At 40.8% G+C, this 262,533-nt stretch overlaps 1 protein-coding gene across 1 annotated transcript; it reads left to right on the top strand.

Annotated features, from left to right (window-relative positions):
- The first annotated feature begins 20,115 nt into the window (after positions 1 to 20,115).
- Positions 20,116 to 172,586, top strand: fer1l6 (fer-1 like family member 6). The gene is made up of 41 exons (XM_043688527.2): positions 20,116 to 20,234; positions 22,656 to 22,738; positions 37,970 to 38,090; positions 44,576 to 44,630; positions 44,735 to 44,866; positions 50,779 to 50,841; positions 52,088 to 52,166; positions 54,351 to 54,510; positions 57,905 to 58,091; positions 61,025 to 61,217; positions 64,623 to 64,963; positions 68,002 to 68,110; positions 69,490 to 69,667; positions 74,475 to 74,595; positions 76,200 to 76,300; positions 80,782 to 80,872; positions 85,744 to 85,860; positions 87,520 to 87,672; positions 91,476 to 91,659; positions 93,731 to 93,855; positions 103,498 to 103,632; positions 106,620 to 106,769; positions 108,636 to 108,746; positions 111,092 to 111,253; positions 113,612 to 113,786; positions 118,051 to 118,157; positions 122,773 to 122,889; positions 128,403 to 128,454; positions 130,794 to 130,876; positions 132,236 to 132,367; positions 137,965 to 138,084; positions 140,408 to 140,535; positions 142,599 to 142,769; positions 145,865 to 146,019; positions 147,612 to 147,754; positions 149,625 to 149,713; positions 151,187 to 151,285; positions 152,880 to 153,121; positions 156,922 to 157,085; positions 162,814 to 162,914; positions 168,319 to 172,586. The coding sequence occupies exons 1-41, from the start codon at positions 20,212 to 20,214 to the stop codon at positions 168,497 to 168,499; spliced, it is 5,433 nt and encodes a 1,810-aa protein (XP_043544462.2). The 5' UTR covers positions 20,116 to 20,211; the 3' UTR covers positions 168,500 to 172,586.
- The last annotated feature ends 89,947 nt before the right edge of the window (positions 172,587 to 262,533 follow it).

Below are 262,533 nucleotides of genomic sequence, written 5' to 3'. Positions count from 1 at the left end.
GATGGAGTTTAGAAAGATGGAAGTGTGTTGGAGACTCATTGAAACTTACAGAATACTGAGAGGCCTGGATCGAGTGAACATGAAGAAAATGTTTCTACTAGTAGGAGAGACTAGGACCTGAAGACCTAGCCTGAGACTGAAGGGATGACACTTTAGAACTGGGTTAAAAATCACACAACACCAGGTTACAGTTCAACAGATTTAATTGGAAGTACTATAGCAAATTTGCAATAAATTCTGTGTCTTATGATCCTGCTCCACAGTTACCTGATGAAGGAGCAGTGCTCTGAAAGCTAGCGCTTCCAATTAAACCTTTTGGACAATAGCCTGATGTTGTGTGATTTTTAACTTTGTCCACTCCAGTCCAACCCCGGCACCTCCAAATCATCTCTTTAGAACTGAGATAAGGAGAAATTTCTTTAGCCAGAGAGTGGTGAATGTGTGGAATTCATTGCCGCAGAAGGCTGTGGAGACCAAGTTATTGAGTGTCTTTAAGACAGATAGATTATTGATTAGTAAGGGGATCAAGGGTTTTAGGGAGAAAGTAGGAGAATGGGATGAGAAATTGATTGAATGTAGAGAGAATGTGATGGGTTGAATGGCCAAATTCTGCTCCTATATCTTATGGAACATCTGCTTGCTGAACTTCTGATCAAATGACACATGCCTGCAGTTTGCCAAAGTTACTAGAAGCCTACAGTATTTTATTTTTCAGGTGAAAGGTATTGAAATGCAGAGCTGAAGGACTCTGCATAACAGAGTTAGATGCTCTATCACAGCCTGTACCTGTATAATTTCAACACTATCCTCTACCTGACAATGTAGAAGGTTGCCAGGCAAGTTGTACCCCACACATAGAGAATCCATCCAACTTGGCAAGTTGGCCTAATGGCCTCCTCTCAATCAAAAATATAGTGATGGAAGGACTCATCAACATTGCCAGTTAGTAACAACTAAATGAATAATAATTTCCTCACTTGACAGTCATTTGGTTCCACCAGAACCATTAGTACTGACTGCATCTTTTAAAAAGAAGCATTTTAATCAACCTATTAAATAATGCTGTTATATACATGGGGAACAGGTTGGACTTGAACCTAGGCCTCCTGGCTCAGAGGTAGCAACAATACCTCTACACCACAACAGCCAAGTACTTGGTCTCATTGCAGTGCATCAGATCATAGACATGCTCCACATTTAACATCCCAACGGCCACAGATTAGCAGGGGCTAAGAATTAAACCCGAAGATAATTGCTGGAAAGAATCTCAATGCATTCCTCCCTCCTGGGGATAAAGCAATCATTTCAAAGTTAACCAAAAGAAATTGTTTGATTGTTTGGTGCAGGTGCCATTAAATCATAGTCACCAGCCTAATTCTCACAACTTCAAATTGGATTCTCGAGGTGAAAATGTTAACCAAGTCTTTATACCTAAAACAAATCCAGCAATTTACTTTTCAAGTTTCATCAACAAAATGTTAATGTACCTGAAATTTGCAAACAATGTAGTCTCTGATTTCAATTGTGTTAAAACATTAAGGAAGATACAAAGAAGTGTACAAGGATTGATAGCTAGGTCAGCAAACTTGACTATACACGGTGATGCCCATATCCACGGAATCATTTTCACTCACCTGTGGCTTACCAAGGTCGGAACATAGGGAACATTCCAGCACCAGGGACCAAGAGGCTGCCGGGAAGGTACATTTCCCATTCGCTCCTATGCAGTTTTTGGTTTCCGTGGTAGGTCCAGGAACGTAACCCTCCTGTGGATATGGAGGGAGTGGGTGATGATGACTGCTTCTGCTTAAACTGCTTTAGAATTGGTTGATTTGAATTCTAAAAATGCTGAAGATCAACGGGTCAGCAGCATCATGGAGAGAAAGCCAGCTAATGTTTTGAGTCTGATGAAGGATCATCTAGATTCGCAACATTAGTTTGCTGTCTCTCCATTGATGCTGCCTGATCTGCTGTGATATCCAGCATTTGTTGTTTTCATTACAGATTCCAGCATTTGCAGTAGTTTGTTCCTACCTTGATTTGAATTCTAATTGGCCTTAGCATCATTATATGTTCCACTCATGGGCCCCATATCTCAGGAAGGATGTACTGGCCCTGGAGCGTGTTCAGAGGAGGTTCACGAGAATGGTCCCAGGAATGAAAAGGTTAACATGAGGAAAGTTTGAGGGCTCTGGGTCAATACTCAATGGAGTTTAGAAGGATAGGGGCAGGGAGGGGTCTAATTGAACCTTACAGAATACTGAATGACCTGGAGAGAGCGGTTGTCTGGAAGATGTTTCCATTGGTAGGTGAAACTAGGCCTGGAGGGCACAGCCTTATAATAAAGGAAAGAACTTGTAGAACCGAGATAAGAAGAAACTTCTTCAGCTAGAGAGTGGTGAATCTATGGAATTCATTGCCACAGAAGGTTGTGGAGGCCAGATCATTGAGTATATTCAAGACTGAGATAGATTGGTTCTTGATTGTCAAGGGGATCAAGGATTATGGAGAGAAAGCTTGAGAATGGGGTTGGGAAACATATCGGCCATAATTGAATGGCAGAGCAAACTTGATGGGCTGAATGGCTTTACTTCTGCCCCTATGTCTTATGAAATTATAAGCCAAACGTTTTTCTATCTCAGATTGAATATGGACAATTACACAGTGTTCACAGTAGCTTGGCATTGAGAATTCAAAACATTTCCAGTCTTCTGAATGAAGGAATTTCTCATCTCAATCTGAAATGAGCAGTCCTTTGTCAGATTCAGTCTTGGCCTTACTGCAACATTTAAGCTCATGTCTTCACTCAGTTTGACACATCTAAAGAGTAAAGAAAAGAGCATGATTTGTCAATAACATCTAAAGGTGTAGGAGTTTGAAACTGTTAGCGATGGATTTTGATAAGCCACCCAATACAATTTATGATGAAGATTTATTTGAATAAAGCACTGAAACTGGGACTCTTGTTGTCAATGTCAGCTGTTATTGTTTTGATCACATTTTGTAAAGGCAATTTTTATTAGTGTGAAAATTCAGCCTCCTAAAAAGCTAAATCCTGCATTATAAATTATAAATAGACTGGAAATAATGTGTATTGCTTCAGAATCCTGTGAATGTGATGAGTCTCCGTGGTAACTGTTACATTGCGACATACCTGGAACTTAACAGCAAATGTTGTAGCATTATTAATGTTGCCCCCAGTCAACAATTCAATTTATAAATTCAACACCTTTCACTGCTTTACAAGACACCATAAACTGTTATTGAAATAGAAACAGGCAAGGACATGACATCATGGTTTTAAATATAGCACAAATTTGGATCTTTTTGATTTATTTCATTATATGACAAATATCTTTTGATTAATTCTCTAAACTATAATTTATGCACAGCGAGCATTTTGATGAGAGTCAATATTGGACATCCATATTGAAGTCATTGAATGCAGAACGTGATGCCTTGCTTACAGAAGCAAATTCCGTTTTCCATGAAAATACAGGACAAATCCAAGCTGATCAATTACTGCCTGATCTGGGTTATCAGTGAAGTGATGGAAGGTTTCATTAACAGTGTTATCAAGCTGCATTTGTTTAGCAATAACCTACTCACTGGTTCTCAGTTTAGTTGACAGATGGAAAGTAACATTTGTGCTACACAAGTGCCAGACAATAACTCCAACAGGACAGAATCAACCATCACCATTTTAATGGTGTTATCCCCCACCACTAACATCTTGAGGATTACCATTGACCAGAAATGGAACTGAGCTAGCCATATAAATCCTGTGACTACAAGAGGATGTCAGAGGGTACAAATTCTGCAGTAAATAATTTATCTCCTTAATCCTCAAAGCCTGTTCATCATCTACAACGTATTAGTCAGAAGTGTGATAAATGAATGCAGCTCCAACAACCCTTCAAAAGCTTGGTACCATCCAGCCAAAGCAACACATTTGATTGGCACCCAGTCACCACCACAAGCATTAATTCTCTGCACTACCAATACACAAGAGCAGCAGTGTGAAGCATCTGTAAGATGTACTGGAATCATGTCCCAGGCCGCATCCACAGCACCTTTCACCTAGAAGGATAAGGGCAACAGATGCTAGGGGATACCACATCAATAAGCTCCCCTCCAAAGCACTCATCATCCTGACTTGGAAATATAATGTCAAAAATCACATGACACCAGGTTACAGTCCAACAGGTTTCGTTGAAAACATCATCTTTTGAAGCTTCGGTCCTTCCGCAGGTGCTAGTAAGAGAGGGAGACTTTAAATGCAGAATTTATAAGTAAAAGATCAAAAGGTCATACAACTGATGCAAACAAATTAAACGCACCTAAGATGGCTGTTAAATATTTAATCTGTTAGAATGGAGGTTCAAGTTGCGATTGATTAATATCCGAATCCGTCAGAATTTCTTTCAAGTTACTACCCCGAGATGTCAGTGAATGTGTGTTTATTGTATATGAGAGAGGGTCTGTGTGTGTATGTGTGTGTGTGTGTGTAAGTGTGTGTGCTAGAGTGTATAGTGTGATGGGGTCACCTGTAGTGCGACATGAACCCAAGATCCCAGTTGAGACCATCCTCATGGGTACTGAACTTGGAACCTGCACCTCCATTCTAATTGATGAAAGATTTAACAGCCATCTTAGATGTATTCAATTCATTTGCACCAGTTGTATGACCCTTTGATCTTATACTTATAAATTCTGTGTCCAAGGTATCCCCTTCTCACTAGAACCTGAAGTCGGAGCAAAGTTCTGAAAGTTTGTGTTTTCAAATAAACCTGTTGGACTATAACCTGGTGTTGTATCATTTTGACCTTGTCCAACCCCCAGTCCAACACCAGCACTTCCACATCATGGAAACATAATACCATTCCTTTACTGCCAGTGGATCAAAATCTCAGAAGTCCCTTCTTAACAACACTGTGGGTGTATCTACACGTACAGCTGTTCAAGAAGGTGGGTCATCACAATCTTCTGAAGGGCAATCAGGGATGAATACTGGTCTTGTCAGCAATATCCAAAGGAAATAAATGTAAAACTGCTTATTAAAGGTAACAGTCTCTAATTTGTCTCTAATTCAGAGCAATTTTGTCCAAAAGAGTAGCTCGCAACAAACAAATCATTATTGAATATTGTACAGGTCAATCTTTTTTTCATGTTTGAGACTTTTAAAATTATTATGTTAATCACATACTGTATGCAGTTGGGCATTTTAGTTATTTTGGGAATAATAACTTATATAGATTAAGGACACACAAACAGGTTTCCAAGGCACAATTTATCAAGACTATACAGGCAATGCATCAGAAAGATCACAACCTTGATGTCTTGACTTTGCTGAATTATCTGGCGACAGTTCTTCATTGTAAGTGCTGTAATAGACCTCAGAACCCAAGCAAGTGAAAAATACAGTAGAGTTTCCACTCTTCGTTATTATTCACCAACCTCTGCTAAAAGTAGATAAATACTAGTTAAGGAAAGAGTTAGGCTTTTCTACATTGCATGGTACAGTTCAATGCTTGATCTAGGATCTTAGATAAATAATTGATATTTGGGAACTGTTGTCAGTGTATAAGGGTCTCAGAATCATAACCCAATGAAGAGTCAGGGGCTTCAGGAAAAAAGAGAGAAAATGTTCCCAGGACTAACATATTCTTAATATTTTAATGCATTGCAAATCATTTAAACACTGACTAACAAAAGCCTGTCATTGAATTTTTAATGTTCACAGATTGCACTTGCTGTATATCACAAAAATACTCTGCAAATAATAAGACAATATATGAACTGACATCCAGCAGAAAAGTTAAGAAAATAAAAACTGCCTCTTAATAGACAGGAATGATTTGGGGTCTTGTTACCAGAGAAAAAAACAATAATGTTTATAAAATAATTTTTTAAATTTGAAGCGCGCAGAGATATGAAGCAGCCCTTCAGTAGATGCAGCACCAAAGGACAGGGCTTTGAGGTAGCCAATCCGAAAACATTGTTGAGCGTATTTAAAATGATAAGATACAATAAGCAAGCTGGTAATGTTTGTCAACGCATTGCACCTCATACCTTAAATAAGCTCAGCCTATAAAATATTTTGTTTCTATTTGTAATAAAAAATTAGATGCAAGTTACTTTCGTCCTTGTTTGTTTTCTGGCTGACATTTCATTTAAACCAGTTTCCATTAGACCGTTTCTTTAATTGGAGAGCAATGTTCTTTAGAAGACTGTATCAGATAACTTAATTGACATTGGTTCATTTTAGTAATGTGAAACTGTTGACAAAATTTAGAAGATTGTTAGTAGCTTAGCTTATGTTTGTCCTCAAGAATATTTATCTGTCTCACACTTGGGCACCACAGATGAAGTAAGGTGCTCTGTCCCTGTCCAGTTCAAAAACAACTGAAAAATTCTCTGCTATGACATAACCTGGTTAACAATCTGTAGGATCAAACATAATTAATCTATAGGAGCTCTTCTATTCACTCTTTATACCAGCAAAACGAAAGAAGAAGTTGAAGATTGCCCATATTTAATGTTTCAATTTTTGTGGTTTAGAACAAGTCAGGGGGGCATTGGCAACATGATTTTGACATGATGTTTGTGTGTTCTTCAATACTGCTGCTGTTTTTGAACAACAATGGAGAATTATTTTTGTAGCCATAGGCCCTGGAGAGAATTAATGCAATGTACCTGACATAAAAATACATTGTAGTAGGCAGTTGGGTATCCGCCAACTTAGTGTGCCTTTAGCAATTCCAAATAGGAGCATAATATTGAAAAACAGAAAAAGGAAATGGATAAGCATAAAGTGCTTTTGTTCCCAAGGCAGAACTGGCTCGATGTTTGTAATGTTCATATTTTGACTTGCACAGCAGTTTTCAGTGGATGGTGTTTGTAAGCTCATTTACAGATAACTAAACAAGATGAGCAGTTTAAGAGGTTGACCATTTAGAATGATAGTCTTTCAGACAAGTCACATACATTTCGTGGTACATGGTTGAAGTTCCTATTTCAGAACTGTAACCTGACATAGATTTCATAACAATAATGAATGTTATTACCAGGTTGGTAATAATTTATGACAAAAGCATTGTCATCAAAGGAATGTTTGTGATTTGGTAGCAGGTAGATTGTTGTAGACAGATTAGAAAGCAACAGTGCAGGAATTGGTCACTGTAGGACTTTGTTGATATGGTCTCTTCACAAATTGGTGTGAATCCTGTAACAGAAATTCAATCAACCAGGTGAACCAATATAGAGGAGCTCTCAATATATTCACCAGAGAGGCTGCTGTTCAATTGAAGATGATAATAGTGGAGCTATGCTTTTCTAAACACCTTTTTCAATCCAGGTAGATACAAGTACGGTAGCAATGGCAGAAACCACTGATTCTGGGCCAGAGCAGCATTCACTAATTATGATACTTGCTATCGAACCAACTGCTTGATGACACATTAAGCTGGCTTGAACATCATATAGTAAACACTCTAGAAAGAGATTGGCTGGAAGTTCATTGCAAGCTATGAGATCTTGTGTGGCTTATGTCAAATAATGTTCTCTTCTTGGCACCAAGTTGCTTAAATTTGGCTTTCAAGGACAACATCAGTGAAGATAGGAATTACAAGACCAAGTAGGGGTCTTCAAAATTCGCAGTCTTTATGGTCGTAGGTTGCTGGAATACTAGGTTTCACATTATGCAGCACAGCGTAGTTCTAATTGTAAGGATGAGGGTGTCCTTTACTGTTTGTTGAGCCTGAAAGGCGAGCATAGTTTGTGACTATTATTCAGTCCACGTTTGGAGGATTTCGCACAATACAAATGTAAATTTGTGATTTGCTCTGCCCATGAATAAGGCTCTCCATTGGCAGCATGGGCTCATATGATTTCCATACTTCTTTTTCATCAACCTTAAACCTGATGGGGAGTTCTTCTGGTGCAGTGGTAGCATCCCTGATTCTGGGACAGCAACGTTGAGTTCAAATCTGATCCCCAGGACCTTTTAGCCATGATGGGTGAAATTGATCTCAACCAAACAGATTGATTGCTAGCCAGCAGATCCTTCCAACTCAAGTGATGGCTATTACAAATGGATAAGTTAGGGGAATTGCCTAAAATTTGGCAGATGAGGTTTATCATGGAACAGTGTGAGGTTATCCATTTTGGTTGGAAGAATAAAAAGGCAACGTATTATCTAAATTTCAGTATGATTTGGTGCTGACAGATCTGGATGTTCTCATGCATGAGCAGAGATGTTAGAATGCAGGTATAGCAGATAATAAGGAGGGCAAATAGAATTTTGGCATTTATTGCTAAAGGAATGGAGCATAAAAGTAGGGAAGTGTTGCAATTACAAAAAGCATTGGTGAGACCACACTTGGAGTACTGTGAACCGTTTTGGTTCTCTTAATTGAGGAAGGATGTAATAGCATTAGTGACAGTTCAAAGAAGTTTCACTAGATTAATTCCAGAGATGTAAGGCTTGATTTATGAGGAGAGAATAGGCCTATACTCATTAGAATTCAGAAGAATGAGAGGAGGTCTAGCTGAGGTATATAAAATGGTAAAGGTGATTGACAAAATCAGAGACAATCTAAATGTAATCCGACCCTTGAAAATGAGGGAGAAGTGAAAAGAAGAAAAAAAGTGTTTTGCCATATGTAGGAATCTTGAAACTAAGCTGTAAAATGCACGAAAGAATCATTAGTATCTTCTTGATCCAGGTATTTGTATAATATCCCATTATATGGAAGTTCCATCAGCATGTAGATGCAAACTCTCTGTAGCAGCCTTTCCCTACATGATGGGCACTGAGTGCTAGATAGAAGACATTTATTCATATACTGGGCCTTCAGGCTCCTTCATCAACTGCAATGTCAAGCCTCAGAATATTCTTAACAGCTACTTTGTTTTGCAAATGTGGGTAGCAACACCGAATAATTTGGGATGTCAGCTTATTGGATGGAAATCTCACTCCCTGGAATGGTCTTCCCTTTTCTCAGACATCCACCTCCCAGCTTGGTACCAGATGTTGCTCCAGAGCAAGAATCCTTCACTCCGGATGCCAAAGAACCTGAATCCAAAATCAGCATCAAGCTTTGTCAGCCATAATGTGTAAACGAAGGTTAAAAGATGTTTGAATCTTACTCCACTCTTGAAAGGTACACTTCACACTCAACATTAGAAAAGACTATGTGATGTTTAAAACTACTGGAGATGGTGATACATAAATAAGTCGGAAAGTATTAGCAGTGAATCTTTTCAAGCCCTTGGTTATAAATCAGGAGAAAATTGCCAGATGGAGGATTTTTAAAAATCTTCTTAACTGGCCAAGCTTTCTTTCTCCTGGAACATTTCCCAGAGCACAGATGCAGCATGTGTACAAATGAAAAGGAAATGATCCAGGTACAATATCCATCACATACTCATGGAAGATGTGCAGCCAGGTAGAATCCCATTACTTATCACTTGGATGCATTGTTTTGCAAAACCTTCTGTATTTTTTCAGTGTATTAAGTTTTAATGTGTCATATTCTGAGAGGACTCTACAGCACTATTCATTTTGAAGAGTCACCTTTTCAGGTAGGTTATGTCCCGTTTATGGACAATGATGATGGAACACCCCCTTCCCAGTTCATTGAGCTTCTAGCTGTTCACAGGTTTTGTGCAGGCTTTTGAACTGCAATTGAAAGGGATGCTTGTGACCTTGTGGAAGTGTTCTTCTCTCTGAGCCAGGAGCCCTGGGTTCACTTTCCACCTACTTCAGAGGTCATAGAGCCATAGAGATGTACAGCATGGAAACAGATCCTTCGGTCCAACCTGTCCATGCTGACCAGGTATCCCAACTCCATCTAGTCCCACCTGCCAGCACCCGGCCCATATCCCTCCAAACCCTTGCTATTCATATACCCATCCAAATGCCTTTTAAATGTTGCAATTGTACCAACCTCCACCTCTTCCTCTAGCAGCTCATTTCATACATGCACCACCCTCTGAGTGAAAGAATTGCCTGTCATAACATCTCTAAACAGGTTGATTAGAAATATCTCAAACTGCTACTTGGTGATGCCAGGTGACTGATCTAGTCTGGAAAGATCCCCTGCTTCCTTGGAAACTCGCCTGGGCTGAGTTTAGAAATGGGCAGAGATCATGTTGTGTTCCTAACCTGAAATCATAGAAACATAGAAGATAGGAGCAAGGAGAGGTCATTCAGCCCCTTGAGCCTGCTCCACCATTCAGCACAATCATGGTTGATCATCCAACTCAATAGACTAATCCTGCTTTCTTTCTATAACCTTTGATATCATTCGCCCCAAGTGCTCTATCTAGCTACTTCTTGAATACATTCAATGTTTTGGCATCAAATACTTTCTGTGGTAGTATCAGGGTTTTAGCAGGTACCTCCACCCAAACCTGTCTCCCTTTACCAGTCAAAATCTTCTCCACAGAATCTAATCCAGGAATTATCAGTTAGAAAGTGGAAATCGTGTATTGTAAGTGAAATAGCGACAATGAAAGAAAGATGGGGTTAAGAGATTTTTTAAAAACTGACAGAGTGGAAAAGTAAAGAAAAAGTAAACATTCTTCATTACTGGTCAACAGTTGGGCTGAGACTCCATACTTGTAAAATTAACTTCTCTATTCCAGGAGAGTTTTGTCTTCCAGCTGTAATTAAGAGGAAGCTCAAGATTAAAGAAATCACTATACATTAAAGCACCAGCCATGACCTTTTTTGATTTGTTTAGAGTGTAATTAATGTCTTGTGCAATTTCTGTGTTATGTCTCTGGGCAAGGTATAGATATAACAAAACAATTTGTAGATTTCTGTATTTAACTGATTAAAAATTGTTGTTCAATTTATTCTTTAATAACAATGAGTATTGTTACCCTCAATTCAATTAATAAAGTAAAACCTGGACTGTTCAAATTTGGATGGAATCAGTACTGTCCTGTGATGGAACTGCTTTGTTACACTTAGTTGGTTATAATAAGCTTGATTCACACTGAATATCAATACTATATTGATACCTCGGGATTTTCCTCTGATTTTCTTATAAAAGATCCAACTCATGTTTCCATGATATTTCTTTGCTGGCACTGAGACCATTACAGCGACCATTATTTGAACAAAGTTCCACCTGTGTTCGCAGTTGCAGCCTTGCTACTATCTGAAGCTGACCCAGCTATCGCTGATAGACAATGTATCAATGATGTTTGTGAAACTTTATTGCAATTTGTGGAAGAGAATGTGCTGAAATACATGCAAGGATTTCTTTAAATGTAAACTTAGTGAACATACAGTCACTTTCATTTTACTTGGAGCTACAGGGTACTTGAGAAAATGAGTTAGAATTAATATTTAACCTTTTTTTACTGTTGCGTAATTTAACAGTGTTGGTGAACAATACTGAGTTTTGATTTAGTTATATTTCCAGTTTGTTAATTTCCTGTTAACTTTCAATGATATTTTTAAGTATGAACATACAAATTCGGAGCAGAAGTTGACAATTTGGCCGTCAAACCTGCACTGCCATTCAATAAAATCATGGCTAATCATGATTGTGTTTGAAATGTCACAATCCCATCTCCCCGCAATAACCTTTAATTGCCCTGCCTAACAGGAATCTATCTATAACTTCTTTAAAATATTCAGAGGCGTCTCCTATACATCTGAGGCAGTTCCAAAGTTTTTTTTAAACAAATAGAATCACAACACTGTGGAAGCAGGCCATTCAGCCCATCAGGCCCACACTGACCCTCTGAAGAGCATCCCATATGCAACCCTTTATCCTATCCCTGTAACCCACATTTCCCATGATTAAACCACATAGTCTGTGCATCCCTGGACACCATGGCAACTTGGCATGAACAATCTATCTAACCTCTGCAGTTTTGGACTGTGGGAGTAAACTGGAGCAACCAGACAAAACCCATGTGGACACAGGATGAACATACAAACTCCACACAGACAGTCACCCAAGGATAGGATTGAACCCAGGTCCCTGGCATTGTGTAGCAGCAGTGCTAACCACTGAGTCACAGTGCTCAGTTGAGTAACTGCCTGAGAGGAAATAATCCCTCTTCTCTGTCCTAAAGATGTGACCCCTAATTTTAAAACAGTGTCCCCTTGGACTCACTCGCAAGATGAAACATTCTTTCCACGTTCACCTTGTCAAGACCATTCAGTATCTCATTAATCAGATCACATCATTTTTCTAAACTCCAGTTAAAAAAGCCCAGCCTATCTAATCTTTTCACAGAAGACAATGGGTTCATTTTGGATAGCAGTCGAGAGTGTGGTGCTAGAAAAGCATAGCAGGTCAGGCAGCATCCGAGGAGCAGGAGAATCATTATTTCAGGCAAGAGCCCTTCATCAGGAATGAGACTCTTGCCTGAAACATCGACTCTCCTGCTCTTCAGATGCTGCCTGACCTGCTGTGCTTTTTCAGCACCACACTTTCAACTCTGATCTCCAGCATCTGCAGTCCTCACTTTCCCCTCATTTTGGATAGCAATCTATTGGAACTCCCCTGAACGGGGGAGAATGTATTAACATCCTTGACTAAATAAGGAACCCAAAACTGTACATAGCATTTGAAATCTGGTCTCACCAATGCCCAGGATTCTCTTGAATGACCCCCATATCATCCTAAATAATGGGGCAAACTGTGAAATAAAGAAAGAATGATACTGGATAGTATACCAAACATGGGCAAAAGAGCTGAATTCCTGCGGTGAGGTGAGAGTGACAGACTTTGGCACCAAAGAGCCCTAACAAAACTGAAATCAATGGATATTAGGGGCAAGCTTTCTGTTGATTGGAGTCAAACCTGGCCACATAGGAAGATGGTTGTGGTTGTTGGAAGTCAATCACTTCAGTTCATGGACATCTCTGCAGGAGTTCCTCAGGGTAGCGTCCTAGGCCGAACCATATTCAGCTGCTTCATCAATGACCTTCACTCCATTTCAAGGTCAATACTGGGGATTTTTGCCAATGATTGCATAATGTTCAGCACCATTGACTCTGCAAAAACTGGAATAGTCCATGTTCAAATGCAACAAGACCTGGACAATATCTTTGAGACAAAGATATTCCACACTATTTCGAAATTATATTGCATCGCATAAATATCAGACAATGACTTTTTCCAATCAGAGTCAATCTAAGCACAGCTCTTGATAATAATGGCATTACTATCACTGAATCCCCCACTATCAACATCCTTGATGATTACCATTGACTAGAAACTTCACTGGACTTGTCAAATAAACACAGTGGCTACAAGTCATAGGCTAGGAATACTGGGGACAGTAACTCGCTTCCTAACTCTCCAAAGTTTGTCCATCACCTATAAGGCACACCTCAGGAGGGTGATGGAATACTCCCCAATTGCCTGGATGGGTGCAGCTCCAGCAGCACTCAAGAAGCTTGACACCATTCAGGACAAAACAGCCTGCTTGATTGGCACCACATCGACAAACATATACTCCTTCTTCCACCAATGCTCAATAGGAGCAGTGTGTACCAATTAGATGCACTATAGAAATTTCCAAAGATACTTAGATAGCATCTTCTAAACCCATGACCACTTACATCGAGAAGGACAAGGACAGCAGACACATAAGAACATCACCACCTGCAGGTTCCTCTCCATGCCACGCATCATCCTGACTTGGAAATACATTGCTGTTCCTTCACTATCAATATCGCCGCGTCAAATTCCTGGAATTCCCTCCCTAGTAGCTTGTAGGTCACCAACAGCATATGGACTGCAGAGGTTCAAGAAGGCAGCTCGCCACCATCTTCTCAAGAGCAACTAAGGACGGTCAATTAATGTTGGCCAAGCCAGTGACACCCATGTAGCCAGTGAAAAGAAAAACCCTAAGGATTGATTTTCTTCATGACTTGCTACAGATCTTGAGCTGCTTGTTGTCCTAATTGTGATAAGTTTACATTTGAAGAGTCCTGACCTAATGCAGATTTATAACTTCACACCTTGAGTAATTTGGAGTGGAGATCAATGTTGAGGATGTTACCACCACATTGCACCTTTAGCTGTTGCCATGAAAAATGTCTGCAGTGATATCCTGGAGCTGTCCTTTAATAACCAATATCATCTTCCTTCGTTTCAGACATGACTCCAGTTGCTGGGGCATTTTCTCTTTGAGCTCTGAGTCTTGTTTTGGCTACAACAAGGATGTTAGTGAGAACCAGGCCAAGGTGAGTTAGTCTCTTAGGTTGATTCACTTCACACTTGCTGCAGGTCTAGCATGCAAGGCAACTGTCAACAAAAATGTCAACTTGTGATTCCTGTAAGGCTTTAGGAACATAAAAAAATGGAAACTGGTCTCATACATTTTCTCATTTTGGGCTCTGTGACTACCACACACATCACACTGACAGAACAGAATAATGTGGATGCATGAATAAAAACATTTTATTTTCTCTTCCTTCTATCTTTGTGAGTTGTGTGCATTAAAAAGTTGGCAAGGCAGTAATAAACATTACAACAAATTTTGGGAGGTGCGTTAACTGACAAATGTTACCACTGGGATTAACAAATTCAGCACACAGTAGATATGGAACATGAGAGCTTCAGTGAACCAGTTGGTGCTTTTAACATTGAGTCACCAGCAAATTTTGAAATTTATTAATTTTGCTCTCTGTATCTGAAAGTCTTCTCTGCATGATGACATGCCCAGCATTACAATGGCACTGCCAGAAGTGATTGGAATCTTTTTCTAGTTTGTGTACAAGATGATGCTGCTTAATGCAACCCTTCTATTGAAAATAGAGTCATAGAGTCATAGAGATGTACAACAGGAAACAAACCCTTCAGATCAACTCATCCATGTCGACTAGATATCCCACATTAATCTAGTCCCATTTGCCAACACTTGGCCCATATCCCCCTCAACCCTTCGTATTCATACACCCATCCAGATGTCTTTTAAATGTTGTCATTGTACCAGCCTCCACCACTTCCTCTGGCAACTCATTCCATACACGCACCACCCTCTGCATGAAAAGGTTGCCCCTTAGGTCCCTTTTAAATCTTGCCCCTCTCACCTTAAACCGACACTTTCTAGTTTTGGATTCCTCTATCCTTGGGAAAATACCTTAGTTGATCAACCTATCCATGCCCTCATGATTTTATAAACCTCTATAAGGTCACCCCTCATCCTCCAATGTTCCAGAGAGAATAGCTCCAGTCTATTCAGCCTCTCCCTTTGCTCAAACCTTCCAACACTGGCAACATCCTTGTAAATCAAATATTGTCACTAATGGTGTTTATTAAAACTGTAGTTTGTAATGATTGTAACAAGGTTAGCCAGGTGGACCTCATAGAATATGTGTTCCCTGATTGAGGCTCTTACCCTGGTCCAATCAGGGAGCCCTAGTTGACAAATATAAAAAGGAATGTCTGGGATTCTGTTCACTCTAAGAGCTGCCTCTGAGAAGCCAGACCAGTGTCAACTACTATGCACATATAAATAAAGGGTGACTTGGTGACAGGATACTGGCCTTTGTGGAATTATTTCACAGTTGGTTTGTATAAATCAGTCAAACTACATCGAACCTTTTTCTCTTCAGCCAGATTGTGTAATGTGATAGGATTAGGGTTGGGGTGATTAGTGTTAGAGTTAGGGATAGGGTCGATGACTAGACCTGAAGGTTGGGAGCTGATTGTTGCAGATTATGGAGTGTGGAATATCTGAGAGCCATGTGGTGCTTTTGTGAATGTTTTAACCATATGCCATCCTGTCCTGGTGCTGTTGTCACTCTGTATTTGTAGTTTGTTGGTACGATCAGTTGAACAAGCAGATAGTTCTTAATGGCTGCTCTGGAAATGGAAAAGTACTTGGGGGCCAAGGTTTTGTGGGCCAGAAGGAATGGGTGAGCTCTACTTGACTCGACAAATTACCACAGCCCAATGCGAGGTTCTGCCTGATCCATCCAGGATTGATTCCCACATTTTTGCACAAATGATGAGCTTTAACAAAGCATGTGTTTGGTGTCAGCATTTGGCAGCCATATACAGATAACATCTGAACCTGAAAATGTCGGCGTTCTGAAGGTACCCATCAGGAGATTATGCATTGTTCTGATAAGACCCTACATGTGCTCTTGCTCAAAAAATCTTTCAATGTTTGCTATGAATTAAGCAACTCAGCGTTTGGTCCCAGATTGCTGGAATCAGCAAGGGTGATGAGTAATCCATTAGATTAATTTTGAGTCTTTTCTCTATTAATCCAAGTCACTGTATATTCAAAATCCTGTTCAAATGCTCTATCCTGCTTGTAGCATATTCATGAATGGTTGAATTGATATGCTTGGGAATTTAAGTTGATAGTAAAGCTTATGAAGAAAATATCTCTAATTTTCTCCATAGAAATTTTAAGGAACAATGCTATTTATTACTATTCAGTGTTCTCTCTAAATTCATTTTACACTGCTTACATAAACATTGTCATAAGACCTGTGCTATTCATCCAACTTTCTATGTATTTTAGATGCATGTTTACTAAGGGCTGGTTTATTAACAGATGTAAAGTGGGGCCTTAACAATATGATTGTGCCAAGATCATGTGATTCTCCATGCATACATTTACACAGGATACTTTTGATTACTTAGTTAATAGTTTAAACTGGTATCAATTGGAATTTGGAATGAGAAGCGATTAAGATCTTTCAAAGAAGAAACCTCCTTCAGCACCAATCCCAACAAAGCAAGGGGATGGATAAGTATTTTTTGTTGGTTGGTTTTTGCTCGTCACAACAATAATAGCTTACATTTATATAGTATCATCACCACATAAAAAGTATCTTAAGCAAGCGTTATCAGGCTAAATTGAACACTAAGCTAAAGAAGGAGAAAGTTGGAAGTGACCAAAAGCTTGTTCAAAGAGGAGAGCCTTGCATACTCCAGAGATACTTGTGTTGGGATTGAATATAAAAAATGAGTATGGGCATGTTTGGGTAATTGGGAGTGGGCATAAATCATGGTAATTACACTGAGATGGACAACTGAAGAAAGACATTGGAAGAGAATAGAGTGGTTGGCAGCACCAAAAGCTAAAGAGAAGATGAGGAATGATGCCTGTGAGGGCAACATCTGAGATTTCGGTCAGGGCTATCTCAGTACTATTGCAGGGATGGCAATAGATTGCAAAATATTCATAATACAGAGTTTCGAGAAAGTAATAGATGTTACCTCAGCCCTCCATGCCATTGTGTGGCCTGGGGTTGTCTTGGGGATTAACCATGTGTTCAAACTAGGCTCTACTTACCTCATATAGGTGGCTTAATGAGGTGGAGGGAACGCAGCCAGCTGTCTACTATTCTGGACTATCCACTCATTGAACATAAAGCAGAACAGTACAGCACAGGAGCAGGCTCACCACATCTGGGCCAACTATGATATCATTCTAAACTAATCCTATTTGCCTGCACATGGCCTATATCTGTCTATTTTCTGCCTGTTCCTGTGTCTGTCTAAATGCCTCTTAAACATTGCTAATCACCCTGTTTCTTCCACTCTGTTGGCAGCACATTCCAGCCATCTGCCGTCCTTTGTGTTACATCAAAGAGAAATCAGCTCTGTGTAAGTGTCTTTTAAACTCACTTTAAACCTATGCCCCCCAGTGCTTGACATTTTCATCCTGGGAAAAGGACTCCAACTAGTCACCCTATCCATGCCTCTCATAGTTTTACATACTTCTATCAGATCACCCCTCAGCCTTACCTTTAGCAAAAACAATTCATGTTTGTCCAACCTCTCTTTATAGCTAAGATACTTCAATCCTAGTATCTAAGATCCTAGTAAACGTCTGCTGCACTCTCTCCAAAGCTTCGACACCTTTCCTATAGTATGGTGACACAATAGTCCAAATGTGGCCTACAAAAGTTTTATACAGCTGCAACATGACTTAAAAACTTTAATGTTCAATGCTCCGAGTGATTAAGAAAATCATGCATATGCCTTCTTTACCACCTTATTGTCTTACTTGTATTATTGCTAGACTATTAATAATTAGGCCCAGTTAATCTGGGTTGAATCCCATCATGGTGAATTGTGGAATTTGAATTCAATAAAAATATGGAATTAAAATCTAACGATGACGATGAAGACATTCTGATTGTCAGGAAAAACCCACCTGGTCGACTGTTTCCTTTAGGGAAGGAAACTGCCATCCTTTTGGCTCTAGGCCCATAGCAATGTGGTTGGGCAATTAAAGATGGTCAATGAATGCTGGCCAGCCAGTGATACTCACATTCTCCAAATGAATAAAAAAAAAATGAATAAAAAAAAGTTGTATTGATACTTTCAGGGAGCTATGGATTTGAACCCCAAGTTCTCTCTGCATATCAGTGCTCCAAAGGGTCCTGCCATTTACTGTATAGTTTCCCCTTACATTTGACCTCCCAAAAAGCATCACATTTTACTTGTTTGGATTAAACTCCATTGACCATTTTTTGCCCAACATTCCAATTGAGATATATCCTGGTGTATCCTTTGACCACATTCCTCACAATCCACAAATTTTCATGTCACTTGGATACTTACGAATCACTTCAGGTACATTTTCATCCAAATCATTTAAGTATGTTCACTGACCACATTCACTGCCCTACCCTCATCAATCATCTTTGTCACTTCCTCAAAAGAACTTAATCAAATATGTGAGGCAAGACCTCCCCTTCATAAAGCCATGTTAACTATCCCTAATAAAGTCAAAAATCACACGACATCAAGTTATAGTCCAACAAGTTTACTCACCCCAGTCCAACACCGGCACCTCAGCATTATCCCGAATAAGTCCATTCTTTTCCAAATGCGAGTAAATCCTAACCCAAAGAATCTTCCTTATAATTTTCCTTCCACTGATGTAAAAGTCACTAGCCCATAATTTCTAGAATTATCCCTGTTTCCTTTCTTAATCAAAGGAACACATTGGCTATTCACCGACCTTCTGGTACCTTACCTGAGACTAAAGAGGATACAAAGATCTCTGTGAAGGCCCCACCCCCACACCAACAACAGAACGATCTGAGGCACTCTGACCTTTGTGTTGTTTGCCTTGATCAGAAGATACTAATATCTTTCATCCCCAGAACATAGAGACAATTTTCTCTCCAGACTAAAAGTTCCTCTCATGCTGAGTAACATCCAAGGGAGGAAACATGGAGGGAACTGCCTCATCACAAGCTCAATGGATCTTGGTTTTGTTCCAGCGAGGAGGAAGTGAGGACTGCAGATCCTGGAGATCAGAATCGAGAGTGTGGTGCTGGAAAAGCACAGCAGATCAGGCAGCATCTGAGGGGCAGGAGAATCGACGTTTCAGGCATAAGCCCTTCGTTAGGAATCGGATTCCTAACGAAGGGCTTATGCCCGAAACGTCGATTCTCCTGCTCTTTGGATGCTGCCTGACCTGCTGTGCTTTTCCAGCACCACACTCTTGACACTTTTGCCCCAGCAGTCAGGCACCCTTGGGGTATACTTATCCTATCTACGATGCAAATAGTTGTTCCAGGGAATATGAGTCATCTACGTTAAGACTTCCCTATCACTGCTCCTCCCATATGTCCTTGAGAGAATGAAAGATTGGATGGATGATCACAAAATTTGACTTCTTGTCTGGGACCTTTCAATAAGTAGCAGAAAATAAGATGGGTTATTTACCAATTATTCAATGAAAGAATTTTACAGCACAAAAATGAATATTTAAGTTCTGAAAGGATGAACTACATATTCTCATTCATTTCATTTTTTTGCCTTTTTGCTTTTTTTCCAAGTATTTGTATCGTTTCCCTCTTCATGCTCAACTTGAAATTTTTCAAGTAAAATTTACATTTCATTTCTCCAGATTGTAACACTCCTCACCGTGCATGAGGCAGTCAGTATTCTAGTTCATGCCACTATGAAAAGGGACATTAATAATTAGAATATTCCAGTCTGATTTCTTCTGTCCAATTTTACGAATTACCTGGAAAATCATTTCCATGTGACCAACTTGCTTATTGTGGGCAAGACCAATCACAAACACACATACCTCCCTCTTTTATAATGATTGCTCATCAGTACTCAAACAGAAAGTGATCTGGTTAGTTACATGAACTTTACAGTCTGGAACTACTTTTGAAAAAAAAGTACATTTGAATAAAAAAAGCTCATATTGTAGCCTCTGAAGCCAAGAGAATCCGAGATGGAGTCCGGCACCCCACAGAAGTAAGTAAAAATATTGTTTTCTGTTTATGCAGATGACAAATGTATTTAATTTAAACTAGTCTTAGTTTCAAATGAACTTACATCAGGTTGCGACACAAAAAATGCATTAATATGTTCATAAGGAGAATTTTCTTAACTTTGAGAAAAACCAATATGAAAATAAATTTGGAACATTTTCTAAATATTGTTTTTATCTATTTTTAAAGTAAACATGTTAATTACTTTTAGCTGATCTTTCAACGTAAGGATTAAAGTGAAATAATTTTAATGGTCAAAAGAACATAGCATTTTTGAAAAATGTAATTAGATTGGAATTTATGGAAGCGCTTGTGTTATGACAATAAGCAGATTCAATATATTTGGTTCTATTTGTTAAAGAAAATAAGCTTTGTATTATAGTGAAAATGGATCCATTAATGAGTTAATATCCACAGTAGATATATTTGTCAAGGTGGTGGTGGGAGCCATGAAAGAGGCTGTTTCCAACTATGAAGTGTATAAATGTGTTTGCACTTATACCAAGAATCGCAATTCTTTGTCTCATTCTAAATGTATTGCAAAAGTTGATAATAGTGTGCAAGTAAATGTTATATTTTTATAGTTTTAATGTATATTTTGCCTGAATACATGACATATTTTTCAATACATATACAGCTACACATTGTATAATTTGAATATCAAACAGTCTCTATCCCAATCAACTCTAATGGAAATTTTGATCCTGAAGTTATACAAAATATTATATATTTTATCTCCGTCTGTATAACAGCCAAATTCAAAATACATTTCTAAGAGGTATATACATTTGGATAGTTTATTTAAATAGACATTCTTAATTCTTTTTTGCTTCTTTGAGGGACAATGAAACTGTGTCCTACTATATTTGATACAATACTTATGTACTTACAGAGTTACCACAGGACAGACCCACTTGTTCATTTTGTTTAGGAGACTAGTAACTAATACATGACCTACCTAATCTTTATTGACCACGCAGCCAATTCAGCTGCTAAGACATTGAAATCACTCAGTAAAACACAAAGCCAACTTGAAGGACAATTCGCTCAGCTAGCTCTCGAATGTTTAAATCCTATTGAAAAATCTTCAAGCACATTATATAAACCCAATGGTAAAATATTTGTGACAATTTTAAGAGACATTTAAGGTTTATGTTTATTCATAAAGCAAAGCTGTAAATGCTTTAGTTTAAAGAAGCACAATTGGAGAAATCCCTTATTCAATTTTTAGAAGGAGTAACCATGCTTTATAATCATTTGTACACTCTCATATTTTGAATCATACACTGTTTCCTGATCACGTATTTGTTGTTTAACTTAAAACAATCTAAACCTGATAATCTAAAACCACAACTCATGATCTTATTGAAATTGTGTTTAATGGACAATACAGTTTTATTTGGCCATTTTCCCCATTGTTGGCCACAGCTTTTACTGTAATTTGGTTAATTTGTACAATTGAGCACATGAATTGATATAATATTTTCCTAAATGTATTCAAAAAGATTTAAGCTGCTCAATAAATAACTGTACTTTAGATGGTGCTTACTAAAAGCATTTTCATAGAATTTGTTTCAGTCCAAACACTCTGCTCTCTCTCTGTCTCCTTCTGAGAACTGGGAAGGCTGCTCTCTGTGTTGAATGCTCTTGCTGCCTCTTCATTCTATCATTGGATGTGGTTGTCACTGGTAAGGCCAGTACAAAAGCTGCCATCATGATCACAGCATTTTGAAAATTGGAAAGATGTGTCAGCAGTTCTATATTTGATGATTTTCAGCCTCTTTTGTGTATACTAATAAAACAAAAGAACAATACGGAAAAGGATCAATATAACATGGGGACGCTGACTACCTAGTGGTATTATTGCTGGACTATCAATCCAGGTACCCAGGTAATATTCTGGGGACCTGTATTCAAATCCTGCTTTAACAGGTGGTGGAATTTGAATTCAATAAAAAGAGTCTGGAATCAAGAGTCTAATGATGACCATGAATCCGTCGCTGATTGTGGGGATAAATCCATCTTGTTCACCTGTTGGGAAAGAAAGTGCCATCCTTACCTGGTCTGGCCTGCATGAGACTCCAGACCCAGTGTGGTTGACTCTTAATTGCCCTCTGGGCAATAAATACTGGTCTAGCTGGTGATGCTCTCATCCTGTAAATGAATAAAAAATATATTCTTCTGATGGACTTCTCACTCACTGAGGAACAGGGAGGGAGGGAGGGAGATCCATGTGAAGACATTTTTATAGGCTGTCTATTGGATTATCATTAATGTGGAGCTAAGCAACCAATAATTGAGGTGCTAACATATTCATGGGATGGAGTTTATTAGTTGCCTTCTCATTTATTTCAAGAAGGTTAACTGTTCATTCAAAATGTATGTGTTTTGTTTTTTTCTCCAGGAAGAGGGTGTTTATTGGTATTAAGCTGAAAAAGAAGAAAAATGAAGAAAGAGGTTTATTCATAGAAAACAAAGGTGCATTAGGTAAGGCCTAGAAGATAAATATTCATCCTGATAATAAGCAACATAAACAACATGTTAAATGATGGGACACACTTTTTAATGCAGAATTGATAAGAGAATGCTTGACCAAAATTTGGATAAATGCATTCAATTACAAATCAAGCAGTAGTCGCCTTTCATTAAAATACATGTAATGGAGCCATACTAAGTTATATAGTAGTTGACCATTTGAATTATACCCATTTTGCTCCATCTTGTTCAGTTCCAATTGTACTTGCTTTGAGGATCAATAAATAAGGTGGCAGGATGCAACTCTGCGTCTTTCTTAAATTAGCTGATTGCATCAAATCTATTTGAGTACGGGAGTTTAACTGAGATCAGAGCATGCTGTTATTCTGTGACTTCTGGACCGTTGGAATCTATCAAGTGGATTTCTGGAAGCCAAGGTGAGCTTGTGAATTACCACTGCATTGCGGTTGTGACAAGGCATGGAATCCATGATCTATTACACCCTGTGAGACAGTCTCTCTCTCAGAAGCTGTACCATACAGCAATATTTGCTAAGGTGTGTGCCTTTCAGGATGTGCAGTAGTAATATGTTGACACCAACTCTCATGTCAATTTTAGCTTTAGCATGTATTGTCCTTTTAATAACAGGTGATTGTAAAACTTTCTGATCACTTCATATCATAAATATGATTAAAAATGTAGTAAACTTGGTCATCTTCTGAAATTTACCTTTCTCTTGGTTGAAACTCATTGATACTTAAGTGGTTTTGCACATTGTTAGCACTTGCTGCCAGTGCTGTGGTATTGTACTGCCTTGTTGGTCACATGTGTTTTTTTGTGATGGGTTCTGGCTAGACCTTTCCATCCAGATTTCCTGCACATACAGGGGCCTTGGTGCTACATAAAAGAAAAGGTGGACAGCTTTTGAATAGGTGCAATACGTGTGTGGCATGAATGTTACTTGCCACTTGTTGGCCTAAAACTGGATCTTACTGTATTTAAGTATGGACTGCTTGAGTATCTGAGGTACTGCAAATTATACTGAACACTGCTCAGTATAACTGACTGACTGTGTGGAGTTGCACATTCTCCCCGTGTCTGCGTGGGTTTCTTCCGGCTGCTCCAGTTTCCTCCTACAGTCCAAAGATGTGCAGGTCAGGTAAATTGGCCATGCTAAATTGCCCGTAGTGTTAGGTAAGGGGTAAATGCAGGGGTATGGGTGGGTTGCGCTTCGGCAGGTCGGTGTGGACTTGTTGGGCCGAAGGGCCTGTTTCCACACTGTAAGTAATCTAATCTAAAAAAAAAACTGCATCTGCTGCAGATTTTGTTGGTTTGAGGCACTTTGCTGGCTGGAGCAATAGTGTTGGTTGCACTGAATTATTGTTGGCCATCCCTATAGCTTCATACTTGTGTCCATCCTCAAGTAATGTATGTGGTCAGTTTTATTCACCAATGGTTTAATTGGTACAAAGGTGAGCCCACCTAGTGAGCCCCCTAAAATTCTTCTTCTGAAAAGTTTCACGCATATCCTTTTTTGTGGCATTTTCTGACAAATTAGACAACAGACTCTTGGAGTTTGTATTTGTGCAATATGAGTTGGAGTCTATTAATCCTGAAGTTAATTCTTACCTTGCCCTGTTGTTTGTCAATTTTCCAAACCTTCCCTGGATCGTTTTGGTCATCAATGGAAAGACTAGCTGTGTACTCTCTTATCAGGATTATCTCTCACTTGATCTGTGAAATATAACTACATATGTTGTCTGCACAGTTGTAATTCAGTAAAGGCATCGCTGGACACCCAGTCCAGAATTAAGTGCTGGCCTTCAATTTTCTTTGCTGCTCTTTGCTTAAACTCATATTGTCATACAGCAGGAAACAAATCCTTTGGTCCATGCCAAACATAATCTCAAACTAAACTAGTCCTACTAGCCTGCTTCTGGCCCATATCCCTCCAACCCTTTCCTATTCATGCATCTACCCAACTGTTTTATAAACATTTTAATTGTACCCACATCCACTACTTTCTCAGGAAGTTCATTCCACATGTCAACCACCCTCTGTGTAAAAAAAAAACTGTCTCTCCCCTCACCTTAAAAATGTGCACCCTTGTCTTGAAATCCCCCATCCTAGGGAAAAGACAACTACCATTAACTCTACCTCGCATTATTTTATAAACTTCTATCAGGTTGCCTCTCAACCTCCTACGTTCTATTGAAAAAGGTCCAGCCTTTCCAATCTTTCCTTAGAACTCAAACCTTCCATACCTGGCAACATCCTGTTAAATCTCTTCTGAACTCTCTCCAGCTTGATAATATCCTTCCTATAACTGGGTGACCAGAACTGGACACAGTATTCCAGAAGAGGCCTCACTAATCTCAACATCACTCTCAACTCCTATACTCATAGGACTGAGCAAAGAAGGCAAGCATGCCAAATGGCTTTTTACCCACCCAGTTTATATGTGACGCGAACTTCAAAGAATGATGTACCTGCACCCCTAAGTCCCTCTGTTCTAAAATATTACCCAAGATCCTACCATTAATTGTATAAGCCTTGCCTTGTTTGTTGTCCCTCACGTTTATCCAGATTGAACTCCATCTACCATTTTTCAGCCCATTGCTCCAATTGATCAAGACCCGTTTGTAATCTTAGAAAACCTTATTCACTATCTACTATGTCACCAATTTTGGTGTCATCCACAAACTTACTAACTATGCCTTTGATAGTTTCATCCAAATCATTTATATCAATGACAATCAAAAGAGGACCCAGAACCAGTCCCTGTGTAACACCGCTGGTGACAGGCCTCCAGTCCAAAAAGCAACCCTCCACTATTACTCTGTTTCCTGCCATTAAGCCAATTATGTATCCAACTGGCAAGTTTACCCTGAATCCCATGTGACCTAACTTTACTAATTAGTCTACCATGCCGAATCTTGTCAAAGGCTTACTAAAATCCAAATAAACAATGTCTACTGCTCTGGCATCATCAATATTTTAGGTAAATTCCTCAAAAAACTCAATCAAGTTTGTGAAACACGATTTTCCTTGCACAAAACCATGCTGACTATCCTTAATCAATTTTTGATTCTCTACATGTCCATAAATCCTATCTTTTATAATCACCTCCAACAATTTACACACAACCAAAGTAAAATAGAAGTGCAGTTTTTTAAAATTTACTTTATTGGTTTTGCATTTTTCTCCTTTTATCTTTTCCTTTTTGCTTCTATTACTATTTTTCCCCTTGCTGCTGCTCTGTTACTGGCCTTGGTCACTTTAAAACTTCCTTTCTAAGAACTGCAGGTTTGCATGTTTTAAAATTGCTGGCTTGCAGTTGTAGATTTTTGTTTGTAGGTGGTGCACCAAACAAGGAGCAATGACATCATATAGGTTTTTTCTTATTTTCACACCAATTTGGAAAAAAGAAAATGGTGGAACTGACCTCTGAACATAGATAAGGTTTTTCAACTTAGAAAACTGCTTTTGTGTTTAGTGATTTAAAGCTGTATTTTGTTTTAGTAGTTCTTTGGAGTTGTACTTTTAGGATCATTTAACTACCTTTTTAAAAAGAAACATTTGATTGGCAGACTGATTTTTTTTAAAGGAAAACAGGGAGAGAAGTTGGGAACTTGCTACAGAGGGAACAGATAGACAGATTATTAATTAGTAATTGGTTAAAGGGTTATAGGGTGCAGGCAGGAGAATGGACGTCAGATTGAGATGAGAGCAGCCATGATCATATTAAATGGTGGAGCAAGCTCAAGGGCTGAATTGCCTTCTCCTCCTCAGACCTTTAGCTATTAATTGGCTACTCTTGGAAAATCACAGTGTAGGCTTCTGACCTCTATTTAAACCCAATGGTGGGGTTCAGAAGCCTACAGGGTAAATCTAGGCTCCAGGGTTAGAGGTCTGAATTAGTGGGAAAGAAAGGAAAAAGAAAGTATTTCTGCCTTTCTGGACACTCCAAAGTACTTTGCAGCTGCAGAAATGTATCTGAAGTAAAAAGGTTGTTATAATGTAAGAAGCACAGCAGCTGATTTGCATATATGGAAGTCTTACAAACAGCAATGATAACAGACAGATCATTTGTTGAGTGAATGCCAAATATTGACCAGGTTACTCCTCTGCACTTTCTTCTACCTCAATGTTTTGTCTGAAAACATGATGTTTCATCAGTACCATACTCGAATGTCAGTCTGAATGTATATGTCCAGGCTTCTGGAGTCGCACTAGAATCTTAGCAATACAACTAAACCATGGCTCACTAGTTCTGTTTAATTACTCTTTAATTTGAACTACTGTATGGCCATACAGTAGAGCACAGATTCCAGGTGATACGTTGATACGTAGAGAATAGGTGTAAAAGTAGGCCATTCAGCCCTTCAAGCCTGCACGACCATTCAGTATGATCATGGGTCATCATGCAATCTCAGTATTTCACTTTCGCTTTCTCTACAAACCCCTAGATCCCTTCAGCTGGAAGAGCTATGCCCAGCTCCCTCTTGAATATATTTAACGAACTGACCTCACCAGCTTTCAGTAGTAGAGAATTCTATAGGTTCGCAACCCTCTGAGAAAAGAAATTCTTCCTTATCTCTGTCCTGAGTGGCTTACCCCTTATTCTTAGAGAGCGACCCCTAGTTCTGGATTTCCCCACCATCGGGAATATTCTTCCTGCATCTAACCTGTCCAAACCCATCAGGATTTTATATGTTTCTATGAGATACCCTCCTCATTCTTCTAAACTCAAAGATAAATTTAAAATTGGAATCAGGGAGTGGTTTTTCAAGCAGGCACTGATCAACACCTGAAATGGGCTATTATACAAATTGGTGGAAAAAAAATCCCTGGGATCCTTAATGAAGTGATTCACTACATGAATAGGGCTGTGTAGAGTTGTCCTGGATAGATGGTTAAGAATGGTTAAAAGATCTTTCTCATTTATGCATATCTTCAGAGCTTATGACTTTGGAATCCATTAATCCATGTGGATAAACTAAAATGCCAAAAATCTTTATGCTAAAGTTGGCTCAATCACTTAATGTCTCATGATCTTTATTGTAGTTACAAAACAAACAAATTTACGAACAAGTATATCAGTTAGCTCATATTGTAATCTTATACTGACAGAATCTCCCGGGAAGGTGCCTACAATAGACTATTCTCTCATCCCACAAAGTAAACAACTGATATGTACAATCATGCACTTCCTCCATGTAATTCAGTACCAATATGACAGGAGAATTTGAAGAGTGCTTGTCACTTTTTGAACCATTGTGTTTTGATTTCAGAGAAAGACTGAGTGGACACACCTAATTTAGTTAGAAACACTGGATCAATATTAGATTTGTGTTTGTAAATTTTATACATTTATTTCCAAACACCATGCTCATAAAGCATCTCATTAACACCATAACTAGACTAGCTGGTTAATTGAAATTTTGTCAATTAATTTAATTAATAAATCTAAAGTGAGTACCTGACTCAATTCCATGTTCCTGCACAGTCGCTATGTCCTTTAATTCACATAGTGTCCATACATATATAAATGTGGCACTGGGAGGATTTAGTAAAGTAATGAATAAACACATTCAAGCAGAAGTTTGGCAGAGAAACAAATCTGTCGTTCTTATCTGATCTGGAGGACCCTGTGCTGGATGGGATGAGTATGAGGCTGCTGAGGAAAGGAATGATAGAAATTGGGAAATTGCTTGTCACTATCTTCCAAGTTCCCTTCCTTGGAATTCAGAGGACTGGACGATTGCAAATGTTGCACCCTTGTTTAAAGGCAAAAAGGACATATCTAGCAATTGAAGTTTTTAGACACAGTAAACCAACAGAGAATGAATGCACTTGGACATGCAGAGCTGCTAAAGGATGGATTTGTTATTTGTAAATCATATTTGGCTAACTTCATTGTACTGTTGTTTGAGAGCAGTGCAGTTGATGCTATGCAAATTAACTAGCTAAATGAATTTTCTATAATATTGAAGTCCATGAGATAAAATGGGTAGTGTGCTGAAACTAGAATTGTTTAAGGGCTAGAAAATATGGGGTGTGGTGAATGACTATTTCTAAGAGGTGAAGGCTGTTTGGATAAATGATGTTTAAGTAGCTTGACATGGATTGTGACTTTTTCCTCTGCTGGAACTTGCTTTCTCTTTAGTTTTTGATATCCATTAAACACATTGTTCAAATTACGATGTGCAAAACAATTTTCAGTGAATTGAGTGCATTTCCAAGGCCTCGTGTAAACACACAGCAAGGAAGTGACAAGGATTTGATTAAGTATTTTCTTCAGTCATCACAATAGAAGACATAAATAGAACTGCAAAATTACCAAATATTCAAGGACGAAAAGGTGGAGAAGAAATAGATCACTGGAGAAAAGTGCTAGGGAAACTAATGGAGCTAAAGTCTGCTACAACTTGTGCAAGTCTGGCCAGAGTTTCTGCTGCAGCACATTTGAACAGAAGATTTGGACTTTCCAAGGAATTCATCACCAGGGTTAAAGCAGGTCTTCTCACCTCTTTTGGACCTAAACTGCGGGATGGCACAGTGGCTCAGTGGTTAACATTGCTGCCTCACAGCACCAGGGTCCCAGGTTCAATTCCAGCCTTGGGCGACTCTCTGAATGGAGTTTGCACGTTCTCCCTGAGTCTGAGTGGGTTTCCTCAGGGTGCTCCAGTTTCCTCCTACAGTCCAAAGATGTGCAGGCCAGGTGAATTGGCCATGTTAAATTGTCCGTAGTGTTAGGTGCATTAGTCAGAGGGGGGTGGGTTACTCTTTGGAGGGTCGGTGTGGTCTTGTTGGGCCAAAGGGTCTATTTCCACGCTGTAGGGACATTGTGGGTGGCACGGTGGCACAGTGGTTAGCACTGCTGCCTCACAGCGCCAGAGACCCAGGTTCAATTCCTGCCTCAGGTGACTGACTGTGTGGAGTTTGCACATTCTCCCCGTGTCTGTGTGGGTTTCCTCCGGGTGCTCCGGTTTCCTCCCACAGTCCAAAAATGTGGAGGTTAGGTGAATTGGCCTTGCTAAATTGTAGTGTTAGGTGCAGGGGTAAACGTAAACGTAGGGGAATGGGTCTGGGTGGGTGCGCTTCGGCGGGTCGGTGTGGACTTGTTGGGCCGAAGGGCCTGTTTCCACACTGTAAGTAATCTAATCTACCTAGGATGATGACATCAGCATAACTACAAATTGAGGGGTGATAGACTTAAGACAGATGTCAGAGGCAGGTTCTTTACGCAGAGAGTGGTACGGGTGTGGAATGCCCTACCTGCTAATGTAGTCAACTCAACCACATTAGGGAGATTTAAACAATCCTTAGATAAGCACATGGATGATGATGGGATAGTGTAGGGGCACGAGCTGAGAATAGTACACAGGTCGGCGTAACATCAAGGGCCGAAGGGCCTATTCTGTGCTGTATTGTTCTATGTTCTATGTACTATGTTCTATGTCCTAAAGACTGAACAAGTCCCCTGAACCTGGTAAGACATATCCTGGGACATTACAGGAAATAACGATAGATATAATGGACGGACTGTTTATAACCTTCTCGGAATCAGTAGATTATGAAAAAGTTCCAGTGGATTGGAAAACTGTCAACCTTTCCATACAAAAAAGTTTGTGTATGTTTATTGTTGGGAAAATGTCAGACTCTATTACAATGGGTTTAATAGTAGCGAAGAAATGTATTATATGATCAAGCTTCATGATAAGAAGTCAGTCCTGATAAATGTACTAGAATTTTTGGAGGGGTTAACAAACAGGGTAGATAAAGATGAAGCAGTGGATGTAATATATTTGGATTATCAAAAGCTGTTTGAAAAGTACCATACATAAGACTATTTAAGAAGATCAGAGCCCATGGTGTTGGAAGCAGTATATTAGTGTGGATAGAGGATTGACTAACGAATCGAAGACTGAGAGTTAGGATAGGGGTGTTGTTTTCAAGATGGCAACCTGTAACTCGTAGAGTCCACAGGGATCAGTGCTGGGGCCACACTTATTTGCAATATGTAGTAATGACTTGGATAAGGTAAGTTAATATAGTCAAGTTTGCAGATGTCACCAAAATAGATGGGATGTAAGTGTTGAGGATGACACAAAAGATCTGCAGAAGCAGATAGACAAGTTTAACAAATGGGAAAATAATTCACTGATGGAATACAATATGGGAACTTATGAGGTCTGCACTTTGGCAGGATGATTGGAGGAGCTTAAAGTTTTCAGAAAGTTACAGCACAGAAGAGTCCTCAATTCATTAATCTAACAAAATTAGTATTCAAGTTCAGCAGGTAATGAGGAAGGCAATTGGAGTGTTAGCCTTTATTTCAATGGGAATGGAATACAAACGATGAAAACTATGCAAGGCATCAATCAGATCACACCTGAAATACTGTGAATAGTTTTGGGCCTCATCTAAGGAAAAATATGCTGGCATTAGAGGTAGTTCCAGGAAAAGAGTGGTAAGCTGATACCAATTATGGAGAGACTGTTCTGATGAGAATAGGTTATGAAAGTTGGGCCTGTACTCATTGGAGCATAGAAGAATAAGAGGCAACCTCAATGAAACATTCAAGATTCTTAGGCAACTTGATAGGGTAGAGGATTAAAGAGTATAATACGAAATAAGGGGTCACACATTTATGACAGAGATATGCAGGAATTTCTTCTGACAGAAGGTTTTGAATCTTTGGAATTTTTTTTACCACAGAGGGCTGTTGAGCTCATTAAATATATTCAAGGCTGAGATTGAAAATAATCAGTAAAGAAATCACAAGTTATTGGGAAAAGACAGGAAAGTAGAGCTGGGGGTTGTCAGAGCAGTCATAATGCCATTGGGTGGCAGGGCAGACTCGATAGGCTGAATGGTCTGCTTCTATTTCAATGTCTTATGATCTTACATAATTCATTGGCATTGTCAGGTCTAAAGCTAATAAATGGTTTGTGACTGTTAAAATTATGAAGCTATCTAATGGAATGATACTCATCCTAAGAAGACGAATGTAGCTGAGAACACAGCACAATGGGAAGAATGAAGATCTGAAATTCCAGACAGTACAGATTAAGTAAAATCCACTTGTATCAGGTGAAGCAAGAATAAACCTCAGGTGGGTAGCCCTACTAGTGCAAAAGAGGTGTGCCATGTTTCACAGCCCACTGAGTCATTGACTGTTCAAAGTTTCCTAGAAGAAGTTACAAAGATGTTTTTTACAGGTCTTAGATGTTTACCTGGTGCATATTATCTTGGAATAGATGAGTGTGTGAGACAAACTTAGCATCTACCAAATTTTGGGCCATCTGTCCTTAAGGCCAACCTGAAAGTCAAGACAGAAGAGCTGACAAAGAAGAAAGTGAGAACTCCTATAGAGTGGATTAGCAGCACAGCAGATGTGAAGCAATCAGGAAAGCTAAGAGTATACTTTGACCCAAAGGATCTAAGTAAAGTTCTGTAGAGATCTTGCTAACCTATTCCAATCATTGGAAGGATTTCGCCACAACTTGCAAAGGCAAAAATTTTTGCTATCCTAACAGTGAAGAATGGGTACTAATAAGTGAAACTATTTGGGAGATAAATGATTGTGCATGCTGCTTGGCACTTTCATAATCTCCACAGCAGCATCAATGCAGTTAGTATGTGATCATGATTTTTCAAAGTGCTAACTATAATGGGTGAACTGTTAGTTTATGGTTACGGAGACACAATGGATGAAGCCACTGCTGAAAAATTTTGGAAAACTGACGGTATGCATAGATCCAAAGGAGTTTAAAGAGATTTCACAACCCCATGTTAACCAATAAAAAAAATTTCAACAACTCCCCAAGATGATAGTCCTTATTACCCATCTTGTGAAGGTTAGTTACTAACAAGTGAAGCTGGCTGTAAACAACAGGTTCCTAACTTCATTCTGGGTACCACTTGTGAGATACAATGGTTGCACACGCTGTTTGGCATTTCCACTGCTTCAGAAGAGAATCAACACAGAATAAATGATAGTTGCCTTTCTGAAATAGAAGTTACTATGGATAATCCAGTCTATCAAATGGAGACATGATCGAATAAGCTATAGACCATGATCCATGAACTACCTAGCAAAGTTTTTGTTTAATTTGTCATCAGAGTGTGAATATTCTCCAAGCTCACTACTGACAATATGCAGTGACATTGGGCACAGAATAAGAAGCAGTTTCCACTTAAATCTAAAATTTAGGAACAACAGCTTGTTCTGTTCAGGAAGTCATCAGCTCAACAATTGTTGAATCTGGAAAAATAAGCATCTTGCTCTGACCAAGCACTCACTCTGTGAATAATACTCCTCTGGAATGAACAGATACAAGACAAACTAATATCAACAACTTTTACATATATCATTCTAACACCTGAATAACTCAGAGATAATGGATGAAATGAATGTGCAGAGACTGATGAAAGTGGGACTTAGTTGAATCAGCACACGTGCTTTATTAATGAATGATAATTGTTCTATTGACAATATAAATGGTAACTTAGCTACCTTGAACTGCAAATATACAAGTAGTTTTTTTTTATGAATGGGGTGTATTTGGAAAAATGTATATTGTGCACTGGCTGGCTTCTCATAGTTATATGAACTGTACGTCTGCTGTAACTTGCTTTCACTTTTGGCTATGGCAACCATTAAATACATTACTTAAGTATATGAGAGGCATACTATGGTCTCAGTCCTGCGTCACTGATTTTGATGCACATCATAATTTCAACTTGGATAAAGGACACTATTTTTAACTTTCTAGATGACAAGACTTTGAAGGTTCCCACAGTAAGGAAAATAATAACAGACTTCAAGAGGACCCAGACAGATTGACGGAAAGGGTAGTCACAGCAGTTTAAATATAACGCAGAAATGTTTCAGGCAATATGTTTTTTTTAATTTAATTTAACTACTAATTGGTGTAATTTTAAAGGGAGTGCAAGAATAAAGAAACTTAAGAGTGCTTGTGCAGAGACCTTTGAAGGGGCAATACAGGTGAACAAAGCAGTTCAAGCATATGGGCTTCAAATGCAAGCAAACGGGACTAGTTTGGTTTAGGAAACCTGGTTGGCATGGACAATTTGGGCAGAAGGGTCTGTTTTCGTGCTGTATGACTTACAACTCTCTAACAGAGGGATAGCACACTAAAGCTAGAAAGTTATCTGAAGCCTGATTAAAATGCCACTTCAACTTCAGCTGGAACAGTGTGTCCAATTCTCGGCACTATTTGAAGAAGGCTTCAGAGACTATAGAAGAGATTTACTGGAACAATTCCAGGGATAAGGATTTACAGATATGAGTTCTCCTTGGAGATGTTTAAATGATGAAATATTTCAACAACCATGTTTTACTTGTTCGAAATAAAATTTATCAGAAATCTCCTTAATTTCATGGCTTATTTCATTCAAGACAGATATTTGACTTTTGGTGTCCAATTTTCATTTTATAGATTTCTATACAGCTCACTTGGGAACAGAACTAACTAATCCAAAACCAAAGTTAAAAATCACACAACGCCAGGTTATAGTCCAACAGGTTTAATTGGAAGCACACTAGCTTTCGGAGCGATGCTCCTTCACCAGGTGATAGTGGAGGGCTCCATCATAACACAGAATTTATAGCAAAAATTTGCAGTGTGATTTAACTAAAATTATACATTGAAAAATTGATTGTCTGTTAAGGCTTTCATCTGTTAGAATACAGTGATAGTTTCACTTTTTTCATGTGTAAATCACAAAATCTTTTTTTAAAAGTTGCATTCTTGGGTTAGCTGTTAACAATGGTGATAGCTAGACAATATGTTGAAGGTGTTAGTCCCCTGTGTTCTCTGTCTATGACCTAATGTTTAGATTGATTCTAATCTAAAAGTGAGATAACAGAGTTTTACATAAATTCATGCAGTTTGTGAGCTCAGAGTTCTACATGAATGTATGCAGTTTTTGAGCAAAGTGCAATGTAACTCTGCAAGTACAAATTCACCCCACAAAATATATGTGTGCATGTGGGTCTTTGTCTGTCTGTGTGTGTCTGTCTGTCTGGGGTGGGGGTTGTGAGTGTAAGAAAGTGTGTGTGTGTGTGTGTGTAGTGAGTGCAGAGTGTCTTAAGTCTGTGAGGGGGTGCATGTGTGAGTGTGGGAGTGTGTGTGTGTGTTTCTATAAGGGTGTGTGTGGGTGCCTGTGTGTGCGTCTGTGTGTACCTGTGTCCGTGTGTATGTGAGTGTGTGTGTAGGAATATCTGTGTGTGTGTGTAGTGCTATGGTGATCACCTGTAATGTGACATGAACCCAAGGTCCCGGTTGAGGCCCTCCCTATGGGTACCGAACTTAGCTATCAGCCTCTGCTCGGCCACTTTCCTCTGCTGCCTGTCCCGAAGTCAACCACTGGTCCAGGACATTCAGCCTCAGACCCTCGGGTGACCATCCTCCAAGGTTGACTTCAGGACAGGTAGCAGAGGAAAGTGGCCAAGCAGAGGCTGATAGCTAAGTTCGATACCCATAGGGAGGGCCTCAACCGGGACCTTGGGTTCATGTCACATTACAGGTGATCACAATTGCACTACACACACACACAGATATTCCTACACATACACACGGACATAGGTACACACAGATGCACACACAGACACCCACACACACCTTTATAGACACACACACTCCCACACTCACACATGCACCCCCATCACAGACTTAAGACACTCTGCACTCACTATACACACACACTCCCACACACACACTTTCTCTTACTGTATTCTAACAGATGAAAGGCTTAACAGACAATCAATTTTTCAATGTATAATTTCAATGTATAATCACACTGCAAATTTTTGCTATAAATTCTGTGTTATGATGGAGCCCTCCACTATCACCTGATGAAGGAGTGTCGCTCCGAAAGCTAGTGTGCTTCCAATTAAACCTGTTGGACTATAACCTGGCGTTGTGTGATTTTTAACTTTGTACACCCCAATCCAACACCAGCATCTCCAAATCATAATCCCAAACCAGATGAGTAGCAGTTCATTTAATGGCAGAATGATCAGATTTGCATTAATTGAAGCATTTCTAGCAGAGAGATATCTAAGAACCGAGGGAAAGGAAGTCGCACTCTGGCATTTTGTATGCAAGACTTTAATTTTTGTTGCCACTTTTCCTAAATCTAGAAAGCATATGAGATAAAACTGTGGAAAGAAGTACACAAGTCAGTTCTGCTCTTAACCATCATTTATCACTTAGATTACATTTCTCTCAGAGCTCTGTTCTGAATGACACTAGTATTTCCTTTCTTAATCATTTGTGAAGTATGTTTGCAGCGTGTCCTCATTGTTGACAATTACTTGAGTCTATAGCACAAAACTGATGTGTCTAAAACTTGCTAATTCTACTGATGTAGGACATACGAGCAGCTTGTAAGGTAAACAGAAAATTCAAACTTGTACAGAAAAGCATGTTCCTTGGAAGTTGGTGTCAATGAACTTGGTGGGTGAGAGGACCTTAGTTGTACAATATTCATCTTGGAGTTCTTGAAAGCATCAACAAAGGCAAAATACTGCAGATGCAGAGATCAATAAAAAACAGGGAGTGCTGGGGAAATCTGGTCAGTCTGGGAGCATATGAGGAGAGAACAACATTTTGAGTTTGAAAATGTGTGTTCTAAGGAACTGAAGTGGAGAGAGCTGGAAAATGGTGGAGAAGAACAAGTGGAACAGAAGAGAAAGTCAGTGAAAGGTTTGAGGGCAAAGGAGATTGGGATCCCAGGTATCAACTACCAAAAGGCAAAGGGAATGGGAATGTTTGTGGAGATAGGCCCAATGTAGGAGACAATAGCAGGAGTTAAAGTCAGAATATAGGTCAGCTCTGCTGAAAGCAAAACCAGACATTGGGGGTAGTGTTGTGTATTTGAGGGGAGAGTTGAGATGGTGGCAAAGTGGTGGTGATGCTAGGAAGGCAAGGAAAACAAAATAGAGGACAGGGTTCATGATCTGAAGTTATTGAACTTAATGATAGGTCCAGAAGTCTGTGAAATGCCTAAAAGGAAAATGAGGTGTTATTCCTTTAGCTTGCATTGGCTTCAGTGGAACACCATTGCAGGCCTAGGACAGAAATATGACTATTGTGAGCAATGCAGTGTATTAAAATGGCAAGCAACTGGTAAATCAGGGTCATGCTTGTGGATTGAGCGGAAGTGTTGGATATGGTGAGCGATAGAATGAGGCTTGAATCAGATGACAGGAAGTTCATGGGGTGAGGTAGGTAGTTAATGACTTGTGTTTGGTAAGGTGGGGCAAGAAAACCTTGCTAGGCCTTTATTTAATTTAAACTCAATTAAACTGTCACTTATCCCAATACACAACATTTGCTTTTTGGCTACGTATGTTGGACTGTCACTTTAGGAGTCTGATCATGTGCCACAATGTTGACATCGTTGACCTTTTTGGGTGGAAATATCTTAGTCTAACCTTGCTGCCTATAGAGTAAACATCTCCTTAATGAACATCCTGCTGTTAAATGCTTCGGCCTCCTGGTGCTGCTTGGAACTTAACAGTCCAATCAGCCCCATGTTTGTGAAATGTTTAAATGAGGCTGGGGTATTTGCCGAGCTTGTGCACTTAAGATCTCCATTCATACTCTCATCATGAAGGATAATTCTTCAGTTAGAAGTTACCAGGTAGAGAAAGGAAAAGAACTGAAGTGAAGAGTTAAGTATCATTTTGGATTGATTCTGAGGGATTTAAATGTCTATTTAAAGCATAGTGTGACATATACCTTTGAAATATGTTTTCCAGTTGTGCTAAAACATTAGAAAGAGGGACTGTGATTTAAAGTATAAACTGCTTACAAAGATAGTGTTCAGTCAAAAGTGCTTTCGTCTTTTGTTACAGTAAAGGTCTTAAAATGTGAACTCTTGATGTTTGACTTTTTAAAACCAATCTCTGTGAAGATTACAATATAAATATTCATGGTGTCAATCAATTATGCCTATGTTTTGATTGAATAATTTTGTTTCTCCTTGCAGTTTGTTCTCTATATTCAGGTAAAAGTCCCATTGCTTCCTGGAATATGAAACATGTCCTATTTGTAAAATGTCAATTGGTAAATTGCTTTCACAGTACAGTCACACTTCACACTTCACACTTTAAAGTCAGCTCCCTCTAATATAACTGCTTTTGTGTTGAAAGACTGGCTACACGTTTACTGGAATTCTAGAGCTTACTGTGATTATTTCCAGGTGATCTGGATGACGGGGCTAGTGTGCTGGACAAGCCAGAAATGATCGACCATGATACTTATGAAGGTAGTAGTGAAATTCGATTCAGCAGTTCCTTCAGGAATATTTCCCCCAGAATAAGGTACGTGACTCCAGTACAGTAAATCTATATTCCAACTGTGTGCAGTTGTCAGAGATTATTATCATGTTCAACCTGAAAGTAAAACTTGATAGCACCTATGGAGAGAGTAATAGAGGAGTGAGTTTTCCCAAGTTGTGAGTGACATAGGCTATGGTGAGAAATGTGGGAAAATAGAACTGGAATGACAAAAGTCTAATTCTAAACATTGAGAAAAACAGTTTCTGATTTATTTTCCTTGAGGTTTCATGAGCAAGATCAAGATCCCACTGATTATGGGTGACTATCTTACTTCTGTGCATTGGTATCTCACTAATATTCAACTCACCTTCTTTACATGAAGCTTGCAACTCTCCCCTCCTCTAGCAATAAATTGAATGGCAACAATTCCTGGCTTGAAAGTGGGAGTGTTTACCCAGTGGATGTAGCTCAATTCTTGCTCCTCCAGACATCCATTTTAATGGTCCTCATCAACATATCCTTGATGCTCTGTGGACAGTGGCTTTCTCCCTTCATCCAAATTTGGCAGAGCTCATCTGTTGTGACTGCTTTGTATTTTTTCTCTTTTTTTCTCTTTGTCTTTTTACTTACCTCTTGTCCTGAGTTCGGACGGCATCAGCGACAGTGAAGAACCCCAACGTGGGCTCAAGTGGGCACAGCACGGACCTCATGGTGGAGGTGAGGGGGCCCAGCACAGACCTCATGGTGGAGGTGAGTGGGCCCAGCACAGACCTCATGGTGGAGGTGAGTGGGCCCAGCACAGATGGTGGAGTGAGTGGGCCCAGCACAGATCTCATGGTGGAGGTGAGGGGGCCCAGCATAGACCTCATGGTGGAGGTGAGGGGGCCCAGCACAGACTTCATGGTGGAGGTGAGGGGGCCCAGCACAGACCTCATGGTGGAGGTGAGTGGGCCCAGCACAGACCTCATGGTGGAGGTGAGTGGGCCCAGCACAGATGGTGGAGTGAGTGGGCCCAGCACAGATCTCATGGTGGAGGTGAGTGGGCCCAGCACAGACCTCATGGTGGAGGTGAGGGGGCCCAGCACAGACCTCATGGTGGAGGTGAGGGGGCCCAGCACAGACCTCATGATGGAGGTGAGTGGGCCCAGCACAGACTTCATGTTGGAGGTGAGTGGGCCCAGCACAGACCTCATGGTGGAGGTGAGTGTGCCCAGCACAGACCTCATGGTGGTGGTAAGTGGGCCCAGCACAGACCTCATGGTGGAAGTGAGGGGGCCCAGCACAGGCCTCATGGCGGCAGCGAGTGGGCCCAGCACAGACCTCATGGTGGAGGAGTGGGCTCAGCACAGACCTCATGGTGGAAGTGAGGGGGCACAGCGCAGACCTCATGATGGAGGTGAGTGGGCCCAGCACAGACCTCATGGTGGAGGTGAGTGATCCCAGCACAGACCTCATGATGGAGGTGAGTGGGCCCAGCACAGACCTCATGATGGAGGTGAGTGGGCCCAGCACAGTCCTCATGGTGGAGGTGAGTGGGCCCAGCATAGACCTCATGGTGGAGGTGAGTTGTCCCAGAATGGGCAATGGGCAGAAGATAGATCACAACTTTTCTGACATGTGCCATGACACTCTCTGAAAATAATACTTTGCTTCAGAATAGGAAAGTTCAACCCAGAGACTTCAGTTCAATGTGACTCTTCTTTGCACTGAAGAGAGATGGAGATGTGTTGGGTTGGGAAATGTGATGGGTTAAAGCTGCAGATATGGGAAACTTGGGGTAGTGGAAAAAAGTGAAAGTCAGGGTGACATTGGAGGCCAAATGAGAATAGACTCATGGGGGTCATGGAATGAAAGGCAAAGGGAGTGATAATGAAGCAAAAGGAGGGATAAGAACTGTGTCTGTACCGACATTATTTAAGAGTAGCATTTCAACCTCTGAGTCAGCACATAATCTCAGATAGCACCTCACCACCATACTTAAGAAATATTCTACGTATTATGTATACGATTCTAAGGGGCATGGACAGGGTGGATAGAAAGCAACCTGTTCTGCTTAATTGAAGGGTCAATAACAATGCGTCATCATTTTAATGCGACGGTCAGGATGTTTAGAGGGGATTTGAGCATATTTTATTTTGACCCAGAGGTTGGTGGGGTCTGGAATGTATTGTCTAGGAGGGTAATTGAGGTGGGAGACATCACAACTTTAAAATGTACATGGAGGGGTACTTGAAATGTCATTATTAGATTAGATTACTTACAGTGTGGAAACAGGCCCTTCGGCCCAACAAGTCCACACTGACCAGCCCCCACCCAGACCCATTCCCCTACACCTAACAATACGGGCAATTTAGCATGGCCAATTCACCTAACTTGCACATTTTTTGAACTGTGGGAGGAAACCAGAGCACCCAGAGGAAACCCACGCAGACACGGGGAGAACGTGCAAACTCCACACAGTCAGTCATCTGAGGCAGGAATTGAACCCGGGTCTCTGGTGCTGTGAGGTAGCAGTGCTAACCACTGTGCCACCCATTATGTTCAAACCTATGGACCAATTATTGGAAAGAGGCAGTCCGTGTAGAAAGGTCAGTGCAGACTCGATGGGTTGAAGGGCCTCTACTAAGCTGTATGACTCTACGACTTTACTGCCACAGCTGCTGGCCTTTGAATGAATTGGAAACCACAGACCCATCTGACCTCTCAGCTGGATATAACTGATCACATGCACATTGTACAAACAAGAACAGAGGAACAATTCAAATTATGTTCAACAGCAAATGATGTCACTGCAGAGTAACCTTAATAAGTAATCCACTAACTATGAATCACACCGAAACAGCCTGAAGACATATGAAAGGTGTTTTATGTGTTGTTTTTGGATGTGTGTACCATAAATAGTGAAAATAGAATTGGAACGAAACAGTAAAATCCTATCATATTTTTTCAGGACATTTCTAGACTTTTGTTTTGCCATTTCGAAATAACAGCAGAATCCAAAGGCTGTAGGAGGCCCTGTCCTGACTCAAGCATTTAATTTTTTTCAAAATAAATAACGTATGAGTTCTTGGTATTGCTAGGTGTGTCAGTATTTATTACCTGTCCTGGGTAGTCCTTGAGAAGGTAGTATGAGCTACCTTCTTGAACCGTTGCAGTCCATATGCTTGTAGATAGACCCACAATGCCATTAGAGAGGGAATTTCATGATTTTGAGCCAACAACTCTGAAGGAACAGTAAAATATATCTAAGTTAGCATGGTTATGGCTTGGAGGAGCACTTGCAGAAGGTGGTATTCCCATGTATCTGCTACCCTTGTCCTTCTAGATGGAAGTAGTTGTAGGTTTGGAAGATGCTGCCTCGGGTTCTTTGGTGAATTTCTGCAGTGTATCTTGTAGATGATGCACAATACTGCTGCTGGGCATCGGTAGTGGAGAAAGTGGATGCCTATGGATGTAGTACCAATCAAGTGGGCTGATTTGCCCTTGATGGTGTGAAGCTTCTTAAGTATTGTTGGAGCTGCACTGATCCAGGTAAGTGGGGATTATTCCATCACATTCCTGACTTGAACTTTGTAGATAGTGGACAGACTGTGGGGAGTCAGGAGATGAGTTATTCACCCCAGTATTCCTAGCCTCTGATCTGCAGGTGTAGCCACTGTAATTATTTGGCTAGTCCAGTTGAGTTTCTAATCAATAATATCCCCTAAGATGTTGATAATGGGGTATTCAGAGTTAGTAATGCCATTGAATGTCCAGGAGTGGTGTTAGATCGTCTCATACTGGTGATGGTCATGTCTAGCATTTGTGTGATACAAACGTTACTTGCCACTTGTCAGCCCAATCCTAAATATTGTCTCGGTCTTGCTGTATTTGGACAAGAACTGTTTCAGTATCTGAAGAAATTCTACAGTTTCTACCACAGAAAGCAATTGAGGCTAAAACATGAGTAATTTCATGAAGGATTGAGATATAATTCTTAGGGCTAAAGCGATCAAAGGGTCTGGGAAGAAAGTAGCAACAGAGGACTGAATTAGATGATTAGCCAAGATCAAAAGGGCCAAATGGCGTATTCCTGCTCCTATTTTCAATATTTCTACTACTAGTGCTAAACATCGTGCAATCATTGGTGAACATCCTAACTTCTGACCTTTATGATGGAGGGAACATCATCGATGAAGAAGCTGAAAACGGTTGGGTCTAGGACACTACCCTGAGGAAGTCTGACAGAGATGTCCTGAGGCTAAGCTGAGTGACTTCCAAAAAATACAATCATCTTCATTTGTGCCAGATATGACTGCGGGTGGCACGGTTACTCAGTGGTTAACACTGCTGCCTCACAGCGTCAGGAACCTGGATTCGATTCCACCCTCGGATGACTGTGTGGAGTTTTCATGTTTTCTCTGCGTTTGTGTGGGTTTCTGCTGGGTGCTCTGGTTTCCTCCCACAGTCCAAAAATGTGCAGGCTGGATGGATTGGCCATGCTAAATTGTCTGCAGTGTCCAGGAATGTACAGGCTAAGTGGATAAGCCATGATAAATGCGGGGTTATGGGGATAGGGTCGGGTGCTGAGTCTGGGTCTGGGTGGGATGCTGTTCAGAGGGTTGGTGTAAGACTTGATTGGACGAATGGCCTCTTCCACAGTGTAAGGATTCTATAATTTTATGACTCCAACTAGCAGAGAGAATTCCCTGATTCCCATTGAAACAGTTTTGCTACGACTCCTTGATGCCACACTGGATCAAATAAGGTCTTGAATTCAAGGGCTGTTACTCTCACCTCACCTCTGGAATTCAGTTGTTTGTCCATGCTTGAACTAAGGCTGTAATAAGAACAGGAGATGAATGGCCCTGGTGGAACCCAAACTGGGGGTCAGCGAGCAGGTTATTGTTAAGTAAATGCTGCTTTCGCGCACATGATGACACTTCCACCACTTCCATATTGTTATATTTGCTCTTCTAATTGTTTCCATTATTTATCTAAATTTTCTCAAAATCATGACATTCTGTTCTATACAAAAGTTCAAGGCAAAGAAATTAGTGGATGATGTGACAATGAGTTATATTTTCCAAGGCAGGGATCCTTACAGGGCACTGTGCAGCCCTAGTAGTGTTCTGCTTTGATACTGATGAATGCTTAGTGGTTTGTACAGGTAGTAGCCTACCCCTGGGGAATAGTTGTCATTATTCAGAGCAGCATTTTCAAACAAATTTCCCCACCCAAATTTGCACCTGGAGTTATGATAATGTTATTAAGTTATCCCCTGTTATTGTGATAATGAGCTAACTTCAGCAAATTGCTCAGACAACAGTGTGCTAGGGGGTATGTTTTACGTTTCAGGAGTAAACCATTCATATTAGAAAATCTACTTTTTGGTGTCCTGGCACCATTTTCTATTTGTGCTTTTCTATTCCCAGCACCTCACATGAGAATTAAAGAAGTATTCAAGCTAAATGAATGTAAATATCACATTAATGAACATAAAAACATACTTGTTCATGTGTTCCTGCCATAAATCCTTCCTACAAACTCAGTTCCATAACCATAAAAGCTAATGTTGACTGCCTCTCGAATCATTAGTAGATTGAGATTGTTATCATGACCTGAGACGCACAGTGGATGGTAAAGACAGATAGCTCTGAAGCACAATTCCTTCGGATGATTGTTTCCATACATTGGATGATGGCTTCTAATATTTGAAGGCATGTATGTTTAGCAAATTATTCTCCTCACTTGGGTCGTCATGTTGCAACATTGGTTGGGCCAGTTTTGGAATCTGCATTCACTTCTGGTTTCCCTGCTGTAGGGAAGAATTTGTGAAACTTGAAAGGGTTCAGAGAAGATTTACAAGGATGTTGCCAGCTTGGAGGGTTTGAGATGTAGGGATAGGCGGAATAGGCTGAGGCTGTTTTCCCTGAAGAGTTAAAGGCTGAGGGGTGACCTTATAGAGTTTATAAAATCATAGGAGCATGGAGAGGGTGAATAGCCAAGGTCTTTTTCCCAGGGTAGGGGAGTCCAAAACTAGAGGACATAGGTTTAAAGTGACAGGGGAAAGATTTCAAAGAGACCTAGGAGGCAACTTTTTTATGCAGTGGGTAGTGCGTATGTGGAATGAGCTGCCAGAAGAAATGGTAAAGGCTGATACAATTGCAACATTTAAAAGACATCTGGATGGGTACAAAAGTAGGAAGGCCTAGGAGGGATCTGGACCAAATGCTGGTAAACGGGACTACATAAATTTAGGATGTCTAGTTGGCAAAGCCGAGTTGGACTGAAGGGTCTGTTTCCAGGCTGTACAACTCTATGACTTTATGACTTTTTCCATTTGAAATATTTTCTTTCCCCGTTATAAGCAGTGTTTGAATTTAGGGACACAGGAACTGACCCATTAATCAGCAACCAGGAAGATCATTATTTTCCTCCCAATAACTGGTTTCCAACCTGAACAAATTGTTGATTTAAGTAATTTATTTATTTAATTAAAAAATTGTGGATGTAATTACACTTCATTAATAAAGCTTTCTTCACAGATCAAAACCAGTGACTAAAATACACCCCACTGAAAACAAAGCTCAACACTACCAGGTAGGAGACATATGAGCTAATTTTAGTAGTTTTGCAATAAATGATTGTTTAGTAAATTCAAAATGAAAGTTGTTTATAGGGGAACTCTTGTTTGCTTCTATTAGATTGGTATTACGATCACTGAGGCACGGCAGCTAGCTGGGGACAATATCGATCCGACAGTAATCATTGAAATTGGGGATGAGAAAAAGCAAACAACAGTGAAAGAATCAACAAATTCCCCTTTTTACAATGAGGTAAAAATATTCCATCATTTATGTCAATAATCACACATCCACTCTGAAAACTTTATGATGGTTTAACAACCTTATGTTGAAATGTTCAAGCATCAGTTTACAGCAGATGAAAACAGCTTTCAAACTTCAAATAACAATTCAGAAATGTGTCTCCAATAATTGAAAAGGGCACTCAGTAGAGTGCATACCTCAGCGATGCTGTGTTAATTCAGTGCTATGACAATTATATAGTTCTTTTCGCTGCCTGATTGATGCGCCACGACTGCAAAGCTGAAAAGTCAAAATCTTATCAGTAAGAGTTTCCACCTTATTGAGGAGGCTTTGGAACAATTCGCATCCACACACTGTTCTGAAAATTCTGCTCACATTTTGACAACTGTGATAAATTCCACTATAGCAGTTGACACAACCCACGATGTTCCAGATCAAGCCACAACATGCTAAATCAACAACCATTTAACATAAGTCACCATGAACCCTGTGTTGAGGGACCTTTGAAAAAATTCAACTGGATCCAGGCTTCTGCATGAACATAGGCCAAAACTAACCAGTTTGCGACATACATATCCAGTTTTATTGAAATCTGCCCACTTGTTGTGAGATAACTAATAAAAAGACAACAGATCTGTAAGGACTAAAGGATAATGTTGCCTATCTTCAGTGAGGGAATTAATAAAATGACACAAAACATGAATTTTCTTCAAGCGCAGAATTCAAGAGATTGCAGGGTGCCTGTTGGTTCTACGGGGAAGCCTGTCAAAGTCAGGTTGAGCATAATATCAGGTGGTCATGTTGATTTCTTGCAGAGTCCCAATTTATAAATTCTCGGGGAGGTGAGCTGGAAGGACAAAAGGACAAGGTTCCAATGGAAAGTTATCTTTCCTGATCTGCCTATAGATAGTGGGCAGAACATATATAGACTATGCATCACCCAATTTAGTCCAAACATGGCATTGGCTTTCCATTGATGTCAATTGATCCTGATAGGTCAGATTCTTTAGAAACCTATTTACTCAAAGGACCCTGACACAATATCAACAACCATTAAGATGGCAGCAACAGGGTGGTCAATTCTTAGTCTTCATTTTTATGCCACTCACGTCTTGGTTTTACAAAGTTTAGCTCATAAATCATAAAGGAAGTGCTTCAGGACTCCAATACGCTGTGTCAGTTTTAACACAAGTTCACATCTTGGAATCTTCGCACGTTGGCCTCCTAATCTTCATTGTATGCTGTGCGAGATCAGATCTTTTTCATCAAGATAGATAGCCGATTTCATTGGGAAACTGCCTGAAAATTCCTGAATGCCACAGTCATGGAGTGATATTGATAGAGGACTAGAACTTGGCTCTCCTCCTCTGTATATACATACACACACGCACGCATGCACAGACATTCTCACTGTCTCACACACTCATGCACACACACACACACACACATAGTCTCTCTCACACAGACTTGAACACACACTCACTCTCTCTCTCACGCACATACACGCACACATTCTTAAATACATACTTACGCACTCTCACACTCACATATACTCAAACTAACACATACAGTTACACACTCACACAAACAAACACACACTTACTCTGTCTCTCATATATGCACTCACAGGCAATCTCACACACACTCTCAAACTTCCACACAGGCACATTCACACACACACATTCTCTTACATACTCACTCTCTCCAACACTAATACTCTCATATTTAGATGCACACACATTCTCACTCAGTTCCACACACACATTCACATTCTCTCACAAATACTCAAACTCTCACACACACACATCCATTCATTCACTCACACACAACCTCATTCTTGCACTCACAAACACAACCCACTCTTACTCTCACACTCACACTTCTTGCTGATTCTGCAAGGACCCTGCATTACATCCCCAGAGGCCGATACACTTTTTATTAGGAATGATGTGTGACATGGGAGAGAAGTGAGGAAGGAAAACAAATAACAAATATTGTGAAAATAAATGATGCTTTCAAAAATGTGATGCATAAAAGGACAACAGAATAATACACAAATGCATTCCTTGCTAAGTGAAATGGAAGGTTAGAGGCAAAAGCAAATATTGATTTCTGTTTTATTTTTGAGAAAAAGGTTTTAAATTCTCTAAACATTACAAATATAAATTGATTGTGTTTGACAGTAAACAGAAATTAATATATTTTGTACTATTTGGATAATTTTGTCAACATAAGGCAATATATGTTTCTAAAATAATACAGAAACCTTCACTGTTGAAAGAAACATTTCACCTTTGTATCTCACTTGTCGAAAATCAATTACACGACTGTTACTTTAGAACATAGAGCCTTACAGCGCAGTACAGGCCCTTCAGCCCTCGATGTTGCGCCGACCTGTGAAATTAATCTGATGCCCATCTAACCATTCCATTAAAATCCATATGTATGTCCAATGCCCATTTAAACGCCCTTAATGTCGGCGAGTCGACTACTGTTGCAGGCAGGCCAATCCATGCCCCTACTACTCTGAGTAAAGAAACTACTCCTAAATTACCCCTATCTGCCCCAAATTTATCAGACCTCAATTTAAAGCTATGTCCCCTTGTCTTAGCCTTCACCATCCGAGGAAAAAGGGTCTCACTGCCACCCTATCTAACCCTCTCATTATCTTATACGTCTCGATTAAGTCACTTCTCAACCTTCTTCTCTCCAACGCAAACAGCCTCAGTTCCCTCAGCCTTTCCTTGTAAGATTCTCCTTCCATACCAGGCAGCATCCTAATAAATCTCCTCTGAACCCTTTCTAAAGCTTCCACATCCTTGCTATAATGTGGTAACCGGAACTGCATGCAATACTCCAGGTGAGGCCTTACCAGTCTCTTGTACAGCTGAAGCATGACCTCATGGCTCCGAAACTCAATCCCCCTACCAATAAATGGCAACACACCATATGCCTTCTTAACAACCCTATCAACCCGAGTGGCAACTTTCAGGGATTTATGCACCTGGACACCAAGATCTCTCTGTTCATCTACACTGCCAAGAATTTTACCATTAGCCCAGTGTTCTGCATTCCTGTTACTTATTCCGAAGCGAACTACCTCACACTTTTCAGCATTAAACTCCACTTGCCACTTCTCAGCCCAGCTCTGCATCTTATCTATGTCCCTCTGTAACCCACAACATCCTTCAACACTATCCTCAACATCCTCTGCCTACTCAGTGTCATATGCAAATTTACTAACCTATCCTTCTATGCCCTTATCCAGATCATTTATAAAAATGACAAACAGCAGTGGCCCTAAAACAGATCCTTGCAGCACACCACTGGTAACTGAGCTCCAGGATGAACATTTCCCATCAACCACCACCCTGTTTTCTTTCAGTTAGCCAATTTCTGATCCAAACAGCTAAATCACCTTCAATCCCGAAACTCCTTATTTTGTGCAATAGCCTACTGTGTGGAACTTTATCAAATGCCTTAAAGTTCATATACATCCCATCAACTACTTTACCTTAATCCACCTGTTTTGTCACCTTCTTGAAGAACTCAATAAAGTTAGTTAGGCATCATCTACCCTTCACAAAAACATGTTGACCATCCCTAATCAAATTATTCCTTTCCAGATGATTATAAATCTTATCTCTTATAACCTTTTCTAACATCTTACCCACAACCGAAGTAAAGCTCACTGTCCTATAATTACCAGGGTTGTCCTGACTCCCTTTCCTAAACAAGGGAACAACATTTGCTATCCTCCAGTGCATGGCACTAATCCTGTTGACAATGATGACATAAAGATCAAAGCCAAAGACTCTGGTTTCCCAGAGAATCTGAGGATAAATCCCATCCAGCCCCAGGGTCTTATCTATTTTCAGATCTTCCAAAATTGCTAAAACCTCCTCTTTGTCAACCGCAATCCCATCTAATCTAGTAAACTGTATCTCCATTTCTCACTAACATTGCCCTTTTCCAATGTGAAAACTGATAAAAAGTATTAATTATGTCCTCTGTGTCCTCAGATTCCACACACAACTTCCCCCTACTGTCTTTGATTGGTCCTAATCTTACTCTAGTCATTCTTTTCTTCCTGATATACTGAGAGAATGCCTTAGGGTTTTCCTTGATCCTATCCGCCAAAACTTCTCTTGTCCCCTCCTGGCTCTTCTTAGCTCTCTTTTTAGATCCTTTCTGGCTAATTTATAACTCTCTAGCCCCCTAACTGAGCCTTCATGCCTCATCCTCACATAAGTCTTCTTCTTTCCCTTGACAAGAGCTTCAACTTCTTTAGTAAACCATGGCTTCCTCTCTCAACAACCATGTCCCTACCTGATATTTATCAAGAACCCGCAGTAGCTGTTCCTTGAATAAGCACCATATTTCAAACGTATCCATCCCCTGCAGTTTCCTTCCCCATCCTATGCATCCTAAATCTTGCTTAATCACATCATAATTGCCTTTCCCCCAGTTATACCTCTTTCCCTGCAGTATATACCTATTCTTGCTTATTGCTATTGTAAACATAACCGAATATGGTCACTATTGCCAAAGTGCTCACCTACCTCCAAATCTAACACCTGGCCAAGTCCATTCCCCAGTACCAAATCCAATATGGCATTGCCCGTTCTAGGCCTATCTACATACTGTGTCAGAAAACCCTCCTGCACACATTGAACAAAATGGACACATCTAAACAACTTGAACTATAGTATTCCCAGTCGATATTTGGGAAGTTAAAGACCCCACAACAACTACCATGTTACTCTCGCTCCTATCGAGAATCATCTTTGCAATCCTTTCCTCTACATCCCTGGAACAATTCGGAGGCATATAGAAAACTCCCAACAGGGTGACCTCTTCATTCCTGTTTCTAACCTAAGCCCAAACTCCCTCAGTGAATGAGTCCTCAAACATTATCTCAGCTGCTGTAATACTACCCTTGATTAACAATGTCACACCTTTCTCTTTACCATCTTCTCTGTTCTTACTGAAAATTATTGAATATTGAAAATTATATCTGGATAATAGCAATGTCAAATAATATTGTTAAAACATTCTTGAGGTTGCATCTAAACTGTTACTGTTTTACTGGAATTATGTTTCTATTGTGTTTACTTTATATATTATAGTATGTATTATCGAGAATGGTCATCTTGTTTAATCAGTTTAACAATTAAGTTGCCACATAGATGGTCAAACAAAGCCTTGGTGAGACTAGACCTGAACCTGGTCTCCATTCCAAAGGAAGAATATGCTTGCCTTGGAGGAAGTGCAGTGAATGTTGAATAGATTGATTCTCAAGATAAGGAGACTGTCCTTTGAGGTGAGATTGACTAGTAGAAAACCCTTAAGGCCCTGACAGGAGAGACCCAGGAAACTGTTTCTCCTGGCTGGGGAATCCAGAGCAAGGAATCACAATCTCAGAATACGGGATCAACTATTTAGTATAGACAAATCTCTTCACTGAAATATTGCAAAACTTCGATGAAATTGTCTCCCAATGAGAACTGTAAATGCTCAGTTGTTGAATCAATTCAAGTCAGAGATTGCTAGATTTTTAGATATAGAGGATATCAAGTGAGGTAGGGAATCTGTGGGAAGATGTAACTTAGATGATGCTTACTGAATTCTGGTGCAAGCTTGAGGCGTTAATGGCGTACTCCTGCTCCTGTTTCTTATGTTCAGAGATTTTAGTTTTGTCTCTGTGAACAGTAAGAAAACATTTAGAAGCTGGGATCAAGCAAGGAAGAAAAGCCTGATCCATGCATTAATGCTCCTTTCTCAAGTGTCCTATTATATCAGATTAAGTTACAGTTACAATTCTGGTGCTTCTGATATCGTTGAGCTGATGTGGGCCTGTATGGCAGAACGACATGAAATATTCACTATAACAACATTCATTAATTATTTTCTCTTCACAGTACTTTGTGTTTGATTACATTGGTCCATCAGAAATATTGTTTGACAGAATCATTCGGCTTTCAGTAAGTAATCACATTATTATACATATTTCAAATTGCTTTCTGTAAATGATGAGATAAAAGATGCTGCAAAGTTTCAATTGCCAAATATGCTATAATGGGATCTTATTACAATTTCAACGAAGTGAGATTGGCTGAGAGATGTTTATCAGCTAGATGTAGAACTAGAAGCAGAAGATTAAACATATTGCATTCAGGTAAATGGAGGACCAGTGAGTCAGCAGTTTGTTACCTCATTCAAACTTGCTATTTCCAATGAAGCAGAGAATGTTATAGCACAGTAGGAGGCCACTTGGCCTGTCATCTCCATTCTAGCTCACTGCAGGATTAAGGCGCCTTAAGTCACTCCCCTGCCTTCTCACCATAGGTGCCTATTGGCGTAGCCAAAAGAAACTATAGTGCCTATTGGAAGAGCAACAACTTATCTTCCACCTGGGCATCCTACAGCCCAGAGGACTCAACATTGAGTTCTCCAATTTCAAATAACCTCTGTCCCCATCTCCCGACTCCCTTCCTAGCCCCTCTCTCTTTCTGCCACCCACCAGATCCATTCCTCACATTGCCCAACCAGGCTGCACCCTCTACCTGCCTTCACCTATTTCCACTTCACCACCCTGCCCCGCCTCCCACTGTATCTACAGCTACTCCACACCCACCCCCAGTCCTCAAGAAGGGTTACACTCAAAATGTCAACTTCTACAGCTCCAAATACTGCCTGGCTTGCTGTGTTCTTCCAGCCTCCTGCCTGTATAGCCAGTATAGAATGAGCTGCCAGAGGAAGTGGTGGAGATGGGTACAATTACATTTAAAATGCATCTGGATGTGTATGTGAATTGAAAGGGTTTGGAGGGATATGAGCCAAATGCAGGCAAATGGGACTAGGTTAGAGCAGGATGTCTGTTTGGCATGGATGAGTTGGACCGAAGTGTATGTTTCTGTGCTGTATAACTCTATGACTTTATAACTGGACAAAATACTCCAGCTAAGGCTGAACCAGTGTTTCATTCATGTTTATTATAGCTTCCCGGCTTTTGTTCTTATTTCTAAATAGAAAGATGTAAAATGGACCATCATAGGAATAAGGAACTGTCAGTAAATGAAATGATCAAAGCTTCCCATGATTTAATAAATGGGTAGAGGATTAAAACAGAATGTCTTGTTACTACTTTTCTAAATATCACAGTTTGAATTTTTCATTAAGTGTTTTCACTCATTTGCTATTTCCCTAAATGCTGATGTCATTGTGCAGGTTTGGCATTCCAAACTGATCCGTGGAACACTGATTGGGTCTTTTAAACTGGATGTGGGAACAGTTTACAATGAACCAGGTATATTCAATTGCTGTCAGTTCAAAGCTATAGGGGTGAATGGAGCAGATTGGTGGGTCTGTGTAATGGCTGAGTGAAAGGTCGTATATTTTATACCTTTAACAGTTTGTATCTTAAATTACCATCAATCATCACTGCCTCAAGGGGAATTAATGTACTATTGTCTTGACTGGAGGGAAATCTGAAGCAGCAGTCGTAGGATTACGATGTGCTGCATTTAACCTCCCAGTAAATGTATCTAAGTATAGTCTTATCTTCAAATCACGAGTCCACATCATTGCTTCAACAATCTTTGTGTGTCATTGGTACATTTACATCTAAGAAGCAGTTATTTACAAACTTTTCCTTAATGCAACATGGTGGCTCAGTGGTTAGCACTGCTGCCTCACAGGACCAGGGACAGGCAGGAGGCTGGAAAAACACAGCAAGCCAGGCAGCATCAGGAGATGCAGTAGTCAACGTTTCGCGTGTAACCCTTCTTCAGGACGAGGGGTGGGTATGGGGTAGCTGCACATAAAGAGGAAGGCGGGGGCAGGGTGGTGAAGTGGGGTTAGGTGAAGACAGGTAGAGGGTATGACCTGGTTGGTCAGTGGGAGGAATGGATCCAGTTGGTGGTGGGAGCAGTGGCAGTGAGGAGGAGGGGCTGGTAGGTTATTTGAAATTGGAGAACTCAGTGTTGAGTCCTTCGGGCTGCAGGATGCCCAGGCGAAAGATAAGGTGTTGTTCCTCCTTAGGTGCTGTGGTTTGTTTTGGCAATGGAGGAGGCCAATGATGATCATATCAGAAAGGGAGTTGTTGGGGGAATTGAAATGGGCGCTGACTGGGAGCTCCAGTGTGCCCCTTCAACACCAGGACCCAGGTTATATTCCAACCTCGGGCGACTGTCTCTGTGGAGTTTGCACATTCTCTCCATATCTGTGCAGGTTTCTGCTGGGTGCTCTGGTTTCCTCCCACATGTCCAAAGTTGGATTGGCCATGCTAAATTTCCCACAGTGTTCAAGGATGTGTAGCTTAGGTGTAGCCATGGGAAATGCAGAGTATTAGGGTAGGGGATTGGGTTTGGGTTGGGTACTCTTTGGAGTGTTGATGTGGACTTGTTTCCAAATGGCCTGTTTTCATGCTTTAGGGTTTCTATGGCATTTCATTATTTTGAATGTGAGAGAAAAATTTCAGTGCATGCCATTTGAAATTAGAATGTCTTTTAATGCACATTATTTACTAAAGAAAGACTAACCAAGATTGATAATGACAATTCTTTCATTTTAATTCTATACGTACTAAATATCCTCTTGTTTTTCTTTCCTAACCTGATCTCGTAATTTCTCTTGTATTTTCCATCTTCCTCCTGATACTTATTTCCCACTCAGAACCTGGATTCCATGCTGGAACATTTTTCCTGCTGTATTCTCCCAATCCCGAATGACGGATTAATTCCCTAGATGGGGCTCATGCCACCGGACTTGGTTTTCGTGAGAAAGCTGCAGTTTCCAGTGATCTGTCCAAGTTACCATGGTCCCTTGAGAACCCATTAGGGAGATAGACAATTGGCAGTGGTTTAACTTGGGGGTCATCATGCCGAGCATGAAAGATGTGATTGGGAAAGTGGGTCTTCCATGGTAACCTCAGCTGGTGCAGGAATTGAACCTGTGCTGTTGATGTTAGTCTATGTAAACCAGCTGTCCAGCAAACTAAAATTCTGGAACTCAGTCGCCCACAGCAATGTGGCCAGGAAAGCAGTGTCAATTCAGTGCTGAGGTGAACAATCCACTCAATGGCTGATGCATGGTGACTAATTGTAATTCCAACAGGAACTGATCTCTCGGGGCAAGAGTTCAGAATATGGATTGCCAGTGTCACAATGTGAGCTGTTCCTCGTGTGACCAGGTCATCTCTGCGTCTTGTCTTGGTCAGGAAAGAGTCTGACCACCAATTTGGTGCACTTGGGGTATTTAGGAATTGGCACTAAATATTGCCCTTTCCTGCAATGCCTACTTCCTATGAATGAATATTATTTTAAAAATCCATCCTTTTAGCATAATATTCAAAGGACCCCGTGGTTTGCTTTAATGCTGTAATAATTGCATCAATACAGCAATTTTGTAATTATGATTTGTTATTGAAAATTTCATAAAAAGAACTAAAGTCAGCGTACTGAATTAACTTTTTCTCTTCTCCTTCCTACAGGCCATCAATTCTGCAACAAGTGGGCACCTCTAACCGATCCTAGTGATATCAAAACTGGAGTGAAAGGCTACCTTAAGTGTGACATCTGTGTCACTGGGAAAGGTGACAGTGCACCCCCTTCTTTGAAAACCGCTGAATCGACTGAGGAAGAAATCGAAAAGTATGGTTATTCTTTCATTCCTTTGCGAGAAAGGAAAGGAAATGAAAACAAAATTGAGTTAGAAGTGCTAGAAATGGTTAGCATGTCAGAGAGTAGTGGCAGAGAGAAAAACACAGTTAGTGTTTCTGGTTTACTAGCCTGTCATCAGAACTAGAAGAATGCAAATACCTTTATACAGAGTGAGGGGAAAGAGTGAAAGGGGAAAATCTATGATAGGGTGAAAGGCAGAAGAGGCTCAGTAAGAAAGGGGATATCGGGGCAAGTCCAAGGGATTGCAACGGGAGATGAAAGGAAATAATGATGTGGGTCTGTAGGACCTGGAAATGGCAACAGCACAATCAGATATTGTGACAATAAAAATCAAAATTCAGAAAATTGTGCAAGGAAGAGGGGACTCCGCCAGCCAGGAACACGGATTCCCCACCCCAAGAACTAGCTCACTCCAACTCCATCCCTAATGTCTCTGATGAAACACCATGACTAGCACTCGCTGTTGGAGAGAGAGCACAAATATGCTCAGCTTAAAACCTGCATGCAACTAAAAGGAAACAGAAGTGAAGGAAATGCCAGTGCTGGAATCTGAAATAACCTCCATCCCCTTTGGAAACACTGGTATACAAAGCAAATGAAGGAAGCTTCTGTAAACAGACAAGATAGCCATGTGTATTTTTTCATTAGAACGTACCTGATGAAGTGTTTGCCTGAAATGTTCACTTATTGCCTTGATTTCAAATGTTAATTGAGCTGTGGTGTTTTTCTAAAATTATCTATCCAAATTAATGAATTATAATGTAGCAATTTATCCTGAGTAACAGGTAAAACATGATTTTCTCGAAGCAGGCGTAAAGTTTGTGTTTAATGTTTGTTCATGTGAAAATGAACATCTTGAAAACTTCTTTTTGAACCAAATTAATCCCTTTTCCCTTAAGATAGTGAATTGGAATTTCAATTTAAAACTATCAAACCGAAGACACTGGTTTAAGTGCCAATGATTGGGACATGTTCCAATTCAGGCATGAGGGTCAGCAGAAAACAATTCGAGGTCAGCTGCAATATAAAGGATGCAGGGTCATATCTTCTCTGTTCTTCCAATAGTCCATGTGTCAGCATGATATTCTTTCTTCTTTTGTACACTATTTGTAATTAGACTTGTCAGTGATATGGCAGCCGAGAAGTGCATGAGTCTGGAGCAGTTTGTCCATTCAGGCCTATGATCAGTGAAACGTAATTGTCATCAAATAGTGATCATAACAAGATCAAGTTCAAAGTAACATTTGAAAGCGAGAAACACAAATCAGCTACTAGAATTTTAGATTTAGGTTAGACCAACTTTCTTGAGATGAGCCAGAGACTGCCCATAGTAAACTTGGAAAATCTACTAACACAACAGTGGAGGATGTTTAAAAAAACACGATACAAACCAGTTTATACCAGTTATAGGGAAAGCTACACTTCACAGAAAGAAGCAACTATGGACAACTGAAAAAGATAAGGTATAGCATAAAACTAAAAGGAAGGGCTCACAAAAGTGCAAAAAAGCTGCATGAATCCTTCTGAGTGGGAAAGATACAAAGACAAGGAAATGGCCACAAAGCAGTATCACATCTACGAAATGGTATTATGAAAAGGAAACTTTCCGGGGACATCAAAATCAATAAGAGGATGTTTTACTAGAGGAAGCCTTCTAAAGGCTGAAAGTGGGGATAATGTCAATGACTATTGGGAAATGGCAGACGTGTTGAATTGTCACTTTCCCTCAATATTTACAGAAAAAAGGATAGCTTGCCTGTAGCCCCAAGGAAATAAGTAGTGGATTGGGAACAGGCACTGAGTAACACTAACATAAGTAAAACATTGCTAATGAGGAAAGTAATGGAACTAAAGAGTGTCAAATTACTAGGAGTTAATGATTGCCATCTGAAGCTGTTGCATGAAGTGGAGGAGCACTTTATATACGCTCTAACTATAATCTTTCAGAGTTCCCTAGATACAGGAGTCACCCCTCTGAATTGGAAAATTGTATTTCACTCCGCCTTTTAAAAGGGTGGAAGAGGAAAATCAGGGCATTACAGACCAGTTGGCCTGGCATCTGTGGTGTGGAAATTGTTGGAGTCTATGATCCAGGATGTGTAGTTGAACACTGTGAAAATTTTCAGTTGGTCAGCAAAAGTTAGCATAAATTCATAACGGGTAGGCCAGGGCTGAAAAACCTCATTGAATCTTTTGATGATTTTTGACAGTGTCTGACCAAAGAAACTTGGGAGGTGCACAGATCTTTAAAAATACAGAAACAGGTGCAGAAAATAATAAAGAAAGCTAATGGAATGATATTCTTTATATCTGGAGGACTGGAGTATAAGGACGTGGAAATTATGTGGTAACTGTGCAACCTTTTTGGAGTACTGTGAGCAGATCTTGGCACCATACCTTAGGAAGGATATATTGGCCTTAGACCAATGAAACCTGGACTTCGGGGGTTAAATTTTGAGAGATTATACAAATAAGCCTGTTTTCTCAAGGATTGGAAGGTCAGGAGTGATTTGATCAAAATCTTCAAGATGTTAACAGGAAAAGACAAGGTAGATAAAGTTAAATTATTTCCACTGGTTGAGGATTCTAGAACTAGGGGCATAGTCTAAACATTAGGGCCAGACCTAACAGGAGAAATGCACTTTCACACCCAAAGGGTGGTAGATGTTTGGAACTCTCTTCCAGAAATGGCAATGGATACTGGATCAATATACTTTTAAATCTGAGATTGTTTAACAAAACTTTATCTCAGGTATGAAGGGATAAACTCTGGGCCAAAGGCATGACCTCATTGAATGGTGGAACAGGTTCAAATGGCTTACTCCTGTTCCTGTTTTCAATGTTCCTATGAGACTGTCAAACTCATTTTGAATAGAAATGGGGTGGCACGGTGGCACAGTGGTTAGCACTGCTGCCTCACAGCGCCAGAGACCCGGGTTCAATTCCGGCCTCAGGCGACTGACTGTGTGGAGTTTGCACATTCTCCCCGTGTCTGAATGGGTTTCCTCCGGGTGCTCCGGTTTCCTCCCACAGTCCAAAAATGTGCAGGTCAGGTGAATTGGCTGTGCTAAATTGCCTGTAGTGTTAGGTGCAGCAGTAAATGTAGGGGAATGGGTCTGGGTGGGTGCGCTTCGGCGGGTCGGTGTGGACTTATTGGGCCGAAGGGCCTGTTTCCACACTGAGTAATCTAATCTAATCCTTGCAGCCAGTATTTCTAAGATTCTGAGTACCCAGCACCAAATATCCTACTTCATATTACAACTTAATTTTAAACAGCTTTGTGTTTCAGTCACTATTTGCTTCTTCAATAAAACATAAAAGTCATTACATTTTTATTTATAACACAATTTTTGGTTTGTGTTAGGAATTTACTTATTCCAGTTGGATTTCCGACAGAGAGACCATGGGCAAGGTTTTTTGTCAAGATTTACAAAGCTCAGGGATTGCCGAAGATGAATTCTAGTCTCGTGGCAAATGTAACAAAAGCATTCATTGGAGACAGCAAGGATTTTGTGGATCCATATGTCATTGTCACCTTTTCTGGTCAAAGGGTATTTACTATCTTTCAAGTTATTTCTCTGTTTGTTTATTCGCAAGTTCATTGCACAATTCTGCAAACCTAACAACAGGATTGCAACTTGAAATCAAAATAGACTTTGTTACCTCCTATTTACTTTTATCTAACCTAATTCATTATTCATGAATTGGATGACTCAGAGTGGATGACTAGGCATTTTATCTTCTATTATGTTATGCTGTTTATGTTAAAATCCAAGGATTGATTTAGCTCACTGGCAGTATCTGGGCAGGATGGGTAGTTGAAATGACCTCTAATTCTGGTCTCCCTGACCCGAGGGAAAAGACTTTGCCTATTTACCCTATCCATGTTCCTCATAATCTTGTAAACCTCTATAAGGTCACCCCTCAGCCTCCGAAGCTCCAGGGAAAACAGCCTCAGCCTTTTCAGTCTCTCCCAATAGCTCAAATCCTTCAACCCTGGCAATATCCTTGTACATCTTTTCTGAACCCTTTCAAGTTTCACAACATCTTTCCAATAGGAAGGAGACCAGAATTGCACGCAATATTCCAACAGTGGCCTAACTAATGTCCTGTACAGCCGCAACATGACCTCCCAACTCCCATACTCAATAATCTGACCAATAAAGGAAAGCATACCAAACACCTTCTTCATTATCCTATCTACCTGCGATTCCACTTTCAAGGAGCTATGAACCTGCACTCCAAGGTCTCTTTGTTCAGCAACGGTCCCTAGGACCTTATCATTAACTGAATAAATCCTGCTAAGATTTGCTCTCCCAAAATGCAGCACCTCTCATTTATCTGAATTAAACTCCATCTGCCACTTCTCAGCCCATTGGCCCATCTGGTCAAGATCCTGTTGTAATCTGAGGTAACCCTCTTTGCTGTCCACTACACCTCCAATTTTGGTGTCATCTGCAAACTTACTAACTGTACCTCTTATGCTCACATCCAAATCATTTGATGACAAAAAGTAGAGGACCCAGCACCGATCCTTGTGGCACTTCTCTGGTCACAGGCCTCCAGTCTGAAAAACAACCCTCCACCACCACCCTCTGTCTTCTACTTTGAGCCAGTTTTGTATCGAAATGACTAGTTCTCCCTGTATTCCATGAGATCTAACCTTGCTAATCAGTCTCCCATGGGGAACCTTGTCGAATGCCTTACTGAAGTCCATATAGACTTCTACTGCTCTGCCCTCATCAATCCTCTTTGTTACTTCTTTAAAAAACTCCATCAAATTTGTGAGACATAATTTCCCATGCACAAAGCCATGTTGACTATCCCTAATCAGTCCTTGCCTTTCCAAATACATGTACATCCTGTCCCTTAGGATTCCTTCCAACAACTTGCCCATCACCGAGTTCAGGCTCACTGGTCTATAGTTCCCTGGTTTGTCCTTACCACCCTTCTTAAACAGTGGCACCATGTTTGCCAACCTCCAGTCTTCCGGCACCTCACCTGTGACTATCGATGATACAAATATCTCAGCAAGAGGCCCAGCAATCACTTCTCTAGCTTCCCACAGAGTTCTCGGGTACATCTGATCTGGTTCTGGGGAGTTATCCACCTTTACCCGTTCCAAGACATCCAGCACTTCCTCCTCTGTAATCTGGAACTTCATGTCTTAAATGTACATCAATAATTCTTTCAAATATAAATGAGATCATAAAGTGTTAAAATTGCCTGTGATATCTGCAGCAAAGGTACAGTGAAGGAACAAAAACTGAAACTGTTGGCGAAACTTGACAACATTCATAGAAAAATAGAGTCAATGTTTTGAGATCTGTGCCCTTTTCTCAGAACTGAAAGCAGCTAGAAAAGGGGAGTGCTTATGCTGATAATAGGGGGTGGAGCTAGAGGCATAGAAAGAAGTGACGCAAATTGCTCGAGACAGTACCCAGGGAGAGAGAATAAAAGGGGAAGCACCCAAAGGCATTGCTGATTGCAGTAAAGCTGAATTAATGATAACAGGAACAGGGAATAGTTTAAAAAGTTGTTGGTTGTGCTAAGAGAAACCCACATTGAAAGAATCTGGGTAATGAACATCGAGGAAAGTGATCACACTCTGAAATTGTTAAACTCATGTTCAGTCTTGAGGGCTTTAATGTACCCAGGCATAACATGACATGCTGTTCCTCCAGCTTACATTGAGCTTTGGTGGTGAATTGTAGCAAGAGTGAGACAGAAATGTTGATACCTGTGATACAAATATCTCAGCAAGAGGCCCAGCAATATCTCAGCAGAGGCCCAGCAATAGGTCCATTAAAATCAGAAACAGGAGAACAAAGATTTAACAGACAAATTTAATATATACTTTGGTTTGTCGCCACAAAAGATGACGCAAATATAAACCCAAAAATCTTGGGGAATACAGGATCTAATGAGAGGGGGAACTGAAAAAAAAAACATTAATAGTGTTGGAAGAACGATTGGCTTAAAGGCTAATAAACCACAGAGCCTGGTCATTTACATGCTTTTAGGGAATTGGTCTTAGAAATAATGGATGCAATTGTGGCCATCTTTCAAAATTCTATAAACTTTGGTGGGGGGCTATGTGGTGAGTGTTAGCTTAGTTGGCTGGATGGCTGATTTGTGATGCCAATAGCATGGGTTCAATTCCTGCACTGCTTGAGGTTACTACGGTATTTAATGTTTTTGTCATGTATTCCTGCACCACAGAAATTTGTATCTCTTCAATATACACTGAAAAAATGTTTTAGACACAATATGTAACTGCTGTCCTGTGTGACTTATATAATCATTTAAATGTGACTGCTGCTGACCCCAAATCCAGATTCCAAATGTGCTTGAATTTTGCTGACTGTGGTTCTTTTGAAGGCCCACAGGGAATGTGATCAGTGTTGATATGGACTGATTTATTTTCTCCACTTCTGTTATGACGTACCTTTTTGTTTACTGTCACCTTCTTTCTACTCATCAGGGCCGAACATCTGTACAGAAAAGTTGTGCTGACCCTGTCTGGAATGAACAGATCATTTTCAAAGAAATGTTTCCACCACTTTGTCGGCGAGTCAAAATTCAGGTTTGGGATGAAGGGAATGTTAATGATGTTGCCGTAGGAACTCATTACATTGACTTGAAGAAAATATCAAATGAACAGGATGGAGATAAAGGTTAATTCCCGTTTGTAAAATCTCTCAGTAAAAAAAATCAAAATATTCACTTAAACCTTTAATTGAAATTAATGTTTTGTTTGTGAACTGTTAAGTGCTCAATATTTTGAACCGTCACATATATTGACGGTCTTTTTGTTGTGAATACTGCTAATTTTTTTGTTCATATACTTAAGACTTTCAAATGAATTCTTCAGATTTCAACAGATCTGCAAGTTGTATTGTGGCTGTGAAGAAAAAATGATATTGAGATTCATTAGAACAGTGACAGTCAAATTATGAATGTTAAAGAGGGTGATTGTCCTCAGCTTTACTCTTGCCTGAGAATCACACTGATTGCCATTACAATTAGCAATTTGGGTGCACCCTCTAAAAGTTTCCAAACATTAATTTGAATAGATGGAGGGTTGTGGAAAGTGTTACAAAATTGTCTGATCTGTGTTTCTGAGGGGTGAGTCTTCACATAAGGTATACGATTTCAGAAAAACCTCTTTAAAATATAGTTTGACTCTGGTCATAAAGTGTACATTTACTGCTCATTGAATAATAGGAAGGATTTGATTAACCCTTGAGAGGGAAAACTGATGAAAAATTAAGGATTTTTTGTTCTGGATAACTTCCTTAAAGTCGTGGGCTAGATTCCCATTTGGTGATGGAGGTGTGAATGAGGTTAGGAGGGGAATCAATCTTAAAACACTTCTGCTAGTAATTTCAAAATATGCAGTTCAAACCTTGCTTTACTTTCATGTGCCATTTTCTATAGTTGGTAATGCCTTAGGTTGTGACCCTGTGCACACTCTTCTGATGTTGGGGCCACCATTGGCAATACTATAGCAAATCTGAATATCTTCTATCCCTCAATATCTTTGTGTTTGGACCGGTTCTGGAAGTGCTAATTAAAAAAGTAACCAAATTGGCAAATTCATGATCATTGGGGCAAGTGTACTGAGGATTTGTGACATTCTGACCTTTAAATGTTAAATGTTTTGATAATTTCAGGTGACAGTGTTAGACATTGTATTGTAATGTAAATGTGTTTGAACTGTGGTGATGCATCATAAGACCTTGTCAGTAAAGGTAAATTATCCATTAAATCAACCAGCATTATTTAAGTATCAGGATGTGCTAGAGTACATTAACCTTAGAAAATGCTATTATGCATTCCAAACAGTAGGAAACTGTCTTTCTTGCAGTTGTGGCTGTGATTTAAATGTTGCAAGGTCCTTAACTTTAAAAATAAAGCTGAGTTCCACGCATTTGATTGACGGATAATCTGCTTTGAAATGGAACTGAAGCACCATCTATTGTTTTAGTTTCTTTTCCTCAGGAGTTGCAATGGTTTGTTTTATAGCTCTGTTTTTTATTTATACTAATTTGTGTTTCCAAAACTCTACACCCACAAATGTAATTGGGGTATTGTTCAGATTTAGATTGATTGCTATAAGAAGTTCTAAAAATATTATCTATCCTTGATGTAGTAATTGAAGAAATGCTTGTTTTAGGATAGGCTGACCACTTGAGGGAATTAAAAAAATATATATTTTTATGAAGGAGAATTTTTTTTCAGTGTGGTGTACTTGGATACCAGTTTTATAATTGGTGGTATGTTTTAATGTCCATTTTAAAGACACCCTGTTGAAAGCTGACAGTGGACTCTGGTTGTATGGCCACATTGGATAAATAGAGGCACGGGAGCTATGAGGAGGGCATGGCTATTTGAGGGGACATGGAACTTAGGGTGATATGAGGAGTAGGAGGAGATGAGGAGATATAAAGAAGGGACTCATGGTGATATAAGAGGCCATTGGAGGTTGTTGATGTGAGGTTCACGGTGTTAACAAATAATGTTGGGAGCTGGACAGCTATAGATTAGATTACTTACAGTGTGGAAACAGGCCCTTCGGCCCAACAAGTCCACACCGACCCGCCGAAGCGAAACCCACCCATACCCCTACATTTACCCCCTACCTAACACTATGGGCAATTTAGCATGGCCAATTCACCTGACCTGCACATTTTTGGACTGTGGGAGGAAACCGGAGCACCCGGAGGAAACCCACGCAGACACGGGGAGAACGTGCAAACTCCACACAGTCAGTCGCCTGAGGCGGGAATTGAACCCGGGTCTCTGGCGCTGTGAGGCAGCAGTGCTAACCACTGTGCCACCAAGGTGGGCCTTCTAACCAGTACACCTCTGCTCCCACACTACCCCCTGTACTCATCCTGCATTGCATTATGGGACTTGCAATCCAACCTCTCCCTTTCTACATCTCGAAGAGGAAAAAATATAGCAGGAATAGAGCCCTAAATAAGTTTCCCTGGTTCCCTGAGACAAGAACCTAGACCCTGGCTTAGAAAATAGATTTGTTTTCTTTTGAAGGGAGAAAAACTTGAGTTGATGGCATTAAAATTTCCAGCAGTTATGCAAACCTGACATAACTAGTTTAAGCAAATCGTTCATTGTAATGGAGTAAAACTCCAAGTTATTGAATGTAATCTTGAGGGAGATGATAGTATCATAGGAATGTGATTGGACTAACAGCGCAAAAACCCAAATAATGCTTTGGTCTCAACATTCATCGAACACATCAGCCCATCAAATTTAAATACAATGAAGAAATCTATAAAGATAGTTTCAGTAATAGTATCTGTCAGAAATGACAGCAATCATCATAAAAACTCATGTGGTTCACTAATCTTCTTTACGAAAGGAAATCTGCCATCCTTACTTGGTCTGTCCTACATGTCCTACATGTAACTCCAGTAGCACAGGAATGTGATTGATTTTTAACTGTTCTCTGAGATGGCCCTGTTAGCCATGAAGTTGAAGGGCAATTAGACATGGGCAATAAATGCCTTGCAAGTGAAAACCACATCTCTTAAGAAATGACCCCACAAGATTCTGCAATAAATAATTTAGTTGTGGAATTAGGCATGGGTAAAGACATTGAAAATGATCCTTTAAATTGCTTCAAGATGTGGTTGAATGTTGTAAACGAAGGGATTAAGAAAATATACAGGAGGGAAGTCATTGAAATCAACCTCTGCAGAGCTAATGGGATGCAGATAGTAAAGACATCGTCCTCCTGCTTGAAGCCAGGATTGTCCTGCATGAGAACCACCCTGCCTCACATGACTCTGTTGTCATCCATGTTCTATGTTACACCCTCTTATAAATTCCATTGCCTCCTTTGCAATTGTCACCTCCCTCTACCTCTCAGCCTACAGTCCCCAACTCTCATGATTAGGTGCCTGGGCCTGGTTAAATGACATTACTACTTGGCAAGGCAGGAATGATGCAAGCATGCAATTAGATGCAAGCATGCAATTAGAATCATGAAATAAGAAAGTAATATTCAAAAATTGAGAAGTGATGTGAAACAAAAAGCTTTTTTAACCTTTCAGGGTTTTTGCCAACTTTTGGACCAGCATGGATCAATTTGTATGGCTCAACTCGCAATTATACCCTACTGGACGATAACCAGGAGCTCAATGAAGGCTTTGGAGAAGGAGTATCATTCAGGGGCCGGCTCCTGATTGAAATTGCAGTGGAGATTCTGTCAGTGGGCGCAACTGATTCCAAATTCTCTAAGCTTACAAAGGAGTTGAAGATTGTACCTAAAGATACTAAATTTGGAAAAGAACAGAAGACATCTGCCACATCTGAAGAATCCAAATCCTCTAACTCTTCTAATAAGACAAATTCTACTGAAGTTGAAGTAGAATCAATAGAGACATCTTCTTGGGTTTGTTTTACAATCACCAGTTGTTTTTTTCACATTAATCCGAGGGAAAGGGCATGAAACTTCAAAATGGAATGAGGTTGCAGTTTTAACTTTGTTTATTAGATTTATTACACATGGTAACTATTTTCAAGTTTGATTGAAATCACAAGGCCTTTTGTTGGAATCAGACTTGTCAACATGTGTCCTTGCCTGCCCTTCCACAGCTCCTGGCCTTTGAGGTGTCCTTCCCACATATCGCCCTCCTGCTTGAAGCCAGGATTGTCCTGCATGAGAACCACCTCACCCCACATGACTCTGTTGTCATCCATGTTCTACGGTACACCCCCTTATACATGCCATTGCCTCCTTCGCCATTGTCACCTCCCTCTACCCCTCAGCCTACAGTCCCCAACTCCCATGATTATGTCCCTGGGCCTGTTTCCAAGGCAGTGATCCCCTTGCAACCTCCAAAACTCTTGTTTCCCCTTAGCTTCCATTGAAGGACTTGATGGACTGACTGTGGCCCAAACCCTTACGTAACCCAAATGGATAGCCACAGATAAGAATGTCCCAGGCCCCTGACTGATTCTGTCCCCAACCAAGTGAGCCGGAGCCTCTGGACTGGATGCTGTGGAGCATTAGCCAATCCTCAGATTGCAGAGACACAGACTCCCTGACTAAGAACACCACAGCTGGATACTTGACTGTGCCCAAACCCCTGGATTGATGTTGGAGGCTGCCCTTGATTCACTATGCCACCCACTGTTTGACAGGTTCTTCCATGTACTTCAGTGAAGACTGTTCCCTTAAGACTTTGAGTCATAGCTGCCTGCTTGCTGCACATACAGTCTGTTTGCTGTGTAAGCTATTGGCATGTGATGCTGGTGTGAGATTGACGCAGCACGCTGTCGTACAGCAGGATGTCCGCCCACTTGACTGAGGACTGCTGACGAGCATGGCAGACTGCCTGGTTAAATGAGTTCACTATTTGGCAAGGCAGGAATGGTGCAAGCATACAATTAGGTGCTAAATGAGTGAGTGACAAGACAGTGAGTGAGCAGTCTTAGTACAGCCTAGCCCAATCTGTGAGTTGGGTTCCTATCCAGTTGTGCAAAGCAACCTTGCATCAGCCTTTCAATGTCAGTTGCTGGTGATGGCTATAAATCCTGCTGTTTGATGCTAAGAACATGGCAGCACTTCACAGGCATTGGCTGGAGCTGGGGTCGCCAGGTAACCACTGATGTCAAATTTGCTCACTGTGGTGGTAGGAAGAGCTGCTGTATAATAATGAGGTGACATGTAAAGTTAATAAGATTTTTTTTGTTCATGTGATGTGGTCATCGGGGGAGAGTGCAGCATTTATTGCCCATCCCCTATAGCTCCTTGGTATAAGTGGCTTGTGCGGTCCACTTCAGAGGACAGGGAGAAAGTGAGGACTGCAGATGCTGGAGATCAGAGTCGAGAGTGTGGTGCTGGAAAAGCACAGCAGTCAGGCAGCATCCGAGGAGTATTCCTGATGAAGGGCTTATGCCTGAAACATCGATTCTCCTGCTCTTCGGACTCTGCTTGACCTGCTGTGTTTTTACAGCACCACACTCTCAACACTTCAGAGGACAGTTAAGAATCAACCATATTTTTGTGGGTCTAGAGTCCAATACAGGCCAGACCAGGTAAGAATAGCAGATTTCCTTCCTTACAGGACATTAGCGAAGACATCCGGGGGAGGCGATGACCTCGTGGTATTATCACAGGGTTGTTAATCCAGAGATGCAGGTAATGCTTGGGGATCCCATTTTCAAATCCTACCACAGCAGAGGTGAAATTTGAATTCAATGAAAATCAGGAATTAAGAGTCTAATGATGATGCAGCCAATGTTGATTGTGGGGAAAACCCATCTGGTTCACTAATGTCTTTTAGGGAAGGAAACTGCCATCCTTACCTGGTCTGGCCTACATATGACTCCAGACCCATAGCAATGTGATTGATTGTCAACTTCCCTCTGGACAATGAGGGATGGGCAATAAATGCTGGCCTAGCCAATGACGCCCTCATTAATGAATTGAAAAAAAAGTCAGGCTTTTACAGTAATTGGCAATTTAAAAAGCCAGTTTTAAATTCCTAAGTTTTTAAAGTGAATTTAAATTTCACTACCTACCATGGTGGGATTTCAATACATAACCAGAGAGTATTAGTTTGTGGGTTCTGGATTACTAGCAACTACAAGCAATAATTCCATTGAATAGACAACTCAGCACTGCCTAATGAGAACTCACCACTGCCTATCAAGAATCTCATTTAGACCTTAGTTAAAAGATGCAACGAGTTGCCCTGATGTGGGAATGGGCCTCATTAGACTTCTCATGCTGCTATATTTTGCCCCGTAGACTCCACCGTTCAGGCCCCTGTAAGATTCTGGCTACAGTCACTGAATCTTAGGTGTCTCTTAGATATGGTCAGCACCCCATAAGATTCTAAAATGTTGTGCCTTATACCCAACCAAGCTTGTATGAATTCATCAGGTTAGATGGAGCTTATTACAGTTTCCAACATTCATCTTTTCTGGGCCATTATCTTTTACAATGCAGCCTATAGTTGCTCAATGTAATAGAAAGCTATGAATCTACTTGGAGACAAACAGCCAATGGCTGGACAGGGTGCCAGCAGCCACTCTCTGTGTTCCTGAGTGGGGAGGTAACACAGATATTGCCCGGTAGACAGGGATTCTTAAAACCCCTCCCCGTCAACGTGGTTGTCTGGCTACATTTTCAATTTTGGATTTTTAAAAAATGTTGTCGAGACAGTATTTTCTTGTTAAGTGTTGCCTTTGTTTACCCTTTAATGAGTAGGGTGGAGATTCAGAGTCTGATTCATATTGAATTAAATATTCTCACATTTTAGAAAATTCAGAATTGGGTGTTTTAGAAAGTTCTTTTTTGCTTTATCACAAATATTTAAGTCATTTAAGAAACGAAGGACTGGAAAAAGTACTGATTCTGTAATGTCTTTATTTAGACTATCTTTTCAGAATTACTACCTAATCAATAAATGTCTTTTCCAGTCAGATGAAGAAACTGTCCAAGATTTCCTTCTGTTTGGTACAATATTTGAGGCAACAATGATTGACAGGAAAATTGGCGACAGACCAATCAGCTTTGAGATGTCTTTAGGTAAGAAGTTACAGTTTTGTCTCTTCATTTAGATGATATGGAAGCATTTGACCAACCATTATAGAGCAGGCTTGATGAGTTGAATGACTTATTCCTGTTGCTATGTTCCTATGTTAGTTTCAGTATTTTTCATGATCAATGTTTTACCGGATCTGTAGATTCTGAAGTGTGTGAGAACAGCGCTGATACTATACAAGTCACTGAGTGCAGATTGAGAAAGCATACACTTCAACTGTAAACTGTAATTACAATAACTGTTCAATAATATCTCTGAATACATCGCACTCTCTCAGGGAGGGTTAGGATAAAAAAAGAGGAGAATTACATCCCACTAACTTCAGATAGAACAAAAGTAGCCTTGGACATGGTCAGAGAGGAAATTGCTTGCTTCCAATCAGTCTTTATGGCCACTGGCAAATAGCGACACCAAAGAAGGTGATAATACCACATTAGTGCATTTGTATGTAATACCAACATTGGCTGACACATCTATGTTCCATGATTTTTCATTTATCCATTTATTCCAATAACGTTTTGCAGCAAATGTTTGTGTGATTGTAATGTATAAATCCACTGAATATAAACACATTTCAAACAATTGATGAATGTTCCTTGAAGAATTTATAGCATATCTTGCATGAATTGATTGCTTCCTACCTATTCCCAATGTGGCCCATATGTAGTCATCACAAGAATGCTGAGGCCATCAGCCTAGTGTTATTTACAAATGACTCATGTCTACTGTCCACATGGTAACCAGGGCATCGAGAGGTTGCTGGTTCCCTGTTTCCTCAGCAGCAGCTTCCCAAACAATAATGTCTCACAGTAAAATCAGTGGAAAAAATTGCTGAACTTATGATCAGACAGGTCCAATATTTCCATGAATAACCATAATAATCCTGATTCGGAGATGCCGGAGATTTGGACTGGGGTGTACAAAGTTAAAAATCACACAACACCAGGTTATAGTCCAACAGGTTTAATTGGAAGCACACTAGCTTTCGGAGCGACGCTCTTTCATCAGGTGATTCCTGATGAAAGAGCGTCGCTCCGAAAGCTAGTGTGCTTCCAATTAAACCTGTTGGACTATAACCTGGTGTTGTGTGATTTTTAACTTCATAATAATCCTGTAATAGTCATAAATTCCAATGCAAAGAAAAAACTAGAGAAAATCTGTGGGCAGATAAAAGTGACGAGTACTGGTCATTTGCCATTGACAACAAAACGTGGGCCAATACATTTACGAAGTAGAAGTGTAAAGGCAGCTGCAATCGTCTCTCTTTCTACCAATAGGAGGAGGTACTGCTAAGATGTACATTAATGGCTTAGAAGGAAAGATGTGCAAATGGGAAGTTTCATCTTTCATTTCCTCTTTGCAGGGAATTATGGAAATACCATAGATGGAGTTGTTCCAGCCAGTCCAACCAAAAGACGACCACCAGAAGTGAATGAGGGTGAAACTGTATCTCTGTTGTATGGCAGGGGACTGGGTGATATGTCCCAGTCCAACAAGTCAATGAGCACCCCTGAGAAACCATTACTAACTGAAGGCAACAGGTGGAATTCAATATCTATTCATTTTCTTTTCAGTCACATTGTGTGGGTGTCATTAGCTAGGCATTTTTTACTCATTCATACTTGTTCTTGGTGTTGGTGAGCTGACTTCTGGAACCACTGCAGCCCATGTAATGCAGGTATACCCACTGTGATGTTTGATAGGAACTTCCAGGATTTTGACTCAGCATCCGTGAAGGAAAAATGATAAAGCTCCAAGTCAGAATGAAATATCATTTTGAGGGAAAGCTACTTCCATGAATCTGCTGCCCTTGTCCTTCTAGGTGGTAGGGGTTGCAGGCTTGGAGGTTGCTGTTGAAGGAACCTTGGTGAGTCACTGCAACTTAACTTGTATATAATGCACACTGCTGCCACTGCATTGGTGGCAGAGAGAGTGCTAGATTGCTGACAGCTTGCCAATCAAGTGAACTGCTTTCTCCTGAATGGTGCTGAATTTCTTGACTGATTTTGGAGCTACATTTATCCAGGCGAGTGATGAGTTTTCCATCACACACCTGATTTGTACCTTGCAGATGCAAAGAGATTTTAGAGAGTCAGGATATGAACTACCCATGCCAAAATCTCTAGCTTTTGACCCGGTTTTGAAGCCACATTATTTATTTACATGAATCCAGTTCAGTTTCTGGACAGTGGTAACCCACAGGTTGTTGATAGTGGAGAATTCAAAGTTGCCAAAGGATGATGGTCCAACTCTCACTTGTTGGAGTTGATCATGTGTGATGCAAATGTTACTTGCCACTTATCAGCCTAAGCCTGGGTATTAACTGAATTTTGGTACATTTGGGCATTTGGACAAGTATACTTTACTACGTGAGGTATCATCAATGGTATTGACCATTTGCAACCTTCAGAAAAATCTCTGTTCTAGCCTAATATTGGAAGAAAAATGGTGGGGCTCCAATGAGGAACTCCTGCAGTGATGTTCTGTGTCTGAAATGATTGGCCTCCAACAATCACAACCATCCTCCTATGTGTCAGGTATGACTCCAACCAGCAGAGAATGATTCCCATTGACTCCAGATTAGTTTAGCTTCTCAATGCCATGACTTATATCACAGAATTTCTACAGTGTGAAAACAGCCCCTTCAGTCCAACAATTCCACACTGACCCTCCAAAGAGTAACCCATCCAGACCCATTCCCCTACCCTACATTTACCCCGGACCTCTGAACCTAACCTATATATCCCTGAACACAATGGGCAATTTAGCATGGCCAACTCACCTAACCTGCACATCTTTGGATTGTGGAAGGAAACTGGAGAAAACGCACATTGACACAGAGAAAATGTGCAAACTCCACATAGACAGTCGCTTGAGGTTGGAATCAAACCTGGGGCCCTGGCGCTTTGAGGCAGCAGTGCTAACCACTGAGCCACTGTGCTGCCCCATCAAATAGGGCTTTGATGCTAAGAGCTGTCATTCTAATCTTACCTTTGGAATTCTGCTCTTTTGTCCACATTTGGACCAAAGGTTTAATGAGGCCAATAGCAGAGTGCTTGTGAGCAGCATGTTTTACAGCACTTTTGATGGCGTTCAGTGAGTTTTTTATTTGTCTGCTTGCATCAGTGACTAAATGTGGCAGGACTAAAGAGCTTAGATTTGATCAGTTGGTTATGGAATTGCTTAGTCGGGAGTGTGGTGCTGGAAAGGCACAGCAGATCAGGCAGCATCAGAGGAGCAGGAGAATCGACGTTTCGGGCAAAAACCCTTCATCAGGAATTGCTTAGCCTTGTCTATCACTTGCTACTTTCACTGCTTAGCATGCAAGTGGCCTTGTGTTTATTTCTTCACCATGTTGACACCTCATTTTGAAGTTTTCCTTTTGTTGTTTTTGACGTGTCTTCCTGCACTCCTTAGTGGATAGGGTTGATACCCAGGCTTGAAGTTAATGCTAGAGTGGTTGATACGCCAGGTTATGAGTTTACAGTTTACAGTTGAATACAGTTCAGGTGCTACAGATGGCTGACAGCATCTCATGGCTACCCAGTTTTGAGTTGCTAGATCTGATTGAAATTTGTCCTATTTAGCATGGTGGTAGTGTCACACAACATCATGAAGAGCATCATCTTTCAAATAAGGAAGGTATTTTGTCTTCACAGGTTTGTAAGGTGGTCTCTCCTACCAAAAACAATCCTGGACAAACATATCTGTGACAGGTAGATAAGTGAAGACAAGTTCAATAGTTTATTTTTCCCTCTTGTTGGCTTCCTCTCTACATGCTGCAAACCCAATCTGGCAGGTAAGTTCTTTCGGACTTCAGCAGTGATGCTTCTGAGCCGTTTTTAGTGATGAAGTTTGGAGTGCCCCAACCAGAGTCAATTCTGTGACCCTGTTAGCCTTGGTGCTTCTTCTAATTGGTATTCAACATGAAGGAGTACTGATTCATCACCCAAGGTAAGGGCAGTAGCTAGTCATTAGCAGGAGGTTTCCTTCTTTGTCTTTGACTTAATGCCTTTTACCAAAATCATATGTGATAAAACTGAAAAGTAAATGATATTGTTCACTCCCAGACAAAAACTCTTGATTTTGTAAACAAGTGTTGGTTGAGAAAACATTTATTGCACCCATCTGTGTGCTGCATCCTCAGATTATGCAAGTCAAAGTCAACTGACTGAAGGTGCAACTTCAGTGCTAGCTGCTTTTTTGTATAGTTGATTTGTGTGGCAGGAAATGGGTAAAATTATGTGAGACGAGTTCCACGAAACTGTAAAGACTAACCACTTAAACCAAAGTTAAAAATCACACAACACCAGGTTATAGTCCAACAGGTTTAATTGGAAGCACACTAGCTTTCGGAGCGACGCTCCTTCATCAGGTGATTGCCGCTCCGAAAGCTAGTGTGCTTCCAATTAAACCTGTTGGACTATAACCTGGTGTTGTGTGATTTTTAACTTTGTACACCCCAGTCCAACACCAGCATCTCCAAATCACTTAAACCAAAGTCTTGATGGGAGATTGTCAAACTAGCCTCCTTATGGGCTGGCTTCAAAACCAAAACTCCAGTTCCAAAATTCTACTTTCTGTGCAGTCCCACCATTGTATTTACATTTCAAATGCCAACAACAGGTTTATGCCAATGGTAATCCCAGAGCATTGAAATTCCATCCTCCTTCACCAAACGAGCTCAGCCAAGTGTTTGTGATCAGCAGTTAGCATAATGCTATGCTGGTTACAATGGGACACCTGAGATACTGATAAATTGTCTATACTATTGTGAGCATGGTGAATGTGCTAATGGACACAAATTCTTGTCGAACAATGACCCACTTAAATCTTTAATGCAAACATATGGAAATGATGGATGTTAGGTCAAGTAGCTCAAACCTATCCTATGCAGTCACATCATAACTAAATATCATGATCCTATTAATCTCACTAATTAAAATACGATGGAGGACAGACAGTCAACAATTTCAAAGAGAAATTCGATAATGAACAGTTAAGGGAAATAAACTTACAGAGATAAGTGAAAAGAGCATCAGGCTGCGACTGACAACATTGTCCTGTAAAATGCTAGCAAGACTTTGATAGAGTAAATGGTCCCCCTGTGCCATAATGACTTTGAATTTATGGTTCTCAATTCCTGGAACTAGTACAAAAATAAATGAAATTTAAAACTGAAGCAAATTCAGAGGAAAAGCATTCTAGGAAAGTGTTCTCCAACTTCTGAAAGCAATTAGAATGATTTTGGAAGATCACAGTGGCCCTAAGGCACATCCATCAATATCCAGCCACCAAAACCCAGCCATCAATTCCTGCCACCAATATGCTGTCCCCAAATCTCCAATATGGCAGGCACCAAATACTCAGCATGATTGCTTTTTAATATGGATTACAAAATATAATGTGAAGTATTTCTAATGCTAAACTCTTGCTACTTCAAAATCTCTTGACTGACACCCAATCCTCTCTACTATATAAACTTTATCTCATTCAAAACACTGCCAATTGTATTTTAACGTGCACTAAATTCTGTTCAACCATCACCACTACCCTAGATGATCTGTATTAAGTCCAAGTCACCCAATGGATTGTGTTGAAATCCTCCTCATGCTGTTGCTCCTCCATTTCCCTAACCTCTCCAGTACTATAAATCCCACTCCCCAAACATTCCATTCCTCTGCTTCTGGCCTCTTGTGTCTCCCTCCTTTAGCCCCACCAATGGCTTCACTCATTTAAACACTCAATGCTGAAGGTGCCATCTCCCTTACATCCCTCCTTTCTTAAAAACCATCTTTGACCAAATTTAGGTCATCTCCCAAATACATTCTTCTATGGCTTGACATCTATTTTGTCTGATTTGCCTCACTGTGTATGCTTTTGAATTTATTTTACAGGGATAGCAGCAACTTGCATTTGTGTACTTGCCTTTAACACAGTAAAATGTGTCAGGGCGCTTCCCAGGGGCATCATCGCCTGAGGAGAAATTCAGACTGGTGTCAAAAAGCTTGGTCAAAGAGGTTGGCTTTAAGGAGTGTCTCAAAAGGAGAATTGGGTGTGGGGGAGGAATTTCAGAGTTTAAGGCCTGGCCAATGGTGGTATGATGAAAATTAAGGAAGAATTGGAACTGAAGAAGGGCAGAGAATTCCAATGATAACTCTGTAAACACAAGTTTTTCTGTTTCTGTTAATCCAGACAAGGAGACCATGTGGAAAATAGGGCCAACACTTAACTTTTAGCTTTGACTCTCCTCGTCCTCAGTCTCCCTGAAATCTTTGTCTCAAATAGTAAAACACAAGTAACAAATGTGCTAACTGATCCTAACTGGGTTCCTTCTTTTGTTTGCAGATGTTACTACTATTTGCCATTTAATAACAAGAAACCTTGCATGTATGTCAAGAGTCACTGGGAGGACCAAATCTTTCGACTGCACAGTTCTAACGTCCTGGACAAAATTGCTGACAGGCTTGTTCGTGTTTTTTGAAAACTATCTAATAATTAATTTCTTCCATCTTCACTGATCTTGTTGACTTTCTCTCTGACCCTCTCTCAATAATTCGTCTGTCCAAATGGATCAACCTTTTCTCCTTTCCACATAGCAGTGATCTTCTCCGCTCTCCTGGGGTAAATTTAAATCCTAGGTCATGTGAAAAGTTAATGCTTTGAAAGTTTCTCATCCAACCTCAGCCACCTCAAATCTGCGCTCTCTTCTGCTACAAAGGTAGAGAGGGAGGTGTGTGATTGAACAAGAGTCACTCTCAGCTGGCATCTTGCTCAGTTTGAGCTTTTGAAAGAAGCTGCTAAAAGGAAGGTTGGTGGGTGGAATGGGACACTGGGGCTAGGATTGTGTCCATAAGATACAGACCTGTTTGTGAACCATGAGGAACAGGAATTCCTCCTGACTTCACAAACCAGCCAACATCCTGCTCCAAGATTCTAACTTCCCCTAATACCCTCCTCTCCATTGTCATCTTGGAATCTTGATGTGCCCCCCACCATATTATATTCCTCATCCTTCTTCCCCCCATTTCAATCTGTCCCTACACTGACTGAGACATTGACCCAACTACCACTCATCCAACTACTACCAACTCTCCTCCTGCACAACTGCAAGAAACACCCTTCCCTCAATTCCTCCCACCTGGGAGATGGGCATAAAAGGTGGTTAAAATGTCAAAAGTCTGAAACCCAATACCAACTTGTTTCAAATCTTTTTATTTCCAGTTTTAATTAGGGTCAATTGTGGTGATGAGGGCATTGACATGGGGTTTGGATGACTAACTGTGCCTGGAAGGGCAGGTCAGTTATTTCAATATGCTACTTTTAAGCAGCTGTGATTTCCCCAGTGATTTGTAACTGAAATGAGTGTGGGATTGGATCCAGTAAATATCTTTGCTAGCATTGCTTGTGGGCCCAGCGAGCAGGAGTGCCTAATATCCCTATCTCTCATGATCTCTTCAACACCTACCTATGATCTTCCTCTTCCTCCCTTCTTTACCCTATCCTTCCAGTTTGACCTTTCCACTCATCAGCCGCTCAACCTGGCTGGTTGACTGTGGACCAGGCAGAATGATCAATTTAAATAGGATCCCACCATTAACTTTACCACAATCTCTGCATTATCAAAGCTTCTGGCTTCCACAACACTCCTTTTCCAACACTACAATCGCTCTATCACTGCCTTGATCTTTGCTGACATCCATGAAACAGACCACAATTTTTACTGTCAAGCAGAAATCGATATCTGTATTACTGGGGAACTGAATGTTAATTGGTTATCGACTCAGGTGGTTGGCCAACTATAATGAATTGTGTATTTGCTTCTCTACAGAATCCATATCATCTGCATGAGGCATATGTATATGTCAGAGCCTTTTGTGTACACTGTGCAGTTAGATCCCAAGTGTGAAAGTGGATGTGATATATGTAATCATTCACTGAAGTTTAAGTATCAGTGGCACACTTGGCAATGATTATTTAAGAGGCAAACTGCTTACAATATAGTGGGCCTAACCCCACAAAAAAGACGAAGGAGCTTGACAGTTTTATCCATTATCTCAACTTCTTATTTAGGAAGAAGATTTGGAAGAAATCAAAGAATGCATGAAGGTTTCTGATTCTAGAGTCAATAAGAAGATGAAAGCTATTCTATGGGAATTTATAGTCAGATGCAGGTAAAATACTCAAAATGACTCTGATATATCAACTGAGAACGCATACAGGAATAATACTAACACAATACCCAAATGCCTTTCCATTTTCAAATTTAGAACATATAACATAAACAGTACAGAACTACAGGCCCTTCGGCCCATGATGTTGTGTCAAAATGACACCAAATTAAACTAATCCCTTCTGCCTGCCTTTGGTCCGTACCCCTCCATGCTTTGCATATTCATGTGCTTATCTAAAATCTCCTTAAATGCCCCTATCGTAACTGCATTCACCACCACCTGTGGCAGTGCATTCCAGACCCCTACTACTTCCTGTGTAAAAGACTTGCCCCTCACATCTCCTTTGAACTTTCCCCCTCACACCTTAAATGCATACCCCCAGTTTCAGACATTTCAACTCTGGAAAAAAGATTCTGTCAACCCTATATATGCATGTCATAATCTTATAGACTTCTCTTAAGTCTCCCTCAGAATCCGCTGCTCCAGAGAAAACAATCCGAGTTTTTCTAGCCACTCCTTATAACTCATCTCCTCTAATCCAGGCAGCATCCTGGTAAACCTTTTCTTCACTCTCTTCAATTCCTCCACATCCTTCCTGTAATGAGGCGACCAGAATTGAATGCAATTTACATTTCATTCCTTTAGCTATAGAGTACAAACATATTTCAAGGATGCTTGCAGCAATTTATTTTTACATTGATTTTTTTTGGAATTCATGTTTCTATTTATAACTTTTACATTTTATGGTTAAGTCTCTGCTAGATTGCGATGCATTTTATTGCTCCACTTGTAGATTTTAATTCCTGGCATGTTTTGCCTGTTTAAATAATGTTGCTCTACTCTATACTTGAGGACCATATATATTCAGTACTTGACTGAATAATCTTTAAACAAAGGGTTTAAAACAAATAGATAATCCAAAGATACTTACACTAACACAGAAAATGTCACGAGTCAACAACGAATTTAGATTAGAAAAGCAAGATTAGAATTAAGAAGAATAAATTGGTGACCAAAAAACAAGAAATGCCAAAGGACTGGATTTTTAAGAATTCATGGATGTAGATGTCACTGGCTGAACCAGTAATTATTGCCGATCCCTAGTTGTCACAGAGAAGCTTGTGGTGAGCTGCCTTCTTGAACAGATGCAGGCCATGTGCTGTAGGCAAACTCACAATGTTGTTAGGAAGGAAATTCCAGGATTTTGGCTCAGTAACACTAAAGTAATAGCAACATATTTACGAGTTAGTGAGTAGCTTGGAGAGAACTTGCAGTCAGTGGTGCTCCCATGTATCTACTGCCTTTGTCCTAGTAGATGATAGTAGTTGGGGGTTTGGAAGGTATTGTTTACGGAACCTTGGTGAATTGTATCTTGTAGATGGTATTCACTACTCTTACTGAACAGTGAGTGAGTGAATATTTGTTAATGTGGTGCCAATCAAGTGGGGTGATTTATTCTGGATATTGTCAAAAAACATAGAAACATTGAAAAAGAGAAACTAGGAGCAGGAGTAGGCCAATTGGCCTTTTGAGCCTGCTCTGCCTATCAAATGATTTTTGGTGATCCTCTATCTCAATGTCATATTCCCACTTTCTCCTCATATCCTTTGATGCATTGAAAGTCTGAAAAAAAATTTCTCAATTCCTGAGAATATTCAATAATTTGATCTCTACAACCTTCTCTGGTAGAGAGTTACACAGGTTCACTATCCTTTGAGTGAAGAAATGTTTCCATATCACAATTCTAAATGGTTTATTCTGCGTCCTGAGACTGTGTCCACTGTTTATAGACTCCACAACCAGGCAAAATCTCCTCCTTACAACTAGTCTGTCAGCCATGTTAGAATTTTATACCTTTCAATCAGGTCCTTTCTGTCCCTTCTGAGCTCTTGTTGTACTCTTGTACACCAAATAATGAAAGTAGACTAGCAATTGCAATAAAAAATTAGGAAGGCAAATGATCTATTGGCTTTCATTGCACGAAGACTTGAGTTCAGAAGTAAGGATGTCATTCTTCAGTTCTATCAGCCCAGTCAAACTAATGTCTCCTCAAAGGATAGTCCAACTATCCCCAGTATCAGTTTGGTGGATCTCCTCTGCACTCTCTCAATGGAAAATATATCCTCAGGTAGGAAAACAAAACCAGCATACAATACTCTCGGTGATAGTTACACCAAGGCCCTGCATTAAGGTCTTTGCAAGGGTTATGCTCATGGAATCACCTTATTGGAACTTAAATGACTCTGAATAAACACCTCAGGCCTTAAACTGTACTTCATTCTGTATATTCACTCACTGGATGTGACATCACTGGTAAGGCCCGCATTAATCACCCAACCCTAATTGCCCTGGAACTGAATGGATTGCTTGACTATTTCAGAGGGCAGTTAACAGTCAACTACAATAGTGTGTATCTAGAATGAAAGATAATATCAGATTTCCTTTCTTAAATGACTGGATTGGTTCATTCAATAATCGATGATAGTTTCATGATCATCATTACTGAGATTAGGTTACATGTCCAGATTTTATTCATTGAATTCAAATTCCACCAGCGCCACATTCTAACTCTCCTTTGCTGCATGAACGCTATGAATTCAAGAGTAGGTCATAGGCTGGGTAATTTGCAGTGAGGAACTCAATTCCTGACTTAAAGTCTTTTTCACCATGGACAAAGCTCAGTTTAGGAATGTGGTGGAGTATTGTCCACTGGCCTTTGTTGCTCCAGCTGTACTCAAGAAGCACAACACTAATCTGGACAAGCAACCTACTTGATTGGTTTCCCATTCAACATTTCCTTCCTTATCTCGACAGTGTGTACCATCGACAAGATGTACTGCAGCAACTCATCAAGGCTCCTTCAGCAGGACTTCCCAAACCTACAGCCTCTAATGTCTAAGTGAACAAGGATAGCAGGCATATGGGAATACCACTGCTTACAATTTGCTGTCCTATTCTTACATACTATCCTGACTGTCATTATTCCTTCATTGTTGCTGAATCAAAATTCTGAAACTCTACCCTAAGAACATTGCAGATATATTTTCAACAGATGTACTAGTGTGATCAAGAAAGGACTTATCATTAACTTCTCAAAGGCAATTAGGAATCTCATGAAATAGATTTTGGAAATATCCAGTTAAGTTTCTATTCACTTATAAGCTAAAGGATATTCATGTAGGGGAATTGATTGCAGTAAAGCTATTAAATATCAAGAGAAGGTGGTTAGAATTGCTCTTGTTGAAGATAGTCATTCACTAGCATTTATGCTGCATATGTATATAGTACATGAGATTTATCACCTGAAGCCTGAATGATGTCCAAACTTTGCTACATGCAGATATCAGCTGCTTTAGTATCTGAGGAGTTGTGAATAGTGCTGAACATTATGCAGTTATTAGTGGTTTTTCACAGTTCTGATCTTTAAATAGGAATGTCATTGAAGCAGTTGAGGATGTTTGTGCCGAGCACACCAGCCTGAGGAACTCCTGCAGAGATGTCTTGGAGCTGATTGCCTTCCAACGACCACACGCAATCTCCCTTTGTATAAGAGTGACTCCAACCAATGGGAAGTCTTCTTCCTCGTTTTCGTTGACCAGTTTTGTTAGGGGTCCTTGGTGCCACACTCAGTCAAATTCTGTCTTGGTTTCAAAGACAGTCACTCTCGTCACACCGCTGGAGTTCAACTGTTTTGTTCATGTTTAGCCCAAGGCTTTGTACTGAAGCCAAGTGGCTCGTTTGAAACTGAGCTCAGCATCAGTGGATACATTGTCGGTCACTGTCTGATGCCTTATAGCAATGTGGACAACACTCCCGTCAGGAAAAAGTGAGGACTACAGATGCTGGAGATCAGAGCTGAAAAATGTGTTGCTGGAAAAGCACAGCAGGTCAGGTAGCATCCAAGGAGCAGAAGAAGGGCTTATGCCCGAAATGTCGACTCTCCTGCTCCTTGGATGCTGCCTGACCTGCTGCGCTTTTCCAGCAACACATTTTTCAACACTCCCGTCACACTAGTGAGAATTAAAAATAGGCTTATGGGGTAGTAATCAATCAAATTATAGCTTTTTATGGATAAGGCATGCTTGGGCATTTTTTTCAGTTTGTCAGGTAGGTACCAATGCTATTTATGTACAATAATAGCTGTCTAGAGGCAGAGCTTCTGTGGTTCTATGATCTAGAATTGTAGTCAATTCATCTCATACTTTCAGTCAGAACATGATTCAGAGGCTTCCCATCATGCCACTGAATAATGATCAGGAGTGAAGGATAAATGGGGTGATTTTGACTTTCTTCAGGTGCTGAGAAGAATTGCAGGATGATAAGAAGCAAATTATTTATTTACGACAATTCTTCAAAGTTTTTTGTTAACTATAGCCAGTTGGTGGGACTTTCCCTTGAAGTTCAGCGCTAGCAATGAACTATTGCCTTTTACTGTGAAAGAGCCACCACTTATCTAATAGCTCAATGGACTTGTATTCCAGAAATTTTGCCAGCTTTACTGAAAAGGAAATGGAAGGTGTTGAACAAACGGCGCTTGACAAGAAACGCTTCAGTACCAGCAGGATGGAACTGGTAGGACACTGACTGAACAGAATGTGTATAAAGGCTGTGATCTCAATGCTGCTGCTGCTCAGCCACTGAAAATCAGGCAAAAACCAAATTGGGTGTAACATTGGAGTTTGTGCTGGACTTCTGCAGAAGTGAGCAGCTCCAAAGAAATATTTTGGTGTGTTTGGCCGTTAAGACATGATGCGTCTTATAACTGTTAAAGTACAGAGCAGCTAAAAGACAATTGCACATGTAAATTCCCATCACCTTCTTCTAGCCATCTTTCCATAATTAATTCCTGATGAAATAGATTCCTTGAGGTTTACTGTGGGGTAAAGAAAAGTAGTGGGGGGATTTTAACTGTTAAGTGCCTGACTGACAGACAGCACTGACAGCTCGCCTTATCCTTTAGAGCATGAAGGCCAAAACCTTTGGCCTCAGAGAGTTGGAGTTGGGGAGTTAGTGGCCTGATGCAGCTTGCTGGACTGGAGCCAGCACAAGGTCAGTGAGTCTGTTGGCAGGTGGCCAGCAGAAAGGTCATTTCTGGGCGTAGGGGGATTTGCCATTAGAGGAAGCAAGAAAGTAAATACAGGGTGGCAGCAACTAGTATTTTTTTGAGACATCCAAGTGCTTTGTTTCCTAATTCAACTATTGACCAAAGATTTGAATTGCAATTTTTTAAGAATATTCCTTAAAAAAGAGGGATGAAATGTTTCATCTTGTGTTAACAACAAATTTAATATTAACATTCGAGTTTGCAGTGTGGTGTTCTTGTGTGATATGGAAACAACATGTATTAATACACAGAGCTTGTTCTTTGCATCAGAAAGAATGTGTACATTCATTGTGTTGTTTCAACTGAACCTAATAGTTAACAGCCTCTGGCCCAGGGGAATGCATCAAAGCCAACCTATTTGATTTAAGTTTAAACAAAGCTTAACAGTTAATTGTTAGTCATCACCCAACTGATATATTGTCTATGGCAATGCCCTGACCAAGTAGAGTCCACTTGCCAAGCAATCAGCACTCTCTTCTCACACAGTATACTTTGTAATTTAGAAGATGCTGGAAAATCTCAGCAGGTCTGGCAGCATCTGTAAAGAGAGAAAAGAGCTGATGTTTCGAGTCTAACTGACCTTTGTCAAAGCTGGTCACTGAGGAAGGAAATATGGCTGCGGAAGCGAGTCTTAGCTTGTCTAACACTGAGAGAGAAAAGGAGAGCAGTGAAGGTGGACAGGGGGAGAGAGACAAACGAAAATCCTGTCAGAGAGAAGAGCAGTACTTCTTCAAGGCAGGCATTCCTGGAAGAGAGGTGGCAGTGGGTTAAACACTGGATAAAAGCAAATTTCTGCGGATGCTGGAATCTGAAACCAAAAGAGAAAATTTGACAAAGGGTCAGTTAGACTCGAAATGTCAGCTCTTTTCTCTCCTTACAGATGCTGCCAGACCTGCTGAGATTTTCCAGCATTTTCTCTTTTGGTTTCAGATTCCAGCATCTGCAGTAATTTGCTTTTACACTTTGTAATTTACTTTGGTAATTCTTGTGAAATGTGCTGATGAGTACAAGACAAAAATCTGGGACAAAATGTGTCTTTTTTTTTTAGCAATAATCAAGGTCTTTAGTATCTGATGGCAATTTGTAAAAACAAAATACAACTTATATTAATAATAGACCCAATCCTGAAATTTAAAGGAATCCTGGACAATCAGCACATTCTCTATTTTGGGCGTTCTAACATAAATTTGGATCATTATTTAAATTCAGAATTAACCAAAGGCCAATGAAATAGAGCATCAAAAAATTGCCCCCTCTTGGCACAATGAAGAAATAATTTTTAACTTCTCTTTTTGAGAGCTTTATAGTGAAAATTGTTAGGTTCAGGCTTTATTCAGGTCTGTCCTGAACTGACACCTGTGTCCTTTTATAGGCGGGGCTGCCTGTTCTGGTTTCTGAAAGTACCATCACATCAGCTCACAATCCTGTGTCCACAGTCCAGCTATTGCTCATACATCTCCCCATGCTCCACCTTCCCACATTGATCAAACAAGCAACCCATCAGTGGCCCGATTGAATAAATCATGACTACCAGTTCAACCACTTTCTTCTCAGCCCTGTACAGTAAAAGAATGTTTGCAAAGAAAACTTTAAAAATGTACCATTCTTTTAATGCCTGATAATTTTTTTCTCCTATAGAAGAGTTCAGGGAAGATTCATGTTTAATTTCTGTAGTCTCCTGCACTATGCCCTATTTTTTATGTTTGTAAAAGGTACTTACTTCCCAAAACATGCAGGAGCTTTTAAACATGGCAAGTGCCAATATACGATGAGGATTGGCATACTGCAGCTATTCTGTTGTTGTTAGATTCAATTTAGTACTAACCAGACCAAACTAAAATGGTCTAAAGTTAAAATTGCTTCCAAAAGAAAATAATATCAAATTGGCTGACTAATAGAAAGTAGGATATGCACAGCTGATTCCAAACTCTTATGCAGCCTCTGTAAGCAATATAGCATACTTCAAATGCCTAATACATTTCGCTTCATTTTATTAGTTTCCAACATGAACATGAAGTTCATGATTTGGAGCTTTAATATTGCAATTTTTGATTGCATTTTGTATTTTGACAGGTTTTTATTTTTTGCAATACTGTAACTCTTAAGGAGTGAGGAAGTCTTGTAGCCTAGTGGCTTCTGCCTTTGAGCATCTAGCTTCAAGTGCCACTCCAGGACTTGATGGTCAAGAATGTGCATTTGCAACATGGCCGAATAGATTCAGGTTCAACTTGTAAATCCTTCCACCACACAGCCAGGTCATGTGGTTATAGAGAGAGCAAGAGAGATTCCTGGTCAGCCATACGATGGAAAGAAAATCACAATCTCTACCATCACTATCCAGAATCGCAGTTGGTGATAAGCATATAAAATTTGTCAAAGTAACTTGGACTCTTTGGAGGACAGGTGGCGAACAGATTGGAGGGCAAAGGATTCAACTCCTGTTCCAGTGGGGTTGGATTTGAAATCTGCCTCCTTACCAAATCCAAAGTGGTGAGGGCTGTGGCATTATGGGTTGGACCTCCATTTGCAGTGAGAAGTGAAGTAGAAAGAGGCAGACTGATACGGAAAATCTTGGAACTGCAAGTTTAAGACAAGAGGAGGGCATGCTATGAAAGAAATGGTTTTTGGATTGCATGAAACAGTAACCATGTAGTTCAAACAGCAGTTCTGCTCCAGGGTTATCACAACATGAGCCTGGAAATATGGTTGGTGTGTTCATGCATTTAGAATAAATGGGTTTAATGCCTCTGCAAATAGTGGATGGAGAAATTTGAGACAAATACATTAAGCATCATATAATTGTGATGCTTAACTACAATTTCCAGATCATAGAGTCATTATGGCACAGAGTGAAACCATTTTGCCCAGCTTGCTGATGATAGTATCTTTTTCATTTAACAAACATAGGGCTAAAGAAATCCAGCTTTCAGAGCATTGTTTAATTTAATGTTGGAAATTGAGTTGAGGAACACTAAACAAACTTCACAAATAAAACAACAAGCTAGATCTAAAATGTCTCCATATGTTGCCCGTGATGAGTATTTTGTCACCTCACTTTGTCTCAATGAAATTGAAGCATGAGTAGGCCATTTAGCTGCTTGAGTTTGATCTGCCCTTAACAAGGTCAGTGCTGATCTCATTATGGCCTTAATTCCATTTTCTTGCTTGCTCCTCAACTCAAAAAATTGCTTTATGCCTTTGCTTGAACTTCGAGCCTTTGACATTGGCTCCTTTATATCATGGATACAGACCAACATATGACACTTATGTGTACAATGCAGAAGGTAACTGAAAACTATGATGCTTTCTCCATCTATGCCCACTGATGTTTAACACTACCAGTGGAAACCATTCATTTGGAATTCTTTCCAGGACATTAAGATTTGCATATTTTTGTTTGAAAGAGAAGTGTAAGTTTTTGCTGAGTAAAACAATAATGTCATTACCGGGAAATAGAAGGTTTGACTAGTCACTCAATAACAGCATCAAGTATAGTCAGATGCAGTTTGATACCAGTCAGATCTAGTCTGCATCAACAGACTGCTCATCTCAAAGAGAAAAAGGACAAGCTGCCATATCATTCTGAGTTTTCCATTTCCCCCACGAGCTATCATTTTTAGTCTGTCTGAATATCTAAATATCTTTTAAAGGCTGCATCCCTCACTTCCTCTGAAAGTTCATTCAACACTCAAGCCATTCTCTGTGTTAAAAAAAAATTCCCTCTCATGTCTTTTTAAAATCTTTCTCCTCTCACCTTAAAAATATACCCTTTAGTCATGAAATCCCCCACCTTAGGGAATAGACACCTGCTGTTCACCTTATCTATACCACTCATGATTTTATAAATTACTATTAAGTCACCTCTCAACCTCCTACACTTCAGTCAAAACAGTCCAAGTCTCTCCTTATAACTCAAATCCTCCATTCCCAGCAACATCCTGGTAAATCTCTTCTGAACCCTCAGTGCAGAAACATTGGTTTGTTTTGCTTGTATTGTCCAATGCCTATAAGGAATTCAGCTGAGACTGTTCAGACCTCTTCCAGGCAGAACACTACAATTAGCAGAAAGAATTTCCATCAATTTAAACTGAATTCCAGGTTCACATAATCTTTAAGGTGCTTTTTTAAAGTAGGTGAGCACTGCTGGACTATAGAGGAGAAAGTCAAAAACTCCAGATCCCTTCTCCAGATTGTTGAGTGACATGTATGCCTGCAGATACATGTTTTAGTGTAACCTGCTGACAGAAAACTAGAAACGAAGAAAGAAAACATTGTTTGGTGAACCATCAAAGTCAGCTTTCACAGTCATGACCTTGCTCAATCTTTCTTTGTATTCCAGGAACTGATAAGCAATGAAGCAAGGGCAATGATTCAGGAGAAGAAGAAGATGTCAATGAATGAATGGCTGCGTGAAATTCAGAACTGGATGCAAAAATTACGATTTCTTGCAGATGAGGTACAGTGCAGTCAAGAATAGAAAGGAATATTTCACTGTAATTAAACATTAGTTTGTCAATCTGGTAAAGGAATCTAAAGATGAGGCAGCAACTTTCTCTGTGTTAACATTCATATTGTTTGTTTTTTGCCTAATCACTTCAGGAACCATCTCCATTTATCTATGAGTGTGTTTCAAGAAGGCTTTAACTCAACACTGGATAGAATTATGGACATGTGGGGTCCAGTCACAGAGCTTCAATGCAGACCAGTCATATATATATATAATTGCCATAGAAAAAGGGCAGCATAGAAAGAGCTGATTCGGCCCATCATGCTGATGCTAGATCTTTGAAAGAGTTTGTTCAATTAGTCCCATTCTCCATTCCCTCATCCACCTGTCCTTTCTCAATAGTCCCGTATTTTTCCCCACTTAATTTATTTTTGTTCATTCACGGCATTAAGGCAAGCTAGGCCAACATTTATTGCCCATCCCTAACTGAGTCAACTACATCACTGTGCATCTGGAATCAAATGTAGGCCACATGAGGTAAGGATGGCAGTTTCCTTCCCTGAGGGACAGTAATGAACCAGGTGGGCTTTTCCAACAATTGGCAATGGATTCACAGTTATTATTAGACTCTTAATTCCAGATTTTTATTGAATTGTAATTCCACCATCTGCAATGGCAGGATTTGAATTCAGGTTCCCAGAACTTTACCTGTGTATCTGGATTAATAGTCCAGTGATAATATTACAAGGCTCTTCCCGGAGATACTTTCCTCTTAATATCTGTTATTTGTTTTAACAATGTGCATTGTATTTAATTTTACAGCACAGCTTTTAAAGTATTGGGTTACCAGTTGGATGGCAACACAGTGATGCATCAGTATTTTAATACAGTGTTGGAGTTATGTAGGCACATCTGGAAAATTCAGGAGAGTCCTTTAATTCTTGTCTAGCACCTTTAATTTACCATTAACAAGGTTCTTAATGAAGCATGTTGGCTCAGTTTTTAGCACTGCTGCCTCACAGTGCCAGGGACCCAGGTTCGAATCTACCCTTGGGTGGCTGTGTGGAGTTTGTATGTTCTCCCCATGTCTGTGTGGGTTTCTTTGTGAGCTTTGATTTCTGCCCAGAGTTCAAAGATGTGCAGGTTAGGTGGATTCGTCACGGAAAATGCAGGGTTACAGGGACAGGGTGGTTCTGGACGGGATACATTGTTGAGGGTCATTGCGAATTTGATGGGCCAAATGGGCTGCTTACGGACTGGAGGGATTATATGAGTCTAATGGGCTGGCTGCATTGCGAGGGCAGACTATCCTCCCTGCCCCTAACCTATGTTGGTCAAAATACAAATCCATGAGGAACAGGGTTGGGAAACTGGCAGTTTGGTCACTGCTGGTATTTTTGGGCTCCACTTGCTTCCATTCCTGTCCTTTGGCAGGGCCCAAAAAGCTTACTGTTCACATCTGTGATCAATCATCACCTCCTGAACTCTATTGTCTATTCTGAAGAAAGCTCCCAGAACTGAAATGTTAACTCTGTTTCCATCTCTAAAGGTGATGCCTGAAAGGCTGGATTTTTCTGTTTTCATTTCAGATCTCCAGAACTTGTAATATTTTGACTTTTCAGTTAAAAACAAAAGGCTTAGTTATTTTCTCTCTTTCTTTATTTTCAGCCACAACATACTATTCCAGATGTGTTCATTTGGATGCTCAGCGGCAACAAGAGAATTGCATATGCACGGATTCAAGCAAAGGACATCCTGTATTCTAAGAAAAACGATGAGAAGGGGAAAAACTGTGGGATGATCCAGTCTCTATTCCTTAAAGTATTCATTTGTTTTGCTATAGAAATGTTTCAACTTGCATTGCATCTTAAAAGAGAAAGAAAACATAGCCAAATTATTCCTTTGCATTTTCTTGGGCTGTGCATTGTTCTGTTCCACAGGATAGACAGATGGGTATTCTGACTCCAAGTCACAGGCATTTTGCTAAAGCCCATTGGCGTATGATGATCCTTGTGTGTGAGCTGGTATGCCTGATCATCTGTTTTGCCCCTGAGTGTGGGAGGGCGCCTGACATTCACTTAGAGAACAGTTCAGCAGCCCAACCTAGGCCTGCAAGTATAGAAACCCTTATGGATGCTTCTCCACCACAACCACAACTCCCCTTAAGTAGCCTCACCTTCATTGCCTCACTCACACTTCTGAATTCCCTTACCTTCCCTGATTTTGATCAAACCGCCCTTACTGTCCCATTCCCCCAAACATAGAACTTCTAACATTACAGCGCAGTACTTCGGCCCTCAATGTTGCACTGACCTGTGGAACCAATCTGAAGCCCACCTAACCTACAGTATTCCATTCTCATCCTTGTGCCTATCAAATGGCCATTTAAATGCCCTTAAAGTTGGTGAATCGACCACTGTTGCAGACAGTGCGTTCCATGCCCGTACTACTCTCTGAGTAAAGAAACTACCTCTGACATCTGTCTATATCTATCACCCCTCAATTTAAAGCTATGTCTTCTTGTGCTAATCATCATCACTCGAGGAAAAAAACTCTCACTGTCCAACCTATCTAACCCTCTGATTAGCTTATATGTCTCAATTAAGTCGCCTCTCAACCTTCTTCTCTCTAATGAAAACAGCCTCAATTCCCTCAGCCTTTCCTTGTAAGACCTTCCCTCCATACCAGGCAACACCTTAGTAAATCTCCTCTGAACCCTTTTCAAAGCTTCCACATCCTTCCTATAAGACAGTGACCAGAACTGTACGCAATACTCCAAAGAACAAAGAGCAGTGAACATTACAGCACGGGAACAGGTCCTTCAGCCATCCAAGCCTGCGCTGATCCAGATCCTCGATCTAAATCATCTATTTTCTAAGGATCTGTATCCCTCTGCTCCCTGCCCATTCATGTATCTGTCCAGATACATCTTAAATGACACTATCATTCCTGCCCCTACCACCTCTGCTGGCAATGCATTCCAGGCACCCCCCACTCTCTGTGTAAAGAACTTTCCACGCATATCCCCCCCCTAACTTTTCCCCTCTCACTTTGAACTCATGACCCTTAGTAATTGCGTCTTTTGGGAAAAAGTTTCTTGCTATCCACCCTGTCTACATCTCTCATGATTTTGTAAGCCTCAATCAGATTCCCCCCTCAACTGACTTCTTTCCAATGAAAATAATCCTAATCTACTCAACCTCTCCTCATAGCTAGCACCCTCCATACCAGGAAACATCCTGGTGAACCTCCTCTGCATCCTCTCCAAAGCATCCACATCCTTTTGATAGTATGGTGACCAGAACTGTACACAAATGTGGCCAAACCAAAATCTTATATAATTGTAACATGACCTGCCAACTCTTGTACTCAATACCCCCTCCAATGAAGGAAAGCATGCCGTATGCCTCTTGATCACCCTATTGATCTGCATTACCACCTTTAGGGAACAATGGACTTGAGCACCCAGATCTCTCTGTACATCAATTTTCCCCAGGACTTTTCCATTAACTGTATAGTTTGCTCTGGAACTGCATCTTCCAAAATGCATCACCTCGCATTTGTCCAGATTGAACTCCAACTGCCATTTCTTGCCAATTTTCCAATCTATCTATATTCTGCTGTATTCTCTCACAGTCTCCTTCACTATCTGCTACTGTCACTAGTCTTACTTTACCTCTGCAAATTTGCTAATGAGGCAACTTACACCTTTCTCCAAATCATTTATGTATATCACAAACAACAGTGGTTCCCAGCACGGATCACTGTGGGACACTACTGGTCACAGGTCTCCATTTTGAGAAGCTCCCTCCCACTACTACTCTCTGTCTCCTGTTGCCCAACCTGTTCTCTATCTATCCAGCTAGAACACCCTGGACCCCATGCAACTTCACCTTCTTCATCAGCTTACCATGGGGAACCTCAACAAATGTCTTCCTAAAGTGGCTGTACCAGGGTTTTGTACAGGTACAACATTATCTCATCATTCCGAAACTCAATCCCTCTACCAATAAAAGCTAACACACCATATGCCTCCCTCAACCCTTTCACCCTTTTTATCCCCTCTCTTTCCCCAAACACTCTCACGGTGTCCATTAAATAAACAACTCACCAGTGCATTTGGATGTATTTTATCTCATAGGTCTGTCAAAATGAACAAACATAACTTGAATAGCTGTTTAATAAACCACTATTCTATTCAGAAGCTCCAAAGTGTCAAAACAAATAAACTCACTTTTCCTTACTCAGCTAGGAAAACAAACCCTGCTGAGCAGAATCCATTTGAGCTTTCAAAGATCACTAAAAACTCTGTAAAAGCTATGAAACAGGTGGCCAAGCTGTTCTTTCAACATTTAGTGCAAGCTCAAGCATATTTCAATGCTTTAAAACAGTAAATGTAGGAATTTCTTTTGATATATAAAGGGCAAAAGAGAGGCAAAGGTGGACATTGGACCGCTGGATAATGATGCAGGAGAGATATTAGTGGGGAGCAAGGAAATGGCTGAGGAACTGAATAATTACTTTGCATCAGTTTCCACATCTGGCAGAGATTTCCCTGCACATCCAAACACCTCATCTATTGTGTCCGTTGCTCTGAATGTGGTCTCCTCTACACCGGGGAGACAGGACACCAACTCGCGGAACATTTCAGAGAACATCTCTGGGGCACACGCACCTAACAACCCTAGCACCCTGTGGCCGACCACTTCAACTCCCCCTCTCACTCCACCAAGGACATGCAAGTCCTGGGCTTCCTCTACTGCCAGATCCAAGCCACCCGACGTCTGGAGGAAGAATGCCCCATTTTCCGCCTTGGGAACCTCCAACCACATGGCATCAATGTCGATTTCACCAGTTTCCTTATTTCCTCTCCCCCCACCTTATCCCAGATCCAACCCTCCAAATTGGCATCGCCCTCTTGAACTTCGCCCACCTATACATATTGTCAAAGGTGTTGTGTGGATGTGTGTACGGAATGAAAGAGGAGTGGATTAGGGAGTCCTTGAGGAAATGGTCCTTGTGGAAGGCTGACGAGGTAAGGGAGGTGAATATGTGTCTGGTGGTGGCATCCTGCAGGAGGTAACAGAAATGGCCGCTAATGATCCTCTGGATGTGGATGCTGATGGGATGGTAAGTGAGGACAAGGGGGGACCCTATTGCTGTTGTGGGAGGGAAGAGACGGGGTGAGGGCAAACTGTAGAAGCTGGGTTGGACCCAGCTGAGGGCCATGTCAACCATGGTGCAGGGAATTCGTCAGTTGAGAAAGAAGGTAGACATTTCGGAGGCCCCCCTGTTGAAGTTGGAATCATCAGAACAGATGTGACAGAGATACAGGAACTGTGAGAATGCAATGGAGTCTTTACGGGAAGCAGGGTGTGGGAATGCATAGTCAAGGTAACTGCAGGAATCAATAAGTTTGCAGTGGAAAAGGAAACTTCTTTGTTTAATCTGAAACTGAATTCAAACATAAACCCTAAGTATATCAATGCTATTTTGTACCTACTTCCCCCACTCAACGCTGAAGTTATTCAGTTCAGTGAATGTTCTATTTTGATTAGAAGTTGTTGAATGGCTGTTATTTGTGCTTCTTGCAATGTCATTTTTTGACATGAATATCTTTTCAGTTGCCAGGAAATCGTGTTATAGGATGGCCTGTGCAAGCAAAAGTGGATATTAACCTATGGTTAGGTCCAACCAGACACATGGATGCTATTCTGGAAAATCTGCCCAATGAATTTGATCCAGAAATGCCATCAAAAAGTAACACTGCGTATGGGATTTCCCCACCCCTCAGTATTATTTATAAAGGTAGGTGTGACGGATCTTAATTCCAATTCATAACTAATTCTGTATTTAATCTTTTCTGTATTAATGGTGAGATTTTTCCACAACTAGAGTGCAGCCAGTTATTCCCGTTGACATCAAAAGACAATGAAGGAGGTTTTAGACTCTAACATTGTGGAATTTAATGTTGAGTCCTGAAGGCTGCATTGAGCATGTCTTTTCTTCCATGTCTTTTACCCATCCCATGTCATGAGCTTTTTCAGCATAGCTAAACCATTTTCTCCCACTCATAGCCCCAGTTATCATGTATCTAGCATCTTTTCCCTGGTTACCAACAACAATCCCTTTATCCACCTTTTCTCTCTGTTCAGGCTCTGTCTGCACCTATCCATACTTTCTTTCTCCCCTCCAACTCATGTCATTAGCGTAAATACACCTTTTCTATCTTGCTATCACTTCCAAAGCAGAATCAGTGGTCTTAAAAGGTTAATTCTGTTTTATCTCCAAAGATGCTGCCAGACCTGTTGAGTTTCCCCAGCAATTTGTTTTTGTTTGTTTCAGATCGCCAGCATCCAGAGGTCTTTGTTTTACATACAGAGCTTTATTTATATAGCAAATGTGGGTAGATGTATTTTAAGGTATTTTAAATTGTTACCAAAGCAAATTTAATGCAATCTGTAACATATTAGAGTCATAGAGTCTTACAGCATAGAAACAGACCCTTCAGTCTGACGAGTCCATGCTGACCATGTTCCCACACTAACCTAGTTCCCACTTGCCTGCTTTTGGCCTGTATCCCTCCAAGCTTTTCCTATTCACGTACGTAGCTAAATGAATTTTATATGTTGTAACTATACCTGCATCCACCACTTCCACACATGAACCAAACTCTGCGGAAAAGAGTTGCCCCCATGTCCTTCATAAAACTTTCTCCTCTCACTTTAAAAATATACCCCCTAACTTTGAGTCCCCCACCCTAGAGAAAAGACCCTTACTAGTCACCTTATCTATGTCTCTCATGATTTTATAAATCTCTATAAGGTCACCCCACAACCTCCTATGCTCCAGTAAAGAAAGACCCCAGCCTATTCAACCTATTTTTATAATCAAACCCTCCATTTTTTAATGAATTCACAGGTGACAATGGAAGCATTGAGGAGATGCCAACATATTGATATTTTCACTGAGGTGTAGTGATCCATGTTAATGTTGTAGGAACATAAGTTCAAATCCCATCACGGTGGCTGGTGGAATTTAAATTCTGTTAGTAAAATCTGGTGTATGGAACTACTCTCAGTAATGGTGACCGTGACAAATATCTTTGACTTTTTTTAAAAAAAGACATTCTTACCCAGTCTGACCTATATGTAACTCCAGACTCACAGCAATTTAATTGACACTTATTGTTTTTTTGAACATGCATAAAACATCATGCTGTTCAAGGGAAGTTAAGGATGGGCAGCAAATCCTGGCCTTGCTACCAACCATGAAAGGATAACAACGAAAAAATATGCCAAACATAATTTTGTCTGGTTTCTGTTCTTAATATCCTGGTAAATCTTTTCTGAACCCTCTCCAGATTAACAATATCCTTCCTCGAGCACAATGACCAGAATTGCACACAGTACTCTGGAAAAGGTATCATCAACATCCTGTACAACCTCAACATTCTTAACCACCCTGTCCACCTGTGACAAACATTTCAAAGAATTACGTATCTGAACCTGTAGATTTCTCTGTTCTACAACACCACTGAGGGTCCTAATTTTATTGTATGTTATTGCTCTTGTTTGTTTTGCCAAAGTGCAGTACTTCGCATTTTCCAAATTAAAGTTGCTTGGAAAATGTTAACTACTTATGAAAATCTAGCAGACAGCATCTTTCACATAGTCTGCATTTGAAAAGGTTTATGACTCTAGCTCCTGCACACGAAAGAGGAGATGATTACATTAGGTTTAGGCTGTGATTTGATTTCTTTGAACAATGATGATAAGTACTGCTAACAGTGGATTATTACTGAACCAAGTGTTATATTTCTAATCAATGTCTCTGCATCTTTAACATCTTGTGTTTTGAACTTTTTTGGATTGAACAGATCATCACACGTTTCAGCTAAGGTGCCATATGTACCAAGCAAGAGGTCTTCTGGCTGCTGATAATACTGGTCTTTCAGATCCTTTTGCTAAAGTGACATTCATTTCACATTGTCAGACTACTAAGGTAAATAATGAAACACTAACATGATGGGAGGAACTGCAACAATTAGTCATAAATGAAGCTTTCTGATGATCATATTATGCATTTCATTTAGTCCTCTCAGTTTTCCAACATTCTTTTGAGTTGGCAGCCATATGTAATGTTTTGGGTCAGTCAACTGTTCATACAGTTGAATAGCAAAATATTAGCTAGCTTTCTACTAAGCATTAGTGATAACACTGTAAGTATAAGAAAGTGCACACAAATTATTCACTGTAATATGGTCTTGAGAAACTTAATTATTACTATTCATACACTTTTTCATGATATCAGTATTTCATTTTTGACAAGTCTTTTCTGTGATTTTTCAATAGTGCTTAAGAAGTCTCCTATTAATAAAATGATAGTGTTCTTTTACAGTCATAGAGTCATAGAGACGTATGGCATGGAAATAGATCCTTCAGTCCAACTCGTCCATGCCGACCAGATATCCCAACCCAATTTAGTCCCACCTGCCAGCACCCGGCCCATATCCCTCAAACCCTTCCTATTCATATCCCCATCCAAATACCATTTTTTTTTACAGATATTTTTATTAGAAATTTAACATTTTTAAAAGTTTACAAAAATAAACAAAACTCTCAGATATAAACATTGATATGCAATTAGCTCAAATATACAATAGCCAAAATTTAACAAAAAAACAAAAAAAACTGAAAAAGAAGAAAAAAAAACAAACAAAACTCAACTATCTACTAATCTAACCTACAACTAACCAGAGTGTATATTTAAGTCTCTTACATGCTCGGAATGTGTTAACATCTGATGTAATAAAACCCGTATTCGTGCGGGATTCCTCCCCCGAGGGGCCCCGGACCAGCCAGGTTTGTAATCTCAATTAAATAAAAGCCCTTGTTAGGATAGCCGAAATATTTGTATTTATGTAATTCAAGAACGGCTGCCATATTTTATAAAATAATTCGGTCTTTCGGTGCACCATATTTGTAAGGAAGTCAAGGGGAATATATTCCATAATTAATCTGTGCCAATTTGAAAGTCCAGGGGGCCCTCAGCCGCCCAGTTCACCAAAATATTTTTCCTTGCACAGAAAGAAAGAATAGAAAATAGTCTCTTCCCGTACGTGTCCAGGGAGGGAAAGTTCGAAAAGCCCAAGAGGAGTGATACAGGGTCCACTTTAATTTCCGTTCCTAAAATTTCTGTCAGGGTACTTGCTACTTTAGTCCAATATCTACGGATCTTATGACAGGTCCATAAGCAATGTACAAGAGTGCCCACCTCTATTTTGCATTTAGGACACATTGGAGATGCTCCTGCCTTAAATTTTGCCAATCGAACTGGTGCTATATGGGCCCTATGAAGTATCTTCAGCTGGATAGCCTGGGTTCTGTTACAGATAGTAATTCTTCTAGCATTTTGTGGGTGACACGGTGGCACAGTGGTTAGCACTGCTGCCTCACAGTGCCTGAGACCCAGGTTCAATTCCCGCCTCAGGCGACTGACTGTGTGGAGTTTGCACGTTCTCCCCGTGTCTGCGTGGGTTTCCTCCGGGTGCTCCGGTTTCCTCCCACAGTCCAAAGATGTGCAGGTTAGGTGAATTGGCCATGCTAAATTGCCTGTAGTATTAGGTAATGGGTAAATGTAGGGGCATGGGTGGGTTGCGCTTCGGCGGGTCGATGTGGACTTGTTGGGCCGAAGGGCCTGTTTCCACGCTGTAATGTAATGTAATGTAATCTAATCATTTTCCCAAATATCATTCCACGTTTCTATAGAGATTTCTAGTCCCAAATCCTGATCCCATGTTTTAAGCAGATTATCCATATCTCCCGATACTTCATCATGTAGTAAATGATAAATAGTACTGACGGAAGATACTCCCACTGGTCGTAGGACACTACATTCTCTATCTGATTTATAAAGACTATCTAATAACGTAGTCCTCTTCTCGAATTTGGAAGTATCGAAAGAGGTCTCCATTAGGTAATCTGAATTTCTGACGCAGCTGTTCAAAAGACATCAGGACCCCATCTTTAAATAGATCCCCTAAACATGAGAAACATGAGTATTATAGGGTTTTTACCGTGATCTGTAATGATTTTCCTCTTGTCTGAGAATAAAAGGTTAATAAGTGGGTATTTTACTTGAGAGGCCTCGATGTCCAACCAGATTGATTGTGGATCAGACAAGACCCAATCAGCTATGTAACTTAATAGGGAACTTAACTGATATTTCCTAAAGTCTGGGAAGTCCAATCCACCCCTTGCCTGTGGAAATTGTAGCTTCTTCAGCTTAATGAGGGGCCGCCTATGATTCCAGATAAAGGAACCCAGCCAGCCATATAATTTACATAAAGCCATCCTCAGCAGCATCACCGGAAGCATTCTCATAGGATATAGGAGACGGGGCAGGACATTCATTTTGATTAATGCTATTCTACCCAACCAGGAAATTGGTAGGTCTCCCCATCTCTGGAGGTCCTGCCTCATCCTTTCCAGTAAATACACAAAATTAGCCTTATACAACTGACCAAATACTGGAGTAATAAAAATGCCTAAGTATAAGAAGCCCTCCAGGGACCAATGAAAGGGAAAAAGGAATCCGTCCGCTAAGCGGGGTATCATAGCAAGGCCACCCATTGGCATAGCCTCCGATTTTGATAAATTAATTTTATAGCCTGAGAATGCACTAAATGTATTGATAACTTGGATTAGGCGAGGTATGGACATCAGAGGGTTACTGAGGAATAGAAGAACATCATCTGCATAAAGGGTAATTTTATGTTTACCTGTACCAATCCTTGGGGCCACTATATTAGGATCAGCTCGTATAGCTTCTGCTAATGGTTCAATTATTAGCGTAAATAACTATGGCGAGAGGGGACATCCATGACGGCAGCCCCTACCCACACTGAAGCTATCCGAACCTAATCCATTGGTAACCACAACTGCTTTGGGATCACTATACAATGTTGAGACCCATTTGGTAAACACCTGTCCAACGCCAAACCTTTCCAATGTGTAAAACAAATATGACCATTCGACCCTATCAAATGCCTTTTCCGCGACTAATGAAACCACTACTCCTGGTATCTTTCCCTGATGACAGGCTTGAATCATATTCAGAGCCCTTCTAATATTATTGGATGATCTACAGCCCTTAATAAACCCCGTCTGATCCTCCTTTATAATATGTGGCAGTATCCTTTCTAGTCTCAGTGCTAACGTTTTAGAAAGGATTTTAAAATTTAGCAAGGATATTGGTCTGTATGATGTACAATCTTCTGGGTCCTTTCCTTTTTTAAGGATAAGAAAGATATTTGCCTCTTTTAGCGAAGGCGGGAGACAGCCCTGACTATATGCATAGTTATACATGTCCATAAGTGGACCAGCCAATATTTCTGTAAATTCTTTATAGAATTCAGCTTGAAAACCATCTTGGCCCGGTGCCTTACCATTCTGAAGTTGCCTAATTGCATCAAGTATTTCTTGGAGTATAAGAGGAGCATTTAGGACCGATACTTGTTCTGGAGTTAGGCCTGGAAAAGTCAATTTTTTTTAAAATGACTGCATCCTCCTCGTCCTATCTTCACAATCCTGTGATTTATATAACTCAGAATAAAATTCTCTAAAGATCGCATTAATCTTTTTATGATCATGAGTCAAAATACCCGTACTTTCCTTGATAGATGTAATAGTCTGAGGGGCCTTTTTTTTCTTTGCAAGAAATGCTAAGTATCTACCCGGTTTGTCGCCATATTCATATAACCTTTGTTTTGCAAATAATATTTCCTTCTTAGCCGTTTGAGTAAGCGTAGTGTTTAGAGCTGTCCTAAGAGCTGTAATCCATTGCAATTTAATAATAGAAGGTCTATCAGTGTATGCTGTTTCAGCTGCTTTTAAGCGAGCTTCAAGCAGACGCTGTTGTTCTCCCTTCAATTTCTTCTGGGTCGCTGAGTAGGAGATGATCAAACCTCGCGTGTAAGCTTTGATGGTCTCCCACATCATTGATGGGTTGCTAGCTGTACCTGAATTAATTTCTAAAATAGTTTTAAATTCTTGAGAGAAGTACTTTACAAATTTACTGTCTTTCATTAGGAAGGGGTCCATACGCCAATGCCGAGGGGATGTCCCATTGTTCCTCGCCTTAGTTTCCATATGTACAGCAGCATGGTCGGAAATTGCTCTCCTACCTATTTTACAGGATGATATGGAATTTAAAAAAATCGAGGGGGCAAAAAAAATATCAATTCTGGTATGACATTTATGTGGATTAGAGTAGAAAGAAAAATCTCTGCGCTGTGGATGAAGACATCTCCATACATCTACTAATCCTAATTCTTTGTTCAGATCCATCAATTGTCTAGATCTGGGAGATACTCCTGCAGTACTCTTGGGAATCCTATCTATTTCCGGATCCATAATACAATTAAAGTCTCCCCCTATAATTATATGACGGGCATCAAAAGCTATCAATTTTGAAAAGGCTTCCGTTATAAATTTAAAGGGGTGTGCCGGGGGCAGTACAAATTTAAAATCCCATATTCGTCTCCATTTATGAGGGCTTTAATCAAGATATATCATCCAGATTCGTCTTTTATCTGCTTTAGGATTTTGAAAGGGAAATTCTTCCGAACAAGAATAACAACTTCCCTGCTTTTTGAGTTAAAAGAAGAAAAAAAGGCCTGATCAAATCCGCCCTGTCGTAATTTCAAGTGTTCTTTATCTGACAGGTGTGTCTCCTGTAGGAGAGCTTTATCAACTCTTTCCTTCTTAAGATTTGATAATATTTTCTTCCTTTTGACTGGCGAATTACTCCCCTTGACATTCCAGGTGCACCACTTAACCGACTGATCAACCATAATCCTCTGGGCCAATCCGAGACCCCTCGGGAGGGGGAACCCTATCCAGAACATCCCGAGCGTAGAACATATAAAATTTACAAAAATAAAACCTCTTTAATATACCCACAACAATACAATTAAAAACTATTTCTAAATAAAAAAAAATAAAACGTATCTAAGTGGAGATTTTCCCCCTTGTTCCCAAGGGGTGTCACTTCCTCTCCAAAAGTCCATCATATCCTCTCCCAACCAGTGCCCCACCCTTGACCCAGGCACTCCTCAATAAAATGAGGAGAATTCAAATATAATACAAAGCTAGAGTTAACAGTGAGCACCCTACCCCCACCCATACCAACACCTGGATATATTTGGTAATGTTAATACCATATATAAATATATAACTATAAAATTACCACCTCAATAAATAATAATTAAATATAATAATACAAAATAACAAGGGGAAAACAACCCAGCTCCTAGAGACAGAGGTAAAATTGAATAAGGTAACCACCTCCCCCCACCAACATTAACCAAACCCCCCAGCTTTTATATATATATACACACACATATACATACATCCCTCATATATACTTAAAATAATAACAGGAAACAACCCCAAGGGGGGGGAGAAAATCAAATCCCTCTCCTCACCCCCCATGATAATATTAAACAGTAAGGTAAGAGAAAAAAAAAGGGGGGGATATAAACCAAAGCGGGGGAAAGGCAAACCAACATCCATTAAGTCTTACAGTTTATCTAAGAGAGTCCAAGAATTCCTTAGCCTTTTCTGGTGATCCAAAGTTATATACGGATCCTTCATGGTTAAAGCGTAACGTCGCTGGGTAGCATAAGGAGTACTGAATATTTAAGTCCCTTAAACGCTTCTTCGCTTCATCGAATGCCTTCCTCTTTCGAACCAGAGCCGGGGAAAAGTTCTGAAATAGCATGATCTTGGATCCTTTATAGATCATAGCTTGAGGGTCTTTTCCGAGATTTCTAGAGGCTTCTAGGAGTATCTGCCTCTCCCTATAGCTCTGCAGCCGGAACAGGACCGGGCGTGGGCGCTGGTTCGAGCCGGGCCCGCGTATTGCTACCCGGTAGGCCCATTCCACCCTTACCTGGCCTGATCCAGCTTGCAGATTTAAAAGCTGTGGCAGCCACTGCTCCAGGAATGCTGTAAGCTGGCCTTCCTCTTCCCGTTCGGGAAGGCCCAGCAAACGAATATTTTTTCGACGACCTCGATAATCGAGGTCGTCAATATGATTTTCCAAGGTCCGGACTCGCTGCTCGAGAGTCCGGACCTGATCCACGGCCGATTGAGCTGTAGTTTCGGAGGTCGCGGCCTTTAACTCCGCCCCTCCGACTCGGCGCTCAATTTCTTGGATTTCTCAGTCGTGCTTCTGCAGCGCGGCCGAGAGCGAGTCCCAACGATTTCTGGATTCTGCAATAAAGGCATCAATCTTCGAGTCAAGCTTGGAAATCATTTCTGCAAGGCTTGTCACTGTAGGTAAGTCCCCCGGGACGGCTGTGGACACCTCTGCTGCAGCTGGAGGGGTGGGGGAGGGGTTCCTGCTTGCTGAGAGCGGCGGGCTCCCTTCCCTTTAGTCATTTTTACTTAGGATTAAATTGTTTAAATGTAATATTACACAACTAATTAAATTACACAACTATTATAAATTATTTGATGAGCGTGGTAGGGGGTGGGTGACCCACTGTACCCAAGTCTTGGGAGGAGCACTATAGACTCAGTCTTGCTGGATCGCCGCCATCTTGGATCCCCCCCCAAATACCTCTTAAATGTTGCAATTGTACCAGCCTCCACCTCTTCCTCTGGCAGCTCATTCCATACATGTACCACCCTCTGCATGAAAAAGATGCCCCGTAGGTCTCTTTTATATCTTTCCCCTCTCACCCTAAGCCTATGCCCTCTAGTTCTGGACTCCCCGACCTCAGGGAAAAAACTTTACCTATTTACCTTATCCATGCCCCTCATAATTTTGTAAACCTCTATAAGGTCACCCCTCAGCCTCCGAGGCTCCAGGGAAAACAGCCCCAGCCTGTTCAGCCTCTCCTTATAGCTCAAATCCTCCAACCCTGGCAACATCCTTGTAAATCTTTTTTGTTTTTTGGATTTTCTTATTAGATCAAAAGTAGGTGCAAGAGTAAGCCATTCATACCTTGGAGCAAGAGCAGACCATTCAATCCTTTGAGCCTGCTGTGCAATTTAAAGTGATCATGGCTAATCACCCAATTCAGCACACTGTTCCCACTTTCTCCCCAAACTCTTTCACCTATTTAGCCCTAAGAACTACATGTAACTCCCTGAAGATCTTCAATGATTTGGTCTCAGCTGCATCTGTGCCAGAAAATTCCATAGTGAGGCTACATTCTTTTCATCTCAGTCCTAACTTGCCTATCCCATATCATTAGACTGTGACCCCTGTTTCTGGACTCCCTGTCATTGGGAACATCGTTCCTGCATTTATCCTGTCCTATCCTGTCCTGTTATAATTTTATAGAAAGATTATGAAACTCCCCCCGCACCTCAATTCATCAAAATTCCAATGAGTACAGTCCTAATCAATGCAGTTTGTCTTCACATGCCAGTCCCGCATTCCAAGAGTCAGTCTATCAAACACTTTTTGTACTCTCTACATAGCCAGAACATCGTTCCTCAGATAAGGAGACCAAAGCTGCAAATAATATTCTTATGTGGTCTCACCAAGACCCTGTACAATTGTGACAATTCATCCCTCCTCTTGTACTCAAAACCTCTCACTGTGAAGGTCAATATATCATTTCTCTTTTTCACTGCCTACTGTACCTTTATGCTTACCTTCAGTGACTGATGTACAAGCCGACCTTAATCACACTGCAACTCACCCTTTCCCAAATTGTCACTATTCAGATAATAATCTGCCTCTTTGTTTTATTTTGCATCACATTTATGTTGCATTTGCAATGCATTTGCCCACTCAACTTGTCCGAACTATACTGAAAATCTTTGCATTCTCCACACAGTTCACCTTCCCACCCAGCTATGTATCATCTACTAACTTGGAGATATGACATTTAATTCCCTCATCTCAATCATTAACATATATTGTGACTAACTAGGTTCCAAGCACTGGTCTTTGCAGAACCCCCTGAGTCACAGCCCATCGCTTGGTCAAAGGCATCTTTATTCTAATTCTTTATTTCCTGTCTGCCAACTGTGCCAGTACATTACTCCCAAGCCCATGCACTTTAATTTTTCTTGCTAATGTCCTATGCAGACCTTTGTTAAAGACTTCTTAAACTCCAAGTAAACTTCACCCACTGGCTCCATGATCAACTGTATTAGTTACATCTTCAAATAACTCCAGTAGATTTGTCAAGTCTGATTTCTCTTTTGTCATTGTCTTCCATGTGCTCTGTAACTAAATGTTTTATAATGGTCTCTAGCTTTTTTGATGCTTTTAATATGAGTAACTCAAAAAAATGCTTGAAATGCAACACGATGTCTCAGGTTGAGTTTGCATATCATTTGCTTTTCTTCCCTTGTTTTTGATTCTTTCATGTGTTTGTGCCTAAATTCATCTGCAATTGTTTGATCCAAATATACCTTCTTCCATATTTTGCCCAACTTTATGCTGCAATTTTTATGCTCACTTTTCCTATACCACTGTCCTTCTTACTTTGGTATCCTCTACAAATAGAACCATTTGCACAAATTTTGTGAATCTAGACCATCTATATAAATCAGAAACAATTGTAGTCCCAATGATGAGTACAAAGGCAACTCCCTCAACATCCTTCTTCCCTCTCCAGTCATTTCTTTTAATTGCTGCTTATTCTTTCTTATCTATGTTGCCCATTCCTCAGGCTTACCCTGAATTGTGATACTATGTTCCCTTGAGTTGTCACTCCTAAAGTTATTCAGGAGGTTGATCATGCAGAATGTTCTCTCTTCTCAATCCATATTGATTATTGATTACCTTTTCCCTACTTCAGCATTATCCCAAGTGGGTTGTTATTGTCTGGGACGTACCTTGCTTTTGTACGTGACACCTCCATTAGTAAAGCCATACACTTTTTTTTAACACCTTCTCAACTTGAACTGCCAGCTTTAAATATTTGTGTTCATACATTTCCCAAGTTTCTCAGACCCAGAACCCTCTTTTAAAGAGGGCTTATTTTATTGGAGAGGTAACGGCCTTGTGGTATTATTCCTGAACTGTTAATCCAGAGACCCAGGTAATGTTCTGGTGACCACAGCAGGTGGTGGAATTTGAATTTGATAAAAATTAAGAGTCTGATGATCATTGTTGATTGGTGGGAAAACGCATCTGGTTCACTGATGTCCTTTAGAGAAGGAAACTGCCATCCTTGCCTGGGTCTGGACTGCATGTGACTCCAGACCCACAGCAGTGTGGTTGACTCTTAACTGCTGTCTGGGCAATAAATACTAGCCTAGACAACAATGCCCTTATCCTGTGAATAATTTTTTTAAAAAACCACCTCTCTTCTTCCGTCTGACCAAATGAATCACTTAAATGAGATTTCATCTTGTATTGGTCTTTTTTCACCAGTCGGTGTATGTCCTGTAGGCTGGAGAAGGTTTGCACTCTGATGGCTGGCCTGAGGCAAGGAGGAAGCTTGGTCAAATTGCATGGCTCTGAAAAAATAAAATTTGTTCTGATCTTTCATTTTCAAGTGTAACTTAGGAAAATTTATTTAAAGGATGGAAATTATTCTGAAGACCAAACATTTATCAAGATGATGAAAATGAAAACCTAATCACACTTTTTGTTTTTGGTTCTAAACAGGTTATTACTCAGACTTTGTCTCCAACATGGAACCAGATGCTCCTGTTCAATAACATCATTCTATACGGTGAAGCAATGGAAATCAGTGAGTCTCCCCCACTTGTGGTGATTGAGGTTTATGATGAAGATACAGTTGTGAGTATAAAGTATTAATCTTTAATGGGAAAACATTCTTTACAAAGGAAGTTACTAGCTTTGCATCTTTATTATTTGCTGGTTCACTTTATTTCTTGAACACTAATGCCGTCTCAATTCTAGATAATTTTATGATGTGCATTCAAGCTGCCAGTTCCCTTCTAGCTGCTGAGAGGTGCCAGATAGTGTGTGATTTGTCCCACTGCCTTCCTCTTTCTTTTCCACAGAACAGTAACATCAATTGATACTGTTTGTTTGTGGGAGCTTGCTGGCTGCATGTTGACTGCTACCTTTCCTGAAGTTAACAGGGACTAATTTTCAAAATTATTTAATTGGTTGAAAATGGCTTTGGGAATTCTGAGGTAATGAAAAACTCGAAATAGAGTCTAAAGGCAGAATCTTCTGGATCCAAAGGCAAGTAAAGAACTTCAGTGCAATGGTGACATAACAGATTCCTGCTCATTCCTGTCACTAGCCAAATTACATTCTGAGTGGGAAGGCTCAACTCCATCCTTCCTGCCCCACTGCCAAGTAATGTCCTCAAATAGATTGTTAATAACCATGTAACGGCCTCACCCTACTGATATGATTCCAGTTCCAGGCAGGACGAGACAGTTGCAGCTTACCTGACCAGTAAACAGGTCAGGGTAGGTTATCATTTTGGGGTGGGGGTGAGGGGTGTTGAGTGTCCCTCATTCTATGGATATGGCTGCTAAGAGTCAACAGTCTGCCTTTGCTTCCAAATGCCAAAAGCCCCTGTCTCTGCAATCCCCAAGAAGTAAGATTCACTCCCAAACATCCGGAATTGATCTTCTACCTTGGGAGTCTAGGGCATATTGTATCAGCAGAAGCCATGGCCTCGTCTGTGTTCTGGAGCTGTTAGAACTCCCTTGTGACTGAGACTCCCTTGTTCTTAATATGAATTGAAACCCTGCTGGCCACTAATTGCTGCATGATCAGGCAGACTTTCACATTCTGAGACATTCTGACATTGTTTTCTCCAAAAATAGGAGGATATTGCCCAGAGATTCATCAAAGAGGAGGAGGAGACCATTTGGCCTATTAGGTCCACCCTCTAATACAATCCACTCAGTCCAATTCCCCGTTCTTCTCCTTAATACCTACAAGTTCCTTTGGCTCAATCCAATTTTATTGCTTCTGCTTCCACCACTCTCATAGACAGTGCGTTCCAGGTCATTGACCCTCAGTCAGTAAATATGTTCTTCCTCACACAACCACCCTCACCTCACCTTTTTCTCTTACCCCAAGATTTAAATCTGAAGTCCCTGGTCCTTTTACCATCAGCTTGTCATAACAGTTTATCTTTATCTATCTCACCTAAACCTATCTTAATTGTGTTCACTTCTATTAAGTCTCCCTTGTTCCATCGAGATCAACTGTAACTTCCCTAACTTAATCTCGTAACCAATCCCTGGAATCATTGTCTCTCCTGCACCCTGTCAGTGCTTGTCATCATTGGTGATTGAAATATTGAAATTCAGTTGGTGTGAGTGCATGCTCTCCACATGACACAGATCACCAGGTTTCCAATATACCTCATTGTCCTACTGTCCATCTTTATTTATTACTGACTTCTAATTGTGATGCTTAATAATGATCAAGCAAACATCACAGTTCCACAACTGGCAAGCATCAATGATACATTGCAAGTATCCAAGTGTTGGTTTGTAAGCCATGCATCTACCTAATGAAATGAACCAACAAAACCTCTCAACACACCATTATTCTGCCATTTTCATATTCCAATCGCTTAATCTGAACTATCAACAGCTTTTCTCCACTAGCATCCCACATCCACTACCCTCAACCCCCCCCCCCCCCCCCAAACTGTAGCATAATGTTGTCCCCTCCACACTTCACTTCAGCTCTGATGAAGAGTCATCTAGACTCGAAACACTAGCTTGCTCTCTCTCCATGGATGCTATCTGACCTACTCCAGCATTTGTTCTTTTCAGTACAGATTCTAGCATCAGCAGTAATTTGCTCCAATAAAACATCTAGTTCGCATTATGATTTTAAATCATGATTTCACTGAACAGCAGAAAAGCTGGTTATCCACTGCTATCATTCTTGTTTTGAAGTATGAGGGTTTGAATGGGTTAATCCAGAGCTTTGCTGAGTGAGGGTCAGGACCCCAAGTGGGACAGGAAGATGAAATTTTCAGACTGAAAATTCTGAGGCAGCAATGGATGAATTCCCTCCCCTTGCTCAAGGGTATTCTCCTTCCCGTCCCACAGCTCACTGAGGGGAAAAATGTTCAGGAAGTATTGGCTTAGTGCCTGTGTTACTGAACAACTTGACAAATTGATAAGAGGATTCAAGATCAGGTTACGATAATTTATTTCATGCATACGCAGGGAGAGCCTGCTTTATCACCATGATGAGTAAAACGCACTCTGATGGATTTGCAGGTAAATTGAATCTTGATAGAAAACATTATAACATTCACATTAAAATTCCCACACTCCTTTGTCCAGAATGTCTTACATTAGCTGCTGCTTTTCTTGCTGTAAAATACAGGAATTGTCTGTATTTTACCCAGGTGTAGCTTCTACTCTACTAACCTTGACAGCCAACATGACTCATTTGTTATCCATTCTTTGTACATTTGTGGTTCTCACTGACTTTGCTACCTTTGCTACTACTGACAATATAAATAACTTAACTCCTTCACCTGGAATGTTATGATGATGTTTGCAGTAACATTGTATGAGAAAGAGGCATTGTATGATTTGAAGAGAGTTAAGATGTATTACTGCGACATTGCATACAGTCCTCAAATATGCAATAAAGCAGTTTCTGTTAACATAAGAAGAAGCTGTAATCTCAAGCAGCATCAATCTATGGGGGAATTAGTCTTCATCCCAACTCTTGTATCCTGTTAGGCTAACACTGTTAGCTGAAAGTGTTGTTCTAGCAAGCTAATTTGAAAAGATGGATCTTCTTTCATGCTACCTTTATTTCAGGGTAAAGCAGAGTACATTGGCAGCACTATGGCTGTTCCTGTTGTGAGGCTGGCTGGACAAGATTATGTGCCCCCTGAACTTCAATATCACCCCATGTACTGTGGCAGTGTACCTGCTGGTGAGCTCCTTGTAGCCTTTGAACTTTTGCAGGTAAGAATGTTTTGGGATCAAGTTTAAATCAACCTAATAAACTCCTGAAACATAAATTATTGATGATCGTTTGATCTTGTAAGAGCCTAAGTAGCTAATAAAATGGATGCCTATAAAGACAGTCAGGAGGGTGTATTGGGGAGGGAATTCATTCACATAGCACTGCTATATGCGGGGGGAGGGGTTGGGGAGGCCTTAGCTGCTATTTATATGGCTTGTTTAATTCATATTGTTTGAATTTAGCCTCCAGAGGTAAAAGAGTATACTTGATTGCTTATTGAAGTTAATCTTCGTGAACACACACATTTTAAAATAGCCCTTGTGCAATATCTTTCATGAAAGAACAGGGGAAAGTTAAGAGCTAAAGGGTTAGTTTGTTTGGAAGTGAATTGCTACTGACAATGTAACAAAACTGTGCTCACATCCATCAAAGCACATTTACATTGTGGTGGCCTGGCTCTTCAGTGAGAACTACCAGCAGTCTGTCCCTCATGGTGGAGAATGGGCTTGTATTGTTGTGACTGCTGGAAGGTTAGGACAGCTATTCTGAGTCAGCAAAACAAGTTAGACTAACACAGTTTTCTAGAAAATTATTCAGTCAACTATTTTGGGATGTGGTGTCTTGTTTGCCTCATTTTCCTGATTCCAATATAAGCTCAGGAGACACCTGAGTCTGATGGCAAACCAGAGGAAGATCTAGTCTGTAGTATCAGACTGGTTTGCTAAATGAATATCTGACTCTAACAACTCAGCACTCAATCCTGTTTATAAAAACTGAACCGCTGATGTTGAGCGGTTCCACGAGAAGAATTTATCCTCAAAATACCACGATTGGTTCTTTTGTGGCAATTTTGAATTTACCCAAGCCAATTAAAAACAAATCTTTATCAATATTGTGCACAAAATATAGAATTTGAATTGAAAATTTAAATTCACAGAATGTGTGCATATATGAGATAGAAAAAGTAGACTATTTGGCTCAAGTCTGCTGCACCGCTTAATAAGGTCGTGGTTGATTTGTTTGTGTTTTGAGTTCTGCATTCCCATATACTCCACCAAGAACCTATTATTCTTGTCTTATAAGAATCTGTCCACCTCTGTCTTAAAAATATTAAATAATCCTGCCTCTGCTGCCTTCTGAGAAACAAAGTAAATATTTAATGTTCACCATTGTTAAGATTAGTATTCAATACTAAATTCAGATGAACTTAAATTCCACCAGCTACATTGAAGAGATTGAACCCTATGTTCCCACAGCATTAGTCTGGACCTTTACATGATTAGTCTGGTGACATTAGCACTCCAGCACTATCTCCTCCATGCACTGCCTCTACTCTTTCAAGTTTGCAACATGAAAAAGGCTGTTTTGAAAGACTCAGGACCCCAAGAAAACCTTTTAGTATTAAAATTCAGAGCCAGAAATAAATCACAAAATGCAGAAACTGGGAAACTAGTCAAGAAACTGCAAAATGATCAAGTATTGGAAAGAGTTGAAACAGAAAATGGTGAAGAAACTCATCAGGAGTGACAGAGACAGAGTATAGGGAGTAGATGGAGACAGAGACAGAGTGAACATTTCAAGTCCAATGTGGTCATCTTTCCTTGTGAAAAGGGATGGCTTCTCCAGCTGAGCTAAATTCAAACAAGATTTTAAACACACTTTATTATGATTAATTTTAACAATTTCATATCAGACATTAAATGCAAAAACGAAGACTGTGAGACATAGATTAGGTATAGACTAGGATTAGGTTCATTAAGAAGGTATTAGCTAGGTGAACAGGACAATCTTAGGATAGGGGAGAAATAATAAGTAATGCAAGTGTGTGGGATATTTATCTTTTTTTATAAATTATGTACTTTCAGATTCCGGATTCAGGAGTTGAAGATCTTCCACCTATTGATGAACCAGATGGAAATCAGATCTTGCCAGTGCCAGTCAACATCCGTCCTGTGCTAAGCAACTACAGGGTGGAGGTACAAGATATATGAAGTTAAAAATCACACAACACCAGGTTATAGTCCGACAGGTTTATTTGGAAGTATTAGTTGTCAGAACGCTGCTTCTTCATCACCTGACGAAGGAGCAGTGGTCCGAAAGCTGGTGCTCCCACATAAACCTGTTGGACTATAACCTGGTGCTGTGTGATTTTTACATTTGTCCACCCGGGTCCATCTGTGGCACCTCCTCGTCATTGGATATATGAGGGAGACTGCAGCTAGGTCAAAAAAACTAACTATACTGCTTTCCTTATAAATAATCCTCAACCTTAAATCTGCATAATTTTTACACCTTTGTTGACAAACTCACAATGCTATACTCATACAGAAGCTTATATACCCATAACATGATATAGAAGCAGAGAAATAGAAACAGAAAATGCTGGTATCATTCAATGGACCTGGCAGTATTCTTTGGAGGGAGAATTAGAGTTAATGGGCTGGATTTAATGGGACACCAAAGTCTCACAGCAGCCCATTTAGACACTGGTGTGGGGAGGTCCCTCCTCCTCAGCTGTGATCAGCATTAAACATTCTGAGGTGGGCCTTCCATATTTGTGTTGGGAAGAAATCCCATCTTAAAGAGCTGTTGGCCAATCGATGACCAGCAGCTTGTTTGTCCCAATAGTGCCAGCAGTGGTCACTGCTGGTACTGTGCCCACTCCCAACAAAGGAATCCTGACACCACAGTATGTTGGGGGTCTTGTTGGGGCTGTGTTAGCACACAGGATTGAGTGGGGCTGCATGGGACCTAGGTGGGGAGAATTACCTTGTTGGGGCTTGAGGTTGTGGTGTGGGGGGAATCACCTCTAAACCTAAAACAATTGCCATTGAGTAAGGAAAATTCCAAAGACTGGACCAAACAACTATGGTTAAAGATGATATCAAATTTAAAGACAAAACAAGTAATTGTGCAATGATAGGTGACAGGTCAGAAGATTGGACAGAAGGAAAATTAAAGAATGATAAAAAAATTTATAAGGAAGGAAAATTTAGAGTCTTAGAAAAAGCTAGCAAAAAATATCAAAACAGATAGTCAGAGTTTCTATAAATATGTAAAAATGAAAAGAAATAAAAAGTTCTATAGAAAGTGACTCTGGAGCATTAATAATGGAAAATAAAGGAATGGCTGATGGATTGAACAGGTAGCTTGCATCAGTCTTTATTATGGAAGATATAGTAACATCCCAGAAGCAGTTTCAAATCCGGAAATGGAAAGGAGGGTGGAACTCAGGAAAATCACAATCACCAGAGGGTGGTACTGAGTAAATGTTTGGAGCAGTAGGCTGACAAGTGCACAGGTCCTGATGGACATCATGCTAGGGTTTTAAAAGGAGTGGCTACTGACATAATTGATGCACTTTCCAAAGCTCTCTTGACTTGGGGCAATGTCCCATTAGATTGGAAAATAACAATGTAGCTCCTTTATTCAAAATGAGAGAGAGAGACAGAAATCAGGAAATTACAGGCTAGTTGGATAAACCTGGGCCTCCTGCATGGCACAGGCCTACCCCTGCTGGTCAAACCTCTAAGGGCCTCAATCAGCCCATAAACGAGCAGCTCACATGAAGACTCCTCCATCTCAAGTATGGGATGTTGGAGAGAGAAAGGACAGGAAGATTGTGGTGGGCATAGTGCCCACTAGATTTTATGTAACTCACCCCACCATCAAAGCCACCCTGCTGGAGTGTAAAATCAAACCCAGAACATTTCAGTGTATTAACATACCACCAGACCTGGGAGATTGAGTACATTTTAAGCAAGTGGAAAGGTGAAAGATAGGACAAAGAGGAAGATGGAAGACGTGAAGGCTGGTAAGATGCATGATAAAAGGGATCATGGTGCTTGAAAAACAGAACTCATACTTAAATAGAGGCATTTATGTTCTCAAGGTATCCAGAGGTGCTGCACAGCAGTGAGTGACTTTGGAAGTGTAATCTCCATTCCTCCATAAGGCCCCACAATGAGATATATGCTCAGATAATCTCTCAGATAGTGCAGTTAAGGAATAAATATTGAGTACAAAACTCTGAAAACCCACACTGCTCCCTTAGCGCTGTGAAACACAGCCACAGTCTTCATATCAACATATACAATGTAACACCACCTCAATTGTAAAACATGTGTGGGTGCCAGTGTTGGACTGAGATGGACAAAGTCAGAAGTCACATAACGCCAGGTTATAGACCAAAAGGTTTGCTTGAAATCATAAGTTTTCGGAGGGCTGCTCCTTCGACAAGTGAATGTGCTTCATTCCCATCAAATGTTAGATGTCAAAGTCAATTTCTGTCCATTCTGAATAGTAATTTTGTTTTTTGCAGGTGTTTTTTTGGGGTCTCCGCGAGCTCAAACGGGTGCAGCTGCTGACTGTGGACCGGCCGCAGGTCTTCATTGAATATGCAGGGAAAGGAATCAAATCTTCTGTCATTCAGAGTTACAAGAGAAATCCAAACTTTACTGTTCAGGGAGACTGGTTCATTGTAGTAAGGAAACAGCTATTACATTCATCATGTTGAGGTCTCTGCTGGCCTTGGTGCCATTGCTGTGATAGTTCAGAAATACTGCCTGGTATTCACTGTTGAGGGTCTTCTAGCATCCCTGCCAGCCAAGAGCAGGCATGACTTCCACACTAGGCTTTAAGGAAGACCTGGATATATTAAGAAGGAAGGGCAATTGCTTCTGAAAAGTTGCTTAACGTTGTGACATCTTTTCTTCAGATCATTGAAGGACCCTATATCTCCTTTATTGGAATGATGAGACATTGCTCTAATTCACAGTTATTGTGGCCAGCTTTGCTCTGCTGTGGCCCATCCACCCTTATGGTTTAAATAACCTCAGCACAATGCTTTAGGACAGGTTAAACCCAGAGCACAATAGCAGCCCAAAGGCCAGTCTTGTCAGACTGCCAGGGGTCAAGCAGTGTCTGTGAAACGTTGGATGCTCTCCCAAAAAACTTGTTTATTCTTGATGTGCCTCATGGTGGCTGAAACAAAACAGCATATGGAAGATCAGAGCAGCCAAATATGTCATAGTCATAGAGTAATACAGTCCAGAAACAGCTTTGGTCCAACTCATTCATGCCAACCAGATTTTTCATACTAAACTAATCCCTTTTGCCTGCTTTTGGCCCATATCCCTCTAAAGCTTTCCTATTCATGTACTTGTCCAAACGTCATCTAAGTGCTATAATTGTACTCTCTTCTAACACTTCCTCTGGCAATCCATTCCATGTATGCACCAGCCTCTGTGTGAAAAAGCTGCCCCTCAGGTCCCTTTAAAGACTTTCCCCTCTCATCTTAAACCCATGCCCTCTAGTTTTGGACTCCCCTACCATGGGAAAAAGACCTTGGCTGTTCACTTTATCTATGTCTGTCATGATGTTATAAACCTCTATAAGGTCATCTCTCAACCTTCTACCCTCCAGGAAAAAATGTCGCAGTCTATCCAGCCTTTCCTTACAACTCAAACCCTCCAGTCCCAGATACTCTTTTGACTTTTCTGGATATGTTTTGTTCTTTTTCTGCCCTTTTGATATATCTGGTCTCATATCATGGAAGTGGCCCTACTTTCTGGCAACCAGTGAGAGAAATCATTAGACTCTGACTGTAGGTCTGTCTCTTTGCTCTTTATTTCCATTCAGCATCTTCCCATTTTGATTGGTGTTGGAGCCAAACCTTTTTATTTATCTGCTCTATCCACTCCATTGAATTGATTCATTTGGAGTTGTCATTTACCTCCCAACAATAGTGGTGACAGTGTCGAGGAGGAGGTTAAAAAATGTTGAAAGGTCTGCATTGCCCTTACCTGGTGTTCTGTGTAATTTGATTAAGTGGAAACATGGGTGATTTAGTGGTGGAGGATAATAGATGAAAAGTGCTACAGGTGATTTTGCAGTATTTTGCATTAAAAACAAAATGAAGCAAGAAATGCTGACCTGTACCAACCTACTGCACACGTGCCTGCTCCTATGTAACACTAATGAGGTGTGCAGATGGCATGTGTCCTGACTTGGTGATGCTGAATATGATTAAGTCTGAATGTCCACACCCACTGTGCACTTGGGGGATGGGTTCCAATTGCTGGACAGGTTCCTTGAGACTTGGGGAAACCTGGCAGTGAAATGAGTCTATATAACAGAGTGACACACTGGCTCAGAGGTTGGTATTGCTGTCTCACAGAGCCAGGGGCCCAGGTTCAATTCTGCCCTCAGGTGACTGCCTGTGTGGAGTTTGCATATTCTTCCTGTGTCGGTTCTCCTGTTTTCTCGCACAAAGTTGTGTGGGTTAAGTGGACTGGCCATAGTGTCTAGGGATGTGTAGGTTGGGTGGATTAGCCCTGGGAATTGCAGGGTTACAGGAATAAGATGGGAGGCTGTTCAGAGAGTTGGTATGGACTCAATAGGTTGAATGGCCTGCTTCTACACTGTAGGGATTCTAAACAAAACTGGCTGTATTGTGTTTCTGAACACCTCAAGTAAATCTTTTGTTAATCATGGCCCCTTCCTGCTCCTTGTAAGCAACACTTCCCCACTCCATTCATCCCCACCTCCAAATTGCTGGGGTCCAACCTTCACCCCAATTTCTCTCTGGTTGGACACCACTTCCAACTGTCCTGGCTGCAGCTTTTTTGCCATTGTTTCTCCTGCCCCCGCAACCTCTCCAACGGCAAATAATACCAATATCACGGGTTAGATTCCAGGTTTTACTCCTGGCCTTGTCCCTCTCAGGTCACCCCTCTCTCCTTTGGGAAATACTGGGGTTATTGTACCATATAACTGTAAGACTTGTGCACGTTGATTTAAAAGGAGTGAAAAACAAAAGCTTCACTGTTTGTTTTGACAGGAATTACCTGACAATGAATACCTTCACCCACCACTCCGTATCTCTGTTGTTGACTGGAGAGCATTTGGCCGCAGCACTCTTGTTGGGACACATACCATCAACTCACTGAAGCAGTACATGCACAGACCTCGTGAACATCGTCAATCAGCATGTAGAAGCACACCGGACATAACTGGTAAGAACCTCTGACCTTACTCTTCTCAAAGCAGCTGAGAATGTAACGGGGGACAGTTTTATCCCCCCATCTGTGATGAGTAAACAGTCTGTAATAGGGCCTCCAGAAATAAGTGGCAACAGTGAGGGGGGGTGCATTGACTGAGGAAGCTCAGAGGGACTTTCTCAGGAAGAAAGGGTGTCTTTATCAGAAAGAGACTGCAGGAAGAGTGAGACACATAAATAGACACAAAAAATTCCTTTGATGCTGCCTGACCTGCTGCGCTTTTCCAGCAACATATTTTCAGCTCTGATCTCCAGCAGCTGCAGTGCTCACTTTCTCCTAGAACATTTTAACTTACTGCGAATCCTCTTGCAAGGATGCCTTCCTTGAAGAAGCTCTCTTCCTCCCATTCCTGAAGAAGGGCTCATGCCCGAAACGTCGATTCTCCTGCTCCTTTTTCCAGCAACACATTTTCAGCTCTGATCTCCAGCATCTGCAGTCCTCACTTTCTCCCACAAAAAAAATTCCTCAACCAGATGTGAACTATAAGCTTATTTCCTTGCAATTATTCTGTTTTCCTACTTTAACCTTAATTTTTCCAAGGAATTGATGCCAATAGAAATAAAGAATTGTTGCTTCATGATGTTCGGGCCATCTGTCCACTTAAATTTTGTCTTGCAATGTAATATAAAATATAATCAAGAACAGAATGTCTGATTGAGAAATTTAGGACTGGAAGCAGTCTAAAAGCTTGAGCTAGATCTTTTGGGAGCAAAGTTGAGGGTGCATTTCTTCACTCAAAAAGTGGTAGATGTGTGGAACTGTTTTTTTTTTGCAAATTGCAGTTGATGTTACACCATGTGTTAATTTTTAAACTGAGATTGAGCAATATTTGTTAGCCAAAGATATTAAGGAATACAGGTACATGGATTAAGGTTGCAAATTAGTTATGATCATTGAATGGTGGAACAAATTTGAGGAGCTATATGGCTCACACCAGTTCCTATGTTCCTAATATAATATTGAAGAAAGGCTTTTGCCTCCAGCCACTATTTAATTGTTTTTGGCATACATCCCTCTGAGTTAGAAGCTCACATAATCAAGTACTACTTCAGAGACTTGAGTACAGAATCTTGAGTGATACATCAAGTTTAGTACTGAGTGAGCACTGTCAGAGGTGCTGTTTGGATGGTAAAATGTTTGTTCTCTTAGGTGGATGTGTAAGATCCCACAGCACTATTCAAAGGAAAACAAAACAGGGAGAGATCTCCCAGTGTTTCTGGCCAACCTTAATCCCTCAGCAAACACCTACAAATAAGTAATCTGGTCATTTATTTGATTACAAATTGTGACAATTTGCCTTGCACATATTAACCTGCACATTTCCTTGAGTCCAAAAAAATCAAGACTTTTCCTTCAAAAATTGTTAATTGGTCCTTAAGTTCAGTAAGATATTGCGAGGTTGTGAAACACGTTATGTGAATGAAAATCTATATTCTCTCTTTTGTTTTTGTCCTTCCTTTCACTGTCCCTCTATCATTGCTGGTCAGTTTTCATTTCAAAAATTTTAATTCAATTTACAGTAACATGTAACATTTTCTCTTTCATTTATCGTTAGACCACATTGCTGACAAGAGCAATATTATTGCCCATCCCTAAATGCCCTTGAACTGAGAGTCCAACTGAATCTTTTCAAAGGGCATTTAAGAGTCAACCACATTGCTGTAGATCTGGAGTCACGTGTAGGCCAGACTGGGTAAGGAAGGCAAAAAAAAAACTGCAGATACTGGAAGTCAGAAACAAAAACATAAACAAAAACAAAAATTGCTGCAAAAGCTCAGCAGGTCTAGCAGCATCTATGGAGAGAAATCAGAATTAATGTTCCGGTTTCAGACAATTTCAGAACTGTCCTTTAAGGAAGGCAAATTTCCTTTCTTAAATGGCATGAATTAATCAGATTTTTATCATAACTTGTTTTTACTACAACTGTGATAGTTTCATGACCGTTTTTGCTGACTCTAGCTTTATATTACAGATTTATTAATGGAACTTCAACTCCACCAGTTGCCATGATGGGACTTGGGCCTCTAGATCACTAGTGATTGCTATGCAACTAGCTCCCTCTGAACATTTTGGTCAATTAATTTGCAAAATATTTTGCATTATTTACTGGACAGGAAGTCATTATTTCTATGCAGCATTCCATTAAAACCAAAAATTATAGCAGGAGAAGTAGGCCATTCAGCTAATCGAGTCTATTCTGCCATTAATGAGATTGTGGCTGATCCGATAACCCTACTCCACTTTCCTACCTTCTCACAATAACCCTTGATTCCCTATTGATTAAAAATCAGTCTATCTCAACCTTGATTATATTTAACAATGCAACTTCGACAGCCCTCTTGTAAAGAATGCGACAATTCACCATCCTCTGAGAGATGAAATTCCTCCCATCTCTGTTTTGAATGTGTAACTTCTTATTCCAAGATAATGCCACCTGGTCCTGAACTCTCCCAATAATCTCTTTACATCTACCCTGTCGTGCCTGAAGGATTTTGCATATTTCAATAAGCTTGTCTCTCATTCTTCTTAACTTCAGTAAAGGCCCAATCTCCTCAACCTCGCCTAATGAGATAGTTCCTTTATGCTGGGATTATTCTCGTGAATCTTCTCTGGACTATTTCCAATGACAATATATTGTTCCTTAGATAAGGGGCTGAAAACTGTTCACTGTATTCCAGCTGCAATCTAAGTTGTATAATACCCCTCTATTTTATACTTTATTCCCTTTGAAATAAAGGCTAACATTTCATTTCCTCTTCCTTTTTACCTTTTGAACTTGGATGCTAGCTTTGTTGTGATTTATGCATGACGACTCCCAATCCTTCTGTGCTATAGCATTCTGCAGTCTTTCTCCATTAAAATAATAGTCAGCTCCTCTATTCTTCCTGCCAAAGTGCATAACCCCACATCTCTCCACATATTATTCCATGTGTGAAGTTTTTTGCCCACTCGATTAACCTGCCAATATTGTTCTGCAGATTCTTTGCATTATCTTCACCACTTGCCTTCCCAACTGTTTTTATGTCATTGTAAACTTGGCAATAGTTCATCTGTTTTCCTTAATTAAATCATTTGTATTGTAAATAATTGTGGGCCCAGCGCTGAACCCTATGGTAATCCACTAGTTACAGGTTGCCATCCTGTAAGTGCTCCCCCTTATCACAAATCTGTTTTCTATTAGTTAGCCAATCCCCTATTCAAGTGAGTGGACTCCATCCAACATCATGGGCTCTTTATCTTCTTTAGTTTAGTGTCTAATGTTATCATCCATGTAGACACCAATAGCTTAAAAAAAAATACAATATTTCCATTCCTAATGACAAACTTAAGGGAATCACATGACAAAGCTTGATGTTTTAAGACTTTTACTGCAACAAAGAACAACATTGACTAAATATCACTGGCAGCTAATGTTCTAAACTACAGAAAAGATAATCCTTATTAATATTTTAATGCAACCATTAACCCTACACTGCATGCTATAGTCTCCATGTTAACCAAGCCACCCAGGTTTGTTGTCAGCCAGAAATTGAAATAGATCATATGAATCTCTTCACTCTCCATTTTTACCTTGAATGGAAGAAACAGTCAAAAACATAATCAACATATAAAAATTTACATTCATAACATTGGACAGCAGTCAATTTGCACAAAGCGACATTTTGCAAAAAGCTTTGAGATTAAAGATGGTTTCTCAGCTTTGGTCATGTTCGTTAAGAGATGAACCTGAAGATATAGATTATGCCTCATTTAAAAGTAGTCTTTTGACTAATTCTGAAATCCTTCAGGAGTTCAAGTGCCAAGCTAGCTTATGTGCTTCAGTCTGAGAACACACCTCAAAGCAGACGTTTCTGAATTAGAAAGCAGAGTGTTGTCAAATGAGCCAAAACACATTGTGTCTTAAATCAGTAACAGAAGAGGAATATGTATGTGAACCAAATAAAAAGGTTACAGGCTTTCTGGTTACTCTTGAATATATCAGTTTGGGTACCTAAGAGACTATAGAACTAACTTTGAATATGTGCATTTATCAGATTCAGATTAAAGAAAAGTTAAAGCAATGACAAATTAAGAGTTGAATCGTTGGAAAAACCAAACTCAAAGTACCTGAGCTGTGTCGATCTTTACAGCAATAAATGTTGATATTTACAGCAAGGTATTTCAGCATAAACGTACGTTTACATTTGCACTAATAATTGACTTCTTAAAAAATCTTTAGATGAACCCTGTACTATACCACAAATGCAAGAAAATGAAGTCCATATAAGCATGAATCCTGACGCACCATCTGAACCAATGCCAGCAGTAGCTTTCTCAAGACACATGGTCAGTAAGATCTACTTTACTGAAGTTAGATTGCGTGACTGTGTTGAACTTGATTGAATACTACAGATTATGATGGCCTGCAATATTAATGCACTTCTATTGACCTCATGTTATTTGTGCAGGAGCACTCTGATCGTTATATGGCACTGTCCTTAGGGTGAACCTCATGCCGGAAAGGTACCCAGGACGTACAGGCATAGAGTTGTACGGTACAGAAACAGATCCTTTGGTCCAACTCGTCCATGTTGACCAAATATCATAGACAAATCTAGTCCCATTTGCCAACATTTGGCCCATATCCCTCTAAGCCTTTCCTATTCATATATCCATCCAGATGCCCTTTAAATGTTACAATTATACAAATCTCCATCACTTCCTCTGGCAGCTCATTCCATACATGCACCACCCTCTGCTTGAAAATGTTGCCCCTTAGGTCCCTTTTATATCTTTCCCCTCTCACCTTAAACCCATGCCCTTTAGTTCTGGACTCTCCCACTGCAGGACTGGGACAGTTGACTATTTACCCTATCCATGCCCCTCATGATTTTATAAACCTCTAAAAGGTCACCCTTCAGCCTTCAAGTCTCCAGGAATAAAAGCCCCAATCTATTCAGCCTGTCCCTTATGCAGTAGTTCCCCCGTACCTGCGGGGCATATGTTCCAAGACCTTTTGCGGATGCCCGAAACCGTAGATAGTAGTGAACCCATTCATTTGAATGGGAAATTTGCCTCCCAGGAAGCCCCTGGTCCCGAGTTCTGGAATGTTCCATGTAATATGTTCGGGTTGCAGTAAACCACGGGTAACTGAAACCGGGGTGAGAGGATCTGCAGATACAGTGGTTGCCCTATATCCCAAACACTCCAACCCTGGAAAAACTTTGTAAATCTTTCAAGTTTCACAAGACCCTTAATATGCCAGGATCTGCAATTATCCCTAAATTTGAAAGGAGGACCCGTGGAAAATGACTGGTTCTTTTTATTGGTTTTTCAAATGCAGATCAAAAATTGAGTTAAAATGATCATTCCTTTATTTTGATTTTGTTGAGACCAAATTTATGTAGGGATGCATGATTAAGTAGTTTTCAGTTCAGGAAGACTTATGTGATTGATAGTGAAGCAGTCAGCTGTAGTGTTCAGGATGGTATCAATGGATTAGTCAGGTGAACTCAAAATAGACAAATGGGATCGAATCAAGAGATGTGTGAGATTTGGGTAAGACATACAGGGCAAATGGATACCCAGTAAATAGTAGGATACTGAAAAGTACACAAGATTAGAGAGCATACCAACAAATCTCTGAAGGTAGCTGGTCAGGAAGATAAGATGGTTAAAGAAGCATACACTATACTTTACTAGTTGAGCTAAAGAATATAAGTGCAGACAAGTTATGCTAGAATTGTATACAACGCTAGTTGGGCCAGAACTAGAATATAGCATAGAATAGTGGAAATATGTTATTGCGCTAAAAAGGGTAGAGAAGAGATTTGCAAGGCTGTTGCCAAAGGTAGAGAACTTCAACCAATTTAATACTGAGATGAGGAGGAATTTCTTTTCTCAGAGGCTTGAGAGACTTTGGAACTCCTTGCCACAAGAGCTTAGAAGCAGAGTCCTTGTGCATACTTAAGGCTGAGATAGAAAGATTCTTGATCAGTGAGGTTACGGGGAAAACGAAGAAAAGTGGATATGAGGAATGTTGGATCAGCCATGAGAGTATTGAATGGTGCAGCAGGCTCTAGGTGCCGAATGGCCCACTCCTGTTCCTATTTCTGTTGGGCTGTTGGTATTAACCATGAGAAAATATTGGAATGGCTGCAGTTGTTTTCTGTGCAATAAGGGAGATTTAATTGGATGTATTAAACTTTTAAGAAGCTCTGATAGAGTGGCGAGCAAAGAAATCAGCAATAAGGGGGAAAAGACATAAAATAATAGGTAGAAGAATTGATATGGGTGCTGAAAGGGGGCTTTGTTTAAACCCAGAGTGTTTGGTTATCTCGAACTGAGCTGAAAAGAGCAATGAAGTATCATGCTGGTAGAGGAAGTATGACTCCATTAACTTTGATTTCATTTTCAGACTATAATGCTACATGCACTATAATAACTACATTTCAAAAGTACTTCAATAGTTTTAACTGGATGCTTTGCAGGTCATGGGTACTTAATTGTATACAGGTCATGGGTACTTAACTGGGGATTCACTTAGGTCTCTCTAAATAATAAGAGACTTAAATTATGATTGTTGTGTGAGGAGGTGTATGCTTATAGTACATGACTCTGTTAATAAATATAATACATATATATATAAAACAATTGGTTCCAGTTCTATCATTCACCAACTGGCTTTCTCGAATAGAATATGGTAGTAGAGAAATGTTGTCTTAATGCAAATGTTGAAAACTAAATAAAAAGTTAAAGTATGGGAACATTATTGTCTGCTGGTTCCCTTCCAAGCTACACACCATCCTGACTTAGAAGTGTATCACCATTCCTTTATTATTGTTGAGTCAAAACCTGGATCTTCCTTTCTAATGACATTGTGGATGCAGTGATTTAAGAATACAGATCACAAGTATCTTTTTCAGGTCAATAAGGGACAGGCAATAAATGCAACCATAACCAACAACGCTCACATTCCATGAAAAAAAATCATAAAATATCTCAATATCAGTGATCCAAATTAAGTGATGTCACTTCAAGAATGTCATTTTCTCTTGGAAAATACAATGTTTGTTGCTTCCACAGTTTCTTGTAGAAAAGCATTCATTTCCCAAAATCTCCTAAATGCAAAGTTTAAAATCATCTATCAACCAGAGGAAATCAGTATTTCCTATTCAATATTAAAACCAACTCTCTGAAGAGCATCCTCCCAGACCCAACCCTTTACCTCATCCCTGTAACCCTGGACTTCCTATGGCTAATCCACCTAGGCTATGCATCCCTTGACACTATGGGCAATTTCACATAGTCAATCCTCCTGATTCTGCAGATCTTTAGACTGAGGGAAGAAACTGGAGCATCCATGCAGGTGCAGGGAGAACATGGAAGCTCCTCACAGACAGTTGCCTGAGGCTGGAATCAAACCCAGGTCCATGGCACTGTGAGGCAGCACTGTGCTGCCTGTGCTTATGTAAGTAAAGTTGTAGAGTTTATTCATATAACTATACTTTCTGCTATCTGTTTCATTGTAATCTGTATCCAATGACATTACTTTAGGTTCCCGAGTGGCATTCAGGTTGCTGCAAAGTCACTCCCTAAATGTTTCCCAAGGGAACACTCTTCTATTAGTGACATTCCTGTAGCAGCCTAACATTGGTCAAAAAAAGTGACTTACATTTATGTAGCACAACATCAGGGCATCCCATATGATATTACACCCAGTTATGTAATTCTGGTATTGTTACTACTTCAAAAGGCTTTTCTGGTGCAAAGGCAGTGTCCCTCTCTCCGAACCAGGAGGCCAGGGTTCAAATCCTACCTACTCCAGAGGTGTGCAATACAGTCTCTGAACAGGTTACTTTAGGAAACATCTAGTCACTATTGCAATGTAGGAAATATCAGTGTTGCACAGCAAGCTCACAAACGCCATAGTGAGATAAAAGATGAGCTAATCTGTTTTAATGGTATTGATTGAGGTTAAAGATTGACAGATCATGGGGTGTTTTCCTCTTCCCATTGCCTCTCTTGAGAGGTTCGAGAAGAAAAAGAAAAAGTCAACAAAGAGGACCAAACTTACTAGGACAAATAATTATGCAGGAGAAAGTGAGGACTGCAGATGCTGGAGATCAGAGCTGATAAATGTGTTGCTGGAAAAGGGCAGCAGGTCAGGCAGCATCCAAGGAGCAGGAGATTCTCCTGCTCCTTGGATGCTGCCTGACCTGCTGCGCTTTTCCAGCAACACATTTTTCAGCAAATAATTGTCCAGAAAAATATATTGCAACATTTAGCAATAACATTAAGTTAACTATACATGTAATAACTTCTCAGCACTTTACATTAAGTAAATTTGTTTCTGAGCCTACTCTATAGCTAAATCCTGATATCTGGTATAAAATTGAGATAACTAACAATTCACTTTTTTAACGAGTCAATACAGTACATTGGGTCCTCTAATTAACTACTATTATTTAGTTCAGTACTAAACATGCTTATTTTATTGATGCTAAGGTTGCTGTTGTATTTTCAGATAATTTGTTTGGCGAATAGTGTGAAACTGTGGAAGGATTTTCAGTATGTTTCTGAGCCTAAGAAACCATGATGTAAATTTACCTTCCATGGTGACTGTCTTCCTTGCACTGGCTAATAGGGTGGTTACTTTCAAATGGCAGGAGCTTTTTTTTAAAAACTTCCACAGCTTACAAATTGAACCTATATCAGTGCAAATATTCTGTTGGATATCAACCTCCAGGGATGGAATTCCAGTCTTAACTCACCAGGATTGTTTGGAGCAAGATTCCGATTCAGAAATGAGGATGTTGCCATGAAGCTAAGGGTTTGCTCCCTTGCCACGGTGATGGGATACGATGGTCTATGGCTGCATATAACCAGTGAAAGTGTGTAAACAAAACATTATTTCTTTTCCTTACTGAAACCACCTCCATTTGCCTATGCTTTATTACAGAAGAGGAGGTTGTCACGAAAGTTCACATCAAGAAGGAAACCTTCTGTCATTCAAGACAGTGAGAATGTCATAGACTGGTGGTCTAAGTATTACTCTTCTGTGGCAAGGGCCCAAAATGTATGACATACTTACTGATAAATGTTCATTTTAAAATGCTTGTTCAAATTAAAGTTACCAATAAGTTATTATATCATTGATTGGAATGGTAGCACTGATCAATAAGAATGGCTGTAGTTCACTGATTTTGCTCATAATATGAGAAACAAACTAAAGGGTAAGTACACGCGTGTAATAGAACATGAAAAATAACAAATGCACAGTCTTGAAAGCAAAGAAAAATATTTGTTCTCACTTTTCTTTGACTCTATTTATTAAAAACAATTTCTTACATTTTCTGGTTCTGACAATAGCCGACTTGAAAAGCAATTCTGTTTTTATGTTCACAGATGCATATTGATCAGCTGCCTATTTCCAGAATTCTGGATGTAAGTTTGTCACTTGAGCTGAAAGGTTCATTTTCAGACTTTTCGTCACCATACTTGGTAACATCATCAGTGAGCCTCCAGTGTAGTGCTGGTGTTGTGTCGTGCTTTCAATTTATGGGTTTAGGTTTCCTTGTGCACATGACATCATTTCCTGTGTTGGTGATGTCATTTCCTGTGTTTGTGAAGTGATTTCCTATTCTTTTTCTCAGAGTATGGTAGATGGGGTCCAAATTGATATGCTTGTTGATAGAGTTCTGGTCTAAATGCCATGCTTCTAGGACATCACACAGCCAAGGAAACCTAAACACATAAATAGAAAATGGGACATAACATCAGTGCTTCACCAGAGGCCCACTGATGATGTTACCTAGTGTGGCGATGCAATGGCTGAAATTGAACCTTGCAAAACAGTAAGCAAACTTACACCCAGAACCTCAAACTGAGCTATAAATCTTATCAAACTCGCTATTTCCAGCATTTCCTGTTCCTACTTCAGATTTCCAGATTCTGCACTATTGTTCCTTGCTCTAATCCTATTGCCACATGAATCAGTCTTGCTTGCTGTGCTGCAGTTCATTAGCTCCAGACAACTTTCAGCATTCCTGACACAACGCTTCATGTGCTAGAAATGTGCATTAAAAAGTTGACTGTTCAATGGCCCGGATTTTCAATCCACTCACTTTACGCTATGGAAAAGCTGCAAGACCAAGGCACAGCTTTCTTGCACAAACATATTTGTCTACTGGCACTGTGAGAAGCTAGACTGTGAGCTTGGTGAATTATATAAGTGAGTTTGTTTGAGGTCTGAGCTGTGACTCTGCTCATGAACTCCGATAAAGTATGGAACCATCAGGATTAACAGCTGATTTGTGGATTTCATGTATTCTTTGACCATCCTTTGGTTCTTGTCTTAATCCATGGTGACCGTCAGTGTAGTTCTGATTGTATCCATCAATGGCTCAATGGGTTTATCCAATGATTGATCGAGCTATGCAACATCGTCTCAAATCAATATCACTGTCCATGATTCTAGCTCAAGGGGTAGTAGTGGAGTCATCATTGTTATAACCATATCTTAGATGATGTTTCCCAAATTATTATGGTTTCATTTTCTTTCTCATCATATTCACTGTCTGAGGTATCACCCAGGAAATTATAAATCCCTTTGTTGTGCATTTCTCCCATGACAGTTCGTCAGGTGTGACATTCCAGGGTATCTCTCTCCAGACAGCCCTGAATATATATCTTTAGGCATTTGTTTGACTGTTTAAAAAATATTTTAGAACATTGACATTAAAAGTTCAATATGTCCATAGGTGATCCATGGTCATGACATTTCCCTCACATGATAAATGAAATGAGATCCATTCTCATTTCATTACAAAGGATGAAAAAGAATTAAAAATGGAAAATGTAAATAAGTTCATTCTCTTAGCTTTAGTCTATACTATCTTTTCAATTCTCTAAGATTTGGTCAGGGAATCTGATTTCCCAGCAATGTGGGTAAATTTTAACTGGTGTAATTGATTGAACTGACACCAATGGAATAAACAGGCATTCTGGGTCTTAAACTTCTCCATAAATAGTAACACATAGTGGTCAGTAGAGACTGTGGTCTCTTTGTAACCATTTTGAATAAATATCTTAAAAGTAATTGAGAGCTCATAATATACAAAAGGTTTCCTTCTCCTTTGACAGCATACCATCTCTGATGATTGTTTAGTTTCTAGATAAGTACCTGATTAGTATCTCCATTTCATATTCATCTCCCTGACAGAGACAGCTCCTATCCCAGATATCACTTGGTATCAGTAGCTGCTTAGAGCTGCAAGCAGAGGCTCACTTATTAAAATGGCCTTCAGCCTCTCAAAAGCATTTTGACACTTCTCAGTTCATACTACCTATTTTTTCTGGATTAGGTCTGTCAGCTTTGTGGCCACTGTGCTGAATGTTTGGGATAAATGTTTAATAGAACCCACACATTTCCCGGAATCTCACAGCTTCCCATTTTATTATGGGAATAGAGATCTGTGCTACCTTTGCAGAAGTGGACAATACTTATCCTTGACCCATTATGATCCTGGATAGATCACTTGGGCTTTCACGAGCTTGCACTTGTGAAGGTGTCCACCAGGTCAGCTGACTATTTTGTAGAAAAAGGCTTGGAGGTGTAGTGGACAGCAAAGAAGGTTACCTCAGATTACAATGGGCCGAGAAGTGGCAGATGGAGTTTAATTCAGATAGCTGAGAGGTGCTGCATTTTGGGAAAGCAGATCTTAGCAGGACTTATACACCTAATGGTAAGGTCCTAAGGAGTGTTGCTAAACAAAGAGACCTTGGAGTGCAGGTTCATAGCTCCTTGAAAGTGGAGTCGCAGGTAGATAGGATAGTGAAGAAGGCGTTTGGTATGCTTTCCTTTATTGGTCAGAGTATTGAGTACAGGAGTTGGGAGGTTATGTTGCGGCTCTACAGGATATTGGTTAGGCCACTGTTGGAATATTGCATGCAATTCTGGTCTCCTTCCTATCGGAAAGATGTTGTGAAGCTTGAAAGGGTTCAGAAAAGATTAACAAGGATGTTGCCAGGAGGATTTGAGCTATAGGGAGAGGCTGAACAGGCTGGGACTGTTTTCCCTGGAGCGTCAGAGGCTGAGGGGTGACCTTGTAGAGGTTTACAAAATTATGAGGGGCATAGATAGGATAAATAGACAAAGTCTTTTCCTGGGGTCGGGGAGTCCAGAACTAGAGGGCATAGGTTTAGGGTGAGAGGGGAAAGATATAAAAGAGACCTAAGGGGCAACTTTTTCACGCAGAGGGTGGTACGTGTATGGAATGAGCTGCCAGAGGATGTGGTGGAGGCTGGTACAATTGCAACATTTAAGAGGCATTTGGATGGGTATATGAATAGGAAGGGTTTGGGCCAGGTGCTGGCAGGTGGGACTAAATTGGGTTGGGATGTCTGGTCAGCATGGACAGGTTGGACTGCAGGGTCTGTTTCCATGATGTACGTCTCTATGACTCTAGAGGACATAGGTTTAGGGTGAGAGGGGAAAGATATAAAAGAGACCTAAGGAGCAACTTTTTTACACAGAGGGTGGTATGTGTATGGAATGAGGTGCCCGAGGAAGTGGTGGAGGGTGGTACAATTGCAACATTTAAAAGGCATTTGGATGGGTATATGAATAGGAAGGGTTTGAGGGATATGGGCCGGATGCTAGCAGGTGGGACGAGATTGAGTTGGGATATCTGCTCGGCATGGACGGGTTGGACTGAAGGGTCTGTTTCCATGCTGTACATCTCTATGACTCTATGATTCTAAGTGCATTTCCCAGGTGTTGTCGTATATTAGGAGGTTGTGCAATTAGGAGTGCAATTAGATAAACCTGACATTTTCTGCTTCATCAGCCTTTGAAAGTTGGTTGGGGAATTTTAGTGTCCATCTGGTATGACTTGACATTGATATAACCTGCCTAGAGTTATGAAGACTGAGCTTTCCTTCATGTGCCATCTAGGGAACATACCAGTACCCCTTGAACAAATCTACCTTGGTAATGTGTGCTGCCTTACCTATCCCATGTACGCACTCTTCCAGCCTGGGTATTGGCGGGGGGCAGTTCTGGACACTTTATAAACTTTTCAATAATCAATGCAGAGCCTTGTGGAGCCATCTGTTTTGGGCACTATCACAGCTAGTGAGCTACTGGGCTCTATTAGTTGGTTGTACAGCATGTATTTACTCACTTTGCCAACATGGGCTGGGTCCAGCCTCAGGGATGTTACCTTGTGATATCTTATGCTTTGTTAAGTCTGCCCAATGTTCCGCATCTATATGAGTGAATAAGGACTCTAAGTTTGATAATATCTCTGTATTGGTTAGTGTGGTATTAAGGGATTCAATGTGGGTCTTATACAAATCCCCTTCCAGTTGCCCTTGTTGCTATCCTTGTCCTCGAGGTCGGTGGCAATGAAACAGGCCATAGCATAGAGTCTTCAGGCTAGTGCAGACTTCGGTTTTACAGATACTGACAGGTCCAGACTTTGGAATCTCATGAGCTAGTCACAATATCTCAGTAAGTTACTGCTGCGGTCCATTGCCTCGTGGACCACTGTGTACTCCTCATTTGCAGGTCTTTTCTGTGAGCGGTTCTTCATTTACTCATCAGCACCTCATTTTTAAAAATAGTATCATTCAAGGACTCTGCTTTAGCTTCAGAATGAGCTGTCTGAGCTATGGGCCAGCTTGTGGGGCTGTTACCAAGTAAGTTCTATTTATTACCTCTTTAGGTCTTCTGGACTCCTGAAAAAGATTTCAGATAGCCAGACCACAGGATCTTCTGGTTATGATGCCATCTCAGCCTCCACTGACTGAGCTAGTCTGTCCATGAACTGTATGGCTTTTAGCATCCAGAGCGAGAGAGTCTTTTATCTGCCACACTGGGGTGCACATAAGTAGTTCTTCAACTGAAACCTTCACAGCACACTATTGCTTGAACCCAGCTGACACTGACAGCCACTGACAACAGTCAGTTATTTAGCTTTAGCATTTCACTTTTAAGAGACACATCTTGGAAGTTTGATTTGTCCATATGTGTTCTGAAGTTTGATTCATGCAAAAGACACCGCTGTCCTCGATGTTAGGTGTTGAACTTTTTTTTGCTCTATTTTATTTTGTTTCTCGAATATGAATATCAAACATAACAACCCCAAATCAGATGTTCATCTTTAATGACCTCAAGTTACACAATTCAACGTGAGTACTCCTGGTCAAATCATACGATTCCAATTGTGCAACTCTTTATTACTGAGTTCACAGACCACTACACAATTCAGATACCATGCTTTATGATTCAAACTAGTCTACAGCAAACAATGGTTTATTCTGAACACTTATACTATTTCTCACTTTTGATCTACATTTTCCATGCATATTAACATTGTAGTGCATTAGAAGATACACAATGTAGACCTAGATTCCCACAGTAAGGAATTAAGTTCAGAGAAATCCTCTGATGTTATTGCTCATCATTTCTTAGAATGCTCACATTAACTTGACAATAACCTTTACTAGTAAAGCTACCACACATATCATTTACAACATTTGCAAGTTAAGTGCTTGTCTACTCACTAATGTTGTGTTTCTAATAAGGCAAAACTGAAAGATACAAGTAGCAATCTGCATGTTGAAGGATACAAAAATGGTAAGTTAACCCGGCAAAGAAATAAAATGTGTTATTGATGTACAATCTTCTTCAATATAATTCAATGTTCAAATTATCTAATGCTATTAGAAAGCTTTATTAAAGCACCCCGTTGTCTAACAAAAGGCAAAACAAATGATTGTATGATATACATAACTGAAGGACTTTCATCACTGGTAGAAGCATGTTCACCTCAAAATTGGCTGGCGAGAACAATGTGCCTGATTTGCTGAATTTGATTTCCTGGTTATTTGTTTTTATCATCAGAACAGTGGAAATGCCCCAAAGGGACTGTGGGACTTTGTGCCTGATACTTTAAACTGCATTGGCCACAGACCCTCATAAAATTTACCCCATAATATCTGGGGTATGGTTACATAAAATAAATGCTCAGGATCTCATAACGAAGCAGTAGTATGCCAACCACTGGGCGAGAAGGTAGAGGTTCAAATCCAACCTATCATGGAAGTGTGTCAAACCATGTCTGAATAGGTTGATTAAAAATAAATTTAAAATAATTGCTCAACATCTTTGGTTCTAGGAAGTGATTGTAACTATAATATATTTAGTACACTGTCAGTCATATTAGTAAGTGTCACTATAGGACTTAACGGCCAAGGAACATGCATTCAAAACAAGGCCAAAGAGGTGGTTGTGTATCAACCTGTAGTTGCTTCCATCCACTTGTCAACGCAGATAGAGGGAATAAGAGAGATTCCTGATCAGCCATGCGATAGAAAGAATGTTGGATCTCCTTAGGCACAATTCATAGTTTCAGACTACAATGGCAAAAAAAGTCCATGTTGCCATAGCAACCAGGTGTTTCTGGGTGAACTCTCTCACACACCTAGTTCTGATCTTATTAATGTTAATTGTGATGGAATGAGTGTTGGGGCCACTGCTTCAGGAGCTAGGAGTAAGCATAAAGAATTAAGTTCAATTCTAAATACCAGAAGTTGCACCTCACTCCAGCGGTGATTGTTGTTGTCTGAGCGATCCATTCAGAAAATAAATCCCAAATTAATTGTAGTTGGAATGATTAAACTGGAAATATGTTGTATCTGTCTGGCTGTTGCATGAGTTCACATTCTACTCAAACCGATATTCACAGCTGAGAAAGGGACCATTCTGCTCATTGTCTCTATGCAAACTCTTCCAAAGGGTTTTCCAATTAGTCTCACTTTCCTCCTCTTCCTGCAGAGCCCTTTAGAATTTGCTAGGTTATACACAGAATTTCAAAATATAAAACGTGGTAAAACTTTCTGTGTTGGTAAATTGCAGCAAAAACAAGATGGTGAAGAAGGTGTTTGGTATATTTACTTTTATTGGTCAATGCATTGAGTATTGGAGTTGGGGGTCATGTTGCAGCTGTGCACGACATGGACTAGGCCACGGTTGGAATACTGCATCTAATCTGGTCTCCCTGCTATCAGAAAAATGTTGTGAAACTTGAAAGGATTCAGAAAAATTTGCAAGGATGTTGCCAGGGTTGGAGGATTTGAGCTATAGGGACATGCTGAATAAGCTGGGGTTTTGTTTCCTGGTGTGTCGGAGGCTGAGCGCGACCTTATAGAAGTTTATAAAATCGTGAAGGACATGGATAGGGTAAATAGTCAAGGTCTTTTCCCCATGGTAGCAGAGACCAAAACTAAAAGGCATAGGTTTAAGGTGAGAGGGGAAAGATTTAAAAGGGACCTAAGGGGCAACTTTTTCATGCAGAGGGTGGAGCATGTGTGGAATGAAATGCCAGAGGAAGTGGTGGAGGCTTGTACAATAACAGCATTTAAAAGGCATCTGGATGGGTACGTGAATAGGAAAAGTCAAAAAGGGTGGCACTGGAAAAGCACAGCAGGTCAGGCAGCATCCGAGGAAAAGGAGAGCTGGCATATTGGGCATAAGACCTGCATCAGGAATGTGGAGGGGAATGGGGAATGAGAGCTAAAAGAATATGGGCCAAATGCTGGCAAATGTAACTAGATTAATTTAGAATATCAGGTCAGTATGGACAAGTTGGACTAAAGGGCCTGTTCCTATGCTATATATCTCAATGACTCTATGACCTGTCTTCATAAACATGCAGATGAATGCCTGCTTAGTTTTTAAATTGAATATCTTAAATGCTATGCGTGAAAATGGAAGTAGTTTAATTAATATCCCAGATACTTAAAATTGCTTTTCATTATTATATATTCTTATAATTCCGGTCTTTAAAAAGTCAAATACTAAATGCTGTTTCTTATTTCACTCTTTGCTGTGATGCATAATTTGATTCTGTGCATAGAGGCTGCTTATGTAAATCTCCTTGCCTTTGTTTCTAATGCTTGATGCCATCACTTCAGATGATGAAGATGATGAGAAGAGAAAAAGAGTTAGAATGGTTGAAAGAACAACATCGCAAAAGCTTGACATTGCAACTTTTGAGGTAAAGTTATAAACTGTATGGCCCACATGGTTCAGTATAGAAATACATCCATTAAGTCTATTCTTAAGACCATGTCTACTTATCCTTTGTATAGCCTCATTCTGTTCATTCAAATTCCTGAAGAGGAAGACAAATCAGATGTTAAACTTACAATACAAAACACCCCCAGTAAAATATCATGATGTCCAATTTAACCACTGCAGAAATCTACAATATAGCTTTTACCCAGAAACCTGATGTCATTTATTCCTTTTTGATTTGCATTCTCTGGGTCACACTACATTGGTCCAAGCAATGTTATATTTTGGTTCTGATATTTCTTCAGGGATGTGGAGAGAGCGGTGGGGAAAGTTGGGGACAGCAATATGGGGGAGAGTATTTGCAAACAGGAAACATCAAAGTGATGAAATTAACAATAGGACACATTTTAAAATTATTCTGCAGGTTCCCCTTCAGGCTGAGCACCTGCTGGGTTTGAAATCCTGTGACACAGGGACATGGCAGAGGAGAGGAGGGAGGGACTGAACAGTAATGGGTGAATATTTCACAATTTGGTGTGGATGAAGGAGAGGGCAGAGATTTGGAGGAGAGTGGAGGTTGGGAGGAAAATAGTAAAGATTGGGGGTGGTGGTGATTGGGATATGGGTAGAGTAGATAGAGGCCAGGGAGTTTGGGGGAGTGGGTGGAGAAAAGGTAGTTGGTAAAATTAGGATATCTTGATGGGAATCATAGACTGACGGCAAATGTGGTTGGTGGGGTAGGGTTTGGAGGGTGCTGTTAGAGATTGTAGAGGTCAGGTGCAGATCGTGAAAGGTGAGTTTTGGCTGGGTGAGAGACCATAGCCCGGAGGTTGTGATTTTGATGATTATAGAGTCTGTGAAAAGTCATATTTGTTGGATTGGGAGAGCAGTCCTGCACAAGCAGTGCAGTAAATGCACTTAGTTATGGAGACACAAATTCTTCATAACCTATGCTTCAACCTCCAGAATCTTATTTGTCACGTCACTCTGAAATTTCTCTATTTCCTCAATGCCCTTTCCAAAGAAGTGATAGTCAAAGTTACAGGCATTATTCGAATAGGGGCCTTATCAATCAGATATATATGGTTAAAATAATTTGATTGACTTTCAATGAAATATTAAGTTGTATCCCAGGTGTATAACTGCAAATTGTAGAATTCAAATTGGGCAGGATCTTATAAACACTGTCTGCAAATCTTCCCTAATATTTTGCTGCTCATTTCGAGGTCGCATCTCTGGCTAGTTCTCCTGAAGCATCCTATTTACCAATTATAGATTGCATTAATCAGGTTGTATCATTGGAGCAGAAGTTATCATTTTTATGAATTGTTTCCATCAGGTATATGATAAAGAATTAGAAGAAGAATTTGATCACTTTAGTGATTGGGTGCAAACATTTGATCTCTTTCGTGGTAAAGCAAATGAAGATGACACCAGTCTAGATGATGAAAGAATTGTTGGAAAATTTAAGGTGTGTTTTAATCATTTATATTTTAAAATTTGTAATAGATTTTAAGGTACAGAGATTCATGCAACATGGTCAGACACAGAGAACTGTGTGCATACTTGGTAGAGAAATAAACATTTTGGGGAGGAGGAAGAGGAGTGAATCTAGTTTTTTCCATGTTGTGATCAAAATAAGTGTCATCTTCCTCCCATCTTAATGTCAGGGATCTATTCTCTGCTTCTGAGAAAAACATTTTGTCTTGTCAATTCTCTGTCCCAAAAGCCTTTGACATCTGTTCCAGAGTTATTAATGGCCCTCCATTACTTTCCACATTCGATCATTCTCCATGTCTGCACTATAGCAAGCTATTAGATCATGGGCTGAACATCATCACCAAAAGTGCTTCAAGTATCAGTGTATAACATAGTAAGATCATGTTGAGATTGCAGAGAGATTCAATTCTTACAGCATTTACAATGTACGCTAAGTAGGTAGGGGAGACCGTTTTGAGACCATATAGGTTCAGTCCTTAGTCCATGTGTATCTGCCATCACAACCAGCCTCACTGATAATGCATAATATTCATTAGCAGATGAGGATTTGGCTGTAATCACACAGATCGCTTTGGGAATAAGAGATCTCTATGTTTTTTACCTCTCTCACTAGCCCATGTTTTTGAGACCAGTGGCAAGATTGAGTTTTAGGTTGAGACCCCAATGATGGGGTGAAATGGGAATCTCGCAACCCTGCAATGTGTTGGGAGCAATGAGCCCATTTTCAGAAGTGGATTGGAAGATAGACTGCCAAAGTATGGATTGGACTAGTGGTAACCAACAGCATCAAGTACCTGGTGCTCTCTGTCAATGCAACACACAAACTACTAAAAGCATTTCTTTCCAACAAACCCTATTTCCCAATGGCAATCCCACAGTGGAACAAGCTGCCAAGAAAATAGTCCCAAGCCTATCACTGGAAAAATTCAAGTTTAGATCATTTCGATTTACAAGTTATCACCAAGGCAACCATCTCAGCTAGTCATGTCTGCTTTAGCTGGTACTGTCTATATTAATGTCAGCCAAATATAGATATTAGTCTCTGATGTTAACACTACTAAAGCAGAAGCTCGGAAAACTGGCAGTGATTCCGGTGCATAGTCAGAGACGGCACTCTCCAGTGAGGAGACTGCCAGACTCTCAAAGTAGGAGGGCTAGTAGAATTCAATGTATCTTGAATGAAGCTCCAACCTGCCGCTCCAGCTAACAGAGACAGGGAGTGCCACCATCCTGAGGCACTTTATCAGCACCTTTAATGAATTTGTGTTGAAAAATGGCTGGGGCACATCATTGTGGCAAAGCTGCCTGAGGGTGTAGCTGTTTCACGCACCTATGGGAAGACAAATGGAAAATTCCTGTCAGTCTCCAATAATTGCCCTTCAAAGTAATTCAATTAACTTCCTGCCAACCCTGACTGGGAAAATAGCCCAGGGATGGGATGGTACCAACACAGCTCACTCCTACTGGTGGTATGATCTTAGCTGCCTGCCTACTTGCAATCTTGTCCCCATATTGGGGTGAAAATTCAGCCCTAAAGAATAGTACCCCAACAGAATTTTGCTGAAATCTAAGACCCAAGGAAGGGGAGTCCAAAACTAGAGGGCATAGCTTTTTTTCATGCAGAGGGTGGCACGTGTATGGAATGTGCTGTCAGAGGAAGTGGTGGAGACTTGTACAATTACAACATTTAAAAGGCATCTGGATGGGTATATGAATAGGAGGGGTTTAGAGGGATATGGCCAATTCCTGACAAATGGGACTAAATTAATTTAGGATATCTGGTCAGCATGGACAAGGTGGAACAAAGGGTCTGTTTCTGTGCTGTATACCTCTATGACTCTATCAATGACTCAAAGGAAGATAGGACTTCTTAGAGGATTGGCTCTGCATCGAACCATGTAGTGTATTAAGTTACAAGTGAAACACTTTTATAAATGTTCAGTGATAGCAGCTCTCCTATAACTTTACTTAGAGTCATAGAGTCATAGAGATGTACAGCATGGAAACAGACCCTTCGGTCCAACCTGTCTATGCCGATCAGATATCCCAACCCAATCTAGTCCCACCTGCCATCCCTCCAAACCCTTCCTATTCATATACCCATCCAAATGCCTCTTAAATGTTGCAATTGTACCAGCCTCCACCACTTCCTCTGGCAGCTCATTCCATACACATACCACCCTCTGTGTGATAAGGTTGCCCTATAGGTCTCTTTTATATCTTTCCCCTCTCACCCTAAACCTATGTCCTCCAATTCTGGACGCCCCCACCCCAGGGAAAAGACTTTGTCTATTTATCCTATTCATGCCCCTCATAATTTTGTAAACCTCTATAAGGTCACCCCTCAGTCTCCGAGGCTCCAGGGAAAACAGCCCCAGCCTGTTCAGCCTCTCCCTGTCGCTCAAAGTTGTTAATTTTAAATTTAGATAGATACATTTTTGTTCAGCAGAGATATTAAATAACAAATATGGAAACCACGCAAGCTTGAAGAACAATTTATCTTTGTTTGGGGACCCTGCAGCCTCTGGGGCTAATCATTGAGTTACACTGAGGTGGATGATATACTGCTTTTTTAACAGCAAGATATAACAGAGAAATGTTGTAGGAATTGAGCATCACTTACAGTAGTTATAAAAAGACTATATTATTTTTATTTACAAATACTATGAGATCTAAAAATCACCATTAATCATCAGGAACATTTGTGCCACACAATTACTAGGCAATCACCAATCTAATAGGAGACAATCTAACCACTGCCCCTTGACTTTCAATGGTGTTACCATCATGAATTCCCCATTACCAACATCTTGGGGGATTACCACTAGCCAGAAACACAACTGGACTCTCCATAGAAACATAATGGCCATAAGAGCAGGGCAGAGTCATTGCGGTGAGCAATTTACCTCATGACTCCTCAAAGCTTGTCCACCATCTGCAAGACACAACTTAGGAGTGTCATGGAATATTCCCCACTTGCTTGGATGAGTGTAGTACCAACAACACTCAAGAAGTGTGACATCATCCATTTGATAGGCACCACATCTACCTTCGATGACCGACTTTTGATCACCTTCTCAAGATCAACTAGCGATGGGCAATAAATCCTGACTCAGCCAGCGACACCCATGTCCCATGAGTGAATAAAATAAAATCTAATTTGATGAAGGCATCATGAAGTATAATTTCATAAGACTTGCTGCTCTGTGGAATCAGACTCCTTCAGACCAAAGGGGTAGCCATGGGCACCCGCATGGGTCCCAGCTATGCCTGCCTCTTCGTAGGATATGGGGAATAGTTCATCTTTGCAGTTACACTGGCACCAATCCCCACCTTTTTCCTCTGCTACTTTGCTGACTGGATCATGCTCCCACGAGGAGGTGGAACAGTTCATCAACTTCACTAACACCTCCTACCTTAAGTTCACCCAGACCATCTCGGACACCGCCCTCTCCTTCCTGGAACTCTCCATCTCCACTTCCGGCGACCAACTCAACACGGACATCTACTTCAAACTCACCAACTCCCACAGCTACCTGGACTGCACCTCCTCCCACCCCTTCTCCTGTAAAAATGCAATCCCTTGCTCCCAATTCCTCTGCCTCTGCTGTATCTATTCTCAGGAGGAGCAATTCCACTCCAAGACATCCCAGATGGCCTCATATTTGAAACTACAATTTCCCCTCCCATGTGGTCAACAATGCCTGCCAGCGCATCTCCTCCACTTCCTGCACCTCCACCCTTGAACCTCACCCCTCCAACTGCAACAAGGATAGAACCCCCCTCGTCCTCATCTTCCACCCCACTAATCTCCGGATACAACACATTATCCTCTGCCATTTCTGCTGCCTACAATCAGACCCATCACCAGTTATATATTTCCCTCTCCACACCTAACTGTGCTCCGCAGAATGCATTCCCTCTGTGACTCCCTCATTAGGTCCACGACCCCACCAGCCCACCCTCCACATCCAATACCTTCCCTTGCCGCTGCAATAGGTGTAAAGCCTGTATCTACACCTTCCCCCTCACCTCCATCCTAGGCCCCAAAGTATCTTTTCATATCCAGCAGAGATTTTCCTGCACATCCAAACACCTCACCTACTGTGTCCATTGCTCTCAATGTGGTCTCTACTAAATTGGGGAGACAGGATGCCAAATAGCGGAATGTTTCAGAGAACATCTCTGGGACACATGCACTCAACAACTCCACCGCCCTTTGGCCAGCCACTTCAACTCCCCTCCCACTCTGCCAAGGACATGCAAGTCCTGGGCCTCTTCCACCGCCAAATCCAAGCCACCCGACGACTGGAGGAAGAATGCCTCATCTTCTACCTTGGGACCTTTCAACCACATGTCATTAATATCGACTTCACTAGTTTCCTAATCTCCCCATGCCCCACCTCCCCATCCCAGATCCAACTCTCCAACCTGGCACCGCCCTCTTGACCTGTCCATCTTCCTTCCCACCTATCTGCTCCACCCTCCCTACTGACCTATCAACATCACCCCCCACCTGCATCCACCTATCGCCTTCCCAGCTACCTCACCCCCACACCCACCCCCACCCTCCTGTCTATCTCTCAGCCTCCTTCCTCACTTGCCCCCTCCTCACCCCACATTCCCGATGAAGGGCTTATGCCCGAAATTTCGACTCTCCTGCTCCTCGGATGCTACCTGACCTACAGTGCTTTTCCAGCGCTATACTTTTAGACTCATACTCTCAACTGCCAAATGTATGTCAGATAATTGCCGCGTTGTTTTGTGGAGTCACAGCCCATCTATATTGGTACCAGCCAGGCATTGCATTCGCAATAGCTCATTTTAAAAGTATTCCTGAGACTTTTCTTCTTTCAGATAAAAGTATTTTGCTTTAATTGTGCTAATTTTTCAAGCAGCTACACTGGGTTATTGGGGAAACTCAAGAGTACTCATCGGATTGCAGGGCCAATGATATAGAGAGAATTGAACATGAGGATTATAATCGAGGAGTTGATAGAGTGTAAATGTGGAGGTGAAGGATTGAACAGCTGCAGAAATATAGTGCTAAATGGAAGACAAAATGCTGGACTATTGGGAGCTCCATTTCTGCTGCAGATCAGCATTCCATTTCTATTGCAATTTATGATGTGGAGGAGCCAGTGTTTGACTGGAGTGGACAAAGTTAAAAGTTTCGGAACTACCTGATGAAGGAGCAGCACTCCGAAAGCTAGTGCTTCCAAATAAGCCTGTTGGACTATAACCTGGTGTTGTGTGATTTTTTTTACTTTATGCCCATTTAAATAAAATGTATTAGAGTTGAGGAGGAATCACTTCACTCAAATGGTCATGAAACTGTGGAATTGACTACCCAGAGTGCATGGGACATTGGAACATGGAATAGGCTGAAAGAGGAGATTGACGGATAGATTTTTAAATGGGTTAAAGAGCTATCTTGAGCCCAAGATGAGATCAGCCATGATTGTATAAAGGACGGAGCAGCTTCAATGGGCTGAACTGCCAACGTCTGTTCTTAACTCTGATGTTCTTATATACTCAACAGCATTCCTTTCTCTTGTCTATTTTCAGGGATCATTCCAGGTGTGGAAATGTATTAATGATTATGATACAGATGGACAATGTAAAATTTTACATGGCATGCCATCAAACACCCCTGTCAAAGTTTTAATTAGAGTCTACATTGTAGCAGTAAGTGACATTGACATTTCACTCAGCTTTGAATATTAATCCTAATTCTTCAGCTTTTGATGAAAATTATTTGAAAAAAACGTACAATAAAAACATAAAACGTGTTAATGTTAGGAATAGCTGAGGTCCACACCTAAAAGGCTATCTCATATTTGTTCCCAGGTCTGATTGAGAAGTGCACCAGTAACAAAGACCACTTTCTTTATTTCTGTAGACCCCCAGATTAACATGGTAAAACAGATCAATATGTGTTTTTATATTTAATCTATTCATTTATACTTTAGTCAAGTAATCAGTTCTCTTGTGATTTTGGAGAAGATGTGTAGCTTGGATTATGAATCAGTAGTAAGTTTGCTTGCTGTGCTGGTAGATTTATTTTTAGATGTTTCATCACCATGCTAGGTAACATCATCAGTGAGCCTCCAATGAAGTGCTGGTGTTCTGTCCTGCTTGCTATTTGTGTGCCTTGGTCCTTTGTGGTTGATGATATCACTTCCAGTTCTTTTTCTGAGGGATCCAAATTGATATGTTTGTTAATGGAGTTCTGGTTTGAATGCCAGGTCTCTAGGAATTCCCATGCGTGTCTTTGTTTAGCCTGTCCCAGGATGGATTTATTGTCCCAGTCGAACTGGTGTACCTATTCATCTGTGTGTAGGGATTCTAGTGATAGTTGGTCATGTCTTTTGGTGGCTAGTTGACACTCATGTATCCTGGTGGCTAGTTTCCTCCCCGTCTGTCCAATGTAATGTTTGTTGCAGTCCTTCCAGGGTATTTTATATGATGCTCATTCTGCTAGTTGTTGGTACAGGGTTATTTAGATTCATCAGGAGCTGTTTTGGTGTGGTGGTAGGTTTGTGAGCTACCATGCTGCTGAAGGTCCAGAGTAGACTGGTCATCATCTCTGAGATGTCTTTAATATATGGCAGGGTGGCATTTGTGTTCAAGCCAAAGAAACACTGGCCACACTACTAGACGTACCAAGGACACAAACACCTGACAGCACCAACTCCTCAAAATAGTAGACCTATGGCTCACAACCCACTTCACCTTCAACAACAAGATCTACAAACAAATCAATGGGTTGCCAATGGGATCACCAGTATCAGGACTCTTCACAGAAGCAGTTATGCAAAGGTTAGAACAAACAGTCATTCCCATGATCCAGCCCAAGCTTTGGATCCGCTATGTGGATGACACCTTTGTCATCACAAAACGCAACAAATTAGAAGAAACCCACAAACACATATACAATATCCTTGCCGGTATAAAGTTCACCAAAGAGGAAGAGAACAATAATAGACTCCCCTTCCTAGATGTCACAGTAGGATGAAAAGCCAATGGAGAGCTGCAGACCAGCGTCTACATGAAAGCCACACACACTGACCAGATACTCAACTAGAGGAGCAATCATCCCAACACCCACAAACTGAGCTGCATCAGGACATTATTTAAATGAACCACAACACACTGCAGCACCCTGGAACTACAAAAAGCTGAGGAAAAACACCTATACAACGTATTCAAGAACAACAGGTACCCAAGAAGTGCAGTCAGCCGATTTGTACACGACAGACCTAAACAAGAAGACACAATACACCCAGAGACTCTAGCCACCCTGCCATACATTAGACATCTCAGAGATGACAACCAAACTACTTGACCCTGAGGCATCATGGTAGCCCAAACCTTCAACCACACTGAAACAGCTCCGGATGAATCTAAAGGACCCTGTACCAACAACCAGCAGAATGAGCAACCTTGCAAGGACTGCAACAAACATTACAGGACAGAAGGGCAGGAAACTAGCCACCAGGATACATGAGTACCAAGTAACCATGAAAATACGTGACCAACTATCACTGGTATCTATACACACAGACGAAGAGGGACACCAGTTCGACTGGGACAATACATCTAACCTGGGGCAGGCTAAACAAAGACACGCAAAGGAATTCCTAGAAGCCTGGCATTCACACCAGTACTCCATTAACAAAAGTATCGATTTGGACCACTCAGAAAAAGAACCGGAAGTGATATCACCAACTACAACAGACCAAGATACATAAATAACAAGTGAGACAGAACACCAGCGTTTCAGGGGAGGCTCACTGATGATGTTACCTAGCATGGTGATAAAACGTCTGAGGACACATCTACCAGCTCAGTGAGCAAACTTACAACCTAATCACTTCTATTGCAGCTCCTGGCCCGGAGAAGTCATCATTCTACATCATTAGTACAAAGTTACATATTAAAATAAACATATCGATATATAAATATCTCAGTAATCAAGTGTTTCTTTTATTTCTTCATCCTGTATCAGGCAAGTAATCTCTACCCTGCTGACCCTGATGGAAAGGCTGATCCTTACATTGTTCTGCAACTTGGAAAGACTGAAATTAAGGATCGTGATAATTACATCCCCAAACAACTTAATCCGCTGTTTGGAAGGTCAGAAGATGACTGCTCGCTTGTGTGTTAATGTCTGATCTAGTCTGTAAATGTTCCAATGTTGTAAATAATTGGATAAGGTACAGACTAGAGGCTCAAGACAGCTTTGTATGCTGAGCCATATATGAGATAACTTCACCAAAGCAGGTTTAGTATTACAACTTACAAATGAGTGTAAATGGCAGTGAAATGTTAAATTTTGCTGTTATAATTTCACATGCATCTAATAGCCAGTTTGGAGGAGAGAATGAGAAGGCAAAAATGTGAAATTAGGTATGATGATGGGTTTCAGGAGGCTATTGCCTACCCAACCTTCTCTGGTATTTTACTGATGATGGTTTTATGCTGATGCATAAATCAGTTGAGGCTATGAAATATCCAATGCATGGCTTTTTAGATTGAATTGGAAATTGTTGTGGGTTTGGAAGGTGCTGTCCGAGAATCTTTGGTGAATTTCTGCAGTGCATCTTCTAGACAGTACACACTGCTGCATCTGAGCATCGGTTTTAGAGAAAGTAGATGCTTGGGGATGCAGAGCCAGTCAAGAGGGCTGCAAGGTCCAGATTAGAGTGGTGCTGGAAAAGCACAGCAGGTCAGGCAGCATCTGAGGAGCAGGAAAATTAACGTTGTGGACAAAGGCCCTTCATCAGGAATGCATTCCTAATGAAGCGCTTTTGCCCGAAACATCGATTTTCCTGCTCCTTAGATGCTGCCTGACCTGCTGCGCTTTTCCAGCACCACTCTAATCTGGACCTTGTAGATGGTGGACAGGCTTTGGGGAGTCAAGAGGTGAGTTATTGCCTGGCTGCTTAAGGACCTCCTCCTGCCACTGCTGGTATTTTATCTGCTGTTATTTTATCTGATGTGTGTCAAGGTAGGAGCAGTGCTAGAAATGGTGAACTGCGGGTTATCTGAGTGAGAGCTGGTGTCTCTTGAAGGTGACACATCCTCCCAGTTAGAACTGGAAGCCATGCCTTTACACAAACAAGAACTTGAAAGCTCTAAAATCAGGTTGTGGCTTCCCAAAGCTGTAGAGGTAGCTGTCCCTACCCCTTCCAGTGGGGCCACCAGCTCTGAAAAATTGTAGCCCGCTTTGAGCCTGCTGGGTGGCACAGGCCCGATAGCATCTGAACACTCAGCAGAGTAACTAGGGACAGGCAATAAATGCTGGCCAGCCAGCAATGCCCATATCCCACAAATGAATAAATGAAAAAAGGACACTGTTACTCTGCCATTCCCTGTGCTTGTGCATTCAAATATGTGCACTTACAAACTCCCAACTCTTCAGCTTGTTGTTGACTGAGAAGGATGTTAATGAGACACCAAATTTGCTTCAATTAGTAAAGGAAATATATTGTAGAAGAACACTTTGGTTTCAAAGCTGATTTTTTAAGAAGGAATTTAAAAGTAGATTCTGCACATGCTGAAAAAAGTCAGCTCTTACATTTATGGATTAGTGGTGCTGGAAGAGCACAGCAGTTCAGGCAGCATCCGAGGAGCTGCTCTTGGATGCTGCCTGAACTGCTGTGCTCTTCCAGCACCACTAATCCAGAATCTGGTTTCCAGCATCTGCAGTCATTGTTTTTAGCTCTTACATGATACGTTGAAATGCCTTTGAATTAAAACAGGCAATTTCTAATATGATCCATTCATTTTTACTGTAATTGTATTTTAAGAGCTACACAATTCTACAACTCTGTGTGATCCTTGTACTAGACAGTGAGTTAGAATTATTTGACTCCAAGAATGTTCTTTGAACTCTGGAGGGAACCATAGGTTCTTTGCTATGAATATTTGTTTTACTTGCCTCTTATCTTAAAAATAAAACTTTCAAAATTTGCAATGGCCCTTTTTATTTATTCCAATTAAATCTACTTGAGATAGAGTCCTTGAAAATTCAATATTTCATTAAAAAGTCAAGACAAAAGTATAACTTTATCACATCAATTTTTCAAAATCTGGAGCTCTAATTTCTTAGGCTTTATTGTTAAAATTATTCAGTCTTCATCTGTTATTAGGAAAAAAATTACCTCTGTACAATAATCCTTTCCTTCATCTGACAGATCTTATGAGATTGAGGCGACATTCCCAATGGAATCTCTGCTCACGATAACAATCTATGATTTCGATTTGGTTGGAACAGATGATTTGATTGGATCAACTAAAATTGATCTGGAGAACCGCTTTTACAGCAAGTACAGAGCTACCTGCGGATTACCATATGAATATGAAATGTAAGGATGGGTTACATCTCAATCTACTGGACAGAAAGGGCAGATGTGCTTGTAATACTGCACACGACTGAGAGAGAAAGATTAGTTTGCTGTAAATGTGCGGGTGGGTTTGCTCAGTTGGCTGAATGCCTAGCATTAATGAAGAACAATGCCAGTGTGGCTGTGATAGTTGATGGAAGTTGCCTCTTGCCTTGCCTCATATTTGATGTGAAGTGGTATCCCTCAAGCTAATAACCAATTGTTTCTCTTCTGTAGAGCCAAATGACTTTGTGATCTATGGCTCGCTATTTAATTACGTGGTGTAAAATCACTCACTGATTTGCAAACTATTGGGAATACAATGGTGAAAAATCTCTTTAGAAGGAAACAGATTTATGATGCAGGTTCTCTTTAAGCTGCCTTAGAGAGGGAAATTGGAGAGATTGATCTCACTGGACTGCTAATACTGGATTATAGAAAGACTTTATTTGGCTGAATGGATACACGTTCCAGCAAGTTAGGGGTTAATTATTATGTTACTGAACTAGTAGTGCTGGGAATAATGATATAGTTCTTGATAAGATAATGATAAGTTCAAATCTCAATGTGGCAGTATGGGAATTTAAATTCAGTATATAAAACAAATATGGAAAATAAAACATAATGGTGACCATCAAAGTATTGGACCCACCTGATTCACTTATGGCAATTTGGACAGGGAGTCTATCACCCTGAACACATTTGGGCTATATGTGAGTCCAAACTCATGTTTAGCAAATGTGCAAATGTGTCAAAGTTCTTTGAAGATGTAACAAACAGGGTGGATGTGGGGCTATTAGATGTAATGTATTTGCAATCCAAAAGGAATTTGATACAGTTTCACATCAGAGTTACTGCACACAGCAGTAACTCATGGTGAAGTGAGTGACATGTTAGTACAAATAGATAGTTGACAAACTAACAAGAAACAGTGAATCATTTGATCATTTTCAGGTTGGAAAACCATAACTAGAGAAATGAGGTGACCTTGACAATTTACAATCTATATTAATGACCTGGACAAAGCAACAAAGAGCATTGTAGTCAAATCTCCTTATGATACAAAGATAAGTAGGAAGGCATATTGTGAGGCAGATACAAAGAATCTACAGAGAAACATTGAGTGGACAAAATATGGCAGAAAAGTATAATGTATGAGCTTATTCAGTTTGGCAGGAAGAATAGAAAATCAGAATATCATTTACATGGACAGAGACCACAGAATGCTGAAGTATAAAGGCACCTGGTGTTCTCGTAAGTGAATCCCCTATGTTAGTACGCTGTTTCAGCAAGTAACTAGGAAGGAAAATGGAATGTTGAACCTTATTATAAGGAAGTTGGAGTATAAAAATGTGAGGTCTTGCTACAATTGTACCAGCCATTTGTCAGATACCATTTGGAGAACTGTGTACAGTTTTGGCTATTTTAGACAGATCCACTTGAGGATTAATTAGAGGGATCAGAAAATAGTCACAAGGCTGTTTCCTGGAATGAAGAGATTGGTTTATGTGGAAAAGTTGAGCAGGTTTGGCCTATATTCATTGGAACTTAGATGAATAAGGAATGATCATATTAGAACATGTAATATTCTGAGTGAGAGTCAGTTTTTTTAGGGCTATTTGAGGTTTTCCTGACTGACACATTTTGATTTTTGGGGCTCCTTTTCATGCTCATTAATTATTTTATGAGGTAATGGGCTCATGTAGTAATATTATCATATGCATTGTGGTTTATTTTTGGGTTCCTTCCTTAGATAGATTGTACAAATATTAAAGATTGCATACACACATATGTATTTGATCAAATCTAATTTGGAACTTACAAGAGGATTTTTAAAATGTATTTATTGTAAATAAATCTTTAATGTTCATAATTTTTACGCATTCGCAAAAAGGAATAGCTAAATGCATACCTGATTTAACAATGGTGCAACATTAATATTGATTTTCCAGGAGTAATTCTTCCTTACTGGAAAAAATACAATTTGCAAATAGCTTTCTGAAAAGCTTCATGGAAGTTGAATGCAGGGTGTTCACTGTTATCTAGAGAAACAATTTTCAAATTATTATTTGCTTTTACGCATTAAAAATATGTAAGCTCTCAGCTACCCACTACAGAAAATGCTCCTGTGTGCCATCACCTCTCAGCATGTTGAATATTAAGCATGATTATTAATAATATTATTCTCAACTCCATTAAACTTGGTCAATAATGGATAAAATTACATGATGCATAAAGGCCATGATACCTACCCAATCATTAGTAGGTCAATCTCAGTGCTCCTCTCCCCACTCCTCCTGTCTCCACACCTCTCAACTGACACCGAAACACAGTAACCCAAGCTGGTTGCAACCTAGATCGGCCTTAGTGGAGTTCAGTTCCACCAGTCACATTTCCCAGTCTTACTGCTTTTCACTGCTTCTGTATCTGGAAGAGCAGCAAGCTTGGGAGAGAGGGAATTTGTCAGTGATGGAACTGAACAGAATCTGTGTTTGGGGAAACAGTTCTTCACTGATTTTACCTCGCCCACATACTATGACATGTTTTGTCTGATTGGTCACCTCAGCGACTGAATTTTCACAGGCATTTTTGGGCTTTTCAGGGGTACATGTACCTGCCAGCCCTGTGTATTTTGACTGTTAGTCCTGAGGGAACTTGACGGATTAGATACTAAGAGACTTCTTCCTCTCATGAAGGGAATTTAGGAATAGACGTCACAATTTTTGTTTATTCGTTCATGGGATGTGGGCATTGCTGGCTGGCTCATCATTCCTTGTCTATCTCTAGCTGCCTTTGAGAAGGCTGCTTCAGCCAATGATGTCCACATTCCATGAAGTAATAAAAATAAATAATAAGGGGTCTCTCATTTAGGATGGAGATGAGGATGGAGGAGAAATTTCTTGTCTGTAGTTTATTAATCTTTAGAATGCTTTTCCACTGAGGAGGATGTCCCTTATTTTTACTCTTGTTTGTTTTGAGCTCTCAACTACCAGTAGATTTCAAAGCTGACATAATTTAATCAGTCTGACAAAAAACATGTCTAAGGATATTTTAATTACAATCTATAATAATTGCAGAGAAGGTTACAATGCCTGGCGTGATGCAATGAAACCAACCGAAATCTTAAGCAGAATGTGTAAGGAAAACCATCTCCGTGGACCCTACTTCAGATCGGGAGAGATAGAGGTGGAACGCAAAATCTTTGCGGGAAAAACCATCTTTATGGAAGACGGTGAATATCAATATTTATATTAATAAAAACCTGGAATACAGAGATATTACAAAAACTTTGGAACTGTAACATTTTCCCTTCTCAACATTATAAGTGGTGGTTGCATAGCAGGTTTTGAGATTGATGTTGAATGTGGAAATCTCACTTTTTCCTGATCCCTCCAGCAGATTCACCATAATTACAAAGCTAATTATGGGATTCTTGACTGCAAATTAGTGCCTTCATACACAAAAGAGTAAAAGTTTATTTAACAACCCTATCACAGTTATTATTAAACTGATATGTCTGTGAAACATCAAGTCATATAGTCATACAGCACAGAAACAGACCCTTCAATCCAACGTGTCCGCTGAGACCAGACATCCCAGTCTGATCTAGTCCCTTTTGCTAGCATTTGGCCCATATTCCTCTAAACCCTTCCTATTCATATACCCATCCAAGTGCCTTTTAAATGTTGTAATTGTGCCAGCCTCCACCACTTCTTCTGGCAGCTCGTTCCATATATGCACCATCCTCTGTGTGAAACATTTTCCCCTCAGGTCCTTTTTAAATCTTTCCCCTCTCACCTTAAACCTATGCTCTCTAGTTTTGGACATCCCCCACCATAACTATTCACCTATCCATGCCCCTCATGATTTCATAGTATGATTTTATAATAATTTTTACAATAAACCACTATATATTCAAAATTCTGTAGGGTAAGGAGTAAAGGAGAGGTGCTGGCATAATGATAATTTCACTGGACTAATAATCTAGAATCCCAGATTAATATTCTGGCAATATGGCTTCAAATCACGCCATGGTAAATGGTGAAGTTTAATACTGAAATCTGGAATAAATCTGTTCAATGAAGTAAAGATCCTATCGGTTCACTAATGTGCTTGAGGGAAGGAAATCTTCACAGTTCGCTCTATCTCAACGTATTTTCTTTGTACAGATATATAACCGAAAAAGAGAGTGTGAGGATCTCGTACAGTATTCTTTTGAATAATTAAACATGTTAGCTTTGATGTCATCCTCATGTGAAGCAGAGATTATACTTTCGTGTAGGATGTGAATTGCCTTCTTTTAAAGCTTATTGGTTATCCTCCTTCATTAATCTATATTGGCCTCCTATTACATATTTATGTGTCATCCTTTCATGAGTGTTTACCTATCCTTATTTATGTGCCCATTTTGTACTGTATAGCACAACTATACTTCTTTGACGTCAAGTTTAAGGAAAATTTCAACCTTCCTGAGTGATCAATGGGAACACACTTTCAACACTTTCATCAATCCAGTTTCAGTGAATCTAGATGACATTGTGTATTTATATAGTATTTTTAATATACGATGATGTTCCAACATACTTCATGTTAACTTTCAGTGATTCATATACAAGGGAGTTCTCTGAATACCAACACTTTCTAGCTAGCTTTTCCCTACTTAAGAAATGTTTTGTTTCAATTTTTTTCTGTAGGAGTTGATATTTCACAGTTCTTTACATATTCTACTCACTTGTTCTTTTAGAACTTGTGTGTAATTCAGCCACCTCTAAGTAGCAATAATTGTTTTTTTATACGATCTAAGCATATTCTTGTTTTATATAGGCGAGGAGGTGATCTCACATGAACACCTGGCTTTAAAGGTGTTACACTATTGGTCAGAAATTCCTGGTGCTGGATATAAATTGGTTCCTGAACACATTGAAACACGACCTCTCTACCACTTGGACAAACCGGGCATGGAACAGGTAATTTCACTGGACTAGCTGGACAAAGCTCTTAATTGCTGAGAAATGAGAGCTTCAACCATTACATGACGTGCTCATCTTATATCATCTACCTCCATAGTGACAAATTCTTACACCCTGATATGTGTTTAATGCATGAACTTCCTAAAACTTTCATGAATTATTGGGAGCTAAAAAATTGTGTTTTTTAACAGGCAGTATTACAACCATGAATAAACTAAACTCCATTCCGAGCTCAACATGCACTATTTTGTTAGGTCTCTTGTGGTATATTACTAGTGTCCCTGCCTCTGAAGCAATAGGGCTGTGTTCAAGTTTGGCCTTTTTCAGAGGTGTGCAATAATATCTCTGAATAGTTTAATTGTTTTGATAACTATCTGTTTGAGATTTTGGGTTGCTTCATTTATAAATGGACAAGGGTCATTATCTTGGTCAGTGACAATTAGATGTTTCTTCAAGCTGCACAATTTTAAGTTACTTAACAACAAGAAGTTGTTTTATATTGGACCATTAGCGTGGTAAAATGCTGGAAAACACTTCATTGAGGCAGTCTCAAATAGACTTTGATGTCGAACTACATGTGGAGATATTCTGCTTGGTTAAAGCAATGGGCTTTAAACTGTATCATAAAGGAAGAGAGAGTGGTAAAACAACAGAGGCCTCAGGTGGGAACTCCAGAGGCTTATTCAAAGGCTTGGAGTGAGTGAAGGAAATTGAAAATATGTAAGAAGTCAGAATTGGATGTTTGCAGAGGGTGACAAGTTGTCAGACTAGGAAATTATAGAGATAGGAATAAGAATTTTAAATTGGAACATTGTGGGATGATATCCCAATGCTTTGTGAAATGTTCCTGTTGCTTGGCTATAGGTACAATGACAAAGCTTACTTGTTGTTTTTCACTTAGAAACATATTTAATCATCAGTTTATGTTCCAGATGATTCATGGTGTTGGTCAAGTATGTATTGTAATTAATTTTGGAAATAAATTTGTCCCACACAGTTTGTTGAGAAACAACATGCAGCTCTTTGGGAAATATACATCCACCCAAATATATAAATTAATCACAAAGATATTAGTTGATTCCTAGTGGCAATGAATCCATCTCCTCATGCCCAGGTTTGTTAACTTATGCTTGTAGTGTATTCCTGCTCGCTTGGCTGTGTGGTAGAGTTCTCACTTTCCTATTCAACCAAAATCACTAAAAGCTGCTTGCCTATTATTTGTGACACGTTATTTGCACAAAAAATTGGCTGCTGCATTTGTTGACAAAATTGCATTGGCTAATATTCAAAAGCAACAAATTAGCTGCGCTGTGTTTTGAGTCTTTCTGTGGACACAAAAAGGCAGCATCTGACTGCAAGGTTTTTTTCATTTAATTTGAAAATTGGCTATAATCAAAACCCATTCAGAACCTGGTGCAATTCATCAACCAGATACAAAAGTGAGGGGCTGAATTTAAGTGCAAATCTGTGAAAGATGTGGAATTCTAAAGGGTAGTCTGTTTATTCTTTTAGAATGGAATTTTGACCATATTGGAAACTTATCATAACTTTCTGTCCTTTTTAACATCTTGAAACAATTGCAGAAACTTTCGACTTTGGAGATGCTAAAAAAATGGATCAGTTGCCTAATATGAAAGGGAAATAAGGTAGAGATACTCATTGGAGGGACATTCTAATATCACTTGCTTAGGTTGTCCTTCCCTGCTTTCAAAAGCAAGATGTCTTCAACAACCTCTCTTGAGGCCACAGTCTAATTCTGCATTTTCCAACCTTGTGTTGCTAATGTAATCATCACTTAAGCATCGTGTTAAATTTTATGGAAACACGTTACTGCTTGGTCAATTTCAAGTTTCTGATAATCCTCCAGGGCCGTATCCAGATGTGGGTGGACATGTTTCCAATGGACATGCCTCCTCCTGGTCCTGCTGTTGACATATCACCTCGTAAACCAAAAAGGTAAGAGCTGAATTCTAGTTGGAACACAAGCACCATAGTATTTGTAAGAGGGTTTGTAAGAACAGTGTCCTGCTGTATGTCTGTAATTTATTATTTAAAAGGATATTAAACTTTATTTAGAGCCATTCATCTCATTAAATTATTTGCTCTTACTGTGAAAGCTCCCCGCTGTTTTATTCTGCTCTTCGGAGCACCCTGTACTCATTTAATTCTATGACCTTAACTGATATGGTATATCCAGATTATCAAATTGACATCGAATCAAATTATATGCAATTTTAAAAACCATCCACTTTGAAACTAAACATTCTAAAGACTACTTCTGAAATCATTTGTGCCTTACCACAGTGAGACCTTGGCCAATAGTGGAATTGAGGGCTTCAAGTTATTTCTTAGACTTTTACGTTGTTATATTCTTCTTCTTCGGATCCTTTTATAATGGAATATACTGGGGAAATGGATACTATTAGCCTGATATTACACACTAGGTTGACGACAAATTTATTTTCAAGGTTTTTCGGCCCAGATTTTGAGATCAATGGTCTCAATGGATCGATAAAGCTTCCTGGATAAACTGACCTGGAACTGACCTGTGCCACCGTGGGCGGCACGGTGGCACAGTGGTCAGCACTGCTGCCTCACAGCGCCAGAGACCTGGGTTCAATTCCCGCCTCAGGCGACTGACTGTGTGGAGTTTGCACATTCTCCCCGTGTCTGCGTGGGTTTCCTCCGGGTGCTCCGGTTTCCTCCCACAGTCCAAAGATGTGCAGGTCAGGTGAATTGGTCATGCTAAATTGCCCGTAGTGTTAGGTAAGGGGTAGATGTAGGGGTATGGGTGGGTTGCGCTTCGGCGGGGCGGTGTGGACTTGTTGGGCCGAAGGGCCTGTTTCCACACTGTAAGTAATCTAATCTAATCTCATCTAATCTAATCTCTCTGCAAAGATCTGGTGATAAAGGACTGCAGCAGCTAGTCCAATCAGAAGGCTGGAAGCCTCAAAATGAAGGCACTGCAAGACTGGAATGAAAGCAATTGATAATTTAATGAACCATAGGTGGAAGGCCCTAAATTACAGTGGAGTAACCCCACGCGATGGTCCATCAGTGCCCTGGAGATAGCTTCCCTTCTCCTGCTTTGTGTCATGGGGAGCCTCTAGTACTGCAAACCCCACTCCCAACTCCACCATCCACAGGGTGCAACAGCAAGGCTGCCTCCATCAAACCGGCAGCATCCTCACAAGGCAGGAGCCACTCTGTTGTTCAAAATGCAGGTGGCCCCATAAAATGGCTGCCTCCTTGAAGCAGGTGGTCACTGTTCCATATAGCCCACTGCTGAGAAACATCCCCCTCTTGAAATGTGGTTCTAAAATTCAGGCCATGCTGTCTAAGGAAATAAGCTCGCCTATAATTTAGCACTTATGTGAAGCATTTGTGGTGAATGCCCGTGGGATATTCCTTGATGGACTTTGATTGCAGGTACGAACTACGAATAATTATCTGGAATACAGAAGATGTCATCTTAGAAGATGAGAATTTTATTACCGGTCAAAAATCAAGTGACATCTACATCAAGGGGTAAGAGCTGCACATGGTTAATATTTGCTTTACTTAATTCAAAAGGAGTTTTATTAGAAACTGGGATTAAAATGTAGTTACAATTTTACCAACATTTTTCAAAATAGAATTATACAGTGCAGAAGAGCCCTTTATCCACCGAGTCTGTACCGCTACAAAAACACTAAATCTACACTAGTCCCACAATTAAACGTTAAACTAGGCATTCCATAGAACACTTGACCAGAAGCTCACCGAGAATCACAATTGTTCCCGGACGAGACCGGAATGAAGTAAGCTGTGATGATTTAATTAGGCAGGAGTCTAACAAGCAGATATTTACTGTCAAAATAAACTTCTCCCACCTCAGAAGTGAGGTCTTGTTCAGGCAGTGAGAATATTAAGGCACTTACATCCCATTAATTACACAACTTGCTGCAATTAACTTTACCTTCCCAATTAACCTCTGCCGAACTGAGATACTTCAGTAAGTGCGTACGTGACAAGTTGGTCTTCAGCCTCCAGTCTGGGTAAGCTTTCCTGCCTTTTCTCCCTTGAACAAACATCATTAATGTTTTCTGTCTTCATTTTTGCTCTAAGCTCTGAAACTGTAGAAGGCATGTCCAAGGCAAGACGTATCCCTGTACCATTGCAAATTCCTACCCCACTTTTTAGGGCTGAACCTAATTACACATACTTGGTGGTTGGAAAACAGGCTGGCTCCAATTTGGCAGAATATTAATAGATTAGTGGTGCTGGAAGCAGCATCCAAGAAGCAGAACTGCTGTGCTCTTCCAGCACCACTAATTCAGAATCTGGTTTCCAGCATCTGCAGTCATTGTTTTTACCTAGAATATTAATAGATCCAAGGCAGCTTTGCCAAGAGCAAGAGATAATATGGAATGTCCAACTGCACTGTGTGGGAAGGACTGGGGCAGCAGTGATATCAAATAGTTGTACACAACCCACAGAGGCATTTCTACCTCTCCTGGACCCACAAAACATGCAAGTAAAGCAACAAATAAATTAAAAATATATTTAAGTAATAACTTAAACTTATGTAAGGGTTCTTCTTTGGCTGCAGATCGCCATGCTGCATGTACAGCCCAGATTTGATTAAAATGGCAACAGATTGCTATTTATATCGTTGATCACTGACCGCTTGCAAAGCGATCTCTTGGCCTGCTCACATATCAAAAGAAGCTACTGCCTGAACCAATCAATGTACTGTTGGCTGCAGGGCATGAGATCCAGGGTAAAGAGGATAGCAGCTAGGATGCTTGCTTAAACAGGGCATTGGACCACTTTCAAGTCACTAAGCCATTCCATTTAAGCCAATTGACTTAAAGTAAAGTCTAACCCTCTGACTTTCCAATGTTGGACACTATTGACTGCAGATCCTTCAAGGTATTCCAGCACAAAATTCCAGATGAGCCTTCTTTATGCTCTTTGCGAATCATCACACACTCAAAATAATCTAAATTTGTTCACGAAAATGTTGGAAAGTGGGAATGCAATCCAATTCTTCTCAAGACAAAGGAGCCATTATTCTCTTCCATGGTGTGAATCTGAGGTACAATTTTTTTTAACATTTCAAATTCATTTTTTTCTCTAGCTGGCTAAAGGGAAAAGAAGATGATAAGAAGGAAACAGATGTACATTACAACTCTTTGACTGGGGAGGGAAACTTCAATTGGCGTTTTATCTTTCCTTTCAACTACATACCTGCAGAGAAACAGATGGTTATAAGCAAAAGAGAGTCAATTTTTTCTCTGGATAAGACAGAACGTAAAGTCCCTGCAATCCTAGTACTTCAAGTCTGGGATTTTGAAAGGCTTTCTTCTGATGACTTCTTAGGTAAGTCAGAAACTTGGAATGCTTCCATTTAGAGTCACAGAGATGTACAGCACAGAAACAGATCCTTTGGTCCAACAAGTCCATGTTGACCAGATATCCCAACCCAATTTAGTCCCACCTGCCAGCACCCGGCCCATATCCCTCCAAACCCTTCCTATTCATATACCCATTCAAATGCCTCTTAAATGTTGTAGTTGATGGTTGATTTCATCAAACTTTCAGAAGCAAGTGAATGCTAAAATGCAATGGAACGTTAACTTTCTCTCAAAATCAAGACTTCTTTATTCCCTGTCAGCTGAGCAACATGAGCAGATAGCTATTAATTCATGTGCTATCCACCAAAGTGCCATGTGACATCCCTAATGAGTGTTAGCAGTAAATTTAAATGGCCATTAACAATCCTCTGGGCAACCATTCATAGTGTAAGGTTCAGTTCCCTTATCAAGTTTATGTCTTGTGCTAAACACATTACTGCTTAAATGCCCATCTTGTTACTTGGAGCCTATTCAGCTCAAACTAGTTCATGCCTGTGATTATGGTCCACAAGAATCTCCTGGCTCACATCTTCATCTACACTTTCAAGGTTAAAAATCACCCAACACCAGGTTAAAGTCCAACAGGTTTATTTGGAAGCACGAGCTTTCAGAGCGCTGCTCCTTCATCAGGTGGTTGATCCGAAAGCTAGTGCTTCCAAATAAGCCTGTTGGACTATAAACTGGTGTTGTGTGATTTTTAACTTTGTACACCCCAATCCCAACACTGGCGACTCCAAATCATGACTACACTTCTTCTATATTTTTCTATATTTTTCCCCTTCATGTACTTATCTGTCTTCTCCATGTGGTCTGCAGGGAAGCCCTCTTATCATTTGCAGTTATATTCTGCTCCTGTTAAAATAAATGAATAAAATTCATGACAGTGACAATGATTTATTTTTCTGCCCTATTTGATTCCAATCAGCAAAGGTAATTTTATAACGTAAGGGAATAGTTAACTGGTTTTTTCATGTTTGTTAGTGATATGCGTCCACATAAAGCATGGATGCTTCGACCACTTTTGGAATATTGCCTGCAATTCTGGTCTCCCTACTATATGAAGGATGTTATGAATCTTTAAATGGCTCAGAAAAGATTTCCAAGGATGTTGCCAGGGTTGGAGGATTTGAGCTAACGGGAGAGGCTGAATAGACTGGGGCTATTTTCCCTGAGGCATCAAAGGTTGAGGGGTGACCTTATGGAGGCTTATAAAATCATGAGGGACATGCATAAGGTAAACAGACTAGAAGAGTATAAAGGAAGTAGGAGTATACTTAAGAGGAAAATCAGGAGGGCAAAAAGGGGACATGAGATTGCATTGGCAAATAGAATTAAGGAGAATCCAAAGGGTTTTTACAAATATATTAAGGACAAAAGGGTAACTAGGGAGAGAATAGGGCCCCTCAAAGATCAGCAAGGTGGCCTTTGTGTGGAGCCACAGAAAATGGGGGAGATACTAAATGAATATTTTGCGTCAGTATTTACTGTGGAAAAGGATATGGAAGATAGACTGTAGGGAAATAGATGGTGACATCTTGCAAAATGTCCATATTACAGAGGAGGAAGTGCTGGATATCTTGAAACGGTTAAAGGTGGATAAATCCCCAGGACCTGATCAGGTGTACCTGAGAACTCTGTGGGAAGCTACAGAAGTGATTACTGGGCCTCTTGCTGAGATATTTGTATCATCGATAGTCGCAGGTAAGGTGCCGGAAGACTGGAGGTTGGCAAACGTGGTGCCACTGTTTAAGAAGGGCGGTAAAGACAAGCCAGAGAACCATAGACCGGTGAGCCTGACCTCAGTGGTGGGCAAGTTGTTGGAGGGAATCCTGAGGGACAGGATGTACATGTATTTGGAAAGGCAAGGACTGATTCGGGATAGTCAACATAGCTTTGTGCGGGGGAAGTCATGTCTCACAAACTTGATTGAGTTTTTTGAAGAAGTAACAAAGAAGATTGATGAGGGCAGAGCAGTAGATGTGATCTATATGGACTTCAGTAAGGCGTTTGACAAGGTTCCCCATGGGAGACTGATTAGCAAGGTTAGATCTCATGGAATATAGGGAGGACTCGCCATTTGGATACAGAACTGGCTTAAAGGTAGAAGACAGAAGGTGATGGTGGAGGGTTGTTTTTCAGACTGGAGGCCTGTGACCAGTGGAGTGCCACAAGGATCAGTGCTGGGTCCTCTACTTTTTGTCATTTACATAAATGATTTGGATGTAAGCTTAAGAGGTACAGTTAGTAAGTTTGTAGATGACACCAAAATTGGAGGTGTAGTGGACAGCGAAGAGGATTACCTCAGATTACAACAGGATCTTGATCAGATGGGCCAATGGGCTGAAAAGTGGCAGATGGAGTTTAATTCAGATAAATGCTAGGTGCTGCATTTTGGGAGAGCAAATCTTAGCAGGACTTATACACTTTATGGTAAGGCCCTAGGGAGTGTTGCTGAACAAAGAGACCTTGGAGTGCAGGTTCATAGCTCCTTGAAAGTGGAGTCGCAGGTGGATAGGATGGTGAAGAAGGCGTTTGGTATGCTTTCCTTTATTGGTCAGAGTATTGAGTACAGGAGTTGGGAGGTCATGTTGCGGCTGTACAGGACATTGGTTAGGCCACTGTTGGAATATTGCGTGCAATTCTGGTCTCCTTCCTATCAGAAAGATGTTGTGAAACTTGAAAGGGTTCAGAAAAGGTTTACAAGGATGTTGCCAGGGTTGGAGGATTTGAGCTATAGGGAGAGGCTGAACAGGCTAGGGCTTTTTTCCCTGGAGTATCGGAGGCTGAGGGGTGACCTTATAGAGGTTTACAAAATTATGAGGGGCATGGATAGGATAAATACACAAGGGATCCCCTGGGATCGGGGAGTCCAGAACTAGAGGGCATAGGTTTAGAGTGAGAGGGGAAAGATGTAAAAGATACCTAAAGGGCAACTTTTTCATGCAGAGGGTGGTACGTGTATGAAATGAGCTGCCAGAGGATGTGGTGGAGGCTGGTACAATTGCAACATTTAAGAGGCATTTGGATGGTATATGAATAGGAAGGGTTTGGAGAGATATGGGCCGGGTGCTGGCAGGTGGGACTAGATTGGTTGGGATATCTGGTCGGCATGGACAGGTTGGACCGAAGGGTCTGTTTCCATGCTGTACATCTCTATGACTCTATGACAAGGTCTTTTCCCGGAGTGGGGGAGTCCAAAACTAGTCGGTATAGATTTAAGATGAGAGGGGAAAGATTTAAAAGGTACCTAAGGGGTAACTGTTTTATGCAGAGGGTGGTGCATGTATGGAAAGAGCTGTCAGAGAAAGTGGTGAAGCCTGGTACAACTACAATGGTTAAAAGGCATCTGGATGGGTATATGAATAGGAAGGGTTTAGAGGGATATGGGTCAAATGCTAACAAATGGGACTAGATTAATTTAGGATATCTGGTTGGCGTGGACAAGTTGGACCATTGGGTTTTTTTCCATGCTGTACATCTGTATAACTCTATGACTCTATTCCTTTCCAAAGATTCCAAATCTAAATGCTGCCACAAGTTAATTGATTATTTTCACGCTGTTTCTCTTGATTTTGGACATGGCTGATCATGGAGAATATTATAATGCTTGATAACTGTTGGGAATAAATGGACTGAACATATAGAGGTGATTAAAAGAGGGAATGGCTACAATATTGATTACTTATCATTGTCCAGAACATGAAAAATCGATCCAATGTAAGCAGTGTCTCATGTGCGTTTTATTTTTCTAACACCTTTTTGTAGGATCTGTTGAACTTGATCTGAATGGATTTCCTCGTGGTGCCAAGTCAGCAAAGAAATGTGGCTTGGATATGATCGAAGAAAACTCCAAGACTAAACTTATTTCAATATTTCAGCAGAAGCGACTGCGAGGTTGGTGGCCTTTAGAAAAGTCGGGTGAACTCACTGTAAGTACAGTAATTCCAATCTGCTATAAATAACATTGAACTAAACTTCAACCATATTGGAGAAAGAAAATGGAGTCAGTAACATTCCTTTTCTCCTTTTGAGTTTGATTTATCCAGTGCAAGTCTCATGTCAGGTCTGAGTGAAATGTGCCAGGCAGTTTGTTTCTTGGAGGTACAAGCAATTTATAAGATGAAAGGGCTCAGAATTTGTCCTTAAAGTGGACAAATTGTCCTGATGAAGAGCTTATTCTTGAAACATCGACTCTCCTGCTCCTTGGATGCTGCGTGACCAGTGCCACACTTTTTGACTCTGATCTCCAGCATCTGCAAGGCAAAAGTGGGGACTGCAGATGTTGGAAACCAGAGTTTAGATCAGAGTGGTGCTGGAAAAGCACAGCAGGTCAGGCAGCATCCGAGGAGCAGGAAAATCGACGTTTCAGGCAAAAGCCCTTCATCAGGATTCCTGATGTCGATTTTCCTGCTCCTCAGATGCTGCCTGACCTGCTGTGCTTTTCCAGCACCACTCTGATCTAAGCTCCAGCATCTGCAGTCCTCACTTTCTCCAAGTTGTCCGTGTTGTTCTAAGAAGCTGCTACACATGTTAATGTGGGCATTATGGGGGGTGGGGAGCGATAAGATCAGTATTGCTGCATGCACCCACAAGATGCCTACAAAATATCCAACCTGAAATTGGGTGGACACTTTTTTTAGGCATTAGGTAAATCAGCTAAACAAGTGATAAGTCATTTTCATAAACTAATGAGGGGTCTGTTGCATGTTTTAGGATTCCCCTGTTAACATTGGTCTGACCATCATTATCAGCAGGCATCGGCTCTGTTTTATTCAGGCTATCTGAATGTATATGCAGCCTTGTTGCTGTTATTGAGAAAATGTGTTTACTTATTATTTTTAAGTAACTTGATTCTTCCAATTTCACAACACTTCTGCTGGCAATCCCACCCCTCACGCTACAGGTACCCCCAAACTTTCCACTACTTCTATACAATGCCACCACCCTCCGCCCATTTCCCCCACCACCTTCCATAAACAGGTCACCCAAACCTTCCCACTATCTTGACACACAGACAGTCTAGAGTTTCATTGTCCAGTGACTCAAGTGATAAGTGGCAGCATTTCATCCCAATAATTGTCCACAATCCTCAGGCTTCCATCTGTCGGGAACAGGGACTATGCCGTGTGCCCTTTTGGTATTTGGAATCTGACCTAAGCAAATTTCTACATCAGCATTCTTTGTTCCAGCTCCGCTACGTTCTCTCAGACATTCAAGGAAGCACTCAAAATCAATCTAACTGATGTTTGTTCCCTCTCTTAGCTTAATAATTGTAAGGCCTATTGCTTCATGCAATGGTACTGGCTGAGACCAGTTAACTGACAGACTGGAGACCAAAGCTGGGCTTTTCTTGCTTTGTGTAGCCTATGTTCCAAGCCCTTCATGTGCCATTGGGGTCAGATTTTTACACAGTCAGTCCCATTCACAGAGGCCTTTTAAATGGTCAGTGAGACCTCGATAATAAATACCACCCAATTTTACAACAGATCCCATGTTTCCTTGATGGGGAAAGGAGCAAGAGTTTGAATCAAGATAACACGAAACCCAAACACAACAAGTCTATTTGAAATGAGGGCTAAGTTCAAACCAGCTCCATTTTTACACTCCCCAGTCTTTAACCAGCACTGTGGGAATCATAAACATATAAGTACTCTTGAAAGATGGATTGAACTTGTTTCAGTGTTATGATCAGGCATTATTTATCACCCCACCTTTTTAATATGAAAAATGAAGGATGCAAATGTCCTTTTGAGTTAAACAAATCCCCAGTGGTTGCACTGTTTAGTTTGACATGCTAGTTAGTGGAGGTTAGAAAAAATGATTATGATCTGTCCCTGAAGTTTAAATTGAGTTATGAAACATAGAACGCTAGAGCACAGTACAGCCCTTGGCCCTCAATGTTATGCTGTCTTTTATCTGACTCTAAGATCAGACTAACCTACATACCCTTCATTGTACAATCTTCCATGTGCCAGTCCAAGAGTCCCTGATGTCCCTAATGTATCTGACTCTACTACCACTGCCGGCAGTGCATTCTATGCACCCACCACTCTCTATGTAAAGAACCTACCTCTGACATCTCTCCTAAACCTTCCTCCAATGACCTTAAAATTTTGCCTCCTCATGATAGACATTTCTGCCACAGGAAAATGTCTCTGGCTATCCATTCTATTATGCTGCTCAACATCTTGTACACCTCTATCAAGTCACCCCTCACCCTTCTTCGCTCCAATGAGAAATGTCCTAGCTCCTGCAACCTTTCTTCATAAAATATGCCATCCAGAGCAAGTAGCATCCTAGTAAATCTCCTCTGCATCCTCTCTATAGCTTCCACATCCTTCCTGTAATGAGGTGACCAGAACTGATCATAATATCCCAAGTATGGTCTAATCAGGATTCAAAGAGCTGCAGCATAATCACACGCCTCCTAAACTCAATCCCCCAACTAATGAAAGCCAACACACCACATACCTTCTTAACAACCCGATCAACTTGGGTGGCAATTTTGAGAGATCTATGGACATGGACCCCTAGATCACTCTGTTCCTCCACACTGCCAAGAATCCTGCCTTTAACCCTGCATCCTGTATTCATTGTTGACCTTTCAAATTGAATCACTTCACACTTTTTTAGGTTGAACTCCATCTGCCACTTATCAGCCCAGTTCTGCATCCTGTCAATGTCCCGTTGCAATCTACAGCAGCCCTCTGCACTATCTATAATTTCACCAACCTTCGTGTCATCGGTAAACTTACTAACCCAGCCTTCCATTTCCTCATCAAAGTCATTTATAAAAATCACAAAAAGCAGAGATCCAAATTTATCTGTCCACATGCCCAGCAATCCCTGTGTCCCCATCCACTCCTGTTGAGCCTTCACTCCATCTATTCATGAGGTAAGTCTTTAAGAGAAATAGTTACCTTAGTGACAGCACCCAGTCCTCCCTCTGACTGCTCCTGCTGCTGCAAATTGAGGCCGCTGATTCACAAGGTAAGTAAGAGGAAAACTTACCCTCCCGGCAGACTTCAACAAAATGTTTGGCAAGGTTCCGCATGGTAGATTGGTTAAAAAGGTTAGATTGCATGGCATCAAGGGGGAGCTAGCCAATTGAATACAAAATTGGCTTGAATGGAGGAGTCCATTGTTGAATCTTTCCAAATGTTGTTATTACAGCACCACTACATACCAGGAGCTGGCATGAGGATTGTGGGGATATAGGGAAAATGGAGGTGGATCGAGGGCATGAGTTGCCATGGAGAGGATATGGGGAGTGTGAAGGGGAAAAGGAACTTGCTAGAGATGAGGGAAGTGGATGAGAGAGTGCCTTCTAATGAGCCCACCTCTGCACTCTGTCCCCACGTTGCTACCCCTGATCTACTTCAGGGATCGGCACGCCTCGATTCCATCCTGTCCCTCTCTGTCAGCAGAAAACCTGCATGTGATGGAGCCTTTCATATCAAGGCAGGTCTATTGAGCTGACTACAACTGCCCACCTTGGGAGTGAAAAGTTGGCCCCCAGATTCTTAGAAGCATACACTTTGTCCTGAGAAGAATTAGTATCTGCCAAAAATAGCATAGTATAGGATTAATTCAGTGAAATCAAAACTGTTGTTTGTGCATATTTGAACAGTTAAGTTCATTTGCCAAACATTTCCAATGACTATTACCCACCCACATAATGGTATCATCCCTGTCAGTACTTTTATTTTGACTAAAAACTACATGTTCTGTAAAAAAAAAAGCACCATAGTTCTGCTTGACATCATAACTTGTGAAATTTATTTTAGATCAAGATGTCATTCTGAAAGGAATTTTGCTCCATTTCAAGCACATGACGCCAAAAACATCTCAGAAACCATTTGCAAAACACTTCTGATATTTTAAAATTTTCTGTCTTGATCACTGAATTCTTTACCCAAAGGAAAGATTGCAACAACCAGTGTTGATTAGGGAATGATATGACAACCCACAATTCCAAAAACGTTGTATTTTTACTTGTTATGATTAAACATACCAGCCATTTCCGATCCCAAAGTGAGACCATAAATTTGATTTTTGCCATTTGTTTACTGTGGAGGTCAGTCATTGACATATTCACAAGAGGCTGTCAATGTACTTGTAATAGAAGAATATAAAATTTATTACACAAAGAAGAAAAAAAAGATATTACATGTAAATAACTTGAAACTGTTTTATTACAAATATCAGAAAAAGAGATTCAGACCCTCAACAATCTTACAGATACTCAAATCTCAGTGAGGTGGCACTATGTCCTCACTTTAAAATCTCTTATTTAGTTGGAACAGCTGTAATTGGTTTCTGGAGCTTTCTTCTGACTGACATCTGAGCTTTTTGAGAACAAAGAGATGGGTTTACTATATATCCTCTTCCAGCAGTTTCCTGTTGCTGGATATTTTTCTCTTAAGCCATTTCTCCAGCCTTGATTATTTTTTGAGGCACTGCTAGACTAACAGTACCTTTTCACAGACACTAAGACACGCACACCTGTGATTCTGGTTGCTAAGCAACAACATTTTTCTCTTCTATCCCTTTTTCCCTTATTAATCAACTATTCACCTCAAGTTTTGCTCCAAAGCTTTAAAGCCTCATTAAAAATACCTGTACATCAATAAGTCTCAGCACCATTCAGAACAACATTAAATGAAACTAAATTCTTTTCATACCCTACTAAGCACATTTTAGAATCAAACTCAAAGCTGTACATACTTTCTCTGCTTTAGAACCCAAGTTCTCAAATGATAAGAATATATTAAATCAATATAAAATCATACTGCGGAAAATAGCGTGATAGTACTGTTTATTTAGAAAGGGTCTACGCAGCCAAGGGGAGGGGTTCCACAGCAACTTCATTACCAGTGCTTCACAACTTCCTCCATCGTGTTACTGAGCTTACTAGTCCTCACCAGTGGTGGTGCTGCTGAGCTGCCAGCAATTCTTGTTGGCGGCATCCAGTCCTTACTTGACCACTACTAAGAAAATGCATCTAAGGGTTCTTCTGCTGGCTTAAACGTGGCTTGGTTCCCATTCTGCTCCCCCCCCCCCCCTCCATGCTCAGGGTGGCATGGTGACTCAGTGGTTAGCACTGTTACCTCACAGCACCAGGGACATGGGTTCGATTCCAGCCTTGGGCAACTGTTTGTGTGGAAGTTGTATATGCTCCCTGTGTTTGCTTGGGTTTCCTCCCACAGTCCAAAGATATGCAGGTTAGGTGAATTTGCCATGCTAAATTGCTCATAGTGTTCAGCAATGTGAAGGCTAGGTGCTTTAGTTAGGGGAAATGTAGAGTAATAGGGGAATGGGTCTAGGTGGAAAACTCTTTGGAGGAGTGATGTGTTGGGCCAAACGTCCTGTTTCCACACTGTAGGGATTCTATGTCCATTGCCAATCAAATTGGCAGAGATTTTCCTTTCACCTTACCAGGTCTAAAGGTCATGTGTCAGAATAGCATTGTCAACATGGGTCCATAATTCAAAATCCATTCAATCAATTGTTGCATTTTAAACATAAAAAAAATTATTGACTGCCATTCCTTTACTGATCAGCAGGTATAATCTAAACTGTGTCTCCTTTTTATTCTTTTTTATGCCTACGTTTATGAATGTTCTACTATTCATACTTTCTGCACGATTAATGTAGGGCAAGGTTGAAGCTGAATTCCATCTACTTACTGGTGAGGAGGCTGACAGGAATCCAGTTGGCTCTGGTCGAAAAGAGCCAGAACCATTGGAAAAACCCAAGTAAGTTTGGTCTCATTGCTGGACAGGTAAACAGTATAGAACCTGATAATGAACCAAGGGATCTAGTCTACACTTTCAAGGATGCATGACTAACTCTGATTATTGAAATATTGGCAACAGATTTGTTCAAAAATACATGCTGTTTCTTCATGTTAAGTTTATTTTATTGTTTCATAGGCTGTGGGCATTGTTGGTTAGGGCAGCATTTATGCTGAAAATGTGTTGCTGGAAAAGCGCAGCAGGTCAGGCAGCATCCAAGGAGCAGGAGAATCCACGTTTCGGGCATGAGCTCTTCTTCAGGAATGAGGAAAGTGTGTCCAGCAGGCTAAGATAAAAGATAGGGAGGAGGGACTTGGGGGAGGGGCGTTGGAAATGCGATAGGTGGAAGGAGGTTAAGGTGTGCATGGTAGGCCAGAGTGGAGGTGGGGGCGGAGAGGTCAGAAAGAAGATTGCAGGTTAGGAAGGTGGTGCTGAGTTTGAGGGTTGGGACTGAGACAAGGTGGGGGGAGGGGAAATGAGGAAACTGGAGAAGTCTGTGTTCATCCCTTGTGGTTGGAGGGTTCCTAGGCGGAAGATGAGGCGCTCTTCCTCCAGCCATTGTGTTGCTATGGTCTGGCGATGGAGGAGTCCAAGGACCCGCATGTCCTTGGTGGAGTGGTAGGGGGAGTTGAAGTGTTGAGCCACGGGGTGGTTGGGTTGGTTGGTTGGTCCAGGTGTCCCAGAGGTGTTCTCTGAAACGTAGAACATAGAACATAGAAAAATACAGCGCAGTACAGGCCCTTTGGCCCTCGATGTTGCGCCGATCCAAGCCCACCTAACCTACACTAGCCCACTTTCCTCCATATGCCTATCCAATGCCCATTTAAATGCCCATAAAGAGGGAGAGTCCACCACTGCTACTGGCAGGGCATTCCATGAACTCACGATTCGCTGAGTAAAGAATCTACCCCTAACATCTGTCCTATACCTACCACCCCTTAATTTAAAGCTATGCCCCCTCGTAATAGCTGACTCCATAGGTGGAAAAAGGTTCTCATGGTCAACCCTATCTAAACCTCTAATCATCTTGTACACCTCTATCAAGTCACCTTTAAACCTTCTTTTCTCCAATGAAAACAGCCCCATGTGCCTCAGCCTTTCCTCATACAATCTTCCTACCATACCAGGCAACATCCTGGTAAACCTCCTCTGCACCCGTTCCAGTGCCTCCACATCCTTCCTACAGTATGGCGACCAAAACTGCACACAATACTCCAGATGCGGCCGCACCAGAGTCTTATACAACTGCAACATGACCTCAGGGCTCCGGAACTCAATTCCTCTACCAATAAAAGCCAGTACGCCATATGCCTTCTTCACCACACTATTTACCTGGGTGGCAACTTTCAGAGATCTGTGTACATGGACACCAAGATCCCTCTGCTCATCCACACTACCAAGTATCCGACCATTAGTCCAGTACCCCGTCTTTTTGTTACTCTTACCAAAGTGAATCACCTCACACTTACCTACATTGAACTCCATTTGCCACCGTTCTGCCCAGCTCTGCAACTTATCTATATCCCGCTGTAACCTGACACATCCTTCCTCACTGTCAACAACTCCACCGACTTTCGTATCATCCGCAAACTTGCTCACCCAACCTTCTAACCCCTCCTCCAGGACATTTATAAAAATGACAAACAGCAATGGTCCCAAAACAGATCCTTGCGGAACACCGCTAGTAACTGCACTCCAAGATGAACCTTTACCATCAACTACTACCCTCTGTCTTCTTCCAGCCAGCCAATTCCTAATCCAAACCTCCAACTCACCCTCAATGCCATACCTCCGTATTTTTTGCAGTAGCCTACCATGGGGAACCTTATCAAACGCCTTACTAAAATCCAAATACACCACATCTACCGCTTTACCCTCGTCTATCTCCTTAGTCACCTTCTCAAAGAATTCAATAAGGTTTGTGAGGCACGACCTGTCCTTCACAAAACCATGTTGACTATCCTTGATCACATTATTCCTATCCAGATGTTTATAAATCCTATCCCTTACAATTCTCTCTAAGACTTTGCCCACAACAGAAGTGAGACTCACCGGCCTATAGTTACTAGGGTTATCCCTACTCCCCTTCTTGAACAAGGGAACCACATTTGCTATCCTCCAGTCTACTGGCACTATTCCTGTAGACAACGAGGACATAAAAATCAAGGCCAATGGCTCTGCAATCTCCTCCCTTGCTTCCCAGAGAATCCTAGGATAAATGCCATCAGGCCCATGGGACTTATCTATTTTCACCCTTTCCAGAATTTCCAACACCTCTTTCCTACATACCTCAAAGCGGTCCATTCTAATTAGTTGTGACTCAATATTCACATCGGCAACAATGTCCTGTTCCTGAGTGAATACTGACAAAAAGTATTCATTCATTGTCTCCCCAATCTCTTCAGCCTCCACACGCAACTTCCCACTACTATCCTTGACTGGACCTATTCCTACCCTAGTCATTCTTTTATTCCTGACATACCGATAGAAAGCCTTAGGGTTTTCCCTAATCCTACCAACTAAGGAATTTTCATGTCCCCTCCTTGCTGCTCTTAGCTCTTTCTTTCGATCCTTCCTGGCTACCTTATAACTCTCAATAGCCCCAATAGAACCTTCACGCCTCATCTTTACATAGGCCACCCTCTTCCATTTAACAAGGGATTCCAATTCCTTATTAAACCACGGCTCATTCACACGACCCTTTCCACCCTGCCTGACAGGTACATACTTATCAAGGACACTCAATAGTTGCTCCTTGAACAAGCTCCACATATCAATTGTGCCCATGCCTTGAAGCCTACTTTTCCAAGCCACGCATCCTAGGTCGTGCCTCACCGCATCATAATTTCCCTGTCCCCAGCTATAACTCTTGCCCTGCAGTGCACACTTATCCCTCTCCATCACTAGAGTAAAAGTCACCGAATTGTGGTCACTGTCCCCAAAGTGCTCACCTACCTCCAATTCTAACACCTGGCCTGGTTCGTTACCCAGAACCAAATCCAGTATGGCCTCACCTCTTGTTGGCCTGTCTACATATTGTGTCAGGAAACCCTCCTGCACACATTGGACAAACACCGACCCATCTAACGAACTAGAGCTATAGCTTTCCCAGTCAATATTTGGAAAGTTAAAGTCCCCCATATCAACCACCCTATTACTTTCACTCTTCTCCTGAATCATCCTCGCAATCCTTTCTTCTCCATCTCTAGGACTATTAGGAGGCCTGTAGAAAACTCCTAACAGGGTGACTTCCCTGGTGGTGGGGTCCGTTTGGAGGTGGCAGAAATGACGACGGATGATACGATGTATATGGAGGTTGGTGGGGTGGTAAGTGAGGACTAGTGGGGTTGTGGTCCAACCACAAGGGATGAACATCTTCCGCCTAGGAACCCTCCAACCACAAGGGATGAACCACTGGTCCTCACCTACCACCCCACCAACCTCCATATACATCGTATCATCCGTCGTCATTTCTGCCACCTCCAAACGGACCCCACCACCAGGGATATATTTCCCTCACCTTCCCTCCCCTACCAGCATTCCGAAAAGACCACTCCCTCCGTGACTCCCTCGTCAGGTCCACACCCCCCCACCAACCCAACCTCCACTTCTGGCACCTTCCCCTGCAACCGCAAGAAATGCAAAACTTGCGCCCACACCTCCTCCCTTACGTCCCTCCAAGGCCCCAAGGGATCCTTCCATATCCACCACAAATTCACCTGCACCTCCACACACATCATTTACTGCATCCGCTGCACCCGATGTGGCCTCCTCTATATTGGGGAGACAGGCCGCCTACTTGCAGAACATTTCAGAGAACACCTCTAGGACAACCAGACCAACCAACCCAACCACCCCATGACTCAACACTTCAACTCCCCTCCCACTCCACCAAGGACATGCAGGTCCTTGGAATCCTCCATCGCCAGACCATAGCAACACGACGGCTGGAGGAAGAGCGCCTCATCTTCCACCTAGGAACCTCCAACCACAAGGAATGAACTCAGACTTCTCCAGTTTCCTCCTTTCCCCTCCCCCCACCTTGTCTCAGTCCCAACCCTCGAACTCAGCACCAACCTCCTAACCTGCAATCTTCTTCCTGACCTCTCCGCCCCCACGCCCACTCCGGCCTATCACCCTCACCTTAACCTCCTTCCACCTATCGCATTTCCAATGCCCCTCCCCCAAGTCCCTCCTCCCTACCTTTTATCTTAGCCCGCTTGGCACACTTTCCTCATTCCTGAAGAAGGGCTCATGCCCGAAACATCGATTCTCCTACTCCTTGGATGCTGCCTGACCTGCTGTGCTTTTCCAGCAACACATTTTCAGCTCTGATCTCCAGCATCTGCAGTCCTCACTTTCTCCTCGGGCAGCATTTATGGTCAATCACTAGTTGCTTATTCGAAGATAGTGGTGATTTGCTAACTTGAACCACTGGTGCAAGTAACACATAGTAACACTTATGCAGTGTTACTAGGGAGAGAGTTCCAGGATTTTGACCCAGGGATACTGAAGAAGTGGCATTCTAAGTCAGGATGATTTTTGGTTTGTAGAGGAGGTGGTATTCCCATACTTCTGCTTCCCTTGTCCTTCAAGGTGATTGAAGCCACAGGTTTGGAAGGTGTTGTCAGACAAACATTGGTACATTGCTGCTGTGTGTCTTTTAGATTGTACACACTGGGGCCACTCTGCAGAAGTGGTATAAGGAAGGAAAGATCAAGGTGGTGGGTAGCAAGCTTATCAGTGGGCTGCTTTGTCATGGAGTCATAGAGACATACAGCATAGAAGTAGACTCTTTGGTCCAACTCGTCCATGCTAATCAGGTTTCCCAAACTTAGAAGATGTGGAGATTCTTGAATTTATTGGAGCTGCACTCATCCAAGCATGTGGAGAGTACTTCAACACATTCCTGACTTGTCCCTTGTAGATAGTGAATAGGTTTTAGGGAGACAGAAGGCGAGTTACTCACCACAACATTCTCAGCTCAAACCTACTGATGTAGCCATAGTATTTATGTGGATGATTCATTTGTTTCTGGTCAATGGTAATGCTCATGATATTGGCAGTGGGAGATTCCATAATAAAAATGCCATTGAATGTCAGGTCGGTGAGTAGTTTCCCTCTTCTAGGAGATGGTCATTGACTGACACATGTGCAGTGCAAATATTTTATGCAGTGTGTTTTAATGATAAAGTTATTGCAAGGAACATTATTCTGGGAAGGTTGACAACTTGAAGTTTATTGAACCTTGCAATGTATTTAAATCCTATGAACAACAACACTTGTGCTACTTTAGTTTTTAGAAGGTCATCAACACTCACAATGGTTTGAAACTGTTTTAATTGGATTTTCTTTCTCCCTATAGCCGCCCTGACACCTCTTTCTCTTGGTTTGTAAACCCTTTCAAGTGTGTCTACTATCTGATCTGGAGAAATTACAAGAAGTACATCATAATTGGACTAATCTTGATAATACTCACATTATTTATTGTGTTATTGATCTACACATTGCCTAGTGCAATAAGTACAAGGATAATAAATGGATGAGCTAAAAGATTTTTTACTTGAAATGGAAGAACTCTTCAAAAATGCTTCAGGCTTTAGCTTCCTGTGGACATGAGGTTAAATGGTTGCAAATGAACTGTTAAATGGCAATGTATTCCACTGGATTTTTTTTTCAATCACAGTGCAATCTATTTGAACTGAAAGTTTTGTTAGGTTCTAATAAGTGTCTAATTTGTCATGTTAAGATGTTACATCATTGCTAAATTTTAATTAGTAGCAGCTTATTCCTTTCTCGGTAGCATTATGTTTGTAAGACAATAAAGCAAAGATTTCTGCTTCAACCTACAATTAGGTAATGTACAGTCTGTTAGCAGAGTAGTGCCACACTGTCCATTGTGTTAAAGCTACATTCTTTTTTTTTGAAGTTGCTAGAAATGGAACCTGTGAAGTATAGGGTTTCAGTTTCAGAAATAGCAAAAGTGTAAAATTGCAATAGAATTCCAACAAGAATAAAATATTTTGGTCTTAACTAAGCTCGATATAAACTTGCCTTTACTTTGAGGTGGTAGATGGGTTCTTTGCTTTGGTAAGGCCATCAGTCTGTGGGTGAAGCATGAAGATGTTTCCTGCCACCTGAAGCCTCTGGTCTGGCAGACACAAAAGCCTTGATAGTGCCTATGGGAAAGATAGGACCCAATTTACTTAACTGCATTCAGTGAGTGAACTAGTTATGAAAGTAAGACATGAAGATAAGTGTAGAAAAATAGGGAATTACGAGAAATATATCATGGTTAAAATATAAAAGAATATTAAAATAAGCTCCAATCCAAGAGGAATTTTGAATATATGAAAAGAAATAATCATTGTGAGGAAACTGGTTATTGAAGAGGTTAAGATTAGATCAGATCTCCTCCAGTGTGGAAACAGACCCTTCGGCCCAACAAGTCCACACCGACCCTCTGAATTGTAACCCACCCAGACCCGTTTCCCTCTGACTAATACACCTAACACTATGGGTAAATTAGTATAGCCAATTCACCTGACTTGCACATCTTGGACTGGAATTGAACCTGGGACCCTGGTGCTGTGAGGTAGCAGTGCTAACCACTGAGCCACCATGCCACCCAAGATAGCACACTCATATGGGAGGTGTGAATCTAAATGTGAATGGCTCCAAACACAAATTCAGAAGCTAGGGATCTTTGCTCAGTCCTTTTCTGAGTGGTCCTTCAATGCTGGCGTGCCTTCCTGACTGAAGGAAGATGTACAAGTAGTCAAAGTGATGAGGAGAGAAATAGCTCGGACATTGTATGAACAATGAACTTGTTTACAACGAAGGGCTAGAGCATTTAACATTCATTTAACTAAACCATTCAGCTTTGTTTTTCAGGAAATGCGCTCAATTTTTATATTTCTTACACTTGATAGAAGTGTTGAAGACTTTAGGTGAGAGAAGGCTGTGTTCTATTGACAGTGCACTATTCTTTAGGTTAGATTACTTACAGCGTTGAAACAGGCCCTTCGGCCCAACAAGTCCACACCGACCCTCCAAAGAGCAACCCTCCCAGAACTATTCCCCTACATTTACCCCTTCACCTAACACTACGGACAATTTAGCACAGCCAATTCACCTAACCTGACTGTGGGGGAAACCAGAGCACCCGGTGGAAATCCACGCAGACACATGGAGAATGTGCAAACTCCACACAGCTTGAGGCGGGCATTGAACCTGGGTCTCTGGCACTGAAAGGCAGCAGTGCTAACCACTGTGCCACTGTGCTGCTCTATGTTGTAGAGATGTATCAACATTCAGTAAGTTATTGTGTTCGTCCAGCTTCACTATGATATGCAAAAATATTAATGGAGATCCTTTACTTTCTAGGGTGAAACTGTGTAAAATTCTACAATTTGTTTTTAACTCACAAAATGTTAGACGTATTTAGTTGCTCGTGATGTCTTTCATATCAATTTCTTACATTACTTCTATTCTTTTCCAACTCCAAGTTGCGTATTACTACAAAACTGAGTTTTTATTTGTTAACCGCACTTCAAACTTCTTTGCTGTTTTGTTCTCCTAAATTTTAGCTGCTTAGAAGCTCAGGATAGTTTCATGTTTAGCTTTATTTATTCAGGGGAAATCTATGTCACTGGTCAGGCCAGCAATTATTGCTTATCCCTAGTTGCACAGAGAAGATGCTGGTCAGCTGCCTTCCTGAATTGCTACAGTTCTCAGGGTGTAAGGGCAGCCTCATAACTGTTACAAGGGGAGTTTCAGGATTTGAATAGTGACACTGAAGGAATGGTGATAGAGTTCCAAATTGGGATGGTGTGTGGCTTAGAGGGGAAATTGCAGGTGGTGGTGTTGCCATGGGCTGCTGCCTTTGTCCTTTTAAATGTTAAAGGTTGCAGTTTGAAAGGTGCTGGAGTTGCCTTGGTCAGTAACTGCAGCATATCTTGCAGATGGTACAAACTACTACTACAGTTCATCAGTGGTGAAGATGGTAAATGTGGAGGTTGGCGGAGGGGGTGTGAATCAAGCAAGCTACTGTCCTGGATGGAGTGAAGCTTCTTGAGTGTCATTAGAACTACGCTCATCCAGGCAAATTGGGAGTATTTCATCACACTCATGACTTGTGCCTTTACTAGCCATAGAGTTTTCAGTCTTGACCTGTTCTTGGCGCCACAACATTCATATGGGTGGTTCATTTCAATTTCTGGTAAATGGTAACCTCCAGGATGTTGATAGTGGGGAATTCAATGATGTTGATGTGTTTGAATGTCAAGCAGTGATCATTAGATCCTCTCTTATTGGAAGTGGTCATTGCTTTCCATTTGTATGGCAGAAATGTGACTTGCCACTTATCAGCCCAAACCTGGACACAGACTGCTTCGGTATTTGAGGAGTTGCAAATAATGTTGGACATTGTGTAATCATCAATGAACATCCCCACTCCGAACTTATGATTAAGGGAAGATTATTGATGAAGCAGGTGGGGGGTGTTTGGGACTTGGACACAACTTTGTGGAACTTCTGCAGCGACGTCTTGGAGCTAAGATGGTGAACTCCAACAGCCACAACCATTTTCCTTTGTGCAAGGAGTGACTACAACCAGAGGAGTGATTTTTCTTGTGTTCCCATTGACTCCAGTTTTGCTAGGGCTCCTTGATGCAATACTCCAAACTGAGCACCAGTGAGCAGATTATTGGTAAACAAGTGCCGCCTAACAGCACTGTAAATGACCTTTCACTCACTTTACTGATGATCAAGTGTAGACTGATGGGGCAGTAATTGGCCTGACTTGATTTGTCCTGAGGATAAGACAATTTTCCACATTGACTGGTAGATGCTAGTGTATTGTCTTTTCTGCAGCAGTTTGGCTGGAGATGTCACTCCAACTAAAAACACTGTGACAAGCAATCGTTACAAAGGCAATTATGAATTTAGCGATGGTTGCCAAATTGCCATAAATAGTTTGAGAAATGCAAAGTAACACAAAATTTAAAAGAAGTCTATTGTTTGAGTAGAGTAACTGTGATTGATTTTATTAACCAGTTGAAAGTTGGAGGTTTGGAATCAATATTGTAGCCAGAGTTCTGGTGAATTGACACCAAGTTTGTGTGGGCAGAAGTAAGGAATTCACAGCCACTTCATCCTTTATGCCAAAGCAATGCAGTATATTTCTTAACTGTAGTCTATTAAAGCACACATGCCTTGTATCTTACTTTGACAAATGAATGTTAGATTACACAGAAAGCACTGGAACTCTTTTTAGTAAGTCGGCTGCTCACTATGGCAATCCTAGACAACTTCATGCTTTGAATGCAAATGTTACTTCAATATATTTGAAGAATTTGCACCCAAGACATTAACTTGAGTTTTCTATTCACCAATACAGCCTGACCTGCTGTCTCCAATATTTTCAGGTTTTGGCTCAGTTTTCTAGAATCTTCAGGTTTTTTATTCTTGTTTGTAATGTTAACACAAGTGACTTAATAAATGCTATATCAACTGCAACATTTTAAAGTTAGTCTTTCTAAATGGAATTGTATGTGTTTGCTCAGATTTATAAAATTGCTTGTATAATGCTTATAATTAATCATTAAAATAAAAAAAATCTTTATGATGCTGTATATACATGAGCTGATCTTCAATTCATTGATAATAACAATGAAAAGTAAGTTATAGTGACATACAGTCATACAACACAAAAAGGACCTTTTAGTCCAACCAGTTCATGCCAAACGTAATCTCAAATTAAATTGGTCCCACCTGCTTGCTTCTGCTACATATTCCCCCAAACCTTTCCTATCCATGTACATATCCAAATGACTTTTGAAAGTTGTAATTGTACTGACATCCACCATTTCCTCATAAAGTTTAGTCCACATGCGAACCACCCTCTGTGTAAAAAATTTGACCCTCATGTTTTTAACAAATATCTCTCTTCTCACCTTAAATATATGCCCCCTCGTCTTGAAATCCCCCATCCTTGGGAAAAGACAACTATCATTAACCCTCTCTATACCCCTCATTATTTTATAAACTTTTAACAGGTCACCTCTCAAACTCCTATTCTCCAGTGAAAAAAGTTCCAACCTATACAGCTTTTCTTTATTATTAAAATTCCAACCAGCGAAGAAATCTATGTCATCAGTGCTCAATATGCAAGTGGGCAGCAGGCAAATTTGCCCCCAAAATGCACAGGGAATACCAATTTCAGGCAAACAATTAGAGAAAGGTGCCCCATCAGATACTCAAATCTGAGAGGAGATGCCATCTCAATCCCAAATTCCCCCTCTCCTCCATTGTGTGCCTCACTAGACAGAATGTCTGATTGGAGGCGCAGCCATTCTAGTGGTTGCTGTAGCATGAAGGAGAGTTGGACAAGTGTGGAGCAGGCCTGAGTGGGAACCCCAGACAAACTGCTTCAGTCAGATAAGAGCCAGGCCTGAGTTTCAGGAGCAGAGATGGATGGGAGAGGGTATTGTTCAGGAAAGCAGGTAGTGGCTGGTGAGGGAGATGAGTTGGGCTTCATTTTTTAGATGGGGTGGGTGAGAGGTTGGAACTTGTGGAGTTGCTGAATAATTAAGGTGAGATCTTTACAGTTTCCACGTGCCTTGATATTGCTGTTCACTGTCCCACATGGACACAATCGACAATCCCTTGTGTTCACAATGTTAAGGACCACATGCTATAATAATATTACAATTATGAATCAGGGCTAAAACAGCAATGGATGGGATGTATAATCCCAATTGAAGACCAGCTCAGCTGCTTATCACCCAGAAAGGCAGTAAGTGCATCCATTTGAACATAATTTTATCCTGTGGTTGTCAGGCTGTTTGTACTTTAACCTTATTTGAATACTGGGTGAAATGTGACTTCTGTGATAGAGCAAAATGTGTGACAGCAATTTAACATCTTCTTTAGATGCTTCTTCCAAAGTCAGTGATGTACTAAATTGGATGCACTGTAAAAATGTTACCTGTATCATTTTTTGGGAAATGACTTAATTGTAGTTTGTTTTCTGTTTCACTGTTCACATTGGGATATTGGGACCAGTAGTGGTATCTGAATTAACCGTTTATGTGCACGTCGATGATCCATGTCCAGTCACAGAAGACAAAAAATATCTTGGTTGCACAGTAAAATGTAACACAATTAATACCATGTTAAACCATTTAAGTGTGGTTAGAGGATTTGACATTCTCTGTCCTCTAGCTGTGAAACCTTTATTGTCAGATAACTGCTGGTCTCTGAGTGACTACAGTTTTTGAAATGTGTGATTCCTGAAATTTAAGATAAACTAATGAGCAGACCAACCTAAACTCAATCAGATGAAACATAGATAATAGAATGGAGGCTCTGACATGATATTCCCGAGCTTTGTGGGTCAGAGAGAGATTTCTTAAACTCCATGGCTATATAACTATCAGCACACCTAGAGCACCCTCCTGCCAAAAGGACTGGAGAATCTGGTTGATGAATTTACTAAGTAAGTGGGATTGAGATTGGACTTCTGGAACTCCCTCTCTTCTCGCCCCTCCACCTGAAACATCTGATAGTTGCAGATGACACTAGGTTTAGAGTGAAACTGTCAATGTGCCTTATTTAGGGAAATTAGTCCCACTTTGTGCATGTACATATTGACACAATTCAGAATACAGACATAGTGTGATAGTTCCGATCCTGTGTGATCCCATGTTATAAGAAAATGGCATGATAGCAACACCATTTAAACCAATGAGACTGGAATCGCATTATAGTTTGTGTTCTACAAATTACGGTCTAAATTCTTCAATCGTGTTATAGCCAATTTGCATTGAAGAAACGCGCGTTATAGCAAAGCCGACTGTCGCTAGGAACAAAGACTCTAAGACACTGAAAAGGGGATTTAGTTCTAAATGTATCTGTGGATTCACTAAAAACATTCTGGGCTTTAAATTAATCAATATCAGGTTTTCAAATTAGCTAAAGGCTGCTGAGGGTAAGGCTGAGCTTTGATAGTTTCCATTCTGTGTAAAATGTTCATCGTTACAGCCTTTTGTGGCTCAATGCCTTGTTTACATTTCAATAATTCACGTATGAGCGTAAACATTCAGTTAGCCCATTTTGTTCAATGTGTATTGCTGTACTTATCAGTTATATAGTTACAGCAATGGTAACTGTGGAAATATAGTTTATATAATCAGTAAAGTTAGGCAAGCAGCATTGAAATGGTTTGTCAAATAATTACAGCTCTGTTCACTACTGAGCTTAATTCAAATTAAAATCTTGACATCTAAATAAATGTTGATAACAAATATGTTACTTTCTGGTAATTTCGTTGAGTTTCACTGAATACAAACATTGATATCACTGTTCGGATTAAAATGAACAAGTCTCTGTGAACAAATGTCTCTGAAGTTGAGAGCTTTTGTCAATCACAAAACTGGACAGGCAAAGAATGCAGGGCTGAATGCTTTTCTTTAAAATCGAACCATGAAATCAAACAGAATACTTTGCTACCATAGAGTTGGGTATAATAATCTAGATATTTAAAAAAAAGAAATTGTTTTCCATGGGAGAGAGATTTCAGTTTGATTTAGCTGCCTAGGCACCCTATATTGCAGACATTCTATCTTGAAATTATTGACTGTATTTATCAGTAAAATGAAATGATTCTCATCTCTTTGGGCCTCTGGCAAAGTGAACCTATCCAGCAGAATATATTGTCAGTCTAAATTCTCCACTATGAGAAATTTCAAGTCACTACAGGAATTTAATCGGCAATAAACTGGGTCCCATAATGAAATGTCTTCCCTCTGTGAGGTTTTAGGCCAGCAAAAGTGTTTCAGGATAGGATGCATCTCCAGGTATACACCAGCAGCATCAACTCATCTGGGTTAACATAAATCAGCACAGAGATTTCCAACTTAAGAATTCTAGAATATTGCTTTCTGTGTTTGGGTTCTTGAGAATAGAATTACAAACCTTTTTAATACTTGCTTATGAACATTTATTATACAAATCAATTCTGGATTACACAATAGTAATGAGTGATATTTCATTGACTATATAGTAGCTAAAGATAGTTATTGTCATATTAATGATAATGCTCTAATAATCAATCATCAGTGATTGATTAACACAGTAAAACACTTTAGAAGTTATGACGCAGATGTTGCAGCAAATTAACTGATTTCTGTGTGTAACTTGCAAATCCAAGGCAGACTAACTGCCAGGGAGGCTTGCAATTTTGTTTGCACACACCATATGGAGTCCTTAAAGATGTGTCTCATGCAGGCAATGTTAGAACATACAACTGCTAGAACATGAGAATCGTACTTTAAAAGTTCACACAATTTTTAAATCCACCTTAAGAAACAACTGGATATTAGAACAAACGTGAGATGAAAATTACAATTTCAATTCAATATAATTTCGAAATAGTGTGGAATATCTTTGTCTCAAACTTTAAAGGGTGAATTTGGTTTCAAACTTGACCCTGCATTGTTTCTTACAAGTTGGCTGATTTGTGTCTGTATGTATCCATGTGCTGGCTTTTTAAGAAATCGTTTTCATCTCTACAGCAGTTAAAAACAAGCCACTATTTTGTTCAAATCTTATTGCAACAAAGAATTATTGAGGATCATACCAGCCTTTTTCTTGCTAGTGGTCTAATTTAGAGTAAATAAACTCAAAGGAGGGGCTGAGGGAATTTAGTCGTAATACCATCTCACACCTTCCTCTGTCTGCAGCATGTATCTGACAATTAGCTCCTGGCAAAATTTCAAATTCTTGTTCTGCTTAGATTATGTCTCAAATTTAGCCTTGGCTGGATTCATTTTGGATATTCTTTACAAAAGGGAAATCCTGAGATATACAGCATGCTTGGCAGCATGATAAAGAGCGAAGACAAATTATTGATGATTCAGCTATCTCCATCTTAGATAGTCCCTTCGGATCCAGAATGACTTGCTTCTCTCACTTTGATGGGTTCTGAAATGGTTGACAGATCCAATGTGTGATCTGCCGAATCTGCCACATTTGGAGCAGATGCTGCTTAATGAACTGTTTGGAGGTTTGTGTGCTCCCTCCTATACCTTAACTTCACCATTGGTACCAATACCAGGGCAAGAGGGACGGTATGGTTCGAATGATCTTCAGCTGAAATGTGCCTGGACCAGATGGTGCATTCTTTTCAAAGTATCTTTCTCAAAGGAATATATTTTTGTTGGGAGTTGTGAAATGTATGTCTCTTTTTTTAAACTTTACACCTATTTTGTCATTCCATTTTAGCTAACTTTACGTAAAATACAGAATACTGCTGCACAGATGAATCGGATGTCCTTACATATAAATCACAACAACTTAGCAGATAGGATTTCAGGACAACAGATAATACCCCAGATCAACTATGGGCATGTTGAGCTTATAATTACAACTTGCGTTTTAGTAAAAAGAGGATATGCAACCAATAAGTGACTGAGAATGTACATTCAGTGAGTGACTAGAAGGTCTGTGTGGATTATCCCCAACCTCAAGGGAGATCTTGAATTCTATACTTGACGGATGTTAAAGATGCTTTAAAGAGAAGGATTTCAAAGATAAAAACACACTGCAAGCTGAAATGTTATCTCCTGTGAGCAATATCAGACGATGAACATTATAGGAGAAAACAGTCTGGGTGAAGACACGTTTATGTTTTCCCTTTTCAAGAATATACAAGGATGGGGCAGACCAGATCCAACCTTGGTCTGTATTTGTAATGGGTCAGAGCTAAGAAAAAACCTAGTCACCCCTGTGCTAGAGATAAAATATCATTTATTGAAGCCAGAAAACAAGCGAACCCATATTCAAAAGGAAACAGGACGAAGGGCTTTCAGTTGACCTGCAAAGCCAAGCATTTCAAAATCAACTGTCACTTACCAACAGCAGTATCATCCAATGTGATAGCTGCAACACAATATCATTTACTCTTCACAGAATTCATAGAACATCCACATATCTTTTATCATTTTTATCGTAGACTCGTCTCTCATTTCTAACTGTGTATACAAGTGCCACATTATTATTTCTTCCACATTTAGTAACTAACAAAGTCACACTTCTGTTAGGTCAAGAAAGCCTGGTTAATTAGGCTCGTTATCAAATATAAATTGATTTTGTCTCAGAGAATGACAAAGGGAAAACGTCTGAGTCTCAGAGCTTTTATCTGCCACCTGCTTCATTCTATACTGTGCCCTCTTTAGGTGCTGTTTAACTAACTCGCCTACTCAATTTAACCTCTTCCTCACCTCTGATACATAATCTAAGTATGAGATCTCTGATTTTGGTCCTGTCAATTTTGCTTTAATTAATTTCAAAGGGCCTCTCACTTCATGACCGAATGTTAACTCAAAGGGACTCTAACTGTGTAGATTCATTTGGGGCATCTCTAATGGCAAACAATACGAATGGGATACCTTTATCCCAATCACTCGGGTAATTCTGACAGTATGCTCTCAACATGGTCTTCAAGGTCTGATGCCACCTTTCTAAAGCTCCCTAGGATTCAGGATAATACACACTGGATTTAAAGTGCTGTATACCTAAGCTATCCATAACCTCCTTAAACAGCCTAGCAGTAAAATTTGATCCTTTGTCCAACTGAATCTCTCTGGGTAACCCAAACTGTGTGAAGACAGCTACTAAGGTCTCTACTATCCATTTTAACTTGGTACTCTGTAATGGAATTGTCTCCAGAAATCTGGTATACACATCCATTACAGTTAACAAGTACTGGTTCCTTCTTTTAGGTCTCGGGAGGGGACCTACACAATCAATTATAACCTGCATGAAAGTTCTTCAAATGTGGGAATTGGCAACAAAGGTGATGGTTTTATTACTGCCTGTGACTTACCTACCATTCGGCATGTATGACACGTAAGGCAAAGTTAACCACATCCTTGTGCATTCCAAGCCACTAAAAATATTTTTGTACCTTACTCTGAGTCTTTCGTACCCCTAGGTGATCTCCTACAGGTAGTTCATGTGTTACCCATAATACCTCCTGTCTGTACGCTACCAAGAACACAATCTGGTGCACTTCGGCCCATTTTGCCTCTGCCCTAACCTGCTGTGGTCTCCATTTCTGTTTTAGGATTCTATCTTTCAGATAATAACCCTACAGAATCTTCTCTGCCTCCTTTTCATGCATCCACATATACATCTTTTATCATCTTGTCTTGCTGCTGCAAGTCTCTTAGTCTTTCAGGAGAAAATACTTCTGTCTGACCCCCTGCCTGTTCAGGTTTTTCCTGACCATTACATCAGACAGAACCTCAACTCCTTCACCTTTCTCTTTAATTTTCACTTCGTGCAGTGACTTATGATAGTGGGATCTGGTTACCACACAGTCTAGGAAAATACCAGGATATTTCTGCATTAACCCCTCAGTTTCTTGGTCTTCCTTGGGCTTCTCCACAACAAGGGACATCACTTCCACCTTGGGCCCTGCCAAATCATTCCCAAGAACAAACTGAATTTCTGGAACTGACACTCTGTCAATCACTCCCACTGTAGCTTCCCCAGTCTTAAGTTGGCACTCCAACCTGATCTTACATAGGGGAACACTAAATTTCTGTCCATCTATCCCACAAATTACACATTCTTGGGTAATAGATCAGAAAGAGAGCATATTCGTTCATCCCTTACTATAAGCAACTGGTTAGACCCTGTATCTCTCAAAATTATAACTTTGTGTCCTTCTCTCCCTGTTCTTTCTGAGTAAACTTTACCCACAGAGGCAAATTCTTTGTAGAGGCCAGGTACTAACTTCATACCCAGCCCCTGCCTAGGCTGTGCACTCACTTACAGGTCCTTGGCTCTTGGGGGTCTCCTTTGCTACCTTCACTAATGCCACTGGCTTAGCTTCTTTTACCACATCTTTCCCACAGTGCCTGTCTTTAACGACCAGCACTGTGACTTTATGTGTCCCACTTTACCACCGTGGAAACATCTGAGGCCTTTCACTTCCTTTCCACCCTCTTGGGCTTCTTTTTTTTTTATCCTGTAGTAAATTCTTACCAGTGCTCTCTACTCTTGATTTCATAGTGGAGGATCTCCCCTTCTCCCAAATTCTATCCCTCACAGGACGCAATTCTGGCCAGAAGCTTGGTCTTATGTACCAAAATGTACTCAACCACTAATTCTGCTGCCCTTCTCACTTCCTGAACTTTCTATTCCTTGACGTGAATTTTTACCATCTCAAGAAGTGAGTTTTTAAACTCCTCCAGCAGAATAATCTCTCTTAGAGCCTCAAAGGTCCTATCTATTTTCAAAGTATGCACCTATCGATCAAAATGACTATGTTTAATTCTTTCGAACTCAGCATAAGTCTGACCTGGTTCCTTCTTTGTGTTTCTGAACTGTTGTCTATATGCTTCTGGTATCAATTCATAAATGCTTAAAATAGCCTGTTTAACCTCTTCATAATCTCTTGACACCTCATCTGACAAAATGTCAAATACCTCACTAGCTCTGCCTATCAGTTTAGTCTGAACTAGCATTATCCATAAATCCTTGGACCACTCTATCTGCCTAGCCAATTTTTAAAATGAAATAAAGAAGGCTTCAACATTTTTCCCATCAAAATGTGGTAGAGTTTTGACATATATATATATATATATAAAATACCTTCTCTTTTAATCCCCATCTTGTTAACTTGACTTTGCTGACTAAGCCGCAACTTCTCAAGTTCAAATTCTCTCTTTTTCTGTCTCTCCCTTTTTTCTCTCTCTCTTTGCTCAGCTAAGAACCTTCTCTCTCTTTCTTCCTCTCTCTCCTCTCTCTCTTTGGCTTGCTCTCTCTTCCTCTCACTTTCCTCTCTCTCTGTTTATCTTCTAACTCCATTTTCCCAATTGTAATTTAAGTTTTTCTATCTCTACTGCACTTTTCTGTTTTTCTGACACAGCGAAGTGTTTGAGTAATTCCCTTACAATTTCAGCTTTACTTTTGTTTTTTTGTTAAACCCAAATCTAACTTATTTGCTAATTCTAAAAGTATGGCCTTTTTCTTTCCTTCTAAACTTCCTTGGCAAACTTGAGAATCATCTTCAAATACCAGAACTTCTTTAACAATTTTAAGAGCCATTTCTCTCACTTTTAATTTAGTCAACCACAAATCACTGAAATTAAACAAATTGTTTCACTTACGTTTTATTTTAAAATCTAGAACACTAACCTGCAAATGTTTAAATCTGCTGGGATTTTTCATACCCCCAAATCTATTCAAATATGTCTAAACAAATTCAAATCAGAAATCCAAAACCCAAACTGTTCAAATCACGGACAAAAGCCCCCAAACCTTCAAATCTCAGCGATGAGCCCTCAAACTGTTACGACATGGGGTAAACTCCTCCCCCCGCAACTAATTTAAACCTGCAACACAGAAAAGATTTATCCCGTGCAGTAATCTGTGAAAATTTGATAGGCCAAGAACTAGTTAAAGTAAATTAACAACCTTATTTCTTAAAGTATAACAGAGAAGAATTAACAACTATTTACAACTCCTTCCTCTAACCTATCTTTTGCTTTCCCTTCTATAATACTAGTCCGATAAAACCTCCCAATTAAGTTTTACTGAAAAAATTCAAGTTTCAAAACCAGCCAGATTTTGAATCTTCTTTTCTTCTTCTTAGAGATTTCTGCTTCACAGGTTGCTGATTGATAAAAATATCTTTAAGAGCGCTTTTCTCCAGGCAGTCTCTACATGCTGGTCGCATGGCAGTTCTCTTCCCAACTGTTCAATTTTCTCTGGTCTTATACCCCCAAAGCATTGGATTGTGTCATCGGCTTTTAAGATTGTCAATATACTAAATTCAAACTTGATTGGAATTTGGTATTTTTGAGGATATAGTTTAATCTTTGGCCTAATTTGAATCTGTTTTTGTCTCCAAGCAACCAGCGACCCTAACTGCTGGACCACATGCTACATTGTATTTTGTTGACAACACTTGATGCTGTCAGGTAGTCCTGCAGCTTTTAACTTCTTTAAAGGTACATTACGCCCACATCTGCATAACACACTCAACCCGAAATGTTAACTCTATTTTCTCTCCACAGATATCGTCATACCAACTGAGCTTTTCCAACCATTCCTGTTTTTGTTTCCATTCTCATAGAATAGAATCCCTGCAGGAACCTGTGAATGAACCATTGCCCCAGGATTTCATGAAGGGCTGGTATCCATCATTTGAAATGGTTCATTGAGCTGACAAATTACAATTCTTATTCTTTTTAAAATGTATCCCTTAACTGTTTTATCTGTCTGTGTGAGTGGGAATTAAGATCAAAGAAGATTGGCATTATGAATATCAATTATATGACCTTGTTGATGTGTTCTGCTAAAGTTACAATTTTAATAATAAATGCTAACTTTTGTATAAGTTACAAATGTGATGTCCAAGGTCTGTTATTTGCAAAGAAAACAACATATACTGGAGATGACAGTGTGTCAGACAGCATCCATGGAGAGAGAGCAGACTAACTTGTCATTGAAGCTGAAGTGAAGGGTGGAGGGGGCTGCATTTATGTGATAATTGGGGAGAGGGTGTGGAAGTGATGGAGTGTAGAGTGGTGGGAGAGGAAAGATGTTGATAGCTCAGATTAAGTGATCGGGATATGAGAATTGACAGAACTATGTTGTGTCTAACTGCCAGAGTGGAAAGAACAGAGAGTCCCACTGGAGTGGGGGGAAGGGAAGAGAGGACATGGTGACACAGAGAATGTAACAAGTAAAACTAAAAGTAAGGGAAGAAATGGGATTTGGTTCACAATTTGAAGGTGTTGAACTCAATATTAAGTCGAGGAAGCTGTAAAGTGCCTAGTCTGAAGATGAGATGTTGTTCCTCCAGTTTGCTCTGTGATTCACTGGAGCATTGCAGCATGCCAAGGACAGACAAGTGGGCATGTGAGCAGGACGCTTTGTTAAAATGACCAACTATGGGAAGATACTAACTATCTAACACAATGGTTTAAAGTGTGTTCCAGTTATGAATCAACATTTTGTTTAGTTATTTATTTAGTCCTCATTCTAACATTTGAACTGGCAGAGTTTGAAATAACTAAACAAAATGTAGCAAAGAAGAAAGAGACATATGATGCCTTTAGTAATCCAAAGCAATTCTTGGTGGCTCAGTGGTTAGCACTGTTGTCTCATGGCACTAGGGATCTGGATTTGGTTCCAGCTTTGCGTGACTGCATGGAGTTTGCACATTCTCCAGTTGTCTGCATGGGTTATCGCCATGTCCTCTGGTTTCCTCCCACAGTTCAAAGATGCACAGATTAGGTAGATTGGCCATGCTAAAATTGCCCATAGTGTCCAAGGATGTGCAGGCTAGGTGGGTTAGCCATAGGAAATGTGGGGTTACGAGGATAGAGTGGGGGTGCTGGCTCTAGGTGGGATGCCCTTTTGAGGATCAGTGTGGATCCGATGGCCTGAATGGCCTCGTTCTGCACTGTAGCGATTCTATGATATAAAATGCTGAGCAGCTAACAAAGCACTTCAAATTGCAGCTATTGTTTTACTCCAGGAATCACATCCAGCAGGCAGTTTGTAAAGAGTAAGCTCATGTGTGGTATTGATCAAATAATCCATTTTAGCAATGCTGATTGATAAGTATTTACCAGGTATATGCTCTTGAAAGTAGTGGCATATTCTCCTGAGGGAGCAAATGAGGCCACAGTCGAACATCTCATCTAAAAGGCAGCACTGCCAACACACTCAGTTCTACGTTGGTGCTCCAATCTAGGATTTTGGGCTCCAGAATGGTACTTGAGCCTGCAATCTTTTGAGTCATAGGTGAGTACACTATACCATTCCCTGAGCCATTGTTGGACTGGACAGTGAAATAAATAAAATCATAGAATGCGTATCAGTTATGGTCCACACCTGGATGAAGGGTGTCACTTAGTCCTCATTCTAACATTTGAACTGGCAGAGTTTGAAATAACTAAACAAGATGTAGTAAAGATGAGAGGAGAATGAAAAGTTGATCAATTAGATTATTAACTAATTTAGACAGTTTTTCTGCATTGCCAACTATTTTTTGGTCACCTGGCTGCTGCTGTAACTTGTTTTTTTAAATCCAGACAGGATTTGAAAAGTGCCTTTTCAGATTTCAGGAATAATTTCACAGCTCATGCATGAAATGGCAGTGAACAATTCAATCACGTTCACACTAAGAATACAATTTCCTTGATAAAAATAATGTTTACTCAAATGTCACCAGTGTTATGCTCCAGAAGGTTTTAAAATACTATCAATCTACGTGTTTATTTAATTAACCTAACTCCCTTTGTTAAAAAAAAGATTAACTTAAATTGTATAAAATAACATTATACCTGCCCTCGCTGGTGGCTAGTGGTGGTGAGGAGTTACTGTGCATGTCTCAGCGGCAGCCTAGTTACATATTTTTTGTCCTCCTTCAGATGTTTGACACCTTCAGACTGGACCTAACACATCTAGGATGTTTCAGACAGTAAGCAGCTCAAGATCTCTAGTGTGGTTTCTAATGAGTTACAACATGTAAAAAACACATACTTGGCCCATCAGTGTCATGTGGAAAATTAACTTTGTTAATATAAATACGTGATTGATAAAATCTTAAAATCTGAAATATTTCAAACAGTTATCGTCTTCCTTTCAATTCTATTGCACTTCTGCACTAATGCAGTCCTTGTTTAATAGAATCATAGCATTGTACAGCACAGAAACAGACCCTCCAGTCCACCTCATCCATGCTGACCAGATATCCTAAAGTAATCGAGTCCCATTTGTCAGCACTTGGCCCATATCCCTCTTAATGCTTCTTATTCAGATGCCTTTGAAATGTTGTAATTTTACCAGTCTCCACCACTTCCTCTGGCAGCTCATTCCGTACACACATCACCATCTGCGTGAAAAAGTTATTCCTTAAGTCCCTTTTAAATGTTCCCCCTCTTACCTTAAGCCTATACCCTTTGGTTTTACACTTCCCTACCTTAGGAAAAAGTATATTTTGCTATTCACACTATGCATGCCCTTCATGATTTTATAAACTTCTAAGGATCACCCCTCAGCCTCTGATGCTTCAGGGACAATATCCTCAGCCTATTCAGCCTCTTCCTGTAGCTCAAAGTCTCCAACACTGGCAACATCCTTATAAATCTTTTCCGCACCCTTTCAAGTTTAACAACAAATTTCCTATAGCAGAGAGACAAGAACTGAATGCAGTATTCCAAAAGTGGTCTAACCAATGTCCTGTACAGCTGCAACATAACAATCTAATTCCTACACTAAATGCACTGACCAAGAAAATCAAGTGTACCAAAGACCTTCTTCATTATCCTGCCGACCTGTGACTCCACTTTTAAGGTACTTTGAATCTGCACTCCAAGGTCTCTCTGTTCAGCAACACTCCCCAGGATCCTACCATTAGGTGTATAAGTCCTGCCCTAATTTGCCTTTCCAAAATGCAGCACCTCACATTTATCTAAATTAAACTCCATCTGTCATTCCTTGGCCCATCAGCCCATCTGACCAAAGTCCCTTTTTACTCTGAGGTAACCTTCTTCACTGTTCACTACACCTCATATTTTGCCATTTTCTGCAAACCTATTAACCATACTTCCTATATTCACAGCCAAATTATGTATGTAAATGACAAAAAGCGTTGAGCCTAGCACCACTCATTGCAGTACACCACTGGTCACAGGCCTCCAGTCCAAAAAGCCCTCCACTACCATCCTCTGTCTCCTACCTTCAAGCCAATTTTATATGTAAATGGTAGCTGTCCCAGGATTCTATGTGATGTAACCTTGCTAACTGGTCTACCATGTTGCATGTTGCATGCATGGCTAAATTCCATATAGACGATATCCACTTTACCTTCATCATCTTATTTGACACTTCTTCAAAAAGCTGAATCAAGTTAGTGGGACATTGTTTCCCATGCACAAAATCATGTTGACTATCCCTAAATCAGCCCTTGCCTTTCCAAATACATATAAATCCTGTTCCTCAAAATCCCCTCTAACATCTTACACACCACTGAAGTCAGGCTCACCAGTCTGTTTTACCCTGGCTTTTTCTTAAAGTCTTTCTTAAATAATGGTACCACATTAGCCACCCTCCAGTCCTCTGGCACATCATCCGCAGCAATGGGCCCAGCAATCTCTTTTCTAACTTCACACAAAATTCTGGGAAACACTGATCAGGTCACAGGGATGTATCAACCTTTATGTGCTTTAAGACCTGCAGCACCTCCTCTTCTATAATATGAACTCTTTTCAAGACATCACTATTTACTTCACTAAGTTCCCTAGCTTCAACATCCTTCTCCATAGTAAATACTGATGCAAAGTATTTGATTAGTATCTCACCCATCCCCTGTGGTTCCACACATAGGGAGCCATGTTGATCTTTAAGGGGCCATATTCTCTCCCTAGTTACTGTTCTGCCCTTAACATATTTATAGAATCTTTTTGGATTCTCCTTAACTCTATTTATGATCTTCCCAACTTAACATCTACAAGAGATTATGGCCAATGGTGTAAGCAAATAACCTTAACATAAAATTAGCTAATTTTAATAAGGTTTCTACAAGCAAGGCCTGATAGATTGTAAAGAGGCCAAGGTTACCACAGGTCAAAAGCAAACAAGGACCAGTCCAGGCCTGTCTTCCATATTAAATAGGAGTGCTCGACTTTACCAATGGAAGAGTCGTTGTGAACCGACTCTCATTAAGTAGTACACAGTCAGAAGAACAGAGAGAGACATTATGTTTGCGTATTCCGCAGGTTCAAGCAGACCCATTAGCACCAAGGAGTAATTATACCTTGGAAAAGGGATGGGTACACCTAGGATGACCTAACGCAACCTCAGTGGGCACTGTGAACCCTGCTCTGTGACTCCATTGGATGAAGTCTGAGAACATTCCAAAGGAACTCAGAAAGGGGGGATTAAGAATGGCACCATTCCCTATTTAGTGCATAAACAATCTTACCAAAGCAGTCTTTTATGAAAAATTACGAACAGTGTCTGGACAAAATCAAACAAACAAGGGCAAGATTTGTACAGTTAATGATAGGGCCCTGGGTAGTATTGTTGACCAGACAGACTTGGGGTTACTGGGTACATTGTTCTTTGAAAGTTGCATCACAGGTAGACAGGATGGTTAAAAAGGTGTTTATCATGCTTGCCTTCATTGGTAAGACCATTGAGTATAGGAGGTGGGATGTCATGTTGAGGTTGTACAGTTGGTGAGGCTACTTTTGGAGTACTGTGTACAGTTCTGGTCACCCTTCTATAGGAAGGATGGTAATACATTGGAGAGGGTTTCAGAAAAGACTTACCAGGATGTTACTTGAACTGGAGGGTTGGAGTTATATCGATCGGCTGGTACTTTTTCCACTGGAGTAGAGGGTTGAGAGGTGACCTTATGAAGGTTTATAAAATCATCAGGAGCATAAATAAAGTGAATAGCAAAGGTCTTTTCCCTTGGGTGGAAGGGTTCAAAATTAGGGAGCATATTTTTAAGATGAGAGGGGAAAGATTTAGAAAGAACCCGAGGGGCAACATTTTCACACAGAGGGTGCTTTGTATGTGGAATGAACTACCAGAGGAAGTAATAAATGTGGGTAAAGTCACAATATTTAAAAAGCATTTGGATAGGTACATGAATAAGAAATGTTTCGAGGAATATAGGCCAAAATGCAGGCAAGTGGGACTAGTTTAGTTTGGGAAACTCATTCGACATAGACGAGTTGGTCAGAAGCATCTGTTTCTATGCTTAATGGCTCTATAAATCAGCTGCCTGCTAAAGCAGTCAACATCATCACCCCTTTTCATTAGAACATGATACGTAAGGTCGGCTGTGACAGGACAATATCCACAATAGAGTCAAACAGATTTGTGTTTCACTCCGACAGACTTTGGCATATTCTTCTTTTTGCTGCTGTCATACGTGTTCAGGCCATCGACAGAGGGGTTTACTACCACACTAGCATTGCCAGAAAGCTGCTCAGCCTTACTTGTCTAAGATCCTCAACAAAGGTACATCAAGACCTAGTCAGAGAGTTGCTCTACTCTGATGATGCCCCATCAATATTCCATACTGAGCAATACGAACAGACTCTCCCATGTCAGTACAGTGTACAATCTAAATTCGAACCACTGTCCTTTGTTTGTCTCATACAGTAAGAGCACCTGGGTAAACATGTCTTATGAGTAATAAACTGTTCAAAATGTCTATATAGAATATTTCACAGGCACCAAGATATACCATGAAGAAAAGAGACCACCTTTACCACCAGAATCAGCAAAATAAATGCCATGGTCAAAAGTGTTGCCATACCCCAATCTATCAGCATCAAGAATATGATGGTGGAGACTGCTGATAGTTTCACATATCTAGTCTCCACTATCCTCAGAAATCCATCCGTTGATGCTGAAACCAATGCTAACATGCCATAAGTTGCAGCTATTATGTTCAAACTCAGGGAGAGAGAATGGAACAACAGTAACCTGATTGAGTCCCTTAAGCTTGTATCCTCAGTGCATCCCTCTACAGTAGTGAGACCTGGGCAACACCTGCTAGGAGGAAAAATGGCCAAACAGTTTTCACCTTCACTTCCTGACATATTCCTGGCATCTCCTGGCTGAACAGGGTCAGTAAATCAGAGGCCCTGGAGTGTGTTAACTCCTACCTTCTGTCTCTAAAGAAATTCCAAACTCATCAGCTGTCATACATGGGAGATAGTCAGTGATGGCTGCGATATCTAGAGGCTGTCTTTGGAAGGGCATTGTAAATAGCAAGGACAAGCAAACAGTCCGGCTGATGAGAGGACCAAGAGAAATCTGAGGCCAGTGAATCATGCACCTTCAGAGCCCACTGTCTATCTCTTCAGCAAATGTGACAGACACTGCCAAGTCAGAATGGCCATTCTGAGGCACAGTGTGTGATACTTAACACAGAGATCACCACAGAAGTGACTGTTGAAAATTGTGGATGATGTGTCAGTCAAGCAGGCTGCTTTGTTCTTGATGGTTTTAGCTTCTTAAGCTATTGATGCGACACTTATCCTGACATGTAGAAAGTATTCCATAATGTTCCTGACTTGTGCCTTATAGATTATGGTTAGGAAATAAAGAGACAGGAAGTGAGCGCCTTGCTGCAGAATTCCAAACCTCTGACCTTCTCTTGTAGCCAGCCTTTTTTAGACATGTCCAGTCAATGGTAAGCCCTAGGATGTTGATAGTGGGGGATTTAGTGATGGTAATACCACTAAACATCAAGAAAAAACAGTCAGAAGCTCTTTTGCTGGAGATGGTAATCATCTGGCACTTGTATGACACAAACGTTACTTACCACCTATCAACACAAACATGGATGTAGTCCGCATCTTGCTGAATATGGATACAAACTGCTATCACCTGAAGAGTTGCAAATTGTTTTGAACATCTCCACTTCAAAAGTCATAGTCATTGAGTCATACAGCATGCAAATAGACCCTTCGGCCCAACTAATCCACGTCAATCATGTTCCCAAACTAAACTAGTCACATTTGCCTGCCTTTGGCCCACATCCTTCCAAACCTTTCCTATTCATGTACCTATCCAAATGTCATTTAAATGTTGTAACTGTACCTGCATCCATCACATTCTCTGGCAGTTCATTCCATACACTAATCACTTGTGTAAAATAAATGCCCTCATGTCCTTTCTAAAACTTTCTCCTCTCTCTTTAAAAATATGCCCCCTAACTTTGAACTTCCCCACCCTTGGGAAAAGACTCTAACTATTCATCTTTCTATGCCCCTCATGATTTTATAAACCTCAATAAGGTCACCCTTCAACCTTCTATGCTCCAGTGAAAACAGTCCCAGTCTATTTTTATAACTCACCCTCCATTCCTGGCAACATCTTTGTAAATACTTTCTCAACCCTCTCCAGCTTTGTGATATTCTTCCTATAATTGGGTGACCAATACTGTACATAGTCCTTCAGAAGAGGCCTCACCAATGTCCTGTACAACCTCAACATGACATCCCAACTCCTATTCTCAAGGATCTAAGCAATGAAGGCAAGCATTCTAAACACCTTCTAAACCACCCTATCTACCTGTGATGCAAATTCCAAAGAAATATGTCCCAGAACCCCACGTCTCTCTGTTCTGCAACACTACTCAGGACCCATTAATTGTATAAGTCCTGCCCTTGTTTGTTTTATCAAAATGAAGAAGATCATGCTTATCCAAATTAAACTCCATCTGCCACTTCTCAGCCAATTGACCCAACTGATCAAGATCTATTTGTAATCTTTGATAACCTTCTTCACTCTCAACTCTACCACCAATTTTGATGTCATCTGCAAACTTACTAACCATCCCTCCTATATTCTCATCCAAGTCATTTAAATAAATGATAAACAAAAGTAGACCCAGTACCAATCCCGATAGAATATTGCTGGTCACAAGCCTCCAGATGGAAAAACAACTCTTCTTTGTGCAAGGGATAACTTCTCTGACTTATGATGGAAGAAAAGTCATTAATGATGCAGCAAAGGATTGTTAGGCTGAGGAAAGTAACTCAAACTCCTGAAGTGTCATGGGATTGTGATGATGGACCTCCAACAAGCATCTTCCTATGTGCCAGGTAAAACTCCAACCAGTGGAGAGTTTTCCCCGTGATTCCCATTGACTCCAATTTTGCTAGGGCTCCTTGATGCATGCTTGGTCAAATGTAGTCTTGACATCAAGAGCAATCACTCTGACTCACCTCCGGAATTCAGCTGAAAAATTGCAGGAAATTCCAACAGATCACTGTAGCATCTGTGGAGAGAGAGCATGGAGAGGGATGCTGCCTGTCCCATTGTGATTTCCAGCACTTTTGCTTTCAGTGCAGATTCAGCATCTGTAATCATTTGCTCCTATATTCTGGAATTCAGCTGTTTTGTCCATGTTTGCACCAAGCTTACAATGCAGTCAGGAGCTAAGTGGCTTTTGAGGAATCCCCACTAAGTATCAGTGAGCAGGTTATTGCTAAGCAAGTGCCATGGATGGCACTGTGAATGATCTCTTCCATCATTTTGCTGATGGTGTAGAGTCGACAGATAAGATAGTAATTTGCCTGATTGGATTTGTCCTGCTGTTTGTACACAGCATGCACTCAGTAATTTTCCACATTGTTGGGTGATGCCAGTTTGTCACTATGCTGAAACAGCTTGGTTAGGATAGTGATTGTAATACTGTCAGCCAGATGGGCCTCATAGAAGAATCTGGTCCAATCAGGGAGCCCTGGCTGAAGGATATAAACAGGAGTGTCAGACATCCTGATCATTCTGACAGCTGGCTCTGAGGGAGCTAGATCAGTGCCAAGAACTCCCCACATGTAAATAAAAGATGACTTGGTGACTGCTTACCGGCAGCTGTGGAGTTATTTCAGCTAGTGCTGTATGTAATTCTGAATCACAAGTCCTTAATATCAATGATGGAATATTGACAACCCCATAGTCTTTGCACGATCCAGAGCCTTCAGCCATTTCTTGATCTCATATGGATGGAATAAAATTGGCATTGTCCTTCTCTATGTTCTTACTTTTCTCACTATTGCATGGTACCAGGAGTAGTCCAGAGATTGCTATCATTAAAGTCCTGTTCGTTAGTTTCTTTCATAGCTCCCTATAATCCGCTTGGAGCACTGCATGTCTTGTTCCACCTGCATAGTTAGACTATGTCCCTGGCTGTAGAGTCTCCATTAGAGTACACTGCAACTGCTAGCAGCAGGGAGATAACATAATGTACTATGGAGAAATACCAACCTGTTATCCTAACTACTGAATCTCCTATCACTATCATAAACTTGCCCTAACACAGCTGAGCCACCTGTGGCACTGTTGACTTGGCTCTGATTGCATAATCCAGTAGATTCGTTGTCCTCATCAGTAATCCATACTGAATACTGTGGAAAAAGTGATAGTGAGATGCCTCACATGCTTTGTTCTCTTTGACTGTCTGATGCTCAGCTATTCCTTCTCTGCACACTCTTAACAGTAGTGTTAGCACCTCTGCATTCACATAGCCCCATCCTCATGAAGGATCATAGTGGCACCAGCTATTGCTCGAGCTCTAATAACATGTTCCTTACTCCCCCATTTCACGTACTGGAAATATACTTCTATTTCTAAATACCATACTTCCTCTTCATTAACTTCTAATTTTACTTTTGATTATTTTTTACTTGAGGTTTCACCCTTAAGACAAATTATGGATATTAGCTACAGTTGCTTTGAGTTTATGACATGATATAGCTGACCAAACTCCCATATTCTTCATGTCAATTTTTGTTTTCACTTTAAAAGCAAATTGACTAGTGGAAAGTAATCCCAAAGCACTAATAAAACCGCAAAATCCCACACAATAAAATGGAGTTTAATTTATTCTGACACTTTAGGCATATTAAGATTCATGATACTCTTTGTATGGTCAGTGTTATTTGGAAGTGCATTCGCATTGTGAAATGATTTATCAACTTTTCTGGATTTTCCAGGTGAGCAGCTGCACTATCAGTAAGCTATCAGAAATATTTGGAAGAAAAAGAGAACACTTTGTTTTTCATTTTCTCTTTGAGCAATGGCACAACATTCCTGAAGAAGGGCTCATGCCCAAAACGTCGATTCTCCTGCTCCTTGTATGCTGCCTGACCTGCTGCGCCTTTCCAGCAATACATTTTCAGCTCTGATCACCAGCATCTGCAGTCCTCACTTTCCCCACAACTGATTTATTGCCCATCAACCTCTATTCTCTGCATGAAGGCAGGTCCTTGGTGATCATTCACTTAGCTATAGTGAAATGCCTTAATTTATTTTGCCACAAATAGGTCAGGGGCCTAGTTCTAACTCAGCTAGAATGGAGATCCAACCCCATATTGTTGGCATTCATCTGATTAGCAGTGGCACCCATACATCAACTAATATCAAAGATTATGCATCAACTGGTATATGTCACAGCAACTAGTCTTCAATAATAATATACTTAATTGATTGAAAAGTGCTTTCTGCTGATTGAAGGTGTTATATAAATGCAAGTTCTCTCTTTAATTGTTGAATTCCAGCACTGAATATATGGTGAAGTCTGAAGTTGATAGGAAATGCGGCTTATAGATTCTCAGGTGTTGGCATCTATCACAGGCCAAAGTCATCATCTGTGACCCTGAGGAGGATGTTTTTTCATGACAACTTTGCAGTGATACAGAATCCAGTTTCTTTGTCCATTTTCGGTTGGGTTTCTCAGTTAGTGGGCATGAGCCCTGCCTGCAATCTTGTCCCATCTTTAACCAAAGAGCAAATGTTCCTCAATACTGCCTTGACTGAAATTTGTCAATTTTCTACAAATCAGGAATTGAATCTTGAATTTTGTTGGCACAGTTGCAAGTCTGGCTGGAAAGTAATCTGGAAATTTGATCACCTGACATTGCACTTCTGGTTGTGTGATGTCTGACTACATGACATGTGAAACTTTTACTGCATTCACATTCTAAAGCTTAAGTACTCCATATTTGAGTATCTTTGCTGAGAGTTTTGTGCCAGCAATAATTATGAGCGAAAAGCTCAGAGAATATGAGGCTCAACCCTGAAGAAGGAAAAAATGAGGATGGGAAGAAATTGAAGATGGGGAAGCAATTAACAGAATGGAAACTGTTGAAGACAAATGTAGGTCCTTTACAGTTAGAATCAGGTGAATTAATAACGTACAACAAAGCTTGGCAGACAAATTGAACAAATACGTTGGATCTGTCTTCACTAAGGAGGACACTAATAACCTTTCTAAAAGGCTCGAGGATAGGGGGTTAAACATGAAGAAGGAACTGAAGGAAATCACTATTAGTCAGGATTAAAGCTCAGTAAGTTCCCAGGGCCTGATGCTCTGCTTCTCAGACTACTTAAGGAAGTGGCCCTAGAAGTAGTGGATGCATTTGTAGTCACTTTCCATCATTCAATTGACTCTGAAAGAGTTTGTAATGACTAGGTGGCAACTAGTGTACCCCACTTTTTAAAAAAGCAGGAGAGAGAAAACAGGAAGTTAAACGAATGCTGGTTAGCCTGACATTGGTGCTGGGGAAATGCTGGAGTCAATTATTAAGGGTGTAATGACTGAGCATTTGGAAAGCGGTGACAGTACCAGTTCAAGTCAGCATGGATTCACTAAAGGGAAAACATGCTTGGCAAAGCTTCTGAATTTTTTGAGGATGTGACTAGTAGAGTGGACAAGGTTGAATCAGTGGATTTTGTGTATCTGGACTTCCAAAAGACTTATGACAAGGTTCCAGACAAGAGATTAGTAAGCAAAATTAAAGCTCATGGTGTTGGAGATACCAGATTGTTGTGGAGAGAGAACTAGTTGGCACACAGGAAGCAGAGAGTTCAAATAAATGAGTACTTTTCAGAATGGCTGGAAGTGATAAGTGGAGTACCGCAGAGTTCAGTGCTGGGGCCCCAACTGTTCACAATATGGCATGCTGGCCTCCATAGTGAGAGGATTTGAATATAGGAGTAAGGGTGTCTTGCTACAGTTATACAGGGCTTCAGTGAGGCCACACCTGGAATACTGGAAGCAGCTTTGGTCTCCTAGTCTGAGGAAGGACATGCTTACTATTGTGGATGTCCAACAAAGATTTACCAGACTGATTCCCAGGATGGTAAGACTGACTTATGAAAAAGGTTTGATCAGGTAGGCTTGTACTCCCTGGAATTTATAAAAATAATGGGGGTGGGGGGGTTCATAGAAATATATGAAATCCTGATAGGACAGGACAGGCTAGATGCAGGAAGAACATTCCTGATGTTGGGAAAGTCCAGAAATAGGCGTCACAGTTGAAGAATAAGGGGTAAGCCATTTAGGACTGAGATGAGGAAGAATTTCTTTACTCAGAGAGTTATGAACCTGTGAAATTCTCTAACACACAAAACTATTGTGGTCTGTTCATTAGATATTGAAGAGGGAGTTGGTTGTGGCTCTTTTGGCTAAAGGGATCAAGAGGTATGGAGAGAAAGTGGGAGTGGACTACTGAGATTGCATGATCACCCATGATTATATTGAATAGTTGTGCAGGCTCAAAGGGCCGAATGGCCCACTGTTGCATCTATTTTCTATGTTTCTATATTTCTATGAAGAATATCTATTGTATTAGCGACCTGCTGGAATATCCCTGATACCTGATAGTAATAAGCTGCCTCAGATTTCTTTAAATACAAGAAATACCTGATTTTTAGGTGTAACTGATGTTGTGTACTACACTAGAAAGGATTCACAATGAGTACCTTGCTGTGAGTATTCATTATTGATTTATTTATACTCCACAGCAGAAAAGGCAGTAAACAGGGCTCTGCTCTGCAACTCCAGCTAACTTGTACATCCAAATGAAAAGTCAAAACAACGACACTTTTAAAAGGGAGAAAGACAGACAAAACGTAGTGACCGCATGGTCAGTGAAGGAGAGAGAGAAAGAAACCTCCACTACTAACTTGCACAGCAGTGAATCTGCATAGTTACTGCCTTTGCTGCTTGAGTTCATGTATCTCTGGACACCAGAGCATGTCTAGGAAAAAATAACAACCCACAAAATTCACAGCTGAACTAGGAGGAACCTGTGTGGGAGAGCTCACAGCACAGGAACAGTTACGTGCATAGTTTTTAAGTGTAACCTTGCTGTAAGTCTACAGTAGTGAGTAGAGTGGGTTCTTCATTGATTATATGTTTTACTGAAATTTGTTTCTTGATTAAATTTTAAAAATATAAACCATAAGTACTAAGTTAGCCTGGAGCACTGTTTTTAGAGCAAAACGATGGTGCTATTTTCTGGGTCTGTAGATTAAGAAGGAACAAAGATGTCCTTTCATCGAATGGTATGCTCACTTTATTGGATGTGGGAGTTTAGGGAGAGTTTACATGTTACTGATGATTTTGCCTGCAGTAAGTGGGTGTTTGGTTGTGAATCTGATCAGATCGCATTGATCTGTTGGATCAATCAGGAATTTACAGGAGTTAGGGGGTCTGATTGATGGCAACTATAGGAAGGGAGAAAAGCCACAGATACATTCAGGTAGATGGATTAACTCTAGGAAAGGTAGGAGAGGTAGGCAGGTAGTGCAGGAATAATCTGTGGCTATCCCTATGCAGCACAAATAGCCAAGTTTCTGGTATCAAGACAAGGTCTAATGTAATGAGGGGTATGTTGGGTTCCAAGTGATCAATTGTGTTAGGGGATTCTCCAGGCCGAGGCACAGACAGATGTTTCTGCGGCCAGCAGTGAAAAATCAGAATGGTGTGTTGCCTTCCTGGTGCCAGGATCAAGGATGTCTCAGAGAGGGTGTAGAATGTTCTCAAATGGGAGAGGGACTAGCAGGAGGTCATTGTACACATTGGAACCAACAACATAAGATGGGAAAAGGATGAGATTCCAAAGGGAGAATGTAGGAAATTTCGCAGGAATTTAAAAAGGAGGTCCTCAAGTGTAGTAATATCTGGATTACTGCCGGTGCGACAAGCTAGTGAGGGTAGGAATAGGAGGATAGAGCAGATGAACGCATGGCTGAGGAGCTGGTGTATGGGAGAAGGGTTCACAGTTTTGGATCATTGGAATCTCTTCTGGAGTAGAACTGACCTGTACAAGAAGGACAGATTGCACCTAACTTGGAAGGGGACTAGTATACTGGCAGGGAGATTTGCTAGAGCTGCTCAGGAGGATTTAAACTAGCAATTCATCTCTGAGCCACACTTCTGTAATTGCTATGATATCCCAGTCCCATGTTCCTAACCATGCCCTGAGTTAATCTGACTTCCCTAATAAGCCTCTTGCATTGAAGTAAATGCAGTTTAATTCAAGAGTCCTACCGTGTTCTCTGCTTTGTTCCTTCCTGCTCTGACTGTTGGACTCGCTCCCTTTCCCGACTGTACCAGTCTCAGATTGACCTCTTTCCTTGTTATTTCCCTGGGTCTGAGTCTCAGATTGACCTCTTTCCTTGTTATTTCCCTGGGTCTGAGACTGGTACAGTTGGGAAAGGGAGCGAGTCCAACAGTCAGAGCAGGAAGGAACAAAGCAGAGAGCACGGGAGGACTCTTGAATTAAACTGTATTTACTTAATAGGGAAGTCAGATGAATTCAGGGCATGGTTAGGAACATGGGACTGGGATATCATAGCAATTACAGAAGTGTGGCTCAGAAATGGATAGGACTGACAACTCAATGTTCCAGGATACAAATGCTACAGGAAGGATCGAAGGCTTTTGATAAGGCATAGCATTACTGCTTACTTAGGGAGGATATTCCTGGGAATAGATTCAGGGAAGTTATTTTAGTGGAACTGAGAAATACGAAAGGGATGATCACCTTATTGGTATTGTATTATAAACCCCCTAGTAGTAGGTGGGAAACTGAGAAACAAATTTGTCAGGAAATTTCAGTTATCTGTAAGAAAAATAATGTGGTTATGGTAGGGAATTTTAACTTTCCAAACATGAAAGATATAGCTATTAAAGGTATAGATGGAGAAAAATTTGTTAAGTGTGTACAAGAAAATTTTCTGATTCAATATGTGGATGTTTTTATAAGAGAAGGTGCAAAACTTGACCAGCTCTTCTGCAATAAGGCAGGGCTGGTAACTGAGGTGTCAGTGGGGGAGCATTTTGGGGCCAGTGACCGTAATTCTATTAGTTTTAAAATAGTGATGGAAAAAAATAGACCAGATCTAAAAGTTGAAGTTCCAAATTGGAGGAAGGCTAATTTGACTGTATTAGGCAAGAGCTTTCAAAAACTGCCTTGGGGCAGATGTTCTCAGGTAAAGGAATGGCTGGAAAATGGGAAGACTTCAGAAATGAGATGAGAGTCCAGAGACAGTATATTCCTGTCAGGGTGAAAGGAAAGGCTGGTAGGTGTAGAAAATGCTGGATGACTAAAGAAATTGAGGCTTTGGTTCAGAAAAAGAAGGAAGCATATGTCAGGTATAGACAGGAGAGGTCGAGTGAATCCTTAGAAGAGTATAAAGGCAATTGGAGTACACTTAAGAGAGAAATCAGGAAGGCAAAAAGGGGAATGAGATAGCTTTGGCAAATAGGGTTAACGAGAATCCAAAAGGTTTATATAAATACATTCAGGATAATAGAGTAGTTAGGGAGAGAATAGGGCTCCTCAAAGATCAGCAAGGCAGCCTTTGTGTGGAGCCGCAGGAGATGGGGAGATACTAAATGAACACTTTTCATCAGAATTCACTGTGGAAATGAACATGGAAGATATAGAATGTAGAGAAATAGATGGTGATATCTTGAAAAATGTCTGTATTACAGAGCAGGAAGTGCTGGATGTCTTGAAATGCATAAAAGTGGATAAATCCCCAGGACTTGATAAGGAGTACCCTAAGACTCGGTGGGAAGCGAGGGAAATGATTTCTGAGCCCCTTGCTGAGATATTTGTATCACCAAAAGTCATAGGTGAAATGTCAGAAGAATGGAGATTGGCTAACATGGTGTCACTATTTGAGAAAGGCGGTAAGAACAAGCCAGGGAACTATAGACCAGTGAGCATGACGTCATTGGTGGGCAGGTTGTTGAAGGGAATCCTGAGGGACAGAATTTACATGTATTTGGAAAGGCAAGTACTGATTAGGGATAGTCAACATGACTTTGTGCGTGGGAAATCATGCCTCACAAATTTGATTGAGTTTATTGAAGAAGTAACGAAGATGATTGATGAGGGCAGAGCAGTGGATGTGATCTTTATGGACTTCAGTAAGGCATTCGACAAGGTTCCTCATGCTTAGCAAGGTTAGATCTCATGTAATACAGGCACAGCTAACCATTTGGATGCAGAACTGGCTCGAATGTAGAAGACAGAGGTTGATGGTGGAGGGTTACTTTTCAGACTGGATGCCTGTGACCAGTGGTGTGTCACAAGATCGGGGCTGAGTCCATTACTTTTCGTCATTTATATAAATGATTTGGATGTGAACGTAGGAGGTACAGTTAGTAAGTTTGCAGATGACACCAAAATTGGAGGTGTAGTGGACAGTGAAAAAGGTTACCTCAGAGTACAATGGGATCTTAATCAGATGGGCTGATGGAGTTTAATTTAGATAAATGTGAGGTGCTGCATTTTGGAAAAGCAAATCAGAGCAGGACATATACACTTAATGGTAAGGTCCTGGGGAGTGTTGCTGAACAGAGAGACCTTGAAGTGCAGGTTCATAGTTCCTTGAAAGTGGAGTTGCAGGTAGATAATGTAGTGAAGGCGGTGTTTGGTATGCTTTCCTTTATTGGGCAGAGTATTGAGTATAGGAGTCAGGAGGTCACGTTGCAGCAGTACAGAACATTGGTTAGACCACTTTTGGAATACTGCATTCAGTTCTTATCTTCCTGCTAAAGGAAGGATGTTGTGAAACTTGCAGAAAAGATTTACAAGGATGCTGCCAAGGTTGGAAGATCTGAGCTATAGGGAGCGGCTGAATAGGCTAGGGCTAATTTCCCTGGAGCGTCAGAGGCTGAGGCATGACCTTATAGAGGTTTATAAAATCATGAGGGCCATGAATAGGGTAAGTGGGTGGGAGAGTCCAGAACTAGAGTGCATAGGTTTAGGGTGAGCGGGGAAAAATATAAAAGGGACCTAAGGGTCAACATCTTCATGCAGTGGGTGGTGCATGTATGGAATGAGCTGCCAGAGGAAGTGGTGGAGGCTGGTACAATTATAGCTGCTAAAAGGCATCTGGATGGGGCATATGAATATGAAGGGTTTAGAGGAATATGGGCTAAGCATTGGCAAATGGGACCAGATTAATTTAGTTTATCTTGTCAGCATGGACGAGTTGGACCGAAGGGTCTGTTTCTATGCTGTACATCGCTATGACTCAATGACTTTATGAATCTATGCACAGGTATACCCTTTCCCAAACAATGATTAAACCAACATCAACAACAGCTAAAATTTTTAAAAATTGAAAAATGTTTATTTTGACTGTAATTACAACCAAATAGTTGTTAAACAAATATTAGCAGCGTAAGTAATGTGAAGATAAAAAATGTTTTCCCTTGAACACTTACGCATGTAATAAAATTATTTTTACATTGCTTCAATTAACTGATTTATTATCTTGCCCTTTCTGTCTGGACATCTTCTTCCATTTACATTTCCATTAGCTTGACTTTTCTTTGTCATCATCTTTGATTGCATCAACCTTAATTTTGACAACAACTACAAACTCCATTTAATGCCTGAGTCTGTTCTGTTCATTTCACTCCACCAGTAGGATCGGTGCTACCAGCAGACTTTCATTTCTTTCAATGTCATTTTCCTACTGAGCTCCATTTTGTAGAACAATGCATTACTTATTTTTGTCTTGTAATAGTTACTTTATGTTACTGTTCTGTTCTTTATTTTATTTCACTGAAGGAAACCTTGAAGCTGTGGGCAGATAGCCAAAATCCTGGCTTCAGATAAATAAGAATGTTCAGCCCCAAGAATTCTTCCAAGATGGCTAAGTTATAATTCATTTATTACACTTTGAGAAAGATTCATCACAATAATCAACTAACTCTGTCTATATGGTCTCATGCTTTCTTATTTATGAGTCTTTAGATTCCCTACAGTGTGGAAACGGACCCTTCAGCCCAACAAGTCCACACTGACCTTCTGAATAGTAACCCACCCAGACCCATTTCCCTCTGACTAATGCACCTAACACTATGGGCAATTTGGAATGGCCAATTCACCTGACATGCACATTTTTGGACTGTGGGAGAAACCGGAGCATGCGAAGGAAACCCACGCAGACACTGGGAGAATGTGCAAACTCCACACAGGCAGTCACCCGAGGCCAGAATCGAACCTGTGTCTCTGGCACTGTGAGGCAGCAGTGCTAACCGCTGAGCCACTGTGCTGCCCATTGAGCCACCGTGCTGCCCAATGAGCCACCGTGCTGTCTTGGTCTGGGCAAATATTTAAATCTTTTTTGTTTTAAGTCATTACCTGTCATTATTATAATTAATACCTCAATTTTTTTAATTAACTGGTTTAATTTCTTAATACTCCCAGCTGCTTTAAAAAGTACCATGTGATACCATGGTGAGATGAAAATGTTTATTGGTCGAGAGGACAACATTCTGCTCCTACTGTCTTACTGTCGCAGAATGAATTCTCACCATAGTTCTTTGTGGTGTAAGATCCATTTAGTAGATTTGCTGCCATCTTCCTTTTTCCTGTTAGAGATCTGGAGGGCCTGCTTGGTCGAGTGTCGGAGAGAAAAACATTTGGTAATCTAATGAGAACATTTCTTGTCTTAAACAAGATGTGTTGTAAGGCAAGAACTAGGTGCAAGTTGCATTAGACTGACAGATATTGTTACTGACACTATGAGGCAGACTTTATTGTTTGATCTCACTCCTTTGAGATCCATAGTTGTTCACCCACCTGATCCAACTGAAATTATCAGCAATTATTGCACTCCTCAACAATAATCCCTTTCAGACCCTGATACCCAAATGGAAAATCTTGTCTCTTCCAGCCTTTTGCCCTATTATTAACATTATACATTTATGTAGGTAATTATATTTTTTTTCCCATCACTATCCATATTTACAGACTACAACATCCATGTCAAACTTTATGTGTGATGGAACTTGTGTCATTAAATTTAATTTGTAGTTTCTTTTATGCAGACCCTAACTCAAACAGAAAATGAACTAAAAGGATAACTGGACAGGTAAACACAGAAAGGAAATTGATCCTCCCGTTTTCTTGTGAAACAAAAATTAACTGAAATTTGGAAACCAAAGCGTCTTGCAAACTGAACTGTTTCAAATACATGAAAGGATACACATCATTCTGAGCTGGGTAGTTGCAATTATGACTAACCTTCAACAACCATGACCACCTTCCTATGTGCCAGGTATGACTCCAAACAGTAAAGAGTTTTGCCCTATACTCCCATTAACTGTAGTTTTACTAGGATTCCTAGATGCTATGCTCAGTCAAATGCAGCCTTGATGTTGAGGACTGTTACTTAAACTTCCCCTCCTGAGTTCAGCTCCAAGTCTTTAAAAAGGTCAGTAGCTGAGTGGCCCCGGCAGAGCATCTGTGAGCAGGTTATTGCTGATCAAGTGTCACTCACTAGCATTATTGATAACATCTTTTATCACATTGCTGATGATCTTGAATAGACTGTTAGGGCAGCAATTGGCTGTGTTGAATTTGTGCGCTTTTTGTTTACAGGAATTAACCTAGCAATTTTCTACATTACCAGGGAGACATCAATGTTGTAGCTATACCTAAACAGCTTGGCTAGAGGAGTGGTTAGCTCAGGAGCCACGACTTTAGTGTTATTGCCAGAATGTTGTCAGAGGCCATAGTTTTGCAGAAACCAGTGCATTCAGGAGTTTCTTAATATTAAGTGACATGCATTGAATTGGCTGAAGACTGGCGGTTATGATGATTGGGGGAAGCATGTACTTGACACTTCTGGCTAAAGATGGATGCCAATGCATCATGAGCCTTTTCTTTTGTACTGAAGTGCTGGGCTAGCTCATCATTGGGGCTGAGAATCATTGTGGAATCTCCAGATTTCTACCAGATATTCCTTGCTTCTTCTTTTGTGCCAGGGATGGTTGTTGGAGGTCAGTCATCTCAGTTCCATGACATATGGGAGTTCTTCAGGGTGGTGTCCTATGCCCAACCATTTTCAGCTACTTCATCAATGACTCCAACCAATGGAGAAATTGCCCTTGTTTTGCATTCACTATTGTTTTTTCTAGGGCTCCTTGGTCAAATGCAGCCTTGATGTCAAGGGCAGTCACTCTAACCTCATCTCTGGAATTCAGCTTTTTAGTCTATGCTTGAACAAAGTCTGTAAATAAGGTCCAGAGCTGAGTGGCCCTGGCAGAACTTAAATTAAACGTTAGTGGGTAGGTTATTCCTCAGCCCGATCTTCAACCTTCTGTGTTGCCTTCTTCACTGCATGGTTAATCAAGATAAACTGCAGGTCAGCATTACTGCTTAATCTGTAGATAGCTGGACCATAGGTGTCAGGGATGTAGACCAAAAGTTTCCCATTAAGTCTCCCTCTGATTTGGGATTTTCGTAGCAGTCAAATCCCATTTCCCCAATTAGCTTGACATTGTTTGGTTTCATCTACCTGAGTAAACATTTATTTCCAAATTTTCAGGAAAGGTCTGTTGGTACAGTTTATGTGCAGTGATGTTATTCTGTGTTCCAGTGTCAAGCTTCAGCTTCAGATTGATGATGGGTGTGGAGAATATGTGTAAGTGTTGCTTCTGCAGAAGTCATGTACTCAGAAGTGATAAGACTTAGTGTTGCTTCAGCAGAAGTCATAAGACTGAGCTATCAAGGGTGGGTGGGGTTTGCACGCTAACAATAGGCCACAGACAGATGTGGTAAACCGATTAGAATAGCAGCTGCATAGATCAACTACAACTGTCACGTATGAGGTAAAAGGGGAAGTACAGAGAGACTTATAGAAACTGTATAAAAATGCACTGATATTGTTCAGCAGTGTGCCAGCTTTTGGACACCCACTCTTGCAAGAACGTATGAATAAGGACTGCTTCGGAATTTGACTCGGACTAAAATTGTTTGGCAGTGAGCTTCGTTTCTCACATGGGAGGCTTATTTCTCACTTTCTTTCTGATCTGAATGACGTTGTAAATATTTTTATTGTTCTCTGAGAGCAGTGCATCCAATTATATCATACGGGCATATGGTTTCAAGTTTGTTGCGTTCACAATAACCAAGACATGGATGTTTCGCTTTATTTTCTTTCTCATTTGTCTTATAACTGAGCTTTTCTTTTGCAGTGATTGGCCTTTGCACAAACTCAGTAGTTTGACCCATATGTGGGATATTTCCTTCTGTCTGTGAGTGCATGTGACTACAAGTCTTACATAGCTCTCTCCACGTCTGGTGTGCATTTTGTTGCAGTTTCACTGCATCAACCCTGCTGCCCTGACTTAACTGAACACTCAAACATAACTCAAGTTCTGAAGAAGAGTCATATCAGATTTGGTAACTCTGTTTCTCTATCTACAGATGCTAACAGATCTGCTGAGTTTCTTCAACTCAGACTGTTTTCTACCCTTTCTCCTGTTTCCTACATCTGTCTTCTTGTGTCTTTCTGTACTCTGGAAGTCTTTATGCCCTGGAATTTTATGTGTTTGTCCATTCTAACAAAATCCATTTGTTACTTCAAGCTGTGCAGGAAACCCAAATATGCTGTTCTAGCAACATTCCATCAGTGTTTCAAATTTACTTTTGCTGTCTGAATTTTCTAATCTTGGTTTAAAAATGTCAACAGGCTCACCTAGTTTCTGCCTCCGAGCTTGACATTCAGGTTTCTGGATCTGACTATTTGACTTTGGCAGAAGTATTTTAAACTTTTTCAAAAATATTTAGTGTAGCTGCTGCTTTCTTTGCTCAGCTTCCAGTTATTAAATTTATATCTTTCTCTCCTGCTTACAAAGGATGTAGCTTGCACCTTTCTTTTGCTAGAGTCTTTTTGAAAGCTATTGAAAATTAGCTTGCCTTATGGTATTAAGTTCTCAAGTACCTCTAAGCCTCCCAATATAGCATGGGTGAAAGCTATTGTGTTAATCATAGAATCCCTACAGTGTGAAAACAGGGCACTTGGCCCAACAAGTCCTACCCTATTGCGCTGCATTTCCCCAATTAATACACCTACCCTGCACATCCCTGAATACTATGGGCAATTTAGCATGACCAATTCACCTAAGCTTCACACCTTTGGACTGTGGGAGGAAACAGAGCACCCAGATGAAACCCATGCAGATACGGGGAGAATGTGAAGTGCTGAAATGGTAGCCAGTTTGTTTTTACGTGATTCACTTGGTCTTATTTTTCCCACGCTAACCCTAACTCAGATTGATTTTGCAAATTAATACAGCATTCAAGTTGTTTGAAGTGCTTGGGTTTTCTTTCATAAACATCTGACACCAACTTGTGTCTTCTGGTTTCTGCATATTTGAAATAATTGCACTTTAGGCTCAAAAATGCCAGTGCTTTGTTGACTTTTTGAATTTTAGCTCTTTGTGTGGAACATGGCTGCCATGTAACTCAATGAGGGACTCCAAGGTTATATATTCAGACAGCAAGTAATGTTTGGCTCTTTACATGTAATATACCAATATTACAGGATTCTTCATTGTGCATCTGTATGCTGCTCAGTGCCTCAGTCAAAAAATGGCACAATTGCTAGTTCAAAATTATTTAATTTTATGATGCCTTTGAGACACAAGAGTTTGAAATTTGAATCAACTATATGACAAGTTACTGAAATATAGATACATTTGGAGCATGCACTGAGGTGGCTCAGAGGACTAAGTTGAATATGAAATTATTTCTAGTCCCCAAGTTTTAATAAATTATAAAATATATTCAACAGATCTACATAGTGAAAAATATAGATTTTTAAAAATGAGAAATTAATGTGAAAAATAATTCCCATAGAACTATAAAAGTTCATAACAAATTTTGAGGTCATTCAGGCCATTATGTCTAAGCTGCCTGTTTTTTAGATCATTTCAAAACTCTTCAGAACTATAACTTTTCAGTTCTAACATCATCCTTGTAAATTGCTGCTGTAGTGCTTCAATTGAATTAATTGGGGTAACATTGCTTTTTACAGCTTGCCCTCTTATTCAAAGCCACTGAAGATTCAGATCCAAGGTGGTGGTGGAATAGGATTCCTCAGCCAGAGCTCATCCACTCCATCCCATCCTTTTCTTTTTTTTTCCTTTTATTTCTCAGCAGCCTAGCATGACATTTTTTCAGTCTGGCATGGCCTCAGACTGGACCTCTGGCCTTGAGATAGTTCCAGAGCAGTCTCCTAGTCTCGAGAGCCTCAAGGTAAACCCTGGAAACCCTGGCATGGAATATGGTCAAGGCCCAGTACGGACGCTAGGCTGGGCGCCAGCGAAGGACTGGACTGGAAAGACTGTTAGTTTTTTTTATATAAATGGACACCAAAGTTGCTCAAAGCACTTTAATTCTAACCTACCCTTGCCTTGCTGTTATCTTATGCTTCTTATATCTGAAGAAGGGCTTATGCCCGAAACGTCGATTCTCCTGTTCCCTGGATGCTGCCTGACCTGCTGCGCTTTTCCAGCAACACATTTCCAGTTCTTACATCTGATGCCCTCCTTTTCTGAAATTTATGGTGAATACTGCTGCTGGTTTTCAAAAGCCAATAATTGATGTTATATTTCAGAACGTTTCATTTATTTCTTGTAGACTTTGCTGTTTAAAAAAGATTGGATCCTCTTATAGAGAAGCTGACTTTGATGATGTAAGTGAAATAAGAAAATGTCTTATGGCTCATAAACATGTGGTAATCAGTTAAGGCAGAGCAAGGTAATATCTGACATCAGCTTGAAATAGGCGTAGGGCACACTTATTGTAGGGGTAAAGAATGCCCATCATGATCTGGTAGTTTGCAAATAATGAATTGGCATGGCCGAATAATTTATCAAAAGATACTAGCAGGACCTGGTTGCATCTGATCTGCATCGCACCTTCACTTGACCTAACTTTGCTTGATGTCCTTTTCTACTCTTACCTGGTGAGATCCATTAATCTCAGCAGCGAAAGATTAAATTTCCCAGTGCCCCAACCTGCTTGAAACATCGATTTTCCTGCTACTTGGTTGCTGCCTGATCTGTTGTGCTTTTCTAGCACCACACTTTTCGATTCTGATCTCCAGCATCTGCAATCCTTACTTTCCCCTATTCTGTTCTATTACTCTGGTGTACTTATGTATGGTACAATTTGTCTGGTTAGCACTCAAGAAGTACTTTTCACAAGTGACAATAATAAATCAAATCAAAGCAAATCAAATAAACCTGCCTCAGTCGTGCCTGTCTTTTCTGCTATGACTCCTGGCCATCCAATGCTGCAAACTCTCCTGTTTGAACCTTCACCTCAGGAGTTCATCCACTGTCTTTAGTCATATGGAAAATGCAGAGATAGCCTCCTCATCATATATTTCCCATATGACTCACCCTAAGTGTGCATCTGAGTTGAGCAGGATTTGGGACTTGGGAAATGGTTCTGATTCGTGATAGCAGTAAGATTCCACCCACATTCTGCTCATTTATTTGCTGTTTATAGGATCCAACTGTGTGTAAATTAAAAGCACTGCTTATTTTATTAATTCTTTGGATGTGGGAAACATTAGCAGCACCAATGTTTACCACCTAAGTCATCTAACTCTGTAGCTGTTTGATATGATTCACTGGCTTTTATGACCAATTGAGAGAGCAGTTAAGAATTAATCACATTGGTATGAGACTGAAATCATATGATGGCCAGTTTTTTCACAAAAGCTTAGCGGCCATTTTCTTTTTGGCAGATTAAAACTTGTCACTGTATTTTTAAACCGGAATATGAATTCTCAACCTCCTGATATTTACACATATTCATCTGATCAATTAGTTTAGGTCTACAAAAATATATCTTCTCCACAGTGCCATATCTTGTGGGCGGCATGGTGGCACAGTGGTTAGCACTGCTGCCTCACAGCGCCAGAGACCCGGGTTCAATTCCCGCCTCAGGCGACTCTCTGTGTGGAGTTTGCACGTTCTCCCCGTGTCTGCGTGGGTTTCCTCCGGGTGTTCCAGTTTCCTCCCACAAATCAAAAATGTGCAGGTTAGGTGAATTGGCCATGCTAAATTGCCCTTAGTGTTAGGTGAAGGGGTAAATGTAGGAGTATGGGTCTGAGTGGTATACGCTTCGGTAGGTAGGTGTGGACATGTTGGGCCGAAGGGCCTGTTTCCACACTGTAAGTAATCTAATCTAATATCCTTTCTGTATTGTCCAACAAAACAAAAAGCAATTAATTGGCTGTGATACAAATTAGGGCAAAGTGAGGATGTGATAAATTGTCAAATACCGATCTGCTTCAATCCTCTATTTAATCAAAGTTTCATTTGTAACCTACTTCACTGAATTAAAATGTAATTTAGAAACCTATTTCCTCTATTTGGTTTCTGGATTATTAATAACCTTTCAGAAACTTTATAAATGTAACAGGTTTTGATAAAACCAATAAAATTAAGAAAGACAATGAACAGGAATGGCAATGAACAGCATCAGAGGCCGAGGGGTGATATTATAGAGGTTTATAAAATCATGAGGGGCATGCATAGGGTGAATAACCAAGATCTTTTTCACAGGGTAGGGGAGTCTAAAACTAGACGGCATAGGTTTAAGGTGAGAGGGGAAAGCTTTAAACGGACCTAAGGGGCAACCTTTTCATGCAGAGTGTGGCATGTGCATGGAATGAGCCGCCAGAGTATATGGAAGATGAGGTGAAGTTGCTAACTGCTCCACAAAACATATTTGTACTTCCTTGGAAAACTTGACATTGCCTTTGTCTTATAATTTCTTACGTTATGTTGTGATGGAAAGCCATGCTGATAAGAATTCTCAACAGTTTCAAAGAATGAGAACTGATCTCATTAAAACTTATGAAATTCTTATAGGGGTTGACAAGGTGGATATAAATAGTTTTCCTTCACTGGTGAGTCATAGAGGCACAGAGTTGTACAACATGGAAACAGACTCTTTAGTTCAACATGTCCATTAGGAGAAAGTGAGGACTGCAGATGCTGGAGATCAGAGCTGAAAAATGTGTTGCTGGAAAAGCGCAGCAGGTCAGGCAGCATCCAAGACATATGCCCGAAACGTCGATTTTCCTGCTCCTTGGATGCTGCCTGACCTGCTGCGCTTTTCCAGCAACACATTTTTCAGCTTCAACATGTCCATGCTGACCAGATATCCTACATTAACCATATATCCTACATACATCCGATTTGCCAGCATTTAACCCATAACCGTCTAAACCTTTCCTATTTATATACCCATCCAGATGCCTTTTACATGTATTGATACCAACCTCCACCACTTCCTCTGCGGCTCATTCCATGCACATGCCACACTCTGCATGAAAAGGTTGCCCCTTAGGTCCGTTTAAAGCTTTCCCCTCTCACCTTAAACCTATGCCGTCTAGTTTTAGACTCCCCTACCCTGTGAAAAAGATCTTGGTTATTCACCCTATGCATGCCCCTCATGATTTTATAAATCTCTATAATATCACCCCTCGGCCTCTGATGCTCCAGGGAAAACATCCCCAGCCTATTCAGTCTATCCCTATAGCCAAACTTTCCAACCCTGGCAACATTCTTGTAAATCTTTTCTCCAGCTTTTAAAGTTTCACAACATCTTTCCTATAGCAGGGAGACAAGAGCTGAATGCACTATTCCAAAAGTGGCCTAACCAACATCCTGTACAGCGATAACATGACACCTCAACTCCTATACTCAGTGCACTGGCCAATAAAGGCAAGCATACCAAATGCCTTCTTCACTATCCTATCTCCATGGACTCCACTTTCAAAGAACTATGAACCTGCATCCCACGGTCTCTTTTTCAGCAATACTCCCCAGGATTCTACCATTAAATGTATACATCCTGCCCTGATTTGCCTTACCAAAATGCAACACCTCACACGTATCTAACATAATTTCAGAATGGTAGGCCTTCTAAGATTGAACAGCATGGGAACGTCTTCCCTCACAGACTGATGAATCTTTGGAATTCTCTCCCCCAGAGACCTGTTCAATCTCAATTATTGAATAATGTTCAAGACAGAAATTGATAGATTATTAAAAATAATGGCACCAAGGAATATGAAAATAGTGTTAGGAAATTGGCAGTGAAGTGGATGATCAGTCATGATCTGATTACTTATGGAACAGGCTCAAAGATCTTGAATGGCCTACTCCTGTTCCTATGCTCTTGTAATAAGAAGCCTTAAGCTATGGAGAAGTAATGCTCCTCCTGATGGAGGAGTAATGCTCCGAAAGCTAGTGCTTCCAAGTAAACGTGTTGGACTATAACCTGTTGTTGTGTGATTTTTAACACTAAGTTATAGGTTTTTTATGGTTTCCGCAATGATTTTAAAAAAGAAACTCCAGGCAATAGTTATCAAAACATGGTTGGTTTATGGTGCAATTAGCACGGTCTTGATTATTTAATAAATGATTTCCAATGTCTGAATCACATCTACTTTCTGAAAGTTGTAAGCATGGTGCTGGTGGCAATGCAATACGAACAGAATGTAGCTTTCCTACCCCCAATGACAAAACTATGAGATAGCAAAAAATGTAATTAACAAGCTAGAGAGATATGAGTAGCTACATTTTTCACAGTTGCATTTCAGACTAAACTTCTCCAAAAGAACAAAAAGAAACAGACTGCATTAAATTTGAAAGCTTTGCAGGTAAGTTTTGAAACATGAGTGAATATAATGTATAAATGGCTTGTGTACAATATTAGGACTCCAAGGTAAAAGTCAATTCAATCAAGACACTCTAAGGAGCAAGACTGTGTCCTGAAAGGTTTTAATCCTGTGAATGATTAGCTAAAATGTATGATGTCTTAAAAGGTAGGGAGAGAGTAAACTGAGGCTAGCTGCTGTAAGACTGGAAATCGACATTTTAAAGCATTGGAAATAAAGCTTGAGGATGTATCGAAATAAGTATATCATCTCTATGTATCTCCGAGGCATAGAACACAACAGCTGGCAATAAGTGAATATTACCTCTGCCATCCATTTCTCTGTACTAAAATAATCATGTGTGCAGAGTTTCTAAGGGTTCAGAATGGAATATGTAATATGGCATTGATGTATAATGACTAACAGTTCTGAAGAAAGTACCTGAAAGGGAAAAGATTCATAGGATTGATGGCCTTTTTTCCTTTCCTGCTTCTGTACATTCGATAGCTGCCTACAAGTAAACAAATATCATCCCACAACAGCTCAAAAGCATCAGTGCCCATTGCACTTACCATTTGCTACCTGTTTTGTGAGGCTGAGACAGAGCAACTGGCTGGACGAAGCATTGATTCAGTGCTGAAAATAGAAATTAGGGGAAAGATTAAGCTGACACAAACAGAGAAATCAAATAAAAATCCATGCTTCAATGAGATAACTGCCAAACCATCAAGTGTCAGTGGTGCCCTGTCTTGAAGAAGTAATTCTGATGCCAACAATCTTCCTGCCCTCAGGCAGCTGTTGATGTGACAGCCAGTGTTTCACTGTGACCACCTTTAGCAAGTGTGTTCTTTTCTTACCCTGCTAATCAAGGACTGACTGTCAGTTTCAGGAGGAAACTGTGCAATTTCCACATAACTTTGCTGGACAGCAGAGGCCTTGTCAGTGGCCCTTAAAGGGACTGTTGGAAGGCACTGAAGATTATGTAAGCCGAGGTTTTCTTTTCATCTGATTCTATGCACAGACAGTGGGAGAAGGACATTTTAGCCACTGCCAATCTGTGTTTATCTCTCTCCCATTTAACTCCTCCTCCCCCGGACATAACTGTCAAACCTCCAGCATGGTATGGTGGCTCAGTGGTTAGCACTGCTGCCTCGCAGCACCAGGTTTGATTCCACCCTCGGGTGACTGTCTGTGTGGAGTATGCACATTCTCCCGTGGGTTTCCTCCGGGTGCTCTGGTTTCCTCCCACAGTCTAAAGATGTGCAGGTCAGGTGAATTGGCCATGCTAAATTGCCCATGGTGTTAAGTGCATTAGTCAGAGGGGAATGGGACTGGGTGGGTTACTCTTCAGAGGGTTGGTATGGACTTGTTGGGCCGAAGGGCCTGTTTCCGCACTGTAGAGAATCTAATCTAATCTAAAGCGAATCTAATCCCAACAGCAAGCTAAATCAGGACAGCCAATGGGCATCGGCAAGGCACCTTTAGATGAGATCCAAAGCCCCAGAACCTAACTGACATTGCCCTCCGTCCCATTCGTTTGGCACCTGTTTTCAGTGCAACACCAATTTTCTGGTCACTAATCTACACATTCCCTTCCATCGTAATCTCATTAACTGTTATACAAGCTCTGTAAGCTAAATAATGACTCCTCTTGCTCTGCTCCTAACATATCTATCAACCCTCTGATATTTTGCCCAAGTAGCCATTCTTCAATTGTGATCCTAGGCATGACAATCAGCAGACTATTTGACTGTGGGTAGCACAGTCAATGTAATTCTTTCCAGACCTAGTGTCACCAGCTGGCATCATTATATATCAATCAAGAATAAGAGATCCTTAAGTGGCAGATGCTAACACCAAATATTGAGCTCAGCACCATCATCCCAAATGAATGGAACCCAAATCAGCCTGTGAATGTGCAGTCTTCCTTATCCAAATATGACACTTACACATCATTAGTGAATTGACTGACTAAATCGTTTGTTTTAGAGAAATTATATGATTCAAATTGCAGGCATGCAAGGCAGAATCAGAGTATAAGCAATTGCTTGGCAATGGCCTACCAAAATGTTGGCCAAATGTCAATACATGGCGGTTATTCATAATCATTACCATAGGTGAACCTGATTATGCACAATATAGTTAGAATCAGTGTTGTATTGATTTACTAAAAGCGTGATTTTAATTACTCTTGTAATCACGTTAATTTCACTCCAATTATATGCCATATAGTAGCAGCAGTTTGGCACAAATCAATGAAACAAGCAATTGATTCTCCATTAAATTTATCATTCTGTTTTCTGACATACTGAATGGCAGCTCAGATGTGGATTAGAGCCAATAAAGCTCCCAGATTCCAAACATGATCCCCAGGTGCATTTAGATCACTAATGTCTCCTTCCAGTGTCACCCTCAAATGTATTCTGATCGAGTAGAATGAAAGGAGATGACTCTCCACCAGGATTCTCCAACTCCATCATCTAACTTATTGCTAACTAAACAGGAGTGTCCTTAGTGAAATATTAGCTGATGTTTCTAGTCCTGGGAACAGAACATTGCTGAAGTACAAGGGGTCAGGAAAATGGATTGTCAGGACTGTAACATTTTATCACCTCTATGGAGTTTCTGGGACTTCACAATTCTCAGGATCGGCATCTTTGAGAAATCGCTGTCAATTAAATAAAGTGGGGAAAATCATTCCTTGAAAGTTTGACTGGTGACAACATTGACCCAAAGTAGATGAGAACGAAATAAAAGATCTTGTTCCAGTCTTTGGTTTCCTAGAGTATCCACAATATCCCAGAATCAGAATCTGAGGAGCCACAACATCCCAGAGTCACAATCTGAGGGTCCACAATATCCCAGAATCAGAATCCGAGGGTCCACAATATCCCAGAATCAGAATCTTAGAGTCCATAATGTCCCAAAATCAGAATCTGCAGGTCCACAATATCCCAAAATCAGAACCTGAGACAACACAATATCCCAGAATCAGAATCCGAGGTCCACAATATCCCAGAATCAGAATCCGAGGTCCACAATATCCCAGAATCCAAATCTGAGAGTCCACAATATCACAAAATCAGAATCTGCAGGTCCACAATATCCCAAAATCAGAACCTGAGACAACACAATATCCCAGAATCAGAATCCGAGGGTCCACAATATCCCAGAATCCGAATCTGAGAGTCCACAATATCCAGAGTCACAATCTGAGAGTCCATAATATCCCAAAATCTGAATCTGCGGGTTCACAATATTCCAGACTCACAACCTGAGGGTCCACAATATCCTAGAATCAGAATCCGAGGGTCTGCAATATCCTAGAATCACAATCTGAAGTTACACTTCAATAACTACTTCCCTATTGCTGAACCTTGTGAAGTTTAAGCTGAAAAGATAACCTTCAGCTGCTGATCTTCACCAGATCTGATCATTATAACCAAGTGAAATGCTGCGAGTTTCTCCTTGCCAATTCTTCACCTCTCCTCCATTGTCATGGGTCTTAGACTGGGCTGCTTCAGGCCATTTAAACAGTCCATGCAAGAAACGGGAGGAAATACCTGTAGTCATACAAGAATTCTGCACTTTAGATGTGTTGCTTTTTGTTAATGCTTTGAAATTTGGCACCCATTCTTGTCACCTTCTCCTGAATGCTTCCTGGGCTATCAAAAGATATAAAGTTAAATGAAGAATACATTTCCACTTTCTGCTGCCATTCTGGCTTCAGAGACATGCAATAAGCTCTTTTTCTGGTGAAACACTGTCTAGGGGAGAGCCTGAGATAGGATGGAGAATGCTGTAAATTACCTGAGTAGGTGGTTATTTTATGAATTGGACTATTCATCAAACGAGTTTCAATTTGGATCACTTGAGGTTTAAAGCTCCTTTTGCCACACATCTTACAAAATTTGGGGTAGAAATTGGACTGTTTCCAGAAAGAAAATAGGGAATAACAATAGCCAATTTTACAAGGTAATGGCCAACAAGAGAAGGGTGCACAAAAAATATCCAATGCCACTTAGACTTGAAATAATGCCTAATGTGTGAGCCAATGCCAGAGCTAACAATTCCTATGTTTAAACAGCACCTAGACTGTCTCTCAAACTGTGCTGCTTACACATAGATCATACTCTGAACTTGACACAAGATAACGAATGTGAACTTCCTGTGAACTCTTGTTTTTCAAGAATTAAGTTGTTTTATTAATCAGCTCAAAAGCACTTGTGTAAATTTATAATGCTCAATATATTCTCCAACAGGCAGTCCTTCTGTTGAAATATGATCTGATTAGTTCTTGCATTTAACATTGTGAGCAATCCATAACCAAATCTCATGCTAATTCACAGACACTGTCACCATAGCAACAGCTTTTGCTCTGATAAGTAAAGGGAGATCCAAAAAAATGGAAGTAAGAGGGGCAAAAAGAGAGTACAAGAATTGATTAATGGTTAAAAATTAAGGAGCCAAAAATATCTTTCATAAACATATAAATATTCAAAGGTATTGAATTGGATGTGTTCCAATTTTGGACCTAATCCGTTTGTAAGGCTCTGATCATCTTCGAACGTCCAACTTTTGTTCTTGATTAATTAAAACATTCTTGGCAAATGCTTTTTCTTTTGTTCGTCTTGTGCCAGTCCAAGAATTTCACCTCTGGTGGCGCATTACAAATTCCCCCAGCTGTCCCTCTTAATCATTGGCCCAGTTCCGAAAACCAATCAAATAGAGCCGAGATTCGATTCCATGTTGTTGGTTTTCGGTAGAAGGATGAGGAGGCTTTGAAGAGGGTGTAGAAGAGGTTTACCAGGATGCTGCCAGGATTAGAGGGTATGAACTATAAGCAGAGACTGGAAAAACCCGGGTTGTTTTCTCTGGAATGGGAGAGGCTGAGGAGAGACTTGGTAGAAGTCTATAAAATTATGAGAGGCAAAAATAGAGTTGATAATCACAATCTTTTTCCCAGAGTTGAAATGTCCAAAACTAGGGGTCATGCATTTAAGGTGAGAGGGTGAAAGTTCAAAGGAGATGTCAGGGCCAAGTGTTTTACAGAGACAGCGGTAGGAGTGTGGAATGTGCAGCCAAGAGTGGTGGTGGAGAAAGATATGATAAAGACATTTAAAAGACTTTTAGATAAGCACATGAATATGCAAAGACTGGAGGGTTGGATCAAGGGCAGTTTGAAGGGATTCGTTTAATTTGACGTCATGTTCAGCACAACATCATGGATCAAGGGCCCATTCTTTTGCTGTACTGCTCTATGTCCTAAGGTTGGGGTAAGAAATGAATACATTTTCATTGGGCTTCATGAAAGAAGAGGATAATGTAAATGTAGAAATGAAAGAGAAGACAATAGTGATATCTAATTTTATCCCGTTTGATGAAGTTAACGTGGTTCAAAGTTGTTAGTCCTCGAGTAAGAAGGTTATCTGGTCCATCTCCTGAGTTACTGAGGGAAGTGAGAGTGGAGATAATAAGGTTTTTAGTCATGATCTTCCAATTCTTCTTCAATATCCAGGTGGTTCCAGAAGACTGAACGATCACAAAAGTTACGGAATATTTCAAATTATGGGAGCTAATGATCTCATTAACACACTCCAGTCATCTTAATCGCTGTAGTAGGACAAATCTTTGAGGTGACAATCTGGGACTAAGGTGGCTTATTGAAAATTTTACAGGGATCATAAAATAAATGAAAGTCAGTGTGGGAGTTGTGAACTTAAATCATATTTGACAAACTTGATTGAGTTCTTTGTGAAAGTAGCAGGGATGAGATGAGGAGGGGAAATGCGGCTAATATTTTTTATATGGACCATATCATAAATTTGTTTTCAAAAGTAAAATGTATATGGTGAAAGAGACATTGGTATCAAAGGACAAAAAGCAGAGAACAGTGGTGAATTAAAAACCAAAAGGATGGAAAACCACAGCAAGTTTGGCAGCATCTGCAAAGAGAGAAATATTTTTTGAGTCTAATATGACTTTTCTTCAGAACAGTGTTGAATTATAATTTTGTTTATGGAAATGTGTTGCTGGAAAAGCACAGCAGGTCAGGCAGCATCTAGGGAACAGGAGAATCGACGTTTCGGGCATTAGCCCTTCTTCAGGAGGGCTAATGCCCGAAGAAGGGCTAATGCCCGAAACGTCGATTCTCCTGTTTTTCCAGCTTTTCCAGCAACACATTTCCATCTCTGATCTCCAGCATCTGCAGACCTCACTTTCTCCTATAGTTTTGTTTAACCTGGGCAAGTGTATTATGAGATTTCTCAAAGGGTGGAACTGAGACAATTGCTGCTTTTGATAAATACTTTAAAAAATGGACAGTTTATTTATTCATTCAAAGGATGTGGACATCACTGGCTGGCCAGTGGTTGAGTTGCTTTCTTGGACTGCTGCAGTCCATCTGTATAAGTAGATCAACAATGCCCTGATAGAGGAAATTCCAGAATTTTTAAGCAGATGCACTAAAAGAACAGCAATATAATTCTAAATTAGCAACTTGAAAGGCAACATGCAGATGCTGGTGTTCCCATGTATCAAGTCGTCTTAGCGTTATATCTGGAAGAAGTTGTGTGTTTAATAGATGTTACCTAAGGAACCTTGCTGAACTTCAGTGGTGCAACTTGTAGATATAGTTGTCTTAACACTACTGTTACTGAGCATCAATGGTGAAGGGAACAGATGTGATGCCAATCAAGCAGGCTGCTTTAGTTTTTTTTCTTTTTCTTTTTTTTTCTTTTTCTTTTTTATTCTTAAGGGCAAGCACATCTTTTTTTTTTTTTTAACCCCCACTCTACCACCCAAATGCGGTAGTGCTTATTTTTTATTCCCAGCAGCAGGCTGCTTTATTTTGGATAGCATCAATCTTCTGGTATTCATGGAGCTCCACCCATTTAGGCCTGTAAAGAGTTTTCCACTACCCTCCTGACTTGTGCCTTGTAGATGGAGAGCCAGGAGGTGAATTGCTTATAGCAGAATACCTGTCCTCTGACCTGCTATTGTAGCTATTGTGTTTATTTGGCTAAAACAGTACATTTTCTGGTCTTTGATAACCTCCAGGATGTTGATAGTAAAGAATCACTGATAGTGGTGCTAATCAATGTCAAAGGGGGTGGCTAGATTGGGTCTTACTGGAGATGTTCATTGTTTGGTATTTGTGTGGTGTGAATGTTACTTGTCATTTTTCAGTCCAAGTTTGGATATTGTCTAGGTTTTGCTGTATTTGGTTAAGAACTGCTTCACTATCTGAGGAATCATGAATGGTGCTGAGCAGTATGTAATCATCAGCGAACATTCACACTTCTGACCTTATGATGGAGGAGACGTCATTGATAAAGATCATTGAATCCCATTGACTCTAATTTTGCTAAGGTTCCTTAATGTCATACTTAGTCGAATATGGTCTTGATGTCAAGGGTAGTCACTTTCACCTCGCCTTGAGTCAAGACTGCAATTTGATCAGGAGCTGAATGACCCTGGTAGACCACAAAATGTGTGTCAGTGAGCAGGTTATTGTTAAACAAGTGTTGCTTGATTGCACTGTTGTTGACAATTTCATTCACTTTTCTGATGATCAAGAGTAGGCTGATGAGAAAGTAATTAGCTACGTTGGCTTTGACCTGTTTTTGAGTACAAGACATACTGGGCAATTTTCCACCTTGTCAGGTCAATGCCAGTAGTGTGGCCATACTGGAACAAGTCAGGACTGATTCTTTAGCCCTCCTGTACACAATTCAATGTGCCAGTTAAAAAAATAATCCCTCCCACAAGTTGACTCTGTGCAAAGTCAAAATGTTAGGATATCATCAACCAACTCAGTTGTTCTGTTGATAAATATGTAATATTCTTCAGCTGAAACCCGTCTTGCAATGATTCGCATCCCTCCCCTGATTCCTGGTGAATCCATTCCATGTTTTACAAAAGAGGCTGTCACTACACTGATGAATCAACTTAGGAAACTTTCATCAGAGGTAAGACCTTGAAGCTCATTCAGTGCTGTGATAAGCATTATATTTTGAGTTGTATAAAATGCGATTTATTCACATCAGCTCTTTGTGAAATTTGTCACAGCCGCATTTAATTTCCCTCTGCCACAAGATGTTAGATTTGTGAGCATGTAGAATATTAATGATCACTTCAATACTTTCACAGGCTCCAGGGTGTGATTAGAAGATTGTGTGTTCACTAACACATTTCCCAGGATGTTCAATTTGTTACCAGCCAGGGTCCCCACAAACTGATGGAAACCCTTACAGGAGTGCAGATAATGAGCTGTTACCAATGAGCCTGAACAGCCCTCTATTGAGATTGTAAACATACATGTGCTTGCAACAGTCAAAGTGCCAGCCAACAATGTTGCATCGAGTAATCACTCACAGAGATAATAAATAATTAAAATATGAGAGATATCATTTTTGTTGACACTGCATGTTTTGAAATTAATTAAGTTGCTATTTTTGTGTGCTCAGTTCTGAATTTTTTTTTGATATCAATCATTATTTTAAGCAGGGGAGCCAATTTTAAGTGGGGGAGCCCTCAGTGTGTGAGCACCATGTTTATATAGTGAATATTCTTTCACTTAATAGGTGCAATGTGATTACAAAAAGAATTCAGTACAGAATGATTTACAAAACACTGATTTGTAGTTTGCATTGAACCCAGTATCTGTGACAAATCAACCCTTAGCTACCTCAACAGATCACATTTCATTACAGATGGACCATGTTGTATAAGGTAACAGTTTTGAAAGAGTTAATGCTGAAGACTGAAGCTCCACTCAATGTTATAATGTCAATATGCCTTGGATAGAGAAAAGCAAAACATGTATGAAAGAGAAGGAAGATAAGGCCTCTTGTGGTATAGTGGTAAGGCAGAAGGTCTGGGCTCAACTCACACCTACTTCAGAGATATGTCATAACATGTCTGAACAGCTTGATTAAAAATATCTACAATTGGATTTCATAATAGGTTTTAAAGAGACACAAGGAAGACAGACTGATCATTAAGGTCTCCTCATAATCATAGTAATGATGTCTATCTAGAAATGCAACTCTTTTCTGAATGCTATTGAAATAAACTGCACATATTTAGGTTATCTTATGATTGTCCTCTGCTACTTTAGACCATGAAGGTCCTGTAGAAAAAGAAGATGGTAACAAGTAACTTAACAAACAGATTGGCATTGTATATTCATAACTCAGGCCAATATAAGGAGCTCCCAAAATATGATTCAAGATCATTTAAAGTATGATCCTTCTGTCTCACTTAAAGAGGACACTGCAGTAGTTCAACATACTCATGAATTGAAGAAGTGTACCATTGTCAATTAATAAATTTGAGTTTGTTCTATGCTCCAAAGTATCAGAGATTTCTGGAAATGCTGGATAACTGCATTTATTAACCAGTTCTATGGTCAAAAAATATGCTTCATATTCATAAATTGTGTACAGCTTTCACACCATTGTAAGTTCACTGACCTATACTTTCTGTAAGGTATTACATTGATTTGACTCTCCTCATTACTGTATCCTCCAAATTTCAGGATGCCTGTATTCCTTCATTTCTGGCTGCTTGTCATTCGTGATTTTAATCATATCATCAATGGTAACTGTCTCCCTTCAGCTGCCAAACACCCACTCTCGAATGCCTTCCTCAAACCTCTCTCCTGCTCTGTTAGCCTGAATTTTGAACACCATTGGATGAGAGTCAGGGATAGATAGGACCTACAAATGACCCCTAGATAGTTCCACACTCTATCCCAGCCCCAGGTTATGGTGTGATAGCAGAAATGTCCACCTATGTGGGACTGGTAGCTGACAGAGGCTGTTAAGAGCCACTGAAGGCTAATTAAAGGAAGTAGATTGGGATTTTCCATTTATCAAAATCTCCACCAGGCTGGTGAAACTACCTGAAGGAGCGTACTGGCAGTGGGTGCTGCAGGTTACCGTCAAGCTGATCCACTTAGCCACACCCACAGCAGAAGGCTGGGTTTCAGAGAGTGAAGTGCTATCCATTCCCTTTTCAACGTGGCCTCTGGATGCTGGAACCCAGATGAAGAACTTCATGCTCATGAAATCTGGCATTTTATCCCTCATGAATATGTAATAAGCTGAACAGAATACAATTGCATGAGAAAACCTGACCCAGTCCTGAACATAAACCTTTTACTACTATCTCCATCTTTGATTTCAAAAAAGACAATTGCATCCGTAGTATATTTTTCAGTTTCAACCCTTTCAATTTATGCAATTACCCCATCATTTCACATTCAGCTGAGTACTTGACATTGGGAACTTAGTGGGAAATCTGGCATATCTTCAGCACTTGAAGAACATACAGCAGAATTAAAAAGATTGGTCTCTTTGAGCTAAGTCGTAGTGTGGAGTCAAATTCTTCTTCAGCCTTTGGGGCTTCTTTTTCCTCCAAATAATTTTTGGCAACCAATTTGTGATCAAATAATTGGTTGACAAAGCATTGGCAGAGGGAAAGTAAGAGTTTTTTAAAAAGTATTTTAATTTATTTGTGAGCTTTCTTTGCTAAACTGACCTGGAAATTGTATTAAACATAGGTCAAGTGAAGACTTTGTGAATGGTATGCCATGCACCAATTCCTATTTATTGCACAGTGGCGGAATTAAGCTTATCAGACAGAAAATATATCGAATTTGAGATGATTGACAGTGAATCATAGAGTCAGGGAGAGGGGATATGGAGGAGTAGTGATAAAGATATTTAAACTAATAATTCAGAAGGAAAGAGGCGACTTCATTTCACTCAAGAAAAACTGGAAATTGGATCCTTCATTTTGATCTAGTTAACAACATATTTAATTGAAGTGATAACTTGCTGCTAAAAAGAATTCAAATAATTTGTTGTGACCAACAGTGAGTGGATTAAAAAGAGGGGAGCCATATTATCTTCTTCACCTGATCATAAGAAAGTAATACTTATTTTACTAAATGTGTTATTAAAACACTCATTACATGCTCTATTGTCATAGTATGGCATTAAGTAATGTTATAATTTGGATGGAGGGAAATATGATTACTAATCCATTTAAAAAGTGGTCCTCAATGAAAAAATGCTTGAGAACCATTGCCAAAGCCAGCTGAAATGGTGGACCATTGTTGCAGAGGATCTCTTACAAATTTGTTGTTCTTGTGGTACATATTTATGGAGAATTCTGTTTTCTCTGAACTCCTCATCACTACCAACTCTAGGTACTGTGCCTCATTTGATGGGGGTGAAATTTGTTTTGGGAAGGACTGTATAACTGGTAATAATGAATCAGCTACTTGTTTTAGACATCACTAGATTTTCTTGAAGTTAATGGAAAAGAAAATCGTTAGTGGGGAGAGGGGTGTAACACTCTGCTAATTGAATATTCCTCATTTAGTGCTACTGCCTGAGGCCAATTACACTCCCACTAAATGTTGTAAAAAAAAAGGTACTTTAATACAAATAAATATTTTATTTAAGCTTAAATACAGTTTGCATTTATTGGTACGCAAGATAAACATTTGTGTGTGAACTACAATTGAAGGTCAGTAGAGAAAATAATGAAACTTTATTCCTATCCTTTTTCAAATTATCTTGCCCTTCACATCTAGGTTACTGCAAGTAACATGAGATCCTCAATATTATGCTTCTTCCTGTGATTTGTATTACAACATATGATTATCTACATGATCCAAAAAGGAATTAATGTTTAATATTACAATCAAATTCATGTATTGTGTCTCAGATTATTGGAGTTTAGAGCATTCCTTGGAAGGAATTGTTAATATTTTTCTTCCACTAACTGGCCCAGGTAATTAATTTGTTTTCCCAGACATTACAATGTGTCATGTAATCTTTCATGTTAATAAAAGTATATTTAATTTGTTTAATTCACAGGATTTTTAAATAAAGTATTTTTAAAATTAATGGATATAAAAGATATAGCATCAGTCTGAAGTTTGTCAATAAATGTACAACTATACAGGTCTGACTTTTCTCACTGTTTTGGAGCACTCACTTGAAAAAGTTAAATCTACCTTTTACACAGGAAGTTGCCAGTGTTTTTACCTGACTTACTGCAGGTGGCGATATAGAGTCATACAGCGAAGAAATAGTCCCTTCAGTCCAACTCGTCAATGCTGACCAAGTTTCCCAAATGAAATTAGTCCCACTTACATGTGTTTGGCCCATATCCCTCTCAACCTTTCCTATTCCTTTTCCTTCCTGTCCAAATGTCTTTTAAATGTTGTACCTGCATCTACCACTTCCTCTGGCAATTAATTCCACATATAAACTACCCATTGTATGAAAACGTTGCCCATCAGGTCCCTTCTAAATCACAGCCTATCCAGCCTCTCCCTATAACTCAAGCCCTCCAATTCTGGCAACATCCTGCTAAATCTTTTCTGCATCCTCTCTAATTTAATGATACCCTTCCATTGCGGGGCAAGCAGAACCGCACAAAGTGGCCTCATCAGTGTCCTGTACAACCTCAACATGATGTTCCAACTCCTACACTTAATGTTCCAAGCAATGAAGGCAAGTGTGCTAAATGAGTTCTTTATCATTCTGTGGTGTTGTTTTACAGGTAATACATCCCCTCACACTATTAACATGGTTAGCCAAAACCATTCTTCCTGCTTATTCCTAGAATTGATTTATAATTCTGTAGTAGCCTTTGTAAGTCAGAACCTCACACTTATCTAAATTAAACTCTATCTGCCACTCCTTAGCCCATTGCCTCATCTGATAAAGAAACCCAATAATCCTGACAGTCAAAGGGCGCAATAATGGAGCTGTGAGCAATCACAGCAATCAATCTCTATCAATAAATCTGCAACAAACCAGATACAAGACCAGGAACACCCCCACACCACAGTCACTGAGAAAGGTTGGACACATGACAGACACCACATGTCAGTTCACCACATATCCTCATATTGACTCCCATAAGATACTTGTATCATTTGTTAGCAGTTTCAGTTATGTAGACTTTTCAACTCCATTTGGCCCAACCAGGGCTACCCTGGTGTCCAAATCAATACCAAACTCCAAATTTTGATAGATCAATTGTCCATCCTGAGTGTTCTACTGAATTTAAATTGTTTTATTTAACTCACTTTTCTGAGTTACTAGAAAATGGCAACACGTTTGAATACAGCTAATATATCTATATTTATAATAAACCAGGCAGAAGCCTACTTTCAACAGGAAATGGAACAGTTTAACTGGCAATGCAAGAAAGAATTAGAAATGATTCTGATACCTTATGTACAGGAACCTTAAGTGCTGACTTCAGGAGATGATCTGTTTGATCTTTTCACATTCCTAACCTTCATTCATGAACAAAGTTTATCCCCAGTGGAGCTGACATCCTCTAAATCTAATTAAATGTTTCCTTTGGACCTGCTGCAAAATTCAATACAAATGAATTAGAGGCTAGAATGTCAGCAAGTTTAATATTCAAGAGACTTAAGGCAGAATTATCCCCTCCCTAGAGGTGATGAGAAGGGGAAATAATTTAGCAGGTTGGCCCTGAAGAAATATTCACCCATCATCCTTTCTTGGTGCCTCACCAATTCAGTTCTAGGTAAGAATGATGACACTCAATCATCAACTGGTCACCAAGTAAGAGGGAAAGCTATCTGGTTTCCTCACTGAGTAACTATGATGACCTGCCTGCCTGGTTTAGTTGGGCAGGAAGGAGGGCTCAATTGCTCCAGACTGAGGACAAACAGATGGGGGCAGTGTAGGTGAAAGCAAAGTGATGGCATCTAAAAGTTGCCTTTGCCTCTGACCCCACTAATAGCTATCTTCCTGTGACTCCAACCTCACAGCAAGTAGAAAAGAAACACTTATGATCTCCTGAGGAGTAGACCTGAACCAACAAGCTTTAGAACTCCGATACTGCCAACTTCTGATGGCTGGCAATTCCTGACAATCTAGGATGCTGGGCATGTGGATGGCATATCAAACCCCCCTAATATTGCCTACATCAATATTTAGTTGCAAAAAGGGAAAGTTCTAGCCTTTCAGTTATTATAAATCAAGAGAGAGTGGTCTTCTACTGTTATTGTTTGCACTGCTTGCTTTTAATTCATTTATAAAGAGAAGGGCAATAAATGCTGGCCTATAGACAGTGACACCTATAATCTGTGAATGAATAAAAACCAACCAGGGCTTCGAACACAGAAATGTAATTCATTTCTAAACTCTTAAAAAAACAGATTTGAAAGAACTCCTGAATATTTAGTCAGCAGCAGAACTGGGTGAGTCGGGTTAGTGGTGCATCGGTTAGTAAATCTGTCTCTGAGCCACAAAGTCCAGAATCAGGTCCCACTCCAGGACTTGACCACAGAAGGTACATTCATGATAAACAACTTTTAAATCCTTCCAAGAAATGCTCATAGTTGGTCGTAAGAGTGAGAGAAATTCCTGGTCAGCTTTGTGATACATATGACTGCAAGCTACAATGTGCCTATGATTGCAAGTTGCTGCAGAGATCCTCTCTGCCTTGGGGGAACCTATTGGTTCAGTTGACTGGATGGCCGGGGTGAATTGGATTTATTCCCAATAAAATGAGGTTCTGTCCCTGTTTGGCCTGGTTGGATTTGGGACCTGCCTAATGGTGGCAGTCAGATCTGCATTCAGTTAAATCCCTAAGAATAAGGAACAGGAGCAGACTCCTGTTTAGGAAGGGAGTAAAGCAGAAGACCGAACATTACAGGCTAATTAACCTGACTTTGATTGTTGGTAAGATTTTGGAGTCCATTGTGAAGGACAAGAGATTTGAATAATTGGGAGTGTATGTAAAATAGGGCAAAGTCAGCATGGTTTCATCAAGGGGAGGTCATGTCTGACAAATCTGTTAGAATTCTTTGAGGAAGTAATGAGCAGGTTAGACAAAGGTGAGCCAATGGATGTTATCTACTTGGACTTCCAGGAGATTTTTGACAATGTCTCACACAGGAGGCTGCTGAGTAAGTTATGAGCCCATAGTGTTAGAGGTAAGGTACCAGCATGGATAGAAGATTAGCTGTATGGCAGAAAGCAGAAAGTGGGGATAAAAGGGTCCTTCTCAGGATGGCATCCAGTGACTAGTGGAGTTCTTCAAGGGTCAGTGTAGGGACCACAATTTCTCACATTATACATTAATAATCTAGATGAAGGAACTGAGGGCATTCTGGCTATGTTTCTAGACGATACAACGATAGGTGGAGACACAGGTAGCATTGAGGAGGCGGGAAGGCTGCAGAAGGATTTGGACAGGTTAGGAGAGTGAGCAAAGAAGTGTGAGATCATACACTTTGGTAGGAAGCATAAAGGCATAGACTATTTTCTAAACTGGAAGAAAATTCTGAAATCTAAAGTGCAAAGGGACTTGAGAGCCCTCGTCCAGGAATCTCTTGAGGTAAACTTGCAGGTTGAGTCAGTAGTTAGGAAGGAGTGGGATGGGGAGTTGAAGTGTTCAGCCACGGGGTGGTTGGGTTGATTGGTCCGGGTGTCCCAGAGGTGTTCTCTGAAACATTCCGCAAGTAGGCAGCCTGTCTTCCCAGAGGTGTTCTCCTCTATATTGGGCACTCCCTCCGTGACTCCCTCGTCAGGTCCACACCCCCCACCAACCCAACCTCCACTCCCGGCACCTTCCCCTGCAACCTCAAGAAATGCAAAACTTGCGCCCACACCTCCCCCCTTACTTCCCTCCAAGGCCCCAAGGGATACTTCCATATCCGCCACAAATTCACCTGCACCTCCACACACATCATCTATTGCATCCGCTGCACCCGATGTGGCCTCCTCTATATTGGGGAGACAGGCCGCCTACTTGCGGAACGTTTCAGAGAACACCTCTGGGACACCCGGACCAACCAACCCAACCACCCCGTGGCTCAACACTTCAACTCCCCCTCCCACTCCACCAAGGACATGCAGGTCCTTGGACTCCTCCATCGCCAGACCATAGCAACACGACGGTTGGAGGAAGAGCGCCTCATCTTCCACCTAGGAACCCTCCAACCACAAGGGATGAACTCAGATTTCTCCAGTTTCCTCATTTCCCCTCCCCCCACCTTGTCTTAGTCAAATTCCTCGAACTCAGCACCACCTTCCTAACCTGCAATCTTCTTCCTGACCTCTCCGCCCCATCCCCACTCCGGCCTATCACCCTCACCTTGACCTCCTTTCACCTATCGCATTTCCAACTGCCCTCCCCCAAGTCCCTCCTCCTTACCTTTTATCTTAGCCTGCTGGACACACTTTCCTCATTCCTGAAGAAGGGCTTATGCCCGAAACATCGATTCTCCTGTTCCTTGGATGCTGCCTGACCTGCTGCGCTTTTCCAGCAACACAATTTTCAGCTCTGAATCTTAACTATATCCACCCAACTTGCGTTCCTAGCCCCAAAACCCCTGCCAAACAGAAGTCTACAAGTTAAACCAGTAAATTTATAAACATAAGATTAGATAACTGTTTGTCAATGTGCTGTTTAAGCTTACAATCCATGGGGTACAGTTGAAAATTACCCCTAAAGAGTCAGAGAAATATTATATTGCAGTCAAGATCAGAGTATGTTAGAGAAAATCAGATTCAGTATGCATGTGAATGAATTAGAGACAAAATCAAAATTAAATTTAAAGAAGCTAATCTACAGTCACCTTAATTGAAGATAATCACTAACAAGTTTTTTTTTCTTTTACAAACAAAAACAGAATTTGCTGGAAAAACTCAGCAGGTCTGGCAGCATCTATGGAGAGAAAGCAAAGTTAATATTTCAGTCCAGTAACTCTCCTTCAAAACTTATTTTATAAGGATCCTTGTACCAAATAGTTTTCATAAATTCTGTTAAATCCTGGAAATTGTTCTGCCCTCTTTCCCTCTCTAACATTGTGCACTATGTTTGCATCAATTGACTAAAATGTACCACAGTTTTATACACCCCAATACTTCAAGCATTTCTTTACCACGGCATTTCTTCACTGCTCTCTCCCTACTCTCCCCATGCCACAAAATTATAATTTGTGTTTGTACTGAGCTCTGTCAATATTCATCAAGATGATGTCCTTTCACTCACATTGAATACTCAGCACAATTTTAAATTGTTTTTAAGTCTTTGTTGGGTCTTTTGCTATTGCTTTTCAGAACTGGAGAGAGTGATGTGGGGGTTGATGAAGGTTTGGGTCACAGAGTTAAGAAAACTCATCACTCTGACTGATACGCTACCTCTGGAGAAAACTGCAGACTGATGGCAGAGATTTCAACTTCAGAGATACAAGTATACAGTCTCTTAGCTTCAGAGAAGATGACTGAACTCTGGCCATCTTGTATGAAAGTAAATTATATTGTTGTAATTGAAGTGTGGCATTTTTTTCTGTACTGGACAGTTTTCACTGAAAAATCATGCTGTGACTTTTAAAATTCAATTTATTACAAAATGAATCCTTTCAAGCTGAGATAAAACTCACAAAGAAAATTTCATCTTTCATTCATTTTGCTTCCACTTTACTCCAATGTTCTAAAATTGCTCATTCTTGACATTTCATTGAATCTTTTTTATAAACTGGTCATGCATCTTGATATTTTCTCTCACTGCTATTTTGTTGTTAACTTTAGTTTCACATAATATTCTTCTGTCCTGACATTTAACAACAACAAAAAATCAAATAAATTGATGACTGAAATACAAATAATTGCATTGAATTTGAAGTGTGTGTGGAAGGGATGCCATTATGTCAGATCCTTGGTTGGTAATGTTTTATTTTCTGCAAATGCACGATGGTGTAAATCACTTTGCAAGGTGCACCTCCTTACATTTTCACTGAAATGTGAAGAAGTTGAATTGACATTCTTCCATTTTTCTATTCGTCCAATAGGGTTCTTCAATTTCTGATTGTCTTCTAGTCCTCATAGATTAGATTTGCAAAAGTTTGTTAAGATTATAGCCTTTTGTCTTTAACCGTGCTGCCTGGCTAGGAGACTGCTTATGGGCTTGTGTCGTGTTACACATGTCCTGACTCATCAGCATTAACCATGTACATGGCCCACTTCCACATAACTGGGCTAATGAATTCCTCTTTGTTTACAGACAATACAACAATAGTTAACATAATCTAAGATTTCCATCTAATGAAATTTCCTTATTTCATGTTATGAGAGTGCTCCGAGCAGATTCACAAGTTGAAATTATCGAGCCATAGGTCGTATTGTGATACTGGGATTGTTCCCACTGGAATAGGGAAGAACTAGAGATTTAAAACAAAGTGTTAAATACATAGATGGTTCTCGTGGTGGTGGTCTGTGACAATTCTCTCTGGTACCTTTGCATGTTGTAGCTGGGAGCTATGGATAGTGATGGTGGAATCTCCAATGTTCTTCATGACTCATGGCTGACCAGGAACCTCTCCCGTTCTAATCTCCTGCCTTTGGAGTTTGTCGGCAAGAATTACAAGTTGGTAGACAACCTATTTGACCGGAATATAAACACATCTTCCATGGCTGTCACGTCCAGGAGTTGCTGGCTCAGCAGCATGAATGTTTCCTCCTGCACCACAACATCTCCACCATAAGGGGGCAGGTGTCCCCCTAGCTGGGGAGTCGAGAGGAAATCAGAAATTCAGGCAAGTGGTCATCAGTTTGACATTGTCATTGAGAGTGAGGAGAGACATAAGGAGAAACTGATTTGTGCAAATAGTTGATGGAGATGGATTGTGTTTCTATAGCAATTTTCTCTGGCACAAATCATCACATCTTCCAAGGTAAACTTCAGTAAATTTGAAATAGAAGGCTAAGCTCTAGCCACAGAGGAAATCAGTGAAATTAATTCTGAATTCCTATAACAACCACTGCTAACAGCCTACTTCTTAAACTTTTGATTCTGCTCTTCACATGTTGCATGTACAAATGCACAGTGGATGAAGCTGGGTGGGATTCCAACTCTTTGTGAAGTCCCATATCCTTTGCTTCTCAGTTTCTAACGTTGAGAGGAGAGATGTTTTACCTCCTTAAGATGGGAATGGATCAAACTGCAGACTGATGGCAGAGATTGCAACTTCAGAGATACAAGTATACAGTCTCTTAGCTTCAGAGAAGATGACTGAACTCCCCATCTCCTCCATGATTTTCGTTTCCCCAGCCCACAGTGCCTCATCTTCACCATGAACATCCAGTCCCTATACTTGTCCATCCGCCTGACGAAGACCTGCAAGCCCTCAGTTACTTCCTCTCCTGCTGACCCAACCAGTCCCCCTCCACTGACACACTCACTGAATTGGCTGAACTGGTCCTCACCCTCAACAACTTCCCCTTTGAATCTTCCCACTTCCTTCAGACCAAAGGGGTAGCCATGGGCATCTGCTTGGACCCTGGTTATGCCTGCCTCTTCATAGGATACGGGGAACAGATCATCTTCTGGTCACACTCCCACCCCCACTCCTGTAAAAATGCTATCCCTTACTCCCAAGCCCTCCGCCTCCACCGTATCTGCTCCCAAGAGGAGCAATTCTGCACTAGGACATCCCAGATGGCCTCTTACTTCAAATACCATAATTTCCCCTCCCCACGTGATCAACAATGCCCTCCAGCATATCTCCTCCACTTCTCGCACCTCCACCTTTGAACCCCACTTCTCCAATGGCACCAAGGAGAGTACCTCCCAGTCCTCACCTTCCATCCCACTAATCTCCAAATACAACGCATCATCCTCCCCCATTTCCACACCTACAATCAGACCCCATCACCAAAGATACATTTCCCTCCCCACACTTATCTGTGTTCCACAGAGATCATTGCCTCCATGACTCCCTCTTAGGTCCACACCCCCCACCAACCCACCCTCCGCACCTAGCACCTTCACTTGCCGCCACAAGAGGTGTAAAACCTGCACTCACACTTCCCCCCCTCCCCCCCCCCATCTCCATCCAAGGCCCCAAAGATCCTTCCACATCCCGCAGAGGTTTTCATGCATATCCAAATACATCATCTATTGTGTCCGTTGCTCTTGATGTGGTCTCCCCTACATTGGGGAGACAGGACACCAACTTGTGGAACATTTCAGAGAACATCTCTGGGAAACATGCACCAAACAACCCCACTGCCCTGTGGCTGACCACTTCAACTCCCCCTCCCACTCCACCAAGGATATGCAAGTCCTAGGCCTCCTCCACTGCCAAATCCAAGCCACCTGACATCTGGAGGAAGAACGCCTCATCTTCCGCCTTGGGACCCTTAAACCAAATGGCATCAACATCGGCTTCACCAGTTTCCAAATCTCCCCTCCCCCCCCAGCTCATCCCAGATCCAACACTTCAACTCGGCATCACCCTCTTGAATTGTCCTACCTGCCCATCTTCCTTCCCACCTATCTCCTCCACCCTACCCACCGACCTATCACAATCACCCCCCACCTGCATCTACCTATCACCTTTGCAGCTATCTTCTTCCCATCCCTATGCCCACCATCCTACCTTTCTTTCAGTCCCCTGCTCCCTCTACATTCCCGATGAAGGGCTAACACTGGAAACATCGATTTTCCTGCTCCTTGGATGCTGCCTTACCTGCTGTGCTTTTCCAGCACCACACGTTTTGACACTTGATGGTCCTTGGCATGCTGCAGTGTTCCAGCAAATCACAGTGCAAACTGGAGGAGCAACATCTCATCTTCAAACTCGGCAGTTTACAACCTTCTGGGTTCAGCATTGAGTTTAAAACCTTCAAATTGTTAAGCCATGTCTTCGCTTTATTTTAGGTTTGCTTGTTACATTCTCTGTTACCCTCTCTTACCTTCCCCCACCTCAGTATGACTGTCTCTTCTAGTCTGACACTTAGACAGACCATTGTTCTGCCATTCTCACATTCCAATCGCTTGATCTGAACTGCCAACATCTTTTCTTCCCCAGCACTCCAACACCCCCCGTTACCATTGCAGAAATATTGCCCCTCCACACTTCACTTTACCTCTGAAGAAGAGTCATTTTGACTCGAAACGTTAGCTTGCTTTCTTCAAATGGATGTTATTTGGCATGTTTTAATCTCTAGAATTTTTTGTTTTCAGTATGGTGACCGGAACTGAACACAATATTCCATACGTGGCCTAACCAATGTTTTATAAAGTTGTAACAAGACTTTCTTGCTCCTATATTCTACACGATGGCTAATGAAGGCAAACATCTCGTATGCCTTCTTTACCACCCTGTTTACCTGTGCTGACACCTTCATGGATCTATGGATTTGTACATCAATGTCCTTTTGTTCTTCATTACTCCATACGGACCTTTCATTCACTGCGTATATCCTTCCCTATTGGATTTCTTAAAATATATCACTTATCAGGATTAAATTCCATCTGCCATTGCTCTGCCTTTCAGACCTCCAAGGCTGCGCTGACACAGTTTACCCTTCGATACTAAAACTGCCTTCACTTACAGGATCTGTATTCCTCCATTTCCTTCCTATTCATATATTGTCCAGGTGTTTCTTGAATGCTGCTATTGTATCTGCTTCCACCACCTCCTCTGGCAATGTGTTCCAGGCACTCATCACCCCTTGTGTGAAAAACTTGTCTTGCACATCTCTTTTAAATATCCCCCCCACCCCACACCTTGAACCTGTGCCCTCTAGTAATTGACTCCTTCACCCTGGGAAAAAGTCTCATACTTTCCACTCTGTCCATGCCATTCACAGTCTTATAAATATCTATCAGGTGACCCCTCAACCTCCTGCATTCCAGTGAAAACAAACCCAGTCTATCCAACCTTTCTTCATACCTAAAATTCCCCATACCAGGCAACATCCTAGTAAACATTTTCTGTACTTTCTTCAAAGCATCCACATCCTTCTTGTAGTGTGGTGAATGAGAACTGCACACAATATTCCAAGTGTGACCGAACTAAAGTTCTATAAAGCTTCAGCATAGTTTGTCTATCCTGATACTCAATGTCCCTTCCTGTACACCTAGATCCTTCTGCATATCAACATTCTTCTGCTATTCATTGTATAATTTCCATCTGTACTTGACCTACAAAATGCATCACCTCACAATTGTTGGATTAAACACTATCTGCCATTTTTCTTCCCATGCCCCAACTGATCTACATCCTGCTGTATCCTCTGACAATCCTCCTCACTGTCTGCAACTGTACCAAATCATTGTGTTGTCTACAAAATTAATAATTAGAGCAGTTATGTTTTCTTCCAAATCATTTATGAAAGTCACAAACAACAGATGTCCCAACAGTGATCCCTGTGGAACACCACGAGTGACAACCCTCCATTCCGAAAATCATCCTTCCACCACTACTGTCTGTCTCCAATGACCTAAGCCAGTTATGTATCCATCTTGCCAGCTGACTGATGCCAAGTTACCATGTGATTTCACCTTTTGTACCAGTCTGCCATAAGAAACCTTTTAGTCCATGTAGACAACATCAACTGCTTTTCCTCGCCAATCATTTTCATCAGCTCCTCAAAAAAACTAGATTAAGTTAGTGAGGCATGACCTGGGGGTTGATGCACCATTATGCCTGCTAAAGCAGCTGATACTTCCTCCTTCTTAATCTTAACATGTTATAGAAGCTCAGCATCCCAAACAAAATGCCTGACTACAATGTCAATCTCCTTTGTGAATACAGATGAGAAATATTCAGATGAGAAGCATTTAAGACCTCACCCACTCCTTAGGTTCCACACACCGATTGCACCTTTGGTCTCTAATATGCCCACAACTTCCCTGGTAATCCTCTTACTCTTAATATACTCAGAAAAAAAGCTTAGGGCTTTTCTTTGATTTTCTTTTACCTCACATGAAGAAAGGGGATTCAGGGAGTTCAGAGGCAAAGAACTGCCACCTCCCCCTCCATGCCTCTAAATTGCCTCACCTTAAACACTGGAAAATGAAAAAAGTCTCCAGTGGACCTTTGCATCCAGCATCTAACTGGTGGTGTGGTGACAAGGTGGACAGTATCTCCCCAGGGCAAACTCACACAATTATTTCCCTTTCTCACCCCATCTCTTTCTAGCTTCAAGGATTGAAAGCCTGTCCTTAGTCTCAAGGTTTATTATTTCTCATTTGAATTTTTCTTCGTGACGATGCAGGACTGGAGCTTTTGAGTTATAGGGAAAGGTTGAATAAGTTGGGGCTTTTTTACCTTCTTCACCACCCTGTCTACCTGTGACTCCACTTTCAAGGAGTTATGAACCAGTACCCCTGGATCTCTTTGTTCTATAACACACCCCAGGCCACTGCCATTGATTGTGTAAGTCCAGCCCTGGTTTGACCCACCTAAATGCAACACCTTGCATTTATTTAAATTAAACTCCATCTTCCAGTCATCGGCCTACTAGCCTAGTTGATCAAGATCTTGCTGTATTCCCAGATAACCTTCTTCACTGTCCACTATAAAAGCAGTCTTGGCGTCATCCGCAAACTTACTAACCATATCTCATCCAAATCATTTATATAAATGATGAATAACAGTGGACCCAACACTGATCCCTGTGGCACATTGCTGGTCATAGACCTCCAGTTTTAAAACACCCTTTACCACCACCCTCAATCTTCTACATTAAAGCCAATTTTGTATCCAATTGACTAGCTCTCCCTGGATCCCGTGAGATTTAACCTTACTCATCAACCCACCATGAGGTACCTTGTCAAAGGCCCTGCTAACATCCATGTAGACAGTGTTTCCGCATTGCCCTCATTTACTTTCTTGGTCATCCCTTCAAAAAACTCAACCAAATCCATGAGATATGATTTCCCGTGCACAAAGCCATACTGACTATCTGAAATGAGTCATCTCCAAATGCCAGTAGATCCTATCTGTCAGAATTCCCTCTAACAATTTACCCACCACAGATGTTATGCTCACTGGTCTGGAGTTCCCAGGCATTTCCTGCAGCCTTTCTTAAATAACGGCACAACATTAGCCACCCTCCAATCTTTGGGCATTTTACCCATGGCTGTCAATGATGTAAATATCTCAGTGAAGGACTCCACAATTTCCTCCCTAACCTCCCACAAAGTCCTGAAATATCCTTCATTAGGTCCTGGGGATTTATCTACCTTAATGTGTTTTAAGACTTCCAGCACCTCCTCTTCTGTAATGTGGACTCTCTTTAAACATCACTATTTATTTCCCACGTTCTGAGCATCCATGCTTTTCTCAACAGTAAATAGTGATGAGAAATATTCATTTAGGACCTCACCCATCTCTTGTTGGCTCCACCTATAGACAACCTTGCTGATCTTTAAGAGGCTCTATTCACTCCTTAGTTACTCTTTTATCCTTCATGTACTTGTACAATCTCTTTCGATTCTACTTTACCTTTTCTACCAGAGTCATCTCATGTCCCCTTTTAGCCCTATTTATTTCTCCCTTAACTGTATTCCAACACTCTCTATACTCCCCAAGGTATCTACTTGATCTCGCCTGTCTATACATGTCATATCCCTCCTTTTTCTTGACCAGGACCTCAATAACTCTAGTCATCCAGGGTTCCCTGCTCCTGCCAACCTTACCCTTCACTCGAACAGGAACATGCCGGCCCTGAACACTCATTAACTCACTTTTGAAAGCTTCCCAGTTACCAGATGTCCACTTGCCTGCCAACAGCCTCCCCAGTCGACTTTTGAAAGTTCCTGTCTAAGGCCATTAAAATCAGCCTTGCCCCAATTTAGAACCTTAACTTGTGAACCAGACATAACCTTTTGCATAGCTATTTTAAAATTAATGGAATTATGGTCCAAAAGTATTCTCCCACTAACACTTCCATCACTTGCCCTGTCTTAGTTCCTAAGAGGAGGTCAAGTCTTGCCTCTTCTCTGGTAGGGCCATCATGCATACTGTATGAGAAATTCTTTCTGAACACACTTAATAATATTTTCTCCATCCAAGTCTTTAACACTATGGCAATCCCAGCCAATGTTAGGAAAGTTATAATCGCTTACTACTACAGCCAAAATATTTTTGCAGCTATTTGTGATCTCCTTGCATATTTGTTCTTCAATCTCCTGCTTACTATAGGGGGACCTATGATACACGCTATCAAAGTGATCTCCCCCCTTTTATTTCTCAGTTCTACCCATATAGACTCAGTGGAGGAGCCCTCAAGTATTCTCTCAGTACTGCTGTGATGAGGTATTTTTTATGAATAAGGTATATTTATGAAATTAAAAAATTATGGGCAAAATGCCAGCCTGCTCCCAACAAAGGGTGGGCATCTGACCTCCATTAACCATGACAGCAGGTCCTGAAGTCCATGAGGAAAATTGCCACTCTGTGTGTTATTGGATAGAGTTGCTTCATGATGAAACAATGCCCTCGGGATTTATTGTTATGTTTAATTATCCTTTGTTGGTTAACTGCTGAGTAACTTGAATAACAACAGCTCAGACATACCAGCTGGTTCTAAAGGCTGCAAATAATTGGGTGCTGAAGTAAAATCAGGAGACACTAGAGAAACTCAGCAGGTCTGGCAGCATCTGCAGAGAGAGAAATAGAATTAATGTCTGAGGTCAAAAACCTTTCATCATAAGAATGGATGTTGAAGTTTGTTGGTGTGTCTGAGGACAGGGTCCAGGATGTTAGTACTTGCTGCACCATTTACTGAAGCAATTGCTACCAATTGCTGTTGGGTGAGAGTTAACAGAATCCCCTGGGGCACATCATGACCTAACGGAATGGAAAGTACAGGGTTAAATGGCCTTGTTTCCTCAAGCTACCCTGTGTAGTTGCTTCACCACCAGTCCGTCACTTAAAGTGGGTCTCAACCATTTTAACGGGTTATCGTTGGTGTGGAATATAAACAATTTTATAATAAATTCCAAATCTACAACTTATTCCATAGAGAAATCAATATAAATGTTTAGGAACTACAGTTGTGGTTTCTGGTGATGGGTGTCTAAAGCAAATTAAAAGATCCTAGATGACCAATTGTCAGTTCAGAGAACACCTATTTTACAGGTGGTAAATGTATTCCAAAGTATATCCAGTATCTAAAACCTTTCAATTTGTAAAGTATGTGAGCATTTACCTGCCTGATGATCACCTTTCCATACCTCCATTCAATGGCTTACTCAACTCCAGATCTGAGGTTCTGATTGACCCTCTTCCATTGTGTCCTCAAGATTTCCCTTACTCTCCTTCTTGCTCTGGGAGGTATCTCTTGCTCTAGGAGTTGCTGTCAGCTGCTTGGGAGGTTTGGCTTTTGCTGTGGGTGTTGCTCTGGGAGTTGTTGAGTCTTCATCTAGGAGTTGCTGGCTCTTGCTCTTTGCAAAATGACAGTTCTTGCATTAGAAACCATTGCGTTGTGACAGCAGACAGCTCTATTGTCATTTAAAAATGGCATGTACTCCTTTCTCCTGACACAAAGATTGATGCCATCCTGACTATTGTCTATTTGATTGTCTGGCCTGTGCCTCCATTTTGTTAATTGGTTGGATGCCATATAATTGAATTCAGCCAACTGCATCTGCAGTGGTGCCCACTCTGGGTGCAACCCTGGGATCTACCTATTGATATTACATTGTGCACATTTGTCAGCCTGGACTCTTCGCTCCAATATTCCACATGCTCAAGTTCTCAAATGGGACTAAGGATCGTTCTGACTCAGATGCAGAAAAGTTGTCACCTGAAAATAGCAGAAACCAAAACTAATTGGAGTGAGGACAAATATGTGATGAGAAAATTCATATTCATTGTTAGGTTTGTCCATGACTTACTTTTGAATTTATAAGTCTCAATAAGTTGACCTGTTTGTAAATTCCACACAATAACAAGAGCCATTTCTTTAAGTGTACAGTGGTACAAATGGTAGCTCAATTATAAATATTATTAATGTCAATTATTCCATCACATTTATATCTATTAGAGCATAACAATAGTAAATATCTCCCACCAAACATTTCAGTTAATTCCAGTCTCCAATTTCATCAGTTTGTAACGCTCCCAAGTCAGATGATTGTCCTCCCACTCCAGAGTTTGAACACACAATCCAGATTGACACAACAGCTCAGCACTGAGGGAGTGCTACATTTGGCAGTCTGCCTCTTGGATAAGACGTTAAGCCAATTTGCATCATCTGCCAGTTCAAATTTACATAAAAGATCCCAAGACGCTATCTGAAGAAAGGCACAGAACTTTCCTAGTGTTCCAGCCAACTTTCCGCTGTCAGAAACAGTCATTCATCTCATTTTTCTGTTTGTGGCACCTTGCCGTGCACAATTGGCTGTTGTATTTACCTATTTATTACCAGGAACAGTTGTAAAGTTATATCAGCACTGCCAGAATATTGTCTTGATGGTTCCTGCCAGAACCATCTGGGATATCTTGGGAAGATTTGCCATTGCCATCTTTCTTGCTGGATCTGATACCATCTTGGGCAGAAGATAGGGCCTGTCTTGATGAAACAGTAAAGGATTATTACATATTTCTTAGTAGCTAGTTATAGTACATCTAAGATACATAATTGCCTCTTATTAAACATCAGGCTCAGTGTAAGGGTAAATACACATCAACATTTTAGAACTTAGAGAAGTACAAAACAACAACAGGCCCTTCAGCCCATCATGTCTGTGCCAACCATGATCCATCCTAAACTAATTCTATCTGCCTGCACACCGTCAGTCTCCCCCTATTTCCTGACTGTTCATGTATCTGTCCAAATGCCTCTTACATATTGTTATCATACCTGCTCTATCACCTCCCCTGGCAATCAATTCCAGGCACCTACTAATTTTTTTTTTAATAACCTACTTTGCACATTTTCTTTAAACTTTCCCCTTCTAGTTTAAACCTTTGACTTCCAGTAATTGACATTTCCACCCTGGTTGCTTCTTAACCTCTGACGCCGTAGTGAAAACGATCTAAGTTTGTCCAACCTCTCATTATAGCTAACCTCCTGGTAAACATCTTCTGCACCTTCTCCAAAACCTCCACATGCTTCCTATTGTGTGGCAATCAGACCTGCACACAATATTCCCAATGTGATCTAACTAAAGTTTTATACAGCTGCAACATGACTTTTACACTCAGTGCCCAATTGATGAAGACAAGCATTCCATATGACTTCTTTACCAATTCCTTTAGCACTGGTGTTGCCACTTTCATGGAGCTGTGGACTTGCACATCATAGTCTCTCTGTATATCAATGCTCCTAAGAGTCTGCCATTTATTGTATAATTTCCACTTGCATTTGACCTCCCAAAATGCATCACCTCATACTTGTCCAGATTAAGCTCCATTTGCCATTTCTCTGCCCAATTTTCCAGCTGATTTATATCTTCCTGCATCCTTTGATAACCTTCCTCACTATTCACAACTCTTCCAATTTTCATGTCATCTGCAGACTTACTAATCAGACCATTCAGATTTTCATCCATATCATTTATATATGTTACTAACAATAGAGATCCTAGCATTGATTTTTGTGGAACACCATTGATATAGACCTGCAGCCAGAAAAACACCCTCCACAACTACCTGTATCTTCAATGACCAACCCAATTTTGTATCCAACTTACCAACTCACCGTGGATCCCATGTGACTTAATTTTCTGGATCAGCCTACCATGAGGAATTTTGCTGAATGTTTTAAACCACATCCATTGCCCTATCCTCATCAATTACCTTCATCATTTCCTCAAATAACTCAATCAAATTTGTGAGACAAGACCTCGCTCACACGAAGCCATGCTGACTATCCTATGATGACTTCAATTTATTCTAGAAAGGACCCCGATTGATGCAATTGGCACCTGAAGGACTTCTCATTGGTTACATGTAGATCCTGTGTGCTCAGAAAGGTAAGTTAACTGCATGCACTCTGGTTGTAGTTGCAGCCATATTCCATTTCCAAACTGCATTTGTGATTCATATGAGAATGTAGGGCAACACTAGCCACGTTTAGCAGAGAGAGACGTAGGCTGAACCTGGCAATCAAGGACTCCGCTGAATCTCTATGTTCCTTTCTTCCTTACAGTCCCTGTCAAGCCCATCAGTACTGAACTATTGCACATTCCCAAACAAATCTTTTAATTGCAAACTTCATTTCACAGGGATAGCCATGCCAAGTATCGTGCTGCGCTGTCTCCACCTTGAAACAAGGGTAGCAGTGAATGACGATGCATTGCACTCTCACAGTAACCCATATCCACCAATGTACTACTGGCTCTTCCCCAACTAACATATTAAGTGCCCACCCTTCTGAAATTACTGTCCACTCTGCCTCCAAGCTGGTTGTCTCCAGTATCCAGAACTGACTTCCTACTACAGCAGTGGCCCCCAAAACCTCATTGAATTTCATTGAACCAATCCCCAGTGACAGGGTCAGTATTGATTTATGAAAGGGAAATCATGCTTGACAAATCTACTGAAGCTTTTCAAGGGTGACCTTATAGAAGTTTATAAAATCATGAGGGGCATGGATAGGGTAAATAGACAAGATCTTTTCCCTGGGTTGGGGGAGTCTAGAACTAGAGGGCATAGGTTTAGGGTGAGAGGGAGGAAGATATAAAAGAGAGACCTAAGGGGCAACATTTTCATGCAGAGAGTGGTGCGTGTGTGGAATGAGCTGCCAGAGGATGTGGTAGAGGCTAGTACAATTTCAACATTTAAAAGTCATCTGGATGGGTTTATGAATTGAGAAAAGTTTGGAGGGATATGGGTAAAGTACTGGCAAATGGGACTAGATTAGCTAAGGATACCTGGTCAGTATGGACACGTTGGACTGAAGGGTCTGGTTCCGTGCTGTACATCTCCATGACTCAGTGTAACTAATATTTACCGTGGCCCACTCAGTGTAATGTATTTCTGGATCCTGGCTGCACAAGTCCAAGCCCTTGGACTGATATCAAATGATGCCCTTGACGTACTGTGTCATTTCCCCCTGACTGAATTATGTCTTTCTTTACCTGCCTGAGGCCGATTTCTCTGAGACACGGTCATTTGGTTGAAGCTCGTGCAGGGTGTTTTTTACCTTTGCTGCTGGCACTTGCCGAATGTCTAAGATTGACTTACAGTAGTGCCTGACAGTCCAGCCCTTTGCATTTCCCATGGCTAATCCCCCTTGCCTGCACATCCCTGGAAACTATGGACGATTTGGCATGGCCAATCCACCTGATCTGCACAGGAGGAAACCACACAGACACAGGGAGGATGTGCAAACTCCACACAGACATTCACCCAAGGTTGGAATCAAACCCAGGTCCCTGGTACTGTGAGGTAGCAGGGTTAACCACAGATCCACCATGCTGCCCACTTAAGTCTGCACTGAACAACCAGGCAAGATAGAAGTACAGTGAAACTTTAAATTCTGGCTGGAGTAACAAAGGGAAAAAAGACAAGGAAAGGCAAAGATGTTGTGCCAGTCCCTGAGTGTAACATGCCATAGGTGTCTGCAGGGTTCTTAGAATAAAAATGTACCTACCATCATGTTTCTAGGCCAGTTCCCAGAAACAAATATGATTTTATTTGTTCTCTCCATTTTTTTTTAAAAAAAAAGGCAGTCATTCAAAATTTAATTCTCAACTTCAGCTCATAATTCCCAAACAAAAAACAGTGAGTAAAATGAAGGTAAAATATAGTGATTGCCTCAGCAGTACATAATGCTATATAGGCCTTTTCCATTTAAGAAAAATACAACATGCCAGGAAATTTTGGTGCGATCAGATTGTTAGCTAAATGCTGTTAATACAAAAAACAGTTACATGGGAACTCTCTGCAAACTCTGTGGTGAACACATGGAGAGCTGATTACGACACACTTCATAACTTTGCTTGGCTCCTCACAGGAGCAATCCTTTGTATCCTATTGGGTAGAGACCACCTTGTGATGTCAGTTAACCTTTTCATGTCCTAACTTCAAAAGTAATTTAAGGGCTGTGAAATTGCAGTGATTATGACGAGGTCAGTCAGATGGATCTCAGAATATGAGTTTTCTGATTGGGGCTATTGACCTGGTCCAATCAGGGAGCCCTGGCTGACAGGTTTAAAGAAGAGTGTCAGGGGTTCTGTTCATTCTGGGAGCTGGATGGTTCTGAGGAGGTGGATCAGTATCAAGAACTCTCCATTTGTAAATAAAGGGTGACTTAGTGACAGGTTACCAGCTTCTGTCGAGTTAGTTCAGAAATGTTTTGGGACATCATGACCTTTTGAAAGGAACAATATAAAGACCAGGGTCTTTCTTTCAAGTATTCAAATTTATTCCATATTAGAAAAAAGATGAGATAGATCTTAACCTCTATGGAAGAGTTGAAAAATTGTCTACACACTCATGTGTTTTACATTATTGCACAAAATGGAGATCTTTCCCATATCTTTCCAATATGTTCAATGTTTTTGCCCTATCCATTCTATGTTCCATGAACTATGCTGAGTATACCTCAAAAAATGGATTAAGTGTTAAATATCATTTTTGAATATCACAACAATGCACAACCTTTTTGAAAATGTGTGACTGATATTCAGAAACAGAGTTCATGCTGCACCCCATCTTGTGACATAGAAAAGTGCTCCTATTATTGGAGACATGTTGCAAAGTTCAGTGAAGCATCAGAAATTGTTCAAATTAAATTCAAACCAAATATCATTGTTGGTAGTATTGTACATGGTATAATTGTGCATCTGTTTCATCTTCATCGTGATTGGCTGTAATAACTTTTGTTACAACTATTTTACTCCCAGCTGTTATTTCAATAGCAGTCTCCAAGATGCATCGGATGGGGAATGTGTTGGAAAGCCATAGCATTCCTAAATGTGAAGGCAGGAGAACAGTTTTTGAGGAGAACTGAAAGGAAAATGCTGTTGCACCCCATGAGATACATGTTCATTAATCTCTACCCCAGTATCCACATTTGTTTTTTAAGCAGTCTTTTCTGAACTGACAAAGGACACCAGTCTCCAGTATAATTAACCTGCTACATGAATATCCATACTCTGGAAACTGGCACAGTGTTCCTCTGAATACAATGACCATTGTCGCATTCAACTTTCACATCCACGGCTTTGCTCTCTGCTTTCTATGGGCTTATTATTCTTGTACATGAAAACCTGAGCCTTTTTCAATTTGCAACATTCCTTCTGTTTATGATACATTTGACTGAATATTGCACACTGCACAGAGCTGCTTGAAGAATGGCCTGGAATTTTTGCAGTACTGGAGAAAGCTACGCAGAGACAGAGTACTGCATGATTTTGTATTACCTTATTCCAAATAATTATAAAAGCTGCAATTTATGATTGAGTATATTTGCATTAATTCCTTGCTCCATTTAGGGTGGCACGGCTGCCTCACAGCACTGGGGACCTGGGTTCAATTCCAGCCCAGGCAATTGTCTATGTGGAGTGTGTACATTCTCCCTGTTTGTGTGGGTTTCCTTTGGCTGCACCGGTTTCCTCCCACAGTCCAAAGATGTGCAGGTTAGATGGATTGGCCATGCTAAATTGCCTGTAGTGTGTAGACTGGTAGATTAGTTTTGGGAAATGCAGGGATAAATCCAGTGATGGGTCTGGGTGGGATGCTCTTCAGAGAGTCAGTGTGGACTTGATAGGTCAAAGAGCCTGCTTTCACATAGTAGGGATTCTAACATTATCATTTAGAATGGTATGGTGGATCAGACTAGTTTGAATGCTGACCCCAAAACGTGGCTTTGATTACATTCCAAAAAGACAACTTCGTATTTTCGTAGAGTCATAGAGTCATACAGCACAGAAACCTTTGTTCCAACCTGTCAATGCCGACTAGATATCCTACATAAATCTAATGCCATTTGCCAGCATTCAGCCCATCTCCCTCTAAACCCTTCCTATTCATATACTCATCCAGATGCCTTTTAAATGTTGTAATTGTACCAGCCTCCACCACTTCCTCTGGTAGCTCGTTCTATACATGGACCATCCTCTGCACAAAAAGGTTGCAAATTAAGTGTCTTTTATGTCTTTTCCCCCTGAAGTGGGAGTTGACACGGGGCATGCTGACACAGGGCACACAGACACAAGATGAGCCATAAGTTGGTCACAGACACAAGATGGCCACTGAGCCATAAGTTAGTCACTTAGTACACAAGATGGCCACTGAACCATTACATGTGAAAGTACAGCGAAGCATACACAGATACTGCCTGAGGCCAACAGGATACCAACACAATAGACACAGAACAAAGATAATTAGTTTAAGGTGGGTGAGGAGAGAATATACATCAGTAACATCTACTGCCCGCCAAAGTGTCTGAATCCAGCCACCACCTTCAGTAGAAATGTTAACCCCCCTACCTGAGACTGCTTGTATACAAGTGTTAATACCTTAGATTTGCAGTAATGGAAAACGATCTTCCTTCTCAGGAAGAACGATCACCACCAATTACTGCAGCAATGGACTTCTGCGTAGCTGCTGAAACTGACGATGATTCTGTAACATTCCCCTGAAACTGACAATGACTCTGTAATGTTGTCTGTAAACAAACCATGCTGCACAAACAAGGACTCAATATTTGGACCATTGTACCATGAAATGTATAAAATGTCGTGACATGTGCGCCCAGGGTGAGAGAAGGCTCACGGCTAACAGCATGCTGCCAGATGTCTCTCTCTCTCTCTCTCCCCGGAGCTCCAATTTCTTTGTACAATAAACTCTGTCATTGAATCCAGATTCCTCACAACACCCCTCACCTGAAACCTATGCCCTCTAGTTTTGGACTCCCCCACCCAGGGGTAAAGATCTTCGCTATTCACCTTATCCATGCCCCTCATGATCTTATAAACTTTTAAAAGGTCACCCCTCAGTCTCTCATGCTTGAGGTAAAATAGCCCAAGTCTATTCAGCTTCTCCCTTTAGCTCAAAGCCTCCAACCCTGGCAACATCCTCATAAGTCTTTCTTTTCGAGTTTCACAACATCCTTCCAATAGGAGGGAGACCAGAATTGAACACAATATTCCAAAACTGGCCGAACCAATGTCCTGTACAGCTCCCAACTCCTATACTCAATGCTCTGACCAATAAAGGCGAGCATACCAAACACCTTTTTCATTATCCTACTTACCTGCGACTCCACTTTCAAGGAACTATGAATCAAGTTATAAGACCTTGGATAAATATGGTAAACAAAGGAAAACAAAGTAAAAGCCATTACATTTTGAGTTTCAGCGATATAATGAATGATGTTTTGGCTAGGCCAGTTTCGTAATACTGCATTCAATTCTGGTTTCCCTTCTCTAGGAAAGATGTTAAACTTGAAAGGGTCCAGGAAAGATTTATGTTTCTATGCTATATATCTCTATGACTCTATGATTCTACTGGAAATTAGAAGAATGTAACATAAGGTACATAATCTATCACATTCTCAAGGACAGTTGGAGGTGGAATATAAATGTTCAGCATTGACAATGTCCCATGAATGAATGAAAGGAAAATGCCTTCTGTACTAGAATAAATTATAAATTGCTAGTGGTAGAAATTGATTATGTTTAATATTGTCCTTCAATGACTATTACTGGCAACATGTCAGGATGGATTGAACTACTATAAATGATGAATGATGTTTTGAAACTTCACCTAACATAGCACATTACTGACTTTTAACTCACTTAGGAACAATTTTATTGTCGCACGTACTCCATGGTAAAAGCACAGTGAAAATCTTTTACAATGACCACCTTCTTATTACAACATCTTATGTATAAGTACCTCGGTACAATTCTTGGAAACAGCAGAGGCATAAAAGTAGTTGCATTACTTAGAATTGAGAAGTAAGTTTAAAAATAGGACAACATTAAAGAGTTGACCTTACAGTAATATAGGAAATTTCAAATAGACATTACAGTGTAGCAGCTCAGTGCAGGGACTCCGCACGTGGTCTGAACGCCTGTGTCAGGTCCCAGTCTGACAGCCATCTCCACTCCGCTCCAAGCCCCAGACCGCTCTGTACTGGCACTCAGCTGCTCCACGGTAAAGTGCCAAGACTGCCTCCCCCATGTCAATCTCCGCCTGGGACTCGCTGCATGTGCAATGCTCCTGGGCTGCTTCCCATTGTGCTCTGGAGCTCACTGCCCAAGTGCAGTACCAGGGCTGATTCCCCATAGTGCTCTGGGGCTCACTACTCAAGCATAGTACCGGGGCTGCTTCCCCAGAGTGCTCTGGGCCTCACTGCCCAAGCGCAGTATTGGGGCTGCTTCCCCATAGTGCTCTGGGCTCACTACCCAAGCACAGTACCGGGGCTGCTTCCCCAGAGTGCTCTGGGGCTCACTGCCCAAGTGCAGTATCAGGGCTGCTTCCCCATAGTGCTCTGGGGCTCACTACCCAAGCACAGTACCGGGGCTGCTTCCCCAGAGTGCTCTGGGCCTCACTGCCCAAGCGCAGTATTGGGGCTGCTTCCCCAGGGTGCTCTGGGCCTCACTGCCCAAGCGCAGTACTGGGGCTGCTTCCCCAGGGTGCTCTGGGGCTCACTGCCCAAACCTGTACTGGGGCTGCTTCCTCATAGTGCTCTGGGGCTCATTGCCCAAGCGCAGTACCGGGGCTGCTTCCCCATAGTGCTCTGGGGCTCACTGCCCAAGCCTGTACTGTGGCTGCTTCCCCATAGTGCTCTGGTGCTCACTGCCCAAGCACAGTACTGGGGCTGCTTCCCCATAGTGCTTTGGGGCTCACTGCTCAGGCGCAGTACTGGGGCTGCTTCCCCATAGTGCTTTGGGGCTCACTACCCAAGCGCAGTACCATGGCTGCTTCCCCATAGTACTCTGGGCCACACTGCCCAAGCCTGTACTGGGGCTGCTTCCCCATAGTGCTCTGGGGCTAACTGCCCAAGCGCTTTCCAGGCTCATTGCTCTGGGGACTTGCAGCCGGAGCCTGTTGCTACACCAGTATTCACCTCCTGTGCTGAGGTGAGAGAAGAAGAAAAAAGAGAGAAAGATAACGAAAGAGAAAGAACAGGCAGAGCAGAGGAGCTCCAACAGGAGGATCCTACTCTGTCGCCACCTTGAAGAATCCACAAAGGTAAAGGTTAGTTTGATCTGGTGGGCAAGAGTGTTGTGAATAGATGCACAAATTAGAAGTTGAGAAAATAAATCAATTGTTGAACAAAAATACAAAACACCTCAAGTCAATTGAAAGTACATGTACAATTTCACCACAATAGGTTTTGAATTATGCAAAAACTGAAATCTTACCCTGTCAGGCAATACAATTTAAATCAATATTATTTTGGGCTCCAATACTGAAAGCATATCTTTACGTGAAGCACTGCCATTGCTATTATCCATGTGTTGCATCTGTTGACATCAGAAACAAAGATCGTAAAGCAAAGAGTATGCTTCTACATGATATATAAACTTATAGCTTCGATAACATGGGGTGGATTTGATTAATACTCTCCTGGTATGCAGTTTCACTTTGCAGAGTACACATTTTTAATTCAGGCAGGAAGGTCACTGAGTCCCAAAGGATCTGCAATGTATTCTCATTAGTGGCCAGGAAATCCTGTATAAATACCCTGTCAACGTCTCAAACAAATTCTACAATATATAAGTGAAAGCTGTTTTTATTAGTGTTTTATATAAGGTGCTTCTCGGGGCATAATTAGATAAAAGCTAATGCCCAAGCCACAGAAAGCAATATTTATAGGACCATAGTAAATAGGACAAACGTTGAGCCTACTCAATTATTCCTCAAAATTGTAGAGAAACTTCTACCTCAGGACTATCACATCATAGGGCCACTCAAGGGACTGCTGAACAAATTTAGGAAAGGTAACAGCAGTCCATAGTAAACATTAATTTCAGGGCAAAAAGTGCCAAAGTAATAAATTGGTAATTTAAAAAGGCTTATTAATAAAAATAACCGTTAAAAGGTACAAAGCAGCTTACCTAATCAACAAAATTTTCTTTGCCTTTTTTGCTTAAGAAGTGGAGCTAGAGAGAAATAGAAAACACAACATGCCCTGATCACCAGGGAAGGCGATGGGACTGGGGGCGAGCTCAGGTGTTGGGTTTAACTAAAATTGACCTTGCTTCACCCCTGGCAGTGCACACTCCAAGCTGGCCAGGACAAAATTCATACAAAGTGGGGGTCAGAAGGGCTCACGTTTCAGCCTCTTTTCTCCTCTCTCAGCCTGCTTTATGTAAAGTCTTTTTTTGAGACAGAGACAGTCCTGGTATTAGTGAAGTTGCTTCGGTGGTCACTTCCTGTCTATTTCGCGAGTATATTAAATGTGAACTTGTGCCACTTAAATTAACAACCTTACAATTACTTTTGAATAAACAAGTGCCCATCTTGTGTTTCCAAAATTGCTTATCCTATTGCAATGAAGTCTGATCCAAAGATTAATGGAAGAATTTGAGTTTTAAGAAATGTCATAAAGGAGGCTGGAGAGGTATTGGGGTGTAAGAGAAGCAATTTGAGAGTCTCAGACCTAAATGGCTGAAGAGAAGTTGTCAATGATGGGCTGTGGGAAGGGTAATGCACAATAGGCCAGAGCTGGAAAAGTGAACAGTTCTTAATATTTATTAAATGGCTCATTGTGATCAATAGCAAATGAATAGGAAGTATGGTTCATAACATTTACAAATGCGCACAGAATTTTCCTGGACTTTGGAACAAAAGTTTAAAGTAATGGGAGAACCTTTTCAGCATTGCTGCCTTTTGGAGGTGCCCTGTGCCACATGAATCCCATACTTCAAAAATTAAACTTCCAGGATTCTCTTGGCAATAATCAAGACTTACCACATTGTTACAAAACCATTTGCATTTGAACAGGCAACCGCTAAGGTTTTTTGGCTTTTTTGAGGGTTTACTAACCAGAAATTCATGTCCTTTATGTACTGCAATATTGAATCTGTTGTTGAGATATTAGTATATTGCAGCTTGTGACGAACAGTCAACCTGGACAGTAATTTGAAGATTTCTAATTTTAACTGTGAACCTCTGGACCTGTTAGTTGTTATCCAGTTTATTCCGTCACTGATAGCCTCAACAATACTCTTACCACAAATCTGAGCGAAAAGGCTTCTGATGATGGAGAAGTGCTTCAATCTTTGATCTCATAGTTTGCTGACCCATTGAGAGATTAAACCCTCAGATGATCACACATGTATTGCCTGAAATCCATTTAATCATCCCAAAGAACAAATAAAGCAAGGTTCTTCTATGATGTTTTAAAATTAACTACAGTAGTCATTGTGTACTTGGACTTTAGTAAAGCCCTTGACAAGGTTCTTCATGTTAGACTAATTATTAAAGTTAGATCACATGGGATTCAGGGTGAGCTGGCCAATTGGATACAAAATTGACTTATCGGTAGGAGAGAGACTGATTGAGGGTGTTTTACAGATTGAAGGTCCGTCACCAGCAGTGTACAACAGTGATTGGTTCTGGGTCCACTTTTGTTTGTCATTTATGTAAATGATTTGGATGAGAACATTAAAAAAATGGTTAGTAAGTTTGCGGAGGACACTAAGATTGGTGGTATAGTGGACAGTGAAGAAGGTTATCTAAGATTACAGAGAGATCTTGGTCAATTGGGTCAGTGAGCTGAAGAATGGCAGGTAGAGTTTAATTTGAATAAACGTGTGGTATTGCATTTTGGTAAAAAAAATAAATGACATGTACAATTAATGGTCGAGCCTTGAATAGTGTTTTAGAACAGAAAGACCTAAGGGTTCAGGTACATAATTCTTTGAAGTTTGCATCACATATAACTAAGATAGTTAAGAAAGCGTTAAGCATGCTTGCCTTCATGTTCAGACTTTTAAACGTAGGAGTTGGGACATTATACAAGTTGAATTTGTGATATTATGTGGTTATGCAGGACATTGGTGAGGCCTGTTCTGGAGTACTGTGCCCAGTTCTGGTCTCACTGCTGTAGGAAGAATATTATTAAGCTGGAGAAGATTCAGAAAAGATTTACCAAGATGTTGCTGGAATAGAGAGTTTGAGCTGTAAGGAGAGGCTGGATAGGCTGGGGCTTTTTTCACTGGAGCATAGACAGTTGAGAGGTGATTTTATGGAGGTGCATAAAATAATAAGGGGTATAGATAAGAGGAATGTCCTTTTCCTAGGTGGTGGATTTTAAGACTGGGGACATGTTTTTAAGGTGAAAGGAGAAAGATTTTAAAAAGTCATGGAGTGCAATTTTTTAACACAATGTGGTTCATGTGTGGAATGAACTTCCAGAGGAAGTAGTGGATGTTGGTATAGTTACAATGTTCATAAAACATTTAGATAAGTACATAAATAAGAAATATTTAGAGGGATATTGGCCAAGCACAGGCAGGTGGGACTAGTTTAGTTTGGGATTATTGGTCAGCAGGGACTGGTTGATCTGAAGGGTTTCTTTCCGTGCTGTATGACTTTATGACACTATGACTATTGTACTAAATATAATTACCTAAAATCAATCACAATTGATTCTTCCGTTGGGTAAAAAGAGCAACAGAACATGTCCTGTTTACTATTTCATCTCTGAAATTCTCCATTTTCCATTGTACCATCCTCCTCTTCTTTTTTGATTATCTACCTTACTGGGGCAACCTTCACTTGGTTCCGCTCTTTACCCATGAAATTATAACCAAAACATTTCCAGCAATTGTTATTCTTTCCTCTCTACACTGCCACTTCCGAAATCACACGAGGGCCTCCATTTGCTCTCTGCCCCCCAGCAAGCCACCTTCATCTAGTTACCCCTTGATGACGTCATCCAGAGATAGGGGATCAACTATGTTGATGATGTCCAGGTTCACTTTTCTATTACAGCCTTATTAACACCTTCCAACATCAGTGCGGTAAGATGTCTTGTTCTGTGTCCAATTTTGGATAAAATGCGCTCTACATCAAAAAGATCTCCTACCACCACTGCTACCACACCACAGTTGCACTTTAAAAATAGAGTTATCATTGTATGCGCTAATTGCTTACTATGGCTGATCATCTGCCTCAACACTATATTCCCATGTTATCCCTATATAAAGTCATAAAATCATAGAGATGTACAGCATGGAAACAGACTCTTCGGCCCAACCCGTCCATGCCGACCAGATATCCCAACCCAACCTAGTCCCACCTGCCAGCACCTGGCCCATATCCCTCCGTAAGTAATCTAATCAAATCCTTCCTTTTCATATACCCATCCAAATGCCTCTTAAATGCTGCAGTTGTACCAGCCTCCACCACTTCCTCTGGCAGCTTATTTCATAACGTACCACCCTCTGTGTGAAAGCGTTGCCCCTTAGGTCTCTTTTATATCTTTCCCCTCTCAACCTAAACCTATGCCCTCTAGTTCTGGACTCCACGACCCCAGGCAAAAGACTTTGTCTATTTACCCCATCCATGCCCCTCATGATTTATAAACCTCTATAAGGTCACCCCTCAGCCTCCGATGCTCCATGGAAAACAGCCCCAGCCTATTCAACCTCTCCCTATAGCTCAAATCCTCCAACTCTGGCAACATCCTTGTAAATCTTTTCTGAACTCCTTCAAATTTCACATCTTTCCGATAGGAAGGAGAACAGAACTGCATACAATATTCCAAAAATGGCTTAACCAAATGTCCTGTACAGCCACAACATGACCTCCCAACTCCTGTACTCAATACTCTGACCAATAAAGCAAAGCATACCAAATGCCTTCTTCACTATCCTATCTACCTGCCACTCTACTTTTCAGAAGCTATGAACCTGCACTCCTAGGTTTCTATGTTCAGCAACACTCCCTAGGATCTTGCCATTAAGTGGAAAAGTACAGCTAAGATTTTCGCATTTAGCTAAATTAAACTTCATCTGCCACTCCTCAGCCCTTTGGCTTATCTGATCAAGATCTTGCTATAACTGAGGTAACCTTCTTCACTGTCCACTACACCTCCAATTTTGGTATCACCTGCAAACTTACTAACTATACCTCTTATGCTCACATCCACATCATTTATATAAATGACGAAAAGCAGTGGACCCAGCACCAATCCTTGTGGGACTCCACTGGTCACAGGCCTCCAGTCTGAAAAGCAACCTTTCACCACCACTCTCTGTCTTCTACCTTTGAGCCAGTTCTGTATCCAAATGGCTAGTTCTCCCTGTATTCCATGAGATCTAACCTTGTTAAGCAGTCTCCCCTGGGGAGTCGCTGCAGAAACTTGCAACCCTGAGCAGACACCATACGCTGCCCCTTGAGTTGACAACATATGAAGACAGTTGATGTATTCTTCTGAAAGTGCCTTGATTTCTTGTGGATCAGAGGGGAATTTTCCATATTGACTCTAGGATATCTCCCTCTTTGTGCCTCTTCTGCAAGCTGAGGAAAGGTTGCAGAGTAACATCTTGACACAACATCAAGTATACCCTTCCTTAAACAACAGGATCAGCAATGCATATCATACTCCAGGTGTAGTCTCACCATTATTCTAATCAACTGAGGCAGGACTTCTTTGTTTCTTTACTCAACTCTCTTGTAATAAAGGTTAACCTTCTGAATTGCATACCGTACCTGCATGCTAGCTTTCAGAGACTTATGAACAAGAACACCTAAGTCCCTTTGGACATTAACACTTGCCAATCTCTCACATTTACGTCATACTGAAGGCATTCATTCCTCCTCCCCAAGTTGCCATGGTTGGAGGATTTGAGTTACAGGGAGAGGCTGGAATAGGCTAGAGCTGTTTTCCCTGGAGCATCTGAGATTGAGGGGTGATCTTACAGAGGTTTGTAAAATCATGAGGAGCATGGATGGGATAAATAGACAAAGTCTTTTCCCTGAGGTGGGGGAGTCCAGAACCAGAGGGCATAGGTTTATGGTGAGAGGGAAAAGATTTAAAAAGGACCTAAGGGGCAACTTTTTCACTTAGAGGGTGGTGCACATATGGAATGAGATGCCAGAGGAAGTGGTGGAGGCTGGTAAAATCATAATATTTAAAAGACATCTGGATGTGTACATGAATAGGAAGGGTTTAGAAAGATATCGGCCAAGTGTTGGTAACTGGGACAACATTAGGTTAGGACATCTGGTCAACATGGACTAGTTGGACTGAAGGGTCTGCTTCTGTGCTGTAAATCTCTATGACTCTAAGTGGATAACCTCACACATATCCATATTGTATTGTTTTTGACATATTCTGGCCCATTAACAGCCTGTCTAGATTTGCTGGAAGTCTTTCTGCACGCTCCTCACAACTCACATTCTCTTTAATTCATCTGAAAACTTAGAAATATTACAACTGGTCCCCACATGCAAATCATCATCAAAGATTGTAAACATCTGTGGCTCAGGCATTGGTAACAGCCTGCCAACCCAAGAATTTATGCCTACGCTCTGCTTTCTGGCTACTAACACTCAATCTACCCCAATTCATATATATTTCATAAAATGTTGAAAAATGACCACTAATGCTTCTACAATCTCTGTAGTCATTCCTTTCTACACTGTACATTGAAGGTCGCTAGATCCCAGGGATTTTTCAACTTTTAGTCCCATTAATTTTACCAGTACCACTTTTTGACTAATACCAGTTTATTTCAGTTCCACACTGTCACTAGACCGTTAGGTCTAATTATTTCAGGGAGATCTCTGGTGTCTTCATCTGTGAAGGGAAATACAAAGAGTGAACCTTACATATTTTTGGCGAAGTCTGAGTTGTGTTGAGTTTATGAGAGAGTTCTTCATGATTGAGACTTCAGAGGAAGCATCGGCAAGGCTGCTTTCTGTGCTCCCCCATCGGCTCACATACTGACACCTCGGTGCGAATGTTAGGCTTGTGAGCGTGGGAGCCCAATCTGATGAGCAAATCCCAGCTTCACAAGTGGCTGAGGAAGAAATGCCCCTGGCCACTGGCACTCAAAGGACTCCCAAAGACCTCGAACCAGCTCACCCTCAGGAAGGACTGGAAACCCTATGGTGTAGGTGATTAGGAACTTCATCCAGAGACACAGGGAGGAACAGAACAGCAGACAGGTATATGGGAGGTAATGAAATTCAGAGGCTGCAGGAGCTAGTGTATCCTGTGATTGTCTAGTTGCCTCCATGGAAGGTTGGCAGCTGCCATGGAGACCCAGGTCCTGAAACCTCTGCACCTGTCCTCCTGTCCTCCATCCCCCATCCTCAGGACCAAGGACATGGTAACTTATGTTATTCCCTTTAAAAGTGTGGTGAAGCTCCTCCTTCACAGGTTTCATCACTTACTCTGCCTGCTGTAAGTGTTCTTGCAGCCTAGAAGGGGAGGGTGAACAACTAGTTGTCTTGGTGTATATAGGCGCCAACGATATAATTAGAAAGCGAGATGAGGTCCTGAAAGAAGAATTCAGGGAGCTAGGAGAGAAGTTAAAGGGGAGGACCTCAAAGGTGATCTCGGGATTACTACCAGTGCCACGTGCTAGCCAGTGTAGAAATGAAAAAAGTAGGCAGGATGAACACGTGGCTTGAGAGATGGTGTAGGAGGGAAAGGTTCAGATTTGTTGGACATTGGGACCGGTTTTGGGGAAGGTGGGACTATTACAAAAGGGACGGTCTACATCTGAACCAGACCGGAACCAATGTCCTTGGGGGGGTTTTTGCTACTGCTGTTGGGGAGGTTTTAAACTAATATGGCAGGGGACTGGGAACCAGAAAAGAAAACAAGTAGGCAGCGAGGTGGAGACTGGAGACTGTAAGAATTATGAAGATATCATTAATGAAGGGAAGAATAGGCAAAGAGCAGGTGAGCGCAAAAGAACTGGTGGCCTGAAATGCATCTACTTTAATGCAAGGAGTAGAGTGTGTAAAGCAGATGAACTTAGGGCTTGGATTGGTGCCTGGGAGTATGACATTATTGCCATCACAGAGACTTGGTTGAAGGAAGGGCATGATGATCGGCATCTAAATGTTCCAGGATATAGGTGCTTCAGACAGGACAGGGAGGGAAGTAAAAGAGGGTGTGGAGTTGCAATGCTGGTCAGGGACGATATCGTGGCTGTGCAAAAGGAGGACACTATGGCGGTCTTGGGGAGTAAGGCATTATGGGTGGAGCTGAGAAATAAGAAGAGTACAATTACATTGTTGGGGCTGTATTACAGACCTCCCAACAGTGAGCGTGAGGTAGAAGAACAAATAGGTAAACAGCTTATGAATAGATGTAGAGGCAATAGGGTAGTGGTGATGGGAGATTTTAATTTTCCCAACATTGACAGGGATATACTTAGCGTCAGAGGTCTGGATGGAGTAGAATTTGTACGAAGCGTCCAGGAGAATTTTCTAGAGCAGTATGTCAATAGTCCGATGAGGGAAGGGGCCATATTGGACCTGGTACTGGGGAATGAGCCAGGACAGGTGGTAGAAGTTGCGGTGGGGGATTTCTTTTGGAACAGTGACGATAATTCTGTAAATTTTAGAATACTCGTAGATAAAGACGAGAATGGTCCTAAGGGAAGAGTACTAAACTGGGCCAAGGCCAATTATATCAAAATTAGGCAGGAGCTGGGAAATGTGCATTGGACACAGCTATTTGAAGGGAAGTCCACATTTGAGATGTGGGAGGCTTTCAAAGATAGGTTAACGGTAGCGCAGGATAGGCATGTCCTGTTAAAGGCAAAGAATAGGAAGGGCAAGATTTGTGAACCGTGGATGACAGGAGAAATTGTACCACTAGCCAAGAGGAAAAGGGAAGCGTACATAAAGTCAAGGCAGCTAAGAACAGAACGGGCCCTGGAGGAATATCGGAAGATTAGGACAAGTCTTAAACAAGGAATCAAGCGGGCTAAAAGGGGTCATGAAATAGCTTTGGCAAGCAGAATTAAGGAAAATCCCAAAGCATTTTATTCTTATATAAGAAGCAAGTGAGTAACTAGAGAAAGGATCAGTCCACTAAAAGATAATGAAGGAAGGCTGTGTGCTGAACCTGAGAGAATGGGTGAGATTCTGAATGATTACTTTGCATCAGTGTTCACTGAGGAGAGGAACATGATGAATCTTGAGATTAGAAATAGAAGTTTGATTAGTCTGGATCACATTGGCATAAGTAGGGAAGATGTGTTGGGTATGCTAGAGGTTATTAAGGTGGACAAATCCCCAGGACCGGATGGGATCTATCCCAAGTTGCTGAGGGAGGTGAGAGAGGAAATAGCTAGGACCCTGACAGATATCTTTGTGGCATCCTTAAATACAGGTGAGGTGCCGGAGGTCTGGAAGGTTGCTCATGTTGTCCCCCTGCACAAGAAGGGTAGTAGGGATATTCCGGATAACTAGAGACCAGTGAGCCTGACGTTGGTGGTGGGGAAGTTGCTGGAGAGGGTACTGAGAGATAGGATCTATTTATATTTAGAAAAGAATGAGCTTATCAGTGATAGGCAACATGGTTTTGTGTGAGAGAGATCATGCCTTACCAACTTAATAGAGTTCTTCGAGGAAGTGACCAAGTTGTTAGATGAAGGAAGGGCTGTTGATGTCATATACATGGACTTTAGTAAGGTGTTTGATAAGGTTCCCCACTGTAGACTGATGGAGAAAATGAGGTCACATGGTGTGCAGGGCATTCTAGCCAGGTGGTTGAGCAACAGAAGACAGAGAGTAGTAGTTGAAGGGAGTTTCTTGAAATGGAGAAAGGTGACCAGTGGTGTTCCACAGGGGTCAGTATTGGGGCCACTGTTGTTTATAATATACATAAATGATCTAGAAGAGGGCACTACTGGTATGATCAGCAAGTTTGCAGATGACACAAAGATGGATGGAGTAGCAGAAAACATAAGAGACTGTTAGAGAATACAGGAGGATATAGATAGACTGGAGAATTGGGCAGAAAAGTGGCAGATGGCTTTCAATCCAGACAAATGTGAGGTGATGCATTTAGGCAAGTCTAATTCTAGATCAAATTATACAATGAATGGAAGAGCCTTGGGAAAGTTGATGGGCAGAGAGATCTGGGAGTGCAGGTCCATTGTTCCCTGAAGGTTGCTGCACAGGTGGATAGAGTGGTCAAGAAGGCATATAGTATGCTTGCCTTCATTGGACGGGGTATTGAGTATAAGAGCTGGTAAGTCATGTTAAAATTGTACAAGACATTGGTTCGGCCACATTTAGAGTACTGTGTACAGTTCTGGTCGCCGCATGACCAAAAGGATGTGGACACTTTGGAAAGGGTGCAGAGAAGGTTTACGAGGATGTTGCCTGGTATGGAAGGTGCTAGCTATGAAGAGAGGTTGAGTAGGTTAGGTTTATTTTCACTAGAAAAACTGAAATTGAGGGGGGACCTGATTGAGGTTGACAAAATCATGAAGGGTATAGACAGGGTGGATAGAGACAAGCTTTTTCCCAGGGTGAAGGATTCAATAACGAGAGGTCATGCTTTCACGGTGAGAAGTGGAAAGTTTAAGGGGGAATACATGCGGCAAGTACTTCACACAGAGGGTGGTGGGCGTTTGGAACGCTTTGCCAGCAGAGGTGGTAGAGGCAGGCACGGTAGATTCATTTAAGATGCGTCTGGACAGATGCATGAGTAGGTAGGGAGCAGAGGGATACAAATGCTTAGGAATTGACCGACAGGTTTAGACAGTACATTTGGATTGGTTCAGGCTTGGCAGACTGAAGGGCCTGTTCCTGGGCTGTAAATTTTCTTTGTTCTTTGTTCTATTTCTTCCTGTTGTGCACCTTCAGTTTGCAGCACAATGGAAGGTGACAGTAAGCATTCCTCTGCCAGGGGCTTCCAGCCTCAGTCTGAATGTGCTGACAAACCCTTAAATACAATTCCACAAAATATCCACATCCCCTTCCTAATGGCCCACTCAGTTAACCCACAGGCTTCACACTTCCCCTAAGCTCCCCCCAAATTTGTCTACATTCAACTACATCTGACTGCCCTTCCCACACAAACCCTGGCTGTGAGGTACTTATGTCTGAAGTAATAATTCTCTGCTCTCTGCAGCTCCCCACTCCCTTGAAGATAGCGTGCTTCTTATCATGCACACCCCTTCCACATGACATCATTTCTGCCCATGCTTTACTGTATTGCCCCTTTTGAAAACATTTTGCCTCCCCCTTCACAATTGTATTGAGACCTCCAGTAAACTCCAGCAATGGATGATGACAGTGAGGGAGAGTACTGAGAAGGGGAGCTCAAATAGTTTTGCCATGACTTCCAGTTGCAATAATGAGTGAGGGTAACAGGAGCAGTCAAACAGAGTCTTTGTGGTAAAGAATGGCTTTCTTAAAAGGAAAGAAGAACAAACAGACACACAAAGGATGCCTTAGCCCATTGTAAACCACAGGCTTCATTCCATGTAATACTGCAAATACTTTCTTTTTTAGCCTTTATTTCCCTTAATGTTTGTAATGACCTGATGCCAGTGGAAGACAGAACCCCTCATCATGATCTTTGGGATGTCTGTGTCTTCAAATCCAATCATATATTTCTGGTAGTTGAATCTAATGTACTTTGCCTCCTGATGGTTAATGCGAATGGCCTGAGTACTTCCTGGAGCTGAGTTCAGCTTCTAATAGCACCCCACATTCATCCATGAGCCCATCTCCACACTCTGTCTTCTTTGCATGAGACCCAGTCCTTCACATGGACCATCCCCTTGGGTTGACCACACCTTCTGATAGAGATGGCCAGGCTGATGCTGAGCATCATATGAGGCTATGCTAGCCATTTGATATGCTATCTAAGAGGGCTGAGAGAGAAATGTTGAGAAGAAAGACATTGGCTAATCACAAAGCTGAAGGACTGACCTTCCAATTGGTGCAAGGGTATTCCACTGAAATTGGAATATCAGGTGTCAAAATCGAGGGAACGCTAGACCCCACAGCAGCATGAAGCAGCTGGGCTCAGGTAGTTGTGAAGACCTATGTTATTGAATACTTAGTTAGGGGCAGCCTCAGAGAATGGTTCATGAAGGGGAGTTTTCTGAGGCCAGTAATCTGGTGGATGATATGAAGGCAAGCAGTTCACTCAGTGTTACGCAAAACTTGAGGTGTTGGTACACAATGACTTGAATAAAGTGGTGTCAGATAGGAAGGCAGAATCCTGGAGTGACCTGTGTGTTATGAATCCACAGAGTTCATCCAGTGAGGGTAGGCCTACTCTCACCTCGGAAAATGGTACAAGGTTAACTGTTGGAAGACAGCAACTGAAGCAAGAAGTGCTGATGATACTATCCCTGGAACCCTGACCATTCAGGCCCCAAAGTGGGTGATCCACCAGACAGGTTGGGTCCCTTGGAAGATACTAATAGAGAAAAACCAGCTCCTCTTGAACAAATGCTAGATATTACTCCGGCACTTGCCTTTTGCCCAGAACAGTAATTCAAGGAGAGAACATTGCCAGTAATGTGGTTTTGAACTGTCTAGCCTTTATGGTACAAGTGAATCTGCTAATCATGAATTGCTTAGTGAATGGTCACAGAATGCTGTGTTAAATAGGTGGAGAGCAAGCTGCAGACAGGAAATGCATAGCAGAACCTCCAACAGCAGATAGTGATGGTGAAGGAAGAGTAGAATGAACCCTCTGTGAGAAAAAAGGGCATCTTTGGAAGAAGGCAGACTCATAGGAAGAAGGAGCAGACAGACAAAGGATCACTCAATGCAATGTAAACGAGTCTTTCTTCCATATAAATGCTTCAATACTTAACCTTAAATTTCCCTTCATGTTTTTAATGACCTGATGCCAGTGGAATACAAAAGCTTGTTTCATGATCTTTGGGCTATCTGTTTGTTGAAATGTCATGTTAATGAATTCTACAGATCTATTAATACCTCTAAATGTCTTATTTCCCTTCATCAATAATTATCAATGCATTTTGTTTTAAATGAATTAACTGAATTAGAACATTTTATTTGTCCTCAAAGCTGTTATTCTGCAACATCCCTTTCTTTTCTTTCTACTTCTCCTTGCTCACAGCCTGAAAGGACTCATTACTGGTTAACCAACAAGCTGTCCAGTGTTTATTAGTGCCACAGATGGGTAAATGAATTGCTTATCACTGACAGTCTACAGGGTCATTGGTATTTTAATCCTGATTACTTTAGAGACTTGTTTTGTGGCATCTGTACACACCTTTCTTTAAGAACTCACCATTTTAAGACTTCACCAAAGTCATTCAAAGACAAATAGTCAAAACATTTTAAAATGTAGTTCACAGGAGGAATTTTGAAAAGCTTGATTCTGTCAACCTAACCATTTCAGTTTTCCTTTTTGTTGCTGGCTCGAAAATCCATTAATTTCATACCCAAAGAAAGAAAGAGGGATAAGCCTGGCAACTACTGGGCAGCTGAGCTAACATCAATGCTGAAGAAACCTTTCTTGAGACAATTAGCACTTGAGAAAAAAATTATGAATAAATAAAGTAAATGCAAGAGATAAATCATGTTTGACTAAGTTGATTGAGGTCTTTGATGAAGCAACAAAAAGGGCTGATGAGATTTATTCTGTTGACGTATCTAGAGACTTTCAAAAGACTTTTGATAATATACCCCAAAATAGATATGTTAGCAAAATTGAAGCAGTTGAGATTAAGAGGCTATAGTTGCATAACAGCTCTTCTGGTGCATCAATACCATCCCTATCAATGGCATGAAGGCTTGGGTTCAAGGCTCATCTGCTGCAGTAGTGTACTTTAATGCACTTGGTCAGTTAATTAGTTGGGAGGTTAATGAGAGGGGTCCTTGTCAAATTATCACCTCCGTCCCAGTTAAATCAATGACAGGAAGCCTGTTTATGATTTATCTGCTCACCTCCAACTGAGTGCCCAGAGTGGGCAAATAATGCTCTTTTAAGGCCCTCTCATCTTGTTGTCACTCATATTACCCCAGCAGCAGGCAGGGGACTCTCCACATGGGAAGCACAATAATAAAATGTGGCATGTTTGCATACAGGCTTGAAGTGGCATCTATTGTTTAAGACACTTGGTGCTGATCAGGGGACATGGCATTAGCATAGGGGTTGCGCTCTGAGACCCTCCCCCACTCTTGCTGCCAACATCTCTTCCTTCTTATCTTGGATCCCCTTTCCACCATCATTCACTTGTAACTGCCTCCTCCTTGATTATAGGCCTCCAACTCCCCAGTGGCTGTGCTTGGATTAGAAATAAATATAATTGTTCCACAATGAACAGTCATCATCTGTACAGATAAACCAAATACATGACTGAAATGTGGTCAAGAGAAAGGAAAATCTACTATTATTTTTATAGTAAAAGCAATAACTCCCTTTGTTGAAAGGGTAAGGTGCACATGTGACTGGATTTATTTCTGGAGGATTTACCTCCTCCATCTCCTAGGATGTGTTGCCTTACAAAGTGATAAATTATTCTATTTTTCTATAAATACGACATTGTAACAAAAAGAATGCTGGGCGTCAGATTGAATTCCTGCTGGAATTAGTTCAGTTTCAATAGGCTGAATAAGGTGAATAGATGTTTTGAGTGTACAGTTTAAGAAAAGGTGAAAGAACAAACTGAGGCCAAGACCCCCCTGTAAGTCATGATCCTGTGCTGACAAGAGGTTTTGCTGAACAGCCACCCACACTCTGCATGTGGCTTTGATGTGTCACACAGTGAGTGTTATGGGATCTTCTTCCTGAATGTCATGTGTCAGAGCTTGTATGAATGTTGCTTACTGATTTGGAGCAGGTTGCTTTCTTGTCTGCATCCTATTGTTGCTTTGTCCAGATACAGGAGCCAGGAATGACGCTCTAACTTCATCAGTAAGATGTTCCTGAGGCATTTCTGACAGAGGGTAAGTTTTGTCTGAAAGGTCAGCTAATTAGATAGTTGACTACATACCTTAGGGGACTTTTGTACTGAATGTGCTGGATCCATGTTTCTCTGAAAGTAAATGGGAGAAAAGAAGTGTAGGTAGGGAAACTAGAAAACAACAGCACTTTTCTTTTGTCAACCTGTGAACCAGGGTACAAGAAAGTGATATAATATTTGGAAAAAGACTTTGTGCTTCCAAATTTATGTCATGGGGCTTAGCTAAGGAAATACAATTTTCCTTCCACCCTACCCTCCATAGGTATTCTTTCATCAACATTATTAAAATGAAACCAAAACACTAACGGTCTATAGTTTAAAAATAGTTTCATAAATTGAAGAGTCACAACAGAACTGCTTCCTAAGTTAAAAACACAGAGGCTGTTTCACTCCTCCAAAAGAAATTTGAAGCACTACTGCGCTATTGCTCCTGACTTCTTTTTGCAGAACAGATCTATCACTGCTCTCATAATGATGGATCACAACCTCAAGTATTTATGGACATATGGAAAATTTAAATCCAAAGTCTGTTTTTTGAAAGAGGACTGTTACAGCCAAGAGTTGACTGTGAACTCAGAGTCCTGTGTGGATTCATAGAATATCATACCAGTACACAGTCAGGGAAGTTTAAAATGGAAAGACTAAAAAGGAAGAAATAATGAAAGGCTGACTACCCAAACTCCTCTTAGCAGGAGGCCATCTCCAGCAGATACTTTGTGTTTTGTCTTTTTGGGATATATAAAATCAGAGTTAAAAGCCAAGTTCAACTCTGGTCTCTGAGTTTTTGTTCCCTAACATCCTAGTGTGTAGACTAGTGTGCTCTGAAGGTCATAGCTCTGAGAACTGCCATTAAATGCTCATGCAATGCAGCTAAAGAAAGGCAAAGTCACCCTACACCGTGAGTGCTGCCAGCAGCAATTATCAAAAGGAACCAGGATGATGGAAGTTCAATCAATCTGCAATATCAAGAGTGTCAAAATCAATTGTTCACCTACTAACAATGCCCACTGGTAACATTCACGGAAACGGCCCCAATGTTCTAATATCTATTCTTCCTGAATGACTCAGAGATGGATATTTTTGAAACTTTATCTGTTTTTGGAATAACTTCTTACTCATAATCTAAGTGTACGCATGTTAACATTATTATTTCTTCCCACATTTAGTAACTAATAAATTCACCCATCTGTTAACTCAAGAAAGCCTGGTTAAATAAGCACTTTCAAAAACGTAAATTAATCTGGTAGAAATATATCTTATGAAAAAATCAACCTTTTTGATACCAGTCTTGTTTGTTATGAGGTGGGTGAAGAAAGGAGTTAGTCCAGCCCTCCTCATCTTGATTTCGAGTATGTGGAACTGTAAGAAATTGCAAATCCCGCCCGGTCGCAACATGATACAATGAGGATGTACTGGACCTTGTGTGCACTATGTTAAAGAAATGATCTGGCAGCATCACTGCTGACTATGATTATACCTATAAGAAAACCTCAACCACTGAATTCCTGTTTGACCTAGAGCCAATTGTATGTTTTTAAGACTCGTTTTGCACATTTCCCAA

Source organism: Chiloscyllium plagiosum, unplaced genomic scaffold, assembly GCF_037043375.1.
Source record: "Chiloscyllium plagiosum isolate Xiang-an unplaced genomic scaffold, Cpla_swu_hap1 HiC_scaffold_4, whole genome shotgun sequence".
Taxonomy (NCBI): domain Eukaryota; kingdom Metazoa; phylum Chordata; class Chondrichthyes; order Orectolobiformes; family Hemiscylliidae; genus Chiloscyllium; species Chiloscyllium plagiosum.
Note: the sequence above shows the minus strand (reverse complement) of the source record. Positions and strands in the feature narration are given on the sequence as shown.

Coding starts and splice junctions, on each gene's coding strand:
- fer1l6 (XM_043688527.2), top strand. CDS start 20,212: ATGGAGTCCGGCACCCCACAGAA. Junction 113,787..118,050: donor AAGCACACCGGACATAACTG/GTAAGAACCTCT, acceptor AAAAATCTTTAG/ATGAACCCTGTACTATACCA. Junction 149,714..151,186: donor TCACCTCGTAAACCAAAAAG/GTAAGAGCTGAA, acceptor CTTTGATTGCAG/GTACGAACTACGAATAATTA.